The sequence below is a fragment of the Lissotriton helveticus genome, chromosome 3_1 (assembly GCF_964261635.1).
Source record: "Lissotriton helveticus chromosome 3_1, aLisHel1.1, whole genome shotgun sequence".
In the NCBI taxonomy this organism is placed as follows: Eukaryota; Metazoa; Chordata; class Amphibia; order Caudata; family Salamandridae; genus Lissotriton; species Lissotriton helveticus.
In genome coordinates, this window is record NC_136061.1 from 1,542,600,186 (window position 1) to 1,542,888,543 (window position 288,358).

Consider the following 288,358-nt stretch of genomic DNA (forward strand, 5'->3'; position numbering starts at 1 on the left):
CAATGTGTGACCCTTCGTGTATTAATCTTGCCATTGTGCCAAGCAAGTGTCGGGGTAATACAGGCATACCAGTTGGGCCCAAGATGACACCATCCACACGTCTCGGTCTACACCCATCCTCCTTCCATTTCTCTCTTTCTTGCCAAGGAGCCGACTCCTGCCATTCTCTCACTTCATCCCAAGTAGGCACTTCCTCAAACACCTGAAGTTGGCAGCTGGTTCCTGGCCCCCCTCGTTTTGGATTTACGATATACCGATCCCTGGCGCACCATTGGGCCACTCGATCAGCATAATCGTTTCCCAGTGATACTTTGTCCATGCTCTTCTTATGAGCACCGCATTTTACCACTGCCAGTTCCTTGGGTAACTGGATGGCCTCTAAAAGGTCATGCACAACCTTTGCATTCCGAATGAGAGTACCTGAGGAAGTCAGGAATTCCCTCTGTAGCCACAATTGGCCAAAGTCATGCACAACTCCATAACAGTACTGACTGTCAGTATACACTGTTATGCGTATGCTCTTCCCAATTTTGCAAGCTTTTATCATAGCAATCAATTCGGCTACTTGTGCAGACTTGATGTTATATAGGTAACCTGCTTCTTCAATTTTTGTTAAAGAGACTACTGCATAAGCAGCACTCAGGCCTCCTAGTTCATGTCTTAGACAGGAACCATCTACAAACAGCTCTTTATCATGCTCAGGCAATGGTGTTTCTTTTATGTCTGGGCGGGGTTTTGTGCTGAACTCTGTCAGATCAATGCAATCATGTTCATCATCATCCCCACCTTCCATTTCCAGGGAGTCGGGGAGTAAAGTGGCAGGATTCAGAATACCGCACCTGACAATGCTTACATTTGCTGCACCCACAAGAATCCTCTCGTATTTAGTCAGCCGACTAGGGGTGAGATACTGCGTTTTAGTTCTGGTCAATAGAATTACCACTCCATGTGAAACATACACAGTCACAGGATGTCCCATGACTATGGACTCACTCTGTTCCAAACTTGCACAGGTAGCAGCTACTGCTTTCAGACAGCCTGGTAACCCAGCAGCTACTGGGTCCAAGGTGGCAGAGAAATAGGCCACAGGCCTTCTGGTCGTGCCATGTTCTTGAGTCAGGACTGACAATGCGCAATTATCGCGAGTGTCACAAAATAGGGCAAACTCTTTGGAATAATCCGGCATTCCCAGCGCAGGGGCTGTACACAGACAGTTTTTCAGTCTTGTGAAAGCCATTAAGCTTTCATCGTCCCATTCTACAATGTCTGGCATTCCTCTCGTGGTCATTTTTATCAAAGGCCGGGCTAAAACTGCAAATCCCAGAATCCATTGCCTGCAGTAGCCTAGTACACCCAGGAACATTCTGACGTCTTTTTGAGTACGGGGCAACTGCATCTTTTGAATTATTCTCACTCTTTCTGATGTGACTTTTCTGACACCCTTTTCTATTTGGTGTCCTAGATATTTTACTGATTTTGCACAGAACTGTAGTTTGTCAGGGGCCACTTTATGCCCTTTCTCACATAGATGATTTAGGAGGGCAATGGTGTCAACTACACAGTCCCTATGACTTTTAGACACCAGTAGAAGGTCGTCTATGTACTGTACTAAGACCGAATTCCCAGGTAAGATCAAAGTCTCCAGACATTTTTTCAAGATCTGATTAAAGATAGAGGGGCTCTCTGTATACCCCTGAGGGACCCGGTTCCAGCAATACACGTGACCTTCGAAGGCAAACGAGAAAAGAAATTTGCTGTCGGGGTGCAGGGGTATCGAAAAAAATGCATGACATAAATCAATCACAGTGAACCACTCAGCATCCCAAGGAATCTGGTACAATATCACTGCTGGGTTCGGGACAATAGGGCAGCAAGGAACTACAATTTTGTTTACCTTTCTTAGGTCTTGCACTACCCTATACTTGCCACTAGGCTTCTTGATGCCCATAATCGGTGAGTTGCATGGGCTGCTCATCACTTCCTGTATGATGTCTCCTTCTAATAATTTTTGTATTTCCAGAGTGACACCTGCTTTCACTTCAGCATTCATTCGGTAGGGCTTAGTGTTAGGATATACTGCATTGTCCTTGATGGCTATCTGTATGGGGTCCACATCTTTCATTAGTCCCACATCTTTTCCAGTGAAATCCCACACCTCTGGCTTTACCGCTTCCTGGAGTTCTTGGGGCAAGTCCTGCAGGGTCAATCTTTTAATTTCTGAGTCAGGTCTAAGTAACAATAGTTTATAAATGCCATCTTCATCCGGGGTCTGTATTTCAACACCTTTTGGTGGGCAAAAGATGGTACAGTTCATTTTGCACAGCAAATCACGACCCAGTAGATTCACTGGACTGGTGTCACAGACGACAAACCTATGCATTTGTTTAAAATTTCCAATTGAAATCTCCATTGGTTCGGTAACAGGAGTACTAATCAATTGATTAGATACACCCACTACTTGGATGTTTTCTCCCGAGAGGGGTAGGTTTGGAACGTCCACTGTTCTTACAGTAGAACGGGTAGCGCCAGTGTCCAATAGAAAGGTGACATCATTTCCGTCGACCTTTCCTTCAATGTATGGTCCAGACTGGTCTACCGGCAAGGAAGCGCCAAGTACGCACTCCTCGTCCTCCCCTCTCAGGCCCCGTCAGTACTGATCATTACAAAGGAAGGTATCATTTAGCAGATACTGCGAAGTTGCTGTATTTCTGTTCTCACCGCTTTCCCAAACCTCTATCTCCTCACCCTCTCCCTGTTTTCCCCTGTATACTTGCTTTGGCGCACGAGGCACCTGAACTGTTTTTACCTGAGGTTGAGTCTTTCTTGGTCTTTCTTTCTGCGTCTGTGGAGTTAAATCAGGTGTTTTTGCATTATCATCTATTAATTGGGGACACTCGTTTCGCCAGTGTCCAATTTCGCCGCACTGATGGCAGGGAAATTTCTTCATAGCCTCTTCCCTGCTAAATTTGGGCCGGGGCTTTCCTCCACCCCCTCCCCCAGGACTTTTGTTCACAACATTTTTAACCATGTTGCTTAATTGTTTTTCCTGCTGTTCTGCGAGCTTTACTTGAGCCCACATCACTTTTTCCTTAAGGGCCTTTTTCTTTTCTGCCATCTCGTCCTCGCAGTACTTAGCGTACCGCAGGACCTCATCCATTTTCTTGGTATGCCAACAGATTTTATTATCCTTTATCCACTGACAAATTTCAGGTCTTAACCCATTTACAAACCTGTAAATAAAGTGCGTCATGTCCTTCAAATCGATGTTATCAATACCACTGTATGTTTTAAATACCTGCAATAACCTCTCATAGAAGGAGTGCACTGTCTCGTCCCTTTCCTGTGTTGTTCTATCTATTTTTGTCCAATCAGTTTCCTTTGCGGGCACCTTTCCTTTCAAATGCTGAATTACCTGCTCATATTTTCGCATGACATCCTTTGATGGCTCCCCTGTTTCCTTATTTCTTGGGTACTCCTCACTGGGCCAGTCTATGGCTATTTTACACTGGGTCCATAAATCTACTGGAACCACAATGTCGAAAAACCCATCCAGGTCTTTCCACAGACATTTCTGCACCTTCACGAACCTTTCCACCTGCCTGTACCAGTCTACTGGTTTCTCTCGTAATTTTGGAAAATCGTTCGTAAAGGACACAATATCCTGTCTAGACCAGGGGACATGCACATATTTCCCTCCTGGAACTTCGCGCATGGGGCATAACTGTTCAGGTTTCTCTATCTCCCTTAAAGCAAATTCAGGAGTCACTTGTCGGGAGCGAGCCTCTTCCCTCTTTTTCGCCCACCTGCTTCTCCATCTTTCCACATCTCCCCATTTCTGTAGTACTCCCAATAATTCTTTAATCTGCAGTTTTTTTCCTGCCACATTCAAGTGCTCTATATCTTTGTCTGAGAAGTCTGCTCTGTACGGTTTCTGTAAGGGCTTGGATTTTGTAATATCTACCCCCATACTAACTGCTGTTTCTGTCAGTTTTTCGTGGAGCACTCTGGTGTTCCTTGTAAAGCTTTTACATATAAACGACAATTCTTCTTCAGAGTAGGTATTCAATCGATCCAACCCCACATTTCCTGCCATTAATTCTTCTATTTCTACCCTCAGTTTGTAGAGGTCTAAAGGTTTCGTTTGCGGAGTCTGTTTCTCTAATTCACGACTCCAACTCTCAATTTCATCTGGAGTTACCAGAGAGACATTCCTAGTGCCTGTTGCTGATTCTAATTTAATCTCTTTCGCATTAAAAGGGTTATGCCTCTGCTGCATTCCCTTTCCGGTCGGTTTGTTTGGCAAGTCCAAGAACGCAACTTCAGACTCGCACTCACTGGACTGATCATCTATGATTATCGGTTCCTGTCTCGGGGGTGCCATGACTGGGGTCATAACTGAAGTAATCGGATTTCCCTGACCATTTCCGTATAACGGGACCACTGGTCCAATAGTTACTGGAATAGTCAATGCCTCAGGACTGGTATTTAACTGGGAGATTTTCTGAATTATTTCTGTCCTTTGTCTAGCTAGAGCCTCTTGCTCCTTTTCCACTAGTATCCTTCTTAAAGTCGTGTCATGTAATATCTGTGGGGTCAAGGGAGGAGTAAAACTCGGGGCAGTAGGATGCGTTTCACTTGGTCCTCCACCATAATTTGGTTTCGGGAATAAAGTTCCAGTATTAAAGGACCTGCGTTCTTCCTCATATGGAGGTTGAACAAAAGGTAGTCCTGATTTTAATGGTTTCTCTTCCTTTTCATACAGTGGTCTGGGAAGGAACATTTTTGTACGTGAGTATTTTTCTTCCTGACTTGCGGGCACTTTGGGATATATATCCCTTGTTTCCGTCGGTTCGGGTTTCTCAAAATAGGGTAACCCTTGACCACCCCCTCCCAGTCCTAGGGACCTGTCTTCCTCCTTGAGGAAGTGGCGTCGGGGAGCATCTCCTACACTGGAAGGTCGGGTTCCCTCATTATAAGGTGGCAGACTCCTGGTACAGATGTCATCTATCAATTCATCATCTGATTCCCCCGGGGCCCCCCAATGTTTACATTTTTCAGTACTTTTCTCACCCGCTACAGGGTTATGACATGCCGGCATCATGGGAAACAAACCCTCAACAATCATGCTCTGCCTCCACTGTTTCATCCTTTTATCCCTGGACTCCTGTTTCAGTCTGGGGTACCATTTGGTTAAACCCTTATCCATTCGGGGTCTTTCTCTTTCAAAAGCCTCAATCTCCCATTCCTCTAATGCCTCATACTGCGTTAGTCTCGGTCTGGGATGCAATTCGTTCATCCGAGTCCTTAAATTAAATAGGATCCTACCATTGAAAGTCCCATCTAATGGAAATGCCAATACTCCATCATCTTTTGTGTACTTCACCCAATTCTCCAACCACACACAGGTATTGTACCCTCGGTCAAACATCATGAATGAGGCAGGAGTATTAGGTGGTGGGACAAGAACACCTTCCCTAGATTTAATCGGTTTGTCCGTTTTGAAATAATTTTTCACCTTACTTACAAGGGACAATTTTCTCTTGGTTCCGTACATAATATCGTATCTATTAGTCTTCCACTGATCGCTTTCAAACCCTAGGTGCCTTGGATCAGGTCGAGTTCCTGTAGTCTGCGAGTGCCACATACGACCTCTACGCTAAACTTTGTTTACAAATTACCTCCAATCAGAACGCGCTTCGGAAATCCGTGCGACCAATGGGTGCACGACTCTGAATATTCTCCGCCAATGGGTGCGCGGCCCCTTCGTGAGACAGTTCCCACGCTCTGGCGCTCACCCCTCCTTTACAATCTCAGCTCCGCTACCCGCCCGCTGCTTCTACCAATCCCAGCGCGGCACAGAGTGACGTCAGAGGCGCTTCGCGACTGACTCCCTCCCTTCACAAGGTAACGGAAACTTTCTTTCTTTTAAAGTGCTCAGTGCTTGGTTATTTTACAACAAATACACATTCGCCACAGTGCTCAAGTGTCTAGACAGAGAAAGAATTAATTTACTGCAAGTAAACTACTTCCATTTACTTTTCACTCACTGCAAGTAGATCTCTTCCGCCTACCCTTCACTTTAGCATCGGTGAACCTGTTATTCCCCTAAACTCATCCACTTCTTTCCGGGATATATTCCGAGTTTAAGGTTTCCCAGCGGACCCCTCTGCTTTCACGCTAGCTCCGAGGAACCTGCTACTCTTCCGATGTGACCCTTACCAGGTTACGCCACTATGGGAATTTTGCCAATGAACCCCGTTACTGACATTTATTCACTCATGTATTCAGAAAACCCTAGTTAGTGCTTCCCGGTTATCTTAACCTGCACCTAACTTTCCTCGAGCCTGTGACCTCAGGACAATGGATTCTATTCACCACTTGCCCTTTCAATTCCCCGGGGAGTTCGGACAACAAGAAACTAAACGATTGACAAATGCATGGATTAGTACATATAACAATATAAGAACAAGAATAATAACAATACAGCAATTCATGAATTCCAAAACAGCGTATTCACAAGAGAATGATCAGGTCTCTTAGAACAGCCGCTCTTCTAGCAGCATCAATATATTAGCAGCTTCCGACTCAACTAGTCCAACTAATCCCTGCCTTACTCTCAACTAGTCCCTAACCATCCTCTGGCTACCAGTAAAACTGATAGAGCGCGCGAGGCCACCCGACCAATAGTTTTCGCCGTTTCCGGCTTCAGGGTCCATATACTTTCAAATCACCATATACATCGATCAGGTGACTTCACAAGCTCTACCAATTTGTGTGTGTGTTCCCTACTATTATTTCTCAGTGCACCCGACTTACCATCCACCGATGCGAGTACCTAATGACCACAATGAATCAGGGAGCTAGCTGTAAAAGAAAGGCAGCAAAATACAAACCCAACCAATAATATGCAAAATACTGTTGAAATGACCACGGACAACTGGAAGTTTAAAAATGTTTATCTAAAGTTCATTTGCTTCATGTATAAGGTACAGTAAAATAAGGCAATCAATAACCAAGATAACGTAAATGATATAGCTGTAAAGAAACAATGACAGAGTAATCATTGAAATACTGATATAAAGTATAACGAGATGATACTATGTTAATCAGAATTATTTGGGCAGGGGCAGACTATGTAGGTATAACTACAGGAGGGCCTATAAAGAGTAACACGCTTCACTTAAGGTGAACGGGCCTTTGAACAATCTAGGCAATGAGGTTCTAGACCATATCAGAAAATGACAAACTGCAATGCAAAATATAATTTTTAACAAGTGTGAAGACATAGGAACAAACTTATGTGAAAAATGCAAATGACTTTCAATATTTGCGGAAAGACATGGAAAAAATTACATATGCAATGGTGAACTTTATTAAAGCAAAAGTTAGAAATTCAGAAGGTGCAAGATTTTAAGAGGTTCAGATCAATATTTACCTAGAAAGGTGTGGAAACCAAACCCTGGCCACGGGTCAGTTAAGGACAGGAAACCCTCAAGGAAGGATACCCTTCAAAGGACAGCAGGTGCAGAATGGACACCCCGGGTAGGACAGGATACCCTTGGATAAGGAATCAGGACAGGACCTCAGGACAGGACAGCAAACCCTCAGGACAGGACCTCTCAGGACAGGACCGGACCCCACAGTTCGGAAGCAACGCCTGCGCTCCACCCGCTCTGCAGCTATCGATCAAGACCCCGATTGGGTCAGCGAACTCCCAGCAAAGTGCTTCGCCAGCACTTTAAGGTTCAGTAGAACCTTAGTCTATGGTCAAATTCGGACAGAGTGCTCCGCAGCGCTCTGTATCTTCAGTCACCTATTGAGTACGATGGGTCAGTGACAGGTCAGCTAAACCAGACAAGTCGGACGGTTCCCTAGGGGAACCCAGGGTAGATATACAGTTTGGGGACAGTGTACCACCCCCCAATGTTGCAAAGTGTCAGAATCCCTCAATTTCAATTGGTCCTAAGGTAGGATTTGGGTAACACACCAATCACAATACAAGATTTTAAGCCTTCATTAGCATACTTGGGTACCGCCTAGCAGGTTTGGGGTTCCCAGGAGAAACTGTGCAGAAACACAATGACATTTTAACATTGTAACGTAGTAGGGTCATGTGACTCCGTTCAGCCGAGCTTGCAGGTCATTTCTCAGGAGCATCTTGCCCACTACTGCCAGCTGGCTAAGTTCCATCAGCCAAGGTTGTCAGGTCCCCGGAAAGTCGCATCTGCGCAGAAGGGACCTCCAAGATGGCTCTCAGTATAGACAGACCCCCATTCCCCGCGGTACATGAAAAATAAGCGAAAACAAATTAATACATAATAATGTCATCATGAAAACACATCACAGGGTTTGTACTTTTAACTCATCATCAAGAAATAAACGTATGCATTCTAAATGTTAGCTACATTGATACGAGCACAAGAGCAGAGGCACGAGCAGTACCACATGATGAGCACAGCTATGAATTACGCATGCGCATAAATTTCCCTCCACTTCTGCAGACGCGTCAGGACACGTGAGTGTGGCTGACGCATGCGCAGTAACTAAAATACAAGCGGCGGCCATGTTAAAGTACACGGGGTAAGTGTATTAGAAATACACGTAGGCAAGCTTCATAAACTTTGCCTAAACAAAAATAAACGTTAGTAAAACATACTTATGTTACCTTATTACACATAAACGAGGTTCTTGACTTCGGCAAGCCGCAAAATATGCGAAGCTTTGCTTCATCACCAGTACTATTGGCTTTGTCAGTGATTATCAGTTGCATACGATAAATAAGCAACATCTATGGCTTCCTTGTATATAATATCGAAAATGCTCCAGTTCTGACATGATGAGACTGTGAAAGAACTATAACGAGTGTTGTTGAAGTTGCATTAAAGGCAGCAGAGAGTTGTGCTGCTGCAGGGTTAGGATTTGTGTTTTCACTCTGAGGGGGTGACTGCAAAAATGGAGAGCAGCCCGTCTCATCATCTGCTTTTCTGAACTTTCATTTGCTTTGCAGACATTAGATTAATGTTTTTGCAGGAAAAGTTAAGGCCCCTTTTCAATGTCCATATTAATTTAATACCAGGTCTAAGACTCAAGTAACCCAGCAGACTTTAAACTCTGCTCCATCCACTTTTGCATGCGGATACTGCTCCTCTGCATGCACCTCTTGTCTCGTTGCCATACTCACACCTATCTGCCCCCCCCCTTTATTCCGTTGATCTTACCCCTGTTATTCGCTCCCTGCTCCCTTTCCACTTGTCCTAGTGAGGAGATTTAATTGTGATGCGCCGCCATTCTTTTGCTCTGCGCCAGCAGGATATTCTGCCTTTCATTCATACAGGGGCAGGGCGCACTTCCCAGGCAAGGGAACTTCAATTAACTTTCTAATCACTGTCATCGACATGCAGATGCAGCCATTAGGCCCACGGAGACAGGACTGCAGGGGAGAGTGATAAAAAAAGAAGAAATGTAATCTCTTAGGGGGACCCCTGGGCCTCGGAACTCTGGAGACCTTAAAGGCGCGAGGCCCCAGGCTGCCAGCAGGCGCGGGGGCCCTGGGCAGCTGCCCATGCTGCCCATGCCTATCGCCGGCTCTGGCTGCTCAGATGTAGAAGGTGATGTGTCTCTTTTCTTGTTTGAATACAATGGGCAGGCGGGGATTCTGAAAACTGCACAGTAGTGACTGTGGGTTCAATCGACACAATTAAGGCCCGCAGTACGTGGGAAATGGCTGCATTTTCCTCATCTCTTGCACTTTCCTCATCTCTTGCACTACTAATATAGGTTGGTATGGAATGAGGAATCACAAAGGCAATTGGTAACTCGGCTCTGATTCCCATTCTATTTAAAACCGCTAAAGACACATGTATGAAAACTGCTCACTAGCCACGAGTATAATTGTGTTTTTACTCTGTATGTTCGTGCTGGAGGATGGACGTCACCATACCAATTGTTACAGTGAAAGCATGCTTCTATGCAATTTTCCAGCATCTAATATTCACTGTGGTCCTTGCTCACGGGCCTACAACAATGGAAACAGCAGAGCGAGCAGCCATAACAAGGCGGGTCAGGCGGGGGTGGATAGAGCAATCGCACAGATAACTGGGCCTGGTGTAGCTCTGGCCCTTGCTCACTGGCCTCATTAATCAATACTGGCACATTTAAAAACGCACGAAAGAAACTTGTGCATGCTGCCTCTTCCCTCGGTGCTCACCCCCTCGTTAGTCAGGCAGGGGGCCTGGTGTTGGTCTGACCCGTGCTCAAGGACCGCATTAAGCAACTCCTCTCCCCGATGTTAGAGTGTAAAAAATTCTAATAGCACAGGTAACCATTCTCACACTACTATGACAAATTCGGAAATAAAACGTGTATAAGTATGTCACAATTTGGATACTCATGAGATTATCAACGTAACAACACGCTTAATGGGGTTTGTCTGAGACAGGCGGGCAACTAAAGTCAAATTTCGGGGTGGGGCTAATTCTTCCAGCCGTAACCAGAGCGGCTGTAAAAAGGCATGAAAAACATAACAAAAGCCTCATTTACAAGTACCCGGTCTTTCAAAGACCTGTGAAGTACTCTGGTGCAGCTGCAATTAGACATCGCCAGCCCGCGAAGCTGTCTCCGCCGAGGCTGACACACATGACAGGAGCGGGGGGGGGGCTGAAGCCGGGTGAGATCAATGGGTTTTGCGCACCTGGCTGAGACCACAATAAGAGTCTGCAGCGGAGCTGAGAGCCAGGCCCACGGGGAAAGGGGGGGGGGGGTTGAAACAGACATGCTCACTGGATCTAGAATGGTAAAATTAAAGAACTGGCGAGTGCAATGGGCAGGAGCCTCCTCTAACAGTTGAGAAAATCACCCTCATGCCCCGGGGGTGGATAGAGCAATCGCACGGATAACTGGGCCTGGTGTTGCTCTGGCCCTTGCTCACTGGCCTCGTTAATCAATACTGGCACATTTAAAAACGCACGAAAGAAAACTTGTGCATGCCGCCTCTTCCCTCGGTGCTCACGCCCTCGTTAGTCAGGCAACTCCTCTCCCCAATGTTACAGAGTGTAAAAAATGATAGCACAGGTAACCACGCTTAGTGTGGTTTGTCTGAGACCACAATGAGAGTCTGCAGCGGAGCAGCGGAGCCGAGAGACAGGCCCACGGGGGGAGGAGGGGTTGAAACAGGCACGCTCACTGTACCTGGATGTCCAAGGAGGCTCTGCGCGGATCGAAACGAGAGGTATGTCTCCCCCAATTTAATGGGGATGACGCAAGTTCCGAGTTGCTTTCATTCTCGGCCCTAAATTGCAGTTTGGTCTGCAATACTGTAGCTCCATCAAGTGGCCAAGTGGTGCAACAGCAATGAAAATAAGTGACACTCGGTTTAAACGGTGTCAGCTGATTTTCATTCGGTAGTGTAGTTTCGAGCAGAGTCGGTTTAAACCGAAATCCGGACAGCCTACGTATGCGCTACCCAGGCTTGACCTAAAAAGCAGGAAGGAAAATAAAAAGGAAAAGTGGAAAAGGGGATACAACTAATTATTAGGCTCATAACATCCCTCAGCACCAACACACCCTCGTGAAAAGTAGTAGGGACAGTTGGACCTAGTTGCTTTGCTCCCTAAGTGCCTTTGTGGTATCATCAAAGTGGGGTGTATTATAATTTTTTTGGCAACCCCCTTAGTTTTCAGCACCCTTAAAGATCTGACACGGTGTCTGGCCGCCATGCTGTTTGTTGCCCAAAGTATTGCGTCTAGCACTTTGCACTTTTGCCTGTGCTTCTTCTTTATCAGTTATGATATGCATTAATTATGGCATGGCTGTTTGTTCCGACTGCGCTCTTTCTTGTGCTTTCTTTAGCTGTTGTTCTCTAAACTTGAATCCACTACAGCATAGATGTCTGCTGCACTTTGCACTCTGCACTTTCTCTAGTATTTTAACTACCACTCTCACTCAGAGGAGTTTGAGGTTTTCACTTGATTATGTTGGTAAGTTGTTGACTATGGTTCTGCAAACAGTATGTTTTTAATTATAATTTATTTGTTTTTGCCTGTACAGAAGTACTCTTGTGCAGGTTTGTATTAACTGAACATTACATTATTTACAACTTCTCTATGTAGGAAGGTGGATATCTGACTATGGTTATCCCCAACTTTTTGCCTAGTGTTTTGCTGGTTTTTGACTTAGTTGGCCTGGATCCTGCTATTCAGGGCCCCCGGCTTCCTGCTCTATCTGTAAAATGGACATCCATGTACTTTAGGTGCATTTACCAATTGGTACTGGGCCACCTTATCAGTCCCTGTATAGTGTACCTTCGGTATCCAGGGCATAGGTGTACACAGGGCCTACCAGGGGCTGAAGCATGTATTATTCCACCCCTGGCTGGCCATCTAAAACTGACACAACTGGCTGCACGACAGCTGGGGCAAGGTGGTGTAATCACCCTTTTGGTGTAGATATAGTATACCTATATCTAACCCTAAAATGGACACATATACTCCTATCAGTCACTCCTATGGCAGGCCTTATCAATCCTGAAGGCAGAGTGCTTGGAATTATGTGAGATGGTGCTCTGGCATGAGCTGAGCCCGTCTGCAGCTTGTGGAACCAAGTCCTAATAGCTGTTCCATGATAACGCTACACCATATATTCTTAAGTGCATTATCATCCTCGCGGTTGAATGCTAACTCTGGTATAACATTATCAAAACATGTCGAGTAAGGTGTCATACGAATTGGAATACTACCCCCTCGCCAATTCTGGCGACGGGGGTAGCATTCCACCCTTCTAGAGGGACACGACATGTATGTAACTGTGAACCCCGGTTAAAGTTAACTCGAGCCTTGGCATCACAGAATGGATGCTGCCACCACAGACACAAGTCTGACCTCCTGCTGCTGGGAGTCCTTCCAGCGAGGGAGGCTTAGACAAAGGGTTTCCTGCCTTGGGAGGTGCTAGCACCACCCCAGACAGGATTTTGTGTATTGGGTAGGACAGGCCTGAAAGGAATAGGACATGCCTGGGGCACACAAGGTGCCCTGTGCATTCACCGGTTCAAACCAGTTGCTGGGACATCCCTGCCCCAGCTCTGGCGCAAAAAACGGACAAAGGATAGGGGGTGTAACCACCCCCCTTCCTGGTCCCACCCATAGGAGGGACCTAGTCACCAGTACAGCCCCCTTTAGCAGGATAAAGGTAGGAACTGGTCCCATTCCAACTTAGAGAAACTCTAGACTTCGACGTTCTGCTCCACAGAAGACTGAAGAAATCTCCCTTGTGGGCAAGGAGTGTCCACCCTGCAACTGCAGGCACCATCATGCGTCCAGCGGCTTCACTTTGTCGTCTTCCCTCGAGGATCCAGACTTCAGAGCCCAACGAGACCCGGATTCCCAGACCTCTCCGACCTCAACTCACATCTGCAGCACAGCTGAAATCCGTGGGTGCGACGAGACACGTGGGACCGGCCATCTTGAAAGAAACTGCACTTCGCTTCCAGCACGACTCCCGAGATAAACTCGACCAAGTACTTTGGGGATTGAGAAGCCCCAGCCCCGAGCAGCCCCGAGCAGCCCCTGCACCGAAGATCAGCCCTCCAGTATCCACGAGATCTGCGTGGGGCCCTTCTGCTTGTTTGCTGCTCGACGCCTTGTCTGGTCACTTGCCGGCTGGCTAGTGGCCTCCTAGACGACAAACCTTGAAATCTTCACTGCTGGTCTGGTTGCTCCAGACTGGCCCTTGCTCCCTCCCAAAAGAGGGGCACCCCGGACTCTCCTAGTCCGCACCAGACGCCTTTTCCACTCACCGCGTGGGTTGCCTTTGCCAAGGCCTGTTGACGCCGAATCCGGAACCAACACCGCCGACAGCGAGAGCCTGCGTGGGACAGCTCGTGCCTCCATCCTGGTTGTCCAAGACACCTCCTGGTCCACGTGGCTGCAGAGTCAAGCGTCCACTCTTCACTTGATCGCGACGACGACATCTGGTTCCTTCCTGGTTCCACTCCAGCCACTGGCTAGTGACTTTGAACATTGTCCCCTCTGCTTTCAGGTCTTCAGCATCTCTGATCCACCCTTGGATCACACCGGACATCTTCCTCCTGGTCGCCTGCAGCATCTTTTCCTCCAGGCTCCATAGACTTCAACGCCGGAACCCGACACAACTTTGCACCTATGCACCCGCAGCCCGTGGGTGAGGTAACAAGAGCACTCCGGTGCTCAAGGGTAGATTGACTCTCCTAGTGTTCAGTTCCACAGTCGTTTTAGTCCTAACTAGTCAGGATTGTCCGTACTCACCTTTTTCTTGAACTGTACTGTCCATAGACGTTGTTACGCATCTCGCGTGTGAGTTCACACTCTGCACCCGCGTCCTGTGGGCCTCCTATTACTTACCTAAGGTTAGGATAGCGTAGTCCCAGCGGTCCTGCGGCCTCTGGACAGCTCCATTTCTTCTATCGACTCTCACATTCCATTTACTTAGTATATGGTTTGCCGTGCCCCTAGGGCACCATTGTAATTTTGTGCAACTTATCGTATTTTTCCTAAAAGATTGGCATGTGCTTAGCCCTCTGATCTCATAAAGAGTTCAGAGGTGTTTGTTATTAATAAATATATTGTTTATTTTCATAACAACCTGTGTGGTGTCCTTTCATCTGGTATTCAAGGGGTTAAATTGTGGTGAAACAGCTGGCTTCACATGCCAAAAGAGTTTAGCCTAAGACTGCTTTGTCCATGCTACCATTAGGATAGCTGGTCTATAAGGTTGACTTAAAACCAATCACCATAAGGGTTGTTTGGACTGATACAAGGTGATCACTAGAAATAGTGAGCATCATATATCAGGCCAACTTCTCACACTCTAACTCTAGCCTCCGCCCTGCACCTTGTAGAAAGGTAATCACGGGCGTTGCTAACATTGGTGCAGCAGGTGCAGTGGCACCAGGTCTTAAAGTCCTGAGGGAGGAGCCCATTGAAACTTGGCAATGCTGTATTTAACCCAACAGTGAAAGGTGCCCTTTTCCTTGCCTGCCACTGGGCTGGCATTCTTGCTACTCTACTGAAGATAATGCTTTAAAGCTAAAAATACAAGTGTGGTACGAATTTGTTTGTTTAAAAGATCTCTTTGTATTTTCTTTGGAGCTCACAATCAGGTCCACTGGAATAATGTGATTGTGCGTCCGCGACGATTTTCGCATAATTATATATTTGCCACATAATCCATCATCTGATGCCTAATCTGCAGAATTTAACAAAAAAAATGTCATTTCAAGGTCAAACGGTTCTCAAAAGTTAGTAAAAATGCTGCGGCACATGTTGCCGCCCCGTGGAAGGAATTTTGCAAAGGTTGACTGGTGACCTTTCTGTAGGTTATTGATACATTTGGGTGTTACATTGGTAATAATCAGGTGCTCCAAATGCCCAGACAGTATTAACAAGTGAACAAAGTACAAAATAATGAAGTAATCCTAGTAAAACATGTGCTGCGTTACGCCGCATAATTTGTCTTGCCGCCGCATAATTTTTGGGCTCATGGGTGCCTCATGTTCATTGATGGACGGAATGCAGAACAAATAAAAACATTCACCCCCTGTCAAGAGTTCTGGGTTAAATCCATCATTCTTTAGCTCACTTCACCACCCCAGTTTAGAGCTGGCCATATGCAAATCAGTCTTGACCCTGTGCCTCATGGGAACAGTCCAGCCCGAACTGCCAAGCCATGGCTTCCCTGGACCGGAAACAAGCTTCCTAGGACCAGTTTCTGCCATTTCAGCCGTCTTCAGCCAGGCTTGCTTGAATCCAGTGGCAAAGTGAGCAAGGGACTCACGTCTGAGCATACCCTGCCAACTTATGGCGAACAAAGCGGTACAAAAGGGGGTGGTGATGGACGGAGTATCTGAACCAATCAAACACTCACACCCAGTCAAAAGATCTGGGTTTAATCCATCACCGTTCTTTAGCCCACTCTGCCACCCCAGTTCAGACATGGCCATATGCAAATCAGTCTTGACCCTGTGCCTCATGGGAACAGCCCAGCCAGAACTGCCAAGCCAGGTCCTCCATAGCAGCAGCTTCACCTTGAGCCTCTTTACTTGTGTTCATTCATCGCTTAGTTTGTGAAAGCCCGCGATTTTCTTGTCCCTGCCAATATCCCTCATCCCTCTCTAGCTCTGCCTTTTCCTTTATTATTTTGTAAGCTTGAAGGCCTCTATTTCCTCAGCAGCATCGGTTATTCTCAGCAGCGTCGGATTTTCTTCATTAGATTTAGCCACTGTTTACCTTTTTTTTTAAGGACTTTCTGTCATGGATTCCATTTTAGTGAACGTGTAAAAACGCAGAGTCGGTGAGGGAGGCAGTAGGTCTACCTTGAAACTGCATAATGCACTTAGGCTGTAGTCATATTTATATTGTGGCTCTGTCAACAAAAGAAAGTGCACACAACTTCTTTACTGAGGTCTGCAGCTTCTGTCGAGGGCGGATCTATAGCCTGTGTGTGTGGTGGGTTGGGGGGGGGGTATGCCCCTGCTGCACCATGCTAGTTGCCTGCTGGATTCCAGCAAGATGGGAATCGGTTATTGCACCGGCTGCTCGGATGTGTGGCTGATGTGCAGGTGACATGTTCCAGTTCAGTTCAGATGTGCTAATGAGGCAGGAAAAACATGCGTGAAGCTGGTAGGCCAGACGTTGAAATCCAGGTGTGATCACTCAGCGCGTTAACGCACGTGCTGCGGAGCTCTGTCTACCGCGCAGGCCACAGATTTCCATTCCATATCAATAACTCGGCGTGCTGCTCACCTACATTTGTGATAGGTGTTAACACTAAGTCAGGCGCTAAAATAACAGTACGACGGCTCAGTGGACTGGTGAATACCAGTGAAATAGTAAAAGGGGAGTGATGCACCAGTAGAAGGCGCGTGCAGTGCGCCTGCGTCCAACCTTATTCATTATTTTGGATGAGGCTGTGGTCCTCAGCATCTTTATAGCAGAGAGAGCTCGGAAGTGAGGTGACATCTGTTCTCTCTCCTATCCCCACCTCCCCTACAGAGACGACATGATATTTTGTGGCAAAGGGGGAGGGGCATCTCTTTCACTCTTTTCTCGGCTACCCACTTCCCATCCTTCCCCCTCGGTGGCACCTGCTCCTCGTCTGCAGAAGGCTTTTTACACATCGATATAAATCAGGACATGAGCGTCATCGCGACTTGAGTGGTAATCGGCCGGATAATATGTGACTGTGTTGTGTATGTAATATAAGCGCACCCCTCGCCCTGATGCGAGCCCCACTCAGCTCCCTGCGCAGAATGCGCTTTCCCGGCCAGGGGCGGCTGGTGGAATTTGAAACTGGTGAGGCGTATGCATAGTGAATCAACGTATGCGAGCGAGCGCAGCGAGCGAGCTCGACGGCAATAAGAGGGGTATGGGGGGGTTCTCCCCCCGTGAAGAAATTAAAAAAAATTGGCATCTTTTTGGAGCAATTTTCAGCACTGTCTGTGATAAATTAACAAAAAATTCAGTTCTTCTAGGCATTCATAAAATAAAACTCATACATTATTTCAGAGAATTTCTGGGTTGCCAAGAAAGTCTGACTTCTGAAGAGGGCTAGGGTACTAAGCAAGACTGCTTTGGCTCTACCCTTTGCAATAGAAAACACTAGTTAGCGATGTGAACAAGTTCAATGGACAGACCTGGGGTCCAGGGAGAGTCCCTCTCCTGAGAAAGAAATGTAAAAAGGATTGGCAAATGGTGCATTTTAAAGCAAATGAATGCAGCGATAAAGCAAGGCTTATTATGCAGTGGGAACGTATAGTCTTGAAATATTAAACACATTAAAAACTGCCCCATATCTTCTAGCATTAATTTGTTCAACAGTAACTGTAATATGTAAATTGTTCTGCATGACAACTTTTGCCCTTTAAAATGTATGCTTGCCCAGTGTCTTGCACTGCATGCAGCATTAACATTGGAACAATAGGCTCTAACTAGACTTCGAGAAGCACCCACAGCTGCTGACTGTAACCAGTCATTTTTTTTGTTTGAATATCTTTTATTAGTTGTTTTGTTAGATGACGTTCAATTCGTACACATACATGAAAGAGGTACATATTGTTGGCATAGGATCATCAGTGCACATCTTACCAGTCGTATTGATACAATGTAGGTTACAGGTAAAAATAAACGGTATATGAAGAGTAAAGCAATGTACATATCGTGACTCGGCCATAAGCTTCTATAGTGCACTGAACAGTTGGTAAGTCCCAAATCAACAACAGCAGTGTGCTGAAAACGCCAAACAATTCCCAACTCTATACCAATGGAATGAGTAGGTAGGGGTATCAGCTATATAATTCCTGTGGCATCATGTATTAGTAGTCATGGCATACATGTCGTAGGTATTCAAATCTTTTGCTTTAAACTGGAAACCATGAACAACAACCTGGGATCGGGGGGGGCTGCAAGACTAGGCGAAGGTAAACTAGGGATGTGTGATTCAATCAGGGCAGTCAAGAACGGGCGTGAGTAGTACCACGGCCGTTGAGAGGGCCAATGGAGACTGTAACCAGTCATATAGAAATATGTGCAGAAGAGCGAGTTGAGGCAGCCTATCACGTGTCCTTTTATAATAATATTCCAATAATGCTTGACCGTGCCTTTTATTTCATTAGAAATACCCTTAGCACCAGAAGCGCAGAAGATTTAAAGTCTCTTGGTTCCAGTGCTAAAACCTAACTACTAAAATATATGTAGTGTTGGCATTGGTGGTGTTTTCCACCCAGTGAACTTCCCACCATGGTAGGTGTGCTGTTGGCATGAGTTTGTTTAATTGGCAGGCAATCCCTAAACAAAATTAAACCCTCCCAGTGCTTGCAGATAAGGGCATAATATGGATAGAAAGAGATGGGAGGAGCTGGAGGGAGACAGTAGATAGGCTTTTTTCCTGAGTCCTGGGCCCCAAGCGGCCACTAACCAGATTCCCTGGTGGATGCTGTTGTTCGCCATTGGTGTCACATGCTCAAGGATGTCATTGGATAACAAACTAACTCTTGGCCCCAAAGGGACAAAGGCAATCTCAGGAGGTGTGAGAGGAAACAGATACTGTCACAACTAATCTTAGTAAATAAAGTCAATATCCGCAGATCTATGTTTATTAAAGAGATGATGGGCCTGGTTTGTAGGAGGATGGTGTGGCTTGAACCCCAGAAAATGCACCCCAACATAGTACAAATTAACATCCAAGCCCACAAAGTATCCTGTAAAATCACAATGTGAAGTGGGCCATCCTGAGCTAACATCACAAAGCTGTCTGAAAATAAAAACTAAATAGACAAGTGGAGAAAACACCCAGCCGTTAATAAAACAACAACTTAAAACACATCCTCCCATCAGTGTACGATTGTCCATTCTGACTCTCCTGCCTCTGGGTTCATCAACTCAAAAACTGCACCTTTATAAAATGTCTACTTTACATTTTTGGAGAAGTTAGATGTTTGCTGTGTGCAAAGAGCAACGTTCAATAATAGACATGGGGATGGACGGCTGTTACAACCAATGCGGTGAGATCGCATTCATTTCCTCTCGTTGAATTTGCACACAGACTGCCATCTGCGCCTGCCTTACCAACAAGTGGCTGTAAACATGCAGCCCAGGATGAAGGCTGGAAGCTATTAAAAGCATCTCTAAGCTTATACAGCCAAGCGTCGCTTGGGAGTCTTTTAAGGCTAATCAAAAAGCCAATACACGCTGCAGCGAGACAATAAAAGCTCCTTTCGTGGTGTCTGATCTGACTAATCAAGTCTATTAGTTGGTGGCTGAGCGAGCTGATTTATCTTTGACTACATCAGAGGGAAAAAACAGAGCTTAAGATGAAAAAGACAAGGGAGATCAACTCTCGCGCGCCACGGCTGACTCTGCAGGTTTACCAATCTCCACACCTGATGCTTCGGATGGGAGGATGGGGGTGGCAGGCCGATGGCGCTTCTGGAATACAGTGCAACTGCTGACATTTAAGCGAAATAAGCTGTGACATTTACAGCACCGCTTGCCTCTAAGAAATGCGAACAAACAACACACTATAAACAACACCAGACTCCTCTGTGATGAACTCCTTGAAACCGGGGCATGAAGGTTATCGACCTAAGAGGTGTAATAAGGCTATACTAAAGGTAAAAGGTGCACCATGCAAAAATTTGTCACATGAAGTTACTTGACAATAAAAATAAAAGAAAACTATTAAAATTGTTCTAGGGGGCAATGGATTTTGGTTTAAGCCTGTAACTCAAATTGATGTCACAAAGTGGAAAGCAAGAGAAGGATTCAGATTCAAAATTGATTTATGTTTTTTAGGTTAATATTCCCAATGTTTGTATTATTTGCATGTGAATCAAATAATCCACTCGTGAGAGAAACCATGCGGCACGGCTTCAGCTGTTTTAATGTTGAGTCTCTTTTTGTGATGCTTAGGAGTAAGACCACTAATCGCTTGGCTAGGATATGCTTTGTGTTAGCATATCTGCTCTACCATGAAAAGTTTAATCCAAATATTCAAATTGCAGTGAAGCACGTGTTGGCAGACCACTCATTGTTTGATTCATGTGTAAAACAGACACACTTTAAAAATTTTAACTTGAAATAACAAATGTAACGACTTTATAGTGCCTGCAAGTGCTTCTCAATGCACACGTAATGAGAATAAAATGTCATCACGTCAGTGCAGTACCTCAGTGCAACGCACCCTTTCCTCACAACTATCTTCAATGTGACAAAAATGTGGAATTACACATTGACAGTTTCCAATAAAGAGGGTGCTTTCCACCAAGAGGTTACGTGTGACATCATAAAGAGCAAAACTCAAAATATTTACTACTGAGCTCATAGCTTTAAATTTAATACATTGGTGATAGGAAGTTTCCCTGCACACAAATCTAAACATATGGGCTATTTCCCATTGCGCATGAAGTGTTCTCAACAAAGGACAGGGCATCCTGTTAACAAAACGGTCATGGAGGTGATTATATGGTGTTTTAAAACACCCACGAAAGTGACTGGTAGGGCTGGTCTTGGTGGAAAGACTTACTTTCAGCGACCGTACATTGAGTTTAGATGTGGGATGGGCAATGGAGACCTTGCTATGGGAGTGAAGCGGAAAGGCAATATTGTCTGGGAGGCTGGAACAATGCAAGCGATTAGAGAGAGGAGTTATTCCCAAGTGGGTGTGAATTTCATCCTGCATTTAACGTGTGAAGCACATAAGTTTTGCACGCACAGTGAAATTATGTATTCAACATCCACAAGGTGGCAGTACAGAGCTATTAAGGCCTTTGGATCGAAATTAGTTACTTTCTATGTCAATGTTCTCGCTAAAATATACGAGTCTCTGGGCAGTTACGAATTTTGTCATGTTATCAGACATTTCAACACCTGTTTTATAAAGGATTGTGTTAAGTACATAACCCAGCTTTTGATACTGTCTATAAGTAAAAGTATGAATAGTAGTTAAAAAATGTGCAATGCTGGAATATACTGGAAGCTTTTAACATTTGCCCCTCTTTGCCATCAGCCATAAAACGTTGGGAGGCACACGCAGAGAAACGCACACAATCCTGTTTGCTTCGTAATACTGGGGGGGGGGGGGGGGGGGGGGGCAGGGGGCGGGAGTCTGGGGTGGGGGCCGGAGAATTAATACAAATAAAGAAAGAAAGAAAGCTTACCTGACCGCCGGGCAGCGCTGCATCTTCTGGGACCTTGGCGCCTTCACTGGAGTGGCAACCCCGCCCTCCTCAGCCCAGGATTGACACAGGGCACGGTTGATTTTTGCCCGCCTGCCCATTAGGAGAGCGACCCTCGCTCTCCTACTGGGCAACCAGAGCAGGCACAACTGCGCATGAGTGAGCACGGTGCAAAAATTCGCCCTCCGTCCCCACTCATGCGCACCTGTGCTGCTGCCTGCCCCAAACAATGCCTGCCAGTCAACGTGACACAGGACCGCCCACCCCCTTCAGACTCTGAAGGGGTGGGCGGTCCTGCGTCATGCTGACTGACAGGCATTGTCAGTTCTCCCTCGGCGTCTTCAAGGTTGCCAGATTGGGCTATTTCCCGCACAATTGGGCGATTTTTTTCCCAGTTGTGCGGGAAAAACCAATGCCTGGCGGGGGGGGGCTAGTTTTTGGGCTATATTTGTCTTCTTGTGCGCAAAAAAGTGGCTTGGGCGGGCGCCCCCAATCACACACACTCTCAAAGTTAAAGTCAGAGGTCAGGGGCTCAGAGCGCATCGCGCTGCTTCGCGCACACACAGTCAGTCACTGATTAAAGGTCCGATGATTGATGTTGCCTGCCTCTGCCCAGGCACATGATGACCCGCCCACCCCTAGAGCAGGTCTGGCATCCATCAATGATTGTGGCCTGCAGGCTTGGCTGGCTGCTGTCCTTGCTACATTCTTGCTTGTTGTGTGTTATCTCTGGTATCACTATAATTCATTTGCTGGAAGGACGGCACGGACCCACACGGTGCACACACACTCACTCCGCACATGCGCGGTGTACCTGCACGCCCACCCACTACCCCCCAGGTCACCGCTTGCTTGCAACATTAAGCCTGGAGGCATACATTAGCCAATGCCAAATTAGCCAATGTGGTGGGGGTCTCCCAGGCCGTCATTTGTGTAGCGCGCGAAAACGCTACCAATGACGGCCCTGGGCAGCAGTTGCGTTGGTCAGCCCCCGCGCGCTTCCCATATATGCGGGGGGCTGACGTGAACACCCTCTCTTTCGTTGCAGGCCCCGTTGTGGCGGACGCTGTGTCGGTGATGAGTGGTGGACTGGTGGTGCCTGCACCAGTGGTGACTGACAGGCAGACTGTCATTGTTGCACTGCGGGCGCACTCCACTGACTGTGAGTGACTGACGGCCCGGGCTGCTTGCTGTGGAGGAGCGGGGGTCGGGAGGAGGAATCATCGTGAGTCTGTGTGTCACTGCTGCTGCCGGCCGCTGCCGCACACCCAGGCCACACGAGAGTCAACTTGCGGCAGCGCCCAGGCCCAGGCCCAGCCCCAGCCCTTGAAGAGCACAAGACACGGTGCGCAGAGCGTCCCTTGTTTGCCCATGGTGGAAGTAACACTGCACACCTCTGTCCCGCCAGGGATCCAGGTACAAAGATGCTTTTGACCCATGTGTCGTTAATGCAAATGTCTCGCATTTCAGTTGTTTGTGTAATGGCTATATTTGGAGAAACATGGAAATGTAAAGCCCACGATTTCGCTTGGGATATACTGTGAGTGTTAGACGGGGACCCTGAGGGTCGGCCGGATACCGAGGGAGAGATCCCCGAGGGGGACCGTCTCCGGCGATCGTACAGACAAGTACCCTCCCTTCCCACAACAGGCACCACACCAAGTCGAGTTCAAGGCTTTATATAAGGTTCTTAAGGCAAGGATATCAGCGATACAGGATAACTTGGACCCGGGGGTCCTCTCACTTCTAGTCTCTGTAGGGAAAGGGGGTAGCGGGACAGTCTTAGTACCGGATCGGTACAGGTGGTGGTAAAAGGCGAGCTCACAATCCTCGAGCTGGAGGGTCTGTGGATCGGGCCGCGGCAGCGCCAGCAGGCCAAGGTGATAGTCTCATAAAGCAGAGGGCCGCGGCAGCGCCAGCAGGCCAAGTCGATGGTTTCACGAGGCAGAGGGCCGCGGCAGCGCCAGCAGGCCAAGATGGTTTCACGAGGCAGAGGGCCGCGGCAGCGCCAGCAGGCCAAGACGATGGTTTCACGAGGCAGAGGGCCGCGGCAGCGCCAGCAGGCCAAGACGATGGTTTCACGAGGCAGAGGGCCGCGGCAGCGCCAGCAGGCCAAGACGATGGTTTCACGAGGCAGAGGGCCGCGGCAGCGCCAGCAGGCCAAGACGATGGTTTCACGAGGCAGAGGGCCGCGGCAGCGCCAGCAGGCCAAGACGATGGTTTTACGAGGCAGAGGGCCGCGGCAGCGCCAGCAGGCCAAGTCACGGATGAGTTCTTCTCGGGTCTCTCGACTCCAGGATACAACTGCCTTCCTGGTCTGGTCCTGCCCCAGTTATAGGTCTGGTCCCCTTTGATGTCCGGACCCTCGCGCCTGGGGGCCGGGAGGTCCGGGATGAGGGAGTCCAGACACCCAGCAGGGGGGTGGAGCCAGCGCCCAGGCGGCCTGGGGTGATCGACACCTGGCGGAGGAGAGCCGTTGACGATTCCTTCTCCCATTGACTCGCCAAGTGGTCACTCTGCCTCCTGGGGGGAGGTTGGTGCCTCGATGTCGGGCCCGGCCGGGCCCAGGGTGAGGGTCGAGTTGAGGCCACGCGGCCTCGTGCTGCAGTGCCCCAAGATGGCGGCCGGGTCGATGTCGTGGGGTAGATGGTGACCCGGGCCAGCTGGGTCCGGAGCTGGTGTCTTGTAGTGGAGGGATTGCAGGGTACTTCGGGTGGTCGTTGGTGGACTCTGGCTGGGGATGCAGGGAGAGCCAGGGTCCTGGTCCCATTGCGGGGAGGGGGTACAGCTCGAACATGCGGCCTGTCCAACATGCGTCCCCCCCAGCTGAAGGCGGGGAGAGTCAGCCATCTTCCTGGGGACTCTCCTCGCTGAGGCGGAAAAAGCGTGACAGGCCATCGGCGTTGGCGTGGTCCTGGCCTGGACGATGTTCCACCGTGAAGTCCATCCCCTGCAGGGAGATGGACCAGCGCAACAGCTTCGGGTTCTCCCCCCGCATTTGCATCAGCCATTGCAGGGGTCGGTGGTCTGTTTGCACCCGGAAGTGGGTGCCGAAGAGGTATGGCCGGAGCTTCTTGAGTGCCCAGACTACGGCGAAGGCCTCCCTCTCAATGGTGCTCCAGCGCTGTTCTCGGGGCAAGAGGCGTCTGCTGATGAAGACCACCGGATGGTCGACCCCTTCGGCGTTGAGTTGGGAGAGGACGGCCCCCACACCATGATCGGAGGCGTCCGTCTGCACAATGAATTCCCGGCTGTAGTCGGGAGCCTGGAGCACGGGGGCCGTGCACATGGCGGTCTTTAGCTTCTCGAAGGCTGATTGGCAGCCCGGGGTCCAGTTGACGGTTTTGGGGCTCTTTTTGGAGGTGAGCTCTGTGAGGGGCCCCACGATGCTGCCATAGTCCTTCACGAACCGCCGGTAGTATCCGGTGAGCCCCAGGAAGGCCCGGACCTCCGTTTGGCTCGTAGGGGGTTGCCAGGCCTGGATGGCAGCAATCTTGAGTTGGAGAGGGGCCACCAGCCCGCTTCCCACTTGGTGTCCCAGGTAGGTCACGGACCCTTGGCCAACTTGGCACTTGCTGGCCTTGATGGTGAGCCCGGCTTGCTGGAGGGCGAGTAGAACCTCCCGCAGGTGGCGGAGGTGGTCGGTCCACTGGTGGCTGTACACAGCAATGTCGTCCAGGTAGGCGGCGCTGAAGTCTTCCAGGCCCGCCAGTACCTGGTTTACCAGCCGTTGGAACGTTGCCGGGGCGTTTTTCATGCCGAAGGGCATGACTTTAAAGTGGTAGTGCCCGTCTGGGGTAGAGAAGGCGGATCGTTCTTGGGCCCTAGGGGTGAGGCCGATCTGCCAGTAGCCCGCTGTTAAGTCGAAGATGCTCAGGTAGCGGGCGGCCCCCATCCGGTCAATTAGCTCGTCTGCCCGGGGGATGGGATGAGCGTCGGTCCGGGTAACTGCATTCAGCCCTCGATAGTCCACGCAGAACCGGAGCTCAGGGGCAACGCCCGGGGCAGCTGCCTTGGGAACCAGGACGACTGGGCTCGCCCAGGGACTGTCTGAGGGTTCGATCACTCCTAGGGTCAGCATCTTGGACACCTCGGTCTGGATGCAGGCTCGTACCCGGTCTGGTACGCGGTATGCTCGGTGTCGAATAGGAGGGCTGTCCCCGGTGTCCACATCGTGGAGGCACCAGGGGGTGACTCCGGGGGTGAGGGAGAACAGGGAGGCAAACTGCCTCAGGAGCGTTTGGCAGTCTTGGCGTTGCTCCGGGGACAGGGCCTCGGAGAGCTGGACCCCTTCCACTGAGCCATCCTGCTCGAAGGCCCTCAGTAAGTCCGGAAGGGGTTCGGAGTCTTCTTCTGTCCCAGTATCGGTAGCCATTAGGAGGCTGAGTTCGGATCGCACAAAATGGGGTTTGAGCCTGTTGGCATGGAGGACCCGTAGGGGGTTCCGGGCAGTCTCCATGTCGATTAAATAGGTGACGGGCCCCTTGCGTTCGATTACCTTGAAGGGCCCGGACCATCTGTCTTGGAGGGCACAGGGCTCAACCGGGGACATCACCCAGACCTGTTGTCCAGGTTCGAACTCAATGGAGGACGTGTGCTGATCGTACCACCTCTTCATGTCCTCCTGACTGGCCTCGAGGTTGGCTTTGGCGGTGTCTCGGAACCGCCGGGTCTGGTTGCGGAGAGCCAGGAGATACCGGTAGATGTCCGGGGGAGTTTTCTGGGGAGGCTGCTCCCAACCTTCCTTGACTAGGCTGAGGGGGCCCCGGACGGGGTGTCCGTACAGTAGTTCAAAGGGGCTGAAGCCGAGGGACTTCTGCGGGACCTCCCGATAGGCAAACAGGAGGCATGGCAGCAGTACGTCCCACTGGCGTCGAAGGGGTTCTTCTAGACCCATAATCATCCCCTTGAGGGTGCGGTTGAATCTCTCGACCAGTCCGTTTCCTTGCGGGTGATAGGGGGTCGTGAATTTGTAGGTGACCCCGCATTGCTGCCAGAGGGACTTCATATATCTGGAGATAAAGTTCGTGCCCCTGTCACTGACGACCTCCCGGGGGAACCCCACCCGGGAGAAGATCCCCATCAGGGCCCGGCCCACCACGGGGGCCGTCACAGTCCGAAGAGGGATGGCCTCGGGATAGCGGGTGGCGTGGTCTACCAGGACCAGGATGAACCGGTGTCCTTGGGCTGTTCGAGGGTCGAGGGGCCCCACAATGTCTATTCCCACTCGTTCAAACAGGGTGGTGACGACAGGAAAGGGTTGTAATGGTGCTTTGATTTTTCGGCCAATTTTTCCGCTGGCCTGGCAGGTGGGGCAGGCCTTGCAGTGGTTGGTGACATCCTTCCGCATGTGGGGCCAGAAAAAATGGGTCACCAGGCGGTCGTAGGTTTTATCCTGCCCCAGGTGTCCGGCAAGGGGGACATCGTGGGCTAAGTTCAGGAGGAAGTCTCGGAAGCGAAGGGGCACCACCAGCACCCGACTGGCCCCTAGTTCTGCAATTTTCTGCTCGCTGTAGAGCAGGTCTTGGTCCCAGTAGATCCAGTGGGCCCCCGAGGTATCCCCGGTGCTCTGGGCCAGGGCTTGCTGCCGGAGTCCTTCGAGAGAAGGACAGGTTTGTTGCTCGGCCCGGAATTGTTCCTGCGTGGGGCCTCCCTCCTGCTGCCATTGTGCCAGGTCAGGGACGTCCCGAAGCTGGTCGGGTCCTTCTTCGGTTTGGGTCAAGGGAATGGCTTCTGGGGCGGCCTCCTCTGGGATGAGCGCGGGAGGAGGTTCTGGCCACTCGGGCTCTTCTGGGCTGGGGACCGCGCGGGCGGTCATGGACCGGGTCGTGACGCAGACCCATTCGGGGAGGCCAAGCATCCCCAGGTGCTCCCTCCGTTCGACAGCTGCCCAGGGAGAGCTTTCAAGGTCGTTTCCTAGGAGGCAGTCCACGGGGGCATCATCGCGGACAGTTACTTTTAACATCCCTGTTACTCCTCCCCACTCGAAGGGGACGCAGGCCATGTGGCATAGGCTTTCGGAGTTGTCGGCTGATCGAACAGGGCAAAGAATGTTCGGCAAGATTTGGTCTGGAGTGACGAGGTGGCGTCGGACCGCCGTTACACTGGCCCCGGTGTCGCGGAGGGCTTCCGCCCGGCGGCCATTGATGTTGACCCATTGACCGTACTTCTGTGTGTTGGCGGGAAGGGGGGCCCGCGGAATCATGTCTCTCTCCCCTAAGCAGACCAGTGCCATGGCGGCGGGTGCCCATTCAGAGGGATCGGTCTCGTACTCCTCTTGGTCTTCCGGGATTATTTCTTCCCCTAGGGCCGCCGCTGCAACTTGGCGGGGAGTAGTGTTCGGATTCTTTGGGCAGTTGGGATCACTGGCGTAGTGGCCGGGTCGCTGGCACCTGTGGCACGTAATGTTGGCCCGGAAACCGGCCCGGACGGCAGGGCTTCCCCGGCCAACCGGGGTCGAGGGGTTTCTGGGGGGTGACGAGGGGCCGGGGTCTCTCCCCCGACCCTGACTTCCTCCTCCCCCTCGGGGGCGATACGATCTGGATACTTCGCTGGGTGCGCTCCGGCCAACTCGGGTGCTTTCCCACCGGTCGGCTTCGGCGGCGAGTTGTCGAGGGTCGGTTAGCTTGCTGTCCAGGAGGTGTTGCCGGAGCTCCACGAAGCAGTTGTTCGACAGGTGTTCCCATACGATAAGGTCAAAGAGTTGGTCGTAGGTGGTTACTTTGTTGCCCTTGATCCACCCCTCGAAGGCTCGGCTAAAAAAGTTCACGTACTCCACCCAAGTTGTACCCGGAATCCGTTTGCAGTCGCGGAACCGTTGGCGGTACATCTCAGGTGTGAGCCCGTATCGAGTGAGGAGGGCGGCCTTCATGTGGTCGTAGGAGGTCATCAGCTGGTCCGGGAGTTGCAGCAGGGCGTCCTGCCCTTCGTTGACAAACCTCCCCCATAATCCGGCTCCCCAATCGCTTCGGGGAATCCGGTGGGAGGTCATTGCCACCTCATAGGCTTTAAACCACTGCTGGATATCATCGTTCTTGTGGTATTCCCGGATGACATCTTTGGGGATGTGAACCTTGGGTTCGGTCGAGGCAGACGGGGTCGGTCGTTCGGGGAGCCCGAGGTCTTTATTCTGTTTCTGAATCTCCAGTGCTTTGAGATTGCGCTCATGTTCGTATTCTAGTCTCTTTTCCTCTAGCTCCCTCTGTCTTTGCTTGTCTTCCCGCTCTTCCCTGAGTCGTAAGTGTTCCAGGGTTATTTTTTGTTCTGCCAGCTTGAGTTCCCCATCCAAGCGAAGTCGGGCAAGTTCTAATTCGTGGAGTCTGGTTTTTTCTCTTTCTCGGATCTCTTCCAGGGAGAGATCCGTTCTTTCTTTAGTTGGTGCGGGGCTCGTTTCGGTTGTTTGTGTTCGGGGTACGGCCGTACCCGTTTCTGCCCAAGCTTCTAGGGCTCGTTTGAAGTCTTCCTTTGTGCTAAGACCTGTGGTTGGAAGTCCAAGTTCTATGCAATATTGCTTCAGTTCCCGGTGGTTGTAGTCTTCCAATTTTTCCATCTGAAATTTTTCCGTTGTTCCGCTCTCTATTGACATGGTTGTTGTGTGTGGTGGGGCGAGTGACTTTCTGTACGATTATGCGTAGGTTCGGATCCCGTCGCTGGCCACCAATGTTAGACGGGGACCCTGAGGGTCGGCCGGATACCGAGGGAGAGATCCCCGAGGGGGACCGTCTCCGGCGATCGTACAGACAAGTACCCTCCCTTCCCACAACAGGCACCACACCAAGTCGAGTTCAAGGCTTTATATAAGGTTCTTAAGGCAAGGATATCAGCGATACAGGATAACTTGGACCCGGGGGTCCTCTCACTTCTAGTCTCTGTAGGGAAAGGGGGTAGCGGGACAGTCTTAGTACCGGATCGGTACAGGTGGTGGTAAAAGGCGAGCTCACAATCCTCGAGCTGGAGGGTCTGTGGATCGGGCCGCGGCAGCGCCAGCAGGCCAAGGTGATAGTCTCATAAAGCAGAGGGCCGCGGCAGCGCCAGCAGGCCAAGTCGATGGTTTCACGAGGCAGAGGGCCGCGGCAGCGCCAGCAGGCCAAGATGGTTTCACGAGGCAGAGGGCCGCGGCAGCGCCAGCAGGCCAAGACGATGGTTTCACGAGGCAGAGGGCCGCGGCAGCGCCAGCAGGCCAAGACGATGGTTTCACGAGGCAGAGGGCCGCGGCAGCGCCAGCAGGCCAAGACGATGGTTTCACGAGGCAGAGGGCCGCGGCAGCGCCAGCAGGCCAAGACGATGGTTTCACGAGGCAGAGGGCCGCGGCAGCGCCAGCAGGCCAAGACGATGGTTTCACGAGGCAGAGGGCCGCGGCAGCGCCAGCAGGCCAAGACGATGGTTTCACGAGGCAGAGGGCCGCGGCAGCGCCAGCAGGCCAAGTCACGGATGAGTTCTTCTCGGGTCTCTCGACTCCAGGATACAACTGCCTTCCTGGTCTGGTCCTGCCCCAGTTATAGGTCTGGTCCCCTTTGATGTCCGGACCCTCGCGCCTGGGGTCCGGGAGGTCCGGGATGAGGGAGTCCAGACACCCAGCAGGGGGGTGGAGCCAGCGCCCAGGCGGCCTGGGGTGATCGACACCTGGCGGAGGAGAGCCGTTGACGATTCCTTCTCCCATTGACTCGCCAAGTGGTCACTCTGCCTCCTGGGGGGAGGTTGGTGCCTCGATGTCGGGCCCGGCCGGGCCCAGGGTGAGGGTCGAGTTGAGGCCACGCGGCCTCGTGCTGCAGTGCCCCAAGATGGCGGCCGGGTCGATGTCGTGGGGTAGATGGTGACCCGGGCCAGCTGGGTCCGGAGCTGGTGTCTTGTAGTGGAGGGATTGCAGGGTACTTCGGGTGGTCGTTGGTGGACTCTGGCTGGGGATGCAGGGAGAGCCAGGGTCCTGGTCCCATTGCGGGGAGGGGGTACAGCTCGAACATGCGGCCTGTCCAACAGTGAGGTATAACACTTTCCATTCAAACAGCAGTCAGAGGGCCAATTTTCGTCCTTGCACTAGGGCTGGTGACACTGGCTACGCACTCGGAGGACATCTCTTCACTTGTCTGAAGAACGCTGTTTGCTCATTATATGGTTTCAGTAAGAGGCGGACTAGGGAGAAGAGGCCATGGTTTGAATGGTATGGAGATGAGCTGCCCGCACCCCGACCTTAACCAGCAGGTCCGGCGTGCAGTATGTGTGCAGATAGCACTGAGGGGTGCAGGGTGGACAGGTGTGGTCTGGAGCAGGGAAGTCAGCGGTGGGGCAGGTGAGAGGCTGGCAGCGGTGGGCAGTGCAGGATGCTGACAGAGAAAGCTAAAGCCGGTGGCCAATGTGAGAAGGCAACACTGCGGGGCAGTGTGGTAGGTGTGGGCCTATATGTGTATGTATATGGTATCTATATACCTAGGGCCTACTCCAAGGCAGCAGAGTAGTAGAGTGTGTGGGTGAGAGACTTCTGAGAGTAGAGTTCCTTAAAGAGGGGAAAGAAGTGCGTCTTCAACTGTTTCCTAAATTGGACTAGGGGTGGGGCAGTCCTGGTGGATACTGGGATGTTGTTCCAGAGCCTGGGTGCACAGGCGGAGCGGCCTGCAGCACACTGCTTTGCCCTTTCTTGCACTTTCTTCTTTGCAGTCTGCTGTTGACCTGGCTGCAGGTGTGCCAGAGAACCATCTGACATGGGGAGCTAGTCAGCCACGTGGGCGAGTTGCTGGTAGTGATGGTTGGAACTTGGAAGGATGATGCAGCCAGTTTTGAAGGTGGCGCGGGCAGTGTTTAATTTGAGCCGGTGGTTGCAGGTACTGGGACTAATAGAGAAGATTGTAGCATTATTCACTATTAGTGTAATAAAAAATTAACTGAAAAAAAGGAAAGTGGAGTCCCAACCAATGTCCACAAGGACAAGCTGCCTATTTCTTCCGCAGTACAAAAGGGGGTGGTGATGGACGGAGCATCTGAATCAATCAAACACTCACACCCAGTCAAAAGATCTGGGTTTAATCCATCACCGTTCTTTAGCCCACTCTGCCACCCCAGTTCAGACATGGCTATATGCACATCAGTCTGACCCTGTGCCCCATGGGAACAGTCCGCTGCTTTGGAAGAACAATGGTTCAGGGTAGGCCTTAAGAGGTCCTTAGCGAGGAATAGAACAGAGAGCGAGTGCTTAATAAGTCGCTGGGGAGCAGAGGTAGTAGGTATTGGTAGGAGTTTTTTATTTTACTCTCTTTTCTTAAGGGTATACATAAATAATTATACTGTATTGCAGGTGCTCAAGTGAATAATAAGGTGCAGGACGTGACATAAGTGATCAAAGTGAACGAACTGTCACACAACAACAACAAGGATAAAAACACAACAATTATATACAAATAGAACGGGTGAAATTCCTTGGGTGGGTCGACGGCGTTTCGATCTATATTAATCTAGATCATCATCAGGACAGATGAGCCTCCTGAAACTGTAAGAATTTTAAAATTAAAATCAGGCTCCTACATGTATGCCTCACATGGCATTCCTACATGTATACTTTTAATTGCAAATTAGTTTTTTCGCTCCCGGGGAAAAGACAAAGCATGCATATGTACATATCTTAACACATGGGCATTTGATGAAGACTCATTTTAAAATTAAATTGAAATAAATTAAATTAGAGAGGCATATGATTTTACCTCGACTTAGTGTATGGCGCTTCATCCGTCAAGAGTTATGAGCGCATATATTGCTGGTACAAATTAATTTATACAAAAGTGAACAAATTAAATTAAAAATGTATATACCTTGCCGGTGCTCTTTAAGGCAAGGATGATTAGTTGGCAATACAGTAGATGTTGCTGTACTCAATTTGAATCTGTAGGCAATAGAGAATGGTAGTGAGCATGGGATGTTTTTTTTAACATTAAAGGGTTAATTTTTAACATTAAACGGTTAAGGGCTGTAGTTAAAGTCTATAATTGCAGGGACAGTTAATAAATTGGGCGGATAAAATCAATATGTTTTCCAGCACAAGATAAGACTCTCCTCTTGGTTACTGAACAATGGTTCTGGGATTGTTCTATTGATGAAGAGAAAGGCGGGCTGAGGAATAGCCACTCATACTGCAACTTACTGTTTACTTAGTGAAAGCATGGGTCTTCCACTGAGGGGAACAAGTAGCGCTCGGTCACATCTACTTTGCCGAGGGTCCTACTTGAACTTTATACAAAAAGAACAGAATTACATTAATTTGGACCTTAAAAACGATGCTTATCACTACTAGGCTGTATGAAGTATAAGCTACTCACTTCGAGGGGTTTAACTGTGAGAACCCGAAGTTAGTGGAAGGGGTTCGCTTAGCAAGGTCGCTTTTGCAGTGCAGCAGTCTTGGCGCCTGTAACTGCAAAAAACTTGGGTCAATGCGTGGCTAAGGCATAATAAAAAGGCCAGGCTTTTCCTTGTGGGCGGTAATAAACTTACTTAATCGGGCGTCACGTCGTGGCAGTAGAAGGGAGTCCAGGTATCTCTTCCGCGATAGCTCACAACAGACTGAGCACCGGCGCCGCCATTAATAGCGTGTAGCAGTGCGGGCGCGCGCAGAGACAACGTAGTGTGTCATTTGGCGCATGCGCGAATGGGGTACGGTCTGAACATGCGCTAGGAGAGAGTGGTGCCTCTGGGCTCCTGCGCAGGCGGAGTTAATGTGTGGAACGATTTACAAAGGGCCGGTTATGAGATTTAATGGGCGATTTTAATCCTCAAGGGCCAGAAAAGCAGCCTATAAAGCTGCGCAAAGGGATGAATTGTGAAAACCGATTTACAGATGGAAAGGGGAGATGTTAATCCTAGTGGGACAAAGTTGCAGCATTTTAACTGACCGAATAAAGAGCCAATTTTAATGTTAAACGCATTTCTTCAGAAACCCTTACAATTAACACTTGTCGAAGGTGCTGAGAAAGTTTTGGAAAAGGACATTCAGTTAACACAATTAAACAGTTATTGATGCGGCTTTGTCAGTAGGAAACCAGAATTAATTAAACACAGATAAGCAGTTACTGATACAGTTGGTCAGCTTGTAACCAAAGGACATGACTTAATGGATTTTCAGAAAACATCACTTGGTGTTAATCATGTACACATGTTCCATTCATCCAGTGAATTGAGTCCTTTCTCAATTGTCTTGCAGTAGAATATCCATTTACATTCCAAGCGATTTAATATTGTTTGTTGATTGCCACCTCTGGCATTTGGCATCAGTTTGTCAATGACTTGCCACTTCATGTCGTTCTCAGTATGTCCCATTTCGAGGTAGTGCTCCACCAATGGGGCCGTTGTCACCTTGCATCGGATCCTACTCCTGTGTTGGGATACTCTGGTCTTTATTTGTTGAGTCGTCTGTCCGATGTATAGTAGTTTGCACGGGCATTCAATACTGTAAATTACATTTTTAGAATTGCAGTTGGTGAAAAAATTAAGAGTGTGCTTAACACTTCCATACTCGAATACTTTAGGGTTGGTGGTGAATTCGCATGCCATGCACTTATTACATTTAAAATGCCCTAGGACTCGTGGTAGATTCAATCTGGTTTCGATTGTGTTATGAATGATTGGGTTGCTAGCTGCTCTCACTAGGTGGTCTTTCAGGTTGCGACCCCGTTTGAATGAAAAGAGAGGGAGCCCGGTGTTTAGCTCTAGAGGATCTAGTACATTCCAATGTTTTTTTATCATTTTCGTGAGTTTGTTACTAGCTGTATTGAAAGTAGTCACGCAGGCAATTTTAGGGGTGATTTCTTTGGGGTGAGGTTTAAGCAGATATTCCCTGTGTGTATACCAAGCCCTCTTCATCGCCCTTCTTACCAATTTTCTGGGGTAACCTCTTGTAGTTAGTTTTTTGCAGAGAACTTCTGCTTCAATGAAGAAATCTTTTTTATATTTGCAATTCCTCCTGATTCTCAAGAATTGGCCATAGGGCAGGCCATCCCTCAGAGCCCTGGGGTGTGCACTATGGTATTGCAAGAGGGTATTGCGTTCCGTAGGCTTACGATACAATGTGGTGTATAGTTGTTCCTCTTCGCATTTAATGGTCACATCAAGGTAGTCGATTTGGTGTTTGTCGTATGAGTGGGTGAATTTAAGGTCTGTTTGGTGGGTGTTAAGCCATCTGCAGAAGTTTTCTAGAGATTCTACATCACCACTCCAAATCATGAGAACGTCATCGATGTATCGATGCCAGGACTTTATTTGATTGCGAAAGGGATTTATGTTGTTGAGGATGATATTAGTTTCTATGTCATCCACGTAGAGAATCGCAAAGTTGGGGGCAAAAACAGCCCCCATGGAAGTGCCCTTACACTGCCTATAGAAGGTGTCTTTGAATAGGAAATAGTTTTTTGTCAGGGCTATTTCTAGAAGGTTTATTATAAACTCTGTGGGGACTTGATGAGGTGCAGGTCGGTTGTTCAGATGTTTTTGGATTACGTTAATTCCTTTGTCCTGGGGAATGTTGGTATATAGTGACTCTATGTCTAGAGTCACTAGTATCTCACTTTCGGGATGGAATGGCTTAGATTCAATTAAATTGATCAGGTGTGTGGTGTCTTTGACATACGTGGCAGTGTCTTGAACCATGTCACGGATAAAGAAATCAATATATTTACCCAGGGGTTCTACAACTGACCCACAGCCCGAAAGTATTGGTCTTCCAGGGGGTCGTTCTGTGTCCTTATGTACTTTAGGCAGTGTATAAAGCACCGGGGTGCGAGGGTTTTTATTATTTAGGAATAGAAATTCATTCTTACTCAGGAATCCTGATTCCAGTGCCTCTTGGGTGATACTGAGGATGGTTTCACTTATACTCTTAGTGGGGTTGCCTCTTAGTTTTTCATAGTGATCTTGGTTATTGATCTGACGTAAGATTTCACTCTCATATAGGTTGCGGTCTTGGATGGCTATACCTCCGCCCTTGTCACATGGTTTAATGACAATGTCATTGTTCTGTTTGAGTTTGATCAGGCTATTTCTTTCCTCCTTGCTGATGTTGTAAGGTGTAAATTTATAGCTGTCCTTTATTTTGTCCAAATCACGGAGTACTAAGTGTTCAAAGGTGAGCACTTCCGGTGGCATGGTTCCACTAGATGGACGAAATGAGGACGGTGGGCGTAAGCCTGTGGTGTCATTTCTATTGGGACCCTCACGGTTCTTAAAGAAGGTTTGCAGTCTTACTTTCCTGAAAAATTGCATGATTTCAGCTTGGATATTAAACCAATTAGGTTTTTCAGCAATTACAAAAGATAGACCTCTGCTGAGCAGGGATATGTCTGTTGAATTTAATTGATGTTGGGACAGATTGAATATAGGTATTGTTTCGTGGTTAGTATTAGTTACTGATACCATGTCTAGTATTGGTAACCCCATTGGTAGAATCTGTTCCTGGTTTGGCGTTCCCCTGGGGGGAAGTTGTATCTGGGTTTGGGCCGTGTCCTCCCTCTCCCTCGAGGGGGGTCTGTGTGCCTCAACTGGCCTCTCCCTAAAAAATGGGGGTTTGCACTAGTGGAGGTACCAGGGCCTTCTTGACCCTCCGAGTCTTCTGATTCTGCTGAGGATTCAGAGAATGTCACTGGAGCTCGGTTTCTGAACCTGCCCCAAGAGCCAGTCGGAACTTTTTGTTGGTCAGATGGACCCGCAGTAAAATAATCCTCCCGGAGGTACGGGTAGGTTTTTTCTTTATTATATTGGTTGATGTCTTTGGAGACTTTTGTTGTTTTTTTGTGGTGCTCAAAACTCTCAAAATCCTTAATAGTGCGGTCTATTTTTTCTAAAGCTGCTTTGGCGTCACCCAAGCTATCCAAATCACGGAATGCTTGTTCTAAAGCTGCAATCTCTTCCAGCTCTTTTTTGCTATGTTCAAGGGCGGTGTCGATGCCCAACACCATCCAGTGGCGTGAACACGTTGTTCCTATATGAGAGAAACCCAATTTAAATTTCGGGTCTTGGATGAAGATAGCTGGTACGTTGCGCACCTGCAGGCCTATTGGGATGACTTCCGCTCTTAGGTAATCCGTTAGCATTCGAGCGTGAAGTTCTGTGCGTATATGTTTTTTCTTAAGATGTTCTAGTTGAGCAAGTTTCTCACTGGCTGTATCAGTGGGGGCGCTAGGGTTGCTTACGGGGTCTTTAAACAGTGATGGACCTGCTAGTTTTGAGGCTATGTATTCTTCTGTGTAAGTAACGGCTGTATTTGTAGACATTATATGAATAAATGGATCAAGTCTATTGCGTATTTAGGAAAAAAAAAAAAAAACACTCAAGGAGTGATACCCTTGCAGTGTAGCCACTGCGCATGTAATGTTTGTTAAAAACAAGGGAACCCCATACAGTAGAACCTGGGGTAACGAGATTAAAAACAAGGGAACCCCATACAGTAGAACCTGGGAACAGTCCAGCCCGAACTGCTAAGCCATGTCTTCCCTGGACCGGAAACAAGCTTCCGAGGACCAGTTTCTGACATTCCAGCCGTCTTCAGCCCGACTTGCTTGAATCCAGTGGCAAAGTGAGCAAGGGACTCACGTCTGAGCATACCCTGCCACACTTATGGCGGCCAAAAGCAGTACAAAAGGGGGTGGTGATGGACGGAGCATCTGAATCAATCAAACACTCACACCCAGTCAAAAGATCTGGGTTTAATCCATCACCGTTCTTTAGCCCACTCTGCCACCCCAGTTCAGACATGGCTATATGCAAATCAGTCTGACCCTGTGCCCCATGGGAACAGTCCAGCCCGAACTGCTAAGCCATGTCTTCCCTGGACCGGAAACAAGCTTCCGAGGACCGGTTTCTGGCATTCCAGCCGTCTTCAGCCCGGCTTGCTTGAATCCAGTGGCAAAGTGAGCAAGGGACTCACGTCTGAGCATACCCTGCCACACTTATGGCGGCCAAAAGCAGTACAAAAGGGGGTGGTGATGGACGGAGCATCTGAATCAATCAAACACTCACACCCAGTCAAAAGATCTGGGTTTAATCCATCACCGTTCTTTAGCCCACTCTGCCACCCCAGTTCAGACATGGCTATATGCAAATCAGTCTGACCCTGTGCCCCATGGGAACAGTCCAGCCCGAACTGCTAAGCCATGTCTTCCCTGGACCGGAAACAAGCTTCCGAGGACCGGTTTCTGGCATTCCAGCCGTCTTCAGCCCGGCTTGCTTGAATCCAGTGGCAAAGTGAGCAAGGGACTCACGTCTGAGCATATCCTGCCACACTTATGGCGGCCAAAAGCAGTACAAAAGGGGGTGGTGATGGACGGAGCATCTGAATCAATCAAACACTCACACCCAGTCAAAAGTTCTGGGTTTAATCCATCACCGTTCTTTAGCCCACTCTGCCACCCCAGTTCAGACATGGCTATATACAAATCAGTCTGACCCTGTGCCCCATGGGAACAGTCCAGCCCGAACTGCTAAGCCATGTCTTCCCTGGACCGGAAACAAGCTTCCGAGGACCGGTTTCTGGCATTCCAGCCGTCTTCAGCCCGGCTTGCTTGAATCCAGTGGCAAAGCGAGCAAGGGACTCACGTCTGAGCATACCCTGCCACACTTATGGCGGCCAAAAGCAGTACAAAAGGGGGTGGTGATGGACGGAGCATTTGATTCAATCAAACACTCACACCCAGTCAAAAGATCTGGGTTTAATCCATCACTGTTCTTTAGCCCACTCTGCCACCCCAGTTCAGACATGGCTATATGCAAATCAGTCTGACCCTGTGCCCCATGGGAACAGTCCAGCCCGAACTGCCAAGCCATGTCTTTCATGGACCGGAAACAAGCATCCTGGGACCGATTGATTCAGATGCTCCGTCCATCACCACCCACTTTTGTACTGCATAATCCTTATTTATTCTATTTTATTTTATTTTAATTATGCGTTTTTATATAGCGCGGACTTTACCCGAAGGCGTCAGAGCGCTTCACAATAGGAACAGTAATGATACATGAGGAGAAAATTACAAGTAAACAAAGCACAAAAGCAGACGTTAAGTTACATGAGGCAAAAGTGACAATTGTGAGAAAACAAAATGAGGGAGATACCACAATGAGGTAGCAAACACTGCATTACATGAGGAAAAAGTGACAAGTGTGCAGGTTACAAGAGAAAACAAAGTACAATTAGAGGTATAATACTGCAATATATGCTAGACACTCAGGCACAAGAACAAACGTTACGTAGGCAATGGTGGCACTTGTGCAAGTATCAAAAGCAAACAAAATGTGAGAGGTAGCAATCTGTAATGTAATGAATACTGAAGACACTAAGTTTTACAGACTTTATTAAAATACAATTTAGAGGGAGCAGTAAATTGCACAGAACACTATTTTTGCCTTGCTTATACTTTGTTTTCTACTATTGTATTCTGAGCGGTGCCTGTTTCACATGACAAAGTCACAGTAAGGACTGGTCTTAAAATTGAGTAGCATTAAGGCAGGTGCCCAGTTAACACCCTCCCACCATCTGTATATTGAATACAATGTACATGTGTCCTTAAAATTGTTTGTGATGATAATTTGTGCATAATTTCAGACTTCCTAATTTGGGCTGGTTTTTGGGCTGGAACTGGTCTGATTGGGCTTATTTGGACGGCTTTGGGTTTGGGCCGGGTCTAAAAATCTGGCAACACTGCTTTGAACTGAAGTAAACAGAGTTAGAGACGCCGGGGGAGCTGGGGGGGGGGGGGGGGGGGGGGCTACGCCCTGAATTCTCCCAAGCAAAGAAAACACCACTCCCAGCCCACCCACCCACCCACCCCCATCCCAAGTGCCGGCCGCTCCCTCCATCTTCCACACGTTATCCAGGGCTGGGGATTAAAGCAGCGTCCGGGACATAGACCGAGCGGCTCTTAGCGCCTCAAATAGCGCATCCCGCCGGAGCACCGCAGAGCGCATCCATGGGGAGCAGGGCGACCCCCGGGCTCCTGCTGCTGGCCGCCATTGCCTGCAGTGGTAAGTGGGGTGGTGGTAAGGCTTGGATCCACGCACTGCATGCGGAGGGGTGGGGGGCTCTCTCCGCATCCCCCGTCACCCTGCAGTGCAGGGGATGGGTGCAACGGGAGAGGGGTGGGGGCATGCCGAGGCTGCTGCGCACACGGGTTTAATGCGGCAGCGCAGGCGGGGGGCAGTGACTGTGCAAAACGCACCGAAAGCATCACACTTTCACGAGGAATGCCGGAGAGAGAAAAAAACTGTTTCTTTTTACATTTCTGGCCTATCGAAATATTCATGCGAGCTTTGGGACTGCCCTGAGAGACCGCGGCTGCACAGCTGCAGGGGTAATTTTTAGATACTTTTCTAAGCGCCATAAATGACAGATGTCACCCATACCACATTTAATAGCTTGCCAGCCAGGGACCGAAGGCTGAGTTTTGAACCCGGGTCCCCCCGCAGCGCCGCGTTTCATAACTTGCCACTGTTATATGTGTCACACGGTTAGTGCCGCACCATTGCCCCCGGGCTTTGGGGTCCCTGTGTGTGGAGTCCTTGTGTGCACAATGGCCTTCATGTTTGAGCCGCCTGCACACTGCCCCTTGGTTCGGCGTGGCACTGGTGGTGTTCGGCTGCGCCACTGTGCCCTGTCTGTCCCTGTTTATGGACTGCTGGGGGAAGGGGTTTGGGAGTCTGTCACTGCTCTCGGGGTAGAGCGTCGGCACTGCACCACTGCCCTGGTTGTGATTAGGAGGCACGGGGACCTGCGTACTGCACTACTGACCTGCGTGGCAGAATTTCAGTATGGCGTTTCTGTGAGAGGTTAGAGCTGTGGCCCTGCCGCACTGTCCACACTGGAAGAGCAGCAAGTTTGCTCGTCTGTCCTGTGTAGCTCAGCTGTGCCATGGTCCTGTGTGAGAGCTGCACTATCGAGTCCCCTGCCTTGTGTAAAGGAGCTGCACGGTTGCACCACTGTCGTAATGGTACAGCAAGGGGGAGTGGCATTGCTACAACACTGTCCTAATGGTCCAGCAAGGGGGAGCTGCATTGCTACACCACTGTCCTAATGGTCTAGGAAGGGGGAGCAGCATTGTTGCACCACTGTCCTAATGGTACAGGAAGGGGGAGCTGCATTGCTGCACCACTGTCCTAATGGTCCTGGGAGGGGGAGCTGCATTGCTACACCACTGTCCTAATGGTCCAGGAAGGGGGAGCTGCATTGTTGCACCACTGTCCTAATGGTCCTGGAAGGGGGAGCTGCATTGCTACCCCACTGTCCTAATGGTCCTGGAAGGAGGAGCTGCATTGTTGCACCACTGTCCTAATGGTCCAGGAAGAGGGAGCTGCATTGTTGCACCACTGTCCTAATGGCCCTGGAAGGGGGAGCTGCATTGCTGCACCACTGTCCCAATGTTCCAGGAAGGGGGAGCTGCATTGCTGCACCACTGTCCTAATGGTCCTGGAAGGGGGAGCTGCATTGTTGCACCACTGTCCTAATGGTCCTGGAAGGGGGAGCTGCATTGTTGCACCACTGTCCTAATGGTCCTGGAAGGGGGAGCTGCATTGTTGCACCACTGTCCTAATGTTCCAGGAAGAGGGAGCTGCATTGCTACACCACTGTCCTAATGGCCCTGGAAGGGGGAGCTGCATTGCTGCACCACTGTCCTAATGGTCCTGGAAGGGGGAGCTGCATTGCTGCAACACTGTCCTAATGGTCCTGGAAGGGGGAGCTGCATTGTTGCACAACTGTCCTAATGGTCCTGGAAGGGGGAGCTGCATTGCTGCACCACTGTCCTAATGGTCCTGGAAGGGGGAGCTGCATTGCTGCACCACTGTCCTAATGGTCCTGGAAGGGGGAGCTGCATTGCTGCACCACTGTCCTAATGGTCCTGGAAGGGGGAGCTGCATTGCTGCACCACTGTCCTAATGGTCCTAGAAGGGGGAGCTGCATTGTTGCACCACTGTCCTAATGGTCCTGGAAGGGGGAGCTGCATTGCTGCACCACTGTCCTAATGGTCCTGGGAGGGGGAGCTGCATTGCTGCACCACTGCCCTAATGGTCCTGGAAGGGGGAGCTGCATTTTTGCACCACTGTCCTAATGGTCCTGGAAGGGGGAGCTGCATTGCTGCACCACTGTCCTAATGCTCCAGGAAGGGGGAGCTGCATTGCTGCAACACTGTCCTAATGGTCCTGGAAGGGGGAGCTGCATTCCTGCACCACTGTCCTAATGGTCCTGGAAGGGGGAGCTGCATTGTTGCACCACTGTCCTAATGCTCCAGGAAGGGGGAGCTGCCACGTTGCCTAACAGCTGTTTGTTGGTGATGATGAATGCACCACGGCACTTTGTGTGGAGGGGTGCACATGTTCACCACTGCACTCTGCGTGAAGCAGCGCCTCTACCTCTACCTCTCTCTCTCTGGAGAAGCGTGGCTCAGTGGTTAGAGGCGGCAGACCCGGAAGCTGAGATCAGCCGTGGACCAGGGTTCGATTCCCCACCTCGGCGGGTCTCGGGCTCAAAATTCCACGGACTCGACAACTCTCGCTCCGGTGCCTACTCGACTCACAGGATCACACTCTGCGACTCTGGGCAATAGCTTGCTTAATCTCCACTACGGCCCCTCGCAGCGGGATGCCTGGCTTTCACCTTGTGAATACCCTGCTGGGGTATCTCACAGGGGAATACCAGGACGGGTTCCCTAAGCAAGCGCCTTGAGACCCCTGGGTGATTAGTGCGCTATATAAATCGAAATACATTTACATTTACATTTACCGCACTCTCGTGTTTGGCTGTGAAGGGAGAGCGGACGCTGCACTGCTGGACGTCGCCCTGTGTTGGGGAGATGCGGGGCCTCCGCAGCACGTGCAGGAGGGGTACTGATGCGCTTGACGGGCGTGGCAGAAGGAGTTGCACCAGTGTGCCAGCGCCCTGAGAGGGGCAGGACCGGGGCGGCACTATTTCATCGCCGCTGTGGCACTGGGAGCAAGGGCCACACGTGAACAGCAGCTTTTTCGTCTGTCGGGCAGACGTGGAGACTGCCCCAGAGAATGTGGCCCCGCCCCTTCCGCCGAGCACTTGTACTACGCACCACTATCCTGAAGGAGGCGCTGCGCTATCGCACCGCTGCTCTGAGCATTGCGGGTTTTTCATCCTATAGCTGCTATATTAAGTGACAGTTCCAGGCGGTGGCGTAACGAACCTTGAGCCCCACCCCCTGCAAGGTACATGGAGGGGCAGCGCTCCGAGCTTAACCAGGAGATCCCAGGGCAGGGTACTGTGCCGAGGAGGCCCCTGGAGCACCCCTCCTCCCCTGCACTGCGGGATCCTATGCTACTCTACGCCACTGGTTCTGGACTGTGTCAATCTACCATAGAACCAATCACAGAGCCAGCAGTTTAACAGGGAGAGCAGAGAGGGGGCCAAGGGTCTGGCTTGGCTCTAAGATCCATAATAACAGTGACACATCAACATACATTGCCTGCAAATCATGTGAAAATAGAGCAAAGACTCTTCACAATTCAAAACAGAACATTTATTTAACGTGGGAAGCGTGAGTGTATCTAACTTTGAGTGAAATTTGGAGCTGGATCTTTATAAACATATATTTAGAAATATTCATACACACCCCATTGCACCACGACGACATCACTAGTGAACTAAGAGTGCACCCTATATGTGGCCTTCCTTTTTATTAGTTCTCGTGGCGATTAACCGTGCGTAAGCGCGGTCTCGCCAGAGACCTTTTGTCAGCGACACAACTTTCCAGGAGACAGGAGCTGGCCACGCGCATCCCAAAATCGGCGATTGGAGCGGGCCGCGCACGAACCCGCACGCTGTGGCCATCTCCTGTCTCCTGGAAAGCTCCTCCCCCTGCACGCATGCACACATACAGAGACACACACACAAGCGCACATACACGCACACACACATACAGAGACCCCCCTGCCGCCGCACACACAGAGACACACATACACCAGCGCACCTACACACACGCACGCACACACACATACAGAGACCCCCGGCCCCACCCCGCCCCTCCGCCGCATACATACACACACACACACACACAAGCGCACCCCCCTCCCCCCTACAACTAAGCCCCACTTACCGCCATTCTGGCATTCTGCAGCCTCCGCGGGGCTCTACCTCGGCATGGTAGCCCCGCTCTCAGGCACTCCGTGGGCGCGTGCGCGGGCTTCCGAAGACGGAAGTCCCGCCACACGCGCTGTACACCGAGAATAATATCCGGACAATGCTAAAGTTTAGTGGACACCCCACAAGTGACACAGCAGAGAGGGGGCGCGTCAGGGAGGTGGCTTCAGGAGAAACCCAGGGACCGAGAGTAAAATATTCAACTGGAGGGAAAGGGGCGAGGAGGGAGGGGGCAGCTGAAGCAGGGGGCAGGGCGAGGAGCATTGCTGGGCATTAAACAGGGCCTCGGGGACATGCACCGCTCGTCTTTTTAATATGGCGGTTTCGTTTTTTTGTGTAAAAGAAATTGGACACAATAGGTCGTCCACGTAGTCCTTCTTTCGTTTTGATGCCTGAAACGGTCATTGGAAAGGGCGGGAGGTTAGGCGGGGTTTAGGTGACGTCACATGCTAGGCCTCTTGCCGGAAGCGGCAGACAGCACACTTTGGTCTGCAGTGATGGCAGAAACGTACCTGGTGTGGAGTTTCGAGGAGCTAACCCAGACAGCCTGTCGGCCCCGCGCAGCACATTGAGGAGCGGAGGCTGTAGCAATGGAGGGAGTGTTGCGCCTCCAGAGGCTTATACTGGGCTGCCTGCTGATCCTGTTGTGGGTGAGTGCTGCTAATGATCCAGAGCGAGTGTCTTGGTTGCGTGGGGCAGTGATAGCTTGGTTCCCTGGGCTCAAGTGACTGTCCGGTAAAGTAGCTACTATGGACGCAATATGACTGAGAATTTTACTACTGTCTTCCTCTTTCCAAATATTTATTTTTGTGTCCTGATGTATTAAGGCAGTCTTTTTGTATTGACCATTGACTGATACATTTTCTGCACAAGCACTGCGCAGTGCCAGGTCCTCCCTGGACCAAAATACAAGCAACCCAGGACTGAAATGACTGCATCTGTCATTTAAGGCACCCGGCCCAGCAACTATAGCCTAAACCTAAGATAATCTTTGAAGGGAACACAATATATTGTGTATATTGTCCTGCAGTTTAAGCAAATTATTGCCCAGGAGGACTATATACATGTATCCGATGTGCACAAGGTAATTCGATGTATTCCCTATTATTGCCCAGTTTAATGCCAACAACCAGTTGTTTTGTTCTAGGCTGAATAAACCTCTCATAAAAAAATTATACACTCTAGAAATTATGGGCCATATTTACTAGAAAGTGACGCAGTGTGGCGCTGTAAGCCATCTTGCTTCGCCAAACTGCATCATTAGGAAAGTGAAGGGATGCATTGTATTTACAGCAATACGATGCATCCCTGTGTTTTCCTCTGTGATGTTACACAATTGACTGCCTAGCGCCAATGCAGGCACCCCTGCACTATAGTGCAAGGGTGCCTGCGTTGCAGGGATGATTGTTTTTTTGCAGGAAGGGACTTCTTCCTGCAAAAAAAACCAATCAATGGAGTGGTTTTCCTTCTTCTATGTGTGTTGCAGAATGCAGCAGCTATGGAAAGAGCAAAAAACGAGGAGAAATAAAGATATTTCTCCTCGTTGCGCCACTGGGGAGACTTTAGAATGAGATGCATTCCCAGGTTTACGAACCTTGTAAATCTGGAAATGCGCCAGAATCCATGGAAGTTGCGTAGGAACACCCACAGTAAAACCCATGGAACGCCCTTTTCACGCAGAGTAATGCATGAAAGGAGACCATATTACAAGGCCATGAAAAGCCATGCAGGGAGGCTTTGTGTGGCCTTGTAAATATGGCTCGCCATTGTGCGCCACCGGAGCATCAAAAAAAGTGACCATCTGGTGGCACAGGGGCCTTGTAAATATCAGTCCTTTAAAACCTACACTGTTTAAACCTGTTGTACAACACAGACTGAGCAAAGGAAAATCATTCATTGGGACCTCTTGTGTGCTTGCTTAAAGGACTCTGGTGCCAGCAGGACCAGCAAAGTCTGGGGATGCATATGGCCGTCGGCTTGCACATCATCAATTCAGAAACACCTCTATAATATGTCTCCAGGGAGGGCCTACAACACGTCTCCAGGGCCTTGCTCAGATATGGACTTTGAGAGCCAGGTATATCTGTTATAGGAGCACCTGGAAATGCTTTTTTTTAAACCATACTTTATTGATTTTATCGATGCCCAATACTTTTTATATCCACTATTGCTTGAGGCATACAGTTAACCCCGTGGGGTACAAAACAGTTATGCTTCTCCGTGGGTATGTTTACAAAAGTAGTAAAGTCCATGAGCGGATGTGGAATTGCATATACTAGTACACACTCAATGTATTATGACATATTCATACATATTAAAAAATATCATACTCCGCTAAACCACCCCTTCCCTCCCACCCTCCCACCCTCCTGGCTCACCCCTATCTACGCCCAGGGGAGTACAAGATCCAGCTCTATCAAGATGCTATATTCATGCTAAGTTATTTGGAATTTGTGCACTTTCCTATGACTGGCGGTGTTTACTAAGCATAAAGTCACTACCTACAGTACAGATTACGGGGTGTACTAGCACCCTCCTTTGTGTTATAATGTTAGGAATTCTGTGGCTTTAAATGTTTCCAACATCAAGTCCCATTCCATGGAAATAGGTGTTTTCTGTAAGCCACTGTATTCTTCCCTACTTATAACTGCACTATCTGCCCTTCCCCATCTGATCACCTCTTTGTGCCAACTTTGTGCTGTAGGAGCAAAGGCTGATTTCCATATCATAGTGATTAATCGCATTGTGATGAGTAAGGCCAAGTCTGCAAATCTGAGCTATACCTTCTGTGTTTTAGGGCAATGCTGCAATCCCAATATACATCGTTCTGATACGTCCCAGTTAGCAGTCCCTGTCGCAGTTCCTATTACACTTGTGACATTGGCCCAGAAGCCAGACAGGCGTGGGCATGCCCCGTCATGTATATAAGGTGGGCATCGTATGTGTGACATCTTGGTCAGTGTTTCTGTGCAGCTGGGTACATTTAGTTTAGCAGGTGTGGTGTGAGGTAGGCCCTATGCAGTATGTACTGTATAAATATGCATTTAGAGTTAAGGGACACCCTCTTGAGGTATTCCAGAAGAGAGTCCCATTCCTTATCTGATAGTTCCCTGCCAATATCTCTACTCCACCTTTCCCTAAGTGCCATGAGGGGGGTTGCTGCATGTGATCGGATGCCTTTATTAAGCCATCTAATCAGATGGCGACCATTGCCCATTAGTTACAGAGTATGAACTAGTTTGTGTGCAGAAGGCTCCTTGTTATCGGGTGGCCAATGTTTCTTAATATATTTAGATATTCTTGCATGCAAAATGAAAAGGGATCGTGGAACTCCCTGTTCGCGAGTGAAGTTTTCATGATTCAGCAGCATATCATCCACAAACAGCATCCCTACCGTACTCACTCCTTCCCTTTCCCATTTATATAGGCTTTGCTTGGTTACTAATCTTGTATGTGTGGGAATCCCTAGCAGTGGGGTATTGGGAGCATATGGGAGCTGCTGGTTGTATATTGTAATGCTCTTCTCCAGTAAATTAGACCTATCCTACATAACACGGGGGCTGCAGGCGGTATCTTGCTTTGGGGCAGTAGTAAGGCATGGCGAGCGCCTGGGGGCCAAGGTTTGTGGCGTATACCCCAGTTCATGTAAGTTGCGGCCCTGTAAGCCACTACGCAAGCCATTGCAGCTGGATCACAAAGCAGTATGCCCGGAAATCTGGTGTATCCATGCCCCCTCTGTCCATTCCCAACTGCAGCTTTGGCAGTCCCACCCTCTTAAGGCCCTTCCACATTATCAAGTCCAATAAGAGTGTGTTCAGGGTTTTGATAAAACTAGTCGGGATCACAATTGGAAGGTTGGTGAAATAATAAAGTCATCGCAGGAGCATGACCATTTTGGAGATGGCTATTCTGCTCGTCACCGAAATGGGCAGTGATATCCAAAATGCTATGTGGGTTTGAAGTGCATTGACTGTCCTCAGAAGGTTACCATCTGGTAATTCTTGTGGCGCCCTGTATATTTGGATGCCTAAATATTTAAAGGTGATTGGTGTAACCAGAAAAGTAAGGAGCCCAAATTGGATAGGTTCTGGGTGTATCTTTGGGTGAAATAGGACTGCATAGGACTTGGCCTCACTTATGGTATGTCCCGAAATGTGTTTAAACCGCTTAAATATGCGTGGTATGGGCTCGAGATTGTCTTTTAAGTTGTGAATGTAAATGATAATGTCGTCAGAGTATAATGATAGTGTATGCGTAGTGTTACCAATGAAAAGGCCTGTTCCTGCTGCCTCTTTCCGAAGTTCTATTGCTAGGGGTTCAAGCGCTAGCACAAATAGGAGTGGTGATAGCGGGCTGCCTTGACATGTGCCTCTGCCCACTGGGTAGGGATGTGATACATACACACCTGAACGGGCTCTCGCTGTGGGTAACATATAAAGCAATTTAACCCATCACACATTTGCAGGAGGAAAACCAAACTTCCTGATTGTTATCAACATGTATTTCCAACTGAGGGTATCAAAGGCTTGGCGCAGGTCTATGGAGATGCAACCGGCTCCTAAAAGGTTCATAGGAGTGGCATCCAGGACGTGATAAAGATGCCTGATATTAAGGGATGTGTGTGTATAAGTTGTGACAGGAAAGGAAGTAGTCGGCAGGCTAATATCTTACTTAGGATTTTATATTCAGTATTTGATAGCGATAGCAGCCGGTATCCTGAGATGTCTGTAGGATCTCTGCCGAGCTTGGGAAGTGAGGTAACCAAGGCTTGTATTGTGGTGGGTTAGAGGCTTTCAGGTTCTAGAGCTGGGTGGGTTAGACGCTCTAAATTAGGGACTAATTTGTCCGAGAAACCCAGATGTTTTGTTGCGTGGGAGTTCCCGCATAGCTTCCTTGATCTCGGTTTTGGAGATTGGGCCTGCTAAATCTTTTTAATCCACCTGGGACAGTTGGGGACAATTAAGATCACACAGAAAGGTTTCTATTGTTTCCTCACCTATCCCTTCGCGGGGCCTCATACAGTGTTTTGTAGTATTCGCGGAAGGCTAAGTTTATCTCCATAAGCATGTTCACTGTTGTGCCACTAGGTGTGGTAACATCATGCATTGAGGTGGAGGGGGGTGGTGCATCGTTAAATTCGAGCTAGGAGAGTGCCTGACTTGTCCGCTTCTGCGTGCCGCAGTTGTCTGTAGGATTGATAATCTATTATGCATAGCCGTTCTAGTATATCTGCGTGTGTTATGCTTGCTTCTTGCAGAGATGCTGCTTTAGTGGGATTGATGACTGTTTCCTGCTCTAATTTATTCCGCTTCCTTTCTACCTCTTTCAAGTCTTAGTGAACCATGTGTCGGGCCCCTACTATTGCGCTGCTAGCTGTACCCCTCACTACAGTCTTGAATGCTTCCCATTCGGTTTGTCGCGAGGACGCCGTATCGGCATTTTCAGCAAAATAATTGGTGATGTTTGAGGCCATAGAAACACTGCATCTTCTAGCATCTGCAGCAGCAACTTCCAGGAGGGGACTGGTGTAGGGATCCTCCCTCAAGACAGTGACCTCTAACGGGTTATCCCTAACTTGAAATGCTTAATATGAATAAAGTGTACCCTGCTCAGAATTGGGCTAAACCTATTCTGAGTAGCCCTCACTGCAGGGAAAGTTTCACATATATTTAAATTCTTTTTGTAAACTTAAATGTTGGAACAAGTGAATTTATTAATATCTGTCATAAGTCTCAAAGCATCTACCGAATCGCTCCAGATTTAACTGTAATCAACGAAAACAGAATATTTTAAAACATCTATATTGCAAAAACAAAGCATACATATCTACAATAAAGTAAATGTAGTGGTAAGACAGTTATTGAACACACGAAGGCACCAAAAAATGAAATTTTTAATGAATGGAGAAGGGTCCTGTTCCTTTCTGAGGCAGAGGCGAAATGGCCCTTGGAACCAAGTAGTCCAAAGGGGGAGGCAACCGATTCTTTCGGAAAGCAGCAGTGAATGAGAAATTTCCTAGTTACCACAAAGGAAAGTTTCAATTCTATTAAGGAGGCGGAGGCGAGGATTTTGCTAGTCCTTTCTCCATTTTATTGGACAGCAAGTTAGTAGTAAAAGAAAAAACATCACATCCAGGACTACCCAAACCAACATGGCAGCGGTAGGCCTGGTAACGTAACAACCAATCAGAGTCCAACAGTTCGTATATATGGAATCCCAGCTGTTAGTCCTTCCTCTTTCGTGGGAGCTGCCGCAGGGAAGAAGTCATCCATCCACTAGTCCGTTTTTTGATCGGAGCCTAGGGAAGAGAACCAAATAATAATATCTCGTCCAGAACAATGTCGAAGAATTCAAGAACATTGCAATGGAGTAGAAGAACGAAATGCAGATATAACTTAATCAACATTGCACAGCGTAACAATGAAAAACATTAAAGCTCAGAAAAAAGGTATACTCCCTTAGACGAAGTAACAATCATATTCCAGTTACGGGAGGGCAGGCTCGATAAAGCCTGGGTGGGAAAATCCTCGCCTCCGCCTCCTTAATAGAATTGAAACTTTCCTTTGTGGTAACTAGGAAATTTCTCATTCTATGTCAGGGAGCGGAGGCGAGGATTTTGCTTGTTTAAAGCCTACTCACCACCAACGAAGCAGCTTCATGGATTGGTTTAAAGTAGAACTTTTTGAAAGTCGAATCTGAGGACCAATCCGCAGCATTCATGATATCTTCCAAACGTCCACCTACCTGAATAGCCTTGGAAGCCATTGCACCTCTGGTGGAATGAGCCCCAAAGTCAGTGATGCTAATCCCAGCTTCAGACATTATCCACCTGACCCATCTGGCAATGGTGGGAGAGGAAACGGCCTTGAAAGGCTTCTTAATCGCTATAAGTAATTGTCTTTCGCCCGGAGGGCGGAGCTCAAGAGTAACATCCTCATATGTCTTAAGGCAACGAACCACACAGAGTTTCGGCGAATCTGGGAAAGCCGGGTAAGTTACTGACCTGGTATTACATTTAGTTCTTCTGGAAACAGTAAAAGTAACCCCTTCTGGGGTAAAAACCCTGGCTGACACGTCCAGAGCACGAACATCTGAAGCACGTTTACATGATATCAAGCAGAGGAGAATCGCTAATTTGGCCGAAAGCTCCTTGCGGGAAAGGTATTGATTATCCTGCCAGGACTTTAGAAAATTCAAAACCACATTAACGTCCCACAAACCTGAATAACGAGGTTCTGGAGGACGCGAAAGGCGAATACCTTTAAGGAGTTTACAAACCCAAGGGTGCTCACCAACCGGAGAGCCATCAACGAGGGCATGCCCAGCAGAAATTGCCGACCTGAAGGAGTTAATGGTGCTATACGCCAGTTTCTGCTTGAAAAGATCAGCGAGGAAGTTAATCACATCTGTGACAGAGGAGCCCATGGGATCCAGGTGTTTTCCCACACACCAACGAACCCATCTGTTCCATGCCGATCTATACCGCTTAGTGGTGTTAGGAGCCCAAGCTCCTCGAATGAGGAGCTCAGCGTCTCTCGAAAGCGAGTCACAAGACCAACGTCCCCTGAAATCCTCCATGCCATGAGACGTAGATGGCCCTGGAGAACCAGCGGATGTGGGTGACCCAATGGATCCGTCAGGATGTGGTCGAACGACGGAAGCCGAAGAGGCTTGTCCCAGGATAGTTCCAAAAGAGAAGGGAACCAGCATTGAGCTTTCCAGATTGGCGTGATCAGAATCAGAGAAGCTCTCTGCCTGCGGACTTGAGCCGCCACCCTTTGAATGAAAAGGAAGGGGGGAAACGCGTAAGCTGGAAACAGGGACCAGTCCTGTAGAAAGGCATCCACTGCTTCCGCCCCCGGATCCGGTTTCCAGCTGTAGAAACGGGGAAGCTGGGCGTTCCATCTGGACGCAAATAAGTCCATTACTGGAAGACCCCAAAGGTCCGAAATTCTCTGAAATACTGAAGGATCCAGTCTCCAGTCGCTGGCATCCCGGAAATTCCTGGATTGCCAATCCGCAACAGTGTTCAGATCGCCTGGGAGATACTCCGCCGTGACAGAGATCTGGCGAAGAAGGCAATAGTTCCAAAAGTCCTTCGCAAGGTCCGCTAGAACCTTGGAGTGCGTGCCTCCCAACCGATTGATGTACCTGACCGCAGTCGTGTTGTCCATCCGAAGAAGCACACAGCACGAAACCTTGGTCGAGGTGAAGGAGCGGATGGCGAACGAGCCCGCAAGGAGCTCCAGACAGTTGATATGGAGGTGAAGTTCCTCCTCTGTCCATCTGCCGCCCACCGAGAGGGAGCCGCAACGGGCACCCCAACCCTGGCGACTGGCGTCCGACTCGATCACCAGATCCGGACGGGAACCAAAAATCGCCTTCCCGTTCCAGGCATCCATGTGATCCAACCACCAAAGGAGTTCCGATCGGGCTTCCAGATTCAAGGAAATCAGTTCCGAGTAAGTAAGACCCTTGCGGAGGTGAAATGCCTTCAGCCTCTGAAGAGCCCTGTAATGAAGAGGGCCTGGAAAAATGGCCTGGATCGATGAAGAGAGTAGGCCCACAATCCTGGCCAGTTGGCGGAGGGATACTCGATCCCGCCGAAGAACCTTGCGAATCTCCTTCTTGATCTTGGAGATCTTTTCGGAAGGGAGATGAAGAGTCGCATCCGTAGTTATGATCAGAAAGCCAAGGAAAGTCATTTCCTGTCGGGGAAAGAGGTCCGACTTCTGGGCATTGATGATGAATCCCAGAGACTGAAGGAGGGTTATAGTAACCTGAAGATGGTGAAGAAGGAGGTCCTTGGACTGACACATTAAAAGAATGTCGTCCAGGTAAACAATCATACGAATCCCTAGGGTCCGGAGATGTTCTACCACCGGACGCAGGAGTTTGGTAAAGCACCAAGGTGCTGAGGAAAGACCAAAGGGAAGCGTAAGAAATTCGTAAACCTGGTTCTTCCACATAAACTGGAGGAATCGACGATGAGGAGGAAAGATTGGAACCGAAAGATAAGCATCTTTCAGGTCCAAGCGAACCAGCCAATCGTTCTGTAACAAAAGGTCCCTCAGAAGATGGATGCCCTCCATCTTGAAGTGTCTGTAAACCAACCACTCGTTGAAGGAGCGAAGGTTGATTACTGGTCTGAACCCTTTGCCTTTCTTTTCCACCAGGAAGATGTTGCTGAGGAAACCGTTTGGGTGAAGCGCCGAGGGGATAATGGCGCCTTTTTGTAACATCGCCTGAACCTCCAAATCGACAAGTTCTTGGTCTGAGACAGAAAACACTAGAGGACGAGGACGAGAAAGCTGAACAGGGGAACCGTAGAATTCGATGTGAAACCCCTGAACCGTCTCCAGCACCCAAGGATCTGAAGTTATTGACGCCCAGGCCTGGGGAAACAACGCTAACCTTCCCCCCATTTGAACCAGAGAGATGATGCGAAATCTTACCATTAAATCCTCTGGAGTTGGACTGGAATCCACCACGTCCTTTGCCTTGGCCTCTGCCACCTCTGGAGGGGTAAAAGGTACCCTGTCGTCCATCATTCCAGCCGTTATTTCGTTTGAACTGGCCTCTATTGGGGCCTTGCTGGACCTGACGGCCGGAAGAGCGACCCCTGCCTCTGCCGGCCCCGCCAAAAACCTTTCTGGGGAAGAATTTTTTCATCGAAGCCTGAGCCTTGTCCAGAGCCGAAAAGGTTGCCACAAACTTCCCCAACTCCTTAACAAAGGGGTCCCCAAACAAAGCACCCTGTGCAATAGGGCCTGCCTCCGAAGACGACAACTCCCCTAATTTCGGATCAATCTTAAGCAGTAAGGAACGTCGCCGTTCTGCAGAGAGCGCGCAATTGGCATTGCCAAGGAGGCACATTGCCCGTTGCGACCAACCAGCAACGTCATCAACAGACATCGGTAAGCCCGACTCCTTAGAGCGTTGGGCTGTTTCAATAATTTTAGTGAGAGGGCCCACCACATCTAGGAGTTTATCCTGACAGGCCTTCCATGACCTATCAATACCCTTTTTAGGGTCTTTGATATATTTGGCGAAGAAGGTACACAACTTGGGATCTATCTCAGGGGTGCAAGCTACTCTAAAGGGAAGGGAAGGGCGAGGGCACTCAGAGCGCAGACGGAGTCGGACATCCTGAGGTAAAGGTTGTCGAAGCTTAGCTGCGACATAATCAGCAGTAGACTGCTCAGGAAACCACTCCGATGACCTAGGTCTTACAATCGTAGATGGGTCAAACATATTAGGAGGCGCAAGATCACCCTCCGTAAGACTAGGAGCACTGGGCTTAGGGCGCCAAGACCTGCTCACATCAGAAAAATCCTCTGAGGAAGCATCCTCATCCTCATCTACGTATTCGTCCTCCTCATCATATCCCTCCAAGGGGGACCCTTCCTCCGGGTCAAGGTCCTGGGTGGCAAAACCACCAGTCTCTCCGGGTGATTCTTCCTCCCGGTAGGGTGCGCTTCTGAGCGTGCGCGCACTCTTACGGAACACCTCAGATAATTTACTGAAGCCCTCCAGGTGCCCCGCGTCACGCTTTCTGGCCGTACGTGGTAGAGCACACGGAACACCACTGGACCCTGCCCCACTGTCCCCAAAAACACCAGTATCATTCCTAAAAACATGGGCAGACAGTTTATTTACACTGTCCTGCAGAGGTGCCAGAGCTTGGGCTATCGCCGAAGAGAGAAGCCTGTCAACCTCCGCAGGAGGGTGTAAAGGGGTCAGTTGTGGCTGAACATTAGGAGCCACCATCTCAACAGTTGAAGGACCTGACTGCATATTAGCAGAGAAACTGGTACCCATACACGAACACCCCAACTAAATACAAGGGGAAAACCCTTCACACAGGTACCAGGCAGGCTAACACAATAGAAAGCCTGAAACACCAAAATTCTGACAGAAAAAAATAATTAATTAAATAATTTCAGTCAGAAAAAATAATTCTTGCCGTCAAAAACGGCGTCCGTGTGAGGGAAGAGGCCTGAAAATAACAGAAGCGCAGTGCCTCAGCGCGTGTCTACTCAAGCGCGAAGAGCGCTGAGGAGAACAGCTGATCGGCGTCAGAAGCCGACACCAAGATCGCGCACGCGCGAAGAATGAACGCTCGGGCTGAAAGCCTACCGCGTTATGAAAACACAGCCTACAATAAGGCAAAGTCAAATACAAATAATCTCTATCAAATAAAGCTGTCAACAATCACACAAAAATCTGCCACGACAAAGATATGAAGAGCGTGACTTATCTTGCCGAGGCAGCAATGGAGAAAGAGGAAGGACTAACAGCTGGGATTCCATATATACGAACTGTTGGACTCTGATTGGTTGTTACGTTACCAGGCCTACCGCTGCCATGTTGGTTTGGGTAGTCCTGGATGTGATGTTTTTTCTTTTACTACTAACTTGCTGTCCAATAAAATGGAGAAAGGACTAGCAAAATCCTCGCCTCCGCTCCCTGACATAGAATAGGGAAAACATACAAATAGATTAGCGGAAAAGCAAATACAAATAATATAATTATATTAATATTAATATTTATATGTTATTGTTATTTAATTATTATTTTTAATTCACAACAGAGGGTGCAGTAAAAACTGACGCTTCGCTGTTTTCAGTCAGCAATGCGACAGTTTTGAAAAATTAGGTCCTGTGTATATCCAGTAGAGGCTACCAGGAGATAAGAGGGTCGCCGATGGAGGTGCGAGGCCCTGGGCCTGCAGTGCAGGCTCCCAAGACAGAGAGAGGCGCTGGTAGGAATCAGAGGCCCTGTGTACACAGTGGCGGCTGCCAGGAAAGGGAGGGGCACCGATGGAGGACGAGAGGCCCTGTGTCCGCAGTGCAGCCTCGGCCCGGAGGCAGAATGACAGTGTTGGAGAGGAGGCCCCGTGCTGGTATTTGCTGTGGTCAGCACTTGATGAAACCTTAAAGTGAATAATAAATAAACGTCGGCGTGGAATGGCGCCAGTTTGGTCATTGTCGCCGCTTCAACACTCGGGCGCGCGCTGACGCGACGCAGCGCGATTGGTCCGTCCTATCGATTCTGTGCGCGAGATCATTGCACGCTCTGACTTACGGGGAGGGAAGAGCGGCTTTTACCGGCCTCAGCAGAAAGCGCGGCGCGCGCTAAGGAATGGTCCCCACCGACAGGAAGTGCCCTGGGGAGACGGCGAAGCAGCCTGCTGCATCCTGTTTCTAGAGTTCCGAATCCATTTACGTTTTTTTTCTCCTTATAGCTAGCACTCGCCTACAGATTTCTACAGCCGGGACATTCATCTTCTGCGCTTCTGCACATTACATACAGATAACACTGCAGCGGGCGCATTTACCCACTGACCTACCTTCCTTTGAGTGAAATGTATGGAGTGCGCATTACACAAATATGTCAACCTACTGGAATATCACAAAGGGCTAAGAAGCTCTGAGAGTGACTTGCATTCATTCGCTGCTCTGAGCCAATCCGTGTTCGGCATTCTCTGGTAGGCGAGACTCGCAGTCACCGAATGGGACTGGTGATCTGACAGTTATGGATCACAAATGTGTCAGCTGTTAAATCCTGCTCTGGCCCCGAGGAGGGTGCAAGTCACTCTGAGCAGCGATCTGGTTCCGCCTCGCCGCCAGGTGTAATGATGGTATGTTTCTTTAAAAATAAGTAGAACTGTAATATGTAATAGAATCTAGTGTAGTGTTCTGAACTCAGTAAGAATGTCATGCACACATTATACTGTTACCTGCTAGTTACGCTGCATGCACTTTTATCTCCTGAACTACGATTGGAATAAATATTTAATACTACTTCCTGGATATCGTCCCATTGATAAGAAGGTCACTACAGAATTGGCAACGAGGTGGGCACAACGTATAATTATCAGAATCACCACGAATTTCCCATACTATCGAACTTCATCTTTGAACGAACTTCATAATTGAACTTCCGTCGTCTCAACTCTAAAAGTGAGTACCTCATAATGGGAATTTATTCTTCAAATTCGTGAGTGAATGATTATATATTTAGCGCCGGGATGCCTCAGGGTAGCTGTGCGCTATATAAGTTTTAATAATAATAATAATAATAATAATAACGTTGTGACTCCAACGTTCATCGTGGATGAATTTTACAACTTCAAAACTGAAAACAGTTACCCTCGCGTGTACCTTTACCATTAACTACGTGAAAAGAAATCCGTAATTTAAAGGAATTCCTATGAACTGAATTAAAAATCTTCACCGTGCGATCCGAATTATCAGCGTTGTGTAACTTTTGAAAAATAATTAACGCTTACCGCACGAGTGCCTCGCTCTCAGCAATTTTAAATCACGCAACAGCGACGCTTTGGAAAGCTGAATTCTACGCGCACTCACGTGATCCCATCAACAAAGCATCGATTGGTACCAAAAAAAAGGGGAAGTTGAAGGGTTTTACTCATCAAATTCACTTAAAAGAAGGAGCGATTCCAAAAATTCATAAGGCTAGAAACAAACCTTTCATAATACGAGATGAGGTTAAGGGAGAATTGGATAAAATGTTAGCAAACAAAGTTATCGAACCAGTTGAAGCAGCTGAGTGGGTTTCCCCATTGGTCGTAGCCCGAAAAACCAATGGCAAGGCCCGCTTATGTGTTGATTTAAGGTATTTGAATAATAACATTTTAGTAGATCAGTTTCCTCTCCCTAGGATTGACGAAATGCTCTCCTTGACACGAAATGCAGAATGGTTCTCAACACTTGACTTATCAGCTGCTTATCATCAGGTTGTTTTGGATAAGAAAAGTAAGCATCTTACAACCTTCTGTACACCTTTTGGCTGTTTTAGGTTTAAGCGAATGCCTTTTGGGTTAGCATCAGCCGCTGCGGTGTTTCAGCGGATAATGTCTAACTTATTCAGTCATATTCCCGAAGTCATATTTTTTCAGGACGATATTTTGGTCATGGGGAAAGTCAAAACACAACATGACACCATCCTTAGAGAGGTCTTAGAGATACTCAGGAGCAATGGATTGGTGGCAGAAAGAACTAAGTGTAAATTTTCAGAGAGGTCTCTCACATATTTGGGGCATGAGATCGGCACTTTCGGTATTAAGCCCTAGACAGAGTTAGTCGAGGCCATTCTCAAAGCAGCTGCACCCAAATCGAAGGATGATCTGCGATCCTTTTTGGGCTTAGCAGAATTTTATGCGAAATTTGTTAATAATTTTTCACAAAAGACGTATGAAATGCGCCTTTTGATGAAAAATAAAGTAACGTTTGAATGGAATGATGCTTGTCAACAAGCGTTTGAAAACATAAAAAGAGATATTGCACAAGCACCGACGTTACAGGGTTTTGATCCTCATGCTGCATCCATTATAACCACTGATGCGAGTGCTACTGGTATTGGAGGTGTCCTTACACAAGTGTCCAGTTCTGGGAAAGAGGTTATTATAGCTTTTGCATCTCGTTCATTATCTCCTACTGAAGAAAAGTATTCGGTCATAGAACGAGAGGCATTAGCATGTGTATGGGCCATGGAACACTATAGAAAATTTGTGTGGGGAAAGAAATTCTTGCTAAGGTCCGATCATAAACCTTTAACAAAACTTCTCACCACTGAAGGTCTGTCCAGAGCATCTGCAAGAATTGCTAGACTATCAATGAGGTTACAGGATTATGTGTATGATGTACAGTATGTTCCTGGTACAAAAAATGTCATAGCGGATTTTCTAAGTAGATTTTCCTTACCACTTAAGGAATTAGACAGTGATCCATGGAAAGATTATTGTGTAGCTGGTGTTTTTGATGATGTTCCTGGCCTTTCTAAACAAGTTTGGCAGAAGGAATACCATGATGACACAATTTTACATGCAGTCAAGGACAAAATCGATAATGGATGGTCAAACGAAGCTAAGATTGATCCAAAACTGAGGCCATTTTGGGAGGTGCGAGATGAATTAAGTGTGGAAATGGATTTTGTCTGCAGGGGAGGAAGGATTGTACCTCCTTCAGGCATAAGAAACAAGATTATTGATATAGGCCATGAAGGACACCCAGGAATCTCTCGTACCAAAAGAAACATAAAGGTCTTGTATTGGTGACCTAAGATTGATGTTGATATAGAGAGAAAAGTTCGTGAATGTTTCAGTTGTGAAAGTGCAGACAAAACCCAGAAGACTTTAAATCCTCCTTTGTCGTCCCTAGGATGTCCGAATTTACCTTGGGAGTGTGTTGCGTTAGATATTCTTGGACCTGTCGATTGGCAAGATGGTTCTTTGAGGTACATTGTGGTATTAGTTGATCTTTTTTCTAGATGGTTAGAAGTGGAAATTGTTCATACTGTGGACACTAAAGCGGTAATTGGGTTTCTGGAAAGGTGTTTCTTAAAAGAAGGTTTTCCAGCTTCAATCTTAACGGATAATGGCGTCCAATTCAAATCTTAGGCTATGAGAATATTTTTAGGCAATATTGGAATTGAACAGAAATTTACAGCACTGTATCATCCTAGGGGTAATTCTGTTGTTGAAAGAGTGAACAGAGTTATTAAAGGAGTTTTACAATTGGCAAAAAGAGCTAATAAGATTTTTGAGGATGAACTTAACAAACTGATCTGGTCTTATAGGATAACTATTCATGACACTATTGGTGAAAGTCCGTTTGGTTTAATGCGTGGAAGATTTCCCCACTGCAAAATTAATCCAGGGTGGATGGGCAAAAGCAAAAGATATGATTGGGATGTGGATCAAGTTAGACACTCCATTAGTATATCTTAAGAGAAAAATAAGGAGTTCTTTGATAGCAAACATGGTACTAAAGAAGTGTTGGTAAAAGTTGGACAGTGGGCCAGAGTCAAATCCGGAAGAAAATCAGAAAAATTAGAATCCAAATTTTCAAATCCCATGCTTATCACTAAAGTTATGAAGAACACTGTTCAATTCGAAGATGGAAGCATTCATCACATGAGTCGCATAGCTTTAGCTAAAACTGATTTTCTTTCAAGAGATAATAAGGATAATTGTAGAGATTATTGGTGGTTAAATGCATTTTCAAATTTAAAGGAAAGGAATGTACAGGATATTGTTGAGCCCCAGCCTACTGATTGTACAATCTTGCCCGGAATTAACTCATCAGAACCTATAAAAGGAAATGGTTCCCTTGAACCCCTTTGTCTTGATGCAAACACAAAAGGTGGTCCTAGCTCTGATCCAGAAATTCCTGCAGATGCAATTTCAGATCTTCCTTCCGTAGAAATGACACACAATACTGGGGTTACAAAGTCTAGCAGTTTTGGCAGACCCATTCGTATTCCTAGCAAATTTGACAATTTTGTGCCTCTGTAAATATTTATTTAATTCCTTTCTTTTGTGTTATGAAAAAGGAGGATGTGTAATGATAGAATGAGTCTTTAAAGTTAAATAGAACCATAATAAGCAATAGCAAATTTAAGTAAATTTAATAATTTTATACCTCTGTACAAATTTATTTATTTCCTTTCTTTTGTATTATAAAGAAGGGGGATGTGTAATGATGGTATGTTTCTTTAATAATAAGTAGAACTGTAATATGTAATAGAATCTAGTGTAGTGTTCTGAACTCAGTAAGAATGTCATGCACACATTATACTGTTACCTGCTAGTTACGCTGCATGCACTTTTATCTCCTGAACTACGATTGGAATAAATATTTAATACTACTTCCTGGATATCGTCTCATTGATAAGAAGGTCACTACACCAGGCCACCACGCAGCAAGGGGGCAGATGGTCATCGGAAGCGCCTTAATAACTATCGTCAGGTTTAATTAAAAGGCAGTTAGGGTTAATGAATGCCTTTTATGTTATTAAACGAAAAACATTGATTTAAGCCACAATCCTGTGAGGTCTGATGTCAACAAGTAAACTGTTTTTTAGGTCTAGTTTTATAGAACAGCTGTCTACAGACCTCATGTGATCACAAGAAAATTCACATTGAGGAGCACTGCAGAGAAAGGGGCCTAGACTAATCTACATATTTGTGCGCTTGAGTACAGAATGTGATTGGCCTGAAGTTGTGTGCTCCCACTGAAAAAGAGTGCTTGTATTGTATTTTGGGGATTTCTGATAAGCCATATAGTAGGAATGAGTTTGTTAATGTATTTATAGTGAAAATCCTATGTTAAAGTCACTAGAGAGTCATTGGTGGGTTGTTATTTCTCTGTGTTAAAGCGCACAGATAGGTATTTTGTTTCATGGAATCACAAGGATTACCGTATCATGGTAGTCAGGGGTTGTGGTGTTCGTCAACCCCTATGCCAGGCCACGGGTTAGACGATTTGAAGTCTGATGAGGCTCGTCAGGCCCTTTTAGGAGAGATAGTATTCTGCTTCGCCATTTGTATTTTTGTGTTTAAATGTCTAATGGTTTCATCATGGGACAGTTTATGTTAAATACAGGAGGCCTGATTTGCTTATGGTGACAAGCCGAAGAAAAAGGGCATCGACTGATTGGGTCCCAGGGAAAAGTTATGTCCAGTGCCATAGGTCTGATCTGTTTATTATCTAAAGTTATGCAAAGGCAGTGGCCTTGGCAAAATTATTGTGAAAAACATTTGTTAAAGCCAATAGGCCTTTAACAATGGGTTATTATCACACTGTGCTACAGGCTGAAGATGGGTATTTTTATACGTGGATTCTCACAGATTACTGTAGTAGGTAAGGGATTTGAGGTTGGTCACCCACTCTGACAAACCTTGGGGGTAGACATTTTTATTATGATGATTCAGGGTAGTGTATTTTCAGAGGGGTTGTATGTTGTTTTTCCAACTGTGCCTTTGTATATTTGTGTTAATTTTATAACTGCGTGATGGTAGCCAGTTTTGATGCACTTGTTTGCTGTGCCGGTGCTGGTTATGGTGTCAAACCAATGATAAAAGCTAAAGCCCTTATCGGTTCATGTGGGAAATGATGGCACATTCCATAGGTTTGATCTGTTTATTATGAAAATTTATGACACAGCCAGTAGGTCTGACTTACTTATCGTGAAAACGTGTTCAAGGCAAATGGCTTTTAAAAGCAGACTGTTACTACACTGCACTATATCCTACAGGGGGACCTCCAAATTACCATAGTAGGCAAAAACCCAGGGGATAGAAGATTTGAACTATGAACATCTGTAACAGGCCCTCTTATGATAAGTTTTACACAGTTTTGAAAGAATCATTTTGTACACATTTATATTTTTAATACAGTATACCTGATGTTTGACTTGTGGGAAAACTTATGCTCAAAACAGTAGAATTGAATTGTTTCTGGTGAAAAGCCAACAGTGACAGCCGGCACTGGTAAGAGAGGTGAGGTGGTGGGGGAACGGGAAAGTCGACATACGATGGGATAAGTTAATGACATTTTAAAACAAATAAAACCACTTCCCAGGCGCTCGCCGCATCGCCGACTCAACAAAGTAAGTGGTTTTATTAAAAATATTTTTTTATTGAACTTATTCTGTTGTATGTCGACTTTCCCGACCCCTCCCCCCACCTCCACCACTGCTCTTACCTGTTCGGGCCGCGACTGAAAGATAATGATAAATCTGAAGGGATATTTCATTCATTTGGTTAATTGGGAACGACATTTCAGATGCCATAGATCTATACTTATTATGAAAAGTTACAACTTTGACAGCATGCGTGATTTATTTGTTATGTAACACATATTTTAAAGCGAATAGGCCTCTGAGGGTTGGTTGTTTTTTAACCATATTACAGCTTTCAGAAATTTATTTTGTTACATGAAATGTCACAAATGAACATTTTAGGCAAGGATTTTGGTGCTGTTGACCGACTTTCACAAACCCCAGTGGTAGATGCTTTGCACTCTAATAATTTTTGATACAGTTCCTTTGAAGGGGCTGAGAGATGTAGTTGTCTGGCAGGGTCTTGTAGTAAAAAAGTAATCAAAACACACACACACACACACACACACACATATCTAGCTATATCTCTCTCTATCTCAATCTCTCTCTCTCTCTATATATATATATATATATATATGTATATATATATATATATATATAACTATCTCTCTCTCTCTCGCTCTCTCTCTCTCTATATATATATATATATTCACTGAAAAAACCATAGGTTATAGACCATATATAGTTAGGAATTAGCATTTAAAAAACCTTATTTTACTCACACAAAACCATTGAAATTCCATATATAGTTAGTTGCACTAACTATATATCGCGCACCCGCAATCCACTGCTGATGATGTCACATATTACATCATTCATGACATGGTCAGTGACATCACTGATGACATCACTGATGACAACATCCAGTGATTATGTGTTTCTGTAAAGTTTAAATATGTTTTACATATTGAAGAATGAGTGGATGTATAAGTGTCTGAATGAAGGTTTTAGTAGGTGCGTGATTGACTGTATGAGTGAGTGATTAAATGCGTCTTACTGAATGCACGGGTTAGTGACTAAACTGTCTAAAAGTGTGCATCAGTATGTCTGTTGTTGTGCAAGCTGCTGCATGTGTTGATCAGTAGCTATATAAGTAGCTATATGGGTTATTGATTGGTTGCACAAGTATTTGTATGGGAGACTGAGTGTGTGTATGGCTGGCTGGGAGGTGTGTGACTCTGTGCAGATCAATGTGTACTTGTATCAGTGATTCTATAAGAGAGTAACTATGTGTTAGTATATGTTTCAAAAATGTAAGGTGTTCTGTGTTTAACTGTATAGATGAGAAAATGGAAGTGTGATTGATTCTTTTCAGGACTGACTAGGTGTGTGAGTAACTCCATGGATGAGTGGCAGAGTGTGAGTGTCTGTATAGGTGTATGAGTGCATATGATAGTGTTGTAAAGATGAGTGATTGTATGTATGAATGATTGTATGAGTGAATGTGTGTGTAGACATAGGAATCAGTGAGTGCGTATGTAGTAATTAGAATTGGTGTGTCAATGGTTTCAAAAATGATACTCTCTATTTAACACTGGGTGTAACGGAGGTTATATTAGAGTGTGAGGAGATGCATTGTATTATCACATGAATGATATCATCAGTGATGTGATCATTGATGTCAAGTAAGATGTCATCAGTGATGTCATTTGAGATGTCATCAGTGATGTCATCAGTGATGTCACTGACCATGTCATGAATTATGTAATATGTGACATCATCAGCAGTGGATTGCGGGTGCGCGATATATAGTTAGTGCAACTAACTATATATGGAATTTCAATGGTTTTGTGTGAGTAAAATAAGGTTTTTTAAATGCTAATTCCTAACTATATATGGTCTATAATCTATGGTTTTTTCAGTGAATTTTCAAGGTTTTGTAAATGCTAATTCCTAACTATATATGGTCTATAACCTATGGTTTTTTCAGTGAATTTCATTGGTTTTTTAACAGCTAATATCTGTAGCTGTAAAATGTATTCTTCTTTAAATCCAAAAATATATTTTATATGTTTATTAATAACTTTTTTTTTAAATATTTTTTTTTCTTCGTTCCCGCTTCGCGAATCGGGAAGCTTCCCGTTAGCTGACCTTGATGCCGCGAAATAGACCGCGAGCCGGTAAACGTTTCTTTACCGCAACTGCCGCGTTAGAAAACAACATCGTGACGCGTCCCGTCCGCATGACGTTTCGCGTTGTCGCGTGATACGTCATATGACGTGCTACGTTAGCGAACTCGTACGCTTACCGAGTCGCAAAGCACAGGTTTCTGGAAGCAAACCGGGAGGCCCTGCAAAGCGCGTAACGTAAACACAGCAGGTCATGTGACTTGGTAATAACACTTTTCATTGGTTCATTTCACTTTCGGTTTCCTAATGATGTAAGACTAGGTCATATGATCTAAAATGAACACTTTTCATTGGTTGAGAACTATTTTTTTTCCCAAATGGTGAAAATCCCTCCTTCTTTCCTCACTCTGACTTTCATCATTGTGAGAGAAAGACCCTTTGTTACCAGTGAGCAATGGCTTCTTTACTAGCTTCAGCTGGTGCTTCCCCACCACCTCCACCACATCCAAGGAAGAGTGGACCACCTGCTAAAGTTATAATTCAGCAAGAAGAGGAACAGGATGACCTAGATAATCTCCCTATTATGGCCAGAAGATCTGTTGTACCGGAAGTAACGGGACCAGAGGGCAGGGAGATGGTGCCAAATATACAAACGAGATTTCGTGAAGTAAAACAAGTCTGCGTACATTGCAGTGGATTCATTTGCTACGGAGAAAGTAGCATCACTCTGATCAACAGAGCTATTGACAATCATGCTCATGTTTGTCCGAAACTCCCCAAACAATAAATTCTTTTTTTTTGTTTTCTTGCTCCTGTTGAGCCCTTTACAATGAATCGTTTTCGTTGCCCCCTCCGAAAAAAAAACCAAAAAAATATAAAACTGTTCAGAAAAATTCAAAAAAAGTAAAAAAATGTTCAGAAAAATAATAAAAAAAATATAAAACAACAAAAACAATTTAAAAAAAAGTTCTTTTCAGAACTACCTCCCCGTTATTAAAAAAATGGTACAATATTTGCAACTGTGCCAACCTCTATTTCTCTTAGTTCGCTTCCCAGTTCGCTCCCCGGTACGCGAACCGGAAGCGAACCAAATAATTTTTTTTAAAAAAAAGAACAGTAAGTATAAGGGAAGGAAACAGACAGTTATGTTAAAAGAAAGACAGCTATAGGGGAGTAAACTAGAGATACTATTACCCGTAATCCACTGCTGATGATGTCACATATTACATCATTCATGACATGCTCAGTGACATCATCAGCAGAGGATTGCGGGTAACAGTATCCCTAGTTTATTCCCTATAGCTGTGTTTCTTTTAACATAACTGTCTGTTTCCTTCCCTTATACTTACTGTTCTTTTTAAAAAAATTTTTTTAGATCAGTCAGAAACAGTGAAAGTAATGAAATATAAAAGACTACGTAGAATATGAGCACTGTATGCAACAACTTTGACACTTACAGAAGCCTCACCTTCTCCATGCCTCCTACACAGTTCTACATGTACATCATAAATGCAAACAGAACAGAATTAATTATACATGTTAAATGGTTTATTTTTGCTGTTCTCAGAATGTATCAAATTTCACTAAAACAGTGACTTGAAGGTATTCATCATATAACAGCGGGGAAAAAAAAACACAATCAAAATGATTGTGTTTAAAAAACCCATACAACATTACAAATCAGAATTCAGAACTCCTTAAAGTTAACTTACTTTCCATGACGGCCAAGGATGTCCTATGAACAGCTTACACTCTGTTGTGCTGTTATTACTTTCAACCCGCCACTTTCTGAAAGAAAACATCCATCGTTTTCAAAAACATGTTACATACAATAAATGACTTCTTGCTCTCTACCACAAGATTCCACAAGGCCAAATCTTGTCAGAGCCATGTATAACTCTTGGAATTCTTGTTAGCCAATCCCGTCTTTTCGCATTTCCGCAACTTTCAGAATTAAAATGTTGAAGATCATTTACACAATCCTGGAGTAGTAATATCTTCCCCTTCTTGCTCAATCATGTTCTACATTTCCTATCACACTGATACTGCTTACTATGAAGCAGACTTACACTACCTTTATGACTAGTACAATTATTTAATTCTCTACATCACTTTTAATCACAAAGCAATGTAAAACAGTAGACAGCATTGCAGACTTACATTCCCTCTACTCCATGTTTTGATTCGCTGCTTCAATTAGCTTATAAAAAGAAATAGTTTTTCTGAACTCATTCAAAGTGCACGTATTTCTCAATAACGTCCAGTGTTATGGTAAAAAGTTATGTCTCTGTACTACACTTATCTTCAAGGCCAAATAGTGTAGGAGCCATGAGAACTTCTTGAAATTCCTCAGAGCACATCCCGAGATTCTTTCCCTAAAATTTTGGTTTTAAAAACACCAGGTAACAGTTTTTAAGGTCATATGGCAATTTTTTTTTGAAAATTAAAACAGAATCATTGCAGAATGACCAGCCATTTCTACACTTTAAATAAGCTGTATAATGTCCTGATGTTATTGAAGAACCATCATGATATATAATTGCTACAGTTACAAAAGTCCTTCCTGATATTGACAACTGTGAAGCCACAACATTTTTAATTAAAGTTGTCAATTTTGTTCCATCAGGCCTACATCGTTGGAACATTAAAATGACATACTGGCCATATGTTCGTATAAATAATGTGGACATCATTTCAGATTTACATTGCCTACACTCCATATTGTGATCAGCTGCTTTTACTAGCTTATTAAAAGAGACTGATTTACTGTCTGGCAAAGTTAAATATATAAATCTTTCTGAGTCTACACTAGTACTACTTGATACCCTACAGTTCTCGCAGTCATGCTGCCATTGATAAGAAAGCCCAAACAGATGATCTACATCTACACCTTCAGCATACAATACATCAAGCATATACATTAAAAACTCCTGACAATCTTGCTGACTATTTTGAGAGAATTGTGTTTGGCCTGAACATCTGTCTAACAGATTTCGAATTTCAGACACACTTTCTATGTTTGTTCTATCAGTGCTACATTTCTCTAACACAGAATTTAACAAACTGCAAAATCTTTGATCAGAATTGACCACAATCTCTTCTTTTACATTTTGTAGAGAAAACAAAACATGAACCACTACATTAGCATAGCAGTTGACACCAGAACTGTTTTCAAATTGAAAACCAACAACATCTTCAACAGAATCCTTTTTGTTTCTGCTTATAATTTCAGGTTCATCGACTTTTCGTCTTTTTGCTACAACCTCCCCAGTATTGGTCACATTTCTTCGTTTCCGGCCTACCACACGTTTCTCAAACAAAGGATACTGAGGCAAATGTGGCGCATACTCTCTTCTCAACCTATTGTATTCCTTAACACAATCTAGATCCGCACAAATGTTTGTGACATCACACTCAATCAAGTACAATCCCGATAAAGTCCTAACTCGTGACAATGCCACATATGCCATACCCTCCTTGAACACAGAACTGCCAATATTCACCAATGCACAGTCTACACTTAAACCTTGCGATTTATGGATTGTCACCGCATATGCCAAGCAAACAGGAAACTGCTTACGACGAACATATAAGTCTTTTACAAGCAAAAATCTAGCAGAACAACGAGCAATTAGCTGTACTTCCTCAATGCCATCAAATTTAATTTTTAAAAATTCAATTCCATCTCTATTTCTGTATTTCACAAAATCAACAACATTACCCATTGATCCATTTACCAGACCTCTTTCAACATGTAAATTCCTTCTTAAAATTATACGGCAGTTCAAGCACACATTCAGAGTCTTTTCAAAACCCGCAGTTTTAGATATACTCTTCTCTAATGAATCCAATTTTGTTTTCAGATTCTCAGACAAAATAATTGTTGATCCCATATGCTCTACTCTGTCAATAGCTTCCAATTTCACAATCTCTTTCTTTTCTAAATGCAACATTTTGTTGTTGAATTTGGCACATTCTGCAAGAGTTGGCATCAAACATATTCCAGATTTTTTCTCAGTAACTTTCTGAAAAATATTCTCAGGCACAACATCTTCGTCTGGATATAAATTTGTCAGTAATCGTGCATGTAAAGCTTCTTTCCCATGCTCGGTCACTTTTCCAATTCTAACATCTTGTAGAATAGTCTTGTAAACTTCATCCTTTGCCTGACGCATATTTTCATGCAGTTCAGCATAATTGAAGTTTAACCATATATTGACGTTGCCAATACTCCCTAAGCACTTCCTGGTATCTTCATGCGTGAGCATTTTGAACACAGGTTGCCCTTTCACTGGTGTCAGCTGCAGAAGATCTCCGAAAACAATGATGTGTTTGCCACCAAATAACACATCATACTCTGTTTTGAGAACTTCTTGCATTCTCAAATGCACAAAGGCAAGCATGACATTGGAAACCATGCTTACTTCGTCAATGATAAGAAGTTTCATTTTCCTCAAGACTCTTGAAACTTCAAAACAAGCATCTCCAGATAGCTTGTGATATTCTAATTTGTTGTCATGCTCCACTGGCAGCATCAGTAAACGATGTAAAGTAATCCCTTTAATGTTATGTGCTGCCAGTCCAGTTGGAGCGGTGACAACACAAGACAGCGATGACTCTGTCCTTTCCTGCAAATAACATGAAATTGCTTTAATAAGGAAACTTTTTCCAGTTCCCGCTTCTCCACTCACGTACAGTCGGACAGGCTTCAACGACGTACATGAGCACTCTTTCTTGTCATGACTTAATCCATGATCAATTTGCATGGTAAGTTCGTCATATATTTTCCTCTGCTCAACGTTGAGTTGTCTTTCCAACTCTTCTAAGTTAACCACATCCTCCTGAGCATGTGCCATGGCTCTTTCCACTTCATTCATAGCAGTGGCAGCTTCATTTTCGATAAGAGGTCCTCCTAGTGGATCCTGACTCAATGAAGCAGAACTCTGACTGTCCTGAGAACTGTCTCTGGCAATCTCGGCTGCAATCGTTGCTTCCTGCTCAATTTCCACATTCAACATTTCTACATATTTGGGAAAAGCAGGACATTCTATGGTCTCCTTGGCAGCATTGAATGAGTCTTCGTAACAAAGGAAATCTCCAAGCAGTTCCTCTTCTGCACGCCAAGGCTTAAAAAGTTGCAAAAGTGCTAAATAGAAAAACTCCTTTTTTTCAGGAGATTCGCCACTCAATTTTCGATGGTTTATCAAGTGGCATTTTCTTTGCTTGACCAGACATCCCTCACTTCCTATTACAGCATACACTCCTTTCTCAGTATCTTCTTTGATGTTCCTCTTGAATATGTAATTTTGCAGAACCTCATACAGACAAACATTCTCGAGGTGACTGCTTCGATTTGGATAATATGTATCCAACATGTTGCTCTTCAAAATGTCGGTACTGTTTGGCTCCTTTTCCGCCAAATACTCAATTTCCCGCACAGGTTTCAGAACTCGATTACGCGTTGCAGCAAGACCAACACTCGCCCAAACGATACTCCTGGACTTGGCATAGAGACTTGCTGAAGACAACCGGTCAGAACATTCGTAAGCTCCGATTTCTCGATGCGACAACATCTTCAGACTGAAACTGTACAACTTCTTGCTGAGGCTCTTTTCATGGGAAATGTCCTCCCACATATCCTTCAATTCTGTCTTCTCTTTTTTGGTGATGTAAGATGTCACATACCGAGCCACAGCCATACAGTTATCAGCCACAAACTGTATATCCATGTTAGCATTCCACATGGACAAAATCACCGGGTTGTAGTCGTTGATGTACTTGGACTCTTCGTTCCTCTTCAAATTGTATGTGTTTTTAGGTGATTTCTTCATCACATTATGTCGCAGCGAAGACATCAAACTGTTCACTCTTCCTTTAGAAATCACCGATCGTGGAAAGCCGAAACGACATTTGGTGTAGAACTTGTCTTTGTTCCGGAATTTACGACGACAGTACTTTCCACATCGATGGCTTTGGAAACGTAGAACTTTTTCTCTTAGGCTTTTTTTCTCCTTTGCGTTTGGAACAGCACACGTAGAATACTGTTCTATGAAACTCATCACTGAGTCGTCTGCATCCGTTCCAAATTTAGGTGCATCCTTGATCCACAGCAACATATGTATATGAGGAGCACCTCTTGCTTGGTACTCCTTCCTCCAGAAGAAATCCAACACCTCTCCAAGAGGTGGATTCTTCTTATTCATGATGAAAGACATCATACCTTCAAATCTATGATTGAAGTACCTACATACATTGACTGGATCCAAAGAGCACAGTTCTCCGGGTGTCTTGAATTCGATGTTTTCTACGTTAGCATTTGCCTCTCGTAGAAATTCAAGTAAGTCTTCCCAGCCATACTCAGCACAGCTCAAAGTGAGGAACCATGTGGGAGTTCCTAAGTTCCTCAGCATACATTTTAAATCACCATGACGACGGTACCAGTACTCATTAGTACCACGCTGACACGCCATGAGATTAATCAGGTGAGAATCCAAAATACTGTCTTGGACATTGACTTTATCCATAAAGTCACTTGCCGAGATGTTTTGCATGTGTATACCACTTTTCAAGATGTGGTTCACTGCATATGACAGTCCAGACAGATCGCTTTCAAACAGGAGATGAAACAAATAAGGAATGCATTGTCGAAACCTAGGATCTCCTGCATACAATCGCAAAGTCCGGTATTCAGAAGCAGGAATTTGATGAGGTCGCTCATCATATCTTCCTCCCTGACCTGTTGGAAAAAGCTGTGGGAAACACCGAGCTTCCAAACTTTCCTCCCAAACACTAATGGGACTCCCTTTCGCTTGTTTCATTTGAAACAACTCAATAGCATTCCCCATGACTTCCTTGGAATGCAAAGGATGAACACTATAATGTTCATATATTTCTTCACTAGTACAGGGTTCTACTTTCTCAATTTGACCAGCACACAAATCGCTATCCTCTTCCTCACTTACTTCCTCTTCTGCAACATATACATTTTTATAGTATTTATTATATTTTTTCAAATACAATGTTGCCCTTTTGACTTTCCTAACATCTACTAAATCTTGCCATATTTTCTTATTCTTTGTCGGAACCCCATTAACTAAGATAACAAGAGGTTCCTCTTCCACTTTTTCTATTCCAATTGTGTTAATGTTTTTCTTCAAATCTAGAGGCAAATAAACAACTCTTCCCTTTAATCCTCTCTGTAAATCTGATGGAGGCAATTTCCCTGTCTTTGGCTCCATTCTTACAATAGCCTGAAAGGGATGGATACTTTGAATCAAAATAGATTCATAAGTATTTAAATCCTTCAATTCAGAAGGAATCTCAACCAATTCCAGATTATTATGAACTGCTCTAGCAGGCATCTGGTTTTGATTTAATTTGTTACAACAATAAGTACACACACGTTGATCCAATCCCAAATCAAAACAATTTTCTACCATCAAGTATGTTGTAAAATCCTTCCATTCACTATTATTTTCCCTTTCACTTTTTCCATATAAATCCACTAACTTAGTCTGATTCTTATAATAAGTGCGTCGACAACACACACAAGTGAAATTTGGCCTCTCACTTGATTTCACCTCAAACGTCGCAATTTCCCTCTGGAAATTATCTGTACTGGAAACCTGTACACTATCTTCCACATTACTCTCTTCTTCTTGGTCAATTTCAACATTCTCCTCTTTACTTCCAAAGTAACAAAACTCAATTTCTTCACATATATTCTTCACATCTATTTCAGAACCATGCAAAAGAGCAGCGCATAATTGTTTAAGCATAATTGCTGGACTCTTAGCATAATACAACATTCTAACTAATTTCCTCACTTTATTATGATGCACTGCTAGCATCCTGAAATGATGAAAAACACTCTGGCATACTCTCCTGGAAAGACAAGCCAGTGAATGACCATGCAAACCTATCACTTCTCTCACTCTGCAAGGATCTAATTCTTGCAACAACTTCATTTTCTGCTTCAAACTTTTCTTACTAAATGACCGTATAAAATCACAAAGCAAATTGATGGAATCCTGTCGTACACTGCAAATACTACTACACTTCCAGGTGTACACAGGACCCTTAGGACGTCTCCCTAAAACCTCATTACCTAACACCTCTTCTATCTCTGTTCTCACAAGTTTTTCTTTTTCAACTGGACAACCATCTTTCACTTCATAAGCTCGACCACTGGTGTCAACTGCATGCACCAAATCATTATCCTGGAAATAACTCTCCTCATTAAAAAATGCCTCAGAGCTTGAACTATGCATCCATTCTCCAGAAAAAACTTCACAAAAATTACTACGATTAACTATTCTCTTCCATCTACTATTTCTTTTGAAATCATAAATTACCTTGTTTAGCTTCCTAATTCTATTGATTGTCAAAATAAATAACTTACGTTTAATTTCAAATGCCTGATCAATAACTTTCTCAACTATTTTGTTTCTCTTATAAAAAACCACTTTCTGCTGACCTTTCTTAATATTTTTTAACAAATTCCCAATTATCCTGTTGCGGAACATTCGTTTACGAATATCCCTAAACTGTTGTTTCCTTCTACTTTCATGCATAGAGTTATCTCTTACTCTAGCAGTAACATTTCTCATTGGCCTTTCCTTACCATTTGAATTCTTTCTCCTTTTCTGGACTGAAACATTTTCTGTAGTAATATTTTTTTTACTACACATATTTCTTATGACTGTTTTTCGACTCTTACCCGGTGCTTTCTTGGTGACTTGACAAATCTTTTTGTTAGAGGACTGCTGCATTATTCCATGGTCCTGCTGTCTTTGACGTTTTGCAGCCTTTCTTACTCTTTCTTTGCTAGGCATCCTAAAATCTTGAAATAATCTGCAGTTGAATCTGTGGTAAAATATAATAAAAAATGTTATTAACCACTATTACCCAACAGTAAATTAATAACAGTCATCAAAAACTTAACACACTACTTAAGTATATAATATACTGAAGCCTATCTCCAATTTTTCACTGAACAGGACTCATCTCTTCTTAACCTTGGATAAACCTCACCTACTCTGTGTCCCCTGCACATAATTAAATGTAAAGGGGCAGATTTATATTAACTAGCACATCCCCAGGGATGCACCAGTTAACGTGCACCGCTGCTCTGCCACCCACGGTGTGCCGCATTTACAATCAGATAGGACAAAGCTACATCAAAACCCTGCGCCTGCTTGAAGCAGGCATAGATCTTGACGCAGTTAGGCTGAAAGCTAAAGCAACAACTAAGTGTCGTGTGCAGAAGTTACAAAAAAGGAAAAATGGCGTTTAAACCAGTAATGAGACCATGCTAACGTAATACAGAGTAAAAATATCCAGGATCTACATCAGTTTGGGGTTCACGAACCTGGCAGGTACAAGGCACTGAGGCTTTCCACCGTGCATGTCTCATCCCAAAACATATGTGGTTTGTGAATGAAACAATTTCCCAGACCAAATGCTTTGGATTGGCTACTTCTAAAAAATTAAACACCCCTACTATCCCGGAGTTAGAGGAATATGATGGTTGGAGTAATTTTACTCGTTGTCTATTAAAGATTTACAGGCCCTACTCCGTAATTCTTCCTTTAACATTTCCAGTATAAATCCAAAAGGTTGACTGCTTTGGCAACGTGCCTTATCCACGGTTTAATAACGCTGCCTTTTGCTTTATATAAGTTTTCAAATTGTATGAAATATATACCAATAGGTCGTTATTAACCTTTAGGTAGTGGTTTTCTTCATGAAGTCTGGTCGCTTCCATACACATACAGATTTTCAAAGATGATCAAGAACTTTATCTGAATGGAGAGGAATGCACTGAGACGCCAGATCATTCACTAATGTGTAGGCACATACAGTTACACGGTTCATGCAACAAACACCGACCAAATATGGCTTGCGTGTTGCAAGGCACACCAGTTCCTGCTATCATCCCCACGTTCAAGTTCTTGGAAAATGGTAGTTATTTGATGCTCAATAATGAAGATTGTTCTGGGTTAATTAAAAGTATTCATTTTATCGTAACAGTAAATGAACGGGTTATTTGCTGCAGAAATGTTCTATTTCCTCCCACACATGAACATAGGGAGTTTTCAATCTGGCCACAAATACCAACCTTGGCAGCACATTTCAACGGCATGGCAAGAATAAGAGCTATTTTGTCTCAGAGAGAGGTGGCCTTGAGTTCGGCCCGTGAAACTTTCGTGCTTCACACAGCGAACACCCGTACAGAGGTGCAGACCCTTTTAAATACAGATTCGCCTTTCCATTTCAGCAAGATGGTTCGGACTATCTCTAACGCGTCCTCCACAAAGGGCCTGGCGCACTTTTTTAAAATTGTTACCAGTGGTCTCGTGACTTCATTTGAGAAAATCTTTGAAGTCATCCCTGCTTTCTTACATTCTATTTTTTCCACTCTGCTTCGTGGATTCCCATTTTTACTTGCATTACCAGCGGACGCTCTTGTGCTTTTTTACATTTTTAAATATGGATGTCCCTCCTGTGCAAGCTCCCGCCCTGCAGCTGCTGACACTGTTCCGCAATCGCATGCTAGAATATTATGGCACAATGCCGTTGGCGATATTAAGCACGGCATATGGATTATCTTTTCTATGCTGATGTGATTCCTTCAAATCTAAGACACTAAAGTATCGGCACGCCCTAAACCAACACAAAGAGACCTTCTTAGCAAATAATATATTATGTGTATTAGGGAGGGTGAGATATAAGCAGCCGCGGGCCGTGGAGGGAGTTACGGTGGGGCAGGGATGCGGGGAGGGGGAGGGGCAGGGTGGAGCCCTCTCCACCCTGCCCCTCCCCCTCCCCGCCTCCCTGCCCACCGTAACTCCCTCCACGGCCCGCGGCTGCTTATAAGTGTTGCTAACTCTTATTCATTTACAGCATGTTAACATACTGTCACCATTCGCTTTTTATGTACTATTGACTATGCTGGTAATTTTGCTACTGATAATATGTGTACTTGTATAATCTAAGATACTACGCCTGAGAAGACGGCATTAGTAAATAAACATTTCAAATACACATCTGTTCTTCTTAACTCCATGTTCTCGTTTCTAAGAAATATATAACGACCGACTGTTCATGAGTTCCACGTATCCTGAGGTACTATAAGTTCATATTCTGGATTGTCTAAACATTGAGAGTTTGTTATATCCAATGTGACACTGTACCTAGCTTGCTAAGGGGTTTTGATTACTAAGGTGAGTTTTGGGACACCCTAATTCGCCGAGGTTCCAATCCTCTGTCCACAGTTCTGTGTCAGAACAGAAACCCTGCGACAGGGGCACCCCTCAACCTTACTGGAGCTTCATCACACTTGCGATACAACTCCAGCAATGCGCCAACTTTACGGCACAAATACGTCACGCATCTGTGCTGTTTTTGCCCCATGATGCGCCGCATTGTAAATGCAGCACACCATAGGTGACGGAACAGCGGCACAGAATGACTAACACATCCCTGGTGATGTGCCAGTCATCATAAATCTATCCCTATGCTTCTTATCTTGTTAGAGATAAACCGCCATATGTATCATCAAAGTTTTTTGCATTTCCTAAATAGCGAACTTTAAGGAATAAATAGCGATTCTTTACCATTCCTAGTTTGCGATGACCTATTTGCTAATTACAAATTACCCATTCATTTCCATGCAGCAGGAGGCCCATAGGAATGAAGGTGCAATTTGCGATTAGCAATTACCTCATCGCAAATTACGAATTTTTCCGACGGTGCAGGGGTGTCTCAAGAACACCCTGCTGCACCCCTGAAAAAGAAATTTGGGGTCATATGGCGCACATAAATTTTGAAAACATTCCTTTACCTCAAAAACGATTTTCAACTCATAATTTGAAAACACTGCACATGGGGAAATGACTTAAAATGTCCTTAAGACACATAAAAGCATTTTTTGATTGTCTTTGCAGCATGTTTCAGTCACCTTTAACATGCCTATGTAACGGAAACATTCAAAATCTAAATTTGCCATGCACAGGTGGGAGCATATTTACAAGCAATTTGCTCCACAGACAAACTTCTTACATTGAAATGGGAAAAATAACATCAGAGACTCTCAATTACCTTATAAAGAAGCAGACACCATTATGTCCTTCTCATCAATATTAAAACCATTGCTTTTTCTCAAAAACGATTTACAAGTCATAATTTGAAAACACTCCACAGCTCCTATGCACATAAAAGCCCTGTCAGTACTAATACTTCACATTTTCTCCAATTACAATTTGTCAAAGAAACAAAATCTATTTGTGAAACACTTGAGACAAAGCAACATTTGAAAAACACAACTTTCTTCATAATTTTCTCCTTAAAGCACACTATTTTCTATCTAAATTAAAGAAATCTTTTCTCACCTTAGCAAATACTTTGAGTTTCAAAACAGTCTCAGAAACACACCAATTTGTCTTCAGCAGAGCAAAAGGTATGCACTCCAGAGTCTGCAGCTATCAAAAGCACAGAAATGCTGTAATTCCTCACACATATCTCTCATGTCACCCAATCAAAACTCTTCCCTCACTTTTTTTCAAAGCAAAACCCTTCCCCCCTCTGCCCCCTCTCTGCTTTTTCTGCATAGCAACCACCTCTTGCAAGACCTCTCACACAACAATGTTGCAATTGAACTCTGAACTCTCAGTGCACCTGCATATCCAGAGCATTCTTTCATTTAATGATTTTTTCTTCGCCACTCAAAATACATCTTTCAACGAACTCATCCATGCACACTAACTTTCTGTTTTCAGCAATCAAAATCCACCAATCACTCTTACTGCTTCATTAACACAGAAACTCCTCAGTTTTTTTCATTTTACACTCTCATTTTTTCAACTGCCATTTCATTGCCACACTTCATCTGACTGCAGCAGAACCTTCTCTCACCATGTTTTCTGTCTGGATTGTTGGACATAGTTACATCTATTGGGCTCAAACGTACGCTGAAAACAGGAATTTACCTAACCTCAATTTACAAGATGTGGAAATTAAGTGGTTTGGCCACAGAGGATTAAAATGTCACCAATTGATACCATTGGTGAAAACCTTTATGCATTTGCCAAAACCTGACCTGTTAATTGTGCACTGTGGAGGTAATGATTTGGGCACTTTGACTGGGGTAGGTCTGGAAATGCTTTTAAAGGACACCTTTGAGCAATTGATGGCACTTTTTCCTCAGACTGCCTTGGTATATTCAAATATATGCCAAAGACAGAAATGGAGGTGGTCGAACCAATTTTGTCCACAAATTGAGAAGTCGAGGAAGCATGTAAACAAATCTGTTTCAGCTTACATGAGAGACCATGGAATGGGCTCCCTGTACAACAATAACTTGCGTTACTACATGCAAGATATCTACAGAGGAGATGGAGTTCACTTCTCAGATGAGGGCAACAGAGTTTTCACTCTGAATTTAAGAATGTGCATTGGTACCTACTTATAAGTACCTAAATGTACCATAAACCCAAAAGCTCTTCTCAGAGCTACCCTACATCTGATCACTCACAATTATTATTTTACTCTAACTTTTTTCACTAATTTTCAAGAAAGTACGCTCCCCAGAACGCTTCCCGGTTCGCGAACCGGGCGCACTCCACGCAAAAAAACTAAAAAAACGGTATCTTTTTTTTTGCCCTGCGAGACCCCTTCAAAGCCTCCACATCAAACCTAGGGGGTCAGGGACGATCTACTATGCCCCCTTATGGTCATTTGCCCCTTCGCTTTGGCCTCCTCTTGTCTCTCGATCCTACCGAGAGACAAGATGGCGGCCGCTACGGACTGTTTGGAATGTTTACAGACGCCGAAAAACCAATCAGCTTCGCAAATCTCCGTAACGCGAAAAGTACGCGAAGCGGAGCGCTGTTACAGATATATATCTTTTTTTGAACGTTAATTTCTCAAAATCCACTGGAGCACATATATTGAGACCTAGCAAAGGCACATCGGGCTACCAGTCCCTACAATTTTGCCAAGTTTCGTGCAAATCCATTCAGCCGTTCGATTATTATTATTTTATTTTTTTTTGCCCCGCGGGGCCCTTTTAAAACCTCCACATCAAACCTAGGGGGTCAGCGAGGATCTACTATTCCCCCTTATGGTCATTTGCCCCTTCGCTTTCACCTCCTCTTGTCTCTCGATCCTACCGAGAGACAAGATGGCGGCCGCTACGGACTGTTTGGAATGTTGACAGACGCCGGAGAACCAATCAGCTTCGCTTCACAAAGCTCCGTTGCGCGAAAAGTACGCGTCCTGGGACGCTGCCAGGTCCGCTGTTACAGATATATATCTTTTTTTAAACGTTAATTTCTCAAAATCCACTGGAGCACATATATTGAGACCTACAAAAGGCACATCGGGCTACCAGTCCCTACAATTTTGCCAAGTTTCGTGCAAATCCATTCAGCCGTTCGGGCTAAAAGTGAGGCCAACCGCCCTATGGAAATTAACATGGGAAAAACGCGTTTTGGGACCCCCCTTTTTTCTCGGCCCCCCCTTGACGAACCCCCCCAAAATTTTCAGGGGCTGCTCAGAAACAAAATGTGCCATTTTCCTGATAATTTCAGCCAATTCCGTCCACAAACGCCAAAGTTATTAGACATAGAATTTTCAAAAATCCCATAGAGAAAAAATCCTAACTATATATACCTACTGGCGACCGCCAGTAGGTAATATATATATATATATATATATATTCACTGAAAAAACCATAGGTTATAGACCATATATAGTTAGGAATTAGCATTTACAAAACCTTAAAAATTCACTGAAAAAACCATAGGTTATAGACCATATATAGTTAGGGATTAGCATTTAAAAAACCTTATTTTACTCACACAAAACCATTGAAATTCCATATATAGTTAGTTGTACTAACTATATATCACGCACCCGCAATCCACTGCTGATGATGTCACATATTACATCATTCATGACATGGTCAGTGACATCACTGATGACATCACTGATGACATCTCAAATGACATCACTGATGACATCACTGATGACATCTCAAATGACATCACTGATGACATCACTGATGACAACATCCAGTGACTGTATTTTTCTGTAAAGTTAAAATATGTCTTACATATTTATGAATGAGTCGATGTATAAGTGTCTGGACGATGGATTTAGTAGGTGCATGACTGAATGTATGAGTGAGTGATTAAATGTGTCTCACTGAGTGCATGGGTTAGTGACTAAACTGTCTTAATTTGTGCATCATTATGTCTGTTGTTCTGTAAACTGCTGCATGTGTTGATCAGTAGCTATATGAGTAACTATATGGGTTATTGATTGGTTGCCCAAGCATTTGTATGGGAGACTGAGTGTGTGTGTGGGTGGCTGGGAAGTGTATGACTCTGTGCATAGATGTATGGGTTCAAAAGTGCATGTTGGAAACAGCTGTATGGGCGGTTGACTGTGTGCATGACTGTTTTGGTGAGTGAATAGATATCTCAGTGCTACATGTCAAATTAAGTACATATGTAAAATACAGTACATGTGAGAGTTGACATATATAAATAACTGTGCATAAGAGCCAGTGAATGTGTGAGTGGCTGTATGGATCATTGTGAACTTGTATCCAGGATTGTATAAGTGAGTAAATATGTTTTAGTATATGTTTGAATAAGTAAGGTGTGTTTAACTGTATAGTTAAGGAAATGGAGGTGTGATTGATTGTTTGCATGACTGTCTAGGTGTGTGTGTAACTTCATGGATGAGTGACAATCTGTGAGTCTGTGTTTACACTGAGTGTATCTAAGGTTATATTAGAGTCTGAAGAGGTTCATCGTATTATCACATGAATGATTTTATCAGTGATGTCATCAGTAATGTCATTTGAGATGTCATCAGTGATGTCATCAGTGATGTCATTTGAGATGTCATCAGTGATGTCATCAGTGATGTCATTTGAGATGTCATCAGTGATGTCATCAGTGATGTCACTGACCATGTCATGAATGATGTAATATGTGACATCATCAGCAGTGGATTGCGGGTGCGTGATATATAGTTAGTACAACTAACTATATATGGAATTTCAATGGTTTTGTGTGAGTAAAATAAGGTTTTTTAAATGCTAATCCCTAACTATATATGGTCTATAACCTATGGTTTTTTCAGTGAATTTTTAAGGTTTTGTAAATGCTAATTCCTAACTATATATGGTCTATAACCTATGGTTTTTTCAGTGAATTTCATTGGTTTTTTAATAGCTAATATCAAAACCTTTACAATGTATTATTCTTTAAAAAGAAAAATATTTTTTACATGTTTTTAATACAAATTTTTTTTTATTTTTTTTTTTGTTTCGCTCCCAGTACGCGTACCGGTTAGCTTCCCGTTAGCTCAATCCGGAGGCGCGACCCGGTACGCGAACCGGTAAACGTTCCTTTTGCGCACCTCTCGCGTTACAAAACAACATCGTGACGCGTCGCGTCAGCATGACGTTTCGCGTTCTCGCGTAATACGTCATATGACGTGCTACGTTCGCGTACCCGGAAGCGCAGCGGTACGCGAACCGGAAGCGATCCGCGGCGCCGACCGCGTAACGTAAACACAGCAGGTCATGTGACTCGGTAATAACACTTTTCATTGGTTCATTTCACTTTTGGTTTCCTAATGATGTAATACTAGGTCATGTGATCTAAAATGAACACTTTTCATTGGTTTAGAACTTTTGTTTTTCCCAAATGATGAAAACCCCTCCTTCTTTCCTCACTCTGACTTTCATCTTGGTGAGAGAAAGACCCTTTATTGAGACTTTGAGATGGCTTCATTAGTAGCTTCAGCTGGTGCTAACCCACCACCTCCACCAAATCCAAGAAAGAGAGGACCACCTGCAGAAGTAATTTTGCAAGAAGAGGAAGAACAGGAAGAGGAGGAAGAGGAGGAAGAGCCAAGGTTTTTGCCAGAGGAGCCCAGGAGGTACAATCGAAAGGAGAATTACATCTGGCAATTCTACAGAATTCCTGAGGGACAAAAAAAAGTGAATGCACGCTACGTGTTTTGCCGTATATGCGGTGATAGATTGTCAAGGGGCACTGATAAAAAATACAGTTATGGCAATCATACTATGCATCGGCATATGAGTAGGTGGCACCCAAATAATTATAGTGCTGCCCAACTACGTGACGAGCAACAAAATCCCCCCCCAATGGCAAGAAGATCGGTGGTTCCAGAGGTGTCGGGACCAGAGGCGAGGGAGATGATCGCAAACATCCAAATGTTGTTTGGGCACGTAAAGCAAGTGTGCGTGGAATGTGGCGATTTCATCTGCTACAGAGAAAGTAGCATCACTTTGATTTTGCGAGCAATTCAAAATCATGTTAATGTTTGTACGAAACGCCCCAAAAAATAAATTCTTTTTTTTTTTTTTGCTCCTGTTGAGCCCTTTATAATGGATCGTTTTTGTTTCCCCCCCCAAAAAAACCAATTTTTTTTTAAAAACGTTCAGAAAATACAAAAAAAGTAAAAAAATGTTCAAAAAATACAAAAAAAAATATAAAACAACAAAAACATAAAAAAAAAGTTCTTTTCAGAACTACCTCCCCATTATAAAAAAATTGGTAGAATATTTGGAACTCTGCCAACCTCTATTTCTCTTAGTTCGCTCCCCGGGGCGCTACCCGGTACGCGTACCGGCAGCTAACCAAAAAAAATATTTTTTTAAAAAAAGAACAGTAAGTATAAGGTAAGCAAACAGACAGTTATGTGAAAAGAAAGACAGCGTTAGGGAGTAAACAAGAGATACTGTTACCTACAATCCACTGCTGATGATGTCACATATTACATCATTCATGACATGGTCAGTAACATCAACAGCAGTGGATTGTAGGTAACAGTATCCTTAGTTTACTCCCTATAGCTGTCTTTCTTTTAACATAACTGTCTGTTTCCTTCCCTTATAGTTACTGTTCTTTTTTTAAAAAAATTTTTTTGATCAGTCATAAACAGTGACATTAATAGAAACAGAGAGAGTGAACAAGAGTGAAGAACTATGGTCCTCCTCAGCCACCCTCAGAAAACCAAGGGGGTCAAGATACATCTACCGTGCCCCCTTCTACCCATTCTGAACATTATTTGCCCTCCATCTTGTATCTTGATTCGACCGAAACACAAAATGGTGGACTCCCATAACGCTGCTGGTTTGCGAACCGGGCAACTTCCCGGGAAGCGGTCCAAAAAAAAAAGTTGGGAAAGTAATTCACAGACACTAAGAGTAATAGAGATGGAGTGAGTGAACAAGACTGAGGAACTATGAGAACAGAGGGACTGAGAAAAAGAGTGGAAGGAGTTGAGTAAGTAGGTAATAGAGAAAGGAATGAGGAAAGTAGCAAAGGCAGGAAACTGAGGATTAAAGAAGTGAAGCAGTGGATCTAATAGTAGGTGAATGTGATAGAAATGTAACGAAAAGAGTACAACTATTTACCTTGTAATTGCCGTTAAATTAATCACATTTGATTTTTATACTTTCAATCTGTGAAAGAGAGAACCAACATTTGAAAAATATTAAAACATGTATTTAAAAATTACAAAAGACAAGGGAAAATATTGAAGGACAAATAGTTTTTCAACAACTTTGACACTGACAGAAGCTTCTGCTTCTCCAGGTCCTCTACACAATCCTAAAGATATACATTTTAAACTAACAGTATCTTGATGCAGATGAAGTGAGGCCTATCTTAAAACATGGTGCATCTTTTGCATTGCTCTTGTTTCAGAAAAGTGTCGCTTCAGGATGCCAATAACATGTCTCCTATCCAGAGATTTGTTTGAGGTGAGGCCTACTCAGAGTTCAAGATGAGATTTACACTTGTTGAAGTGTACAGAGGAGATAATATCTGTGAAAGTCTACCAATGAAGTGAGTCATGTCCACTGCACTCTTCAACAAAGTAGAAACCTCCTATGTTTCCCTGGACAGACCTAAACTTGATCTGCACAATGTGATTCGTAATGATAGGAAACACAGGTGATGTAATTGAAATATGTGCAATTTATTTTGCTCATTTCACAATCACATCACTTGTGTTTCCTTTGCTTAGGTATCTCATTGTGCAGATGTAGTCCAGCATATGAAAGAATACGTAGAAGTGCAGCACTGCATGCAATAAATTTAACACTTACAGAAAACTCACCTTCTCCATGCCTCCTACACAGTTCTACATATACATCATAAATGCAAACAGTACAGAATTAATTATACATGTTAAATGGTTTATTTTTGCTGTTCTCAGAATGTATCAAAATTCACTAAAAACAGTGACTTGAAGGTATTCATCATGTAACAGCGGGGAAAAAAAAACACAATCAAAATGATTGTGTTTAAAAAACCCATACAACATCAGAAATTAAAATTCAGAACTCCTTAAAGTTAACTTACTTTCCATGACGTCCAAGGATGTCCTATGAACAGCTTACACTCTTTTGTGCTGTTATTACTTTCAGCCCGCCACTTTCTGAAAGAAAACCTCCATCGTTTTTAAAAACACGTTACATGCAATAAATGACTTCTTGCTCTCTACCACTATTTTCCACAAGGCCAAATCTAGTCAGAGATATTTATAACTCTTGGATTTCTTGTAAGCCAATCCCATCATTTGGCATTTCCGCAACTTTCACAATTAAAATGTTGAAGATCATTTTCACAATCCTGGAATAGTAATATCTTCCCCTTCTTGCTCAGTCATGTTCTACATTTCCTATGACACTGATACTGCTTAATATGAAGCAGACTTACACTACCTCTATGAGTACTACAATTATTTAATTCTCTACATCACTTTTAATCACAAAGCAATGTAAAACAGTAGACAGCATTGCAGACTTACATTCCCTCTACTCCATGTTTTGATTGGCTGCTTCAATTAGCTTATGAAAAGAAACAGTTTTTCTGAACTCATTCAAAGTGCACATATATCTCCATGATGTCCAATCCTATGATTAGAAGTTATGTCTCTGAACTACACTTATCCTCAAGGCCAAATTGTGTAGGAGCCATTAGAACTTCTTGAAATTCCACAGAGCACATCCCGAGATTATTTCCCTAAAATTTTGGTTTTAAAAACACCAGGTAAGAGTTTTTAAGGTCATACGGCAATTTTTTTTTGAAAATTAAAACAGAATCATTGCAGAATGACCAGCCATTTCTAGACTTTAAATAAGCTGTGTAATGTCCTGATGATATTGAAGGGCCGTCATGATATATAATTGCTGTAGTTACAAAAGTCCTTCCTGATATTGACAACTGCGAAGCTACAAAATTTTTTATTAAAGTTGTCAATTTTGTTCCATCAGGCCTACATCGTTGGAACATTAAAATGACGTACTGGCCATATGTTCGTATAAATAATGTGGACATCATTTCAGATTTACATTGGCTACACTCCATGTTGTGATTAGCAGCTTTTACTAGCTTATTAAAGGAGACTGATTTACTGTCTGGCAAAGTTAAATATATAAATCTTTCTGAGTCTACACTAGTAGTACTTGATACCATACAGTTCTCGCAGTCATGCTGCCATTGATAAGAAAGCCCAAACAGCTGATCTACATCTACACCTTCAGCATGTAATACATCAAGCATATACATTAAAAACTCCTGACAATCTTGCTGAATATTTTGAGAGAATTGTGTTTGGCCTGAACATCTATCTAACAGATTTCTAATTTCAGACACACTTTCTATGTTTCTTCTATCAGTGGTACATTTCTCTAACACAGAATTTAACAAACTGCAAAATCTTTGATCAGAATTGACCACAATCTCTTCTTTTACATTTTTTAGAGAAAACAAAACATTAATTACTACATTAGCATAGCAGTTGACACCAGAACTGTTTTCAAACTGAAAACCAACAACATCTTCAACAGAATCCTCTTTGTTTCTGCTTGTAATTTTAGGTTCATTCACTTTTTGTCTTTTTGCTACAACCTCCCCAGTATTGTTCTCATTTCTTCGTTTCCGGCCTACCAGACGTTTCTCAAACAAAGGAAACTGAGGCAAATGTGGCGCATACTCTCTTCTTAACCTATTGTATTCCTTAACACAATCTAGATCTGCACAAATGTTTCTGACATCACACTCAATCAAGTACAATCCCGATAAAGTTCTAACTCGTGACAATGCCACATATGCCATACCCTCCTTGAACACAGAACTGCCAATATTCACCAATGCACGGTCTACACTTAAACCTTGCGATTTATGAATTGTCACCGCATATGCCAAGCAAACAGGGAACTGCTTACGGCGAACATATAAGTCTTTTACAAGCAAAAATCTAGCAGAACAACGAGCAATTAGCTGTACTTCCTCAATGCCATCAAATTTAATTTTTAAAAATTCAATTCCATCTTTATTTCTGTATTTCACAAAATCAACAACATTACCCATTGATCCATTTACCAGACCTCTTTCAACATGTAAATTCCTTCTTAAAATTATACGGCAGTTCAAGCACACATTCAGAGTCTTTTCAAAACCTGCAGTTTTAGATATACTCTTCTCTAATGAATCCAATTTTGTTTTCAGATTCTCAGACAAAATAATTGTTGATCCCATATGCTCTACTCTATCAATAGCTTCCACTTTCACAATCTCTTGCTTTTCTAAATGCAACATTTTGTTGTTAAATTTGGCACATTCTGCAAGAGTTGGCATCAAACATATTCCAGATTTCTTATCAGTAATTTTCTGAAAAATATTCTCAGGCACAACATCTTGTTCTGGATATAAATTTGACAGTAATCGTGCATGTAAAGCTTCTTTCCCATGCTCGGTCACTTTTCCAATTCTAACATCTTGTAGAATAGTCTTGTAAACTTCATCCTTCGCCTGACGCATATTTTCATGCAGTTCAGCATAATTGAAGTTTAACCATATATTGACGTTGCCAATGCTGCCTAGGCACTTCCTGGTATCTTCATGCGTGAGCATTTTGAACACAGGTTGCCCTTTCACTGGTGTCAGCTGCAGAAGATCTCCGAAAACAATGATGTGTTTGCCACCAAATAACACATCATACTCTGTTTTGAGAACTTCTTGCATCCTCAAATGCACAAAGGCAAGCATGACATTGGAAACCATGCTTACTTCGTCAATGATAAGAAGTTTCATTTTCCTCAAGATTCTTGAAACTTCAAAACAAGCATCTCCAGATAGCTTGTGATATTCTAATTTGTTGTCATGCTCCACTGGCAGCATCAGTAAACGATGTAAAGTAATCCCTTTAATATTATGTGCTGCCAGTCCAGTTGGAGCAGTGACAACACAAGACAGCGATGACTCTGTCCTTTCCTGCAAATAGCATGAAATTGCTTTAATGAGGAAACTTTTTCCAGTTCCCGCTTCTCCACTCACGTACAGTCGGACAGGCTTCAACGACGTACATGAGCACTCTTTCTTATCATGACTTAATCCATGATCAATTTGCATGGTAACTTCGTCATATATTTTCCTCTGCTCAACGTTGAGTTGCCTTTCCAACTCTTCTAAGTTAACCGCATCCTCTTGAGCATGTGCCATGGCTCTTTCCACTTCATTCATAGCAGTGGCAGCTTCATTTTCAATAAGAGGTCCTCCTAGTGGATCCTGACTCAATGAAGCAGAACTCTGACTGTCCTGAGAACTGTCTCTGGCAATCTCGGCTGCAATCGTTGCTTCCTGCTCAATTTCCGCATTCAACATTTCTACATATTTGGGAAAAGCAGGACATTCTATGGTCTCCTTGGCGGCATTGAAAGAGTCTTCGTAACAGAGGAAATCTCCAAGCAGTTCCTCTTCTGCACGCCAAGGCTTGAAAAGTTGCAAAAGTGCTAAATAGAAAAACTCCTTTTTTTCAGGAGATTCGCCACTCAATTTTCGATGGTTTATCAAGTGGCATTTTCTTTGCTTGACCAGACATCCCTCACTTCCTATTACAGCATACACTCCTTTCTCAGTATCTTCTTTGATGTTCCTCTTGAACATGTAATTTTGCAGAACCTCATACAGACAAACATTCTCTAGGTGACTGCTTCGATTTGGATAATATGTATCCAACATGTTTGTCTTCAAAATGTCGGTACTGTTTGGCTCCTTTTCCGCCAAATACTCAATTTCCCGCACAGGTTTGAGAACTCGATTACGCGTTGCAGCAAGACCAAGACTCGCCCAAACGATACTCCTGGACTTGGCATAGAGACTTGCTGAAGACAACCGGTCAGAACATTCGTACGCTCCGATTTCTCGATGCGACAACATCTTCAGACTGAAACTGTACAACTTCTTGCTGAGGCTCTTTTCATGGGAAATGTCCTCCCACATATCCTTCAATTCTGTCTTCTCTTTTTTGGTGATGTAAGACGTCACATACCGAGCCACAGCCATACAGTTATCAGCCACAAACTGTATATCCATGTTAGCATTCCACATGGACAAAATCACCGGGTTGTAGTCGTTGATGTACTTGGACTCTTCGTTCCTCTTCAAATTGTAAGTGTTTTTAGGTGATTTCTTCATCACATTATGTCGCAGCGAAGACATCAAACTGTTTACTCTTCCTTTAGAAATCACCGGTCGTGGAAAGCCGAAACGACATTTGGTGTAGAACTTGTCTTTGTTTCGGAATTTACGACGGCAGTACTTTCCACATCGATGGCTTTGGAAACGCAGAACTTTTTCTCTTAGGCTTTTCTTCTCCTTTGCGTTTGGAACAGCACACGTAGAATACTGTTGGATGAAACTCATCACTGAGTCTTCTGGATCCGTTCCAAATTTAGGTGCATCCTTGATCCACAGCAACATATGTATATGAGGAGCACCTCTTGCTTGGTACTCCTTTCTCCAGAAGAAATCCAACACCTCTCCAAGAGGTGGATTCTTCTTATTCATGATGAAAGACATCATAGCTTCAAATCTATGATTGAAGTACCTACATACATTGACTGGATCCAAAGAGCACAGTTCTCCGGGTGTCTTGAATTCGATGTTTTCTACGTTAGCATTTGCCTCTCGTAGAAATTGAAGTAAGTCTTCCCAGCCATACTCGGCACAACTCAGAGTGAGGAACCATGTGGGAGTACCTAAGTTCCTCAGCATACATTTTAAATCACCATGACGACGGTACCAGTACTCATTAGTACCACGCTGACACGCCATGAGATTAATCAGGTGAGAATCCAAAATACTATCTTGGACATTCACTTTATCCATAAAATCACTTGCCGAGATGTTTTGCATGTGTATACCACTTTTCAAGATGTGGTTCACTGCATATGACAGTCCAGACAGATCGCTTTCAAACAGGAGATGAAACAAATAAGGAATGCATTGTCGAAACCTAGCATCTCCTGCATACAATCGCAAAGTCCGGTATTCAGAAGCAGGAATTTGATGAGGTCGCTCATCATATCTTCCTCCCTGACCTGTTGGAAAAAGCTGTGGGAAACACCGAGCTTCCAAACTTTCCTCCCAAACACTAATGGGACTCCCTTTGGCTTGTTTCATTTGAAACAACTCAATAGCATTCCCCATGACTTCCTTCGAATGCAAAGGATGAACACTATAATGTTCATATATTTCCTCACTAGTAGAGGGTTCTACTTTCTCAATTTGACCAGCACACAAATCGCTATCCTCTTCCTCACTTACTTCCTCTTCTGCAACATATACATTCTTATAGTATTTATTATTTTTTTTCAAATACAATGTTGCCTTTTTAACTTTCCTAACATCTAATAAATCTTGCCATATTTTCTTATTCTTTGTCGGAACCCCATTAACTAAGATAACCAGAGGTTCCTCTTCCACTTTTTCTACTCCAATTGTGTTAATGTTTTTCTTGAAATCTAGAGGCAAATAAACAACTCTTCCCTTTAATCCTCTCTGTAAATCTGATGGAGGCAATTTCCCTGTCTTTGGCTCCATTCTTACAATAGCCTGAAAGGGATGGATACTTTGAATCAAAATAGATTCATAAGTATTTAAGTCCTTCAATTCAGAAGGAATCTCAACCAATTCCAGATTATTATGAACTGCTCTAGCAGGCATCTGGTTTTGTTTTAATTTGTTACAACAATAAGTACACACACGTTGATCCAATCCCAAATCAAAACAATTTTCTACCATCAAGTATGTTGCAAAATCCTTCCATTCACTATTATTTTCCCTTTCACTTTTTGCATATAAATCCACTAACTTAGTCTGATTCTTATAATAAGTGCGTCTACAACACACACAAGTGAAATTAGGCCTCTCACTTGATTTCATGTCAAACGTCGCAATTTCCCTCTGGAAATTATCTGTACTGGAAACATGTACACTATCTTCCAAATGACCCTCTACTTCTTGCTCAATTTCAACATTCTCCTCTTTACTTCCAAAGTAACAAAACTCAATTTCTTCACATATATTCTTCACATCTATTTCAGAACCATGCAAAAGAGCAGCGCATAATTGTTTCAGCATAATTGCTGGACTCTTAGCATAATACAACATTCTAACTAACTTCCTCACTTTGTTATGATGCACTGCTAGCATCCTGAAATGATGAAAAACACTCTGGCATACTCTCCTGGAAAGACAAGCCAGTGAATGACCATGCAAACCTGTCACTTCTCTTACTCTGCAAGGATCTAATTCTTGCAACAACCTCATTTTCTGCTTCAAACTTTTTTTGTTAAATGACCGTACAAAATCACAAAGCAAATTGATGGAATCCTGTCGCACACTGCAAATACTACTACACTTCCAGGTGTACACAGGACCCTTAGCACGTCTTCCTAAAACCTCATTACCTAACAACTCTTCTGCCTCTGTTGTCAAAAGTTTTTCTTTTTCAACTGGACAACCATCTTTCACTTCATAAGCACGACCACTGATGTCAACTGCATGCACCAAATCATTATCCTGGAAATAACTCTCTTCATTAAAAAATGCCTCACAGCTTGAACTATGTATCCATTCTCCAGAAAAAACTTCACAAAAATTACTACGATTAACTATTCTCTTCCATCTACTATTTCTTTTGAAATCAAAAATTGCCTTGTTTAGCTTCCTAATTCTATTGATTATCAAAATAAATAACTTACGTTTAATTTCAAATGCCTGATCAATAACTTTCTCAACTTTTTTTTTTCTCTTATAAAAAACTAGTTTCTGTTGACCTTTCTTAATATTTTTTAACAAATTGCCAATTATCCTGTTACGGAACATTCGTTTACGAATCTCCCTAAACTGTTGTTTCCTTCTACTATCATGCACAGATTTATCTCTTGCTCTAGCAGTAACATTTTCATTTGTCCTTTTCTTTCCATTTGATTTACTTCTCGTGTTATGGATTGAAACATTTTCTGTAGTAATATTTTTTTTATTACAAATATTTCTTATGAAATATTTAGAGCTCTTACCCGGTGCTTTCTTCGTGGCTTGAGAAATCTTTTTGTTAGAGGACTGCTGCGTTTTTTTTTTCTCCTGCTGTCTTTGACGTTTTGCAGCCTTTATCTGTCTTAGTATTGTAGGCATATTGAAATCTTGAAATGATCTGCAGTTGAATCTGAGGAAAAATATAATAAAAAATGTTAATAAACATTATTATCAAACAGTAAATCAGTAATAGTGATCAAAAACATAACACACTACTTACAATCAGATAGGAGAAAGCTGCGTCAAAACCCTGCGCCTGCTTGAAGCTGGCATAGGTCTTGACGCAGCATTGTAGAGATGGGGCACCCCTGAGCCTTGCTGGAGCTGCATCGCACTTGCGATACAACTCCAGCAATGCGCCACCTTTACGGCACAGATGCGTCACGCATCTGTGCCGTTTTTGCCCCATGCTGCGCCGCATTGTAAATGCAGCACAACATGGGTGGCGGAACAGTGGCGCAGGATGACTGTCACATCCCTGGTGATGCGCCACTCATCATAAATCTATCCCTAAGCTTCTTATCTTGTTACAGATGAACTGCCATATGTATCATCAAAATATTTTACATTTTCTAAATAGCGAATTTTAAGGAATAAATAGCGATTCTTTACCATTCCTAATTTGCGATGAGCAAATTGCTAATTGCAAGTTACCCATTCATTTCCATGGCCTAGGAGGCTAATATGAATGAAGGTTTAATTTGCGATTAGCAATTTGCTCATCACAAAGTAGGAATTTTTCCAAGGGTGCAGGGGTGTCTCAAGAACACCTGCTGCACCCCTGAAAAACAAATTTAGGGGCATATGGCACACATACATGCCTTAAGGGCATGTGTTGGCGTCATATGGCACCTTTTGTTTTTTTGAAAAAAAGCTTTTTGAAAAGAATTCACAAATTACCACTAATTTACCACAATAGTTTCCAAATCCTTAATGTCATTTTTTACATAGTTTTTGTTTGATACATTGCATTTAAGTAGTCACAAAATTTACAAATGCTTCAGTGCAATCGCAAAATAAGGAATAGCAAATTTTGCTACTCCTTATTTTGCATCAAAGTTGTTTGATACATACCATTTGTCTAATTAACATTCGCAAAGGCCGAAATTCATAGAATTTTGATCTTTGCAAATGCTAATTAGCTTGATACATATGGCCCCAAGTGAGGCCTGTCTTGCGACATGGTGCATCTTTTGCATTACTGCTGATTGGGTTTTATGTGGTACGTTTTTTTTTTACACCATGACATATCTGCCTAAATGCATCAATTTTTAATGTTGTCACCTCATAGCAAATATTATGCACCACCGCTGCATCATAAAAGTGACGCACAGTGGCAGAAAAAAGGCATACACCTATCATAAATCTATCCCTAGCATTTTAAATGATTAATCCAGGATGACAATAAAGTGTGTCCTATCCAGAGGTTTGTTTAAGGTGAGGCCTACTCAGGATTGCAGATTAAAGTTACGCTTGATGAAGAATACAGAGGAGATAATACATATAAAGGACTACCAATGAAGTAAGTAATGTGCACTTTATTGCGCCAGTCATCATAAATGTATCCCTAAGCTTCTTATCTTGTTACAGATGAACCACCATATGTACCATCAAACTATTTTGCATTTCCTAAATAGCAAATTTTAAGGAATAAATAGCAATTCTTTACTATTCCTAATTTGCAATGAGCAAATTGCTAATTGCAAATTACCCATTCATTTCCATGGGCTAGGAGGCTCATAGGAATTAATGTTGCAATTTGTGATTAGCAATTAGCTCATCACAAAATAGGATTTTTTTCAAGCGTGCAGGGGTATCTCAAGAACACCCTGCTGCACCCCTGAAAAAGAAATTTGGGAGCACATGGCACACCTACATGCCCTAATGGCATGTATGGGCGTCATATGGGACCTTTTTTTTTGTTGAAAAAAATGCTTTTTGAAAAGAATTCGCAAATTACCACAAACTAGAAGTTGGTGGTAGTTTCCAAATCCTTAATATCATTTTTTACATATTTTTTTTTTGATACATTGCATTTAAGGAATCACAAATTTTGAATTATTGACATTTTAAGTAATTTCCACATGTGCAGTGTTTTCAAAATATAATTTGAAAATCGTTTTTGGGAAAAAGTAATGGTTTGCAAATTTATGACAAGGACATAATGGTGTATGCTTCTCTATAAGGCATTTCAGTATCTCTAATGTCATTTTTCCCATATTACATTATAAGACCTTTCCCCATGAAGCACATTCCTTGTAAATATGCTCCCACCTGTGCATTGCAAATTTAGATTTTGACTGTTTCAGACACATAGCCATGTTGAAAGTGACCCAAAAAAATTGCAAACGTTTTAAAATAACACATTCATGTGTCTTAAGGACATTTTAAGTCATTTCCCCATGGACAATGTTTTCTAAGTGGCACAAAAGAGGTATACACCTATCATAAATCTGTCCCTAGCATTTTAAATGATTAATTCAGGATGACAATAAGATGTGGCCTATCCAGAGGTTTGTTTAAGGTGAGGCCTACTCAGGATTGCAGATTAAAGTTACGCTTGATGAAGAATACAGAGGAGATAATTTATTGTAAAGGCCTACCAATGAAGTAAGTGATTTCTACTTCATTGCGCCAGTCATCATAAATGTATCCGTAAGCTTCTTATCTTGTTAGACATCAACCGCCATATGTATCATATAACTATTTTGCATTTCCAAAAAAGCGAATTTTAAGGAATAAATAGCGATTCTTTACCATTCCAAATTTGCTTTGAGAAAATTGCTAATTGCAAATTACCCATTCATTTCCATGGGCTAGGAGGCTCATATAAATGAAGGTGCAATTTGCGATTAACAATTTGCTCATCACAAATTAGGAATTTATTCCAAAGGTGCAGGGGTGTCTCAAGAACACCCTGCTGCAACCCTAAAAAAGAAATTTGGGGGCATATGGCGCACATAAATTTTAACAACATTCCTTTACCTCAACAACGATTTTCAAATCATAACTTCAAAACACTACACATGGGAAAATTACTTAAATTGTCCTTAAGACACATAAAAGCGTTTTTTGATTGGCTTTCCTGCATGGTAGGGTCACTTTTAACATGGCTATGTAACACAAACATTCAAAATCAAAATTTTCCATGCACAGGTGGGAGCATATTTACAAGCAATTTGCGCCACAAAGAAAGGTCTTACATTAAAATGGGAAAAATAACATCAGGGACAGTCAATTGCCTTATAAAGAACCATACACCATTATGTCCTTCTCATGAATTTAAAAACAATTCCTTTTTCCCAAAAACGATTTTCAAATCATAATTTCAAAACACTGCACATGAGAAAATGACTTAAAATGTCATTGAAACACATGAAAGCGTTTTTTGATTGGCTTTCCTGCATGGTTGGGTCACTTTTATCATGGCTATGTAACACAAACATTCAAAATTAAAATTTTCCATGCACATGTAAGAGCATATTTACAAGCAATTTGCGCCACAGAGAAAGGTCTTACACTAAAATGAGAAAAATAACATCATGAACAGTCAATTGCCTTATAAAGAACCATACACCATTATGTCCTTGTCATGATTTTATAAACAATTCCTTTTCCCCAAAAACGATTTTAAAATCATAATTTCTAAACACTGCACATGGGAAAATGACTTAAAATGTCATTAAAATACATGAAAGCGTTTTTTGATTGCCTTCCCAGCATGGTTTGGTCACTTTTAACATGGCTATTTAACACAAACATTCAAAATCTAAATTTTCCATGCACATGTGAGAGCATATTTACAAGCAATTTGCGCCACAGAGAAAGGTCTTACACTAAAATGAGAAAAATAACATCAGGGACAGTCAATTGCCTTATAAAGAACCATACACCATTATATCCTTGTCATGAATTTAAAAACAATTCCTTTTCCACAAAAACGATTTTCAAATCATAATTTCTAAACACTGCACATCAGAAAATGACTTAAAATGTCATTAAAACACATGAAATCATTTTTTGATTGGCTTTCCAGCATGGTTGGGTCACTTTTAACATGGCTATGTAACACAAACATTCAAAATCAAAATTTTCCATGTACATGTGAGAGCATATTTACAAGCAATTTGCGCCACATAAATCATAATTTTCTCCTTAAAGCACACTATTCTCTATCTAAAGTAAAGAAATATTTTCTCACCTTAGCAAATACTTTGAGTTTGAAAACAGTCTAAGAAACACACCAATTTGTCTTCAGCAGAGCAAAAGGTATGCACTCCAGAGTCTGCAGCTATCAAAAGCACAGAAATGCTGTAATTCTTCACACATATTTCTCATGTCACCCAATCAAAACTCTTCCCTCACTTTTTTTCAAATGAAAACCCTTCCCCCTCTGCCCTTTCTGCCTATTTTCCATAGCAACCACCTCTTGGAGAAACTCTGGTGTTTGCAAGTTCACACAACAATGTTGCAATTGAACTCTGAACTCTCAGTGCACCTGCATATCCAGTGCTTTCTTTCATTTAATGATTTTTTATTGACCACTCAAAATACATCTTTCAAACAACACATCTGTACACCCTAACTTTCTGTTTTCATCAATCAAAATCCACCAATCACTGTTACTGCTTCATGAACACAGAAACTCCACAGTTTTTTTCATTTCAAACTCTCATTTTTTCAACTGCCATTTCATTGCCACACTTCATCTGACTGCAGGAGAACCTTCTCTCACCATGTTTTCTGTCTGGATTGTTGGTCATAGTTATATTCACTGGGCTCAAAGGTACGTTGAAAGCAGGAATTTACCTAACCTCAATTTACAAGATGTGGAAATTAAGTGGTTTGGCCACAGAGGATTAAAATGTCACCAATTGATACCATTAGTGAAAACCTTTATGCATTTGCCAAAACCTGACCTGTTAATTGTGCACTGTGGAGGTAATGACTTGGGCACTTTGACTGGTGTAGGTCTGGAAATGCTTTTAAAGGACACCTTTGAGCAATTAATGGCACTTTTTCCTCAGACTGCCTTGGTATATTCAAATATATGCCAAAGACAGAAATGGAGGTGGTCAAACCAATTTTGTCCACAAATTGAGAAGTCGAGGAAGCATGTAAACAAATCTGTTTCAGCTTACATGAGAGACCATGGAATGGGCTCCCTGTACAACAATAACTTGCGTTACTACATGCAAGATATCTACAGAGGAGATGGAGTTCACTTCTCAGATGAGGGCAACAGAATTTTCACTCTGAATTTAAAAATGTGCATTGGTACCTACTTATAAGTACCTAAATGTACCATAAACCCAAAAGCTCTTCTCAGAGCTACCCTACATCTAATCACTCACAATTATTATTTTACTCTAACTTTTTTCACTAATTTTCAACAAAGTACACTCCCTGGGGCGCTACCCGGTACGCGTACCGGGAGCTAACCTCGCGAAATTTTTTAAAAAAATGTTTTTTTTTCGCACATATAAACCTCCTCAGCCACCCTCAGAAAACCTAGGGGGTCAAGATAACTCTACCGTGCCCCCTTCTACCCATTCTGAACATTATTTGCCCTCCATCTTGTATCTTAATTCGACCGAAACACAAAATGGTGGACTCCCGGAACGCTTAAGGTACGCGAACCGGGGCGCTCAACGGTTCGCGTACCGGGTCGCTCCCTGGGAAGCGCACCATCAAAAAAGGTGGGAAAGTAGTTCACAGAAAAGCCACTTGAGACAATTTCACCAAATATAGATTAGCTCATACTACATACCAATCCCTACCATTTTCACAAATTTGATTGGAATTCCATTTAGCCATTTAGCCTGTAGACCTCTCTAAATACCGTGAGGTAAATTACTTCACAAAACACATCTGAAATGTTGGAATTGACAACCAATTAAAATGTTACTTTCATTTTCTACTTTTTTTACCTGACATTTGATTGGTTATGTACCCGAATATATATAAAGGAAGAGAAGGAAACACAGCCATTTGGACTACTACTTCCTGGTGTACATTTCAATAGGATTTTCATTAATAACTTCAACTTCTTTTTAAAGGTAAGTTGTTATTTTTAAAACTGAAGTATATTGTGCACTTTAAGTTAATATGGCAAACTTTTTCTGTTAGTTATATACTATCCCTCTGTAGTACTTATAAATTTAGATACACTTTTTTATATTCCTACTTCCACTCTGATACTATACACTGCCCAAAGATAAATTCTCTGTTAAAAACTGCCTATCTAAAATTAATCCCAACAGTGCCCTACCTCTACTAATATATATTTTTTTTATGCAAATTTCAGGGAAAATGGAAAGTGAACAAAACATTTCATTTGAAATTGTCCTTCCAGAGTCCAACACAGAAATCATTGATCCAAATGAGATTGAATTTATGGATGAAACTTGGGACCAAGAACTACTGCAATGTGTACAAGCAGTAGATAACCTCCTTGCAAATGAGGACATTTTACAACCTCAGAGACTACAATCTATATTCCATGATAATTATGAAATTTCTGACAATGAAATGTTAGAAAGTTTAATAAATTATGAAACACAATAAAAAAAGCTTAAAAAATAAAAAAAAATAAAAAATAATCAACAAAACCAACAATCAATTAACATACAGCATTTGAAAAGTCTATCATTCATTTTTCATTGTGGTACGCTCCCCAGAACGCTTCCCGGTTCGCGTACCGGGCGCTAACCACGAAAAAAAACAAATTTTTTTTTTATTTTTTTTGCTTCGCGGGGCCCCTTTAAAACCTCCACATTAAACCTAGGGGGTCAGCGAGGATCTACTATGCCCCCTTATAGTTATTTCCCCCTTTGTTTTGGCCTCCTCTTGTCTCTCGATCCTACCGAGAGACAAGATGGCGGCCGCTCCGGACTGTTTAGAATGTTGACAGACACCGGAGAGCCAATCAGCTTCGCTACGCGAAGTTCCGTTACGCGTCAAGTACGCGAACCGGGGCGCTGCCTGGTCCGCGCTTACAGATATATATCTTTTTTTGAACGTTAATTTCTCAAAATCCACTGCAGCACATATATTGAGACCTACAAAAGGCACATCGGGCTACCAGTCCCTACAATTTTGCCAAGTTTCGTGCAAATCCATTCAGCCGTTCGGGCTAAAAGTGAGGCTAACCGCCCTATGGAAAACTCAATGTTAAAAACACGTTTTGGGACCCCCCTTTTTTCTCGGCCCCCCCTGGACCAACTCCCCCCAAATTTCCAGGGGCTGCTCAGAAACAAAATGTTCCATTTTGCTGAAAATTTCAGCCAATTCCGTCCACAAACGCCAAAGTTATTAGACATAGAATTTTCAAAAATCCCATAGGGAAAAAATCCTAACTATATATACCTACTGGCGACCGCCAGTAGGTAATATATATATATATATATATATTTAGAACAAAGGAGGCGGCACAGTCAGAGATCAATTTAAGCCTTATTTATTGCAAGACTTCACCCCACCAACGCGTTTCGGCCTAACTCGGCCTTGCTCACGGTGAGCAAGGCCGAGTTAGGCCGAAACGCGTTGGTGGGGTGAAGTCTTGCAATAAATAAGGCTTAAATTGATCTCTGACTGTGCCGCCTCCTTTGTTCTAAATAATTATCCGGGTCAGGATCCGACCCCTGGGCAGAGCACACACTGTGGAGCGCGCTCCCATGGCTATGGGATCTCTTTGGTTGCTGATATATATATATATATATATATATATTACGTAGTTATAGTTAGGACCTACCTTCCAAAAGAAAAGCACTTTTTGTTTTGCTAATAACTTTGGTGCAGTTTGATGAATCTTAACAAAATGTTAAAAACTTGTGTCCCAGTCACTTCAGCTGCTGTCTGGAAAGCTTTGGGTAATTCTTCAAGCGGTGGCTAAGAAAAAGGGAGGGGGCTTCCAAAGCAAATTTTACCCATGCAACTTCCCATAAGGATTTTAGACACAACTACAGACTGAACCAACAAACGGAATTACATCAAATTTGGGAGAAAGCTAGATCTTGGTCCAGAAAGAGTGCTTTTTGGAATTTGGTGCAAATCTGTTCAGTAGTTCTGAAGTAATGAAAGAAAAAAGATTTACGTACATCTAGAGACGTAGATCCGCAGCGGAGGATCCACAGATCTACGCAGCAACAGCAATACTGTGAGTGGCTGACTCCAACCTGAGAGAAAGGTTGCAGCCACCATTTTGTGAATCGGGACATGGTTCCTGGAGGAGGGGGAATAAAGTAGATATATGATATAAGGGTCATACTAACTTTAGCAACTCTTAGCATAACTGATCATAAATCGATTAGTAGATCTGGCCCAACCCACCACGTACCAACAACCGCAGTCCCTACCCCTTTGGTCCCTGTAACCAAACCCATTCCTAAACCCCGTCTCAAGGCTGCTATAAGTAATAATATTAATGGCATAAAGGAGTTACCCAAGCAATCGCTTGCACAACCTGTTCCAGTTACAAAGGCCACAGTAGCCACAAGGGCTAAAGAACAAAAGTCTTATTATCCAAAGACACAGGGGGTGAAACATAAGGAGAAACATCGCGGGGGTTATATCGACCTCCCCCCGGACGTTAGACCTTATGTAGTGGTGCTAACAGGTGTCCCGGAGATTGCATACCACCAGCAGGAAAACTTCGGGTCACTGAGAAACAAGGTAACACACTGGCTAAACGAAAACAGGCCGTTACCCGCCCACCTGAGAAGTAAAATTCTCATGGTGCGAAGGGTACCATGGATAGGCACCTCCTTCAAATCAATTCCAGGTGACTGTATAATTGTTTCTTTTGATGACCCCAATACAGCACACTACATATGCACATGGAACGATCACGGGGGAAACTCGTCCATAGTAGCTAGACCCCTAACCTATTTTTATCCCCCGCTCCCACGTCCTAAAAATGGGGGGAATTGGCCTTTGTCTAGAAATCATGCATGGGGAGATCCAGTAGATTGCTGGCAGGGCACACAAGGGAGGTGGGATGGGGCACCCACCTACAATAGATTTGGTTGTCTCGAAGATGTCGATTGACTCATTAACAATGCGTCTTGCCCAGTTTTTTTTGAAGACTTACCCCCCTCCCCACAGCATCCTACTGCTGTGCAATCTCGATGTATCCCCGAAAAATACAATGTGCCAGAAAATAGGGTTACGCTTAACGAGGGTAGACTTGCCGAATCTCAGCTAGCTGATATAATCCTTGAGCCCCTTAACAACAAATCAAGCCAGGTAGCTCCACCTCATGATAATGTCAAGGGTAACCTCCTCCCTGGGGTGCTGTTTGTAACAGGCAGGCTACAGTTAGAGGGATTTATTCCCCCAGAACTTCCCTCATCCGAACTGGCCGTTAGTAGTGGGGGACCTCAGGCCAGCAGTCTTATTCCACCACCTCTGCCAATCACGGGGGGAGAGCTATTTTGCTCTTGGGTGGCGGCGCCTGGAACCGAGACTGTTGCCCTGACCACAGCTGAGTCCTCTAGTACTGTTCCTAGCATAACCCCTAGTATTTTTTTGGTTCACCCCGCAAATGACCAGGTGCCGGGTCCAAAGAGATCCGAGGGGGAGGTTCTGAAAGTACTCAGTTGGAATATAGCAGGCCTGGCCCGGAACATAGACATACCCGATTGGAATTCCTTTATTGAAGATTTCGGGTTGTGCCTATTCCAGGAAACCTGGTGTCTGGAACCACATCATAAGGTGGGTTTTACCACCTATTTTGTTCCCGCAACACAATCACAGGGAGGGAAAGGCCGTCCTTCTGGTGGCCTCCTTATTTGGGCAAATATCTCGTTGGGTCTTTCTATTAGGCAGATTGCTAATAAATCACCGGATCTACAGAGAATTTCTGTTAGAAGGCCACAGGGGGGAGCAGGCTCGAAGTTTTCAACAACTATGTTAGGGGGGCAAGGGGGGGAACATCGACATTGTCATCTACGGGTATTGAGGAGGGCCTTAGTTCTTGTACGCCCGACGCTTTAGTGATACTTGCAGGGGATTTCAACTGCACATTTGAACCCCTGGCCAGTGAAGACATATTGGGCACCTGGGAGGATGACGCCAGGAGAGGCATTCCACCCCTCTCACTGGCCCCTATCAGAAGCTGGTCTCAAAAAGCTATCGATTTCAACGCACTCTGCCTGGAACATGGCCTTAGGGCCACCAATGGTAGAAGTAAGTCAGACCAGTCAGGAGCTCATACGTACAATAGAGTGGGTCATTCCTCGCGAATTGACTTAATTCTATTGAACTATAGCCTCTGGGCACACTTAACTGATATGGAAGTTATGCAGTCTCCTGTTAGTGACCACAATCCCCTATCCCTGTCCTTGTCTTCCCTTATGATGGGTGCTCCCTCAGCCCTAACCCCTCACGTCTGGAAAACAACACAAGAAGTAATTCCCTCTAATTGTGCCAGACGGCTAAAATGGAATACCTTTGTGGCAAATGATGCCAAGATCTGGGAGGCCAAATCTATAATGACCAACATCGCATCGCGGTTAGACCTACTAGGACCCATTGATCGTGATCTTGAGGCTCCTAACTTGTTTCTTGAAGCATCCACCGCGTTGGGGGAACTTTTTGTGGCTTACCCCCCAGGCTCAAGGCGCAGCGCAAACGGTAGACCGATGCGCAGCACGGGCTGGTTCTCGCACGCCTGTAGTGTCGCCAAAAAAGAACTGATATGGGCGGTAAAAGTCAAGAATGGGGCCCAGATCAGCTTCGCTAGGCGTCACTATAGAAAGACTTTAGCAAAGGCCAAGGCCGAGCATGAGAACTTGTTTTGGTAGGATCTATTGGCAGCTAGCCTTAGGAAGGATTCCAAAGGCTTTTGGAAATTAATAAGAAATAAGGACAAACCCACGGACTTGCTCATAACGTGTAATATAACTTAGGGTGCATGGCTTGACCACTTTTCCAAGCTTTATGCAGTGAGCGAGGCCCATGTGCCTATCGAGGTGGGTCAGCATGCTTTGGGCAAATTGGAGCCCACTGAGGACTTCCACTTCACATGCAAAGAAGTAGAATGGGCGATTAAGCGCCAGGTCCCGAATAAGGCGGCAGGCCCAGATGGCCTCCCAGGGGATCTACTCCGTGTCAATTTGGTCGAGTGGGGGAGACTTATTGCTTCCGTCATGAATGCTGGTTTGGCTGGTGCGGCCCTACCAGACTCTTGGAGGGGAGCAGAGGTCGTCCCTGTCTTTAAGAAAGGGGACAGGGACGACCGTGCCAATTATCGCCCCATAAGCCACCTTGTTAGCTCGCAGAAGGTGGCAGGCAAGGTTGTCTTAGCAAGAATCACGCAGTGGGTTTAAGAGAACAACATTTTGTCAGATTTCCAAGCCGGTTTTAGAACTGGCACGGGGACGATCGAGCAAGCACTCCGGCTGCTGATGCTCTTCTGGAAAGTGGTTGTACTGGGCAAAGGCAGCCTGTACCTGGCATTTATAGATCTACGGACTGCCTTTGACCTGGTCCTACGTGAGCAGCTCTGGAGTGTTCTCGATGCACTTGGCATTCCCCCTTACCTGCTGGATATGTTGATAAAATTCCATGTAGACAACTTTGCACAGATCAGGTGGGGAGTCCAGGGACAAAAAACATCACGCATCCCTGTAAATAGAGGTGTCCGCCAGGGTTGTGTTTTGGCCCCCACTCTGTTCTCATTATATGTCAACGGAGTGGTGGAGCATCTGCTACAACATCCAGCAGATTCCCCTTCCCTGGCGGGTAAGAAAATACCCACCCTCTTATTTGCAGATGACACCCTCCTGATCTCTAAGACACCAGTGGGCCTACAGAGCTTGCTAAACAGCTTTAAGACCTTCTGCGATTCGAGAGGTCTGGTCATAAACACGGGGAAGACGAAGTTCCTGGTCTTAAATCCCCCAAAGAAATCAGTTAAACCACCTACACTTGATCTAGTCCCACTTGAGAGGGTCAAGGAGTTCGACTATCTTGGCATCCGTCTCTGCGACTCCATGAGTTGGAAATACCATCTCCAAAAGATGTTGCTGTCCCATAAGAGAGTGACAGGTGCCCTTCTTAAGAAACATCGTGGCTCCTCCTATAAACCAATTGCACCGGCCCTGGACATCTATAGGGCACGGGGTGTTAGTGCAGCTCTCTATGGCGCAGAATTATGGGATGTACAGAACGTGGACCAGCTGGCCCGCTCCGAAAATAAATTTCTCAAAGATCTAATGGCCCTTCCTCACAATACTCCAACTCTTCCTCTTCTACTAGATATGGGCATTTGTTCGATTAGTGATCAAGCGAGGTTGCGTCCGCTTCTCCTATGGGCCCGTATCTGGAGAGTCCCTGAATTGTCCAGCTATGCAGATGGCTTAAAAGAGATTCTTGCATCGCCCGGCTGGGCTAAGATCCAGTGGCTAAGGGAAGTTAAACATCTCCTAATTAATTTGGGCCTTGAGGATGATTGGGATAACAGATCTGCCCCGCCAAAGTTAATATTAAAAAAGTTATTCTGGTCCTGGGTGGCTGAGGGCAGAAAAAATGATGCTAACTTGTGTAGGTCATCGACAGAATTTCTTTTGGTAAAAGAAGTACATTTTCGGGAGCCATATTTGGACTCTATCACAGTTCCTTGGGATAGGGCCCTTTATTACAAATTCAGGGTAGGTGTTCTCCCAGTGGGAACTGTGACTGCCAACTGGAAGGTCCCGGCACAGACCTCCCCTTTTTGCCCTTGTTGTTTACACAGATTAGAGACAGTTCCCCATCTGCTGTTCGAATGCTTGGCCTATGCAGCCCCTCGTAGTAGATGGCTGAAGCCACTCTGTAGAGACCTTGGGACTAGGTCGCATAGGGAGGCCTTAGGGATTCTTAAAACGGACCCTCGTCCCCTGTTGGCTATTGCAATGGTTAAGTTCTTAGGCTGGGCATGGCGTATTAGACTCAATTGACTATCCTACCTTGTTTGAGTGCATTCTACACTGTTTTATTGAGCTAAATATGTAAAGTGCTGTACAGAATTATGTTTTTTTTATGTCTATTTTTTTAACTGTTTTAATGTATATGTAATACTTTTTATGATATCAATTGTATCGAAATAAAGCTATTTCAACGATATAAGGGTCAGAATTGAGGTACTCTGACCCCATGGGACTGATGCAGTGGTCTGTGAGGGACCCCTTCATGGAGAATAAATTGTGGAAAAAAAATTTGTTTGCGTGCGCGAGGATCCGCGGATCCACCACAGTACTCAGCTTGGCCCCCATGTGAATCCACACTGGATCCAAGAATCAAACCCCAATTAAGAAAACACATACATCCACTCACAGCCCCACTCACTCACTCTCTCAGATACCCACACAACCACTCACACACCCAGTCACACATCCATACAGTCATTACACACCCACTCACATACCCATATAGTCACTGATACATCCACTCAGAGAACCACTCACACACCCACTCACAGACCCACTCAGGCACTCACACACCCACTTACATACCCATACAACCACTCACACGCCCATACAGCCACTCAGACACCCACTCGGAGACCTAAAAAACCCTCACACACCCACTCCTATACACATAGACAGTCACACACCCAGTTACATATCCATACAGCCATTCACACACGCTGTCACACACCGATACATTCATTGATAGATCCACTCAGAGAACCACTTACACATCCACTCACACACCCCACAGCCACTCACACACCCACTCAGTGACCCAGAAAACCACTCACACACCCAGTCAGACACCCATGCAGCCACTCACACACCCAGTCAGAGGCCTAGAAACCACTAACACACCCATTTACAATCTCTCACACGCCCACTTACAATCTTAAATCAACCAAAATATAATCAATACAACTCTTAGGAAAGTGTTTATAAAATGTATGTGCCCCCTTGGAGTCTGATTTAGTTTAGCCATTATTGGCCCTGACAACCACTTCAATAGTAAGCTCTTTTAGTTGGAGGGCAGCCTGTGTCCACCTTTTAATTGGGGCAAGCTCCTGCTAGGGAATATCCCATGTTTCATCCTCCTCTACCACGAGTCTGATATCATCCATGTCAAGGGACTAAAAATTGGTGTTGAAGTCCCCATTGAGGGTCAAATTCGAGCATGGCAGATGCTTGTCCATATTAGTCTCAAGGGATTGTACCGTTTCCTCTGTTTTTAATGCTATAATGAAGGGCGCTCCCATTCCCCCAACCTGGGCTGGGACTGAAATGATCTAAATCTATAGAAAGGGAACTCAGGACAACCCAGCCAATTTCAGGCCTATCAGCCTAATTGATTGTACACAAAAACTCTTTGCAAGGGTTATGCTTAATAGGCTCCTGTGACCTGGATATTATCATCCTTGCAGGCCAGGTTCAGAGAACGGATAAGCACATTAGATCAGGTCCTCCTGTTTCAGCTCCTTTTTTGGAAGTATGTCTTATTGGGGAAGGGACGGATCTATGTAGTATTTGTTGATCATAGATCAGCTTTTGATCTGGTTTCCCACCCCAAGTTATGGCACGTGATGGTTGATTTGGGGGCACTGTATTACTTGTTGAATAAGATCATGCGTTTGCGGTTTACACATAAATATTTTTGCTCAAGTAAAATGTGGTCAGATGGGTGAACTGACTGAGCTTTTTCCTTTCCAAAGGGGAGTGAGACAGGGGAGTTTCCTTGTCCCAACCATCTTCTCACTTTTTATTAATGACCTAGCAACTTTTGTGGACTGTGTTAGTTCTGCTGCTCCGTCTCTCGCAAATACCAGGATACCCGCCCATGTTGTTTGCAGATGACACACTGCTTATTTAGAAATCCCCCATGGTTCTCCAAAGTATTCTAAATAGATTTTATTCTGTTTGCAGTCTTAAAGGCTTAGACATTAATATCACAAAAACAAAGTTTATCGTACTTAACCCCTACAGCACCACCCCCCCTAATCCTGCCCTTAGACGTTCCCACTTGGAGCTGTACTTGGGAGTAACACTCACTGATCATTTTGACTGGCAACTGCATATAGTTAGGAGCAGATTAAGGCTAGAGCAGATTTTGGGGGGTACTGTAGAACTACAAAAGGGCTCTCCTTTCCACCCTATTTCCCCCACACTGCAAATCTCCAATTGCCAAGCACTTGGTTCAGCTCTCTATGGAGCAGAGCTCTGGGGGCACAGGGATGTGTCTAGCCTGGGAGTTGCTGAAAATCGTTTCCTGGGAGAGTTGATTGGTCTTCCCCATTAGTACCCCATTGCTACCATTAAAGCTAGACATGGGGCAAAACAATGTAACAGATGTGGTTGGCTTAAGGCTCATACTTTATTGGAAGAGATTTGGCCCACCCCGGAGCTGGCTCCTTTCAGATAGGGTTGCAGGAGATACTCTGTAGTGAGGGAGCCATTGATACTCCGTGGCTCAAGTATATTAGGGCAACCCGTTCAAACTTTGGCCTTAATCGCCTTTGGGATGCTCCCTATGAGTGAAGTGAAACATCTAAGGCCCAAATAAAGATTGCTTATTGGCAATATAAGCTAAATTTGCTGCACCCCCAGGCACAAGGAACCTTTACTATGTTTTTTCTCCAATATAAAGATAAGTATGATTTGAGAACTTTTTCGATGCTATTAAGCCGGCAGCTGCAAGGAAACTTTATATGCAATTTAGATACAGGTATCTTCCTCTACTTTCTTTTACAGCTAGGTGAGTGTGTGTGTGTGTGTGGGGGGGGGGGGTGTAAATCGAGGTCCTCTAGGATTGTGCTTCATTCCTCTTAGCGAGTTAATGACTTGAGCATGTTTTATTTTTCTGCCCGGCTTACCGAGGCCCTAGGAATTTGTACATCTGCCCATTGTGCCGTAACCTAGGCTTGGGATGTGTAGAGCGGCACTGAGAATTCTGAAATGTGACACTAGCCGGTGTGTGGTATTCGCAGTCTCACGGTATTTGTTGGCTGTGTGGAGGATGAGGCCTTTTAACCTAAAACAGAACCTCATTGATTAGTACCCCTCGTGGTCTAAATAATTAGACATGTGGTGTGGAATTAATTGCTGTATGATTACTTCAAGTGTTTTATATTATTTTTAATGATTTTTACTATATATGTATTTATGCAATTTGTATTTATCTATTTTATTGTGATTTTAAGTGCTTGTACTTTGATGGCATATTGCCGAATAAAGTTGATTGATCTGATCTGATTGTATAGTCATAGAAGCAAGTCCATCTTTGACCCCACATGCGTAAATATTAAAAAGAGTCATACTGAGGTCCCTCCCCATATTGACTTATTTTCCTAATTTATCAGGGCAGTCAACTGCTTGTTCGCGAATCTTACAATTTAGGGAGGACTTCACTCATATTCCACCCTCAAGCCTCCCAAAATTGCTCGGCTTGGCTGGAGTTTGGTATGATAGTTAACCCAATTTAAAATAACGAGTCAGTAGACCAGGTTTCTTGGAAAAGCCATATATCGTAATTCTCAATAAATTCACACCATAGGGGTTGCGTCAGTTTGGCCCTGAGTCCCGCCACATTCCAAGAGTCCACCAAGGTCGATGGTAGTGAGTACGTTTCAGGGGAGCTCCCCAGTGGTTAAGAAATACCTTTTACCTCAGTAATTACACTACTTGAGACTTTGGGCTCCAATGAATCGTTACCAGCACACAATGGGCCAAATAGAGTTAGTTTGTTGTTTTCTTGGAGAGGAGTGTGATTTGCGAGGGGATGTGAAGTGGCCTCCTGTGCTTGGGAGGAGTTACATAAGTCACCAGGTAATGATAATGCACCATCAACAAGGGGTTGGTCATCTAAGCCCATCCTGTCATTATCCTATGTCCCATGAAATGTGAAATTTTCAGTTACTATCGTTGACAGACTACCTAATTGTGTGCCATGTAGGGGACTAGATCCCCTCAGATTTGCCCCAACTATGGGAGAGCTTCTGGTGGAAACTACTGGGGTTGGACAAAGAAAATTCTTACGAGAGCAGAGGCACACAGTAGGGTAAGTCTTTGATAAAAATAGGAGATTCAAAAGAGTGCCAGGATCTTCCATATATCAATCGCTGGAATCTAACCCTGACTGGGCTGCAAGCCAGCCAACTGGATTCCATGTGACTGTGGACATGCTGACTCCGAACCCAATGTACTTAAACTGAATGCAGGAATTACTTGGTGAACAGGACCAGATGTCCAAAGCAACACACTGCCAGCAATGTACCTATCCTTTAGGCACAGCTCAATGCTCTCCTAAGGCATCTCTGTATTAGAACATCTTCTGGCACTAATAATATCTTCTCTTATAACTGTACAGCAATCCCTAACATGCCTTATCCAGTGAATAGCTTTATTTTTGATGGACTCCTCATCTTCAAAACTTTTCGTGCCTGACAGTTTTGGGACATTAGTCATGGTCAGATGAACCCCAGCCAAAGGAGGGCTAATTGTGTGAGCTTGCCTTCTTTGATTTACCCTATCATTGGAAACCGTAGCTAGTGAGTTGCTGTTTCTATGGCCATTGAGTGCCCAGGGGACAGAAGAACTTGCCAAAGGGCTGCTTCCCTGCAAGCTACCATATACTGCCTATGTCAAATAAGCTGGTTTCAAAAGACTCTCTCTGTAATCATTCAGGGGCCACTCTCTTGAAGCTTCTAATGGGCCCTTGCTGAAAGCCCTCCTGTTGGCAATGTGGGATTGCTTTGGCTCCTTAGTTAACTTGCTAACAGCGGTATTGACCCAGTGATGGGCATAATGTTCCCCTAATGGACAAAGCTTGGTCAATTTTAGCAGAAAGCTAGCCTATCGTAGACTTAAGCTCTCTCGCCTAGGCTTTAAGATCCATAATGAGAGAGACATAAGTGGCCATGTCAACTAAAGGTGGGGCTCGAGGAGAAGACAGATGAGCCTGCGGGAGTATACTATCCGAGGTAATAGGAATAGCCGGATCATCATTTGACTCCAGTGAAGGCAAAAAAAATCAGTTATTACATGGTACAGGTGGACCTGAGAAAGAATCAGTAACAATGCACACATCTGGCCTCGGTTGCTCAGTCCCCATGCTTTGATTTAATGGTACCCGAGCCAATGCAGTGTTTTTTAAAATAGCCAGCAATACTAGGAGATGGGTTTTTGTCTTTACCCTTTGCGTCCTGTATAGGAGCTGTGACTGCACTTATGATGGACTTCACCTGGTCAAGTTGTGGTTCTCAGAGTTCCTCCTAGTCTTGCTGTGTTTTGCAGCGCCCTGCGCTAAGTCAGATGTCTTACATTGTCCGATAGTGGATTGGAACCCAATCGGTCAACTCATGTGTAGAACACGGTTGTTGTACTTTGGCCCACACTACTATTTACTAGCTGAGACAGCTGTTAGTGTCACTCACGGCAAGGTCAACTGAAGGGGTCAAGAAGATATCCTTCTGACAAAATGCATGCAGGGGCACCACAAACTGACCCAAAAGTCACCAGGCAGCACATTAACCCGTGGATTAGGGCCAAATACCATCAATCGGCATCAGTCCTCCCCTCTTTCGGCATTGTCAGCAGAGGGTTATTCATTAGGCAGTATGTAGTGCCATGTTACAAACACGTAACCTTGTATAGCTCACAGATCAATCGGGCAGTCAGTACGACTTCAATGGAATGCACAAACCAGTCTCCAGGTACCTTGAGTCCCTACCAAGCTTGCTGTCACCAAAAGATGAATTGAAGGGGGATAGCCTACCCCTGCTCCTCCTGTTGCTGATGGGCTCAAGATGGGCCAGCCCTTGGTCCAGTCTTTGCCCCGGTGCATCCTGCGCGGCGGAACTAGAGGACGCGCTTTATGGTGCTGATGCAAACCAGGTGTGAGAAGTATCAAAGACCGCCTCCTGGGGCCCCAGGCAGCTGGACCATGTAGTCCCCTTGAAAGCCACCAATAGTAGCAACAAGATGATTTCCAGGTCCCATGCAGCGAGACTAGAGGACGAGCTTTATAGCGCAGATTCGAGCCATGTGTGTGATGCACCAGAGACCACCTCCTGGGGCCCTGGGCAGCTGGACGATGTAGTCCCCTTGAAAGCCAGCAACAGTAGAAACAATATAATTTCTTATTAGTGAAGTCAACCCTAACCACTGTGCTACATTCTGAATCCTGACTTTGTGCTTCCCCAGACCAAGCACTCTTAAAAAATGATGACCAGTATGGATGATATGTGAATCCTAAACTTAAAGTCCCCTTTGTCTTATGTAAAATTTTCTAGACACTGATTTACACATATATGATTCATTGTCTCTGTATGTGTGTGTTATAGAAATAGCTCAGACACCCTACACAGGTGCTTGCTGTGCCACTGGATTCAAGCTAGCCTGGCTGATGAGAGGTGTTACCTCAAATGCGGCCTCAGGAGGCTTGTTTTCGGTCCAATGAAGACCCGGCAGCACGAGCTAGACTGCTCACACGAGGAACAGTGCCAAGACCGGTGGCTGGGTCCAAACCGGGGTGGCATTGTGAGCAAAACAACAATGGATTCAACCCAGATCTCCTTGCTGGGGTGAATGCTTGATTCATTCAGCACTCCGTCCATCAATCGCTGACTCAGTACTTTTTGCCCTAAGTGGGATAGGCATACCCAGACGTAGGTCCCCTGCCCGCTGCACCGCTGGACTCAAGCCAGCCTGGCCGATGAGGGGTGCAACCTTGAAACCGGCCCCAGGACGCCCGTCACCGGTACAGGGAGGACCCAGCCTGGCAGTTAGCTTAGCTAACTATAACTGCTGAATTTGACTGGTTTTGTACGAGTGAAGCCTGAGCCCAACTATAACGTCTCTCTAACCTTTGTGTTTTTCTAGTGAATTTCTAAGGATTATTTTACTGCATTTCCTAACTATAAGGTGCCTGGAACCTTTTTTTTTTGAGTGAATTTTTAAGTTTTTAAAAAAATGCTAATTATGAACTATAACATCCCTGTAACCTCTGTTTTTTTCAGTGAATTTCTATCATTTTATATGGAGACGTCGCATTTGAAGGTTGGTGGAGAAAGGGGACTGGGCCTACGACCAGCTTGAAGGAATCCCGCTGTGGACTTACAGGAGGTACTAGGAGGCCATTTTCGCCCCAAAGGTCCCTCTGGAGTAAAGGGGACTTCATCCCCCAACCAGCAGTGCACCAGGAGGCAGGTTTGCAGAGTGGTGGAGAAAGGGGACGTGGCCTCTGACAACCTTTTTTAGAAATCCCACTGTCTGAGACTTACTGGAGGTAACAGCAGGGGTTGTTCACCCCCAAGGACCCTCTAGAGGCAAGGGGACTTCATCCCCCAACCAATGGAGCACCAGTGCGTTTGCGGAGTGGTGGAGAAAAGGAGAGGGACCTCCGGCGAGTTGCCAGGTATTTTATTTTTATGGAAGGGAGGCTGCTTAGCACCCCTTCCCTGGCTGATTTCAGTGCCAGGGACCCCATCCACAGGGGCCAGCCTTTCCTTTTTTTCCCCTTTTTATTTCTTATTTAAAGGGAGGGGGGTGCGTGGTCCCTCTCCCGGGCCTATTTCAGCCCTAGGGACCCCATCCCCTGGGGCCTGCCCCTTTTTTATTTATTTATTTTTAGAAAGGGAGTGGGGGGTCTCAGTGCCACCTCTCCCTGGCCGATTTTGGCCCTGGAGACCCCATCTCCCGGGGTCAGGCCTCTACTGTGGGTGCCCTGATCCCGCCCAGTGCACCCACTCATCTGTTGGGGACCACAGAGGCACTTGAAGGCCCCCACAGTCCCTGACTGGTGTTGCTTTTTGACAGAGGGGGGCTGCTAAGCATGCAGCTCCCTCTGTCAAAAAGCAATTCTGCTCTAATGCGAGTAAGCTAGAACATTTTACATGCTCTCGCTTACTCAATGCAGAACAACGTTTGCCATGGCTTGGCGGCAGCGGAAATGCCCCTCAAGCCATAGCAAACTGCAATGTCCCAGGGGTGGGCACCCAGGGGCATTGCAGAAACCGGCCCTGGGGGGTGGCAGTCCTCAGGGCCATTATTTGCTCCAGGTGGGGGGGCCGTGTGGTCTTGCATTGTTTTCTTTTGCCCAGGGGAGGTGGTTGTCCTCAGGGCCTTGGGGGGGCCCCCGCATTAACTAAGATTTTGCCCTGGGGAGGTGCCAACTGCCGTGCCACAGCTCCGCCGAAGATCGCTACTGCGCGCCTGCCAGGTTATGTCTAATTTACTGGTCTGATGGGTGGGCAGTGTTGTGGTCCTACTGCCGTGTTTCTTTCAAAGGTGACGGTACCTTTGAAAGATGCACTGCAATGGGAACGCCACATGGGGTTCCTGCACAGCATGGAATCGAAAGTCTATACTGTGCAGGACCCTGGGTGCAAGCACACAGGGGCGCCTATGTTGTGGCCCCCTGTATGCACCCCCAGGCTGAGGGGCACGGGGGCCCTGTAGGTCCCCCTCTGTTTCAGCACCACCAGCCTTTTCATGGAGGAAAGATCTCCATAAAACAGCTGGCAGTCCTGAAACTTGTAATACGCATGGAGGTGCTGCAGCAGCACCCCCTGCATATTACATAGCCCCTGACCGCTGCACCACTGCCAGGGAACTGCAATTCTCTGACAGAGCCGGCGGTTCAATTACGGTCTGACTGCCCAAGCCATGATAGTGCGGTTAGACCGCAAGTGCGGCGATGGCTGGACTGCCACCGCCACACCAACACGGGTCTTGCAGTCTTCAGACTTCCAGACTGGTAATTAGGCCCTTTATGAATAGTTGAAGCTGCTATGATGGAACTTGTGCAATATATTTTATTTGGTTATGCAAATTAACCTATAGTTAAGTGTGTTTCCACATTGTAAGATATTTTGCACTATGCATTATGCACTTTATACTGAAAGATCTATGACTGCATTATGCGACTAGAGATTTAAGTTTAGCTACATGCCCTCATAGTTGGGAAGTTCTGTGTTGAAATCAGTACAAAATGTGTTTAGTTGAGTGTGTATGCACAAGTTAAGATTTATAATTTTGAAGTGAAAAAAGATCCATTGTAACTTACGCACTTTAAAATATCTCATGCATTTTAATTAAGCTCTTGGCACTTTATGAACAGTGGGATTTGCCATGATGGAACTAGTACAATATGTTTTATCTGGTTATGTATTTTTAACCTAGAGCCAAGTGTGTTTTTATATTGTAAGATATTACGTATTATGCACTTTATATTGGAGAATTCACGATTGCATCATGCAATTGGTATATATGTTTAGCTGCATGCCCTCATATTTACGTTGCTATGTGTTGAAATCAGTGCAAAATTTGCTAAGTTAAGCTTTTTTGCATTATAAGATATTTTTCACTATATACTATGTACTTTATGTTCAAAAGCGTATGGTCGCAATATATGATTATAGATATAACTTTAGCTGCCTGCCCTCATGTTTGGGATATTTTATTGTGGAATGGCCTTTGTTTATTTTCTAAAAAACATTCTTTGATAAAACAATTGCACTTTATAGGCCATTAGGTTTGGAATGTGAAACATTCACCAAATATATGATGCATAGTAATGTGCATTTTATTGAGGGCTTGTGATATGAAATGATTTAGAAAAGTGTATCGTTTGGAAGGTAGCAAATCATCATATGAAGTGCATAACTATATTAAACATGCAAAAATTGACTTATCGAACCATTAGGTATCAATAGAACACTACAGAGAATAATGTCTTATGGGAACTATAACTTGCGCACTCTCCATGCACTGCTAATTACCACACATATTACATCACTCATGACATCTTCTTTGAGATCATTATAATAATATCACTGCAGCCTTTGCAATTACATTATTGATTAGGAAATTGTGCATGGCGGGGCGCATGTTATAGTTACCCTGAGGCCTGAGTTAAATTTACTTAAGAAAACTGTAACTATAATTAGGATAGGATAGGATAGAATTTATAGAGAGCTCTCAAACCCGAACGTACCAAAGCGCTATAGCAGAACAGCGGAATCAGCAAAAGCAGCATAACTAAGGATCATGATTCTAAGATGAAGAAAGCCAGGTTTTCAGATGATTTTAAAGGACATAAGATATTCTGCTTCTGAGATATAGGTGGGCAGAGTGTTTCATAGTTTGGCGACGGCCACCGTAAAAGGAGCGCCCACCCCATCCAGTCTTCCGAAATCTGGGGATCCTGAGTTTTTTACAACCTGAGGATCTAAGTGGTCTGCCAGGAGTGTACCAATGAAAAAGCTCATACATTTGGGTAGGGTCCTTGCGATGAAGAGGGTTAAAAACTAAGCATAGGGCCTTGAAAGAAATTCGCCTTCTGATAGGTCAGCGCCTTGAGACCCTTGGGTGACTAGTTGTGCTTTACAAGTCACCTGATTGATAGGAAGCCAATGAAGGAAACAAATTCCTTCTTTAACCGAGCGATGTTTGGGAATGTTCAGAATAAAATGGGCTGCCACACTCTGTACGATCTGAAGTTTGTTCAGGGAGGAACTATTGATATTAAGGTAAAGTGCATTGCAATAGTCCAACCGTAAAGTGACAAGGGCGATAGTAACTGACTGGTGCCCTTCCGATGGAATGTACGGAAAGATCTTTTTCAGGGTCCTGATGATGTAAAAACAGGTGCTGATAATGCAACTGACCTGTGTGTCAAAACTCAAAGTATTATCAAAGATGACCCAAAAGTTTTTAGCTGACTTGAAGGGTTGGGGAGGGATCAGCAGACATCTGCCCACCAAGTGTTGGACCAGATGGAGTTTTGAGAGTCAAACACGAGCACTTCAGTCTTGCCTGCAATAATCGTCAGTGAATTGTCTTTCAACCAGCAAATAATGCTGGATATGCACTTGGTGAACCCCTCCGCCACCAAAGGCAAGATACATAAAATAATTTAAGTATCAACTGCATATGACAGCACTTGAACCCCAAATGAACGCATCCCATCAGCCATAGAGGCCACATAAAGATTAAAAATAGTAGGGCTAAAAGTTAAGCCCCAAGGCACCCCACCAGGGAGACCGTTCCCACTGATCCCAGCTTGCTGCAGATGCTGAACCATCCGTGCGGGCGAGACGGTATCAAATACTGCCGACAGGTCAAGCATTACCAGGAAAGCCGACAGATCGACATGGGCGCGGATACTGTCTGCAGCCACAATAAGGGCCGCCTCTGTACTATGGCCGGCGCAAAATCCATTTTGTGAAGGATCAAGGATCCCCTGAGTATCAATAAACTTCATCAGCTCATGATTAATATATTTTTCTAGGATCTTAGCAGGAGCCGGCAACCAGGAAATGGGATGAACATTTTTCACATTTTCTGGATCAGCATTGGCTTTCTTAAGAAGCGGAGGAACAACAGCTTCCTTCCAAATTGCAGGAAAAATGCCTGATTGTAGCATGCGGTTAAGCACGGTCTGCAAAAATGTAGCAATCAGATCCAAAGCAAGTTTTAATATTTTGGGCATGCAAGGATCAGACGGGGACCCGGCTTTTATACTCAGCAATACATTCTCGGTCTGTTCAACAGAGATAGGGGGGAAAAGCTGAGAGAAGATTGTCAGGGGAGCCAAATACGGATTTGTCACAAAGTATTTAATCTGCAGCAGGCAGTTTAAAATTTAGAAAGATGTTGAGAACTTTATTTTGAAAGTATACTGCTACTTTGTCGCAGAACTCATGAGAAGAATCACGTCTCCGCTGAGTAGGGGGGTCTGATAACTCCTTCACTGCCTTAAACAGCAGTTTGGGAGAATAATTCCCTGCCCTAATTTTCTCCGTAAAAAAGAGTGCTTTAGTCTGTATTATGGCCTATTTATAGTCCTGAAACATATTTTATGTTTCTCTTTTTCTCTAGAGCATGGGATTGCCCTCCATTTTCGCTCTTGTCTGCAGCATTTCTGCCTTAGGGTTATGAGCTCTGTTGAATACCAAGGTGCTGAAGTCTTACTTCTAACTGCGACCGTGGTTTAAAGGGAGCAACACTGTCCAGAGCTGTATTAACCCAGGCTTGAAATCCTTCTGCAGAAAAAGGGAAAGAGCTGTCCTTGGCTGGTATGGAGGATTCAAGGGTGGGTTCCCAGCCCACAGCTGTGATTTTATTTATGTTTCTGCAGCGTGATTGCTTGGTAATGGGTAGAGCCCATTCTACATGTGAAGCGAGCGACAGATAATAAGAGGGTTAGGACATTCTCAATAACCAGATTGATATGGTTAGTAAAAATCCCATCTAGAATGTGACCAGTCATATGAGTAGGAGATTGCATTAGCTGTACAAATCCAAAATTGGACATAAGTTCAAGGGATAAGGCAAATTCTTTACACAGAGAACCGTCAAAATAAAAGTTGAAATCTCCTTGAATATTGAACTGGGAGGACATTAAATGAGGTTTTAAGGACTGGCACCAAGCCACGGTAAAGCTAACCCGAGGGCCCGGCGAACGGTATACCAATAGGCCTGAAGCAGTGTACTTGCCAGAGAGTTTGAGCCTAAATAGGGCAACGTCCAGAGAGTCATCTGTACTCTTGGCCACAGGATTAAGGGTGCTGCTGAAAACCTCACATGCTATTAAGGCCAAGCCACCCTCCCTCCGGCCCTGACGATCACTTCTAAGAATAATATAGCCTGGGGGGTCCGCGACCACCAACTCAGGGTCAGAGTCCTCTTTTGCCCAGGTCTCCATGATGAATAGGCAGTCAAGGTACAGTGAGAGAATTAGATCACAAACCTCCGATTTATGTTTAGTAAGGGAGCGCAAGTTAGTTAGCGACCCACGAATATGCATCAGACTGTCCCCCTCCCCAACATCATCATTTAGAAATCTATCCTCATCAGACCGATGGAACATATTGAGTAGATTCCCTGAATTAGAGTAGGAAATACATTCAAGATGAAACATACAGTTCTACTTTGCTATCACATAAATTAGATTTAACTGGGCATGCCCCCTTAGGATTTCTGGGTTGGAGGTCCATAAGTTGGGCATATGAGTATTGCCTTAACTCACCAAAATTGGGATGGGACTTGAAACTGCCAGCATCCCTGGCCCCAGGCGCCGTGTAGGCACAGACGGGCCCAGACAGAGTTGCCTTTGGTGTGTCCACTGTGTGTGTACGCTGTACGTTGGCACCAGCCTACACCTATGCTGATGCTAAAGGAGATCAGCTGGACCGCATGCGTCCAAAATGGCAGTCGTAATGGTCCAGCAAGGAAAGCCTATTTGCTGTTTCAGCTCCCTTCACCTAAAACGGCAAGGGCGGCGGACCAGGGAGCTGAAAGAGCACAGAACACACACCAGTGGTAAGGAAAGCACCTTGGTATTGCCCATAGCATATCATTGTGTTACCCCCTGGACTGCATCTACACCGGCAGGGCTGCGAGCAGCCTAGCAGGGACTCCATTGCCCAGGAGTCCCTGCGTGTCACACCTGTGGCCGCTCTCCCTGCCGGCCACGCCCCGTGTGCTTAACAGTGCACCATTCGGATCAAGCGAGTGGGAACCTTTGCCAAGCGAGATACTGGAGCACTGCGGAGGCTCTTACCTGCCTGATTGACGCCGCAGGATTTTTGTAAGGGGAGAACTCTACGACTTGCAGGACCCGCTACGCGGGTCCCGCTGCGCCCAGAGATACTGAGGGGCTCGTGTGAGGAGCGGACTACCCCCTGGACTGCATCTACACCGGCAGGGCTGCGAGCAGCCTAGCAGGGACTCCATTGCCCAGGAGTCCCTGCGTGTCACACCTGTGGCCGCTCTCCCTGCCGGCCACGCCCCCGTGTGCTTAACAGTGCACCATTCGGATCAAGCGAGTGGGAACCTTTGCCAAGCGAGATACTGGAGCACTCCGGAGGCTCTTACCTGCCTGATTGACGCCGCAGGATTTTTGTAAGGGGAGAACTCTACGACTTGCAGGACCCGCTACGCGGGTCCCGCTGCGCCCAGAGATACTGAGGGGCTCGTGTGAGGAGCGGACTACCCCCTGGACTGCATCTACACCGGCAGGGCTGCGAGCAGCCTAGCAGGGACTCCATTGCCCAGGAGTCCCTGCGTGTCACACCTGTGGCCGCTCTCCCTGCCGGCCACGCCCCCGTGTGCTTAACAGTGCACCATTCGGATCAAGCGAGTGGGAACCTTTGCCAAGCGAGATACTGGAGCACTGCGGAGGCTCTTACCTGCCTGATTGACGCCGCAGGATTTTTGTAAGGGGAGAACTCTACGACTTGCAGGACCCGCTACGCGGGTCCCGCTGCGCCCAGAGATACTTAGGGGCTCGTGTGAGGAGCGGACTACCCCCTGGACTGCATCTACACCGGCAGGGCTGCGAGCAGCCTAGCAGGGACTCCATTGCCCAGGAGTCCCTGCGTGTCACACCTGTGGCCACACCCCCTACCTCAGCCCTACTTCAAGAAACTCATTACCGCTGCGCGGGAGCGAGCGGGAGCGACCGGGGCGAAGACCGGGCAAAGACCGGGCAAAGACCGGGCAAAGAGCGGGCCGTTGTGTGGCCGTTAGGTGGCTGGAGAGGCTGGGCTGGGCCCCGTCCCTTTGTTTTATGTGTGTAATCTACACCCGGTCTTCCCACGGTATACATTGTTTTGTATATTCTGCTTAAGTGTTCTATTGCGTTTCTGACCTACCATCTTGTGTTGGTAAAGCTCCCTTATTATTGTTGGCTAGCTTACTCTAGGATAGTTACCCCGGTATAACTATCACAGTTCTGAATCCTCTGCCATATGGACATGGCCTCTCCTGGGACAGTGGGGGCTAACCCTAATAAGGGTACTTTAGATAACTATTTTAAGAAGTCCATCTCAGAAATTGAAAAAGAAGAAGTCCTAGCGGAGAGGAGGGTGGAGCGTCGACGCTCCATCGAGGGTTATAAGGCAAGACCCCCCATGGCTACGTCCCCACATATCGTAATACCCAGTACAGAGGTGACCCCTATTACTGAGGACCCCTTTACATCCCAGGGAATCCCAGAACTTCTTAGGGATATTACCTCTACACCACCTCCTTCTGGGGGCTTATCTAACTCGCTCACTGTCGCTTCCCCACCCCCCTGCAATCCTGATGTAGCCCAGAAATTTACGCCAGCTCCTATCCCCACGGGCAAAACCACGGCTAAACTCCAACCGAGGAAAACTGAGGCCCAGATAATCCATGGTCCTCCGCCCAATAAGAGAATGAGGAAGGGGGGTACAACACAAAAGGACAAAATTAGCCACTCTGATTTTGGCAAGGGGAAAGGGGGGGTGCAGCCTCCGTTCCCAAACCAGCTGCAGGTACTAAACCTACTATTTCTACAGTGACTGCAAGACAAACATCATCCCCTACTCTAGTTACTACCCCTCCAACTGCAATCCAGGAGGAGACTCTCCCAGTTGCCCCTACTCTGGAGTTCCTTGGGCAAATGCTCAGGACGCTCACGTCCCCTATTGTAGATAGATTATTGGCCATTGAACAACGGCTAGGGAACTTGGAACAGGCTATTTTAAATAGACCAGTCAATCAGAAGGTCCCTTTAACATCTAGTATAGCCCTTACTGCAGACAGTTTGCTTAATTGCTTAAAACCCTCTACTTCTAAGACGCCCCATTCAACTTCTATCAATCCAGCCAAGGCAGCCCAAACTAAATCCACCACCATCACAACAGCCTCATTTCCCATGCCTAACCTTCCCACTAAAACAGTGCACCATATACCCCTAGGCACTACAACTTCCGTTACTCCTTCTAGAGCCTCTACCAACAAGAAGGATACCAACTTGAAGGGTGGAAATAGTACAGCTACAAGACTAAGCCACCCGGTGGGAGAGAGGGTACCCCCTGGCAACACACATAAACGTAGGATCCCCCAGGTTGAACTTCCCCCAGAATCACTACCTTATGTAGTGGTGCTCACGGGTGTGCCTACCCTGGACCCTGATAAGCGAGAAGGTCCAGAGCAACTTAAAAACAAAACCATGTACTGGTTGTCTAAAAATAGACCACTCCCGGCAAATGTTGATGGGGACATTGTGCATGTGCGCCGACTCTCCTGGTTAGGGGGGCGGGAGAAAGATATAGATGGTGACTTGATTGTGATTAATTTCAGGGACCCAGAAGTTGTTAGGCATATTCTGAGCTGGATGCCGGGGAGCCTAGGCAAATCAATTATGCCGTGTGATCTCACCTATTTTTACCCAAGAGCCCTAGTAGCTCCCCTGTCATGCCCATGGCCCCCCATGCCCCCGGTAGGAATTAACGGCCCAAAACAGACTAACCACTATCTCCCTTCACATCCAGGTCCCATGATCCCAAAGAACGCTCATGGGTGGGAATCTGTACCACAAAGGGGCTATGGCACTAATTATAGGAGTATGGACCACTCTTCTCAATCAGGGGGGATGGACCACTTGCTTCCTTTTACACCTTTGGAAGTTAATAATAGATTTGGAGTCCTCTCTGGCCTGGACTCCTGTGATTGACGCCTGGGGTCCCCTCCTGGTTATCTCTCTGTAGAGAGGGCCCTAAGTGGGCCGAATGGAAACTCTCACGTTCCCGGTGCCAACTCCCCTCGCCAGCTGTCAGGAGACCCTTATGGCACGACCCTATCCCTTCCAGTTACGCCTAATTATAGTTTACCCTCCCCTCTAGGGGTTTCCATCTCAAATGTACGCAGAGGTAGTAATACCTCAGGGGGGCAGGGTCCTAATCTGTACACTCCTTCTAGAGCCCTGAGGGTACTATCTTGGAATGTTGCAGGTATTTTCAACAAAATACACACGGAAGAATGGGACTCCTTAATAACAGACAATGATATCTGCCTCTTTCAAGAGACATGGGCGAGGGAGTCGGTCCTTAAAACTGGCTATGCCATATTTGAAATAAATGCTACCTGGAATGGTAAGGGGAGGCCCTCGGGTGGTTTGGCAGTGTGGATAGCTTCTCACATTGGCTGCAAAGCGGAAACCATAGCCACGTCTTCTCAAGACATCCAGTGCGTTCTACTAAACTGGAAGGGCGCCCCTAAGTTAGCAATAATAAACGTTTATTCCCGCCCAGTAGGACCAACGGCGGAGTCCACCACATTAGAAGATCTTGCGTCCTTCTTGGGCCAGTTGCCGACAGACATCAAGGTGATAATGGGCGGTGATTTTAACTGCCACTTCGAGCCCCTAGAGGGCTTGAGGGAAGGGGCCCTCACTACAGAAGACGACTTTTGGGGTATACCAGTGTGTCACTCGCCCCATCCTAGATCCTGGTCTCCACTTGCGGTCCAAATCATGTCATTAACTCTTAATTTTGCGTTAAGAGCTTGCAATGGACGCACCCCTTCAGACACCCCTTCTAAGTGCACATTTAATAGACCCAATCATGAGTCACGATTGGACTACATTTTTGTTGACACCAGTCTATGGCCAAAGGTGGAGGATTTTAGTATAATCCCCCGTACTGATAGCGACCACAACGCTCTCTTACTCTTTATCGCTCATCTCCCCGAACCTGTAGGACCCCCTCCCCAGAGGAAAGAGATGAACGGGGAAATCTGGTACTAACTTCAAACAGGCGTAGGGTGAGATGGCAGAAATTTTCCAAATCGGAAGAAAATATTGGGAAAATTTATCATCTGGTGCTGCCCAAATTTGAGGCCTTGGAAGAACTAATTAGTCTATCCAGTACCCAGGCTTTGCAGAAAACCCTACCCTCTATTCACGAAGAGTTAGTGGGAGCACTAGGAGAGATCCTCTACCCAGTGGTGCCTAGGCCCAAGCACAATACTAGAACATCTACTTGGTATAACTCTGACTGCAGAAAGGCCAAAGCTGACCTTATCAACGCAATTAAAGAGGGCCTACCCCGGACCAGTGTGTCCACTTTGCGGCGACAGTACAAAGACACAATGGCTCGCGCGAGGTCAGATTGGGACTGGGACAGATGGCAGGACCTCTCAGCAGCCCTAATAACTAGGGACTCAAAAAGATTCTGGTCCTTAGTTACTACTGGCTCAGGGGAACCCAAAGCTGCAGTTGAACCTAACATAGCAGCACAAATATGGGAAGATCATTTTGGGAAACTCTATGCAGATGTTCTTGAGAATACTGATGCCACCGTTGCAACACTCCTCTCCCTCCCTGGAGATATTTTGGAATTCACGTTAGGGGAAGTGGCAAGCGCAATAGATGGCCTAGCGATGGGCAAGGCCCCCGGCCTTGATAAATTACCTGGTGACCTTTTTAGGTCTCATCCAGAGATCTGGGCGCCTTACCTCCACATCCTTTTTAACTCACTTGCACGTGGTATGGCGATCCCCTGGACTTGGCTGGGGGCAGAGATAGTCCCCATCTTCAAGAAGGGCTGTCCTCTGCTCCCATCCAACTACAGGCCGATCAGCCTGATAGATGTTCCCCAGAAGATCTATTCGCGACTCCTACTGGACCAACTGATGGACTGGATGGAGGAAAATGAAATTTTAAGTCCTCTCCAGGCTGGCTTTAGGAAAAATACGTCCACCATGGACCAAATCTTCCGCCTAGTTCTCCTCTTTTGGAAAACGGTGACCATCGAGGGCGGGAGATTGTACATGGTGTTCGTGGACCTAAAGTCAGCATTCGATCTGGTACCGCGAGGAAAGCTCTGGGAGGTCCTGAAGGAGTTGGGAGTGCCCATCAATTTACTCCAGGCTATAATCAGACTGCACCAGGGCAACTTCGCCCAGGTACGCTGCGGGCGGGGCGGCGCACTGACAAATAGGTTTCCTGTTTCCCGGGGTGTTAGGCAGGGCTGCGTCCTTGCCCCTACTCTTTTTTGCCTATATGTGAACAGCGTCATCTCACACTTAGCTAATGTTGGGGATAATGACGCCCCAGTCTTGGCAGGCAGGAGGGTACCAGCAATCATGTTTGCTGACGACACCCTCCTGCTTTCCAAATCACCCATGGGAATCCAGAGAATCCTTGATGGCTTCGACCTCTTCTGCAGGCAGCATGGCCTTGAGATAAACGCAGGGAAGACCAAATATATGATTTTTAACCCTTCCTCTACAACCAGACCTAACCCATCCCTAAATTCTACGGTCCTAGAGAGGGTTAAAACATTTCAGTATTTGGGTGTAACCCTCCAAGAGAACCTCCTATGGGGCCCTCAGATCGCAAGCTCGCGATTAAGACTCTCTCAACTCTCCGGGGCTATTTTAAAGGTTACTAACACCTCAACATATAAACCTATAGCTCCTGCAGTTGAGATGTATAAAGTGCAAGTGAAACCTGCTGCACTTTATGGTAGCGAGCTATGGGGGCACCAAGCGGCAACTGAGCTGGTAAGTGCCGAAAATAGTTTTATGAGGCGTCTTTTGGCCCTTCCAACTGCAACTCCCCTGCTCCCCTTACGTCTTGACCTGGGCTTACCTTCCATTAGGGAGGATCTCAAATCCAAACCTATAAGATTCTGGCATAGACTCTGGTCAACAAAGGAGCTTAGTCACTACAGGCAAGATCTTGTACATGTTATGAACTTAAACCACAATGACAAGATCCCCTGGCTAGCCTTTGTTAAAAAAGAATTGTATAGGCTTGGCTTTAATGAGCTGTGGGTGACTCCAGAAATTGGTTGTAACAAGGTCTCCAGGAAAAGACTAGTGGAAGTATACAAGGAACAAAATCTTGCATCCCACATGACTGCACTTAATATTGGCACCCTAACTAATTGTTTTACCCAATCCAAAAACTCTTATAAATTTGAAACTTTTTTGGATTTTATATATCTGATCATGGCAAGGAAGCTGTTCATACAGTGGCGGTTTGGCTCTCTACCTATTAAATCCTTCACTAGCAAATGGACCAACGGAGGGGATAAACTATGCCCTGGCTGCAACCTGTGTGATGAGGAGGAAATCCATGTTCTGTTTTTTTGCCCCACCTATAAATCCCCAAGGAAATATTGGTTGGTGCCCTTATGCAGGAACATGGCTATAAGGAACTGTTTGACATCCTACAGAATATTGAAATCTGACCCCTCCCCCCACATTGTTTTTGCAGTTTCAAAATTTCTCCTTGCAATGTGGCGTATTAGGTCCAAGCTGGTTAAGGATAAACCAATATAGAATGAATGTCTTTGCCTTTGCCCCACTGTAACTCATGGCTTCTGTTGGTAAATGCCTTTTATTATATTGTCTATTTTATTCTCATGACATGAACTATGCTGTTCCCTGTTTATGTATTTTAACTATATGACTTTTTAAATACTGCTGTATATATCTGCATGTATCTTTTATGGTCTCAATGGCCGAAATAAAGATTTTTGGATTGGATTGGTTACCATTTCAAGATGGCCAGCATGTTGGTTCTAAACATGGCAGCCATGCCCAAAAGTTATACTCTATGTTCAGTGCCATTGTAAGGAATCCACATGCTGCTCTGTTTCATTTTCTTTGTTATTGCAAGCTATGCCCAGCATGTTTAGCTAGCTGCATGTTTTCATTTTTCTACTTTTATTCTTTTAATTTATCTTGCATATACTGTTGACGTTACATGCGTGTTTTATTGAGGTAATTATGTGTTTTAATACAAGATAGAGTCAGTGGATGAATGGATTAATGAGTGCAAAGATGCTTGCCAGTGTGTATGTGGCCAATGTGTATGTGTGCTGATCTATCGCGTGCCTAAACCCATCAGGGACAGAGAAGACACTTTCATTAATAAACCAGACCTAATGGTATTGCCAGTGTTTGGTCAACAGTGCCATGAGGATGCTTTGCCTGTGTCAATTCATTCTTTCATCTAGGCTAAGAACTGGGGTTATACAGAATGTCTTCTAAACTCTCCCCCAAGCCCCATATAGCAGCAGACATAAGCACGATAGAAAAGGGACTCCCTTCATCGCCAGATGTTCAGTTTAAATGCATGGGTTGTGTGGTCTCAGCTTCCAGCTCTGAGAACACTTGCAAAGCACAGGTTTTCCCTGGGCACCTCCGATTCGACCCGGGGGAGCCAGAAATGAGTAGTCAGGCTGTGTCAATGAATTGTGCCAGGGCTCTAGGGAGCCCAGGGCTTAATTTGAACAAGTGTTGCCGATAGCTGCCAGGGCACTCATTTTTGGGAACCGCACTTTTTTTCTGCATCAGACATTTAATGAAAGCAACAGAGGGAAAATGAAAGAAAGCAGAAAGACGGAGTAATAGATTGAAGGGAAAAACGCCATGAAGTGAGAAAGCAGGATCCTGCACGAGTGAGATAAAGGGTCTGCTAGTGGATTAAAGCGGCATGAGATGCAGTGGCGGCTCCTCCGGTAAGGCTCCTTGAGCAGTGCAAAATTAAAATAAAACGATAATAACAATAAGTTATACCAGGTTGGTGGGGCGGGGCTGTCTCGCTGTAGAGGGAACAGGAGTGCTTTGCACTCACTCCCTACGTGCACATGACGGTTTGACCAGCCCTTGAGGGCCGGCCAAACTATAATGCGCACTGGCATGTTCTCCATTCGGCTGTGTTGTACAGTCCCATGGAGAACATGCCGAGCCTCCCGAGGCACTGCCTGAGCAGCCAAACAGGCAGCTCAGACCAATAACGATGCTGCTCAGGCAGCGTGGTGGTAACATCTGCCCTTTGATTAACCGTCTGAGATGTTACAAATGGAATCCTCATCCAGGGCCTGATTCAGGAAGATTCGGTGATTGTGAATAATATACTCCATGTCTACATCCCTGCTACTCCTATGTGTAATTAATCCATTCTTTCAGATTCTTACCCTCCCCCTGAGACACATGAGTAAATTGGTCCGGGTTTAAATTGTCCACGTAAAAGTATACCATACACCAGTGCCGAGAGGGCTGAACCACAAGACCCAGGTGCCCCGGCGGTCGCAGCTCTCGTCCGTCATTCCAGAGCGCCCGGAGGCGCGGTAAAGCTGAGGAGCACCTCTCGCCCCGCGAGTCGCGCGCGGGAGGCGCCAGGGAGAAGCCCGGGACAAGGGTGGGCCCTCTGTGGCCCTCCGTGGACATCAGTGGACGGGCGGGCTACCCCTCTTTTACCTCCTTTACTTCTACTGTGGTGAGTTAAAATCTTGTCTCCATGGAGTTTACGGATACCATAGCTACTCAGGATGACTTTCCTTTTCCCCCACCCACATTTGAGTCACTACTTGAAAACGCCCTCACCTTGGTTACTAATGAAATTGCAGATACGGATAGGAGAATGTCCCTGAGCTGCTCTACTACCTCCATACGGCTAATATCTCCGCAAACAAGCCCCGGATTTCCCCTATCCCCCACAGTTGTAATTTCTGAACCCGCTTCAGGACCAATACCTCCTGAGACTTTGCTGGTGGAGGCCCCCCCCGGAATAATAAACAATTCCCAGGTGGAGGCTACTGCTATCGGGACTTTGGATGCTAATAATAAGCCGGGTGGGGAAAAACGCAAAAGAGATGCAGCTAAGCCCAGGGCAAACAAAAGAAAACAACCATCAATCCCCAAGAACCAACCCACGCCACAGAGCCTGTGGAATAAACAAAAATCAGCAGGGAAAGATATCATCTGTATAGATGATAATGGCTCAGCGGCTACGGATGACATCTCTACTGCTACCATCAGTAATCCCACTGGGAATCAGAATACGATATGGACACAGACTGTCTCAGTGGGAGAACATAATACCATATCGAAACAGAATGGGAACCTTATAGAGACTATAGTCGACACAATTTTTAATCGTTTAGAGAAGCAAATGACAAAACAATTTAATAATGTTTTTAGAAGACTGGATAAATTAGAAAATGTGATAAAAAATGAAGAGGCAAAAAGAAAGGGGACTGCTACCCTGGATCAAATCAGGGGTGACCGACTATTGAAAGAGCTTGAGTTAGTTAGTAATACCTTATCCTGTGGGAAGCCAGATGTCTCGCGTCACAGTCCTAAATTGGCCGCGGACCCCAGTATCTCTGGATCCCAAGTGCCCCTTGCACTATCAACCACCCAACCCATATGTAATAATGTGGGAATTGATAAAGTAGCAATTAATTTATCATCTAAACCCCCGCTCACTCCCTTAAACTCACTCCCACCAGTTATTGTGAATTCTAGTACTGACAACCAGAACAATAGCACCGTTCAGCCAAGTACGGTGTCAGGGCCTACTCCTGTTGACAACAGGGGTGCGGGGCAGTCTGGGCATAGCAGGCCACTTAAACACCAGGGGCCTGCTCTGCATCTACCTCCTGCCGCCTGCCCATTTGTCTTGGTACTAGCAGGTATACCATCATTGAGGGAGGGACAGGGGGAATCATGGGTTCAATTGCATAATAAATGCATTGATTGGTTAACCAAGCATAAAGGTGTTGGGCACGATATCTCTAGAGAAATTCTATCAGCCCGAAGGGTATCATGGGTGGGGCCGTCATTTAAAGACATTGAAGGTGACTGTATAGTCCTCAATTTTAAAAATCCAGGGACAGTACGATTCTTGCTTAATAGAAATAACAACCGCTCTGGCATTTCCACCATTGTAACTCCACTACCTTTAAGCTATTTCTACAGACCACCAGTAAGGCAATTCCACCCAGCCCCCTTTCCCCTTAAAATGCATAATAGGTTTGCACCCCTATCTGAATTGGATATGTTAGATTGACCACCAGTTACCAACTTTGACACTATGAATGCGGATCAATCATCTCAGGCACCCAATTCGGAGCTACTATTGGACATTTCTCCGTCTCCTCTATTCACCATAGCTAGTCAACAATCTGTTAACCCAAGAACTATCATACTGGGCTCTGAATTATCTCTTGTAAGTTGGAATATAGCGGGCCTCAGATCGAAACTAAAAATTAAAGAGTGGACAGATTGGGTCTATGAAAATTGTGACATATTAATGCTACAGGAGACCTGGTGTACAACTATGTCCATATTAGAGGGTTACAGTTGCCATAATTTAATGGCATCTGCTTCATCCATGGGTCGTCCTAGTGGGGGCCTCTCTATTTGGGCTAAAATAAGAACTGGGGTACAAACTAAATTGATCCAGACACATGAAAAATGTTTTATGGCTATAAAATACACTAACAGGTTGAAATTGTGTTTAATTAACTTTTATAATAATGATTTTGTGACCCACCCTAATAACAATTTTCTAATTTTGTTTAATTTTATTGATGAAATTTTAATGGGACAGAAATATGGTTCTTTCGACGGAATTTGCATCGGGGGAGACTTCAACGCCCATATGTACCGTAATAATCCCCCCTGTAGAAGCGGAGAGGAACTGAGGGACCACCTAGCATTTCGTGACTTAGTGAATGCTATGGAAGTCGCTGGCATTGGAGAGAACAATATGTTAACCCCCACCTATATTGGCCAGGGATGTGCTTCCACAATAGATTACATGTTTATTTCCCCTTCACTGGGTGATATTATTCTAAAGGCTGAGGTTACTTGCTCCGCCCATAGCGACCACTACCCAATTAGAGTATATTTAAATAATCCAGGGATTATAAAGGAAGTGACGAGAGTAGATACTGGGGTACAAAATCTGGAAGTATCCACTGACAGGCTAAGAGTGGTATGGAAAGGGGTCGACAATAAAGATATTTTAGCCAGAGTTGTTAACAAACATCCAATACTAATCGAGAACTGCTTGTCTCTTGATAGATCAGTCCCAGAAGTGGTTAGTTCCTTCAGTAATCTCTGTATGGCTATTAAAGGAGAATCTTCGAAACCAGCCCGGGCTATTAAAGACCGTGGCCCTCGCTGGTTTGACTCTTCCTGCTCTAGGGCCAATAAGGAACTGAGGGAGGCCCTAAAAATTAAACCAAGGAATCTGTCACTCGTTAGAGACCTAAGAGCTAGGTATAAAACCACGCTACGTATACGATCTGAGGCCCTAGTGACAGACCACTGGGAATCTCTTACCCGTACTGCGACACTGAAAGACACCACTGGATTTTGGAGAGAGGTCAAGTCCCTAAGATCCCTTGGTTCCAATATCAAAGCTATTAATTGTAATATAACAGGAGATGTCTGGGTCGAGCATTTTTCTAAAATTTATGCTGTACCAGGGTCTCCCACAAGCACTGTTCTTCCTGCTATGACTGCTGGTCCCTTGAACATTGAACTATCCGAAGTTGAAGACGCTATAATCGAAAGTGCGAGTAACAAAGCACCTGGGCCAGATGGTCTCTCAATAGATCAAATTAAATCAGAAATTAACTTCTGGGCCCCTTTACTTTGTAATCTGTTCAACAACTTAGCCGACAACTCAATCCCAGAATCATGGTCAAACAGTGTTATTGTACCAATATTTAAAAAGGGTGACAGACTGGATCCTGCCTGCTACCGCCTGATATCACTGATTGACAACACACTGAAGGTCCTGGGGAGGGTAATTTTTAACAGGATGAGGAGCTGGGCAGAGGAGAATAATGTTTTACATCAATGCCAACTCGGTTTTAGAAGTCATGTGGGCACAGTTGAACAATGTTTGAATCTGAATTTGATAATGGCGAAGTACACTATTGTAAAAAAATCCCCTTTGTACCTTGGTTTTATGGATTTAAGTTCAGCGTTTGATTTCGTTAATCGTTCTAGTCTGTGGTCACTTTTGCTTAGTTATGGTCTGGAAGATTCTTTTGTGTATTTCCTTTCTTATTTGCACAGGGACTTAAAGGCCAGAGTACGCATCAACGCTGAGGGAGAAGTTTCGAATGATATTTTAATTGGCAGGGGTGTCAGACAGGACTGCGTACTCGCCCCACTGCTTTTTATCTTATATATTAACGGGTTGAGTAACAGCTTGAGTGCGATAACTAAGGATGTTCCAATTATAAACGGTAACCCAACCCCTGCCCTGTTATACGCGGATGACGCAGTGCTAATGGGCTGTACACCAAATGCCCTGCGAATTTTAATTTCTGGTTTTGTTGTTTTCATGTCAGATCTGGGCCTTAATACTAATTTTAAAAAATCTTTTATTATGAACTGTGGGCCGAAAAAGTATAATATAACCTCAATTAAATCGGGCGATAACATCTTAAAATGCACAAGCACTTTTCCTTATTTGGGACTACTATTCTCTAATACGGGCTCGTGGCAGCCACATGTCGCTTATGGGAAAAATAAAATTGGCAAAGCCATTAATTCAATTCTCTCCCTACGGCAACCCAAACAAGCTGATGTTATCACCTCTCTGCTAAATATTTATCGTACCCAATGTCAACCTACGGGAACTTACGCGGCAGAAGTGTGGGGATACTCTAACTGTGTGCCAATTCAGACAGAGGAAAATAGGTTCTGCAGAAAGATCTTGGGTGGAGTTTTCTGTGCCCCAACATTCATCTGCCACAATGAGCTAAAGCTATTGTATATAGAGGATTTTATTCGATCAAGGCCCGCCCTCTTCTGGCTAAAAATTTGGCTAAATCCGGCTGCCCATTTAACTCGCAGCATAATATCTGACTGCCAACAAAGTGAAAGATCTAATCTTGTACCATGGTTGAAAGCTGTCGAGAACAGCCTATCTAGTGTGGGCCAGGGCCTCTTGTTTAGCTCCCCAAATACTATTGTCCACGCACATAAGAAAATGGTCAAACAGGCACTGTATGCTTTGTACAGGGAGGAACGGACGAGATCTGAACACCCCAAACACTCAGTTGCAAAATATATTTCCTATGCTGAGCCCGATAATGGTATTTTAGTTACACCACAGAGGTATTTGTTGATCACATTAGGAAGATGGAACAGGAGTCTTCTGTTCCGAGTACGGGATGGAAGTATTGTAAATTTATTAAGCTTTCCCCTTGGCTACAATAAACATCTGGAGCAGCTGGACTGTCCTTGTTCCAAGGGTGGCAAACGAAGCTTGATACATTATTTTTTCTTCTGCGGCTTTTATAAACTGTATACTTCCCAATATCTAATGCCATACTGTCGTAAATATGATTTAAGGGATTTTAATCAGGCAATGAGAATGTTTCAAATGATGCTTTCTGATGAGGTTATATTTGCAGTGAGCTGTTTTCTTAAAGCCAGTGTGCGGTCACGGGCAACTATGGAACTTGACTAATGAACTCGTAATTATCTGTACTTTGTCACTTTGCATACTTGCATTATGTATATTCAATTATTGTATATTTACACACAGACATTTAGTCGTTTGGGCTAAATGGATCTGATTTCTGTGGAAACTATAAAGCAAAATATCCACACACTGTGAATTTTTGTAATATTGCCATTTGCACAAACGATGCTTTGATATATAATCACTCACTTGAAATTGAAAAAGGCTATTTTTATATAATAACAAAATTAATTTGTTTTTATCAAAATGTTTATGCATTTTAACCTGTGTGTACTTTTATGGATGAATTAATTCCGAATAAAGATCATTTGATTGATTGACAGTGATTCATTTGTAAATAAAATAAGTGCCAGGGACCTTGTCAAGAGGCCACCGCAGCTTGCATCACTCATTGCTCTGCCAGCGCTGCCAATGACAGTAACTACACAATCTACTAACCATCACACTGCTACAAGTGTGACATTTCAGACCCCCAAACTATAAGAATGGGTTTGGTGGCTGGTATTCGTTGTTTTTAATGTATATTGAATTAATAAAGAACTGTTGTTCTGCTCATCCTTTGATTGCACAAACAGCGCCACCATGTGGCAGCTATCATAAGCGCTGGTGTCGACAATTCAGTGTCAGTGCTGAACACCGGCAACCACCGGCTCAAATGAAGCACTGCCATGCACAGAAACGAGGGCATTGCGGCACTTGACTCAGGTGTAAGACATGAGCAAGGTATTCCTACATCACCATGCAAGCTAAAGTGGGCCCTTTTAACCGTTGGTATTATTTTGCTGGTATTTGTGGGGCACGCAATCTTCCATTGGTGTGTCATTGCTGGTAGTCCAGGAATTTGAGGGTTCCTCAGCAGACCGGGGTCTGCTTTGGCTTGTGAAGAGTTGCTATGGCTAATGTGGCTGGGTACATTCCAATGCTGGGTGATTGTGTCAACTTCAATGAGTTGATGGTGAATGTTCCTAGTCGTTGATGGTGAGACCGGAGGGCTGTAATAAAATGATTAAATGTCCCCATAGAGCGGATCACAAGCCCATTGTCCAACATAAGTATATGAGTGTGTGTGAGGCAATCATCAAGCTCTCTGGTACATGGTGATGGCTTCTTTTTTTATTTAATGGTTTTTTTGTAGTGCTACTGCACCAAAATGTATTAATGTGCATACATCAAAACGACTAAGCAGCTGCCAAAAGACATCTTGAAAGTAATTCCTAACCTGGCATTGATACTAAAGGGTTAGGCCTGGTGTAAGGTGGCCAGAGCTGTGTTATACAGATCCTGGCAAAAGTCAAGTAGTTGGTTTGTGACACTGTCTTGGTGCTTTGCTGTTAGAGTCTGGTTGGCCATGTTTGATGTAAGGAAGTAACTCGTGGGTTGAGTGACAGGGGTTGATTTCAACACTGATGGGCTGAGAGAGAGACCCTGAGGAAGCAGCAGATTATGGTCCCATAGGCACCTATGAGATTTGCTGCTTCAGAAATGAATGCTCCTGGGCACTGATGCAGAACCTGAAATTCTGGTTTTCTCCTCAAGACTGAATCTAAATCCTCTGGCTTTTCAGCCACTGTATTTAGCAAAAGCAACCGTAACCTAACCATTGACCCAGCTAAAAAAAAATACCTGGAGATGTTTGGGTAGTGGGCTTGTTCGCTTTTCTCTCCCGGTGCCATTTGGGGCAGATAATACAATACTTTCCAGGGAGTCTTTTAGGTGCTAATGAATTCAGTCAGGGTGCCATACACTTAGTGAACAAGTATAGGCAAAGTCAATATGTCTCACCCACGGGCATGGCATTGGCAATCAGGTGAGGTTGGCTAACTGGGGGGGGGGGGTGTGTGTGGATAACAGGATAATTTTAAAAAGTACTATAAAGCGGCTATCACTGGCTGTTTTATATCAATTTTTAGATCAAGATTGCAGACAGGGGGTGGTGGGAGGGGAGTAAGAACCATGGATTGGATGAGAAAAACACGGAAGGGGCGGGGATAAGTTAAAAAAAAAGAGAAGGTTAAGAAATAGGGAAGGGAGGGAGAGGTGAGAAGAAAAAATGGGAAGGGAATGGGAATAAGTTTAATACATTAACAAAAACAGCAATGGTGCGACCAGAGTGGACCCTGCTGTAGCCTGGGCCCACTCAAACATTTATCTCCTGATGGATGAATTATTTTAGCTGCATGAGAGGTACAGGGAGAAAACTATCACTTGTTAACATCTCAACAGCTTGATCTGATTTTAGTATGGTTAAATTATAAATTTAGAAACATTTCAATATAGACCAAATTTAACATGCTCATATAGAAATACAGAAAGAATAATATAAGTCCAAATCTCCTGAACAGATTTAGGGCCTTATTACGACTACGGCAGTCTATTGCACTGCCGTAGTCGGGGCGGCAGCCACCTGCCATATTGTGACTATAGCGGTCGGACTGTCACAGAACCACAACAGCTGCCAGGGATGTGCGATCCCTGGTGGTCTTGCAGTGGTGTGAGGCTGGTAATGTGCTGGCGGTGCCATTACAGCACTGCCAAGCATATTACTAGTTTCCTCACTGCCACAATGTTTATGACGGTGAGCCCGTCATGAAAAGTGTGGCAGGGAGGAAACAAAGGGGGCCCTACATTGCCCCCTGTTGCCTCTGCGCCATGGAGTGCATGCAGGGGGCACAACGACTGTATGTATGCACCCCAGTTCCAGCAGGACATGGACTTATTAGTCCATGCCCTACAGGAACTGCCTTTGACGCTCCCATTGCAGTGCATATTTCAAAGGCACCACCCTGGGCCTGCTAAAGAACTGCCAGCCAGAGACTTTAAATTCACACTCTGTTGGGCAGCCTATTTGGGGGGTCTCAGAGTGGTGCAGCGTCATGGTGGCCGCTCCAAGACCGCCAAATTCAAAATAAGGCCCTTACTCTATATAATTCAAAACAGATGGCCAATTCTCTGATGACGATACAGATATTCTGCAATAAGAATTGGGCATTACATTGTATCAGATGATTTTAGCATGAACAAGCTATCTGTCCCTACACTACCTTAAAAGGGCAACCCTAAACTAAGAAGCATTTGGTAAAGATGAAATCAGAATTTGTCAGCTGTCGGAGTCTTCAGTCGAAGACACTCCAACCATGTGTCAAGTAGCATAAAGCCACACAAGCAGAAGCATAATAGATCTGCTCTCAGTGAAATCCTAAAATGACTCCCCCTTTCCCTGACTACGTTTCAGCTTTAAATATCAATTGCACTCAGGGTAGGTAATCCCAAGTGATCCTTGCTAATGAATTCCCATGGCTCCGGCTCAATTGGATACTTGCACCACCTTTCCCACATCGATAAGTTGCAACTTCATTCGTCCTTGGTCGTTCCTCTCCTCTTCCATGAGAGCTGGCATCAGGGCCGGACTGGGAACCAAAACCGGCCCTGGCAAAGTGCTCGGCCGCCCCCCCCCCATCCCCCGGGGGGGGGGGGGGGAGAGGGGTTGGAGGTGCCGCCGAGCTCTTTGCCGGGCCGATTTTCGGCGGTTTTTGTTGCAGGGCCGATTTTGCAGCTTTGCTGCAAAAACGGCCCTGCAACAAAATCGGCCCCCAGGGGCTCAAAACCGGCCCCCACCCTTGCGGCGCACCGGGGGATTGCCCGGTGCCCGCTATGGCCAGTCCGGGCCTGGCTGGCATCCTTGCTCGTTACTGTGCTTCCCCTTGCCAGCTTCGTCTTCTCATGCCTTGCTATATAATGAAAACAAAACCCTTCAATGCTAACTAATGAGTCTTTCTCAATACCTGCAGTGGAAACAAAATACAAGCAAATATATTCAGCATTGAAGGTTAAATGCAAATTGCATGTTAGATTTTAAACGTGAGCATGAACTGAACTGGTTTCTCGATGTCCACTCTAGTCAACTTTAACAGTGCACAGGGTTACAGAATATATGCACATTTCCAACCACACATTAAATGCAGCTTCTTAAGACACTTATAAATTGTAAAGGATTACAAAGATGTAATTCTAAATGCACCTGCACAGAAAGAATTCTTGTTACACATATAAATGTTTAAACGCTCTTTTACACATACACATTTTAATTTATTAACCTCACAATGTAAATTGATACTTGTATAGCGCACTACTCACCCGCAAGGGTCTCAAGGCGCTTGTACAAATACCGCTGTGGAACCCATCCTGGCTTTCCCTGTGAGGTGTTCACTCCTGGGCACCCCCAAGGTGGAGGCCAGGCATCCTTAGCGTTGTGGGGGCCGTTGTGGAGATTAAGCAAGCTATTGCCCAGAGTTGCAGAGTGGGACTCCATGATTGGAATAGGCACCGAGGCGAGAATTATCAGGTCCGTGGAATTTTGAGCCCAAGACCCGCCAAGGCGGGGAATTGAACCCTGGTCCCGGGCTAGACCTCTGCATCAGGGTCTGCCGCTCTAACCATTGAGCCACACTTCTCCACTTGGGACACATTTTGTTAACTTCTCCTGTCACATTAACATATAAATGTTACATGGACCTTTATTAATACGTTCAATACACAAATTCTTCAGGAGTGCTTTAAATATGCAATACTACACTCAAGTAACAATAATTTCACAGAATATATTTGAGTGATGACTACTCATGATTATAATGCACTCTTACAGTATCTCAGATGGGATGAAGATTACACTTCTCCAACCTCTTCATGGCTCAGAAACAGTACCTGAACTCCAGTGAGAGCAGTGGATGCCAACGGGGGGCACTAATGAAAGTTAAATAATCTGTACTTGGTCCGCTCACAACGGCAAGCATAGGAACTGATGCATGACAAGCGTTGCCCAGTGAGAAGGCAACAAAGGAGAGTGACAACGATGCTAGTGAATGGAAAGCTATGGGCAGGTTCCACGCCCATTACTGAACACAAGAGTCTCGCAAGTGAAAGTATATGCACTAGTGAATGCTATCACAGGCTTGAACTAAAAATTGCCAATGCCTATAATTCCTTTTACTCACTCACGTTTGCTGTTCATTTCTTGCAGTTAAGGCTGCCTTATGTTATTGACGTCATATGGTCAGGATTTCATTTTGTCAATGCGATGTGGCCAGGGTGCCATGTCATCGAACTCCAGTCCATGTGGCTAATGCTTTTTTATTGTAATACAGCTTTTATACATACCCCATGCAATGCCATGAAGCAATCCTATTTGCTTTGGGTTTCTAGTGCCCTTGTGGCACACACGGTTGACAGGGAGTTAGATGCAGTTTAGTCTACGTAGGGGTGTTGGATGAGGTGTGTAAGGTTCTATGAGGTGCTTCAAACGTGATGTGGCAAATGTGCTACGTAGAAGCAGAGATGTTTTAAAGCATGGGCAAAGTGGGCAATTGCCCTTCGCCACCACCATCCAAGGAACAGCCTGGCAAAGTGAACTTTCTCTCTATCTCACATCTGTCTGTTTATCCATCTCAACCTTTAATGCATTCAATTTTGTTTGGCATCATGGAGCTTGAGTTAGCAAAAAATGGGTAATAAAATGGCAAGCTTTTCCGGACAGGGACCACTAAAGTATGTCTTGCTTGGGGCCCCCAAAATCCTTAAGATGATAATGCATATAAACGTCAGGTCTTGTGGAGAGTGAGAAAATAGGTGCAACCATACAAACCTGCTTCTTAGGAATGGTCAGTGTCTTAAAGTTGAAACAGCCCATTAGCATGTGGATAGGCGCAGTCTACCAGGGCCTATATATTGAGAGACGGACAGAGACATATTCCCTGGTCACACTTCAAAAGAACCAGGGTATAAACCGTACATGGTTCATCCAACAGTAAAAGAGAAACAATCCCTGCAGTCACTGCTAAAAATCAGAATATAAATTGTGCGGGCTTTACTTAAAAAGACACAACCCCTGAAGACTCTTTCAGACAACCTGTATGTATGCAGTAGGGTCCACCAGGTTATATGCCACGCGGGGCCCATCAACATTCAAGAGAGGCGCAATCCCTGGATATAATGTTAAACTTCGGGGGGAACGTGTATATACCACGCCGACCCAGCCAGAAGTGAAAGTCTCACAACTTTTGCACCCCATGGGTACATAGAATGTGTTATCCACCCAAAAGCAAGGAGGCGTCACAGCTCCCGCAGGCACTGTTAGGTAACCATATGACTATGATAAATGGACCAGGTGTACATCTTGGAGGACTGTACATCCAAGAACTCTAGTCTTGGAACCCCATCGGACATTTGGGTATAATCAGTCTACTCTACTACACCAAGGGTGTTTTCATAGACACTGGTAAGCCCCCCCCCCCCTTACTATAGGACCCATGGTCAAATCCTGCTGAGACTTGTCATTGCAGAGCTATCACCAGTGACATGTTTTTATACAGTAATTTTAAGGTTGGAGGCCCTGCTGAGCCTTGCTGACTAGGAACCATTGCACCACCACGGCCGGACTGGGAACAGAATCCAGCACTGGCAATTCCCGGCCCTGGTTTCTGCTACTGAGAGGCTCTGGCCCCGGGGTTGGGGGTGCTAGTGTCAAGCTCCGCTGCTGCTTTTGTCACAGGGGGACGATATTTCAGCACTGCTACAAAACTGGCCCCCCAGTAACAAAACCGGCCCACATGGGTCAAACACCGGCCCCCACCCTTCCAGCTCATTGGGATAATGCACGATGCCCGCTACGGCCAGTTCGACCCTGCGCACCACGCTGGACACCTGAGAGGAGCGCTGTCTACTGTTTCCTGTTGGGTGTGAGAGCTAGATGTCTTGATGTTAGACGTCATACAAAAGTTAGGTTGCCCTATGGTTGATGCCAAGAGGTTACGGCGCCATGTTGTCAGTGCCGCGCTCTTGGTGGCACAGCATTAGCCTCCTTACCCTCTCTCATTGGCTCACTCTTGTCCATTGTCTCTTCTTCTCACAGTGCCACTGTCGCTGGGCATGGAGATCATAGTGCCAGCCAACGTCACCGCTCTCAATGGCACGGATTCCCGCTTGAACTGCACCTTCAACTCCTGCTACAAGGTGGAGAACAAGCTGCTCTCCATGAACTGGACGTACCAGGAGTGCGAGAACTGCAGCGAGGAGACAGTGAGTAGAGGGTGGTACCCCGAGATGACACCACTTTCATTGCTCCACCATCACCGTGATTCCTTCCCTACCCCTATACTTTCCTCTTGCCCCTATATTTTTTCTCATTCCTCTCTTGTACCTCACTCTTCCAAATGCCTCATTCTCTCCCCTCTCTGCTTCCCCTCTATTCGTACGCTATCTCCTTTCAATTCAGTTCTGTGCCCCTACCACTATTTGTCCCCCTTTTCACCTTCCTTTAACCTTCTCGCTCTTTTCTCTCCCTTTCTCTTTTCCCTTCCTCCTCTACCCTCCAATACCTTCCATTTCTTTCTTCGCCCTCCAGTTCGCAGGGCACTTCCCACCTCTCTTCGCCGCTTCTTTCTACTCCCTTGACTCTCTTTTACCCTCATGCTCTCGCTTGCCACCCGCCAGCCCTTCTTGCCTTTTCTTCTCAACGCCCTCAACATTTCATACATTGATTTTTTTAGCTCTACGCCGAGCTATTAAAAGCTTTTAATAGAATCTCTTGTCTTCTCCTCCCACTTTTCCAAAGCCCCCTCTGTTATATGCTGAGCAGCACTGCCCTCCATTATCGACAAGCAGTTGCAGTAATCAAACGTTCTGGGGGGGTTCTTTTCAGGAGGGCACAGATAGGGAGCTGGGGCGGGCACAAAATTTACCATATGTTTCATGATGAATTTCATTGCCACTTTATGCGGAAACCTGGCAGAAGATTTAATGTAGTACTCTACAGAACACAAACACCAAAACAAAGTTGAACAAGCATTTGCAAAGCCAATCGGTATCTCCTTTGGGCACTATTGGCCTTTGCCAATGCCTTTTGACAATGCTTTTCGGCACAAGACTTTTGCCCGGTGCTGTGCAGCTTCATCAAAAAAACACAAAGGCACAATGTTGCGACTCTCATTAATGCCGCACACATGCATAATAGCACATGATGATGCCATTTGCTCTCACTTTGATATTTACTAATACAAAATGGGAAATGCCACTTATATTAGTAAATGAAATAAGCTTTGGTAATGACAATTTGGCTCGCCTTTGGGACCAACTGTTTTTGCCAAAGCCTTTGCTGATACGGCCAGCGTTAAGTTAAAAAAAGATGCAATGACGCGTATACCATCAAAATGAGGCGGACATAATTTGCTGTAATTTTTTGTTCATACCTAGGTAGCGCATTCGCTGTCTCTTCGAGACCTGCTCTATCTAGGATACGGGCTTGAAGAAAAACCCATCTTTTTCATTGCTTCCTTTTGCTGTTCTTTAGAAATTCTGGCTTTTCATTAGTGAATACACTTAGTAGTCCCTCCTTTTGTAATTTGATATCTTCCCATGAGGACTGGCCCTTTTACATGTGCTCTTACTGTTCAGGTTATTGATACTAAGAGAGAACTCATTTTTTAGTTGGCTTGCCTCTTTGCTCATTAGCTGTTTTGTTTAATTGTGCAACAAAACGTTGGGCGTTTCATATGCTTGCCCTCCACCTCACCCCTCCCACAACACTGCTCTACTCTCTTATCTCCCATGCCTCCCCTCACCTCTCCCAGAGCACTGCTCGCAGGCCCACACCAACCCTCTGAGGTCACTGCTGTTTTGCTCGTTTGTTAATTTATGCAGTCTACACTCACCCCCTTGCATGCCCACGAGATCACTGCTTTGAATTATTATGTTATTTTAAATTAGTCACTTTTAATTATATAGCACACCTATCCATGTTGCTCAGTGTTGAGCCAACAACAGAATAAAACACGGATCCCCAGATTCCCAGTAGGCAGCTTTCACGACTGAGCAATCTCCTTTCCCTATCTATGTTACAGATTGCTGTACCATATATGGCCAAAAGAGGTCCTAAGGGACACCTAGTGACAGCCTATGGTACTGCACCCTCACAACACTGCTTGTACATCTTGGCGGGCTCTTTCTTTGCTTCTGCTCTTCTCATTACATTTCCCAGGATTTGTGTTTTATATGTTTATAGGGGAAAGGATGTGGTGTAACGGCCAGCGTTGCCGACCTTGGAGCACGGGAACCAGGTTCGAGTTGCAGCGCTGGCTCAACATCCTGTGATTCTGGGCACATCACCTAATCTGCAATCCTTTTTTTTTTGCTTCAGTATTGTTGAAACACCTCGAAGGAAAATGAAACCGAGGCGTGAAGCCATAGCAAAATAGGGAAAAGGCAAACAAAAACCTCTTCATGGCTCTCCCCGGTACAACAGACAGCGGCTGCTATTAAATTTACGGCAACATGGAGACTGGCCCCATAATGCTTTGCAGTGCCTTGTGTTTCAAAAATCACGTTACCCTTATCTTTTTCTGTGGTGGTCCTAGGATGATGGGGACACCACCAAGCTGTTCAGAACCACATGCTCTAGTTTTTCAGATCATCTTCTGGGTCCTCACCCTAAATTGGGGGTTGGGGGCGAGCTCATCGGTTCCCCAGGTTTTTTAGGTCGAGCGACCTATCTCAATGTGCATGCGCATTGACCTAAAATGCGCGTGCACAGCATCAAATCGTCAGCCATCTGTTGCCCAGCTTGGTGCCGCTCCACCCCCTGCGGCATCAAAGGCTTTCACGGCCGGCCGTGCTTTCAGTTTCAGGAGCGCTGCATTGTTTTCACGGCCGGCCTCCGGCCGTGACTCGCATTTCTCCTTCCTTCCAGCGCTGCCTTGTTTAGTCTAAGTGAATGCCTCAAACCAAGTCGCCGACAGCTGTGTTTGGTTCAGCTCACCGGTCATGCCCTCCAAAGTATCTTTCTTTCTTTCTTTGATGCTTTCTTTTATTCCCCCCAAGCATGCAGCGCCAAACCTTTTTTTCTGCGTTGCACTCTAATAAAGTGGTCCCCTTGATTGCCAAGGAGGACTGTTGTGCTTATTTTTTAATTTTAATTAGTTTCTTTTAATTCTGTGAGGAACCAGTAGCTCCCCAGACTATGCTGCCGGTTTCTTGCTGCCGCTTGCAGTGCGATGCACTGCATGCATGAAACATTGTTGTATGGGCTTTAATCCCATGTAAATACGGTTGTGTACACGTGTATATGCATGTGCATTCCCAGGCGGCAGTTTTTGAATTGGCTTGCAGCGCCAAACCTTTTTTCTGCGTTGCACTCTCCCGCCATCATGCCTGCACTAAAAGCTCCCGTTCTTCCGGTGCCGTTTCCTGGTGAGCAGCAGACTTCCCGGGTCATCGCCTAGGTAACCACTGTTCCGCTCCTGCTGCAGCCGGCTTTTCCTTCGCTCCTGCTCACGTTGCTGGCTCCTTCTCATGCCATGGAGGACTTGGAAACACCTCCGAGGCAGCCGCACTCGTCGCCGATGGGCCGCCGATGACCCGCCGATGACCGGTTCCCGCCAGCTTCTTGATCTGCCCAGGCCTCCCGATGACGACTCTCTGCTTGGAGCCACTGACCTCGCTGTTCCTCCTGGCGATTCCTCAGCATGTTCCTTTGCTCCTCGCTGCCCTCTCCTGCTCTCACCCCTTGCTTCTGGTGCCATGCTCACTCTCTGTTACCTCCCTCAGATCTAACCCCACCGCTGCCTGTCTCTGTCTCTGCCCACTCCTGCTCTCACCCCATGATTTCGGTGCCCTCTGCCTGTCCCGCTCTATGCGACAGCACCCTAATCCCTGTCTCTACTCTCTGCCCCCCACACCCCCTCACCCCATGTTTCCAATACTTTATGGCTGCTTAGCTCTGCCACAGCACCCTGCCTCTACTCTCTGCGCCCCCGCTCTCACTTTTTAGTTATGTCTTATATTATTGTATGTGAACGTTTTAACACTTTTATTAGGACTTTCACATACAATAATATAAAACATAATAAAAAACTTATAAAATCCCGAAAGCGAGACCTATTGGCTATGCCAATGCTTGTTTTTATTTTGTAGGCATTTTAATTCTTCCATGGCTGGAGCTTTTGTTAAATAGCTGGGAGGGTGATTTCCTTTAGAGTTAATATGTATTGGTGAAAGGAAAATTGTTGATTCAGTTCTGATTTTTCGCTTAGAAAGGAATCTAAATCTAGCATCCAATAGATGTATGTCACGGACCATACATTATAAGTTTACGTTCTACTATCAAAATCTTGTTTATTATTCTCTCCAATATGGTGATACCACTTGGATCACTAAATTAACAAACACAGTTTTTTTTTTAGTGCAATGGAGACACTGTTTTTTAAGAAAAAAAAACACCCCGGGGTAGAGAGATAGAGGAGAGAATGGGGTAGAGGGGGGGGGGGGGGAGAGTAATAACACTGAATGAGGAAGAGAGCAACATTTGGAGGGAGAAGCACTCATTCGGAGAAGAGCACACAAAGCAGGTGCACTGGGCAGAGAAGAACTTGGAGGGTGGGGGAAAACAGCCCAGAGTACTATCTGGAGAAGCACAGGAGAGAGCGAAAAGCACAGAAAATTGACAGCAACACGTGGAGTGGGGGAAGAGCAATTGAGGGCGGGAGCAAAGTAGAGTGTGAGGGGGATAGGTTAAGAAGTACACAAGAGAAAAGCGCTCCTTAAAAGTGAGCAGTAAAAAATCCAGCAAATCAGAAAAATAGGTAAAGTAGCTATGCTCCAGGGGAGGGACAAACAAAAGCTGGACAAGGAAAACCATTGAACAAGATGCAAGCAAACAAGTGACTATAAAGCCAACCAATAGTAAGGAATGGACGGTCTGTAAACGCGTAATAGATCTTTTTGCAACTAGACAGTTTGCGATGTCTGGTAGACTCAGCCTAAAAATAAAGATTTTTGTAGCGGAAAGCTGCAAATTAAAATAAAGGACTGTGGGGATGGGTGGGAATGGAGGAGCAAATAAGGGAGCAAGATGGAGGGTGGGGACTGGGAGGGGAAAAGCATTATATGAGGGAAAGAGCAATGCAGAGGGTGGAGAGAGAAGAATATGTAGAATTAAGAATACAGCATGAGGGTGGAAGGGAGAAAAACACAGAGGGTGGTCTTGGTGGAGTTCAACACGGACTACAGGGGATAGAAGTACAAGAGAGAGAGAGAAGCACAGAAAAGTGACAGCAACACAGAGAGTGAAGGAGAAGCTCATGAGGGAGAGAACAACGCAGATAGTGAAGGGACAGGGGAGAAGTAAATGAGAGAAAAACAGAGAGTTTGACGATGGGCATTTGGAGGAAACACAAACGGGAGAGATGGGGAGAGCTGAAAAATACATGTACTCTCATGAAGTGCTTAACCAAAAAAACTGAGAAGTTCCTTAAAATAGAAAAGAACTCAGGGAGTCACAGAGAAAGTAAAGAAACTGTGATCCATGGGCATATGCGGAATATGAAGAGAAACTTCTGACCGCTGCCCACTTGCTAGCAAAGGTATAAGTAGAGCGTGGGCTCAGATGCGTTTCCTGCAATAATGCGATTTGCACATGATGCTGCTCCAGATAAGCCACCACCTTCCTGCCCTTTCTGGCGTCATTTAATCCCCTCCATTCCAGGACAAAACTGAGATTTTCGTTATGCGTTCAGTATCTGCCATCTCTTATCAAATCCCAGAACCTGAACAGCCATATATTGCAGAGCATTGTACTTTTCACATGAACCCGCATTCGTATCAACATTAGCCCCAGCAACCAGAGTAATGTACATTCATGATTACGCAAAACAGCCTTCCCACTCCACCCCCCTCTGTAGGAAAAAAAACAATAACCGTCCCAACCTTCCCTCCCCCCGCAATGAACTCCTGACTGCATGCCCTTCCTCTAGCACTTTAAACCCTTCCCACTCCCACTGAAGCAAACCCCAACGTGCCAGCCATGTACCCTCCCCATCCCTCCCACAATTGCCCCGAGGACTAGGGCTAGTGCATTCCCCACTCAACAAAGAAACTTGTGGGTATTTCCCTTCAGGGACCATTTCTAGGTGGCAACACTAATCCCCCTCACTTTAGCCAAAACCACAATGTGACTTGTAGTCCGGTCCAGTGACCCTGAGGGGCGTCCAGCGCTATAAACATAGACAACTTGGGTACCGCATCAGCAATCAATACTATCAATAGTCAATATAAAAAGGATAAAGAAGCAACAAAGAATGTGGGATCCACAAAGATACCTGTGCACCCCAGTACTCATACATGTGGGGGAGAATCAGACATTAGTGCTCCAGTGCAATCCCTTCTTCGGCCAGTAATCTCATTTTCATACTTCCTGTCCCACACACATATACTGAGAACCCCAATCACTAGTTGTGGTCAATGTTCACCCACTCACTGTTCATCTTCTTCCATCTCCTCGTGCAGTGGATCCGGATCTTCCTCCACCCCCTCAGCTTTCCTGTTTGCACGCCTGTAATGTTTAAGGAAATCTTCTACCTGCTGAGGGTTTGAGAATTTTTTTTGTCGTCCCTGGTATGTGACCCTCAGACAAGCCGGGTATAGTAATGCGTAGTCCCCTTGCAAATTACGCAGCTTTGCCTTCACAGTCAGGAACTTCCTCCGCTCCTCCTGTACCATCGGCGTGAAGTCTGGATATATGGTAAAGGAATTGCCATCGTATGAGAGTGATTTCGTATTGCGGGCCGCACGCAAGGCCGCATCTCTATCCCTATAATTCAGTAGCCGAGCGATGATATGTCTAGGAGGTGCACCTGGTTTTGGTTTAGGGCCCAAGGATCGATGCGCTCTCTCCACTATAAATTGCGGAGAAAAAATTTCTGAGCCAATCGCCGCCAATAACATCTTCTCCACGTATTCCTCCATCTTGCCCACATTGGTTGTCTCTGGAAGGCCCACTATGCGTACGTTATTACGTCTACTTCTCGCTTCCAAATCCTCGTTCTTGGACGCAATAACCCGCAGTAGGTTGTCCATTCTGGAGAGCTGCGCGGTGTGTCACGTAGTAGTGTCCTCCGAGTCCGAGATTCGCTGTTCCGCTTCTTTCAGACGGTTCTCGTGGGCATCCAATTTATGAACTACTGCATCCATACGCGATGATATTCTATCAACTTTGTCAGCAATCGTCGCAAATCCTTGACGCATCTCGCGGAGAACTTCTTGCAGGTTCCCCGCTGCTTCCGATGATTCTCCCGCCGCTCCACTTGTTCCATCGGGACTGTGTTGGACCCTTCCAGCTTGAGTCATCTTCTTGGTAGAGTCAAAGGTGAGTTTTGGTTGTCTCGTGTCCGGCCGCCCCATCCTTACTGCGTAGCAGTGCAGATTATCTCACTCCGTCGAAGGCCACACTGCAAGTCTTCAGCCAGCAGTCCGAAAGTGGTGTGGTGCACAGGAAGAGTTGGGGGATATAGGATCCCCAAATATTAGGAGATGCCAGGAGCACGGTACGTCCCTCTGCCTCTGATCTTCCGCCCCTCAACTCCTGGAACAGGGCTAGCAACTCAACTTTCCGCACTTGATACTCAGCAAGTCCAGGGCAGCACTGTGCGCTGTGTCAATCAAGGAGCGTGAACTTATCTAATCGCCTCCAAATCCAAAATGGCGCCGGCTCCCTGACTAAGTCCCTGGGCGCTGCAGTCCAGACCCCACAGCACTCTGCCCGCTGTATGTAGGAGTAAAGAGCAGTTCAATATCACTGGACCGACAGGCAACGCAGCATTCCCCACAATTATTCCGACTCTACGCTGTCTTTATCACGACATGTAACTCTCAGATAACACCAGGCGCCTCCCGCCAAACAGTATAGTCACTCACGTTAGGGCTCTTGCCAGTGGTAGGACTCTCTTATGGGGGAGCAAGATCTTCCAACGCCAGTCGCGCTGAGTGCACTATGAAGGGCCGAGGTGCTGCTAGCTCATGCGATCCCTCGGGGCTCCGTCACCAGTCCGCCACCGGGGGCTCCTTCCCCAGTCTCCCGCTGGGATCTCCGGCGGCTCACTCCCCCCTCGTGTGGGCTCCTGGCAGTTTACCTTCGCCTCCCGCGGGGAGGGGACGGGGAGTCGTTCACACCCGGTTAGTTAGTTAGGTGAGGACATACCCAAGCCTCGCGCCACAAATAGTCGGGCCTCAGAAGTCCCGATCAGTATCGGCACCACCGGACTCCAGCAAACAGACCTGTTGATAGCGTCAGCCGCTCTCAGGGGGGCGGGGGAGCCGTGCCGTCACCACCCTAGGCAAACACCACCGCAAACCTCCCGGCAATGCGATGTGGCAAGGGCGCGCCCCGCGACGCTCCCAATCTCGTGGCCTAGGGCCGTATTCACAGCGACGGGCTTGCCTGGATTATGCGGCCGGTTGAACACGCCGTCACCTCCGACTATCCAGTCTGCCGAAACTGCCGAAGTGTCTCACCACCTCCACTGCACTCCGATTCTCATCAAACTCGGCATACAGTTGTCGGATACCGTTATGTATCGTTGCCAGCAGTTATAGCCCTTTTAGTTGCCTTTAACAGGATTTTTAACGGATAAATGTCGCCGGACTGCGGGAGCCTCACAGGAAGGCTTCCATACGCTAGTGCGCCACCTAGCGCCCTTAAAGTGACCCCTTCACTTGAATTTTTTTTTCGTGTGTTGCCAAGTATGCAAAAAGACAACGCAGTCAGCACAAATCCTAGCCCTGAAGGGCATAGCCGTGAAGGCATAATGGAGAGCGCAATGTAGAGCGCTAGTGATCGGAGAGAGTTAACAACACTGAAGGTCCTCCTTTAAAGGATCCTGCGAGCACTCTGAATAATACAAATATATTGAGCGCAGAGGGCAGTCCCCCACAGCAAGATATAATAACAGTTCCTATTAGCAACAGATATTCTGCCTTAACGGTAGCTGGGGAGCTGGAAGCATCAGTATTAGAAGCAAACGGGGACAGCCCGAACAATACAAATAGCCCTATTAGCCCAGAAAGAAGAATAGCAGAGACAGAGCTTTCACTGGCCAGTATCCTATTGGAGCTGAAAGGGATATCAAAGAGCGCTTTGAGGTATCAGAGGCTAACCAAACATGCATACAAGTATCCTGTTCGGAACTAGCCCAGAAGCTGGACGAAGTCACTGCTCGTACAAAAACTTTGGAGGAAGAAGTAAGTGCTGTAAAACAGGATGTGGAGAAAAATACAATTGAGATCTCAAACTTGGGGAAACAAAATCAGATGCTAAGAGATGACATAGAGAGGATTGAGAACCATTCTCGTCGGAACAATATAAGATTCTTAAATATTCCTGAAAATGAAGAAGGGCCGGATATGAAGACTTTTATAATTTCTCTCCTACGGAAAACAATTCTGAAGGATAAGGAGGAGATAAACCTCGAGAGTGAAATACAGAGGGCGCACAGAGAGCCGTTTAGACGCAATCTACAGAGAACTGAGCCCAGAAAGATCTTAGTAAATGTCCTCTCTTATAACATTAAGGAGGAAATACTAAGTAGCGCTTTAAAAAATGGCCCGTATGTGATCAATGGTTTTTCTTTTCTGGCCGGTTCTGATGTGTGCAAGGTTACAGAGCAAAAGCAGTGGGAGCTAGGTGGAAAGATGGAGGAGCTCCAAAGATTAGGAGCTAAAGTGCAGCTGAAATTCCCCGCTATGCTCCGTATTATGTGGAACAATAAAATGTATAACTTCTGCTCAGTGGTGGATGTCGAGGCACTTATAAGTAGAATGAGTAATGAGAGTCAGTCAAAGTAAAAAATAGCTCTCCAGCACTTTTGTAATGTATAAATAAGCTGTTTGTTAGTAAATTCCCCCCACGGACTACACGCCTACAGGCATTATTATGCCTAACAACGTAAGGAGGGTTCCTCGGGGGGGCACTGTGGTGGAGGGAAGGGGGGGTTGGTGGGGGAGCACGGGTGGGGAGCAGTGGGGAAAAAAATCAAAAAAAGTCCATAACACCGCTATTGAAGGAAGGCCTTCCCCGTGCAGGATCGGAATCAAAAGAGAATTTATTAAGAAAGATGACTTCGCCTAACATCCCAAGTATTACAATTTTGTCTTGGAATGTGAATGGTATGAGGTCTAAACTCAGACAGAGGAGAATCCTTGAGTACTTAAAAAATAGTCAGGCACAGGTAATGCTATTACAGGAGACACACCTTATGGCAAGTGAGAGCAAAGAGCTGTTTAGGAGATGTGGTTGGGTGCAAAATGTTATTGTGTCAGATCAACCAGTGTGCTGCAAGGGAGTGGCGATTCTGATCAGGAGCGACTGTGGTTTAGAAATGAAAGAGTCAAGTACAGATAACTCAGACAGGTGGGCGGCAGCTCGGGTAAGGTGGGCTGACATGGATTTCCTATGTATCGGATATTACGGCCCTAATGAGGATAAACCTCAATATATTATAGATTTAGAATCGAGGATGGCAGCATTATCAGTCCCTGTAATCATAGGTGGCGATTTTAATGTTTTGTTAGACCCTGTGTTAGATCGATCTACAATAAGAGAGTATTCCTATGTCCCAAGGATGAGGAAGGCTTTGAAAAGTATGATACGTGATTTTAATTTAGTGGAGGTATGGAGACATCTGAAGGGTAAGATAAGGGGGTACACATATCATAGCAAAAAACATCATCATTTTTCAAGACTTGACTATTTCTTGGTTAAAAAATCCTTTTTGACAAATATTAAGAAAATTAAACATCTCCCTGCCCATATTCAGACCACTCACCTGTATTGGTAACCATACAAGCTTTGATGCCACAACCACCCAGGAGATGGGCTTTAAGGCGTGAATTGCTCTTAGAAGAGAGGGTGGATATGGCATTGAAGGAAGTAACGACTGAATACTTTGATATAAACCAAGGTACTGCCTACATGGGTATTGTTTGGGATGCCTTTAAGTCATATATTCGAGGAATCCTAAAAAGTTTAAACTCATTAGAAAATCGGAAAGCACGTACAGAACTAGAGAATAGTGAAAAAGAGATTGGGATCCTAGAGGAGGCCTTACATACTGTGAGTACAGGAGAAGAAAAAGTGAGGTTGGAAGAGAGGCTACATGAGGCAAAACTAGAATTTAAAATGAAAATAGACCAAAAGTGTAAAGCCAGATGGCAAGCGGCGAATATAAAGGAATTTGAATATGGCGAAAAAGCTGGTGCTTTACTTGCCTGGAAAGCGAGAGTGGAAAGATCAAGAAATGACATAAAAGAGTTAAAAAGGGAAACAGGAGAAAAGCTGGACAACTGGGATTCTATGCAGGAGCATATAGTAACAATATTCTCACAGCTCTATACGGAGAATCCTACTGCTGCCATTACAAAGACTAGATGTTGGCTCGATCTTCCGGCATTAAGTGAAGAAGAAAAAGGTGTTTTAAAAGCCCCAATCAAAAAAGAAGAAATAAAAGGAGCAATCAAAAAATCTAAAAATGGGGAGGTGGCAGGGCTCAATGCCCTCCCGGCAGAAGTATATAAACATATGGCAGATGAAATACTACCTATCTGGGAGACACTGTTTAACTTGATATATAGAGGGGAAGTTCAGGCCCCAGCATCGTGGCATGAAGCTTCTGTTGTTTTAATTTTTAAACCTGCGAAGGACCCCGCTAAAGTAGAATCATACAGGCCAATCTCCCTGCTAACTGCTGACTATAAGATCTTTGTCAGCATTTTGGCAGGGAGATTATCCAGAATAATACCTCAATTGATACATGAGGTTCAAAAGAGGTTTATTCCCGGAAGGCAAATGTGTGAGCTAACCCAACAACTAATAGGGTGTATTGATATAGCAACAGAAAGATCGGTCCCCTTGGTGGTGGTCACTTTGGACGCCGCTAAGGCGTTTGATAGAGTTTGTTGGGAGTATTTATGGGTAGTTCTAGAGCATATGGGGTTTGGGCCTTATTTTATAACCACACTAAAACATTATATAATAGTTCTACAGCTAGGATCCTCTTAAATGGAGCCCTCACTAAAAGTTTCATGATCACGAGAGGGACACGACAGGGATGTCCAATCTCACCCCTGTTATTCAATCTATACATCGAGCCATTTGCACAAGCGCTCCGCCAAGACAATCAGGTGAAGGCTTTCAGTATAGGAATGTTAAAAAAAAAGAATCTCACTCTATGCGGATGACCTAATAATTTTTACAACAGACCCGTCTATTACGATCCCAAGGGTCGAGCAATTGGCGGATGATTATGGGGCTCTGTCAGGATTCTCGATCAATAGGGAAAAAAACGGGATTATGTGCTGGAATATCCTGGATTGGAGGGGGAATTCGCAGAGAGAGATCAGATATCTAGGTACCAACATTCTCAATATTATACAGGATGTCCCACAGCATAATTTGGAGAGAGTCACAAAGGAAATTGAGAAAACTCTAGATAGGTGGAAGAATCTCCCATTGACGATATACGGAAGGGTTAACCTGATCAAAATGGTTATTTTTCCGAAACTCACATTCCTTTTTAATTGCATACCTTTAACGTTTCCAAGTAAGCTAATAGATAAGTATAGGGTAAATTGGGTAGTTTTGTTTGGGCAGACAGGGGAGCACGTAAATTTAGGCAAAGATTGGCAGAAGGAGGGCTTGCTCTACCAGACGTGAGATTATATTGCATGGCTTTCCAGTTCAAAAATTGTAGGATGTTATTTCATACAACAAGGCACGGGGTGTGGGGAGGATTGTGTGAGGAGATGATAAAGAGTGGGGAGGGGAAGGCTTTTTGTTTAAGTTTGGCGCCAATAATTTTTTTTTAAAAGTAAAATTAAAGATATTGAAGGGAGCTTTGATTCTGTGGGTAAAGAACAGGAACATATTAGAAATTGGATATTATTCAGGAGAGGCCTCAATATGGGATTCCCCTGGCACCCCCGAATGCCAGCAGGACCAATTGAGCGTTCCACTTAGGAGGGCAGGCATAGTGGTCTGGGGGGACTTGATAGTGATGGATGAAGTGGTCCCATGAGAAGTATTATTTGGCAAGACAGGGGGATCTCTGTCTCGATTTAAATTTCTCCAGTTAAAATCTTCGGGGGAAGCAAATAGACGTGAGATAAAGAGTCTCTGGGAGTTTGAAAAAAAGTTAAAGAAGGAAATAAGTGGTTGGTATCACACACTATTGACTTCTGAGGAGGAAAAAATTAAAGCCCCATATGAAATATGGGACAAGGTGATGCAGAATCCTGACCCACCAAAAGTATGGCAGCTTTCGTTTAATCTATTGTATAAAGTAGTCAAACCATCGAATTTGAAGAGAAACCATTTTTTCATAGCGAATAGATTATATTGCACTCCACAAAAACTGGCAAAATTCGCAACAGGTGTCCAATCCCAGTGCCACAGGTGTGGTGAAGTCGGTGCTAATGATAAGCATATGTTTTTGGTATGCCCTCAGTTGGAGAAGTATTGGTCTGAGGTTGAAAAGATAATTAATTAAATTCTTGAGATAAATATCAAAGTTAGCCTTTTACTAGTAGTGCTGGTGGAAGCGGATCAGTTATGCAACGACATTACTGGGGATAAACAGGCATGGCTATTTTATTTAATCCTACTCGCTAGGCGGGAGATTTGTAAGAAATGGACTGAACCTTCTCCACCACAAGGGATGGACTGGCTACGAGCAGTAAGAAGAACAGCAAAAATAGATATTGAACTGGAATCCAATATACAATCTAAGATATGGGTGGCCTTCAAAAATTGGGACGGGACAAACACCTTTATGTCCAATGATTACACCTGCGTGGGCTGTGCAGCCAAGATACTGGAAGGGCACGAGCGCAGGAACTATGGAAGCATCGCAAAAGCCTGGGGAGGTACAGATTGCTTGACAGGCTACTATTTGCCTATAATGGTGGTATGAGGACAAAAAAATCGAAAAAAAAAAACAGTGACTAAATATTTCAAAGTGAATATGGTGTGATGGGGCTCAAGCCTCAGTATTTAAAAGGATCAATGTCAGATTAAATTTGACAGCCAGAGAAGAATAGACTCAGTCATCAGTTGACATCAAACTAACGGAATGGTGTTTGTGTTGTTTAAGTAACCTCCTTGTCCAACCACATTGGCGATGAGGCAAAAGAAGCCCCCAACCGCATGCTTGGGAGCAAAACAAACCCCAAATAGCCAGCCAAAAAACTACTACTTGTCTTGAAAAAAGTTGAAAGGAGAGAAAGAGAGAGAGAGAGAGAGAGAGAGAGAGAGGAGCATGTGATGCACACACCAATGGGAAAAAGATCCTGCAGCACAATTCAACGTGGAGGGGTGTGAGACATGCCATGCTGACTTGGCCTTTATTCGCCTGTACAGTGAAGCACTCACCAAGCCACACCACCACATCGGTGCCTTGATAAGCGGGTGAGTCAGAGTGGCACTCTCTCGCCCCCGATTATCATACTGCTGCACTGCAGGTGCTGACAACTAAGCTGCTACTTGAAGCCCTGTTAAACAAGACACCTTGCTGTGCTGTGTGACAGGGAGAGGGCAGGATTATGCCATTTCTATCAAGCTAAGGCGCATCCCTGCTCTCTCCCTGCCCTAGTGCACTTTTGACGGGCAAGGCACCCTTGCACCTTGATGCAATGGTGCCTGTGTTACAGGTAGGGTTGCTTTTGAGCAGGATGAGACACATTCCTGCACAAAAACAAGCCTTTAAGGCTTTTTCCTCTTTCTACATGTGCTACAGAATGCAGTACACATAGAAAAACAAGGAGAAATAAAGATATACCTCCTCGTTACACATCCCCTGATAAGGTGTAGCATTTCGCAGGTCGACCACTCATGGTAAATCTGGGAATACGCCAAAATCCATAGGTGGATGCTTCAGAACACCCATGCTCCACCCATGGAATGCCTTGCTGAGGCAGAGTAACGCAAGGCAGTGACTTGGGCTGCCTTGAATAAAGCCAGATTTACCAACCATCTCATCTAGGTTTTGCGTTGTGCTTGCGTGGTGCAATGGTGACACAAAACTTTGACAAATATGCCCCTGCTTGTGAGCCACCACCCACATGTGGAGCATGAGACTGGAGAACACTGGTGCACAGCAGTTATAACATTTGGAAAACGAGGGCAGAGAATAAGTGAGCATAGAAACAAGACTTTCCTGTGAGGAAGCGAAAAGACCTTCTTAAGACTATTTAGGGATTGCAGAACCCCTGGTAGAAAGCAATGGATATCAAAGCTCAGTGCTATCCTACAGCACATGTGGGCAACTTTGTGTGTAACATACTCCCCTTCAGTAAACTCTCAGCTCCAGCAACTGCGGCACACAGGCCATCTGGATGAGCAGATTCAATCATTATTTTGTTGTTAGAAGAGAGACGGATCCAATGGTCAAACTGTCACTTTTATTACATCATGCAGGGAAAGAAATATATAAATTATTCCCCAGCTTACCTGACACAGTCAGCGATGACGATTATGATGCTGTAGTTGCTGCACCGGAAATGCATTTCAATTTGTGGCTCAATCAAGACTTTAAATAATTTCTTGTCCGATGAACCAAATAAAAAGAAGGTGTATCCATTGACAATGTCAATGTCTGTCTGAGAGAACTAGCCAGCCCCTGCACTGATAACAGTGTTAAAATGAGGTGCGGGCACAACTTATTTTAGGTTGCCAGTAGACAGCGTTATGATGGTGGAACCTTTGAAAAACATTCATAAGCCTAAATGACAAACCCGCTTTGGGGTGGTCATATGAAATGGCCGATGCCTATACCACCACAAAGTAAACGGCTAGCGTGAGAATGGAGGTGAAAGAAAGAGCAAACTATCCCAACCAATCAAAACCAAGATAGCTCACGCAATTCGAACCAGAACAACAACCAAAATGATCCCTTTCCTGAAAAGGAGCAATACCAGTGAGCAGGCTGTGTGTGGGTACTGTGACTGAGAGATTCACCCTGCAGCTGACCCGCTCCGGGAAAAACATTTCAGCTTGTGGAGATTGTGTAGATGAGGCAAAAGAACATGCTCAGGCAGATAAAGAACATTGACCAACATGGGCATGTGTGCCTTACACTTCTCATGCATGGATATGCAACACATCAACACCACTGATGGATGATCAATTGAACCTACAGTAGTTTGTTCTAGACATTGAAGGGGAAGATGTTTTCCTAATTCCATCCATCGCCTACGAAGCCATAGGTAGAAGTCCCCCTCCCAAATGCGAAGTCAAGACTCATTGGAAAAAGAATGTCACAGTGATAGACACAGGAGCATCTGTGAATGTCATGTAAACAAACTCTTTGAGCTGCTCAAGCCCAAAGTGCTGTTTTAGAATACAGAGACTTACATTTTCCCATATGTCAGCCACAAACCACTACTCGTGGGTGAGGTATTGCAGCCTCAATCCAACATGTTAGAAATGTCCCATACACGTTTTTTTCACCCCAGAAATGGGCGCAGGAGTCATCAGGTGAACCTCAGCAAACACCCAGGACTAATGTAATTTGCATACTGTGTGAACACACTTAAAATAGATGACATCCTAAGTGAATTTGAAGACCTATTTGTGGAATTAGTGTGCCTTAAGCCGAAATCAGTGAAACTATATGTTGATGACTACATCAAACTAGTTGCTCTCACACGCAGGTGCATGCCATTCCACCATTGCAATATAGTGGAAACGTAAGCAGGGAGATTATGGCAAATGGGCATCATAGAGAAGGTCACTGGGCCCACACTGCAGGTCTCATTCATGAGAGTAGCGACCAAACCCAACCATCCTGATGAAGTCTGACTATCTATAGATATGAGATTGGCAAACGCTGCTATCAAAAGGGAAAGACACATCACCACAAAGCTAGATGAAATGTTAGCAGACTTAATCAGTGCCATGTGTTTTTCTAAATCAGCCTCGAATGCTGGCTACCATCAGCTGCTTCTTGATGGAACTAGCAGATATATCACTACTTTTTCAAAGCATGTAGGATTAAGGTTGTACACAAGATATAGGGGCTAATTTAGAGTTTGGTGGAGAGAGAACGCTGTTGCAACAGTGGCGGAGTACCCTTTCTACCAAACTGAAAATCAGCCAGACTGATTTACAGATGGGCGGACCTTAAGTATGTCAGTGACATTGACTACTTTGTCTCCAGCACTGACATACTCCTTCGATGGCTCGACAGAGTAAGGGCTGTAGGAGGATTGGCCATTTGACCTCCCACCCTATTTAGAGTGGGCAGTTGAATGGCCAGTTTTCACTGTCTGGCACCACTGGTCAGGTGCAGCGAAAACTTCAAAGTGACCCCCACACCATGAGAACCAACTACTATGGGTGAGGGTCATTAGTAGCAGTTTTAAAAACAAAATACTGTTTTGGAAATTTGTTTTTGAAAATACATAAACATGTTAAAAGTTTGATGAGCTGTACCATCATGTTGATGGAGCTTTCTGTCAATAATTTAGCGCATTGATAGGGATAAAAATGACTGCAGTTCCTGCCTGTGTTAATAGATGTCCACTGGGCTGGTGGACATCTGCAAATTTGGTGGGTGGATTAGCTTGAGCTACAGTGCCTGACCGGGCTATTCCACTCCCTCCAGCATCAACTTGAGTTAGACAAGACGTCACTCTGTCAATGACCCTAGAGGAAGTTCGTCTGTCCTGAAGGGCATATACTTGGAGAGTCTATGAGCATGGAGCAAATTTAGCAAACTACTCTACTGGCTGGCCACTAGAATAATGACCTCCAGGATAGTATCCAAGATCCTTGACTGTACCAGTGTGCGATGCTGTAAAACCACAGATATCGCATCAACGTTTTATGACTATTATCGTGCCCTCTTTGCTCATCAACCGCAATCTCAAAATGAACATACCTGATCAATCCTTGTGGATATCCCCTTGCTCTCACTCTCCTTGTCCTAGCGGAAATATCTAGTTCTACCTATTACAGTGAATGAAATAGAAGGTGCTCTGGCCTAGATGAAAGCTGGTAATACACATGGGCCGCATGCCTTTCCCGTTAAGTAGTACCACAAATTTCAAGATACCCTCACCTTCGTCTGTTATGCCCTTATGTGGAAGCTGCGGCCAGGGCACTGTTCCCTCAGTACTTGATATTACCACTATAGTGATAACTCATTAAAGAGGGCTCCCTACAGAGTGGATTTCCTCTTAGAGGCATATTTCACTGATTAGTTCAGAAATCAAGATTTTCTCCAAAGCCTTCACCCATAGGCTCCTCAATGTGCTGCCATTCCTTGTTCACCTGGATCATTGTATCGGCATGCTAAGCGGCAGTATGAGTCACTGCATTAGAGGCCTAATGCTGGAGGTAGCTTGCCTTCAAGGTATACAAAGTTCCTGCACTGTCCTCCTCGTGGACTTTGAAAAGGTGTTTGATTCTGTTGACTGGTTCTTTCTCAACAAGGTCCTCGTGTGGATGGGATTCGGACCTTGGTTTTGGCTCTACGTGGGGTTCCTCAATACGGCTCCATCCGCCCAACAGTGTATGATGGAGCAATGGGCATGGCGGAAGTGTGGTTAAATTAATGGTCATCGCAACTCCTTGTAATAAATGATTGGCTGAATGGTGGATAGGGGGACCCGATCCATGGAGTGTAAATGTCCCTCCTCTTAGGCCACAGTAACATTATGAACATACTTAATGGAGGGCCTACCCCCAAACATCATCCAGGGAACACCAGAGTGGTGTTCCTGGCCTTGTGCTTGGTGCTACTGACGGGATTGGACAGGAAACTGACGCTCTGTCATGTTTCGCAGTTAGAAGGGTTCGGTATAATTTTCCTGGGAAATGTTTGGCAATGACCTAACATGGAATTTTTTCAAGACTTTCAGTCCCAATTAGTTTTTTCCAAAACTCAATTCCACAAATACGTACAGCTACTACATGCCACCAAGCGGAGATACTGGACCCCCCTGAATACAGTCCACTGAAAACTAAACCCCTTATGGGTTGCTTGGGGAAGGGGGTCATCTCCTAAATGTATTCATCATTCTTGATTAATAATCTTAATAGGTTTGCAGACCTCAAACAGAAATGGGAGGGCTGGGTAGGTCCTTTGGACATTGCTGATTGGAGAGATTCTCGGATGCCCTCCCCCTCCCCTGACTTTAGTGATTGCTTCCCATCTGAGACTCATTCCAATAAAATAGTTACATGCTACATATTTCACACCTCGACTTCTTTGGAGTGACCTTAGGCTCACAACTTTTGTGATTGCTAAATATGGGAGGGCCATTGAAGAGTACTTACCTGGGTTTTGGGGACACTAGTGGAATTGTCCCCTAGAGTTACACTATTAGGTATCCTGGATGACTTGGGAGGCCCCGATAGAGAGGGCACACTGGAGGGTCTGGTGTGGGCAAAACCTTGGCCAAGAGAGACATCACCCGCCGCTGGAACTCATCCCAGCCCGCTTGCATATCAGAGCGGCAGGCTGCTATGGACTGGTGTGCCACGCTGGAGGAACCTACGTATCAGGCCTATGGTTGCCCCAGCAGACCTCTTAAAATATGGGGGCACTGGTGGAATTTACTTCTAGCTGGTTCACAAACACTGTTATGCTAGATGTACCATTGTGCACTGTTACATTCCTTTATTGTAGCAATGATGCCTGGAGATGTCCAGCTGGGGTGATGTTGATATTCACACCTGCAACTTTTAAGCCAATAAAAGTTGTGTTATAAAACAATTTGGCTTGCGGAGAACCCTTGTGTAGTGATGAAGGTACTACACGTTGGTATTTTGGGAGTAAAGTACACACCGCCATATCAACAGTTTAACCTCTGTCTACCAAACTCTAAATCAGGCCGTACGTTTTGGGGTTTCATCTGCTGCAGAGGTTTTCCAAAAAGCAGTAAGGGAAACACTGACAGGTCTCAATGACTTCATCAGCTTGAGTGATGAAGTACTCATTTGTGCACCAACCCTGGCTGAACAGAATCCGAGAATCTATGAGACCCTTCAGAAGCTGAGAGAAGTTGGATTGACCTTACACACTGAAAAATGTATATTTCTGAAAAGCATAATCAAATCCTTTGGACGTATATTTTCCAATGAAGGACTCTGTGTCAACCCTTAAAAGGTCGAAGGCAACCGCAGAGTGCCAGCACCTAGACCTACAACAGGGGTCCAACGCCTTTTAGTCATGATGAACTATTGTGGGTAATTTATAGGAAATGTAGCCACCATGTCTCAATACAGCAACAATCTCACCAAGTTGACTACACAACAGGATTCATGTCTGGTCCCCTACAAAGCATTCGAGGAGATCAAATCAGCAATTTTGAAAGACACCACCATACACCGATACAAAAAGAAAAACAGAATTAACACTAGATGCTTACCCAGTAAGACTATGGACAGGCTGCTTTCAAAAACATCAGAAGCTCAATGAACCCCATAGCTTTTGCCAACAAAACCCTAAGTAAAAAAGATAAGATGTACTGACAAATGGATCACAAAGCTCTTGGCATACAGTGGGCCTGCATCCCTTTCCACTTACATCTCTATGGGAGAGACTTCACCACCGTAATGGATCTGGGTAGCTCCAGCAATACAGCTGAGATGTGAAATACAGCCCAGATTCAGACAATCCTGCATATTAGCTCTCTTCACCCTGCACACTATGAACCGGGTGACCAGTGCTTAAGAAACACAACAGAAGAATTTGTCAACCTAATTTCTCATCAGTCTAACCGAAAGCCAGGGCTGGACCTGCAGTAGCGGGCACCGGGCATTTTCCCAGTGGGCCGAAAGGGTGGAGGCCGTTTTTTCACCAGCGGGGGCCAGTTTTGTTATTGGGGGCTGGTTTTGCACCAGTGCTGCATTATTTGCTCCCTGTATCAAAAGCGTCAGCAGTGCTTGACACTAGCAGCCCCCCCTTCTGCCCCGGGCCGGCGCTTCTCTCAGTAGCACCCCCTGCCTGGGGCCGGTCGAGCAGAACTGCCAGGGCTGGTTTCTGTTCCCAGTCCGACCGTGCAAAAGCAATATCATTGGATGGCGCAGATCAGGTGTCCAGAGAGGACGCGTGCCTGCAGTTTACATGGGAGGCAATGCATGACAATACATGGAGTACATTCCTAGTGTGACACTGCTTGAGAAATGGAAGGCGGGAAACAAACTCACAGGAATATCGACATTTCTAGGAGGGGGCAAGCTCATAATTCAGAAATCACTTCAAGAACTGTTAATTTGGCTAGCTCACCAAGGTCACCCTTCATAGCAAAGACAAAATTAAGGCTAACTGAAAAAGGTATGGTTGCCACAAATGGGCCTACTCACTGAAACGGTCATAAAGAATTGCATAATCTGCCAGGTCGCACCCAACACTCTTCATAATGGAGGAGTCTAGCACAGAACGCTTTGTGAAAATGGTACAAACCTGCGCGGTCTACCAGATGGACAACAACTATTAGTCTTCATCGAGGCCAGGTTCAAATACCCTGTGGGGGAGATTGTAGCTCCCACTGCCTCCACTAACATCAAGCCCAAACTAGAAAAAGTATTTGCTGCATATGGAGTGAGAGAATCTCAAAACAGATAATGGACCACCTCTAATGGACACGATGTGGTAATGTACTTTTGTTATCTGCCTATTATGCACCTTATGCCATTTATATTTACATGTATTACTTTGCCCTTTGTTTGTGTCTACTGCATTCCCTGCTGCTGCAGAATGTTCTATTTAGGATGTATATAGTTGATTGGTAAGAAGGCTGGAGACAGTTGGGAGAAGTCTCTACGGTGGTGGCTGGAGGTTCAATAAACTTATGTTTTCTCCCATCTAACTCTCTGCAGTTGATTAAGAACAGGGATACTTCACAAGAGTTCAGAGAATACCACAATTGTCTGCATATTCACCAACATAAAATCACGCACCAGTGGCCCTTGGCACACAAGGAAGTTGAGGGCTTCATGCACACACTAAATAAAACATTTCAGATTGTGGTGGAACGGGGAAGGTCACTGAATGGGCATTGCACAATTTTCTACGAGCTTATATAAACAAGCCTCACTGTACAATGAGACACTTAGCAGCAGCTGCCAATGTTGTGAGAGCCCAAATGGATACCATACCAAGACCCCTAGGATGGAAACCATGTGTTCGAGGCATGTGGGCTGCTGAATTAATATCTATGCATAGATCGCCGCCTAGTGTTGGGTCCGGATGATTGCACATTGTTGTCCTGGAAGAGTCTTGGAAGTATCACGAGATAGGTGGCTCCTCCCCTGGACTACAGTGCGCATGAGCATCCCCTCCATGCTCAGATTGTTTTTTTCCGCCATTGAGTTCGGATGTACTTCTTAACTCACGTTCGGAATTTATATTAGAAGTTACTCTTTCGAGGCCAAAAGGCCTTAGGGGCGTCGGTATTGTCTTTCGTTCGGTGCCTTTTACCTTTCCAGTTCTTTGAACTCGACTTCGGAAGGCTTTTTGCCTTTCGACGCCAAGGGCCCCTCGACGATCGACGATGGAACGGAGTCCGTTCAAGCGCTGCCCCGTCTGCAACTCAAAATATCCCCACATCGACGTGCACCCGGTGTGCAACAAATGTCTCTCACCGGACCACGACGAGGCCAGCTGCATGGCCTGTTCAAAATTCAGGTCGAAGAAAACTCTCCGTCTTCGGCTCGCTGCACGACAGTCGGCGCGAGAATCAGCACCAGACCCAGAAAACATCTTCGGGGGTGACGACGAAGAACATGTACAAGAGGAGGATCCGGAGCACTCGGATCCCGCGTCGGAGCCAGACGCCACCTACAACGAGGACGAGGGAGAACTCTACGTCCATGATGAAGACATCGTCGAGGTAGGAGACGACGTACAACCTATCGGAGCCATCGACGACGACTCCAGCGAGGAGCTAGGCCTAACCGCAGTAGCGGGGCCCAATAAACACTCTCTCGTGGCTCAGGTCGAGGCATCGCCGGAAGGCCTTAGCCAAGATCTTCAACACCGTTCTATAGTCCCGCTTCAAGGCCCGACTACGAACATTTCCAAAGAGCCCTCGGTCGATCGCCCACGCTCAGTGGAGAAATCGAAACCGAAAGAAAAAGACACAAAATCGAAACCGACACTGGTTAAGACAACCATCGGCTCGACGACTTCGGAACCTTCCAAGTCCAAACATGCGATCGACCCCTCGGGGTCGAAAGGGGGCGTCGAACCGAAGATCGGATCGACTATGCCTGTGTCTACAGTGAAGCACGTCACGCTCCCGTCCATGTCGACTTCCGGCTCCAAAGATGGCGGCTCTTCCGAAGGACTCGAAGCCCGGAAAACCATCGATCCGAAGTTGAAGAAGCCGCTGCTGGTCAAGGCCTTCGACCCGAAGCCAAAACTCGGTTCGAAAGACCCTACCGTGTCGAAAAACAAGGGCGTTCCTGCAGCGCAACAACAGCTCGACTTGGCGCAAGGACTCAAACGCACTAAACCGTCGAAGTCGGTCGAATCGAAGACACCGCCTCCATCGAAGGCAGTCAGTCCGTCGCCAATGCTTACGGCACCGATAAAGTTTGGACTACCCCCGACAGCACGGCCTAAACCTGTTCAACATGCACAGGCCACCGGATCTTCCAAGTCGACGTCAGTTGCTGCATCCGCTCAGCCTCGGACGGAAGGCGTTGTGTTCCAGCCACCGTCCCACGACAACCAGTCGAAATTATACATCGACTCCGAATCAGGTCGACTCACAGTTTACAAGCGTAAGATCAGGCCTGATGCACCTATGGAACATTATAGGATACCGCTGAAGAAAAAGAGAGACTCTACCACCTCTCCTATACTTTTTGAGCCCGTGCAATCATATGGTCAGGACTATGCCTACTCTCCCACATATATCACTGAGGATGTGGAAGGAGGGGACAATGAGGACCAGTTTAACTATCCCATTGATACTGATCAGGATGAGTCCCAGCCGTGGGCTGACACCGTGGACCCTGCTGACCCTCACACCACCCCTGATACTCTTTCATATGCTATCAAGCCTTCGCCTACTGAAGACACTGCTGCGTTCAACGCACTGATTGAGAGGGTGGCACATAACCATAACGTGGATATGCACGCTGACCCCGTGGAGGAAGGCTTTCTTTTTGATACATTCTCCACATCAGAAAGGTCTATCAAAACTTTGCCTATGCTCAAACATGCAAGTGACATTTTTAAAGAGCCCACTAAAGCACGGGTGGTGAATCAAAGAATTGAGAGGAAGCACCGGCCTGCGCCCATGGACCCTACCTACATCAAGGGTCAACTCCCACTGGACTCCTTAGTGGTGGCTAATGCTCGCAAGAGAGCGAACTCTCAGACAACGGGTGATGCTCCTCCTCCGGACAAAGAATCCAAGATCTTAGAGGCCTGTGGAAAACGTGTAGCAGCTCAAGCTGCTAATATTTGGAGAATCTCCAATACCCAAGCCCTGTTAGCAAGATATGACAGGGCACACTATGACACGTTAGAGCAGTTACTGCAACACCTGCCAGACGCTTATAAGGATGGAGCAGAAATGCTTATACAAGAAAGGGAAGTTGATCTCCAACGCGTCCATTAAGTGCGCGTTGGATGCAGCCGACACAGCAGCTAGGGCCATAAACACTAGCGTTATGCTCAGGAGGCATGCCTGGCTCCGCATCTCTGGATTTAAGTCGGAGATCCAAACTACCCTGCTCAATCAACCAGTACACCCTGACTTCCTGTTTGGTCCGGTGGTAGACACCACTCTTGAGAAGATTAAGAAGGATACTGAAACTGCGAAAACCATGGGAGCTCTGCAGTCTCAGCAGTTATGGGGCGGTTCCTTTCGTCGCTCCGGTAACAGGGGAGCTTCAAGAGGACAAGCGTCGCAACAAGCTCAATACACCAAGGGAGGCACACAAACCACCTATAACAAGAACAATAGGGGTGGATACCGGGGGAACAGCAGCAAGGGCAGAGGACGTGTAAATTATAATACCAGATCCTCCGCCACTAACAAGCAGTGACGCCTTGTCACTGCCCCCCGACCATATAACACCGGTCGGGGGGAGACTCCAGCAGTTCCTGCCAGTCTGGGAAAGCATTACCACAGACAGGTGGGTGAGACAACTTATACAACACGGTTATTGTCTAGAAGTGACCTCCACTCCACCCAACATACCCCCAAGGCACCGTCCTATGTCCGCTGAGCACATGCACTTATTGCAGCAAGAAGTCATCTCCATGCTGCAAAAAGGCGTCATAGAACTCGTGCCTTTGAAACAACAGAGTACAGGAGTGTACTCACTGTACTTCTTAATCCCAAAAAAGGACGGGTCTCTCCGGCCCATTCTGGACCTCAGACCTCTAAACCAATACATCCTCTCAGAACAATTTCACATGCTCACGCTGCAGCCAGTTCTGCTGTTGCTCAGTCAAGGAGATTTTCTAGCAACATTAGGTCTGAAGGATGCCTATTTCCACATTCCCATTCACCCCAGTCACAGGAAATATCTCAGGTTCACCATCAACAACCAGCATTACCAGTTCAAGGTCCTGCCTTTCGGGGTCACTACAGCCCCCAGAGTGTTTACGAAGTGCTTAGCAACAGTAGCCGCGCATCTTCGGAGACAACACGTCCATGTCTATCCGTATCTGGACGACTGGCTGGTACAGGCAAAGTCAGCCCAGCAGTGTGCCGACCACATGTCCCGCACAATTCACCTCCTACACAGTCTGGATTTTTCGCTCAATTACCAGAAATCCCATCTTCACCCCGCACACGTACAGCAGTACCTAGGCGCGGAAATCAACACGCTCGCTGCCACAGCGCAACCAAACGCAGCGAGAGTCAACAGCATGCAAGTGTTGATTCAAAAATTCAGGCCACAACGCTCACTCCCAGCGCAGGTGTTCATGCAACTCATAGGCATGATAGCCTCCTGCATCTTCATAGTCCCCCACGCGAGGCTACACATGCGTCCGCTTCAGGAATGCTTAGCGCGCCAGTGCAACCAGGCTCAAGGACAGCTAAAAGACCTAGTGTTGGTGACCGGTCGTGCATACAACTCTCTGCATTGGTGGAACACACACAACCTTTGCAGGGGATGACCGTTCCAAGAGCCTGTGCCACAGATAGTGCTGACAACGGACACATCTCTCCAGGGCTGGGGAGCGCATGTCCTCCACTATACAGTGCAGGGACTATGGACACCGCAACAGCGGAAGATGCACATCAACCTACTGGAACTGATGGCAATCTTCATGGCAATAAAGGCATTCAAGTTGCATCTCTGCAACAAAGTCATGCTGATCCGGACGGACAACATGACTGCGATGTATTACATCCAAAAGCAGGGAGGGACACACTCTCCACAGCTGTCCCGTCTAGCCCAGAGCATGTGGAAGTGGGCCATTCAAAGGAACATGTTCCTCATGGCGGAACATCTCCCAGGCAAGGACAACCAGATGGCGGACCTGCTCAGCAGACACAGCCATCAGATGCACGAGTGGGAGATACACCCCTCAGGGCTCCAACCATATTTCCAGCAGTGGGGTCATCCAGAGATAGACCTCTTCGCCACACACGAAAACGCAAAATGCCGCACCTTATCCTCCAGGTTCCAACACCCGCAGTCTCAGGGCAATGCGATATGGATGAACTTGTCGAACAAATTTGCGTACGCCTTTCCTCCAGCACCACTCATACCGCTGGTAGCACGCAAACTGAGGCAACACTCCATGACACTCATCCTGGATGCTCCAACGTGGGCAAGGCAGGCGTGGTACACCACGTTCCTAGAACTTTCCGTGGTTCCCCACCAGCGCCTAAAACTCACACCCAGTCTCCTCACTCAGAGCCATGGAGACATTCAGAACCCAGATCTGCAGCAGTTGAGCCTGGCAATATGGCTCCTAAGGTCATAGAGTTTGGCTACCTGGACCTGCCTCCTGACTGTATGGACATCATTAAGGAGGCTCGGCGACCTACCACCAGGGCCTGCTACGCGGCAAAATGGAAGCGTTTTGTTATCTATTGCTCCAATAATAACATAAATCCGCTTGATGCTTCCACGCAAAACATCATATGTTACTTGCTGCACCTATACAGGTGTAATCTAGCGTATAGTTCCATCAGGATACATTTAGCTGCAATGGCGACTTATCTTCAGAATAGACAGCACCTATCCCTTTTCAGAGTTCCGGCCATTAAAGCTTTTATGGAGGGCCTGAAAAGGGTCATTCCTCCAAGACACCCGCCTTCGCCGGTCTGGAACCTCAACATAGTCCTCACCAGGCTCATGGGCCCGCCATTTGAACCTCTTCACTCCTGTGAGATACAATTTCTCACATGGAAAGTGGCTTTTCTGGTCGCAATTACGTCGCTACGACGAGTTAGCGAGCTGCAAGCCCTCACTATTCAGGAGCCTTTCATTCAAATTCATGCTAATAGGGTTGTGCTGCGCACCAACCCCAAGTTTCTGCCCAAGGTAGTGTCACAGTTCCACATTAACCAAACTATCGAACTACCTGTATTCTTCCCCAATCCTGATTCAGTAGCAGACAGAGCACTACACACACTTGATGTTAAAAGGGCTCTCCTGTATTACATAGACAGGACTAAAGACTTCAGGAAAACTAAACAACTGTTCGTTGCCTTCTCTCCACAGCACAAGGGCAACCCAATTTCTAAATCAGGCATAGCCAGATGGATTGTTAAGTGCATCCAGATCTGTTATCAAAAGGCTAAACGCATGTTAACAGTTCCCCCAAAAGCGCATTCCACACGCAAATTAGGGGCATCCATGGCTTTCCTAGGTAACATTCCTCTAGAGGACATATGTAGAGCAGCTACATGGACCACCATACACACATTCACCAAACACTACTGCGTGGATGTACACTCAAAACAGCAAGCTGCTGTAGGTCAGGCTGTTCTCAGAACTCTCTTTCAGACTGCTGCAGCTGGCACGGGCAACCGCCGCTAGGGAGGGTACTACTATTTATTCTATGCATAGATATAAATTCAGCAGCCCACATGCCTCGAACGGAATATGCTACTTACCAGTATGCATCTGTTCTTGGCATGTAGGGCTGCTGATATTTATATCGCCCGCCCTCCTCCCCGGTGCCTGTCGCAGCTGTAGCACTCACACTTATTCTAACGCATGGTCATCACTTACTATATCACACTCCATCTGTGCCACAATGGCGAAAAACAATCTGAGCATGGAGGGGATGCCCATGCGCACTGTAGTCCAGGGGAGGAGCCACCTATCTTGTGATACTTCCAAGACTCTTCCAGGACAACAATGTGCAATCATCCGGACCCAACACTAGGCGGCGATCTATGCATAGATATAAATATCAGCAGCCCTACATGCCAAGAACAGATGCATACTGGTAAGTAGCATATTCCGTGTTGGACCACAAAGACAGCCAGAAAAGCAAGACAAGCAATAATAAACAAGCATTTACAATGCAATGGTTTCGCCTTTGGAAAAGTTAGAGCTATTGGCATTGCTCATGAAATTCCTTTTTTTTTTTACTTATAAATAAATGGCACTTGTATTTACATTGCCAACAGCTCTGAGAAACATTGAACATAGGGGGGGGGGGGAAATTTTATGGGGATCACACTGGGGACAGAAGAAAATAGCTGATAAACCTATGCACTCTCACGGAGTACAATCCGAGACAAAAAAAAGTCATCGAATAAGAAGCAAATAAATGAGATTGACAAAAAACACAACCAATGGTAAGCAATGGACAGGTTGTAGGCACACAGTAGGCCTTTTGCAATCAGACAAGTTAAACTACGTGGGCTGGACCACAAAAAGTAATGTGTTCACACTGCGGCAAACGTTACGTTACATGAGGCAATAGAGACAATTGTGCGTGTATCAAGAGCAAACAAAATACAAGAGGTGACAAACGATACATTACACGTGGAAAAAAAGTGACCTGTGTGCATGTTACCAAAGCGTACAAAGTACAAGTAGAGGTATAAAACTGCAATAAAAGGTAGATACTCAAAAAAAAGACGTTACATGAGGCAACGGTGGCAATTGTGCATGTATCAGAGGCAAACACAATACAAGAGGTAGCAAAGGATACATTACACGAGGAAAAGTGACGTGTGCATGTCACAAAAAGTGCACAATGCAAGTAGAAGTATAACACTGCACTAAATGGCAGGCACTCAGACTACAAGAACACACTGGGAAGGCACTCCTATAGTCATGGAGAACAGAATTTCCTATAATGGGAGGACTTCCTTCAGATAATACAGAGGGCGTGAATTAAATTAGGATACTGGCCTTTGCATCGTCCCTCGTGCACGGAAACAATCGTCGCCCAGGAGCACGCGTGCACTCGCATCATGAGGCAGAAAAGCGCTGTACAAGTGATGTAAAAGTTATTAATCATAGGCGTACCTGTGTGCGGGAGATGCGGGCTCCCCTTGCTGTCCCAGCCGAGAGGCCTCCTCCTGTCCCATACCGTGCGCCATGCTCGTGCCCATCAGTGCAATCCTCAGAGAGGGGCGGCTTCAGGGCGCTTTGGACCCTCGGTGCACACTGGCAGGCTCTGGGCATCTCTCGCTGCTCCCAGCGCTGCCCTCTCTGCCCGCATCTCTGCCCCTCCCCCTCCCACCGGCGGGAACGGACAGCGGGAGTGGTGGGGTCGGGGAGGCTTCCTCCTTTGGGGGGGGGGCGGCGGGAACGGACAGCGGGAGTGGTGGGGTCGGGGAGGCTTCCTCCTTTGGGGGCGGCGGGAACGGACAGCGGGAGTGGTGGGGTCGGGGAGGCTTCCTCCTTTGGGGGGGGGGGGCGGCGGGAACGGACAGCGGGAGTGGTGGGGTCGGGGAGGCTTCCTCCTTTGGGGGGGGGCGGCGGGAACGGACAGCGGGAGTGGTGGGGTCGGGGAGGCTTCCTCCTATGGGGGGGGGGGGCGGCGGGAACGGACAGCGGGAGTGGTGGGGTCGGGGAGGCTTCCTCCTTTGGGGGGGGCGGCGGGAACGGACAGCGGGAGTGGTGGGGTCGGGGAGGCTTCCTCCTTTGGGGGGGGGCGGCGGGAACGGACAGCGGGAGTGGTGGGGTCGGGGAGGCTTTCTCCTTGGGGGGGGGGCGGCGGGAACGGACACGGAGGGCGGGAGAGGACACGAACGGCGGGAGGGGGACTGGAGAGGACACGAACGGCGGGAGGGGGGCGGGAGAGGACACGAACGGCGGGAGGGGGGCTGGAGAGGACACGAACTCCATCTTCTCCCTCTCTCGCCGGCCTGTTGTTCCTTCCAGGTCCTCCCCTCCGTCCCCACATCAACTTCGTCACATGCCGCCTTCCTATCAGTGCGCGGCATCCCCGCGACGTCACCCACCCGGAAGGGATATCCCAGCTCCTTTCCTTTCGGCCCGCTGACGAACCGCTGTAACCAAGGTAGTAAGCCTTCACCGTGACAAGCCTCTTCATTCTCTGACCCCTCGCCATACCGGCACGCATTACCCCGATTTTTTCCCGTAGCTACGACTGCACAGTTCCTTCCCGCCGCCGATGCTCCGCCCGGACACGGCCTGAACCGACCCCATTTCTCATAGGTAAGGGTTACTACTCAAGGTTTTCCTTCCTTCTCTCCCACGCACCATGCCAACGGTGCTTCACCCTAACCCCCGTTTCCCCTCCCTTGCCCCACAGGACTCTGCTGACTTGCCTGACGCCGCGGCACCTGAGCCCTTCCAAGCATTCTTGAAGCAGGCACCCACGCCCCCCAAAGGTATTATGTGGCATCTCTTCTCGACCCCAGGCTGTTATGAATCACTTCCCTTATTCGGCCTCACAGCAGCCAGCCGCGCCAGTCCACACACACCTGCCTGGTTTTTCACAGGGGGCGGGAGAGGACACGGACGGCGGGAGGGGGCGGGAGGGGGCGGGAGAGGACACGGACGGCGGGAGGGGGCGGGAGAGGACATGGACGGCGGGAAACGTGCACAGGACAGCGAGGGGGGGGGCGGAAAGGCACACGGAGGGGGAGGGAATGGACAGCGCATCTGAAATCACTTTTAGTGAAAGGGGAGGGAACGGGAAAAAACGTAACTCCGCCCAGGGAAAAAATCTCGGGAACGCCCCCGAATCTGGTCCGGCCTTGACGGACAGATCCGGCACCCAATGGCTAGCCTCCATTTATGGAGCTAGCCAATGAGAGCCGGGGGACGTTCCCGAAGTCCTTATTGGGTTTCGCCTGCCGAAGGCTGCGCTCTGCGCAGCTTTTCGGCGCAGGTGAAATCCTATGTTGACCATAAGGACTTCGGGAGGCGAAACCCAAAAACTGGATGACACAAGAAGAGTCAAAAAACAAAAATACAAGTAGGAGATCAGATTCTTGACAGCGATTGGCAATCAGAAAGGACATTTTTACTAGTGTATGAACATGCACTCTGGACTGTCACAGAGACAAAAGGGACTGTAATCTTGGCTAAAGGGGAGGGTGGTGTGAGACAATCACATGAAATGTCACAATGTTCAAGAACATTTCTCCTGCAGACTAATCAAGTACCTCATGAGAAGAAGAGTGGGGAAGTGACTGCCTAGACTGGAACTCTGAAGGAAACACTGCAATGGAAGAGTTGGGAGCTACCCTATGTGGAAGAGGCTTAGAGGTGTCAGGAATGTAAAAAAATAGTGAGCACCAGGTAACCTCCATTCCTCAAAGTTGAAGAAATAAACATGTGATCTGACAAGTTCTCAGACCACCACAAAGATTTAAGAACTATGAGTCATTGTGAGGAAACAGGGTGTATTATATGATGTGGCTGTGCGACAAAACACCAACCTCTTTACAACCCTTAGCTTTCACTTGTCTAACATTCAACTTAACCCTGGATAGATAGGTCTCTGATCAGTAAGGCTCACGCAAAGTAAGAAGTGTATAGCATTTACACAGCACCAAACAATTGGAGAAGAAATCGACAAGGCAACAAACAAAATCTACACCAATTTATTAAAATAGATTGTATTTGTATGTATTTTTAAACACCACAACAAAAACGATCCACTAGAGGGTTCCAGAGATATAGAATTTACAAGGTACAGTAAATCAAATCATGTCATTCAACTGTGAACAAGCATTGACAAATTCAACGAATTTGACACTTAGAAACTTTTCCACAAACAATTTTGGGCTAGTTGTAATGTGGTCACTTTAGGTGACCAACCCCACAGGGAAGCCAGTCAGGGGGACCAGCAAGATCCTTAGAAACAAACAGTATGCCTAAGAAGGTGACACTGTCTTTAGTCCATCCAGGTACTTTTATCTTTTGCAGGGCTTTCCTATGGAAGTGTTCATGATGCTAGAAATGAAGGAGACTGAAGGTGCTCAAAGGATGACGTGAATGCGATGTGATTGACGGTATCTTGCTACGACTACTCCTCGGTCTACTAAGAGGGTGAGGTGATCCTGGTCACAGAGTTGATGTCCCTCAAAGTCCTCCTGGTGCTGCAGAAGTCCTTTCTCCACTGGACTACCAATCGCCCAGTACACATGCCAATCCTTCCTGGGCTGATAGCTAATACTCTGGAGGTCCCAGCTGCACTTCAACAAAACTTCCAGGCTCAGCGACCTCAGATGCAACTTTGTGCATTGGGTCCTGATCCTTGGTGCTGCACAGAGGCGGTTGGCGGCGGGTTGAAGACTTTGGGCCACTAACTTGCCCAACAGGCTTCTTCAGCTGTTGTGTCTCTGTGCTGTGAACAAGAGGCCACTCAGCTGGCCTTGGGAGCTTTTCTGGCATTAGCTGGGCTCTGAGTAAGACTTCTCCTTGAGCACAACATGTAGGCACATTCCCTCTCCTTTGGTAGTCACCTGGTGCAGCAGGTGCAGTCCACAATGAGGCAGCCTCTCTTTCTTCCTTCCACTGTGCAGCAAATCAGTCCTTCCTCGGTCTTTCTTCAAATCCAGTCGAGATCTGAATTCGAAATGCCGGGGTTGCCATACTCATGCTCAGAAAATACCCTCATGCCAGGATGCGGCTGGTGGAAAATGGGCTACAAGGTTCCCTCCAACCTGATTACCACTTCCTGGTAAGTGTGGCATTTGAGCCTCCCAGGATGCACCATTCTACCCACTTCCAATATGGCAGGACCCCTCTCCTGGCTTGTGGTGCTCCCTAGCCCAACCCAGAGTTGCGGCTACCAAGAGGGCTACATGCCCCTGGAAAACCTGTTAGGCAACTCGTTTCCACTCTCCTGTCCATAGTGCCAGCCTGTCTGCCTGAACCATGGAGCAGCCCATCCCCCTCATGTTACCCATTTGCCCTTTGAAGGAGGCTTCTCCTTCAAATCTCACCTTTTGGGCCAACACTCATGTGCACCAGGTATGGGCACAGGGGAGCTAAATAGAATTAAGTGGCAACTTTGTTAATTGCAAACTGCAACCTGTTACATACATTTTGAACTGGGAATCAGGTTGGGCTTAAAGTAATGAGCTGTTTGATAAGTAGGATGACCAAGTTTGGTTGCACCGTTCCAGAGTTAGCACAGCTGAGGAGTCAGCATGTGACCCTGTACTTGCCAATCGGGCAAACAAGTCTTTCCATAGTAAAAATTGTAGTTTTGCGTTTTACTATTAGAACATGTAAAATACATGTTTTGCCTGGGAAATATGTTGCACCCTGCCTTAGGACTCAATAGGCCTGCTAGAGGAGTGACTTACACATATACCAAAGGCAAGTCTAGCTTTGCCATTACTTTAATTGGCAAATTTGGGCTAGAAGTGTAAACTGTTCTTCCAGCCTGCAAAAGACCAGCTAGGAGTCTTGTTTTACATGTATCATACTCAGGGTGGCAAAACTAGTGCTGCGGGCCCTGGGATGACACTCTAATTTACATGCCCTGGATACCCTGGGTACCACTTACTATGGACTCACAGGCATGTTAGCCCAGCCAATTGGGCATGAGCCAGTTCGACATACCAGTTTAAGGGTAAGGGAACAGGCACTGGGAAGTGGTAAGGAGGCCTCAGTGCACTCTCAGAGTCGAAACACCAGCAGTATCAGTCCAAAAACTTGGGGGTGACCATACCAAAAAAGGAATTTCCTTACAGTCATATTAAGGTTCATTTGAAATGTTGCAATTTTGTTTAAAGTTGCTAAGAGATGTAGTGTACCATACGGTGTTATACTTGATATATGTGCACTGTGATGATACCTCATCATTAATGAGACAATAAAAGAACGCCAACTGTGGTCAGTCATCTGTGACACCAAACTAAAAGAGTGTTATTCATGTTGTTCCTTTTTCCACCCTGCCCCACCAAAGCAGACCTGCCAAAGAATTTTTTTTTTTCAGCATGTGAGAAGGGTAAGAGGACTTGGAGGGAGATGGGCCTTGTGCTGACAACTACCTAAAATGTCTTCTGCCCTCTTTCCCCACAAATCTCACCCACCTAAAAAAAAAACAAAGGCTTGCTGAGGTTGCCGCTGATATCCTGGGGAGTTTTCACACTCCTTATGGACATTGGCTGATTAGAGCCTTAAAAGATGACTCGGTAAGCCACTGAGTGCAGGGGTTTCAACTTGTCTTCCCTGCCACATTATGATATTGGATCTGATGACTGTGTGAAGGGTGCCGATATTGGGTGAAACACAGTGCCACTTTGTGAATTGACAAGCCTGCTACAGTGAGATCAGGGGATGGATAGTTCTTTCCTACATCCACCCCCTGATGTGTGGTGAGAGTTGCACTGTATATAGAATTCCTTCTGGAAGTATACAGCTGGTCTGGGACCTTTAACAATGGTGGGTGGGGTTGGAAACAGGAAGCACCCTCTGACCTACATTCCCAACTTATATCAGATGAGTGATGCTTCCTATTGTTACATCACACTCTCCTCTAGCGCCAACGCATAGAAAGAAGTTACTGAGCAGAGGATGCTGTGAAGATGACGTATTATGCCAGGCATGTGGTAAACTGGCGACAAAAAACTACCTGTAGAACTAAGCATTGGGTTTGACACTGGCATCAAAAACTCTTACTACTCATCTCAAGAACGCAAACACTTCTGGAAAGTCATGGATGCTTACTCTGAATTGGTTATGTAGGCATAAATCCTCTTTGAGAAGGTAGTTTTGCTATCTGTTCCAACCATCGTTCTCAATAAAAATCAAAATGGAGGTGTTGATGCTCTAATTAACACAACAAAGAGGGTTGAATTGGGACCGTCTGAGTCTTCATAAGACTAAGTCAAACAGATAACTAACATAAGGATAAACTCTAAAGCAAATAGCAGCCAGAACCAAAATAAAGTTCAACAAGAGGACTAATATAGAGTCTGCCTCGGAAGCAAGTGCAAAAACACTAAGTATAAATTAAATGACCGACTGACATTGAAGCTGCACAATGAGGAAAACATCGAAAATCTGGAAATCTAAAAAAACATGACATTTCATAGGCTTTTAGGCAAAGAAGCCACACTCAGTACGTTGAGTTATGACATAATAGGGCTAGTTTAACAAAGATGCATTTTACTAAACCAATCATTAATCAAAACACGCAATATATCAAATAAGATATATTTAGTACACACCAATGTTGCTGCATAATAATACAGAGGTATGTCTAGGAAATGAAGGAGATGACATGACATTTATATAATACAGAAATACAGTACACAGTCCAGCTGATGAATGGTCCCTAGAAAAGACTTGAGCAAAGGACCTTGAATGTTACAAAGACCTGGACAACCTGAGCATGGATTCTTCGTTTAAAAGGCACATTAATACAATTCCATTTTGCAAAGTGAACACCACCATGAATGAGGTTTCTTCTTTGCTGATTTTCTGCAATGGAATAGAGCAATCAATCAATCAATCAATCAATCAATCAAAATTTGTATAGCGCGCTACTCACCCAGTAGGGTTTAAGGCGCTGGGGGGGAGGGGTTCGTTACTGCTCGAAAAGCCAGGTCTTGAGTTGTTTCCTGAAGGCGAGGTGGTCCTGGGTCAGCCGTAGGTGGATGGGGAGGGAGTTCCATGTCTTGGCCGCCAGGTATGAGAAGGATCTTCCTCCAGCGGTGGCTCTGCGAATGCGTGGTACGGCGGCGAGGGTGAGGTTGGCCGATCGTAGCTGGCGGGTGGGTGTGTAGAAAGTGAGGCGGTTGTTGAGGTACTTCGGGCCCATGTCGTGGAGAGCCTTGTGTGCGTGGGTGAGGAGTCTGAACGTGATCCTATTGTTGACGGGGAGCCAGTGCAGGTCTCTTAGGTGGGTCGAGATGTGGCTGCGGCGAGGGATGTCCAGGATGAGTCGTGCGGAGGCGTTCTGTATGCGCTGGAGTCTTTTCTGTAGTTTGGCAGTGGTTCCAGCGTAGAGGGTGTTCCCGTAGTCCAGTCAGCTGGTGACGAGTGCCTGGGTGACTGTCTTCCTTGTTTCAGGGGGGATCCATCGGAAGATCTTACGGAGCATGCGCAGGGTGTTGAAGCACGATGACGATACGGCGTTGACTTGTCTGGTCATCGAGAGGGAGGAGTCCAGGATGAAGCCCAGGTTTTGTGCGTGGTCCGTTGGCTTGCGGGTGGTGCCCAGGGCAGGGGGCCACCAGGAGTCGTCCCAGGCGGAGGGCGATGATCCCAGGATGAGGACTTCCGTCTTGTCTGAGCACAGAGAAACACATACACTTCTCGTTCACATAAAATAAAAGTGTAATTTATTTCTGCCAATGTGAAATGATGTAATTGCTAGCTGGTTCTGGCCTAATTAGGCTAAGTTAAACACGTCTAAATTAAGCAATTTTTTTATTATTAGGAACACATCTACAATTGCATGGGATTCATTTCTGAGTGACTGATTGTCAGATATGCTAACAAAAAGTATAACTTTATATCTTGTAAAATATTATCCCAGGTTTTGAATTCAGAGTGTGCAAAGGGGCCTAACAAATAAGACAGGTAGGGATAGATCCTGATTCGTATGAGAGTATGACATGAAATGAGTGATTAAATTGGAACAGTTACACAGTGCTTCCTGATCTCCTTATAAAAATGCCTTTTATTGTGAAGTAGAACGAGCCTGGGGTTCATCATCACGGCAGGCTGAGGATTTAATTTTTAAAAGGGATGCACTCTTTAAAACTAAGCAGCTAAAGGCACATAACCTTTCTAAGCTGAAGGAATTGTCTCTGGAGAGAACTTACCAGGAAGCGAGATGGACAAGGCCGCGATGAGAGAGTGATTGCTCTCAAACATGGATCTGAACTTTGCTAATGCATTGTGCCTGAATCTATAGAATGTACATTAGAGCCGTATGGATTATCTTTGTACGTAAAGAGCATTTGCGAAAATCACATGATACGTTGTCCTTGGAGCCTATTTTTCCTAGGAATGTAGGGCCATATGTATCATCCTCACCATTTGCGATTTCTAAATAGCGAATTTTAAGGAATCGCTATTTAGAAATCGCAAAACGGTATGTATGTAGGAAATCGCTTCTTTTTAGCGATTCCTTAACATTCCTAAATTGCGATTAGCAAATTGCTAATCGCAATTTTACCATTCATTTCTATGGGCCAGGAGGCCCATAGGAATGAAGGGGATATTTGCGATCAGCAATTTGCTAATCGCAAATTGTGAATGTTTTCAAGGGTGCAGGGGTGTCACAAGAACACCTTGCTGCACCCCTGAAAATGACATGTGTGGGCATATGGCGCACATACATGCCCTAAGGGCATGTATGAGCGTCATATGCCACCTTTGGATTTTAAATAAATTGCTTTTTCAAAAGAATTCGCAACTTACCACCAACTAGAAGTTGGTGGTAATTTGCGAATCCTTATGGGCATTTTTGCATTAATTTTTATTTGATACATTGCATTTAAGGAATCGCTAAATTTGCGATTCCTTAAGTGCAATCGCAAAATAAGGAATGGCAAATTTTGCGATTCCTTATTTTGCTGCGAAAATGTTTCATACATTCCATTTAGCAAATTAGCATTCGCAAAGGCCGAAATTCTGCGAATTTCGGCCTTTGCGAATGCTAATTTGCTTGATACATATGGCCCGTAATGCGAGGTATAAAACTCTTCTCCAGAGAGAAAAAATTTCAGGGCACAGATTCAGCTGGAAGCAAGGACATTGTCTAATTTCATTTTTTTTAATCCTGCAGATTAATTATATGTGCACAGATCACATTTCTGCATAACTAGTTTAGTATGGGTCTATATTTTCTATAAACTGCTGAATTCCTCTTGCCGCACAGGAACCTTTCTGACGTTCTGCAGTAGTTGTGTAAAGTGTAACTAGGGGTCTGACCTAGTTTCTTGTAACATGTGATCTTCAGAGTTTAAGACTTATCACATAATACTTTGTGTGCTAAATTCAAAAATCTAAATGTGTCCCCTTAAGCAAGAGTTAATCTCTGAGGATGTTGCCAGGGTGGGATAATCAACAAGAATGAGCAAAGTGTGAAAATGAGAGACAGTCCTGCTTGTCACGTTGACTAATTGTCTGCTAAAGGCTCAGCTTTAGGCACCCACTAAAAGAACCTTGCCTGCTTTCAGGGAATACAAACTGAAAACTCTTACTGTGTGCTAAGGTACACAAAGTCTGTCACCCAGTAACAAAACGTGACCACATACTCCTTCCCTCTGCTCTAACTGACAAAGTCTCCTGCACCTAGGAACAGGTTCCATGCAGGTGAGCCTTCAAAACTAGTAGTACAGACTTGAATCATGGCCTCAAGTTCAAAGGGCACACTGTCAGAGGATGGGATTATGCACTCACAAAAGTGAGGTAATGTATTCAAGGTGGGACACACACACACTGGAGGATTTGCTTGACTGTCAATACTCAACATTGTCTGCTCACCCGGGAGCTGGGGTAATGTACCCAAGGTGGGAGACTTGAGTGCAGGCGGTGAGCGGGAGTATTTGCTTGAATTGTGAGACTCAAGATGGGACATTATTTGTAGTCTTAGCAGACACAACAAGATGATGGACGGAGTGCTGAAACTTTTTAACCACTCACCCCCAGTCAAGAGTTCTGGGTTGAATTCATTGTTCTTTTGCTCTTTTCGCCACCACAGTTTGGTCCCAGCGAAATGCAAATCAGTCTTGACACTGCTCCTCATGGGAACAGTCCAGCCCGAACTGCCAAGTCGGGTCCTCCGTGGACTGGAAACAAGCATGCTAGGATTGGTTTCGGGGTATCGCCCCTGATCAGCCAGGCTAGCTTGAATCCATTGGCGCAGTGAGCACTGGACCCACGTCTGGGCATACCCGTGGCTACTTAGGGCAAACATAGCAAACACAACAAGAAATTTGTGGTCTTGACTTATGGTGTTGATTACCCTGGTGTCTGTGGTGATCATCGAACTGCTGTGGTGGAGAGGAACGCAAAGTAATGTCACCAGCCTCGCTAAGAACCCAGGAGTCACTACCGAAAGGACCCGAGCAGGTTTGTAAGCTGCAGTCTCGAAAAGCCTCCCAAGAGGCTCATTTGGTGCTTCTCTTATGTATGAAAAATGCTAAGGTATCCCAGGGGCCTGCAGATGAAGGGTGCCTCTGAAGTGGCATCTGAGACTGTCTCAGAAGTGACAGGAGTAGAGTGACTTAGAAGCGAAGCTAAGAGACATCTGTATATGTGCCAGCCATTGCTTTGGATTAAAAGGTGAGCACTTCCATTGACTGGTTAAGAACACTATCTGTAGTTAAGAGAAGCTTGCCCCTGTTGAATGGTTGGTCAAAGACAACTGGTTTGAGAAAGGTGGAGTTGAATTGCCTCTGACTGCCATGAATTCATGAGTACCATGTTCTTTGAGCTCTTATCAGAGTCTGTCAACTCAATGTTCATAATTCTACCCTTAACAAACATCCTTGTAATCAATTACCATACACATTAACAAACCCTTTAAATACAGTATAAGACAACTTCTTCTATATTACACAGAGTAGGAAAAGAGAGAGCAACTGCTTAATTAAATTGACAATTATCTTTGTATTCAGTGGTAGCACATTGAATAATTAATTAACCCCTTGCGCGCTAGCGGTTTTCTCGCTGTGCGTGACAGTTTGCGGAAACCCGCGTTACATGACAAGCTCAGCTCGACATGAGCATACGACAGGCGTAACTCTTGACAAGCTGAGCTCGTCATGAGCGTAGAAGGGGTTAAAATGTTTAATAACAAAAGGTTCTTAAACTAACTTAGTTTTCCATTATTGCCTTACTGGGCATTAATGATACACAGCAGCCCATTACAAGTAATATCATAAATCTGAAGACCCATGAATACTTCTCCAATTTCTTGTACCTTATGTCAGTTTAGTCAATATCACATTACAAGTATTCTTTGTACTAAAAAAACCTAACAGTCTTCCACCTCCAATTTTCCTTCTACTAAAGATTTTAAGATGTTCTTTAAATTATATGTAGGCCTTCTGGATTTCCGTTTAACTCGAAAAACAACGATTGAACCCTGCCCCCGAAATGAAAATCTGCACGTCCGGTTTAAACCGGAAACCAAAGAAATTCAACATTTCTTACCAGGAAGACAATCTGGACTGAAACCCCTCTGAGGCAGAGGGATGGGTACTGTAAGTGACACTTGTGACAGCCAGAGAAAGTCACAGCAAGGTGGCAGTGGCGTAACAAAACTTGAGGGGGGGCCCCTGCAAGGTACATGGAGGGCCCCCACTCCATATTTAGTCAGGCGCTCTCGGGCCAGAGTACTGTCCTGAGGGAGCCCCCTGCCGGTCAGGGGCCCCTCACCGTGGGAGCTGCGAGAACCTGTGTTACGCCACAGCAAGGTGGAGAAGTAGCCCGGACATCAGCCTCTGCAGGGTATCATGGTGGCTGAAGCGCAGGGGGAACGAACACAAGCAACAAGCGAGATAACATGCTGGTGGGAGTGCCAGCTGTTTGGAAGAAAGGGCAGCTGCAGGTGTGAAAGATGGAGGACAGGAGTGGACAGGGCGAGTCTATGAGCGGGGTGTGGTTTAAGACAGTAGAAGAGGTAACCAATGTACTCTCTTGGCCCTAGGCTATGCCACACGACAAGGCGCAGTCAAGTTCAAGTCAAGTTTGTTTATTTATGATTTCGGGACTCAGATGAGATCCACATAATAGATTAACAACAAATACATTTACATACAATCACCGTTAAAATACAAATATGAAATACACATGTCAAACCTTCTAATATATTACTAAGAAGCTTTTGAAGAAGTTAAAAAGTTTATAACAAAACATTTCATTGGGGGGATTGTAGATAGCATCTCGAAAAGAAGTGGCCGAGAAAATACTTAATTGAAGACAAATGGGTCTCAGCCACTTACGCCTATGTAAAAGTAGGGCCGGGCACACAAACAGCACATGGGAGATATCTTGGATTGGATTATTACAAAGGTTACACATAGCTGAGGAACCATACCATCTGGACAATAAATTATTCAAGGGAAGTAAATCCTGCCTCAATAAAAACAAGAATCGCCGTACTCCATGTGGGAGATTCCAGGAGACATATGCTTGAGCTTTTTTCATTAGGCAAGCATCAATGGTCGGAGAGACACCTTTCTTCAAGATACGTGCTTCCCTATCCATCTTCAAGCTTAATTTCCAAGAAGCCAACTTCAAGGTGGATTTCAGCTGATATGCGGATAAGGAAAAAAGGATCGATTCATCAAGTTGCAGAAGATCAACCGCAGTTCTAAAGTTTTTTACGATTAGCGAATGTTCTTTAAATGTTCCTAACAACTCAATTTGAATAAGGTGTCTTAAAGTACCCGGTTCACCCCCAGCAAGTCTAGAGGCCCAACGCACAATCCCAGCTAGGCCCTGAACCCAACTACTACGTAGGCCAAATTCCAGCCTAAAAGCGGCTATTGAGCATGCTGTATTAACCATGGTTAGACAGCGCAGGATTTTGCCTTCCGTAGTGTTTAAGAAGCCCCAATATCTTATATCGAATAATTCAATACCATAAAGTAATGAGGCTGGGATTTTAGCACGAAAAACCTCTAGCAAAATAGCGAAATGTCTTCTACCTGTGGCCTTGTAAAGGGAGAGAAGACTTTTACCCTGGGCAATTGCTTTCCGGGTGTTGTTTGCTATATGAGCCTTTTCACTTAAATTACTAACAATAACTTTTCCAAGGAAGACATAGAGTTACTACTTCCAATCTATGTACACCTACAGTCCAACAAAAGCTAGCAAATTTCAATTTTTTCCTGCCCGTCATGCACATTACTTTACTTTTTGAAACATTTATCTTCAAGTAGTGTGCCTCCGCATAGTCGTGAAGTGCCTGTAGACGATTGTTTAATCCTTTTGGTGTTAAATCCAGAATTAATATATCGTCTGCATACATCAAACAGACAATCGGATTACCCCCCAGAACAGGAGCAATTCCTTCACTTAGGGACAAAGCATGAGGGAGATCAGCTATATAGAGGGAAAATAATAAAGGGGCCAATAAACAGCCTTGTTTTAACCCATTGGCAGTAGGTATTATTCGAGAGAGTCCCCTTTCCCCACCTAACAAGACTCTACACCACGTGTCAGTATGCAATGCTCGGATTAGCTCCAGGAGAGTAGACGGCATGCCTAGGTTTGATAATTTCCTCCACAGCAAAGATCGATCTACTTTATCAAATGCTGTGGACAAGGCGCAGTCCAGTATTACCTGCCCCCTCCTCAACTAACTGGTTGTGCTAGAGTTTCCTGGCTCAAGGCCATGGGTACTCACAAACAATTTCCCAGGGGCCACAAATTTGTGCTGTGAAGTGACAAAGGTCTGCATTGATACCAGCAAGGTGGCGGTTGGGGTTTTAGGAGGGGTTTGTGGTAAGGTGGGTGTAAGGGAAGCTACTTGTATACATCTAATTGTACAATGTGAAACCAAAAACTTGGGATTAATCCCAGCTTCTCCGCTTAACCAAACTGTGTGATCCTAGGTAATTATTTTATTTCACTTTCCCTCCTTTTTCTTCATTATCACATATGTGGACCCCGAAAGACATGACTTCAGGATGTAAGCAGTACAAAACCTTTCCCTGTGTTTGATTTAATAAACTATACGTTGTTCATGTATAGCAGAAACCCTGGCCCTTAAAACATGCACATGACACCTGACTTGCTTCTTCATACACTATTGGCATTGTTATCAGGGAAGAATGAATGTTCCTCAATTCTATTTTGAAAACTATCACTTAAAAAAAAAACTTCTCAATGCACTGATAATCTGATGCACTAAGCTGAAGGTTTAGGACACCCTAGTTACAAAAACATTTATTAGCCTAGTGCTGCTTTTGACCAGGGGGCGCATGTAAAGGACAGGAGGGCCGCATGTAAAGTTCAGGAGGGCAGCACTCGAGTGGACCGGCGTGGGACACGAGTACGCTGAACGGCAGCTTTCTACACTATCACAAATTCAGGAGACTCTTAAGCGGGAAAACCGCACTTATATTTGTCCGACAGCTTGGAATTTTACTTTTGGATTTCGCCTCACACCACTGGAACATATGTGGCCTGGAATTATCGCCACATTAAAAACTGCAATACTGTGAAAACGTTCAGCCGTGAACAAGTCGCATGTACTAACTTAATGAGGCAACGAAACACGTGTTGGCTTAGGAACAGTTGAGCTACTGGCAACATGAAGACTGATTAAAAAGAAGGAAAATCGACCAATTGACCTGTTTGTTTTGTGTGTTAATAACTTCTGAAAAGATCTTTTGAACTTACGTGTGCTGGGGTACAGTGTTGAACTAGCCCCAGGGCTATACTTTGAGTATCAGGGCTCTAGGCATTGCCCCACCAGGCCTATTTAGCTGTGTTCGATTTGTTACAGCGGGCACACCCACCTCCCTCCTGTATGCACTTCCGACACTTGATACAGGTGGCATGGAGGCTGGCAGACAGGGCATCAAATAGACAGCGTCTGGACACAATTCTCTCACAACACCCCTCATTATTAAGTGGACTCTTATGGAATTCTGAACCCAAAATATTAGTACAGCTTCAGAATTAAAACTTTCCTTTTTAGAATGCATAAAAAAGACAAGACATCGACCAGGCGAAACAAATGATGCATGCAGTGGAAATGGAACTTAGGTAGTACCAGGTATTACCATTCCCAATTAAAAATTAAAAATTTAAATAAATGCATTTATTGTGGTTTTATGTAGTGCAAATTAGACCAGAGTAAGTGAAAGTGCAATTTACGTAAATTTACTTAATAACAGTACCATAACATAGGCACCCAAGTGCCTGATTTAGAGTTTAGCTGGTGGCCCGCCATTGGCCAGGATGGCAGAGGTCATTACCTCCGTCACCCTGGCCTCACTACCGCACACCGGGGCAGATTTACACGCCTCTTGCGCCACTTTTACGTCACTTTTAACATGGAAAAAGTAACGCAAAAGTGGCGCAAGGGGATTGTAAATCTGCCGCACGATATTTAGAATTTGCGGCTTCGCTGCAGAGATCTCTATGCCTTTAGACGAGCTGCTACCACAGGAGCGGCTCTGAAACCACTGAAAGTTTGCTGAGGGGCAGCCATGTTTCATGAGGTCGCTTGGCAGACTTTTTTGTATTTCAGAAACAAAACCCCAAAGTGGAAGTTTGTTTTTGAAACCTAATTTACGAATGAGCCTGAGACTCTGGGACTTGGTGTGGGAGTAATTTTTTTCTTAAATAATGCTAACACTTTTTTTATCATAGGTATACATATCATTTATACTTACGTATTTTATCTTAACATATTATATCTCTATAGATACATGGAGCCCCTGCGTCAATAATCTTTGCAGCTTATTTCTCATTTTATTGACATGATAATGATCATGACAAGTAAGCATGTGGTGAGCTAATCGCTGTCACGGAGCGCTGTGCCCTGTTCTTCATATCAATTCTCTAGCCTCCTCTATTTGTTCCATTCTTCATTATTTTTCTCAATACTGTCCCTCTTTCCCATCCCTTGTTTCTCTGGATTCACCAAAACTTTCATCTGTCTATCTCGCTTGCCCACCTGAGCCATTCTCCCTTGCCTGGCTGTCACACTTTAGCCCTGAAAATGTTTCTCAGAATACAGCGCAGCACCCAAAGTGGATGTGCTGCGTTGCGTGAGAAGGAGAGAGCAGGATAGCGCCATCTCTACTAAATATGGCACTAGATTACTCTCTCTCTCTCTAACCAATTGACTGTTTCATGTCTGGCATAGGTTTTGTACTGGAAGGGTACCCTTTTAGTACAAAATACTATGCTGATACTAACTTTAAAACGTTTCCCACTTTAAATGTGTGCTGTACAGTGCAGCACAAATGCAAAGTGGGAAAAGTTAAGAGATTGATTTGTCATCTACCATATTTTTATTTATGGCACTGTTCAGTAGTGATAGCAGTGGGACGTGAGCTTAGTCGTACTCACACCATTTTCAACCCACTTTTTTCAGTCCCTTTCCTCTTCTGCCCACCACCGTTGCTCTCAACATCTCTTCGTCTCTTTTTCTTCCTCCATGTTTAATTGTGTCTGTGTTCCTGGTGTCATCTGTATCACTCATTGTCTTCTTATTCTGGGCTGAGTCTGAGCGTCTTTGGCTCAATTGCCATGTCTGTATGTCTTAACTCAATCTGCCATAGGCCATTTAGTCCTCAACAAGCACTGGCGGATCCAAACAGAAAAATGACTCCGACACCCTAGGAGAAAACTCCCAGGGTGTCAGGCTCTTTAGCTTTTTTATTTTTCAAAAACAAGGTGCCAGTTTGGGAGTTTATTTTTGGAAAACTAAAAGGTTTTGTGAGCTCCTGGCTGAAACATTTCGGAAGCTCACCAAACTTTCAGTGCCTTCAGAAGAACCGCCGTGTTGGCAGCTCTTCCCTGAAGGCTCAAATAATCTCGCATGGGGTCACGGAGATCTCAAAATACGGCAGACTTTTGTCTAGTAAGGGGTGAACAAGAAAGACGTCTGCTACTATCATGGGCAGCAGACCACTCAACAAAGTCAAAGTCAGGCCCTAAATCTGTACCAGTTGATGCGTATGTCCTCGGATCAGTCTGTGAGTCTGTGGATGATGTCTGGAGTTATATCAGTGGAACTTGGCTGAGTATGTCTGTCCATAGCTCGGTTTCAGATCTGTGGATCTTAGCTCAGTTTGTACTTCTTACCCCAGTATCTGCATGTGTCCTTGCCCAAGTCTGAATCTGTCTTTCAGTGTGTGTCCCATGATAATTTCCTATGCTTTCTTTCCAATTTTGCAGTTCATCACATTCCGCTTGGAGGTCGTTAACCTGAAGCTGGAGCGCTTCAAGCACATTGAGTTCACAGGGGATACGGCGAAGTATGACGTGTCCCTCACCATTCGCAACGTGCAGCTGAAAGATGAAGGGATGTACAAGTGCTACGTGAAAAACCCACCAGACCGCGCAATTGGCATTGGCAAGATTCTCCTTCGAGTGGTTACAGAAGGTTTGTGTCTAGTCAGTATGCTTAAAGTCCAAGCCGTCCAGGACAGAGGGTTGATAATATTGTGAGGGATGGAGAGCGGCACCCTAGAACACTTGTAGAATGTTTAAGAACTGGTGCTAAGCATGACATCCAAGAGCAGAGTTTAGGGGAGAGTTGCTATGTTTCCAGTATGAGGAATCCTGACCGATGCACCGGCAACATTGTGCTTGTGGGAGCCCCTAGTGTGACAATGGAAAATGGAGGAGGAAATGCTATTGCTGTTGAGTACACTCTGCGTGATCGAACCTTCATCCCAGATCAAGGTCATCAAACCCGTTTTCTGTCAGATTCATCAGAAATTTTCTTTTGAGAAGTTGGACTGGCATATGCTGTCCACTATTCTAGTGGGCACCTTGCACCAGTCCAAACGACCCTTATTGATGATAGGTTTAATGACAACCTATATAGAAAGCTATCCTAGTGGTAGCTGTGGAGAGCAGCCTTCAGGCTAAGTCTTGAATGAATGTAAAGCAGCTTGTTTTACCAGTCTATAATCTCGTGAATGACCAAATGAGAGGAGAACTACACCAGGTATATATATAAAACATATGTATTTATTCTAGACACATCCCTCTAGTCTCTTTATGAGGCTAGAGGTAAAAGTACATTCAGTAAACTTATTTAGCACACAGTAAATTAGCACAATATACGTTAAGCCCTAGGGGCGTACCAAACCGTATATTAAGAATGTGTTATAGGAAACCACGACTGACATAGATACAAGGCCTAGAGCCTTTAGAACCGTTGGGGCCACCAGGAACCACCCAACGTAGTGACACATGGGACCTAAGGGGGACACGTGCAGTGTCTAAACACAGCTGCGAATCTCCATTAACTTCTATGGGGAAAGTCGCGGTTGGAATTTTAAAGATTAAGGACACTTGGAAGAGGACTTGGAGCAAACCCCTTTAGAACTAGACAGTTCTAGAGTCAATACCTATGGGAGCACCGGAGTATGCGAGTTACCTCACCCAGGGAAGCCGGGTACATAGGTGTCTTTTGATGTCGGGTTTCGTCGTCGTTTTCAATGGCGGTCTGCTGCAAAGTGCTGCTGGTGACCAAGTCGAAAGTGTCCGGGTGGATCCAAGGGTGGATCGAAGACCTGAAGAACCTGAAAGCAGAGGGGACAGAGTCTGGGTCACTAGCCAGTGACCAGGAAGGCGATGTGCAGATGCCCACCAATGTCGGGTGATTTCAGGTGAAGAAGGTGAAACTTGACTCTTCAGCCACGAGAACCAGGAGGTGTCGACGACAACCAGGAGCTGGATTCAGGCTGTCCCACAAAGGTTGTCGAGTGCTGCAGTGTCGGTATCCGGACTGGACCCAACAAGCCTTGGCAACAGCAGCCCACACAGAAAGCTAAGATTGGCTTTGGTGCAGACCAGCAAGTTCTGAGGTAGTCAGCACTCAGTGGGGCGTCAGGGCACATCCGGAGCAACCAGGAAAGCCCAAGAAACAGAAGAGTTACCTTTGTGGGGACCCACCAGTCAACGGACCAGGGATCGCAAAGGAGCCTCAAGCGGAAATTCTAGAAGCGGGCCCACGGAACACTCGTGGAGTGTAGGCCCACAATCTTTGGTGCAAATGGGGTGCTCTGGGCTTGGACTACATGTAATCCATCGCACAACTTTGGGAAATCTCGGGAAGTTGATGCACTTGCAAATGTGCACGGTGTCCAGGAGTTCCTGTCCCACACCACTTGTGAGGGATGCGGAGCTCAGCTATGCTGGGATCTTGTGTCGGCCTCTGAGAAGTCTGGAAGTCCATGTCCTGAGTCACAGATCCATCGGGATCCAGCGGGAGCCTTGGAAATGCAGACCAGCAAGATGCTTCTTTGGTGTCTGTTTGAACATGGGAGTCACTCCTTGACCCCAAGGGAGAATCTTCCGTCTTCTAGTTAAGTAGAATGTCGAAGTTCCAGGATATATGTTGCAGAGTTTAGTCCAGGTGTAATCTGAAGTCCTAAGGACTGGGTTCCCATACTTAAAGGGCGTTGGACATACTCTGGGGACCCACCTATGGGAGGGTCAGGGAAGAGGGGTGGTTACACCCATTCCCTTTGTCCAGTTTCGCACCAGAGCAGGGGCTGAGTGCCCCAGCAACTGGTTTGAACTGGGGTATGCATAGGGACACCAAGTGTGCCCCCAGCACTGTCTGAAAGGCATTCTCTGAATGCACCCACCCAGCCCCAATACACTAAAGTCTGTCAGGAAGGTGGTTACACCTCCCTGTGACAGGAAACCTATTGTCCAGGTCTCCCCTGCCGGAGTTTTGTCCAGCAGCAGGTGGTCAGACTCGTGTCTGTGGCTGCAGCATCCATTTTGTGATGCTGGGGCTCTTTTAAACTATTACCAGTTAGGTTAGCGTGTGCATGTCTTATCCCGCGAGGTTATAATGCACTTAAGAGTATATGGTCTGGCTGCATCATAGAGCAGCATCAGAGAATAGATTCCGAAAGCTGCAGAGGGGTCCTGCTCATGCATGGGCACCCTCTCACACAAAACCAAACACTCTGCCTTCAGGATTGATAAAGCCTGCCATAGGAGTGACTTATAGGTTTATATGTGTCTGTGATTAAAGGTAGATATTGGTAACCTATATCTCAGTAAGGAGTGCATGCACCACCTTACCCAGGCTGCAGTAGCAGACCTGTGGTGCCATTTTGGAAGGCTTCCCAGGGGTGGCACAATACATGCTTCAGCCCCCGGTAGGCCTCTGGGGTACCTATGCCCTTAGTACCTAGGGTACCATATACTAGGGACTCATGAGGGTAACCCAGTAGCAAATCTGGAGTGTGCCTAAATTACATGTAATCAATTTAGAGAGGAAAGCAGATAGGCTGGGGCCCTGAATAGCATGATCCCAGTCAAAATAAGTCAAAAACCATCTAAACACCAGAAAAAAGTGGGGGCAATCATGTAGTCAGATTCTACCTTCCTACATAACCCCCACAAACGAAAGGAGATGAGGCTAACCTTGTCCAGGTGAGCCTTTATTGACTAAGTGGCCATATAAGGAAGTACCTGCACTAGCATGGTTACCCCCTGTCTTATGGTCCACTTAGCAATCCCTCACCCTAAGGGTATGAGAGGGTCTTCACCATGGGGCATTACTACCTGAGATGTGTTTTGGGAAAGTAAAAGGCTGGTGAGGTGTCTGAGTAGGGAAGTGAGGCCCTAATAGGGTTGGTCTAAGCTTCCTCAGATCAATGGTCACCATGGATACCTTTCTTTCTATGACTGAGTTATACTTGGCACTAAGGGTCAACCTTTGGCTGCATACAGCTTGGGGTTGGATCCCTTTGGTTGGAACACTGGAGGGACATGGTAGGTTTGGGACCACTGGGTCCCAGGTTTGCCTTGGCCCAGCAGAGCCCCTCTGGGGGTGGTCCCTATTCAATGTCAAAAGGGGTCCCTCAGTCGTTTGAGGAATTCTCACCTGGCTAGGGCTACTAGACTGGGTGCCCCATCTCTGCTGATGGGGGGTTCCCATGGACAGGGAGCCCTAGGGGGTTCACTGACCTCCCTGACCTCTTCGCCCTGGACTGGCTGAGGTAGGGTGGAGAGGGGCAGGTTACCTGCTCCAGACTGGGTACCACCTTGGAATGGTCCCCTGCCATCAGAGGTGTTGCCAGGACAAGCCTGAGTACCTCTGGGGCAGTTCCTTCATTAGGGGTAGGATCAGTTCCTTGAGGAGGCTGACCCTTACCTATAGTCTGAAGGGAAGAAGACTGTTCTTCATCCCTTGTGCTCTCTTGTGGAGGAGAGTGGGCCATTCTTTCAGGCTCCATCATTCCAAAAGTTACCTGGGGTTGGGCTGTGGCCATCACAGCCCACTAACTCTCTCAGGGATGCCCAGCATTCTCAGATGAGCTTGGTGTTCAACTTCAGCCCAGACTGAAATCTCCAGAGCATTGCCCAGTAGGCAATATACAGGCAAGTTAGGGGACACTGCCACTCTCTTTGGGCCTGTGACTCCTCCCCAGTTGTGATTGACTATGGCCATGGGGTGATCTGTCCTGACACCATCAATGTTGGTCACCTGGTACTTAAACTCAGGTAAACGCTGTTGAGGGGGGACTAGTTTCCCTGTCACCATGGTGACACTTGCCCCTGTGTCCCTGTAGGCCATAGCTTTCTGATCATTGATTATGGGCTCCTGTCTGTACCTGCTCAAAGTATTCGGACCCATGGTAAAAGTGGCAAATCCCATACCACCATCACAGACTAAGGAGGCTTGTGAGGGGGGCCTGTCTAAACTAGGGCCCACCTCTGTTCCCCATGAAAACACACCTAACTTTTTGGGTTCAACACAACCCCCTAGGGGATTACTACTAGTAGTACCAGGAGGAGTGGTATTGTTAGTGGGAGGTACATCTTCTTTATTGCCAACTCTAGGGCAACTGGGATCAGTTTTCCAGTGGCCAGGCTTTTTACAAACATGGCAATATGGTTTCTTTTCAGGAGAGGAAGGAGTTTGGAACCCACCCCCAGAAGTAGGTTTTTGGGGCCCTGGACTTGTCTTTTTATTTATCCCCACCTTTCTCTTGGGATTTGGTAGAATCTTTCTTCTGGTCACCACCTTGATTCATAGGCCTCACCCTGGTTCTGACCCATTTGTCTGCCTTCTTTCCCAATTCTTGGGGAGAGGTCAGATCAGAGTCCACCAGGTACTGGTGTAAAAACTGTTTTTGACAACTATTAAGGATCTGCTCCCTCATAATCAAATTGTACAATCCTACAAAGTCATGCACTTTGCTGCCCCAGTAATCAGCCCTCCAGAGCCTTGGTAGCACCATCAACAAAGTCAACCCAATCCTGAGTCTGTGTCTTTTGGGTATCTCTGAACTGTATCCTATACTGCTCAGTGGTTAGGCCAAATCCATCTATTAGAGCACTCTTCAGGACTTTGTAATTATCAGCATCCTCTTCTCTGACAGTGAGGAGCTTGTCTCTACCTTTGTCTGCAAAGGAGAACTACAAGATTGCTGCCCACTGCTCCTGTGGGACCTTCTGTACTTTGCAGGCCCTCTCTAGTGCAGTTATCCATTTGTGGATGTCATTCCCACTCTTGTAGGGAGGGATACTCTTGCTCAAGTTTTTATGTTCATAAGACCTATCCCTACCTCTAGGGATTTTTCTGCCACCATGGGACTCTAGTCCCATCTTTTTTCTTACACTTTCAAGCTCTAGAGACTCCTTTATAAGGCGACTCTTTGTCTCCTTATCTCCAGTTGGGCTTCTTCAAACCTCAGCTGGTTCTCCCTCTTCTCCTGGGAGGTGTCCCTCCTATGAAAAGAGGCAGAGGTACCTACAGATGTGTCAGAATTGTTAGATTCCACTGAAGGAGATCTTGGCCTTCTAGGCACACACCCAACTCTTCCTGGGGGGACAAAGATAGGGCCTCCTTTGCCTTCTTCATCTCCAGTTGGAGCTGGATTGTGCAGGTCTAGGTCATTGTCGCCTGCCTGGTCAACATCAGAGTCTGGGCCCTGTGGGCTAATACACCTGGCCTCTTCCCCTTCTGTTGCTTCCACCCCATTGCCTACCCTTTCAGGCTCTGAAGCCTTCCTAAGGTAATCCTGCAATAACACCTCTCTGAGATGTTGGGTGGTGGCATACTTGCCTGTCTTCAGTTTCCTCATAGTACACAGAGCCCTTAATTCTAAAAAAGGGAATGTGTCATACTTGGATGTCTGTAACATACTGACATCTGGCAGGGACCCACTGGTTCCTGGCCCTGAAGACATAACTAGTGATGTGTGGTGTATAAACTACCTACTCTAGTTGTTTGCCTACTAAACTCTCTTGAGTTGTAGAAAGGGTGTGCTTAAGCCCATGACACACACCTCTAGGTTCAGTAGAACTTACTGTATTTAAGCTTGTATTATATGTACCTCTGGTACCTTTAGTGCTTTTCAAATGATCAATCACTTGAGATTATCTGGTAAAACAATGGCAAGCTGGAATCCCACACACTGCACACCAATGTGAGAAGTTGGCCTAGCATATGCCGTCCACTATTCTAGTGGGCACCTTGCACCAGTCCAAACACCCCTTATTGATGGTAGGTTTAAAGACAACCTATATAGAAAGCTATCCTAGTGGTAGCTGTGGAGAGCAGCCTTCAGGCTAAGTCTTGAAGGAATGTAAAGAAGCTTGTTTTACCAGTCTATAATCTCATGAATGACCAAATGAGAGGAGAACCACATCAGGTATATATATATATATATATATATATATATATATATATATATATATAATACATGTATTTATATATATATATATATATATATATATATATATATATATATATATATATATAAAATACATGTATTTATTCTAAACACATCCCTCTAGTCTCTTTATGAGGCTAGAGGCAAAAGTACATTCAGTAAACTTATGTAGCACACAGTAAATTAGCACAATATACGTTGAGCCCTAGGGGTGTACCAAACCATATATTAAGCACGTGGTATGAGAACCACGACTGACATATATACAAGGCCTAGAGCCTTTAGAACTGCTGGGGTCACCAGGAACCACCCAAGATAGTGACACAGGGGACCCACGGGGGACGCGTGCAGTGTCTAAACACAGCCGCAAATCACCATTAACTTCTATGGGGAAAGTCGCGGTTGGAATTTTAAAGATTAAGGACACTTGGAAAAGGACTTGGAGCAAACCCCTTTAGAAGTAGACAGTTCTAGAGTCAATACCCACGGGAGCACCGGAGTCCTCGAGTTACTTCTCCCAGGGAAGCCGGGTGCATAGGTGTCTTTTGATATCGGGTTTCGTCGTCGTTTTCAATGGAGGTCTGCTGCAAAGTGCTGCTGGCGACAAAGTCGAAAGTGTCCGGGTGGAGCCAAGGGTGGATTGGAGATCTGAAGAACCTGACAGTAGACGGGACAGAGTCTGGGTCACTAGCGAGTGACCAGGAAGGCGATAAGCAGATGCCCACAGATGTTGGGGGATTTCAGGTGAAGAAGGGGAAGCTTGACTCTCCATCCACGAGGACCTGGAGGTGTTGACAACAACCAAGAGCTGGATTCGAGCCGTCCCACAAAGGATGTCGAGTGCTGCAGTGTCGGTATCCGGATGGACCCAACAAGCCTTGGCAACAGAAACCCACGCAGAAAGCAAAGATTGGCTTCGCTTCGGTGCAGACCAGCAAGGTCTGAGGGACTCACTACTCGGTGGGGAGTCAGGGCACTTCTGGAGCAACCAGGAAAGCCCAAGAAACAGAAGTTACTTTTGTGGGGACATACCAGTCAACAAACCAGGGATCGCGAAGGAGCCTCAAGCGGAAATGCTAGAAGCGGGCCCACTGAACACTCGTGGAGTGTAGGCCCACAATCTTCAGTGAAAATGGTGCTCGGGCTTGGACTACAAGTAGCCCAACGCACAATTTACGGAAAGCTCGGGAAGTTGATGCACTTGCAAATGTGCAAGGTGTGTAGGAGTTCCGGTTCCACGTCACTCGTGAGGGCTGCGGGTCTTAGCTTTGCTGGGATCTCATGTCAGCCTCTGAGAAGTCTGGAAGTCTGTGTCCTGAGTCACAAATCCGGCGGGAGCCTTGGAAATGCAGACCGGCAAGATGCTTCTTTGGTGTCTGTTTGAACAGGGGAGTCACTCCTTGGCCCCGGCGAGATTCTTCCATCTTCTAGTTGAGTAGAATGTCGAAGTTCCAGGATATAAGTTGCAGAGTTTCGTCCTGGTGTAGTCTGAACTCCTAAGGACTGGGTTCCCATACTTATACTAAGAAAGGGGGTTGGAAATACTCTGGGGATCCACCTATGGGAGGGTCAGGAAAGAGGGGTGGTTACACCCATTGCCTTTGTCCAGTTTCACGCCAGAGCAGGGGCTGAGTGCCCCTGTAACCGATTTGAACTGGGGTATGCACAGGGACACCAAGTGTGCCCCCAGCACTGTCTGAAAAGCATTCTCTGAATGCACCCATCCAACACCAATACACTAAAGCCTGTCTGGGAGGTGGTTACACCTCCCTGTGACACGAAACCTATTATCCAGGCCTCCCCTGCCGGAGTTTCGTCCAGCAGCAGGTGGTCAGACTCGTGTCTGTGGCTGCAGCATCCATTTTGTGATGCTGGAGCTCTTTTAAACTATTACCGGTTAGGTTAGTGTGTACATGTCTTCTCCCTCTAGAAAGGTGGAATTCTACCCCCACCACCAGGACTGGTGGAGAAGGGGGGTGGGGGAGGATTCTAAAGTGTTTGACACCAAACATGACATGTTTCCATGCAGCCATTCCAAAGTTAGCATTTACCGCGAGGTTATAATGCACTTAAGAGTACATGGTCTGGCTGCATCACAGAACAGCATCAGAGAATAGATTCAGAAAGCTGCAGAGGGGTCCTGCTCATGCATGGGCACCCTCTCACACAAAACCAAGTACTCTGCCTTCAGGATTGATAAGGCCTGCCATAGGAGTGACTTATAGGTTTATATGTGTCAGTGATTAAAGGTAGATATAGGTAACCTACATTTTAGTAAGGGGGCATGTACCACCTTACCCAGGCTGAAGTAGCAGACCTGTGGGGCCATTTTGGAAGGCTTCCCAAGGGTAGCTTAATACATGCTTCAGCCCCTGGTAGGCCTTTGGGGTACCTATGCCCTTAGTACCTAAGGTACCATATACTAGGGACTCACAAGGGCAGCCCAGTAACCAATCTGGAGTGTACCTAAAGTACATGCAATCAATTTAGAGAGGAAAGCAGATAGGCTGGGGCCCCGAATAGCAGGATCCCAGCCAAACTAAGTCAAAAACCATCAAAACACCAGAAAAAAAGTGGTGGCAACCATGTAGTCAGATTCTACCTTCCTACAGTTCTCTCTTTCCCAATAGATGCAGCTCAGTCAGTCGCATTCATTGTGAGATACAAACTCTGTGATCCTCACTTCCTGCCACAGACAAACTCTGTAAGCCCACCATGTCCTACCATATAAACCCCAGCAAGCTCAATTTTCCTATTAGATACAGGCTCGGACAGGCCCATAGGGCAAATCAGACTGTGTCCGATGGGTTGGTCTGACAGGTCAGTCTGTGAGCTGATGATTTGGATGTTTAAGGGTCTATTTTAGGGTTTGCTGAGCCAGTTTTTACTGTTGAATATTAAAACAAACATTGCCTGCAGCAAGCTCAAATCCATGCTGTCTTCCTACCCCCGCAAAACACTTATACAGAGTGTATTTACAAGTTCAAAACTGCTCAAACTTCAAAACATGGTTCCCTCTTTTAGTTTTCTAATTCACTAAAGGAGACCACTTTTATTTTGGTGCCAGGTCCTGTTTTCTGTCCCAGTCCGACCCTGCTTATTTACAAATTCACCTTTGCTGATAAATGCAGTTTAACAATCACTACTTAAAAATTAACCTTCCTGTTCCATGTCTGCTAATCTTATATACATTCCTGCCATTAGACCTTCCAAGCTAGGTGAAACGTCTTTTAGCTTTCTTACTTCTAAAGCCTGGAATGCTCCGCTTAGGTTCCATTCAATTCTGTTACCCCTCCAAAGGTGGGAGGGAGATTACATTTATTCGCAAAGAATTGGGATTTAGTGACCAAAGATCCTTGGATCCTACAAACAGTGAGAGGCTACAAAATAGATTTTATCGATTTACCATCCCAAAAAAGAATTCCACAAGAAATTTCCTTTTCAGAAAAGGACAAAGCCCTAGTCTCCCAAGAGGTTCAAGACCTATTAAAGAAAGGTGCCATCATCGAAACACACTGCTTAGGTTACCTCAGCAATATTTTCTTAGTAGAAAAGAAAAACAAGGAACAAAGACCAGTGATAAACTTAAAGGGTCTAAATCAGTGGGTTGTATACCAACACTTCAAAATGGAAGGGATTCACCTTCTGAGAGACATTCTAAGGAAAGGGGACTGGCTAACCAGACTAGATCTAAAAGATGCCTACCTAACAATTCCAATTTGGGGACCTCACCAAAAATACCTCCAATTTACCTGGCAGGGAAATCTTTAGCAATTGTGCAGCCTCCCCTTCGGTCTGTCATCCTCCCCTTGGTGTTTCACAAAAGTACTCCGACCCATAACTACCTGGCTCAGAGAAAGGGGCGTGAGATTAATTATATACCTCGACTACATCCTTATAATGGCCCAATCAAAAAATATGGTGTCTCTTCACACCGACCTCACAATACAACTCTTAGAGCATCTTGGGTTCATCATAAACTCAAAGAAATCTTGTGTGATTCCGAGTCAACGGACTCAATTCCTGGGTTTCCTGGTAGATACTGTAAAAACAGAATTAAGACTTCCATCAGACAAAGTCAGGAAAGTCAGGAAGGAAATCTAAAAATTACTCAGCCTACACCTCTTCCCCCTGAGGCTTCTGGCCAAAATCCTGGGTTTACTCTCTTCAACAATTTAAGCAATATTTCCGGGACCGTTACATTACCGGGCACTTCAGAGATTAAAAGCTGGATCCCTGAGATTGAATCATTCTTACTCTCATCTGATCTACCTAGATCTAGACTCGAAAACAGAACTCCTGTGGTGGTTGAAGAATATGGAAGCATGGAATGGCAGAGCCATTTTCGGGGAGACACCAGATCTAATAATAGAATCCGACGCGAGTTTACAAGGATGGGGAGCGAGATGTGGGAACTTATCTACAGGAGGTCAATGGACACCTCAAGAGAAGAGATTGCACATCAATTGTTTGGAGTTATTAGCGGGTTCATTTGCAATACGCTGTTTCACTCAGAATTCAGCCAAATACTGTGTAACACTTCGGATGGACAATGTCTCTGCAGTAAGTTACGTCAGCAAACTAGCAGGTCCACATTCCAAGGGTTTATCGGACCTTGCAATAGGTTTCTGGGATTTTTGTTTGAACAAAGGAATTTCCGTAGTGGCAGAACACATTCCTGGGTTGAACAATGGCGTAGCAGATTGGTTCTCGAGGAACTTCAAGGACTCCAGCAATTGGAAACTAGACAGACAAATTTTCTTAATCGTCCAGTCTCATTGGGGTCCCTTTCAGATAGATCTCTTTGCAGATCGTTTGAATACACAACTAACCAAATTTTTCAGCTGGAGACCAGACCCTCAAGCTCTCAGAGTGGACGCCTTTCTCCAAGATTGGACCGGTCTAGCCCCTTATGCCTTCCCACCTTTTGCACTAATTTCACGCCTACTCCTTCATGCTCGTCGCTACAAACAAAGTATGGTCGTCATAACACCACTTTGGAGATCCCAAGCTTGGTTTCCCATAATTCTCGAAATGGCTGTAGACTTCCCCATTCTGATCCCTCCTTTCAGGGAGATACTTCGGGATCCAATAGGAGAGATCCATCCCCTGGTAGAGCAAGGTCTTCTTGTTCTGACGGCATGGAAGATTTCAGGAGACAATGGCGAATCCCAGGACTTTCGTCAAATGCTCTCACTCTCATTTCAGAATCGTGGGCTTCCGGTACAAGGAAAGCTTATCGATTGGCATGGAGCAAATGGGTTCGCTGGTGCCTTCAACGACACTATGATCCTGTTTCAACTGATTTAGTTCACGTAGCTAATTACCTATCTGATCTCTTCACATCTGGTCTATCTTATAGAACAGTTAACGTTTATAGATCCGCAATTTCTGCTGGCCACTCTCTTATTAATGGAATCTCTGTTGGTCAAACCTTACTAACTAAAAAGATTATGAGGAGCATGAGAGTCATCAACCCTCCTTCTGCTAAATACTCCTCCTTATGGGATGTCACCCTTGTTCTTAGAACTCTTTCCTCTTGGGGTGATAATTTCTCTCTTTCACTTAAACGCATCTCATACAAACTTACTGTTTTGTTATGTTTGGTGTCTTTTAGAAGAACTTCTGATGTTAAAGCTTTGGATATCTCTAGTAGGGCCTTCCAACCCAAGGGTGTTTGCTTCTACCTCAAGAAAAGAACTAAAACAATGTCTTCCGCTATCTTTTATCCTTTCTTTCCCCAGAATGAAAGACTATGTGTAGTTAAATGTTTGAAAGAGTATGAAAGAAAAACAAAAAATGTAAGAATGAATGAATGTCAACTTTTGATTTCACACAGATCGCCTCACAAAGGTGTCTCTTCTCAGACCTTGGCAAGATGGGTTAAAGAGGTTATGCATGAAAGTGGTGTAGATACCTCTGTCTTTGGAGCTCACTCTCTCAGAGGTGCTTCGGCTTCTAAGGCCTTTTTAGGTCTCGCCTGTCGATGCGCATGCGCATCGAGCTTGCGAGACTATTGGGGCTTAAACAGTCTTTAACCAACTTGCAAGGAATCGTGGCGATTCCTTGCAGTGCCCGTGAAATTCAAGCTTAATGCGCATGTGCATTGAGCGTAAAAGCGCGTGCACATGCCCCCAGCCGCCTGCTTGCATGTATTTTCCCTCAGCCGCACTCCTCCCACACCCCCGCTCCGCCCCCTCCCCTGCCTGCCGTGTCGCATTTCTTCAGTTCCCTTAGCCGCACTCCAGGCCCCTGCTGCTTTCACACCCTCATGCCGCTCTCCCCGCTCCGCCCCCTCCCCTGCCCGCCGTGTCGCATTCATCCCCCCTCCCCTTCTCTGCCTTCCCTCCGTCTTCCCTCCCACAGGCAACAAGAGGCTAGTTCACGACGCGCGTCCACATCACAGCCATCAGCCTCCCTCCCGCGGGCAGCTTGGCCTCAGGTATTCACCCCAGCGCGACTTCTCCTCCCCCCTAATTACATGCCTGCTGTTTACTTCTTTCACGGCAGCTCTCTCGCACATCAAAGGCTGCCCCCCACGCCTCGCAACAGACTTCATTGGAATGCGCTCCATGCATTCTCCCCTCCCTTTCAGCCTCTTTCCCAGCTCCAAGCCGGACCCTCCTTTCTCACCTCCTCTTTCTTTATTTACAGGGAGAACTTGTATTTTTCCCCGAGGCAACCAGTTCTGACACACACCAACTTAGAGCTTGACTTGTACTGACGCTGTCACCCCAGCAGACATGCAAGCATCAGACATCCACAAGCATCAGACATATATATTCACCCACTCTGCTTCAGTCACCCACTCTGCTTCAGTCACCCACTCTGCTTCAGTCACCCACTCTGCTTCAGTCACCCACTCTGCTTCAGTCACCCACTCTGCTTCATTCACCCACTCTGCTTCATTCACCCACTCTGCTTCATTCACCCACTCTGCTTCAGTCACCCACTCTAAATCTTTCACCCACTCTAAATCTTTCACCCACTCTAAATCTTTCACCCACTCTGCATCTTTCACCCACTCTGCATCTTTCACCCACTCTGCATCTTTCACCCACTCTGCATCTTTCACCCACTATGCATCTTTAACCCACTCTGCATCTTTCACCCACTCTGCATCTTTCACCCACTCTGCATCTTTCACCCACTCTGCATCTTTCACCCACTATGCATCTTTCACCCACTATGCATCTTTCACGCACTCTGCATCTTTCACCCACTCTGCATCTTTCACCCACTCTGTACCTTTCTCCCACTCTGTACCTTTCACCCACTCTGTACCTTTCACCTTCTCTGTACCTTTCACCCACTCTGTACCTTTCAACCAATCTGTACCTTTCACCCACTCTGTACCTTTCACCCACTCTTCACTTTTCAGCCACTCTGTACCTTTCACCCACTCCGTACCTTTCACACACTCTCTACCTTTCACCCACTCTGTACCTTTCACCCACTCTGTACCTTTCACCTACTCTGCACCTTTCACCCACTCTGTACCTTTCACCCACTCTGTACCTTTCACCCACTCTGTACCTTTCACCTTCTCTGTAGCTTTCACCCACTCTGTAGCTTTCACCCACTCTGCACTTTTCACCCACTCTCTACCTTTCACCCACTATGTACCTTTCAACCACTCGGCACCTTTCACCCACTCCGTACCTTTCACCCACCCGTAAGTTTCACCCACTCTGTACCTTTCACCCACTCCGTACCTTTCACCCACTCTGTACCTTTCACCCACTCTGCACTTTTAACCCACTCTGTACTTTTCACGCACTCTCTGCCTTTCATGCACTCTGAACCTTTCACGCACTCTGTACCTTTCACCCACTCTGTACCTTTCACCCACTCTGTACCTTTCGCCCACTCTGTACCTTTCACCTTCTCTGTACCTTTCACCCACTCTGTACCTTTCACCCACTCTGTAGCTTTCACCCACTCTGTAGCTTTCACCCACTCTGTAGCTTTCACCCACTCTGTAGCTTTCACCCACTCTGCACTTTTCACCCACTCTCTACCTTTCACCCACTCTGTACCTTTCATCCACTCGGCACCTTTCACCCACTCCGTACCTTTCACCCACCCGTAACTTTCACCCACTCTGTACCTTTCACCCACTCTGTACCTTTCACCCACTCCGTACCTTTCACCCACTCTGTACCTTTCACCCACTCTGCACTTTTAACCCACTCTGTACCTTTCACCCACTCCGTAACTTTCACACACACTGTACCTTTCACACACTCTGTACCTTTCACACACTCTGTACCTTTCACACACTCTGTACCTTTCACACACTCTGTACCTTTCACCCACTCTGTACCTTTCACCCACTCTGTACCTTTCGCCCACTCTGTACCTTTCACCCACTCTGTACCTTTCACCCACTCCGTACCTTTCACCCACTCTGTACCTTTCACCCACTCTGCAATTTTAACCCACTCTGTACCTTTCACCCACTCCGTACCTTTCACACACACTGTACCTTTCACACACTCTGTACATTTCACACACTCTGTACCTTTCACACACTCTGTACCTTTCACATACTCTGTACCTTTCACACACTCTGTACCTTTCACACACTCTGTACCTTTCACCCACTCTGTACCTTTCACCCACTCTGTACCTTTCGCCCACTCTGTACCTTTCGCCCACTCTGTACCTTTCACCCACTCTGTACCTTTCACACACTCTGTACCTTTCACCCTCACTCACACTCACTCACCCTCACTCACCCTCACCCTCACTCACCCTCACCCTCACTCACCCACCCTCACCCTCACTCACCCTCACCCACACTCACCCTCACCCTCACTCACCCTCAACGCCTCACCCTCACTCACCCTCAACACCTCACCCTCACCCTCACTCACACTCAACCCCTCACCCTCACTCACCCTCAACCCTTCACCCTCAACCCCTCACTCACCCTCACTCTCACTCACCCTCACTCACCCTCAACCCCTCAGCCTCACCCTCACTCACCCTCACCCTCACCCTCACTCACCCTCAACTCCTCACCCTCACTCACCCTCACCCTCACCCTCACTCACCCTCAACACCTCACCCTCACTCACCCTCAACACCTAAACCCTCACTCACCCTCAACACCTCACCCTCACCCTCACTCACCCTCAACCCCTCACCCTCAACACCTCACCCTCACTCACCCTCACCCTCACTCACCCTCAACCCCTCACCCTCAACGCCTCACCCTCAACCCCTCACCCTCACTCACCCTCACAACACATATTGTGTTACAATAGGTGTCACATTTGCGAAAGATAAAACTATTGGCATTGTAAATAACAAAGCTATTAATTCGCAATTTTAAAAACAAGCACATACATAAAAAATGTGTCCTTTACAATACCAATAGCTCAAACTTTCCTAATGCGAGACATATTGCATTGCTGTGCTTCTCTCCCCTGCTGCACTCTCCTGCTCTCTAGAGATGTAGCATAACGACTAGAGCTGCCATATAAGTCACGTACATACAAAACATGTTGCATTCCAAATGCTATAGGTGTCACATTCGCGAAAGTTATAACTATTGCCATTGTAAATGACAAAGCCATCAATTTAGCAATTTTAACAACGAAAAAATAAATAAAAAATGTCATTTACAAGACCAATAACTACAACTTTTCTAATGCAAGACCTACTGCATTCCTACTCCACTCATCCACGCAATGCCACTCACACACGCAATGCCACTCACACACGCAACGCCACTCACACACGCAACGGCACTCACACACGCAACGCCACTCACACACGCAACGCCACTCACACACGCAACGACACTCACACACGCAACACCACTCACACAAGCAACACCACTCACACACGCAACGCCACTCACACATGCCACTCATCCACGCAACGCCACTCATCCACGCAACGCCACTCATCCACGCAACGCCACTCATCCACGCAACGCCACTCATCCATTTGCAAAATGAAAAATGTCAAAGTCTTCTTTTGCGAGACCTATTGCATTTTCTAAAAGTCAATTTCCCTGCTAATATAATTTTCTCCATGTATATTGATGAACATTGACACTACATGTGTGGATAATCGCTGAGCATTGTAGCTTCACTTGAAGTAAGGAACACAGCTATTAATTTAGTATTTCATCACTCGAAGATCCAGTCCCGGAACAGTACGTTGATGTCAGATAATGTCTTTATACAGCAATTAAGCAAGGATGTCTGCTGAATGGGTATTTCAGAGGCAATGAAACGCTGCCAAGGATGATTAAGCAGCAAGTGCAGCTGACGTGTTAAATCAGCATTTAAAGATGTTAGGTTTCAATCTGTTGCAATACAGTAAACATGCCAGCTATAATTCGATGAGCCACTTCACATAGGATGGACAGACAGATAAATAAATATATACATATATATAGATAGATAGATAGATAGATAGATACATAGATAGATAGATAGATAGATAGATAGATAGATAGATAGACAGACAGACAGACACGCAGGTGGTACGGTAGGTATTCAGAACTATTATACTCGTACTAAAACAACATGTGTTTACCCTTTCCCCGCCTCCAACAACAACCTCTTCTTCCTTCAAGCACCTGTAAAATATGGTCTTTAATTGGCTCACTCACAACCCAACAACCAACAGCAGATCAATGATTGACCTTCATTTAAGCAGTAAGCCATGTGGTTCCAAATCTGATGGGGTCTATATTGTGTGCCTGCACTATACTCTTTGTGTGGAGACGTCCTCCGACATGTTATCTTTCCAAAGTCAAACAACCCATCATTATGCCAGGCCCAAACCAAAGAATAAAAAATATAGCAATGTGTGTCCCTATCTGTTCTAAACATATTAAGAGCTTTATAGTTGGTAGTGAAACTATACAAGTGTTTAATTTAGGGTTCATGACGTGTCAATTATTTTCTTGTTCTTGAAATTTATTTAATTGAGAGGGCATCTTGGAGATGGATGAATACCATGTGTCGACATCATTAGTTCAGATTTTGCAAATACATGGGGGTAAATTTCGAAACAAGATGAAGCTCAAGTGTGTTTACTTATCAAACTTTTATTTTAATAAGTTAAAGAAATGCATCCATTAAAATATAAAACCTTAACACAGTAAAGTAATTTACATTTCTAATGGCTAATTGAACAAACTCAGCTTCAGTCACCCACTCTGCTTCAGTCACCCACTAAAATTCAGTCAACCACTCTGCTTCAGTCACCCACTCTGCTTCAGTCACCCACTCTGCTTCAGTCACCCACTCTGCTTCAGTCAACCACTCTGCTTCAGTCAACAACTCTGCTTCAGTCAACAACTCTGCATCTTTCAGCCACTCTGCATCTTTCGCCCACTCTGCATCTTTCGCCCACTCTGCATCTTTCGCCCACTCTGCATCTTTCGCCCACTCTGCATCTTTCGACCACTCTGCATCTTTCGCCCACTCTGCATCTTTCGCCCACTAAGCATCTTTCACCCACTAAGCATCTTTCACCCACTCTGCATCTTTAGCCCACTCTGCATCTTTCACCCACTCTGCATCTTTCACCCACTCTGCATCTTTCACCCAATCTGCATCTTTCACCCAATCTGCATCTTTCACACACTCTGCATCTTTCACCCCCTCTGCATCAGTCACCCACTCTGCTTCAGTCACCCACTCTGCTTCAGTCACCCACTCTGCTTCAGTCACCCACTCTGCTTCAGTCACCCACTCTGCTTCAGTCACCCACTCTGCTTCAGTCACCCACTCTGCTTCAGTCACCCACTCTGCATCATTCACCCACTCTGCATCATTCACCCACTCTGCATCATTCACCCACTCTGCAAATTGATGAATGTTATGCCATTTTCATAGACATAAACAACTTTTAGGACGGGAAAAAAAAATGGCTGTCTACGGAGTAGTGCATCAGATACGTTACACACAAAATATACTTCCCAAAAGTGAGCTACAGCATGCAAGGATGTTGATCAGGCTTCAGGCCAAAAAGCAAAAAACATTCGTACAATATTACACCAACAAAACAAAAGAGAAATATGTGGAAGGAAGCGAGGACGAGGATGTACAAACACAACAGTGAAACAGCCAACTTTTGATTGGGACAATAAACAAGCACTATTCATCCGGGGAATGGGACGGATTAAACACAATGGTCAAGAGTTACACAAAAAAGCCGTACGCATATAACAATAGCAGTTATTCACACGGAATTACATCAAATATAATAAAGATATTACGCAACTTTGATTCAGCACGAACAGCATCAATAAACATTACATAGGTCTCTTAGCTTCACAAAACAAATGTAAGCTACAGCATGCAATGATGTTTATCAGGCTTCAGGTCACAAAACAAAAATTATACGGACAAGATAACACCAACAAAACAACGAAGAAATTTCTGGCAGGAAGCGAGGACGAGGATGTACAAACACAAATGTGAAACAGCCTATTTTTTATTGGGGGAATAAATAAGCTTTATTCACCCGGGGAATGGGACGGATTAAACACAATTGTCAAGAGTTACACAAAAAGCCGTACGCATATAACACGAGCATTTATTCACACGAAATTACATCCAATATACAAAAATAAAATTTTCCCTACTCTACAGTAATGTGGACATAAGTCTAAATTCTGATAGCAACATGGAGAAAGCATATATAACAAGACAATATTGCTTTAAAAATACATCGTAACACAAAGCGGAGACATTGCATTAATTATTAAAGAAGAGGAAGTATCACAAACCACAGCACGAAATTTAAATACACATCAAAATAAAAAGCTATACAAACATACATTTAATAATAACTGCAATAACAGAACGGAGAGATGAAACAATATAAATTATTCACGCACATATACAACATACTACACAATTACACACAAAAAAAATAAAAACTGCTCTAATTATTAACACAACTACTGACCAAAAGCAACCATTTTAAAAATTAAATATGAACAATAGGATACAATGCATTACATACATAACGAGCCGACAATTCAAAATAAACATCCTTCGTTGCAAAACAAAGACACTACTATGCCAATAAAACTAATAGGAAACAACAAATCGAATTATTAATAACACTATACACACACAAAACAAACAACAAATAACAACTTACCTGTCGAACGATGCACGGAACAGACGACGAAGCCAACACTCCTTACACGGGACCCGCTTTCAACAATATGGGGATTTCCAATTAGACGCGAGTAAATTGTTACGCAACGTGAGAGGATTTTGAAATCTCATTGGCTGACACGCACGTCAATCAAAATAGTACGGGATTCAAAATAAAAACTAGAACGCAATCACTGAAATACTTTAATATAATTATGGGACAGTCACACAAGCACACACACCACAATCACACAAATACACAACACACAAACACCCTCACACACCCTCACCCTCACACACCCTCACTCACACCCACCCTCACCCCCCCACCCTTACAACACACTCACCCTCACTAACACTCACCCTCACACCCTCACACACCCTCACTCACCCTCATGACCTCAACCACACACCCTCACATGCCCCCACCCTCACACACCCCCACCCTCACACACACCCGCCCTCACACACTCTCACACATCCTCACACACACACACACATTCTCAATAAGCCTCACACCCTCACCCTCGCCCACCCTCACTCACCCTCACCCTCACTCACCCTCACCCTCACTCACCCTCAACCCATCACCCTCAATAACCCTCACCCTCACTCACCCTCAACACCTCACCCTCACTCACCCTCACCCTCACTCACCCTCAATCCCTCTCCCGCACTCACCCTCAACTCCTCACCCTCACTCACCCTCAACCCCTCACCCTCACTCACCCTCACTCACCCTCACTCACACTCACTCACCCTCACTCACCCTCACCCTCACCCTCACTCACCCTCACCCTCACTCACCCTCACTCACCCTCACCCTCACTCACCCTCACCCACCCTCACCCTCACTCACCCTCAACGCCTCACCCTCACTCACCCTCAACCCCTCACCCTCACCCTCACTCACCCTCAACTCCTCACCCTCACCCTCACTCACCCTCAACCCTTCACCCTCAACACCTCACCCTCACCCTCACTCACCCTCAACCCCTCACCCTCAACCCCTCACCCTCACTCACCCTCACTCACCCTCACCCACACTCACCCTCACTCACCCTCAACCCCTCACCCTCACCCTCACTCACCCTCAACCCCTCACCCTCACCCTCACACCCTCAACCCTTCACCCTCAACCCCTCACTCACCCTCACCCTCACTCACCCTCACTCACCCTCAACACCTCAGCCTCACCCTCACTCACCCTCACCCTCACTCACACTCAACCCCTCACACTCACTCACCCTCACCCTCACTCACCCTCAACCCCTCACCCTCACCCTCACTCACCCTCACTCACCCTCACCCTCACTCACCCTCACCCACACTCACCCTCACTCACCCTCACTCACCCTCAACCCCTCACCCCCACCCTCACTCACCCTCAACGCCTCACCCTCACTCACCCTCAACCCTTCACCCTCAACCCCTCACTCACCCTCACTCTCACTCACCCTCAACACCTCACCCTCACCCTCAACACCTCACCCTCACTCACCCTCACCCTCACTCACCCTCAACACATCACCCCCACTAACCCTCAACACCTCACCCTCAACGCTTCACCCTCAACACCTCACTCACCCTCACTCTCACTCACCCTCACTCACCCTCAACACCTCAGCCTCACCCTCACTCACCCTCACCCTCACTCACCCTCAACCCCTCACACTCACTCACCCTCACTCACCCTCAACACCTCACCCTCACTCACATTTACCCTCACTCACCCTCACTCACCCTCACCCTCACTCACCCTCACCCACACTCACCCTCACTCACCCTCACTCACCCTCAACCCCACACCCTCACCCTCACTCACCCTCAACCCCTCACCCTCACCCTCACTCACCCTCAACCCTTCACCCTCAACCCCTCACTCACCCTCACTCTCACTCACCCTCACTCACCCTCAACGCCTCACCCTCACCCTCACTCACCCTCAACACCTCACCCTCACTCACCCTCACGCTCACTCACCCTCAACACCTCACCCTCACTCACCCTCAACCCCTCACCCCCTCACCCTCACTCACCCTCAACACCTCACCCCCTCACCCTCACTCACACTCACCCTCACTCACCCTCACAACACATATTGCGTTACAATAGGTGTCACATTTGCGAAAGATAAAACGATTGGCATTGTAAATAACAAAGCTATTATTTCGCTATTTTAAAAACAAGCACATACATAAAAAATGTGTCCTTTACAATACCAATAGCTCAACTTTTCCTAATACGAGACATATTGCATTGCTGTGCTTCTCTCCCCTGCTGCACTCTCCTGCTCTCAAGAGATGTAGCATAACGACGAGAGCTGCCATATAAGTCACGTAAATACAAAACATGTTGCATTCCAAATGCTATAGGTGTCACATTCGCGAAAGTTACAACTATTGGGATTGTAAATGACAAAGCCATCAATTTAGCAATTTTAACAACGGAAAAATAAATAAAATATGTCATTTACAAGACCAATAACTACAACTTTTCTAATGCAAGACCTATTGCATTCCAACCCCACTCATCCACGCAACGCCACTCACACACGCAACGCCACTCACACACGCAACGCCACTCACACACGCAACGCCACTCACACACGCCACTCATACATGCAACGCCACTCATCCACGCAACGCCACTCATCCACGCAACGCCACTCATCCACGCAACGCCACTCATCCACGCAACGCCACTCATCCATTTGCAAAACGAAAAATCTCAAACTCTTCTATTGCGAGACCTATTGCATTTTCAATGCTTGTTTATGGGAGGAAGTCTACAAGATATCCTTAGGACAGCTGACTGGTTGAATGATAGCATGTTCAGGACTTGTTATTTTAGACTCAATTTCGAATCCGATTGATAATGTTATTAATGCACTTTGAACTTGCATAATATGGCCTCCTTGTCGTGCCATAAAATTTAGATTTTTCACAGCCTGGTGGGCAGAAAATCTGGATTTTATTAAAAACACGGAGGCTAATATCATCCCTTCTCTTATTATCCCTCCCATTGTGCATAAGATACTTGATATGTTACCTTTTTCTTTCAGAATGAAAATAATTTTTTTCCCTTTGGACGACCTTTGGAAAGCTGTCTTCAATTATATTCCTGTTTTCTTCATGAAGTTTGATCTTTCCTTGCAGTTTATAACAAAGAAGGAAGATGGTTGGTCGCGAAGGAACTATGTAGTTGTCTAGAATGTTCATGAATGTTCTATATTCTCATTCTCATTGTTGCTACTGGGCTGTAGTAATAAAGGAGATTTGCATAATATTAGCCTCCGTGTCTTTAATAAAATCCAGATTTTCTGCCCACCAGGCTGTGAAAAATCTAAATTCACCTTTGCTGATAAATGCAGTTTAACAATCACTACTTAAAAATGAACCTTCCTGTTCCATGTCTGCTAATCTTATATGCATTCCTGCCATTAGACCTTCGAAGCTAGGTGAAACGTCTTTTAGCTTTCTTACTTCTAAAGCCTGGAATGCTCTGCTTAGGTTCCATTCAATTGCTTACCTTTTTTCCGTAAACAACTGAAAACGTAAAATGTATTTAGGGCCCTCATTGCGAGTGGGCCGGTAATTGATGTCATATTTATCACAAGCTAATCCATTAGTATCAGACTTGGATGAGTCAGAATTTATCGGGTAGGTAGTACACCAAAACCCACATGTCCGGTATTTACAAAGGATCTCCGCCCCCCTCATAAATTTAGGCAGGTTTGACCTGTGGATATTTTTACGGGGAATGTTAATTTTATGGCAATACTCATAATTTCGATATCAATATATATCTATCTATACCAATCCAATTACTAGAATTTAAATTTAAATCATCAGACTATTAGGCAGTGCAATACTGTACCGAATTTGAGTAGGTTAAAGATTTAGTTCAGGATGTACTGATATGATTTCAATATTTATTGATAAGACTCCGAAAGCCGATCCCCAGTACAAATGTATACATAGTTTTTTAGATGTGAGAAATTGAAAAATGTATGGAAAACAAGTAATAAAAACATCACGCACGTTTACATATTTTGCACAGCTATGCACTAAACACTTTAAAGCACTACGCACTTATATGATACGATGTTAGCACGCATAGCACTTTATAAAGGATATTGAGGGGGATGTTGCACACTAAATGACGAAAATGCTAATATTTCAGATGTTTAAGACTGTATATGATATTTAACAACTTGTATGTTATCTTGGGCATCTTAAGCCCCTGCTCACTCAAAGTCTTTGCTGACGTGGCTGTGGCGGTCAGGAAGGGATCAGAGGACAGGCGATTTGGGCCAAGGACTGAATATGGCGGACTCCGCAGCAAGTTTCACTCGATCACTCCCCACATTTTCACCGACCCACTTTGTTTAAACATGAAGCATCCTGGGAGTTGCAGTACTGAATATTAAGAGGACTGACAACAGGTGTGCTACAAAGCTAGGGGGAGGTGCGGAAGCCGCACCATTTATTTGAACACTCAGGAAACAACTTACCCTGATGAATCTATCCGGTGTTGGGCGCTGAGGAAGGCGGACCTGCCGAAATGCATTCGCCGCCACTGGATGTATCTGCAGCCTAATTAAACCTGTTTACCTGATCCCCTCTGGGCTCCTGCTTCTTCTGTTCAAGGGGAAGTTTGTGGCATATTATCTGTGCTAACCAGAGGCATAGTTCGGGAGCCCCTGCCACGTCAAAGGGTCCGGCACAAACCTGGTACCGCTTCACAGCATTTTCGTTCTTCCGTGAGGGAATCTGCCGGCACCCGCCACGTCGTTCGAGGACTTCGAGCAGTGAGGTATTGCACCTCGTCATGGGCACTGTGCCTTTGGCATCTTAAGCCCCTGCTCACACAAAGTCTTTGCTGACGTGGCTGTGGCGGTCAGGAGGGAATCAGAGGACAGGCGATTTGGGCCAAGGACTGAATATGGCGGACTCCGCAGCAAGTTTCACTCGATCACTCCCCACATTTTCACCGACCCACTTTGTTTAAACATGAAGCATCCTGGGAGTTGCAGTACTGAATATTAAGAGGACTGACAACAGGTGTGCTACAAAGCTAGGGGGAGGTGCGGAAGCCGCACCATTTATTTGAACACTCAGGAAACAACTTACCCTGATGAATCTATCCGGTGTTGGGCGCTGAGGAAGGCGGATATGCCGAAATGCATTCGCCGCCACTGGATGTATCTGCAGCCTAATTAAACTTGTTTACCTGATCCCCTCTGGGCTCCTGCTTCTTCTGTTCCAGGGGAAGTTTGTGGCATATTATCTGTGCTAACCAGAGGCATAGTTCGGGAGCCCCCGCCACGTCAAAGGGTCCGGCACAAACCTGGTACCGCTTCACAGTATTTTCGTTCTTCCGTGAGGGAATCTGCCGGCACCCGCCACGTCGTTCGAGGACTTCGAGCAGTGAGGTATTGCACCTCGTCATGGGCACTGTGCCTTTGGCATCTTAAGCCCCTGCTCACACAAAGTCTTTGCTGACGTGGCTGTGGCGGTCAGGAGGGGATCAGAGGACAGGCGATTTGGGCCAAGGACTGAATATGGCGGACTCCGCAGCAAGTTTCACTCGATCACTCCCCACATTTTCACCGACCCACTTTGTTTAAACATGAAGCATCCTGGGAGTTGCAGTACTGAAAATTAAGAGGACTGACAACAGGTGTGCTACAAAGCTAGGGGGAGGTGCGGAAGCCGCACCATTTATTTGAACACTCAGGAAACAACTTACCCTGATGAATCTATCCGGTGTTGGGCGCTGAGGAAGGTGGATATGCCGAAATGCATTCGCCGCCACTGGATGTATCTGCAGCCTAATTAAACCTGTTTACCTGATCCCCTCTGGGCTCCTGCTTCTTCTGTTCCAGGGGAAGTTTTTGGCATATTATCTGTGCTAACCAGAGGCATAGTTCGGGAGCCCCCGCCACGTCAAAGGGCCCGGCACAAACCTGGTACCGCTTCACAGCATTTTCGTTCTTCCGTGAGGGAATCTGCCGGCACCCGCCACGTCGTTCGAGGACTTCGAGCAGTGAGGTATTGCACCTCGTCATGGGCACTGTGCCTTTGGCATCTTAAGCCCCTGCTCACACAAAGTCTTTGCTGACGTGGCTGTGGCGGTCAGGAGGGGATCAGAGGACAGGCGATTTGGGCCAAGGACTGAATATGGCGGACTCCGCAGCAAGTTTCACTCGATCACTCCCCACATTTTCACCGACCCACTTTGTTTAAACATGAAGCATCCTGGGAGTTGCAGTACTGAATATTAAGAGGACTGACAACAGGTGTGCTACAAAGTTAGGGGGAGGTGCGGAAGCCGAACCATTTATTTGAACACTCAGGAAACAACTTACCCTGATGAATCTATCCGGTGTTGGGCGCTGAGGAAGGCGGATATGCCGAAATGCATTCGCCGCCACTGGATGTATCTGCAGCCTAATTAAACCTGTTTACCTGATCCCCTCTGGGCTCCTGCTTCTTCTGTTCCAGGGGAAGTTTGTGGCATATTATCTGTGCTAACCAGAGGCATAGTTCGGGAGCCCCCGCCACGTCAAAGGGCCCGGCACAAACCTGGTACCGCTTCACAGCATTTTCGTTCTTCCGTGAGGGAATCTGCCGGCACCCGCCACGTCGTTCGAGGACTTCGAGCAGTGAGGTATTGCACCTCGTCATGGGCACTGTGCCTTTGGCATCTTAAGCCCCTGCTCACACAAAGTCTTTGCTGACGTGGCTGTGGCGGTCAGGAGGGGATCAGAGGACAGGCGATTTGGGCCAAGGACTGAATATGACGGACTCCGCAGCAAGTTTCACTCGATCACTCCGCACATTTTCACCGACCCACTTTGTTTAAACATGAAGCATCCTGGGAGTTGCAGTACTGAATATTAAGAGGACTGACAACAGGTGTGCTACAAAGCTAGGGGGAGGTGCGGAAGCCGCACCATTTATTTGAACACTCAGGAAACAACTTACCCTGATGAATCTATCCGGTGTTGGGCGCTGAGGAAGGCGGATATGCCGAAATGCATTCGCCGACACTGGATGTATCTGCAGCCTAATTAAACCTGTTTACCTGATCCCCTCTGGGCTCCTGCTTCTTCTGTTCCAGGGGAAGTTTTTGGCATATATATATTACTAATCCCATGCTGGGTAGGGCTCACTGTGGCCCATCCCCTGCCTCATGGACTCTTAGGTCGACGTGGCTGTGATGGTATTGGAGGACCGGAGGAGGCACTTGTCAGTTGGTATACCAAAGCTGGGCTGACAACACAGTATCCTGAAGGTTTCACGCTGTTCCTCGACCAGCCCGCGTGACATTGTTGTAATCCAGTCATTTCCCGGCACCGAGGTTCCAGACATCCACTGAGTTGCATTCTGGGACCCGCAGTCCTGCGCTACACTCGGGACTGCTCTCAGGTGCGAGGACTTCACCAGAAGGGCCGAGCCAGCTTGCACCAGCAAGCGTACTAATGAGGGACCAACAGGCAGCGTGTCATTACACTCACGGGACGCTTTGGGCGCTGAGGAAGGCAGTTAAGCTGCCGAAATGCATTCGCAATTATACCAAATAAACAAGCGTCTCCTACCTGTTCCTCCTGGGAATCTGTCTCTTTTTTTCGGGAGAGAGGTTTGTGCATCGATTCAGCGTCACCCAGGGACGCTTCACAGAGACCCCCATCGCGCTTTGGGAGTACCAGCCACACTGGGACCTTGGACTCTTGTAGTTCTTCCATGTTGCCAGCGGTAGTTGGACAGGCTGGGAGCCCGCCATCGAAACCAAGGAGGAAAGCTGCCAGTTTTGGGATTACTAATCCCGTGCTGGGTAGGGCTCACTGTGGCCCATCCCCTGCCTCATGGACTCTTAGGTCGACGTGGCTGTGATGGTATTGGAGGACCGGAGGAGGCACTTGTCAGTTGGTATACCAAAGCTGGGCTGACAACACAGTATCCTGAAGGTTTCACGCTGTTCCTCGACCAGCCCGCGTGACATTGTTGTAATCCAGTCATTTCCCGGCACCGAGGTTCCAGACATCCACTGAGTTGCATTCTGGGACCCGCAGTCCTGCGCTACACTCGGGACTGCTCTCAGGTGCGAGGACTTCACCAGAAGGGCGGAGCCAGCTTGCACCAGCAAGCGTACTAATGAGGGACCTACAGGCAGCGTGTCATTACACTCACGGGACGCTTTGGGTGCTGAGGAAGGCAGTTAAGCTGCCGAAATGCATTCGCAATTATACCAAATAAACAAGCGTCTCCTACCTGTTCCTCCTGGGAATCTGTCTCCTTTTTTCGGGAGAGAGGTTTGTGCATCGATTCAGCGTCACCCAGGGACGCTTCACAGAGACCCCCATCGCGCTTTGGGAGTACCAGCCACACTGGGACCTTGGACTCTTGTAGTTCTTCCATGTTGCCAGCGGTAGTTGGACAGGCTGGGAGCCCGCCATCGAAACCAAGGAGGAAAGCTGGCAGTTTTGGGATTACTAATCCCATGCTGGGTAGGGCTCACTGTGGCCCATCCCCTGCCTCATGGACTCTTAGGTCGACGTGGCTGTGATGGTATTGGAGGACCGGAGGAGGCACTTGTCAGTTGGTATACCAAAGCTGGGCTGACAACACAGTATCCTTAAGGTTTCACGCTGTTCCTCGACCAGCCCGCGTGACATTGTTGTAATCCAGTCATTTCCCGGCACCGAGGTTCCAGACATCCACTGAGTTGCATTCTGGGACCCGCAGTCCTGCGCTACACTCGGGACTGCTCTCAGGTGCAGGGACTTCACCAGAAGGGCGGAGCCAGCTTGCACCAGCAAGCGTACTAATGAGGGACCTACAGGCAGCGTGTCATTACACTCACGGGACGCTTTGGGCGCTGAGGAAGGCAGTTAAGCTGCCGAAATGCATTCGCAATTATACCAAATAAACAAGCGTCTCCTACCTGTTCCTCCTGGGAATCCGTCTCTTTTTTTCGGGAGAGAGGTTTGTGCATCGATTCAGCGTCACCCAGGGACGCTTCACAGAGACCCCCATCGCGCTTTGGGAGTACCAGCCACACTGGGACCTTGGACTCTTGTAGTTCTTCCATGTTGCCAGCGGTAGTTGGACAGGCTGGGAGCCCGCCATCGAAACCAAGGAGGAAAGCTGGCAGTTTTGGGATTACTAATCCCATGCTGGGTAGGGCTCACTGTGGCCCATCCCCTGCCTCATGGACTCTTAGGTCGACGTGGCTGTGATGGTATTGGAGGACCGGAGGAGGCACTTGTCAGTTGGTATACCAAAGCTGGGCTGACAACACAGTATCCTGAAGGTTTCACGCTGTTCCTCGACCAGCCCGCGTGACATTGTTATAATCCAGTCATTTCCCGGCACCGAGGTTCCAGACATCCACTGAGTTGCATTCTGGGACCCGCAGTCCTGCGCTACACTCGGGACTGCTCTCAGGTGCAAGGACTTCACCAGAAGGGCGGAGCCAGCTTGCACCAGCAAGCGTACTAATGAGGGACCTACAGGCAGCGTGTCATTACACTCACGGGACGCTTTGGGCGCTGAGGAAGGCAGTTAAGCTGCCGAAATGCATTCGCAATTATACCAAATAAACAAGCGTCTCCTACCTGTTCCTCCTGGGAATCTGTCTCTTTTTTTCGGGAGAGAGGAGAGGTTTGTGTGTATATATATATATATATATATATATATATATATATATATATATATATATATATATATATATATATATATTCTCCCCAGCACCTTCCAAGACAGGAAGGTAATTAGCCGCACACCGCGATGAAGCCTGCAACAATTTATTTGAAACGCAGCCTTGTCTTCCTGACATGTTTCGCTCGTATCGTCGTGAGCTTTCTCAAAGGTTTCACACCGCTGTCGATCAAAATTGGTATGGCGAGAAACTACATCACTTCTTTATTAGTTTCTTTTGTAGTGGGCGTTGTCTTTCCCTCGCTTTGCATTGTGGTCTATGTAGTTTCTTATTTTCATTTTTTGAACCCTCCATTGGGTATGTAGCTCATACCTGGCTTGGTGCACAGTCCATCGTGTCCCCAACAACTCGGAATAGTTAAAGCTACTCTCAGGGCTAAAGGATAGGCCAAGTGCAAGGATTATATATATATATATATATATATATATATATACATATATATATATATATATATATATTCACACCAAATGTCCTTCAACTCGGAGAGGGCACACAGAGCAATCCCTACCATCCGGTCTGCACATCGAGGCTGCTTGCAGTTTTTTGGATCCATTTCACAATCCTTAAAATCCTTCTTGCCGATGCGTTTCGAGGCCAACGCCTCTTCTTCATGGGCTACTGCACAGGAACAATGACGGCTCACCAGTGTTGTCTTGATTTTAATCTTTATTTAGTTGACAACTCCGCCCACAATGGGCGTGGCACACCAGAAAATGCCTGATGGCATGCTGGTACTTGTGGTTCCGATGGTGAACATTTCTTAAAATACCTATAGTAGGCTCATTGTATCTGTGTCCTTTAAGAGCATTGTTCATCCTATAGTAGGTAGGGTCAAAAAACTGCACGCTGTTTGAGCCATGGGACTGCACGCTTCAGGAAGGAAGACAGTTTGCATTCCAAGCCTTTCCAAGCCACATACCATCCGGTCTGCAACTCGACCTTCGGAAATGGCGCTCCTCTCCCACGGCAAGGACTGCCGTGCCATTAATGTTCACACCAAATGTCCTTCAACTCGGAGAGGGCACACAGAGCAATCCCTAAAATCCTTCTTGCCGACGTGTTTCGAGGCCAACGCCTCTTCTTCATGGGCTACTGCACAGGAACAATGACGGCTCACCAGTGTTGTCTTGATTTTAATCTTTATTTAGTTGACAACTCCGCCCACAGTGGGCGTGGCACACCAGAAAATGCCTGATGGCATACTGGTACTTGTGGTTCCGATGGTGAACATTTCTTAAAATACCTATAGTAGGCTCATTGTATCTGTGTCCTTTAAGAGCATTGTTCATCCTATAGTAGGTAGGGTCAAAAAACTGCACGCTGTTTGAGCCATGTGACTGCACGCTTCAGGAACGAAGACAGTTTGCATTCCAAGCCTTTCCAAGCCACATACCATCCGGTCTGCAACTCGACCTTCGGAAATGGTGCTCCTCTCCCATGGCAAGGACTGCCGTGCCATTAATGTTCACACCAAATGTCCTTCAACTCGGAGAGGGCACACAGAGCAATCCCTACCATCCGGTCTGCACCTCGAGGCTGCTTGCAGTTTTTTGGATCCATTTCACAATCCTTAAAATCCTTCTTGCCGACGCGTTTCGAGGCCAACGCCTCTTCTTCATGGGCTACTGCACAGGAACAATGACGGCTCACCAGTGTTGTCTTGATTTTAATCTTTATTTAGTTGACAACTCCGCCCACAGTGGGCGTGGCACACCAGAAAATGCCTGATTAGGGTGACCGACCGTCCGTAAATTTCACAGACAGTCCGTAATTTTGGCCGTCTGTCAGTTGTCCGTGAAGGATTCTTTAACGGACGCCATTTGTCCGTAATTTTAACCGGGCACAGCTTCCACCCACCTCCCTCTTTGACTCCAAGGCTGGTCCAAAGCTCAGACACCCAGCAGCAATGGAGAGGCACAGCGGGATGACAACGCCTCACACCTTCAGCCCGTGATGAGCTGTTAAGAGGTGCTTGAAGGTGACTGAGAGGGAGGGGCTGCAGGTTCAGGAGCAGGGGCATCTCTTCAGATGCAAACAGCACTGAATGGTCATGTCTCTGCAATTTAGAGGGGCCCAACACATTCCATTTCTACCCAGGGCCCCAAACATCCTAGACTCTGCCAGATTACACCGACCTCAGTTCTTCAAACATGCAGTCTATAATGTAATAAAATTAAGAAATGGCACAATCGCACCCACACTGATTAACAACGTATGGAGGACAATCAGTTAAACCAGTTCTCTTAGAGTATCCCCTATAAGTACTGTACATCATAGTGGGGGAGGGCATTTTGGACAGATAGCCTGTCTTCTTGTTGTCTTGTGCAGGAGGGGTGAGGAGCCCAAGATACTAGAGTACTGCATGACCACCCCTGTGCCCACCCTGGTGGATCCTGTTCCCCCTCCTGTGATGGCTCCTGTCCCCCCACCTGTGATGGCTCCTGTCCCCCCCCTGTGATGGCTTCTGTCCTCCCACTGTGGTGGATCCTGTCTCCGCCCTGGGTGGCTTCTGTCCCAGTCCTGGAACGGCTCCTGCAGCAAGGGTGAAGTTCCTGATGGGCCTCTTCTCAAAAGGGCTCAGCTCAAATTAATATGGAAAGGTGGGCGAGTAAGTAAGTAAAGGGATGGGTGGATGGCTGGATGAGTTAGTGAAAGGGTGAATGGATGAATGAAAGATTGAATAAATGGATAATGAGAGAGGATGGATGTATTGATGAGTGAGGGGAAGGAGGGATGAGAGAAAATGTAAATAGCTGGATGTATGGGTGGAAGGGTAGCTGGATGATGGATGAGGGGAATTATGGATGGATGGATGGATGAGGGGATGGATGGATGGAGGGGAAGGATGGATGAGGGGAAGGATAAATGGATGGGAAGGATGGATGGGTGAGGGGAAGGATGGATGATGGATGAAAGGAAGGATGGATGAGGGTAAGGATGGATGGATGAGGGGAAGGATGGATGGTTGAGGGAAAGGAAGGATGGATTGATGAGGGGAAGGATGGATGGATGATGTGGGGAAGGATGGATGGATGATGAGGGGAAGGATGGATGGATGATGAGTGGGTGGGTGAAAAGATGGATGGATGGAGAGTGGGTGGGTGAAAGGATGGATGATGAGTCAAGTCAAGTCAAGTCAGAATTTATATAGAGCACTACATACCCAGAGGGTCTCAATGCGCTTGAGGAAGGGGGGGGAGGTTTACTTATCGAATATCCAGGTTTTAAGCTGTTTTCTGAAGGCTAGGTGGTTTTGAGTAAGGCGGAGGTGGATGGGAAGGGAATTCCAGGTTTTGGCTGCTAAGTAGGAGAAGGATCTTCCCCCCATGGTGGCTTTGTGGATGCGCGGAACAGCGGCGAGGGCTTGGTTGGACGAACGCAGCTCACGGGTGGGGGTGTAAAAGGAAAGGCACGTGTTGAGACAATCAGGTCCAAGTTCGTATAGGGCTTTGTGTGCGTGGGTGAGGAGACGGAACGTTATCCTCTTGTTGACGGGGAGCCAGTGAAGGTCTTTCAGGTGAACGGAGATGTGGTCTGTGCGGGGGATGTCTGGTATGAGTCTGGCTGAAGCATTTTGGATGCGTTGGAGTTTTTTCTGCAGTTTTGCGGTGGTGCCGGCGTAAAGGGTGTTTCCGTAGTCCAGACGGCTTGTAATCAGTGCGTGGGTGACCGTTTTTCTTGTTTCGGTGGGGATCCAGCGAAATGTTTTTTTGAGCATGCGTAGGATGTTGAAGCATGATGATGAGACGGCGTTGACTTGTCTGGTCATCGAGAGTGAGGAGTCCAGGATGATGCCCAGGTTTCGTGCGTGGTTCGTCGGTATGGGTGCTTTTCCTAGGGCCGTTGGCCACCAAGAGTCGTCCCAGGCGGAGGGGGATGTACCTAAGATGAGGACTTCCGTTTTGTCTGAGTTCAGTTTCAGACGGCTGTGCTTCATCCACTCGGCTACTTCTTTCATCACTTCATGTAGGTTGGTTTTGGCGGTGATTGGGTCTTTGGTGAGTGAGAGGATCAGCTGAGTGTCATCAGCGTAGGAGATGATGTTTAGGTTGTGTTGGCGTGCGATGGTTGCGAGGGGGCTCATGTAGACGTTGAAGAGGGTGGGGCTGAGTGAAGATCCTTGCGGGACGCCGCAGATGACTTCGGTGGCCTCTGACTTAAAAGGGGGGAGGCGGACTCTCTGAGTTCTTCCAGCGAGGAACGAGATGATCCAGTCCAATGCTTTTCCTTGAATTCCGATGTTTCTGAGGCGTTGTATCAGGGTGCTATGGCAGACTGTGTCAAGGCTGCAGAGAGGTCCAGGAGGATGAGGGCGACTGTGTCTCCGTTGTCCAGTAGTGTTCGAATGTCGTCTGTTGCTGCGATGAGGGCGGTCTCGGTGCTGTGTTTGGCTCGGAAGCCAGACTGTGAGGAGTCGAGTGATTTGTTGGTTTCGAGGAAGGCGGCGAGCTGATTGTTGATGGCTTTCTCAATGACTTTGGCAGGGAATGGGAGTAGCGAGATGGGGCGGTAGTTTTTGAGCTCGGTGGGGTCGGCTGTGGGTTTCTTCAGAAGGGCGCTGAGTTCGGTGTGTTTCCAGATTTCTGGGAATGTGGCGGAGTTGAGGGAGCAGTTGATGACGTCTCGGAGATGGGGTGCGATAATGGAGTTTGCTTTGTTGAAGATGTGATGGGGGCATGGGTCTGTAGGGGATCCTGAGTGGATGGAGTTCATCAGGCGAATGGTGTCTTCTGTGGTGATTGGGTTCCAGTTGAAAAGGTTATTCGGAGGAGGTACCGGTTCGGAGGTGAGTGGGGTGGACTGGTCTACGGGTTGGTTGTCAAAGCTGTTATGAATGTCGGCGATTTTGTCATGGAAGAATGATGCGAGGGAGTCGCAGAGGACTTGAGAGGGGGTGATGTCGTTTGAGCTGGCTGTGGGGTTGGTGAATTCTTTGATGATGTTGAAAAGTTCCTTGCTGTTGCGTGTGTTGTTGTCTAGTCGGTCTTTGAGTGATGATGTCTTGGCTGTCCGGATTAGTTGGTGGTGTTTGCGGGTGGCGTTTTTGAAGGCGGCTTGGGTGATAGTGTTTGGGTCTTTTTTCCAAGTTTTCTCAAGGGAGCGACAGAGCTTCTTGGATTTCTTAAGGTCATCGTTGAACCAGGGGGCGTTCTTGCTTCCTTGCTTGATTTGGTGTTTTTTCAATGGTGCTAGTTTGTCAGCAGTTTGGGTTAGCCATTGTGTGAGGTTGATGGCGGCTTGGTTAGGGTTCGTTGAGTAGGCAGGGGGTTTTTGAAGAAGCGATGTGGAGATCTGGTCGATGGTGATTTTGTTCCAATTTCTTCGTAGAGTTGGTTGAGGGTGGTTGTTGATCGTGGTCTTATTGTAAATGAAGTGGATGCAACTGTGGTCCATCCAGTGGAGGGGTGTGGTGTGAGTGAAGGAGATATGCTTGCTGGAAGTGAAGATAGGGTCGAGTGTGTGTCCTGCATAGTGTGTGGGGGTGTTGACAAGTTGTTTGAGTCCGAGATTGGCGAGATTGTCCAGAAGGGTGGTAGTGTTACTGTCGTTGCTTTTTTCTAGATGGAAATTGAGGTCTCCCAGTAGAATGTATTCATCCGAGGGGAGGGCGTGTGGGGTGATAAAGTCAGTGATGTCTTCGCTGAATTTTGTACGGGGTCCTGGTGGCCTGTAGAGGAGGGTGCCTCTGAGTGTGGTCTTGGGGTCGGTGTGGATCTGGAAGTGAAGGTGTTCGGCGATAGCGAGGTTGTCTTCTGAGCTGGTTGAGACGCGGATGGTGTTCTTGTGGACGATGGCGATGCCTCCTCCTGTTTGGATGGCGCGGTCCTTACGGATAATCTTGTAGCCGTCCGGGATGGCTATGGTGATGTCTGGGGCTGAAGAGGCATTCATCCAGGTTTCTGTTAGGAAGGCGATGTCCGGAGAAATGGTGTCGAGTAGATTCCAAAGGTCGATGGCGTGTTTGTGAACCGAGCGGGTGTTGAGAAGGATGCATTTAAGGTGGTTGGTGTTGGATCTCTGTTTGGTGTTTGTGGTTTTGGTATGGGTCTTGATGCAGGTGAATTTGCAGGAGTGGCAGGTGAAGGGTCCATGGATGTGTCCTGGTGCTGCTTGGGCGCAGTAAGGGAGTCGGCCGGGGTTAAGTGCTAGGAGGGTGGAGGCATCGTATGTAATGCAGGGATCAGGGGGTCTGGCGCTGGGCGCGGTCCAGGCGTGGACGGGCTTACCTTTGGTGCACCTTCGGCGCGACCGCAGCGCGTGGCCGCTGCGCGTGAGTGCATCTGTCTTAAATGGAGAATGGAGGGGGCGGAGCGTGATAGAGTCAGCTGGGAGGCGGGGGCGAGGGGGAGGGGAAGGTCTGGGGCGGCACAACAAACAAAATGTCAGCTACAAAAACAAAACACTGCGAAGCAGGGTGAGCTAGGCGAATCACGATAAAAAGCTGAGTGAGCAATGGAGCGCGTGTTCAGCTGTATTGGAACAGAGCGTATCTATAGGAGTCAAAGCGCTATGGAATAATAATGGCCTACAGGTGATTCTAAGCACAATGCGACTCAGGCGTAAGGCAGAGCGTTATATCAATGAGGCGCTATGGGGCACAGGCGAATCAATCACAAAGCGGTGCACAATTAATGCAAGCGTTATTTCAATGAGGCGCTATGGGGCACAGGCGAATCAATCACAAAGCGGTGAGCAACTAATGCAAGCGTTATTTCAATGAGGCGCTATGGGGCACAGGCGAATCAATCACAAAGCGGTGCACAATTAATGCAAGCGTTATTTCAATGAGGCGCTATGGGGCACAGGCGAATCAATCACAAAGCGGTGCACAACTAATGCAAGCGTTATTTAAAAGAGCACAAGCGATTTGATAGCAGGAGAAGCGCTACAATACCAAACTGTGAGGAGGTGAGGGGAGCGACCGCTGCTGTGCAGGACAGGGCGGTGAGTGGGTGGGTGAAAGGATGGATGAGTGGGTGGGTGGATGGTGGGTGGGTGAAAGGATGGATGAGTGGATTGGGTGGTGGGTGGGTGGGTGAAAGGATGGATGAGTGGATTGGATGGGTGAAAAAATAGATGGGTGGCTGGATGGTGGGTGGGTGGTTTGGATGGTTGGGTGGATAAGGGGTGGTTGGGTGGATGAGTGAAATGATGGATGGATTGATGGATTGATAAGTGCAAGGGTGAATGAATGTACGTATGAGTGAAAGGGTGGATGTAAGGATGGATGAGTGAGTGAAAGGGAGGGTAGATGGACAAAAGAATGAATAGATGTGTGAAGGAGTGAAATGATAGATGGATGAGTGATAGGGTCAATGGATGGATTCATGAGTGGATGAGTAGATGGATGGATGGGTGGGTGGATGGATGGATGGAAGGAAGGATGGCTAAGTGAAAGGGTCAATGGAGAGAGAAAGGGAGGATGGATGGATGACTGAAAGAGTGGATGGGTGGAAGAATTAGTAAGTGAAAGGATGGCTGGATTAGTGAAAGGGTAAATGGCTGGATGGATGAGTGAATGGATGGATGGGATGACGAGTGGATGGATAAGTGTACAGATGGATAGGGTGAAAGGGTGGATGGATGGATAATGGATGGATGAGTGAAAGGATGGATGAAGGGATGGATGAGTGAAGTGATAGATGGAAGGATACATGATGGATAGGTTTGCAAATAGTTTATTATGTTTGGAAATGGCTGGGCTTAATTATATACTATTGCGCGACCTCTGATGTGTCTGTAAAACTTACCTATTGTCCTGAAGTTTTGTCCTGAATTTTGACCTCCTGTCCTGAATTTGTGTCCTGAATTTTGACCATTTGTCCTGAATTTTTACACTCACCGTCCTGAATTTGCACCAATGCCAGTTGGTCACCCTATGCCTGATGGCATGCTGGTACTTGTGGTTCCGATGGTGAACATTTCTTAAAACATCTATAGTAGGCTCATTGTATCTGTGTACTTTAAGAGCATTGTTCATCCTATAGTAGGTATGGTAAAAAAACTGCACGCTGTTTGAGCCATGGGACTGCACGCTTCAGGAACGAAGACAGTTTGCATTCCAAGCCTTTCCAAGCCACATACCATCCGGTCTGCAACTCGACCTTCGGAAATGGTGCTCCTCTCCCACGGCAAGGACTGCCGTGCCATTAATGTTCACACCAAATGCCCTTCAACTCGGAGAGGGCACACAGAGCAATCCCTACTATCCGGTCTGCACCTCGAGGCTGCTTGCAGTTTTTTGGATCCATTTCACAATCCTTAAAATCCTTCTTGCCGAACGCCTCTTCTTCATGGGCTATTGCAAAGGAACAATGACGGCTCACCAGTGTTGTCTTGATTTTAATCTTTATTTAGTTGACAACTCCGCCCACAGTGGGAGTGGCACACCAGAAAATGCCTGATGGCATGCTGGTACTTGTGGTTCCGATGGTGAACATTTCTTAAAATACCTATAGTAGGCTCATTGTATCTGTGTCCTTTAAGAGCATTGTTCATCCTATAGTAGGTAGGGTCAAAAAACTGCACGCTGTTTGAGCCATGGGACTGCACGCTTCAGGAACGAAGACAGTTGGATCCATTTCACAATCCTTAAAATCATTCTTGCCGATGCGTTTCGAGGCCATCGCCTCTTCTTCATGGGCTACTGCACAGGAACAATGACGGCTCACCAGTGTTGTCTTGATTTTAATCTTTATTTAGTTGACAACCCCGCCCACAGCGGGCGTGGCACACCAGAAAATGCCTGATGGTATGCTGGTACTTGTGGTTCCGATGGTGAACATTTCTTAAAATACCTATAGTAGGCTCATTGTATCTGTGTCCTTTAAGAGCATTGTTGATCCTATAGTAGGTAGGGTCAAAAAACTGCACGCTGTTTGAGCCATGGGACTGCACGCTTCAGGAACGAAGACAGTTGGATCCATTTCACAATCCTTAAAATCCTTCTTGCTGACGCGTTTCGAGGCCAACGCCTCTTCTTCATGGGCTACTGCACAGGAACAATGACGGCTCACCAGTGTTGTCTTGATTTTAATCTTTATTTAGTTGACAACTCCGCCCACAGTGGGCGTGGCACACCAGAAAATGCCTGATGGCATGCTGGTACTTGTGGTTCCGATGGTGAACATTTCTTAAAATACCTATAGTAGGCTCATTGTATCTGTGTCCTTTAAGAGCATTGTACATCCTATAGTAGGTAGGGTCAAAAAACTGCACGCTGTTTGAGCCATGGGACTGCACTCTTCAGGAACGAAGACAGTTTGCTTTCCAAGCCTTTCCAAGCCACATACCATCCGGTCTGCAACTCGACCTTCGGAAATGGTGCTCCTCTCCCATGGCAAGGACTGCCGTGCCATTAATGTTCACACCAAATGTCCTTCAACTCGGAGAGGGCACACAGAGCAATCCCTACCATCCGGTCTGCATCTCGAGGCTGCTTGCAGTTTTTTGGATCCATTTCACAATCCTTAAAAGAAATGGTCACCATCGGAACCACAAGTACCAGCATGCCATCAGGCATTTTCTGGTGTTCCACGCCCACTGTGGGCGGAGTTGTCAACTAAATAAAGATTAAAATCAAGACAACACTGGTGAGCCGTCATTGTTCCTGTGCAGTAGCCCATGAAGAAGAGGCGTTGGCTTCGAAACGCGTCGGCAAGAAGGATTTTAAGGATTGTGAAATGGATCCAAAAAACTGCAAGCAGCCTCGAGGTGCAGACCGGATGGTAGGGATTGCTCTGTGTGCCCTCTCCGAGTTGAAGGACATTTGGTGTGAATATATATATATATATATATATATATATATATATATATATATATATATATATAATCCTTGCACTTGGCCTATCCTTTAGCCCTGAGAGTAGCTTTAACTATTCCGAGACTCAAATGGATGTCTTCAGGTTCATCCGAAAACTTAAGCTACAGAAATTCCATAAGCTCAAGGCCAAAAAGGATACAGTGAATGTCCCCTACATCGCATCAAGTCCTCCCTTATTTTCAGCTGGGGATGTTAATCTATTTCAGGACTTACATCACCTACAGGGTGAACAGAGTGCGAGTACAAGTGATTTGGGGCTGGAAGGCATGGATATAGGTGGGACAATCAGGACGCCTTTCAAACCTAAATCCGTGTTTCAACCCATAATGCCTCACGACAACCTCGATCTCTTCCATGAGCAAGTGACCTCTGATCTGAAAGAACTATACAAGTCAACCAACCATGAAGGTGCCCAGCCAAGTCATCATCAGCGTTGTTACATGGAGCTGATGAAAAAACTACAGGACAACGAAAACCTCATTATAAAACAATCAGATAAGGGGGGTAATATAGTCCTGTGGCCGCAGTCATTATATATGGAGGAGGCGTATTTACAGTTGAACAATGTCTTGTGCTGTAAACAAAGCAATTTACAAATTGTAAAGGCCTCTTGGTTGGATTATTATGGTAGATTGGTTGCATGGAAAAGTGGTGGTCTAATCAGTAATGATGAATATCTTTTTTTAAGAAATGACCATCCGATAATTGCGTCTCTATACTTTCTACCGAAAGTACATAAGAACGATCAGAGACCACCGGGACGGCCGATCATTTCTGCAATAGGTAGTATTATGGAAAACACATCAAAATATGTAGATTACTTTTTGCAGGAGTGGGTTACATCTCTGCCGTCCTATTTAAGGGATACCTCAGATTTTTTGCGTAAAATTCAGGATATACCTAGGGACTTGATTCTCATTACTATGGATGTTACCTCTTTATACACCTCTATTGGGCATCTTGAAGGTGTTAAAGCAGTTGAACATTATTTAAACCGTAGGCCTGCACGTTTTTCACTGCACAATAAGATGCTTATCAACATGGTTAAAATGTGTCTAGAACATAATTATTTTTGCTTTGATAATACTATTTATCAACAGATAAGGGTGAGTTGCAATGGGGGCCTGTTTTTCCCCCAGTTATGCATGTTTGCACATGGGGCTGTGATAAGAGCAGGTCCTCAAACGGCAACATGAGGATATTTTGAACAGGCATGTACCCCTGTGGCTAAGGTATATAGACGACCTCTTCATTATTTGGAGGGGGTCGGAACATCTAGCCAAACAATTTATCGAGCAATTGAATATTAACCATTTGAATCTGGAATTCACCGCTCATATGAGTAAGGAATCAGTTGTCTTTTTGGATACGGAGGTCTTTATATCAAATGGCACCCTATCCACAAGACTTTATCGTAAGCCTACTGCTGGCAACTCGCTACTGCATGCATTTAGTCACCATCCACAGCACTTGATCCAGAGTATCCCCTATGGGGAGATGCTCCAGGTTAAGCGCATTTGCAGTAGCGATGGGGAATGCAAACTAGCCCAGGAAAGTTGCAAAAAATGATTCCTATTGAGAGGATATAAAGCATTGATTATTGATAAGGCCATTAATAAGACTAGGTCTCTCACTAGAGAACAGGTATTGATTCCAAAGGAAGCAAAGCCAGGTAATACTGATACAGAGTCATCTAAAGTCAGAGTTATCCTGACCTTCAATAAGCAGCATGGGGCCATCAGGAAAATTCTGAAACGACATTGGGATTTGCTCCTGAGGGATCCAGTAATTGGTGAGGACCTAACTAAGTACAATCGTATGCCCCAGTTGACCTTTAGAAAAGCGAGGTCTATGGGCAATTGTCTTGTTAGGAGTAGCCCCGAGATCAAGTCACCCTCTAATTGGTTATCAAAACAAAGGGGCTTCTTCAAATGCCTTATTTGTAAAGCATGTAAACATGCGGAAAATGTAAAGGAGTATAATACTCCGTTTTTGCCACGGTCAGTAAAAATCAAAAGAAGAATCACCTGTAAAACAGAATACGTCGTATATGTTTTAGAATGCCCATGTGCGTTACATTATGTAGGCAGCACTAAGCTGCCTGTGCACAAAAGGGTTCTTCAGCATATACGGGCGATCGTCAACAGAGATCAGACGTACCCTGTGGCGAGGCACTTTGAGGCAATTCATGGCAGTGATCCAATTCATCTAAGTTACTTTGCCATAGATTGCATACCGTTGTCCCGCAGGGGGGGAGATTGGGAAAGTGCACTCCGTCTACTTGAGACCAAGTACATATTAGAGCTTAATACTGAATCCCCTTTAGGGTTAAATGCAACCGAGGATTTGTATACATATTTATGATCTTGTGTATGCCATTGATCAGTTTTTTCAGCTCTGATATAATTTTGACCGCATTGCAGATCGAATCTCTTTAAACGTGAAATCATGTAACAACTGTGTGCTATGTATTTATGAAATCTTGATGAAATATTTTCTTTTTTTTAAATTGTATCACTTGGTTTTCACTTTAAGTATTTAACAAATTCTCTCTTTGCCATTGGCTAAGGGGGTCTTTGTAGGTTCGGCCAGTGTTTTTGAAAAGCTAGACATGGGATGCTGTGCTCGCCCACTTGGGCTCTATTGAGAGATTTGGAAACTGATGGTTATTGCCAAAGGTTGACAGACTTTTTTACAAATGAATGATTGGCATATTTTGATAACGTGCTTGATGGGAGTACCTGGCGGTATGGCGGTTGGGTGCTTCTGTATTGAGGCATCCATTTTTTGGTATTTCTCACGATAGCATGGGTACATGATTGAGAAATTATAAATTGGACATCGCTTGGATTTATCGCTTGTATATTTGAGAAGTGGATATACATGTATATTTAATTGCACCAATGTATATATATTTATATTTATATATTTTTTTTGTAATATCTGTATACCACGTTCATGCCAGATATTATGCATTTTAAGCAGGTATTTTTCTGTTTTTTTATATTGATTATTAACAGGAACATAAATGTCATACAATCAGGCATTTAAGCCGATATTATGTACGTATAGTCTGTCTTCCGTATCTATTATGGCACATCACAGCTGAATGTAATTTAGTTTGCACTAGCACTTTAAAAGGTCTTTTCACCGCACGTAACGCGTCATGTGATCAAGGTCCAGGTGGGACCGAAACGCGTCATGGCGGCATTGATGCAAGGTGATTGAATAAACGGCACGAAAAACTTTGTGTCCGCGTGTTCATCCTTTTCTGACTTTACAAGAATTTCTTGGGTGAAGAACTGCAATATATACATATATATATGTATATATATATGTATATACAATCCAAACTCCTGCTACACCTCCCACTCGGATATGGATTCCGACGAAGAAAGACAAGTACAGACCACACCACAGCGCTGTGATTAAATTCAAAGGTGGTTTATTGACCCCTTGTTGCCAGCATGACGCGTTTCAGCTACGGCACAGTAGCCTTGATCACATGACTTGAGGAACCAATACTGGTGTTTAAATACTGTGCACAATTGACAACTAAGGGCGTTAACAATCCATAAACATAGAGAACATACTATAACAATTGGTGTCACTTCAAGAATGAATCCATGTGTTTACATTTTTTTTTCAATAATTGTAAAAACTTTTCATAATTTATTATTACAATACATCACGGACTGCACAAAAACAATGTACATGTTCTACCACTGATACCTCCAAAACAGTGTGGGCAAAGTATATTCTAGTTATAAATAAACCATGGTAAAACAGTCTATGAACTCTAGGATGATATAAATGTTTAAGACGACCCAAAGTCTTTTAAAAAAGTGCGAGTGCTACAATCTATAAAAAAAGTGCCAAACTTGCAATGTGCAAAATACAAAGTCAACCGTGACTTAGAAATAGGAAAACTACCTAACTCATATAATCGTAAGTCATCAGTTGATTACTAAAATTGGAAAGACAATATACTAAAGCATGTTAACCCTAGTTATGAAGGTTTACATGTTCTATTTATAATGTTTTTACACATATTTTAGCAGCACTTCCTACTCCGGAATGACAACAAATCATTTTACTGACAGCTTATTATAGGAAAAGGAACTCGTGGCATAGTGCCCGTTACACCCTATAACCATAACGCTGTCTAACGAAGCTCTTACTACATTAAATATTGTCATAACATATGCAGCAAACATAGTTAATATGGAGATATAGTGCTACATTACGACATCACCAAATTGAGGAGTCTAGATGGTAAAATCAGAGATCATAAGCAGCAAATAATAGTATGACTAACTTAAATATTATAAGAAAGCACAAACACCACAGGATCCTTTAGGTTATAAGAACTCCAGGGGTGCTGGACAGTGGCTAGAAGTCTGCCAGCCTTCTATTGACCCTCAATTACAAAAAGCAATGCAGGTCCTCCCCTGTGTTCATTCCATTAGGAATCCTAGTATCTAAAAGCAGAATGTATTTGCTTTCAAGTTGCCTTAAAGTTTTCTCTCTGTTACCCCCCTGATGTTTTTGGGCACTGCATCAATAATGAAGTATTTCAGATCATTCAAGTTTTTCTTGTGGACCAAACCAAAGTGACGCGCAACCGGATAGTTTTCATCGGAGTTGACGATCGCCCTTAGATGTTGAAGGATACGATTAAAAGCCTGTAGTTTGGTGCTCCCAATGTATTTGAGCCCGCACGTACATTGGAGTACATAGACCACATAGTCTGTGCGGCAAGTAAAATTACCTTTAATCTGGATAGGCATAGGATCAAATGCAGAGTAGTATTCCTTGGTGTTCATACCGAATTTGCAAGCTCTGCAAGAGATACATTTATAAAATCCAGATTTATCTGACAACCAGTTTTTCTTTATAACCACCTCAGGGCTCGATTTAACCAGAGCATCCCTCATTGAGGGTGCTCTTCTGAAAACAATGGATGGTTCATCTGGTAACAGGGGCGCCACACTAATATCGGTCTTCAACAGGGGCCAATGCTTTTTCAATATCCCTCTCACCTTCCTTTCCTCACCATTAAAGGTAGTGATTAAACTAACCTTATCAAGGGCTTCCTCTGTCGACTCTCGCACATTGTGCATGCGAATGGCATTGATGGAAGTGAAGTAATCATCTCTGTTCATACTGTTAGCCTTATCCATAGCCTCCTGTAATAAAGAGGCATTATAGCCTCTAGTAGAAAATCTTAAAAATGCTTCATTCTGGCATTTCTCCAAATCTGACTTGGAACTGCAAATTCTACGTATCCGCAGAAATTCCCCATAAGGGATGCTTCTAACCAGATGACCTGGGTGCGAACTATTGGCGTGCAAAATTGAATTGCCCGCCGTAGGCTTTCTGTGGAGTCGGGTTTGCAATTTACCATCCAATATGTAAATTTCAACATCCAAAAATTAGATCTTGGTGGTACTGATTTGTGATGTAAATTTTATATTCAATTGGTTGTCATTGATTTTATTCATAAACTCAGTAGCAGATGCTACCGAACCCCTCCAAATCATACAAATGTCGTCAATGAAGCACCAGAAATGTGGTATATTATTGGGGAATAATTTAGCAAGTGAACCCATGAGGACATGCTCCTTCCACCACCCTACATGTAAACATGCATAGGTAGGGGAGAAGCATGCCCCCATAGCCACCCCTCTCAACTGTTGGTAGATTTCCCTATCAAACAGAAAATTTGTTAAGGCATAAATCCAACATTTTCTACAACATATTACTATTTTGACTAAACGTAATGCTGCGTTTCCCCAAATAGAACTTAATGGCATTCAATCCATCCATATGGGCTATGCTTGTATATAGTGAATCTATATCTAAGGCTATCAACACAAACTCACTATCCCAAACAATGTCATTAATTTTCTAAAGAAAATGTCCAGTGTCTTTGATAAACGATGGCAAGACATCTACATATTCATGTAGAAAATTATCCACATAACGTGAGATAGATTCCAATAAGCTACCCTGAGCTGAAATTATAGGACGGCCAGGGACCGGTGAAGTCTACTTATGGATTTTGGGGATCAAATAAAAAAAAGGTGTAATCGGAAAATCATTTTTTTAAAAAGCATGTTCTTGTTTGCTCAGTAATCCGTCACGCTTCCATTGATTTAGTTCCTTGTGGACAATGTCCTTCAGGTGCATAGTATCATTCAGACTGCCTTTTCTATAACATGCTGAATCGCTCAGATGTCTTTCCGCTTCCTCCATATATAGTGTACGGGGCCATATAACAGTATTGCCCCCTTTGTCGGCTTTGTTTATTATTAAATTGGAGTTGCTTCTTAGTTTTTTCATAAGTTTGTTATACTGTTTTTCCGCATATCTAATTCGTTTGGTTCTCCGTGAGATGGTGTATTGAAGCTTTTTCAAATCCTCCACCACTATGTCACCAAAAGCATCTATATTGTCTTTAGGCATCATAGGATAAAACGTTGATGGCGGTTTGAACTTAGTGGCACACGGTTGATTTGTTGTGATGCCCATATTTGCAAGATTTTGTTGGGTAGTACCAATTGCAATTTCCTCATCGAGAGCCAACTCCTGAGCAACTCTCAAAGCCTTAGTATCAGATATTTGAAACACACTGGAAGGTTGAGAATTTCCCACAATCTCAGATGCTTTCACATGAGCATTCGATAATTTGAAATGTTTTTTGAGTTTAAGTTTGCGGATAAACTTGAACACGTCAACACGTGTTTGAACATAATTGAAAGAGTTCTTAGGGCAATAGGAGAGACCTAAAGAGAGTAACTGAAGCTCAGCCTTATTCAAGATGGTATCTGATAGATTAATCACCGTATTTTCATCAGATTTCTCTGGTACACAACCTCTGCTAGTTGACATCAAATTATCAATATTGCTGCAGATTACAGGGGGCTCAGTGGGAGGTTCAGTAGTAGACACAGTTGTTACCATTTCTTTCCCCTGCCTCTCTTTGACGACCCTCTGCCTCCTGAGTTTCCTCCTTGCACTGCGTTTTTTGTTGTTATCTGCTCTTCGTTTACTTTCCGCTGTTGTCGAGTTTGCGGTCGCAGTGTCTTGAATCTGTCCTCGACGAGAAAACCCAGCTCTTCTGAGGGAATATATTTGGTGGGTACTTGGCATTGATTAGAGATCCCCACAGCTCCATCGTCTGAGTCACAGCTACTTGCCACCGAACTCAGTTCGGTTTCAGATGACTCTGCAGTTTGATTCTTTTTCGATGTTTGATCAATAATCTTAGGTACCAAGGCTTGCCGCTTTGCATTGTCAAACTTGTGTACAAACGTGAATATTCTTCCTGTTTCGTAATCGTTTTTATCGCGCGCAAATTTGTATTGCTTCCTAGTGCTGATGGTTTCTTGATGTTTAACCAATCTCACATCTATTTCATCTCTATATTTTTTTACAAAGTTCTGGTCTTCCTCCTCGTCCAATTCTTTGTTCAATTGTTCAATTTCTTTTAAGATTTCATTCCGATCGATTTCCGCATATTTAATAAGCAGGCAGACCATATTCATGGAAGCATCAAGATTCCCAGAAGCCCATTCTTTAAGCATCAGGGGATTGGGGTTCTCAAAAGATGGTGCTATGAGGACCCTCAATCCCCTTGGAACACGACCCACTTCTTGATACTTCTCCAGTGAGCGTTTTTCCCACCATTTGGTGATCTCAGTTTTAAGCAACTTCTCCAATTTCTTCAATTTACTTTTCAAGTCTGTAGCTACATAACCAGGCTTCGTGGTGTCATTCCTTGTTTTAAGTGCCGGTAAATTAACAAACATGGCATCCGCCAAAGCTTCCCGGTTCCTTAAAGCCTCTGCTGGCGTCGACATTATCTAGGGGCAATAAACCGATTCCTCCAACCACAGTTGTCGTTGCTGACGTTACTTGGTTGTATCAAAAAGCGCTCAATCCTTTCTCCCGCTTAAATGGTCAAGTTGCCTAAATGATGGCAAAACACCCTTCGCCAGCTTGCCACAGAGATCTTCAGGCGGTACTTCTTCGGCGTCCTCCGACTCCTACGAAATCTCACCAGCGACGTCTCCGGGCACTCCGGCAAACGGATTACCGTTAAACCAATGCGGGGGGCTGTCAATTTACTCCTTACCGGTCAATTGTAAGGTCGCTTCCGCGTGTTGGCCGCATAGCACGGCAGCCCAAACTGAAAGAAGGGTCTGTAAGGGAGGCAACGGCCGTGCACCACCCGAATGAAATACGATCCAAACTCCTGCTACACCTCCCACTCGGATATGGATTCCGACGAAGAAAGACAGGTACAGACCACACCACAGCGCAGTGATTAAATTCAAATGTGGTTTATTGACCCCTTGTCGCCAGCATGATGCGTTTCGGCTACGTCACAGTAGCCTTGATCACATGACTTGAAGAACCAATACTGGTGTTTAAATACTGTGCACAATTGACAACTAAGGGCGTTAACAATCCATAAACATAGAGAACATACTATAATAATTGGTGTCACTTCAAGGATGAATCCATGTGTTTACATTTTTTCTTCAATAATTGTAAAAAAAATTCATAATTCATTATTACAATACATCACGGACTGCACAAAAACAATGTACATGTTCTACCACTGATACCTCCAAAACAATGTGGGCGAAGTATATTCTAGTTATAAATAAACCATGGTAAAAACAGTCTATGAACTCTATGATGATATAAATGTTTCAGACGACCCAAAGTCTATTAAAAAAAGTGCTAGTGCTACAATCTATAAAAAAAAGTGCCAAACGTGCAATGTGCAAAATACAAAGTCAACCGTGACTTAGAGATAGGAAAACTACCTAACTCATATATTCTTAAGTCATCAGTTGATTACTAAAATTGGGAAGACAATATACTAAAGCATGTTAACCCTAGTTATGAAGGTTTACATGTTCTATTTATAATGTTTTTACACATATTTTAGCAGCACATCCAACTCTGGAATGACAACAAATCATTTTACTGACAGCTTATAATAAGAAAAGGAAGGAAACAGCGCTGGAAAACAGAAGGTGCTGCTGTTACAGTACTTATGCACATGCGCAACATTATTCACAGGTGTGTGTCTTTCAAGGCATGCTGGTAACTGTAGTTTTCATTATATAAGCAGCGTGGTATTAACCCCAGTGGGCACTGTTCATCCAACACTTCATTCACAGTCATTAGAATACCCCAGAGGGCCTCAGGCAGGAGAAACAGGCAATTTCCTTGAAAGTCTCACTGTGCCAAAATCCGACGTGAAAACATTTTCCTTCGTCGATGGCCCCATGAAAACATCCATGGTGGCAAGTTCTCCGCGGCCAGGCTGCCGCTTATAAATCCATCAAAGAAGTTGCCCTGCTGTGAGAACTCGCCGTGCGTGGGACTTAAATTAATAACACAATGCTTGCTCCGTTCCAAGTTATTTATTTCAGCATCATCCTAACGCGTTTCAAGGCCTCCTGGCCTCTTCGTCAGAGGATACAGCGCTGGAAAACAGAAGGTGCTGCTGTTACAGTACTTATGCACATGCGCAACATTATTCACAGGTGTGTGTCTTTCAAGGCATGCTGGTAACTGTAGTTTTCATTATATAAGCAGCGTGGTATTAACCCCAGTGGGCACTGTTCATCCAACACTTCATTCACAGTCATTAAAATACCCCAGTGGGCCTCAGGCAGGAGAAACAGGCAATTTCCTTGAAAGTCTCACTGTGCCAAAATCCGACGTGAAAACATTTTCTTTCGTCGATGGCCCGATGAAAACATCCATGGTGGCAAGTTCTCTGCGGCCAGGCTGCCACTTATAAATCCATCAAACAAGTTGCCCTGCTGTGAGAACTCGCCGTGCGTGGGACTTAAATTAATAACACGATGCTTGCTCCGTTCCAAGTTATTTATTTCAGCATCACCCTAACGCGTTTCAAGGCCTCCTGGCCTCTTCGTCAGAGAATACAGCGCTGGAAAACAGAAGGTGCTGCTGTTACAGTACTTATGCACATGCGCAACATTATTCACCGGTGTGTGTCTTTCAAGGCATGCTGGTAACTGTAGTTTTCATTATATAAGCAGCGTGGTATTAACCACAGTGGGCACTGTTCATCCAACACTTCATTCACAGTCATTAAAATACCCCAGTGGGCCTCAGGCAGGAGAAACTGGCAATTTCCTTGAAAGTCTCACTGTGCCAAAATCCGACGTGAAAACATTTTCCTTCGTCGATGGCCCCATTAAAACATCCATGGTGGCAAGTTCTCCGCGGCCAGGCTGCCGCTTATAAATCCATCAAACAAGTTGCCCTGCTATGAGATCTCGCCGTGCGTGGGACTTAAATTAATAACACGATGCTTGCTCCGTTCCAAGTTATTTATTTCAGCATCATCCTAACGCGTTTCAAGGCCTCCTGGCCTCTTCGTCAGAGGATACAGCGCTGGAAAACAGATGGTGCTGCTGTTACAGTACTTATGCACATGCGCAACATTATTCACAGGTGTGTGTCTTTCAAGGCATGCTGTTAACTGTAGTTTTCATTATAGAAGCAGCGTGGTATTAACCCCAGTGGGCACTGTTCATCCAACACTTCATTCACAGTCATTAAAATACCCCAGTGTACCTCAGGCAGGAGAAACAGGCAATTTCCTTGAAAGTCTCACTGTGCCAAAATCCGACGTGAAAACATTTTCTTTCGTCGATGGCCCCATGAAAACATCCATGGTGGCAAGTTCTCCGCGGCCAGGCTGCCACTTATAAATCCATCAAACAAGTTGCCCTGCTGTGAGAACTCGCCGTGCGTGGGACTTAAATTAATAACACAATGCTTGCTCCGTTCCAAGTTATTTATTTCAGCATCATCCTAACGCGTTTCAAGGCCTCCTGGCCTCTTTGTCAGAGGATACAGTGCTGGAAAACAGAAGGTGCTGCTGTTACAGTACTTATGCACATGCGCAACATTATTCACAGGTGTGTGTCTTTCAAGGCATGCTGGTAACTGTAGTTTTCATTATATAAGCAGCGTGGTATTAACCCCAGTGGGCACTGTTCATCCAACACTTCATTCACAGTCATTAAAATACCGCAGTGGGCCTCAGGCAGGAGAAACAGGCAATTTCCTTGAAAGTCTCACTGTGCCAAAATCCGACGTGAAAACATTTTCCTTCGTCGATGGCCCCATGAAAACATCCATGGTGGCAAGTTCTCCGCGGCCAGGCTGCCGCTTATAAATCCATCAAACAAGTTGCCCTGCTGTGAGAACACGCCGTGCGTGGGACTTAAATTAATAACACGATGCTTACTCCGTTCCAAGTTATTTATTTCAGCATCATCCTAACGCGTTTCAAGGCCTCCTGGCCTCTTCGTCAGAGGATACAGCGCTGGAAAACAGAAGGTGCTGCTGTTACAGTACTTATGCACATGCGCAACATTATTCACAGGTGTGTGTCTTTCAAGGCATGCTGTTAACTGTAGTTTTCATTATAGAAGCAGCGTGGTATTAACCCCAGTGGGCACTGTTCATCCAAGACTTCATTCACAGTCATTAAAATACCCCAGTGGGCCTCAGGCAGGAGAAACAGGCAATTTCCTTGAAAGTCTCACTGTGCCAAAATCCGACGTGAAAACATTTTCCGTCGTCGATGGACCCATGAAAACATCCATGGTGGCAAGTTCTCAGCGGCCAGGCTGCCACTTATAAATCCATCAAACAAGTTGCCCTGCTGTGAGAACACGCCGTGCGTGGGACTTAAATTAATAACACAATGCTTGCTCCGTTCCAAGTTATTTATTTCAGCATCATCCTAACGCGTTTCAAGGCCTCCTGGCCTCTTCGTCAGAGGATACAGCGCTGGAAAACAGAAGGTGCTGCTGTTACAGTACTTATGCACATGCGCAACATTATTCACAGGTGTGTGTCTTTCAAGGCATGCTGTTAACTGTAGTTTTCATTATAGAAGCAGCGTGGTATTAACCCCAGTGGGCACTGTTCATCCAACACTTCATTCACAGTCATTAAAATACCCCAGTGGGCCTCAGGCAGGAGAAACAGGCAATTTCCTTGAAAGTCTCACTGTGCCAAAATCCGACGTGAAAACATTTTCCTTCGTCGATGGCCCCATGAAAACATCCATGGTGGCAAGTTCTCCACGGCCAGGCTGCCGCTTATAAATCCATCAAACAAGTTGCCCTGCTGTGAGAACACGCCGTGCGTGGGACTTAAATTAATAACACGATGCTTGCTCCGTTCCAAGTTATTTATTTCAGCATCATCCTAACGCGTTTCAAGGCCTCCTGGCCTCTTCGTCAGAGGATACAGCGCTGGAAAACAGAAGGTGCTGCTGTTACAGTACTTATGCACATGCGCAACATTATTCACAGATATGTGTCTTTCAAGGCATGCTGGTAACTGTAGTTTTCATTATATAAGCAGCGTGGTATTAACCCCAGTGGGCACTGTTCATCCAACACTTCATTCACAGTCATTAAAATACCCCAGTGGGCCTCAGGCAGGAGAAACAGGCAATTTCCTTGAAAGTCGACTGTGCCAAAATCCGACGTGAAAACATTTTCCTTCGTCGATGGCCCCATGAAAACATCCATTGTTGCAAGTTCTCCGCAGCCGGGCTGCCGCTTATAAATCCATCAAACAAGTTGCCCTGCTGTGAGAACTCGCTGTGCGTGGGACTTAAATTAATAACACGATGCTTGCTCCGTTCCAAGTTATTTATTTCAGCATCATCCTAACGCGTTTCAATGCCTCCTGGCCTCTTCGTCAGAGGATACAGCGCTGGAAAACAGAAGGTGCTGCTGTTACAGTACTTATGCACATGTGCAACATTATTCACAGGTGTGTGTCTTTCAAGGCATGCTGGTAACTGTAGTTTTCATTATATAAGCAGTGTGGTATTAACCCCAGTGGGCACTGTTCATCCAACACTTCATTCACAGTCATTAAAATACCCCAGTGGGCCTCAGGCAGGAGAAACAGGCAATTTCCTTGAAAGTCTCACTGTGCCAAAATCCGACGTGAAAACATTTTCCGTCGTCGATGGCCCCATGAAAACATCCATGGTGGCAAGTTCTCCGCGGCCAGGCTGCCGCTTATAAATCCATCAAACAAGTTGCCATGCTGTGAGAACACGCCGTGCGTGGAACTTAAATTAATAACACGATGCTTGCTCCGTTCCAAGTTATTTATTTCAGCATCATCCTAACACGTTTCAAGGCCTCCTGGCCTCTTCGTCAGAGGATACAGCACTGGAAAACAGAAGGTGCTGCTGTTACAGTACTTATGCACATGCGCAACATTATTCACAGGTGTGTGTCTTTCAAGGCATGCTGTTAACTGTAGTTTTACTTATAGAAGCAGCGTGGTATTAACCCCAGTGGGCACTGTTCATCCAACACTTCATTCACAGTCATTAAAATACCCCAGTGGGCCTCAGGCAGGAGAAACAGGCAATTTCCTTGAAAGTCTCACTGTGCCAAAATCTGACGTGAAAACATTTTCTTTCGTCGATGGCCCCATGAAAACATCCATGGTGGCAAGTTCTCCGCGGCCAGGCTGCCACTTATAAATCCATCAAACAAGTTGCCCTGCTGTGAGAACTCGCCGTGCGTGGGACTTAAATTAATAACACAATGCTTGCTCCGTTCCAAGTTATTTATTTCAGCATCATCCTAACGCGTTTCAAGGCCTCCTGGCCTCTTTGTCAGAGGATACAGCGCTGGAAAACAGAAGGTGCTGCTGTTACAGTACTTATGCACATGCGCAACATTATTCACAGGTGTGTGTCTTTCAAGGCATGCTGGTAACTGTAGTTTTCATTATATAAGCAGCGTGGTATTAACCCCAGTGGGCACTGTTCATCCAACACTTCATTCACAGTCATTAAAATACCGCAGTGGGCCTCAGGCAGGAGAAACAGGCAATTTCCTTGAAAGTCTCACTGTGCCAAAATCCGACGTGAAAACATTTTCCTTCGTCGATGGCCCCATGAAAACATCCATGGCGGCAAGTTCTCCACGGCCAGGCTGCCGCTTATAAATCCATCAAACAAGTTGCCCTGCTGTGAGAACACGCCGTGCGTGGGACTTAAATTAATAACACGATGCTTGCTCCGTTCCAAGTTATTTATTTCAGCATCATCCTAATGCGTTTCAAGGCCTCCTGGCCTCTTCGTCAGAGGATACAGCGCTGGAAAACAGAAGGTGCTGCTGTTACAGTACTTATGCACATGCGCAACATTATTCACAGATATGTGTCTTTCAAGGCATGCTGGTAACTGTAGTTTTCATTATATAAGCAGCGTGGTATTAACCCCAGTGGGCACTGTTCATCCAACACTTCATTCACAGTCATTAAAATACCCCAGTGGGCCTCAGGCAGGAGAAACAGGCAATTTCCTTGAAAGTCGACTGTGCCAAAATCCGACGTGAAAACATTTTCCTTCGTCAATGGCCCCATGAAAACATCCATTGTTGCAAGTTCTCCGCGGCCGGGCTGCCGCTTATAAATCCATCAAACAAGTTGCCCTGCTGTGAGAACTCGCTGTGCGTGGGACTTAAATTAATAACACGATGCTTGCTCCGTTCCAAGTTATTTATTTGAGCATCATCCTAACGCGTTTCAATGCCTCCTGGCCTCTTCGTCAGAGGATACAGCGCTGGAAAACAGAAGGTGCTGCTGTTACAGTACTTATGCACATGTGCAACATTATTCACAGGTGTGTGTCTTTCAAGGCATGCTGGTAACTTTTGTTTTCATATATAAGCAGCGTGGTATTAACCCCAGTGGGCACTGATCATCCAACACTTCATTCACAGTCATTAAAATACCCCAGTGGGCCTCAGGCAGGAGAAACAGGCCATTTCCTTGAAAGTCTCACTGTGCCAAAATCCGACGTGAAAACATTTTCCTTCGTCGATGGCCCCATGAAAACATCCCTGGTGGCAAGTTCTCCGCGGCCAGGCTGCCGCTTATAAATCCATCAAACAAGTTGCCCTGCTGTGAGAACTCGCCGTGCGTGGGACTTAAATTAATAACACGATGCTTGCTCCGTTCCAAGTTATTTATTTCAGCATCATCCTAACGCGTTTCAAGGCCTCCTGGCCTCTTCGTCAGAGGAGACAGCGCTGGAAAACAGAAGGTGCTGCTGTTACAGTACTTATGCACATGCGCAACATTATTCATAGGTGTGTGTCTTTCAAGGCATGCTGGTAACTGTAGTTTTCATTATATAAGCGTCGTGGTATTAACCCCAGTGGGCACTGTTCATCCAACACTTAATTCACAGTCATTAAAATACCCCAGTGGGTCTCAGGCAGGAGAAACTGGCAATTTCCTTGAAAGTCTCACTGTGCCAAAATCCGACGTGAAAACATTTTCCTTCGTCGATGGCCCGATGAAAACATCCATGGTGGCAAGTTCTCCGCGGCCAGGCTGCCGCTTATAAATCCATCAAACAAGTTGCCCTGCTGTGAGATCTCGCCGTGCGTGGGACTTAAATTAATAACACGATGCTTGCTCCGTTCCAAGTTATTTATTTCAGCATCATCCTAACGCGTTTCAAGGCCTCCTGGCCTCTTCGTCAGAGGATACAGCGCTGGAAAACAGAAGGTGCTGCTGTTACAGTACTTATGCACATGCGCAACATTATTCATAGGTGTGTGTCTTTCAAGGCATGCTGGTAACTGTAGTTTTCATTATATAAGCAGCGTGGTATTAACCCCAGTGGGCACTGTTCATCCAACACTTCATTCACAGTCATTAAAATACCCCAGTGGGCCTCAGGCAGGAGAAACAGGCAATTTCCTTGAAAGTCTCACTGTGCCAAAATCCGACGTGAAAACATTTTCCTTCGTCGATGGCCCCATGAAAACAACCCTGGTGGCAAGTTCTCCGCGGCCAGGCTGCCGCTTATAAATCCATCAAACAAGTTGCCCTGCTGTGAGAACTCGCCGTGCGTGGGACTTAAATTAATAACACAATACTTGCTCCGTTCCAAGTTATTTATTTCAGCATCATCCTAACGCGTTTCAAGGCCTCCTGGCCTCTTCGTCAGAGGATACAGCGCTGGAAAACAGAAGGTGCTGCTGTTACAGTACTTATGCACATGCGCAACATTATTCATAGGTGTGTGTCTTTCAAGGCATGCTGGTAACTGTAGTTTTCATTATATAAGCAGCGTGGTATTAACCCCAGTGGGCACTGTTCATCCAACACTTCATTCACAGTCATTAAAATACCGCAGTGGGCCTCAGGCAGGAGAAACAGGCAATTTCCTTGAAAGTCTCACTGTGCCAAAATCCGACGTGAAAACATTTTCCTTCGTCGATGGCCCCATGAAAACATCCATGGTGGCAAGGTCTCCGCGGCCAGGCTGCCGCTTATAAATCCATCAAACAAGTTGCCCTGCTGTGAGAACACGCCGTGCGTGGGACTTAAATTAATAACACAATGCTTACTCCGTTCCAAGTTAATTATTTCAGCATCATCCTAACGCGTTTCAAGGCCTCCTGGCCTCTTCGTCAGAGGATACAGCGCTGGAAAACAGAAGGTGCTGCTGTTACAGTACTTATGCACATGCGCAACATTATTCACAGGTGTGTGTCTTTCAAGGCATGCTGTTAACTGTAGTTTTCATTATAGAAGCAGCGTGGTATTAACCCCAGTGGGCACTGTTCATCCAACACTTCATTCACAGTCATTAAAATACCCCAGTGGGCCTCAGGCAGGAGAAACAGGCAATTTCCTTGAAAGTCTCACTGTGCCAAAATCCGACGTGAAAACATTTTCCGTCGTCGATGGCCCCATGAAAACATCCATGGTGGCAAGTTCTCCGCGGCCAGGCTGCCGCTTATAAATCCATCAAACAAGTTGCCATGCTGTGAGAACACGCCGTGCGTGGGACTTAATTTAATAACACGATGCTTGCTCCGTTCCAAGTTATTTATTTCAGCATCATCCTAACACGTTTCAAGGCCTCCTGGCCTCTTCGTCAGAGGATACAGCACTGGAAAACAGAAGGTGCTGCTGTTACAGTACTTATGCACATGCGCAACATTATTCACAGGTGTGTGTCTTTCAAGGCATGCTGTTAACTGTAGTTTTACTTATAGAAGCAGCGTGGTATTAACCCCAGTGGGCACTGTTCATCCAACACTTCATTCACAGTCATTAAAATACCCCAGTGGGCCTCAGGCAGGAGAAACAGGCAATTTCCTTGAAAGTCTCACTGTGCCAAAATCCGACGTGAAAACATTTTCCTTCGTCGATGGCCCCATGAAAACATCCATGGCGGCAAGTTCTCCACGGCCAGGCTGCCGCTTATAAATCCATCAAACAAGTTGCCCTGCTGTGAGAACACGCCGTGCGTGGGACTTAAATTAATAACACGATGCTTGCTCCGTTCCAAGTTATTTATTTCAGCATCATCCTAATGCGTTTCAAGGCCTCCTGGCCTCTTCGTCAGAGGATACAGCGCTGGAAAACAGAAGGTGCTGCTGTTACAGTACTTATGCACATGTGCAACATTATTCACAGGTGTGTGTCTTTCAAGGCATGCTGGTAACTTTAGTTTTCATATATAAGCAGCGTGGTATTAACCCCAGTGGGCACTGTTCATCCAACACTTCATTTACAGTCATTAAAATACCCCAGTGGGCCTCAGGCAGGAGAAACAGGCCATTTCCTTGAAAGTCTCACTGTGCCAAAATCCGACGTGAAAACATTTTCCTTCGTCGATGGCCCCATGAAAACATCCCTGGTGGCAAGTTCTCCGCGGCCAGGCTGCCGCTTATAAATCTATCAAACAAGTTGCCCTGCTGTGAGAACTCGCCGTGCGTGGGACTTAAATTAATAACACGATGCTTGCTCCGTTCCAAGTTATTTATTTCAGCATCATCCTAACGCGTTTCAAGGCCTCCTGGCCTCTTCGTCAGAGGAGACAGCGCTGGAAAACAGAAGGTGCTGCTGTTACAGTACTTATGCACATGCGCAACATTATTCATAGGTGTGTGTCTTTCAAGGCATGCTGGTAACTGTAGTTTTCATTATATAAGCGTCGTGGTATTAACCCCAGTGGGCACTGTTCATCCAACACTTCATTCACAGTCATTAAAATACCCCAGTGGGTCTCAGGCAGGAGAAACTGGCAATTTCCTTGAAAGTCTCACTGTGCCAAAATCCGACGTGAAAACATTTTCCTTCGTCGATGGCCCGATGAAAACATCCATGGTGGCAAGTTCTCCGCGGCCAGGCTGCCGCTTATAAATCCATCAAACAAGTTGCCCTGCTGTGAGATCTCGCCGTGCGTGGGACTTAAATTAATAACACGATGCTTGCTCCGTTCCAAGTTATTTATTTCAGCATCATCCTAACGCGTTTCAAGGCCTCCTGGCCTCTTCGTCAGAGGATACAGCGCTGGAAAACAGAAGGTGCTGCTGTTACAGTACTTATGCACATGCGCAACATTATTCATAGGTGTGTGTCTTTCAAGGCATGCTGGTAACTGTAGTTTTCATTATATAAGCGTCGTGGTATTAACCCCAGTGGGCACTGTTCATCCAACACTTCATTCACAGTCATTAAAATACCCCAGTGGGCCTCAGGCAGGAGAAACTGGCAATTTCCTTGAAAGTCTCACTGTGCCAAAATCCGACGTGAAAACATTTTCCTTCGTCGATGGCCCCTTGAAAACATCCATGGTGGCAAGTTCTCCACGGCCAGGCTGCCGCTTATAAATCCATCAAACAAGTTGCCCTGCTGTGAGAACACGCCGTGCGTGGGACTTAAATTAATAACACGATGCTTGCTCCGTTCCAAGTTATTTATTTCAGCATCATCCTAACGCGTTTCAAGGCCTCCTGGCCTCTTCGTCAGAGGATACAGCGCTGGAAAACAGAAGGTGCTGCTGTTACAGTACTTATGCACATGCGCAACATTATTCACAGATATGTGTCTTTCAAGGCATGCTGGTAACTGTAGTTTTCATTATATAAGCAGCGTGGTATTAACCCCAGTGGGCACTGTTCATCCAACACTTCATTCACAGTCATTAAAATACCCCAGTGGGCCTCAGGCAGGAGAAACAGGCAATTTCCTTGAAAGTCGACTGTGCCAAAATCCGACGTGAAAACATTTTCCTTCGTCGATGGCCCCATGAAAACATCCATTGTTGCAAGTTCTCCGCGGCCGGGCTGCCGCTTATAAATCCATCAAACAAGTTGCCCTGCTGTGAGAACTCGCTGTGCGTGGGACTTAACTTAATAACACGATGCTTGCTCCGTTCCAAGTTATTTATTTCAGCATCATCCTTACGCGTTTCAATGCCTCCTGGCCTCTTCGTCAGAGGATACAGCGCTGGAAAACAGAAGGTGCTGCTGTTACAGTACTTATGCACATGTGCAACATTATTCACAGGTGTGTGTCTTTCAAGGCATGCTGGTAACTGTAGTTTTCATTATATAAGCAGCGTGGTATTAACCCCAGTGGGCACTGTTCATCCAACACTTCATTCACAGTCATTAAAATACCGCAGTGGGCCTCAGGCAGGAGAAACAGGCAATTTCCTTGAAAGTCTCACTGTGCCAAAATCCGACGTGAAAACATTTTCCTTCGTCGATGGCCCCATGAAAACATCCATGGTGGCAAGGTCTCCGCGGCCAGGCTGCCGCTTATAAATCCATCAAACAAGTTGCCCTGCTGTGAGAACACGCCGTGCGTGGGACTTAAATTAATAACACAATGCTTACTCCGTTCCAAGTTAATTATTTCAGCATCATCCTAACGCGTTTCAAGGCCTCCTGGCCTCTTCGTCAGAGGATACAGCGCTGGAAAACAGAAGGTGCTGCTGTTACAGTACTTATGCACATGCGCAACATTATTCACAGGTGTGTGTCTTTCAAGGCATGCTGTTAACTGTAGTTTTCATTATAGAAGCAGCGTGGTATTAACCCCAGTGGGCACTGTTCATCCAACACTTCATTCACAGTCATTAAAATACCCCAGTGGGCCTCAGGCAGGAGAAACAGGCAATTTCCTTGAAAGTCTCACTGTGCCAAAATCCGACGTGAAAACATTTTCCGTCGTCGATGGCCCCATGAAAACATCCATGGTGGCAAGTTCTCCGCGGCCAGGCTGCCGCTTATAAATCCATCAAACAAGTTGCCATGCTGTGAGAACACGCCGTGCGTGGGACTTAAATTAATAACACGATGCTTGCTCCGTTCCAAGTTATTTATTTCAGCATCATCCTAACACGTTTCAAGGCCTCCTGGCCTCTTCGTCAGAGGATACAGCACTGGAAAACAGAAGGTGCTGCTGTTACAGTACTTATGCACATGCGCAACATTATTCACAGGTGTGTGTCTTTCAAGGCATGCTGTTAACTGTAGTTTTACTTATAGAAGCAGCGTGGTATTAACCCCAGTGGGCACTGTTCATCCAACACTTCATTCACAGTCATTAAAATACCCCAGTGGGCCTCAGGCAGGAGAAACAGGCAATTTCCTTGAAAGTCTCACTGTGCCAAAATCCGACGTGAAAACATTTTCCTTCGTCGATGGCCCCATGAAAACATCCATGGCGGCAAGTTCTCCACGGCCAGGCTGCCGCTTATAAATCCATCAAACAAGTTGCCCTGCTGTGAGAACACGCCGTGCGTGGGACTTAAATTAATAACACGATGCTTGCTCCGTTCCAAGTTATTTATTTCAGCATCATCCTAATGCGTTTCAAGGCCTCCTGGCCTCTTCGTCAGAGGATACAGCACTGGAAAACAGAAGGTGCTGCTGTTACAGTACTTATGCACATGTGCAACATTATTCACAGGTGTGTGTCTTTCAAGGCATGCTGGTAACTTTAGTTTTCATATATAAGCAGCGTGGTATTAACCCCAGTGGGCACTGTTCATCCAACACTTCATTCACAGTCATTAAAATACCCCAGTGGGCCTCAGGCAGGAGAAACAGGCCATTTCCTTGAAAGTCTCACTGTGCCAAAATCCGACGTGAAAACATTTTCCTTCGTCGATGGCCCCATGAAAACATCCCTGGTGGCAAGTTCTCCGCGGCCAGGCTGCCGCTTATAAATCTATCAAACAAGTTGCCCTGCTGTGAGAACTCGCCGTGCGTGGGACTTAAATTAATAACACGATGCTTGCTCCGTTCCAAGTTATTTATTTCAGCATCATCCTAACGCGTTTCAAGGCCTCCTGGCCTCTTCGTCAGAGGAGACAGCGCTGGAAAACAGAAGGTGCTGCTGTTACAGTACTTATGCACATGCGCAACATTATTCATAGGTGTGTGTCTTTCAAGGCATGCTGGTAACTGTAGTTTTCATTATATAAGCGTCGTGGTATTAACCCCAGTGGGCACTGTTCATCCGACACTTCATTCACAGTCATTAAAATACCCCAGTGGGCCTCAGGCAGGAGAAACTGGCAATTTCCTTGAAAGTCTCACTGTGCCAAAATCCAACGTGAAAACATTTTCCTTCGTCGATGGCCCCATGAAAACATCCATGGTGGCAAGTTCTCCGCGGCCAGGCTGCCGCTTATAAATCCATCAAACAAGTTGCCCTGCTGTGAGATCTCGCCGTGCGTGGGACTTAAATTGATAACACGATGCTTGCTCCGTTCCAAGTTATTTATTTCAGCATCATCCTCAGCATCATCCTAACCCGTTTCAAAGCCTCCTGGCCTCTTCGTCAGAGGATACAGCGCTGGAAAACAGAAGGTGCTGCTGTTACAGTACTTATGCACATGCGCAACATTATTCACAGGTGTGTGTCTTTCAAGGCATGCTGGTAACTGTAGTTTTCATTATATAAGCAGCGTGGTATTAACCCCAGTGGGCACTGTTCATCCAACACTTCATTCACAGTCATTAAATTACCCCAGTGGGCCTCAGGCAGGAAAAACAGGCAATTGCCTTGAAAGTCTCACTGTGCCAAAATCCGACGTGAAAACATTTTCCTTCGTCGATGGCCCCATGAAATTATCCATGGTGGCAAGTTGTCTGCGGCCAGGCTGCCGCTTATAAATCCATCAAACAAGTTGCCCTGCTGTGAGAACTCGTCGTGCGTGGGAATTAAATTAATAACACAATGCTTGCTCCGTTCCAAGTTATTTATTTCAGCATCATCCTAACGCGTTTCAAGGCCTCCTGGCCTCTTCGTCAAAGGATACAGCGCTGGAAAACAGAAGGTGCTGCTGTTACAGTACTTATGCACATGCGCAACATTATTCATAGGTGTGTGTCTTTCAAGGCATGCTGGTAACTGTAGTTTTCATTATATAAGCGTTGTGGTATTAACCCCAGTGGGCACTGTTCATCCAACACTTCATTCACAGTCATTAAAATACCCCAGTGGGCCTCAGGCAGGAGAAACTGGCAATTTCCTTGAAAGTCTCACTGTGCCAAAATCCGACGTGAAAAAATTTTTCTTCGTCGATGGCCCCATGAAAACATCCATGGTGGCAAGTTCTCCGCGGCCAGGCTGCCGCTTATAAATCCATCAAACAAGTTGCCCTGCTGTGAGATCTCGCCGTGCGTGGGACTTAAATTAATACCACGATGCTTGCTCCGTTCCAAGTTATTTATTTCAGCATCATCCTCAGCATCATCCTAACCCGTTTCAAAGCCTCCTGGCCTCTTCGTCAGAGGATACAGCGCTGGAAAACAGAAGGTGCTGCTGTTACAGTACTTATGCACATGAGCAACATTATTCACAGGTGTGTGTCTTTCAAGGCATGCTGGTAACTGTAGTTTTCATTATATAAGCAGCGTGGTATTACCCCAGTGGGCACTGTTCATCCAACACTTCATTCACAGTCATTAAATTACCCCAGTGGGCCTCAGGCAGGAAAAACAGGCAATTGCCTTGAAAGTCTCACTGTGCCAAAATCCGACGTGAAAACATTTTCCTTCGTCGATGGCCCCATGAAATCATCCATGGTGGCAAGTTGTCTGCGGCCAGGCTGCCGCTTATAAATCCATCAAACAAGTTGCCCTGCTGTGAGAACTCGCCGTGCGTGGGAATTAAATTAATAACACAATGCTTGCTCCTTTCCAAGTTATTTATTTCAGCATCATCCTAACGCGTTTCAAGGCCTCCTGGCCTCTTCGTCAGAGGATACAGCGCTGGAAAACAGAAGGTGCTGCTGTTACAGTACTTATGCACATGCGCAACATTATTCACAGGTGTGTGTCTTTCAAGGCATGCTGTTAACTGTAGTTTTCATTATAGAAGCAGCGTGGTATTAACCCCAGTGGGCACTGTTCATCCAACACTTCATTCACAGTCATTAAAATACCCCAGTGGGCCTCAGGCAGGAGAAACAGGCAATTTCCTTGAAAGTCTCACTGTGCCAAATTCCGACGTGAAAACATTTTCTTTCGTGGATGGCCCCATGAAAACATCCATGGTGGCAAGTTCTCCCCGGCCCGGCTGCCACTTATAAATCCATCAAACAAGTTGCCCTGCTGTGAGAACTCGCCGTGCGTGGGACTTAAATTAATAACACGATGTTTGCTCCGTTCCAAGTTATTTATTTCAGCATCATCCTAACGCGTTTCAATGCCTCCTGGCCCCTTCGTCAGAGGATACAGCGCTGGAAAACAGAAGGTGCTGCTGTTACAGTACTTATGCACATGCGCAAAATTATTCACAGGTGTGTGTCTTTCAAGGCATGCTGTTAACTGTAGTTTTCATTATAGAAGCAGCGAGGTATTAACCCCAGTGGGCACTGTTCATCCAACACTTCATTCACAGTCATTAAAATTGCCCGGTGCCCGCTTTGGCCAGTCCGGGCCTGTTTACTATACAGGTGAGTGCGTGATTTGATGGTTCAGAAGTGGATGGAGGTAAGAGGAACTGACGGTGCCTTGAGGGTTCAGGGGTGTGTAGGGAGAAAGGTAGGTAAGGGTCACTTGCGGGTTCAAGGGTGATCAGAGGTAAAAGGAGATGAGGGTGACATAATGGTTCAAGGGTGGGTAGTGGTTAAGGGAGGTGGGGTGATTTGAGGGATCAAGGGTGGGTGGGGGTAAAGAGAAGTAAGAGTGATCTCAGGGGTTATGGGTGGGTAGAGGTAAATAGAAGTAAAAGTAATTTTAGGATTCAGGGGTGGGAAGCGATAAAGAGAGTTAAGTGTGATCTTAGGGGTTAGGAATGGGTTGAGGTAAAGGGCGGTGAGGGTGACTTGAGGACTCGGGTGGGTAGATGTAAAGGGATGTAAGGGTGACTTGAGGGCTCATGGGTGGGTGACGGTAAAGGGAGGTGAGGTTGATGAGGTTTATTGGGTGCATATAGGTAACAGCAGGGAGGGTTATTTGTGGGTTCAGTAGTGATAAGAGGGAAAGGGAGGTGAGGGTGACTTGAGGGTTCAAGGGTGGGTAGAGGTAAAGAGAAATAAGAGTGATCTTATGGGTTATGGGTGGGTAGAGGTACATGGAAGAAACAGTTATTTTAGGATTCAGGGGTGGTAGAGGGAAAAGTGAACCTTTTGAAATCACTGCATGTTTAATGATGAACGAAACATCCTCTAATTTATAAAAAAAGGTAAACAACAAGTAAGTAAATATTTCACAGCGGCAAACATTAATTCAGAAAACCACATACTGCATGGCAACATTCTTAAGTGAAGGGCGTGTGTATGAGCTTCACCATCAATAAGAGCGACAGGCAGACAAAATGTTTGTTTCGGAAATAGGTCCCATGCCACGGACTTTCATTATTTCGAATTTGTTGCATTCATCTCTTGGAATACTGAGAAGCACTGGCTTCAACTCTGATGGTTTCATGTTGTCTTGGAAAGAGAAAAAAAATGCCGCAATCCAAGCGCAAGCAGCGCGAATAAACACTAATAAAGAGATCAATCAGGGGAGAAAACAGACAAACAGAGAGACAAAGTGAGACTGCGGACACATGCTCATGCTCACCAATGAAAAAGAAGATAATAAGAACCTAGACGCTTCAATTTAAAAAAAAAAAAAATTATTTCAAAGTATTGCATTAATTTTTATAAACAAGCACATTAGCATTTCTGTTACGAGGTTAGCCAAACTTAGTTTGTGCCCTAAAGTACCCAGGGCCCAGTGTCCATCAGTGATGCTCTTCCCAGAGTGGGTTGGGATCAGAACATTTCACTGACCACATCCCTCTCTGTGATGACTAAAGGACTACTGTTTTTTCTAATTGGGGATCGAAGGTCAGTCAATGAAAGGAGGTAACAGTCTCCGTGTTCCAGGGACCTCGGAAGCTTCCCTCCCTCCACCTGAGATTACTGCTGCAACCCAGTAATTTGTTCTTTTTTTAAAAAATCTTTGGTGTGTGTACGTGTATAAATATATGTGTATTAGTGCATACAAATATATGACGTTACAACGCATGCAATTACAATGCATGCTTTTGCAACGCAGTCTTTATATCGTAACTACCATTACATTGCATGATTTTACAACTCATGCCATTACAATGCATTCTAAAAAACTTGCATTACAATGCATTCCATTACAACGCACACCATTACTATGCTTACCATTACAACACATAATACTTTTAGGGCAATAGCAGGGTAATTGTTGGATAGTGTAGGGGTGAACATTACTATACCCACTCCAGTGAGTGGAACAGTAGGGTACGTGTTGGATAGTGTAGGGGTAAAAATTACTATTCCCACTCCAGTGAGTGCAACAGTAGGGAAAGTGTTGGGTAGTGTAGGAGTAAAAATTACTATTCTCAAGTACCCCAAAACCCATACCCACCCTAATACTAAAAAAATCTCCATTACTTACCTTATAATGGCATGCGTTGTAATGGTATGAGTTGTAATGACATGTGTTGTAGTGACATGCGTTGTAATGGCATGTATTGTAATGGCATGCGATGTAAAGGTAGTTGCATTGTAACAGTTGCGTTGTAAAGGTAGGTTGCTGTAATGACTGCATTCTGATGGATGTTTCCCGTGCATACATGTTGTGAAAGGCTTTGCGCCTCTGTTTATGTGCTTTTCAATGAGTGTATTTGTGCATGCTTGTGAATATATGGGAGTGACGGAGTATGCATATAGATGGATGTGAGTATCTATGAGTGTGCATGGTTGTTCCGCCCAGAACCCTGCCTGCTCAAATTACAGGCCGCTATTGGTTAGAGGTGAGAGTGGGGATGCTTCTTGGCAAGAAGCAGCGGGGAATCTACCACTTCGTCAGGGGCAGTAAGCGCTATCTAAAAGCGATTGCAGAACAATTATAGAATGTGGAGAAGTAGGCATCCAGTTCTTGTTAAAACGCAGTAATTACAGAACTCTCTGCCCTGCAACTGTCGGTATTTTCTGAACTCTGCATTTCTGTCTACATACTGTATTTGAAAGTGCTCTGAAGTGACCACAGGGCACAATATATGCTCTGTGAACATGACGAGGCACCGTTATTCATTCAGCAGACCCACCCACCAGTAGCGGCTGGTGTCCTTGCAAATTGGTGGGGCAGGGAAAGGGTGGGAGTGGGGACGATGGACAAGCTATCATGCACGTATGCATGTAGTTTTCATTATATATAAGCAGCGTGGTATTAACCCCAGTGGGCACTGTTCATCCAACACTTCATTCACAGTCATTAAAATACCCCAGTGGGCCTCAGGCAGGAGAAACAGGCAATTTCCTTGAAAGTCTCACTGTGCCAAAATCCGACGTGAAAACATTTTCCTTCGTCGATGGCCCCATGAAAACATCCATGGTGGCAAGTTCTCCGTGGCCAGGCTGCCGCTTATTAATCCATCAAACAAGTTGCCCTGCTGTGAGAACTCGCCGTGCGTGGGACTTAAATTAATAACACGATGCTTGCTCCGTTCCAAGTTATTTATTTCAGCATCATCCTAACGCGTTTCAAGGCCTCCTGGCCTCTTCGTCAGAGGATACAGCGCTGGAAAACAGAAGGTGCTGCTGTTACAGTACTTATGCACATGCGTAACATTATTCACAGGTGTGTGTCTTTCAAGGCATGCTGGTAACTGTAGTTTTCATTATATAAGCAGCGTGGTATTAACCCCAGTGGGCTCTGTTCATCCAACACTTCATTCACAGTCATTAAAATACCCCAGTGGGCCTCAGGCAGGAGAAACAGGCAATTTCCTTGAAAGTCTCACTGTGCCAAAATCCGACGTGAAAACATTTTCTGTCGTCGATGGCCCCATGAAAACATCCATGGTGGCAAGTTCTCCGCGGCCAGGCTGCCGCTTATAAATCCATCAAACAAGTTGCCCTGCTGTGAGAACACGCCGTGCGTGGGACTTAAATTAATAACACAATGCTTGCTCCGTTCCAAGTTATTTATTTCAGCATCATCCTAACGCGTTTCAAGGCCTCCTGGCCTCTTCGTCAGAGGATACAGCGCTGGAAAACAGAAGGTGCTGCTGTTACAGTACTTATGCACATGCGCAACATTATTCACAGGTGTGTGTCTTTCAAGGCATGCTGTTAACTGTAGTTTTCATTATAGAAGTAGCGTGGTATTAACCCCAGTGGGCACTGTTCATCCAACACTTCATTCACAGTCATTAAAATACCCCAGTGGGCCTCAGGCAGGAGAAACAGCCAATTTCCTTGAAAGTCTCACTGTGCCAAAATCCGACGTGAAAACATTTTCTTTCGTCGATGGCCCCATGAAAACATCCATGGTGGCAAGTTCTCCGCGGCCAGGCTGCCACTTATAAATCCATCAAACAAGTTGCCCTGCTGTGAGAACTCGCCGTGCGTGGGACTTAAATTAATAACACAATGCTTGCTCCGTTCCAAGTTATTTATTTCAGCATCATCCTAACGCGTTTCAAGGCCTCCTGGCCTCTTTGTCAGAGGATACAGCGCTGGAAAACAGAAGGTGCTGCTGTTACAGTACTTATGCACTTGCGCAACATTATTCACAGGTGTGTGTCTTTCAAGGCATGCTGGTAACTGTAGTTTTCATTATATAAGCAGTGTGGTATTAACCCCAGTGGGCACTGTTCATCCAACACTTCATTCACAGTCATTAAAATACCGCAGTGGGCCTCAGGCAGGAGAAACAGGCAATTTCCTTGAAAGTCTCACTGTGCCAAAATCCGACGTGAAAACATTTTCCTTCGTCGATGGCCCCATGAAAACATCCATGGTGGCAAGTACTCCACGGCCAGGCTGCCGCTTATAAATCCATCAAACAAGTTGCCCTGCTGTGAGAACACGCCGTGCGTGGGACTTAAATTAATAACACGATGCTTGCTCCGTTCCAAGTTATTTATTTCAGCATCATCCTAACGCGTTTCAAGGCCTCCGGGCCTCTTCGTCAGAGGATACAGCGCTGGAAAACAGAAGGTGCTGCTGTTACAGTACTTATGCACATGCGCAACATTATTCACAGATATGTGTCTTTCAAGGCATGCTGGTAACTGTAGTTTTCATTATATAAGCAGCCTGGTATTAACCCCAGTGGGCACTGTTCATCCAACACTTCATTCACAGTCATTAAAATACCCCAGTGGGCCTCAGGCAGGAGAAACAGGCAATTTCCTTGAAAGTCTCACTGTGCCAAAATCCGACGTGAAAACATTTTTCTTCGTCGATGGCCCCATGAAAACATCCATGGTTGCAAGTTCTCCGCGGCCAGGCTGCCGCTTATAAATCCATCAAACAAGTTGCCCTGCTGTGAGAACTCGCTGTGCGTGGGACTTAAATTAATAACACGATGCTTGCTCCGTTACAAGTTATTTATTTCAGCATCATCCTAACGCGTTTCAATGCCTCCTGGCCTCTTCGTCAGAGGATACAGCGCTGGAAAACAGAAGGTGCTGCTGTTACAGTACTTATGCACATGTGCAACATTATTCACAGGTGTGTGTCTTTCAAGGCATGCTGGTAACTGTAGTTTTCATTATATAAGCAGCGTGGTATTAACCCCAGTGGGCACTGTTCGTCCAACACTTCATTCACAGTCATTAAAATACCCCAGTGGGCCTCAGGCAGGAGAAACAGGCAATTTCCTTGAAAGTCTCACTGTGCCAAAATCCGACGTGAAAACATTTTCCTTCGTCGATGGCCCCATGAAAACATCCATGGTGGCAAGTTCTCCGCGGCCAGGCTGCCGCTTATAAATCCATCAAACAAGTTGCCCTGCTGTGAGAACTCGCCGTGCGTGGGACTTAAATTAATAACACGATGCTTGCTCCATTCCAAGTTATTTATTTCAGCATCATCCTAACGCGTTTCAAGGCCTCCTGGCCTCTTCGTCAGAGGATACAGCACTGGAAAACAGAAGGTGCTGCTGTTACAGTACTTATGCACATGCGCAACATTATTCATAGGTGTGTGTCTTTCAAGGCATGCTGGTAACTGTAGTTTTCAATATATAAGCGTTGTGGTATTAACCCCAGTGGGCACTGTTCATCCAACACTTCATTCACAGTCATTAAAATACCCCAGTGGGCCTCAGGCAGGAGAAACTGGCAATTTCCTTGAAAGTCTCACTGTGCCAAAATCCGACATGAAAACATTTTCCTTCGTCGATGGCCCCATGAAAACATCCATGGTGGCAAGTTCTCCGCGGCCAGGCTGCCGCTTATAAATCCATCAAACAAGTTGCCCTGCCGTGAGATCTCGCCGTGCGTGGGACTTAAATTAATAACACGATGCTTGCTCCGTTCCAAGTTATTTATTTCAGCATCATCCTAACCCGTTTCAAAGCCTCCTGGCCTCTTCGTCAGAGGATACAGCGCTGGAAATTAGAAGGTGCTGCTGTTACAGTACTTATGCACATGCGCAACATTATTCACAGGTGTGTGTCTTTCAAGGCATGCTGGTAACTGTAGTTTTCATTATATAAGCAGCGTGGTATTAACCCCAGTGGGCACTGTTCATCCAACACTTCATTCACAGTCATTAAATTACCCCAGTGGGCCTCAGGCAGGAAAAACAGGCAATTTCCTTGAAAGTCTCACTGTGCCAAAATCCGACGTGAAAACATTTTCCTTCGTCGATGGCCCCATGAAATCATCCATGGTGGCAAGTTGTCTGCGGCCAGGCTGCCGCTTATACATCCATCAAACAAGTTGCCCTGCTGTGAGAACTCGCCGTGCGTGGGACTTAAATTAATAACACGATGCTTGCTCCGTTCCAAGTTATTTATTTCAGCATCATCCTAACGCGTTTCAAGGCCTCCTGGCCTCTTCGTCAGAGGATACAGCGCTGGAAAACAGAAGGTGCTGCTGTTACAGTACTTATGCACATGCGCAACATTATTCACAGGTGTGTGTCTTTCAAGGCATGCTGGTAACTGTAGTTTTCATTATATAAGCAGCGTGGTATTAACCCCAGTGGGCTCTGTTCATCCAACACTTCATTCACAGTCATTAAAATACCCCAGTGGGCCTCAGGCAGGAGAAACAGGCAATTTCCTTGAAAGTCTCACTGTGCCAAAATCCGACGTGAAAACATTTTCCTTCGTCGATGGCCCCATGAAAACATCCATGGTGGCAAGGTCTCCGCGGCCAGGCTGCCGCTTATAAATCCATCAAACAAGTTGCCCTGCTGTGAGAACACGCCGTGCGTGGGACTTAAATTAATAACACGATGCTTGCTCCGTTCCAAGTTATTTATTTCAGCATCATCCTAATGCGTTTCAAGGCCTCCTGGCCTCTTCGTCAGAGGATACAGCGCTGGAAAACAGAAGGTGCTGCTGTTACAGTACTTATGCACATGCGCAACATTATTCACAGGTGTGTGTCTTTCAAGGCATGCTGTTAACTGTAGTTTTCATTATAGAAGCAGTGTGGTATTAATCCCAGTGGGCTCTGTTCATCCAACACTTCATTCACAGTCAATAAAATACCCCAGTGGGCCTCAGGCAGGAGAAACAGGCAATTTCCTTGAAAGTCTCACTGTGCCAAAATCCGACGTGAAAACATTTTCCTTCGTCGATGGCCCCATGAAATCATCCATGCTGGCAAGTTGTCTGCAGCCAGGCTGCCGCTTATAAATCCATCAAACAAGTTGCCCTGCTGTGAGAACTCGCCGTGCGTGGGACTTAAATTAATAACACGATGCTTGCTCCGTTCCAAGTTATTTATTTCAGCATCATCCTAACGCGTTTCAAGGCCTCCTGGCCTCTTCGTCAGAGGATACAGCACTGGAAAACAGAAGGTGCTGCTGTTACAGTACTTATGCACATGCGCAACATTATTCACAGGTGTGTGTCTTTCAAGGCATGCTGGTAACTGTAGTTTTCATTATATAAGCAGCGTGGTATTAACCCCAGTTGGCTCTGTTCATCCAACACTTCACTCACAGTCATTAAAATACCCCAGTGGGCCTCAGGCAGGAGAAACAGGCAATTTCCTTGAAAGTCTCACTGTGCCAAAATCCGTCGTGAAAACATTTTCCTTCGTCGATGGCCCCATGAAATCATCCATGCTGGCAAGTTGTCTGCGGCCAGGCTGCCGCTTATAAATCCATCAAAGAAGTTGCCCTGCTGTGAGAACTCGCCGTGCGTGGGACTTAAATTAATAACACGATGCTTGTTCCGTTCCAAGTTATTTATTTCAGCATCATCCTAACGCGTTTAAAGGCCTCCTGGCCTCTTCGTCAGAGGATACAGCGCTGGAAAACAGAAGGTGCTGCTGTTACAGTACTTATGCACATGTGCAACATTATTCACAGGTGTGTGTCTTTCAAGGCATGCTGTTAACTGTAGTTTTCATTATAGAAGCAGCGAGGTATTAACCCCAGTGGGCACTGTTCATCCAACACTTCATTCACAGTCATTAAAATTGCCCGGTGCCCGCTTTGGCCAGTCCGGGCCTGTTTACTATACAGGTGAGTGCGTGATTTGATGGTTCAGAAGTGGATGGAGGTAAGAGGAACTGACGGTGCCTTGAGGGTTCAGGGGTGTGTAGGGAGAAAGGTAGGTAAGGGTCACTTGCGGGTTCAAGGGTGATCAGAGGTAAAAGGAGATGAGGGTGACATAATAGTTCAAGGGTGGGTAGTGGTTAAGGGAGGTGGGGTGATTTGAGGGATCAAGGGTGGGTGGGGGTAAAGAGAAGTAAGAGTGATCTTAGGGGTTATGGGTGGGTAGAGGTAAATAGAAGTAAAAGTAATTTTAGGATTATGGGGTGAGAAGCGATAAAGAGAGTTAAGTGTGATCTTAGGGGTTAGGAGTGGGTTGAGGTAAAGGGCGGTGAGGGTGACTTGAGGACTCGGGTGGGTAGATGTAAAGGGATGTAAGGGTGACTTGAGGGCTCATGGGTGGGTGACGGTAAAGGGCGGTGAGGTTGATGAGGTTTATTGGGTGCATATAGGTAACAGCAGGGAGGGTTATTTGTGGGTTCAGTAGTGATAAGAGGGAAAGGGAGGTGAGGGTGACTTGAGGGTTCAAGGGTGGGTAGAGGTAAAGAGAAATAAGAGTGATCTTAGGGGTTATGGGTGGGTAGAGGTAAATGGAAGAAACAGTTATTTTAGGATTCAGGGGTGGTAGAGGGAAAAGTGAACCTTTTGAAATCACTGCATGTTTAATGATGAACGAAACATCCTCTAATTTATAAAAAAAGGTAAACAACAAGTAAGTAAATATTTCACAGCGGCAAACATTAATTCAGAAAACCACATACTGCATGCAACATTCTTAAGTGAAGGGCGTGTGTATGAGCTTCACCATCAATAAGAGCGACAGGCAGACAAAATGTTTGTTTCGGAAATAGGTCCCATGCCACGGACTTTCATTATTTCGAATTTGTTGCATTCATCTCTTGGAATACTGAGAAGCACTGGCTTCAACTCTGATGGTTTCATGTTGTCTTGGAAAGAGAAAAAAAATGCCGCAATCCAAGCGCAAGCAGCGCGAATAAACACTAATAAAGAGATCAATCAGGGGAGAAAACAGACAAACAGAGAGACAAAGTGAGACTGCGGACACATGCTCATGCTCACCAATGAAAAAGAAGGTAATAAGAACCTAGACGCTTCAATTTAAAAAAAAAAAATTCTTTCAAAGTATTGCATTAATTTTTATAAACAAGCACATTAGCATTTCTGTTACGAGGTTAGCCAAACTTAGTTTGTGCCCTAAAGTACCCAGGGCCCAGTGTCCATCAGTGATGCTCTTCCCAGAGTGGGGTGGGATCAGAACATTTCACTGACCACATCCCTCTCTGTGATGACTAAAGGACTACTGTTTTTTCTAATTGGGGATCGAAGGTCAGTCAATGAAAGGAGGTAACAGTCTCCGTGTTCCAGGGACCTCGGAAGCTTCCCTCCCTCCACCTAAGATTACTGCTGCAACCCAGTAATTTGTTCTTTTTTTTTTAATCTTTGGTGTGTGTACGTGTATAAATATATGTGTATTAGTGCATACAAATATATGACGTTACAACGCATGCAATTACAATGCATGCTTTTGCAACGCAGTCTTTACATCGTAACTACCATTACATTGCATGATTTTACAACTCATGCCATTACAATGCATTCTAAAAAACTTGCATTACAATGCATTCCATTACAACGCACACCATTACTATGCTTACCATTACAACACATAATACTTTTAGGGCAATAGCAGGGTAATTGTTGGATAGTGTAGGGGTGAACATTACTATACCCACTCCAGTGAGTGGAACAGTAGGGTACGTGTTGGATAGTGTAGGGGTAAAAATTACTATTCCCACTCCAGTGAGTGCAACAGTAGGGAAAGTGTTGGGTAGTGTAGGAGTAAAAATTACTATTCTCAAGTACCCCAAAACCCATACCCACCCTAATACTAAAAAAATCTCCCTTACTTACCTTATAATGGCATGCGTTGTAATGGTATGAGTTTTAATGACATGTGTTGTAGTGACATGCGTTGTAATGGCATGTATTGTAATGGCATGCGATGGAAAGGTAGTTGCATTGTAACAGTTGCGTTGTAAAGGTAGGTTGCTGTAATGATTGCATTCTGATGGATGTTTCCCGTGCATACATGTTGTGAAAGGCTTTGCGCGTCTGTTTACGTGCTTTTAAATGAGTGTATTTGTGCATGCTTGTGAATATATGGGAGTGACGGAGTATGCATATAGATGGATGTGAGTATCTATGAGTGTGCATGGTTGTTCCGCCCAGAACCCTGCCTGCTCAAATTACAGGCCGCCATTGCTTAGAGGTGAGAGTGGGGATGCTTCTTGGCAAGAAGCAGCGGGGAATCTACCACTTCGTCAGGGGCAGTAAGCGCTATCTAAAAGCGATTGCAGAACAATTATAGAATGTGGAGAAGTAGGCATCCAGTTCTTGTTAAAACGCAGTAATTACAGAACTCTCTGCCCTGCAACTGTCGGTATTTTCTGAACTCTGCATTTCTGTCTACATACCGTATTTGAAAGTGCTCTGAAGTTACCACAATGTACAATATAGGCTCTGTAAACATGACGAGGCACCGTTATTCATTCAGCAGACCCACCCACCAGTAGCGGCTGGTGTCCTTGCAAATTGGTGGGGCAGGGAAAGGGTGGGAGTGGGGACGTTGGACAAGCTATCATGCATTATTACAGTGCTTAATTTGTGCCGGTGTTGCCTGTGCTCAGTACCAACACATATTTCTTAATACCTGTACTGTGCAGTAAAACCAGGTCCTTCAGAGGTAAATCCGCACTTCTTCAAAAAAATACTTACCTAAAGCACTCCTTCTTAAAAAAGGCCTCTAGGATCTTGAATGCCAAATACCTTATATGTGCCATCCTGTCTTTCCTGACTAATATATGCATAGCTTTTTATTGGGACTATTCCGGTAACTTCATGTATTTACGACCACCCTGACGTAGGAGCGGACACCAGTCATCTTTTCATGCTAACTGTTTGTCTCCTTAATCTATTTCCAAATTGCTGCTGAGAACACATGAATATTAATTTCACAGGTTCTACTGATGATGCATGGCTGCTACCTACAGATGTAAATATCTCCCACCCGACCTACCATGTGTACTATATTACGTTTATGTCTCCATTCGGATGTTACGAACGCTTTTCCTATCTACACCATGAACCTCTATGGTAAATCATACTGCCATCTTTCGAGTTTAGTGGTCTATACCAAAAAGAGGTAAATAAAATGCTTGCCTGTAATGGCCTTGCTAATGTTGAAGTGTGGTTTGTGTTTTAAGGGGTCAGTGCTGGCCTTTGTTCGAATAGTGCCCCATAAAAAACAAATCTGGCGCCCCTTCTAATACCCCCTCGTCGATCCCCACGTCCCCCGCCTTCACACTTCAGCCTTTACAGAGCGCCATATATAATAACCATTAGTATGGCACATCTTTACAGTGCTGCCTGTGTGCTATGCCTTGTGTGGGAATGAGAAAAGATTGCTCCACTCCCAGACCCTGTTTCACATTGTACCCATTGTTTTGCATAGCGATAGGACACCCTCCTGAGGGTAACTATGCGCTATCATTAATTCTTTATGTAATGAGTAAACTAAACATTACCACTCCCCAACACCTGAATCATGGAGTCAGATGGTAAGTTTGTGGTGAGAGGACCTGGGAGGGGGTAAGAGTGGGAGAGAGATAGGACAATGTAAAGTGGCCAACCAAGAGAAAGGGGAGATTTATAGAGAAAATGACCAGGAGCTGGAGGCCTGGAGTGAGTTAGATCAGCTTTGGGTGTCTCTCTAAACCCAGGCACCCTGGGCCCATCTCCCCCGTGCCCAAGGCCAGCCAATTCAATTCAATTTATTAAAGTTTTGGAACTCCAATGAGGTCCACTTAAAAATTACACACCAATTAATACATAAAGTGAAATAAAATCATGTGGTAATGCAGCGGAAACAAGATAATAACATTTTTCAAGATACAACAGTTTCAAAGGATAAAAGTTCGGGATTTAGCGGCCAGCAATGAGGAAACCGGGCATATCCAGAATTGCGCAAATTGCAAATAGAAAGCAACCGAGACCACGTAAAGCACTTTCGAGAAACAAGGTTTAGAATTAGCAGCAAACAGTGAGAGAACAGAGCATTTCCTGAACTGGGCAAATAACAAGTAAAAGCAGCCTAATCATGTGCAAGTTTAAAATTTGGGATAAAAAATTAAATAAGCACAGCTTACAAAATAAGGACCAAATAGTGGAAAATACATTTCAAGATACAACAGTTTCAAGGGATAAAAAGTTTGGGATCCAGCAGCCAGCAATGAGGAAACAGGGCAGTTCCAGAATTGTGCAAATAGCAATTAGAAAGCAACCGAGACAACGTAAAGCACTTTCGAGGAGCAAAGTTTAGAGATTGCAGCAAAAAATGAGAGAACAGAGCATTTCCTGAACTGTGCAAATAACAAGTAAAAGCAGCCTAATCATGTGCAAGTTTACAATTTGGGATAAAAAATTAAATAAGCACAGCCTATAAAATAAGGACCAAATAGTGCAAGATACATTCATAATCAAGAAAGGATAATATGACTAAGAAAAAGATCAGCTGTTTAAGAATTAAATCTCACTTGAAAAATATTTAGTTAAAATATGTACATAAATTCCCTAAAGAAGTTAAACAGTTTTGCACACACAGCTTCATTTTTGGGATTAAAAAGAAAGTTGTGAGCTGAGGCTACGTCTTTAACACCATTTTGTAAAAACATCGGCCTAAGCCAAAGACAACGGTGAAAGTCCAGTGCCGGGCAAACAAACAAAACATGATCGAGGTTCTGGATACTCAGCTCACAGAGATTGCAATTTTTTTCGTTTTTTGTATTCTGGGACCATTGTGCTGTTATTAGAGGTAGGAGATTAAATCTAAATAGGGCAAACCAGCATCTTATTCCATAGTCTAGGTTCCAGGTTCAATACTTCTGGGGCAGTTTCGGGGAAGTAGACCTTGCTATTATTTTTAATTTCTCCCTAGTATTACATAGCACAATATCTCTATTGAAGCTGATCCTTCCACTTGAATTTTTTAAAAAGGATTTAAATTCTGTTAGCGGGAGGGAAATCATAGATACTTCCTCAACACAAAAAATGTTTAAAGCCAAAGAGAAATCTCGACCTAAAGAGTAATTCCCCCCGATACCACCAAAAATTTCCTTACACATAAAACCTCTTAGGGAATAAAATTCACTGTTTTTAACTGGTATCCCCAGCGTAAAACTCTGGAAATACCTTGAATATAAGTGCTTATTAGTCCAAATTCCAATCTAATAGCAGCTGAAGGAACGAACGTATTAAAATTACACAGTTTACGTAATATCTGGCCTTCTATCTTCTCTAAAAAACTCCACTCCTTTACAGGGATTGATTCAATAGCATATAATAGGGTTGATGGAATTTTTGCTTTCAGCACCGTCAAAAGATGTAAAAAATGCCTTCTTCCCATTGTGCGATAAAACATGCGCAGACCATTGGCGTGAGACATAGCTTTACTGGTCCTGTGATCGATATGGGATTTATTCTTCGTATTGCTCGTAATTATTTTCCTTAAATATACATAAGAATCAACCACCTCTAACTTTTCAAGACCAATGTGCCAATTGAATTTACAAAATTTTCTGCTTTTGTCACTTTTCAAGATTAGAATTTGACTTTTGGAAACATTGATCTTTAAAAAATGAGCCACCGTATAAATCTGCAATGATGACAACTTTTTGTTTAGCCCTATAGGAGTAAGATCCATCACGACTATATCGTCTGCATAAAGGAGACATGCGAAAGGCCGGCTACCTATCTTTGGAACATCGCCCTCTCGCTGAGAGAAACAGTCGGGTAGATCTGCTAAATATAATGAAAATAATAAGGGAGCTAATAAACAACCTTGTTTCAAGCCGTTTTCTGTTGGAATTACAGATGTTAATCCTTGGTTTCCTCCCATTAAAACCCGACACCAGGTTTGAGTATGTAAAGCAATGATTAAGGACAACAGGGGAGCAGGCAATCCCATCTTTTGTAGTTTCCTCCAAAGGAGCGGCCGATCTACCTTATCAAAGGCCGTAGAGAAGTCTATGAAGGCCATATAAACATTTGATCTGCAAGATAGCGTATATTTCTCCTCTATTAATTTCAGCATGGTGATATTATCCAATGTCGAATGATTTTTTCTAAAACCTGCTTGTTCTATGGGTAGGACCTTATTCTCCGTGACCCATTCCGTGAGATGATCAAGAATACTTCGTGCAAATAATTTTCCCACTGAATCTAGTAAAGCTATTTGTCTATAATCGCCTGGATGAGATCTAAGGCCCTTTTTATGTAACTGGATTAAAATACTACCAGACCATGACGGCAATATCTTCCCCTGCGAATAGCAAACGTTGAACAGGGTGACTAGAAACGTAGCCCACAGAAGTGGTTCCTTTTTGATTACCATCATTGGTATTTCGTCTGGACCCATTGCTCCTGAGGATCTCATTTTTTTTAATAAATCCAACTATGTCACTCACTGAGTGTACATAGTTTGATAAGTGTGTTTCTAAAGGGTCAAAAGCAGTAGGGAAAAAACTAGGGGAGTTAATATTTGCTGCGTATAGTCCTACCAAGTGGATTTTCCAATCCAATTCTTTAACAGGAATGGGAAGTGATTTTACTTTTGTACCGCAGCAGTCTGCAATTACTTCCCAAAATTTTTTAGAGTTGTTTTTGGAGGCTGCCTCTTTTAACTGCACCCATGCACCATCTTCCTTTAATTGCTTCAAAGAGCGTTTTTTCCTCTGCCTTTTCCTCTTCAATAAGCTGATTAAATTACTACGTTCATTAGAAAAGTTCCGGAACTGGGCCCTCATCAATTTATTAATTTCCCTATTTAAGGTGAGCATTGGATTAAAATAAGATTTCTGTTTAGTTGGGGGTTGCGATGATTTACATAATGCTGCCACAGAACCAAATAAACAGGAAAAAACTTCCAAAAGATCAGTTTGAAGCGAATCATATTCGTGCGAAACTAGGAGGTGTTGATCTTTTATAAGAGCTGTTAATTTTGCTTTTACTATGACTGTCGCTTGAGTATTCCAGGGAATTCTTCCATTATTTACATTTAGCCCTACATTACTGCCTTTAAAATTCCATGGATCTACCCTAGCACAAGTATAATTAAATTTAAAGCATATCAACAACATATGATCGCTAAAATCAGATCCCAAAACGTCCATACTTATGAGATTACAAAAAAACTCGGAGGAAACAATGAGATAATCTATAATAGAATTCCCTGTTGGGGCCTTGTGAGTATAGTTTGCAGGAGTATCATTTTCTAACCTTAGCTATTATAAGATCTAAGCTTCTAAGGCCTTCAAGTAATAAGGTACCTCTTTTTTCGGTCCTGGTTTTTTTCGGAAATATGGCAATGGGGATTTTTAGGGCTTCATTTCTTTCGGTGTTAGAAAATACCCTTATGCTGTGTGAGGGGACTTTAGCATTCATGTCACCTACTAGCATTAGAGACTTACAATCTTCCCTTTCCATAATGGAGGAGATAAAAACAAATAGATCTTTTAATAGGTGAGCATGGGAAGCATCTGGGGGAAGATATATGTTTACAATTAACAGAGTGTTTAGGTGATCCCGAGAATCCTTAAGATGTAACTTAATTGCCTGAATCAAGTTGGACTCATGAAAAAATTCTTTATAAGACCAACTAAAATTTGTGCTAAGCAAAATAGCGATTCCTCCTTCAGCATGTCCTCTATTCACTTGGAGCGCAGGCCGGCTCAGCACTATATAATCTTCCATGGACCAATCCATTGTGATCCAGGTCTCTTGTAGGCAAATTATATCCGCGCTCTGATCCTTCAACAATGAGAATTTATCTTTATTGGTGTTTAGGCCGGCTGCGTTCCAGGATATTACTGAGATATCCCTGCTAGGAGGAATTCCCACATTTTAAATCTAGGGATTTGTTTTTATTCAGTGCACCTGCCACCCAACTCCATTTCTTATCTTCCTCACTTATAGGAGGATCGCACTGCGTCTTTTCCTCTGCGAGAAGCGAGACCCTCCTGCCTTTTATTCCTAAGGTAACCTGCAAAATACTTTCTCTCTTCGTATGGGAGAGGCCCCTGTTAGTGACTTCAGAATATGAATTAGACTGCTGATTTGTACACACTTTTTTTGAAGCTAACTCTACGTCAGGGATAAGAACATCGATGCTACAGCAGCGTAATTTATCACTGTGCAACAATATCAAATGGGATATATCTTTAGATGTAAATTTTACTCTAGCTCCCCTAGGATTATTGTACTTTTGAAACTGAACCAAAGCAAGGTCATTTCTTCGAATCATTTGAAGGCCGGGGATTTCGGAAAAACATCCTAACAAAAAAGATCTGTTCATAAATTGCTCATGCTCGAAAATAAATGAAAAATCCAGGGAGAAAGGTGCAGTAGGTGAATGGGGGATCTGACTATGTACCTCAGAGTTAAACTCAGTAGCATTGTAAATGGCATTGGTACCTACAGAGAAAGTAAATAAAGAGGCATTAGGGTTCAAGATACTCTGAGCAGTATGTGGCACACTTGTAACAGATACAGATGGCTCGTGAGCGAGATGAGTTGGAGTACTTAGGTTCATAAGAGGAGAGCTAGGTCCCAACACGTTGGATTCGACTAGTCCATCTTCCTTCTTCAAGACATTTTGAGCCTGGGTTATTGGTACATTAATGATTACATTAGGGTCGAACCGCAGTCTTTTTGCCCTTTTTTTTTCGAATCCTTCGTATTTTTTCCCTTTTTTCTTTCTTCTTCTTATTGATAGTATTAGACTTGTTCTTAGTATCGTTTTCTTTAAAAGAGGGGCCACCAGCATTTAAACCCCCCTCCGAAGAACGCATAGGGGGATTTATGCCTCTTTTTAGAAAAATAGGAAACACTCTATGAGATATGCATAGATTACCTTCTTTCTCTTGTGCGACAGTTGTAGATACTTCCTCTGACGCTAACCTCTCAGGGTCAAAAAGTTCTTGAAGAATGGAGGATTGAAAATTATCAAATATATCTTCGCTTTCAATCAATTCCAGTTTGCTTTTCCTCCCAATTAAAGGCTTACCAGCCTGCACACCAAAGTCCCGCCCTTTAGCAGGTTGAGGCGATGAAATATAGAGAGGATGTGGCTGATTAAAGTTATCCTCTATAGTTAAGGGGGAGAAGACCTTTTCAGAATATTTGGCATATAAGAGGGAAGCGTGTCAGATTTACCCTTTGCTCAGAGACTAATGTCTTGGTCAGAGTCAACAGAGATTCTAAAATGGAGTCGGAGTTATTGACTGATTTCTCCATTAATGCTAAAATAGAAGATAACACTCTTTCCAAACAAAGTAATGAATTAGACATCAACATTTTTGACTCTGGATTATGAGTTAAGGGGTGGAGATGCAGAGATAGATCAGGTGTAATCGAGCCTCGTGTGTCTAAAATGCTTGTTCTACTAGGAGTACTACTGAACAGTTGCATTTGTACCGGGTGTCCCTGAGAAGGTGCACAGTTATTGAAAGACAGGGAATTAGCTGGGTTAAGATGTCTGGACGACTCTAGATTAAGTGCACAAAACAGCTTTGAAGGCTGATTCAGGCTAGTATTGAGATCAGGAAGATCAGGGAGCGTAAAGTCTTCAACTATAGGAACTCTAATGTTTAGGGCAAATTGAGGTACCCCTTCAAATTGAGAGACTTCATTTGCCAAGGAATGGGTAGTTAAATTTACCAAAAAAGAATCCGTTTCCAAATCTTGGTTGTCTCTAGACCGAGACCCACCCGTTTTGGGAAAAGGATTAGTGGATACTCCTGTAGTTAGCTTTCCAGGAGCTGCTTTAGTCTCACCAAGTGCTTTTGGAGAAAACTCCCCCATCCCTGTTGCAATTAAACTTATATCCTTTTTAGGGAAAAAGGAAGTAATAGAATTAAAACTTTTTAAAATATTTATTTGCAATGAATTGTTTCTTAAAGGATTAGCTTTGGGTTTTTTACACGCTCTTGTATATAGCACTCTACCCGAGCGCAGTTTCCTTGCAGTCATTACTTGAACCTCACAGCCACAGACCCCTGGCCAGGATACAGGTACACCAGAAATATGTAGCTCCTATTTGTGAGTGAGCCGATGCGCCGCTCATGCAACACCGGAAATCCACTAAGAACGCTACAAAGATAATAAAACTGGCACATGGGCGTAAAATCCGTTCCGCTCGCGGATTTTGCGGATTTTCGGTAAATTCGCAATCCGCGAACTCTCGCGAACTTACCGAAAATTCGTAAATCCGTGCGAAGCGGATTTTTTTGCTTGGTCGCACTTGCCAACTAGAATACTATACAATTTCGCGGGAGTAAACACTCGCGAAAACGTAGATGCGGCGGGCAGCGACAATCTCGCAATTGCGAGATTGCAAAATTTGCAATTTCGCACAAGAAATCCACCAGCAGGCAGCATAAACCTTGAAAATTATGATTTTTATTAGAATAACTCCTCAGGTTGACATTTGCCTGCACTTTTTTTTGCAAGGAGTCCATTTGGGGGGGGGGGGAGGAAGGAAGTGCCCCACAGTCTCCAACTTCCTGTTCCTGTCCAGCAGGCTCCTCTCAGTGCTTTCTTCATGTGCTGGTCACTTTGATTTGGATCTTGACCTGGAAGCACTCAGCAGGTGCAAAAGTTCAAACTCATCATTAGTAACCATTCCCTGTAGTGCTTCCTGAGGGGCCCCTCCAGAGTTCAGTTGCCTACTTGCAACTATTCTATGACCCTGCTCTGACCCTCACAGCAGGCTCAGAGAATAGCTACAAGTATACAACAAAGGTCCTGTTAAAAAAATTACACTGCAACAGAAAGCAATTACAGATAAGGAAGCAGGTGCCAGGGATCTTGACCTGGAAGGATTACTTTTTGTGGATGCTGCTGGATATTTGGATTTTTGCAAAACTGAAAGCACTCAGCAGGTGCAAAAGTTCAATCTTATTAGTAACCATTCCCTGTAGTGCTTCCTGAGGGGCCCCTCCAGAGTTCAGTTGCCTACTTGCAACTATTCTATGACCCTGCTCTGACCCTCACAGCAGGCTCAGAGAAAGCAATTACAGATAAGGAAGCAGGTTCCAGCCAGGAAGTTCAAATTCAGTAACACATTAATCAGCCCCTAATTCATTTATGTCAGTTGAGGCAGGGCAGGTGTGCTTTTCCACCCATAATCTACAGTGATGAACTAGAGGGTGGCATGGGTGAGCCAGAGGGTGGCATGGGTGAGCCAGAGGGTGGCAGTAGTGAAACAGAGGGTGGCAGTGGTGAAACAGAGGGTGCTGTGATGAACCAGATGTAGAAACAACATGTTCACGACCGTTGCTACCCGAAAAGTAAGTTCGCGTTTGCGAACTGGTACAAAATCCTCGCGAACTGGCAGAAATCCGCAAATTCGCGAGAGTTCGCGGATTTTGCGGATTGCGAATCCGTAAATACGCAATTTCGCGGATTGCCAATTCGCAAAATCCGCCAATGCTTAATAATAATCCAGTAGTCCTGAGAGTCCTGAACAGAGACAGAACAGGTCAAAACTGGTCAGATGAGGCGCCCAGGAGTCCCCAAGGCTGAATCTTCTTTGCGTCTCTGAGGTCACATCCATAAACAGCTCCCTACCCGACCCTTACACCATCTCCTAGGCTCCGATGCTCCAACCAGGCCTTCTTAACAACATCCGCAGCTCATGAGGAGGCACAGGCAGGCATAGGGAGACACAGGGAGGTACAGGGATGCACAGAGAGACACAGGAAGGCTTCTCAAAGCTCACAATTTTGCATACCGGTATTCCTGCAACGGGGAAAGGCACCTTGCAGCACTTTGTAGGCGCACAAGAAATGCAGGAAATACTTGCGGCTCCTGCAACAGTTCACCGCTCGCGGGAAATTTGCTCGGCCCACTCCTGCCACACAGGAGGACAGCTCACGGTCTTTCTTTCACCCACTTTAGCATGTAGTAGCTTGTAAAATGTAAATGGTAAAATCAACAGGACCACAGCAACAGCACAGCAACAGTAGCAGTAATAATAATTGCAACAAGGACTCTATGATGCTGTGAGGATGCTCAGTCTTACAACAGCATGCCTTCTTCTTCCTCAGTCTTACCTCCGTCTTTCTGGTTGGAAAAAGAAGGGTGTGCTGTTTCCTTTCCTTTCCTTTGCTCTTTGCTGATCCGGAGAAAATTTGATAAAATGGCCTGTGGCTCCGGCCGCAAGAAGAAGTGGTCAGTGGCTCCTCGCTGCACCGGGAAGTATCTGGCGAGACCGGCCGCTCCCAAAACCGCTTATCGGCTCCGGTGGCAAGGTAAGTGTCCAGCGGGTCTGGCCGCAGTAAGAAATACCCAGCGGCTCCTTGCCGCGCCAGGAGAGGTTTGGGGGCTCCGGCCGCACTCGAAACTGACCGTATGGCCGGCCGCAAAGGTGAATGATCAGCAGCTCCTCAGTGCTCCAAAAAGTGCCTGGGAAAAGTACGCAGCGGCTTTCAGCCGCAGAGAGAACAGCCCCGCTGCCCCCGCCTTGCCTAGAGACACTTAGCGGTCCCTAGCCGCGCTCGAAATTGACCTGCGGCTCCGGCCGCGAGAAAAGCACCCAGCGAGTCCAACCGCAGAAGAAACACTCCCCCGCAGCGCCTCAGAACGTTTTGCGGCCCGGCCGCGCTCAAGATTATTCAGCGGCTCCGGCCGCCAAAAAAGTTGACAAATGGGCCCTTGCCGGCCCGAGAGATGTATGGCGGCTCCAGCCGCAACAAGACTGCCCAGCGGTCCGGCCACGTGAAGGTGCCCAGCGGTCCGGCCACGTGAAGGGCGTATAGCGGAGTGTAGCGGTTCACGCTCGGCGCTCGCTCTGTTCGCTCGCTCGCTCTGCTCTCGCAGACTTCTCTGCTTCAAAGCAACCGCTCTCTCCACTGTGTCCCTGGGGAACCTAGAAACAGCCTCCTGTTTCCAAGGCCAGCCCTGCAGGGGGCAGTTATTATGAATCACTCAGTGGTACGTAATTAGCTGACCCTCACTCTGTGTAATAAGGGGGTCACTAGTGGACTTACTGTGTGATAATGGGATGAGTGCATGTGATTGGCTGGTATTGACCTCGCTGAGTGATCATGAGAGTTCACAGCTCTGAATGCAATGGGTAGTGGGTGAGTGCCACAGCTCATTGAGTGATAGTTTGGGGTTCACAGCTCACTGAATGCAATGGGTAGTGGGTGAGTGCCACAGCTCATTGAGCGATAGTTTGGGGTTCAGAGCTCACTGAATGCAATGGGTAGTGGTTGAGTGCCACAGCTTATTGAGTGATAGTTTGGGGTTCACAGCTCACTGAATGCAATGGGTAGTGGGTGAGTGCCACAGCTCATTGAGTGATAGTTTGGGGTCCACAGCTCACTGAATGCAATGGGTAGTGGATGAGTGACACAGCTCATTGAGTGATAGTTTGAGGTCCACAGCTCACTGAATGCAATGGGTAGTGGGTGAGTGACACAGCTCATTGAGTGATAGTTTGGGGTCCACAGCTCACTGAATGCAATGGGTAGTGGGTGAGTGACACAGCTCATCGAGTAATAGTTTGGGGTTCACAGTTCACTGAATGCAATGGGTAGTGGGTGAGTGCCACAGCTGATTGAGTGATAGTTTGGGGTTCACAGCTCACTGAATGCAACGGGTAGTGGGTGAGTGACACAGCTCTTCGAGTAATAGTTTGGGGTTCACAGCTCACTGAATGCAATGGGTAGTGGGTGAGTGACACCGCTGATTGAGTGATAGTTTGGGGTTCACAGCTCACTGAATGCAACGGGTAGTGGGTGAGTGACACAGCTCTTCGAGTAATAGTTTGGGGTTCACAGCTCACTGAATGCAACGGGTAGTGGGTGAGTGACACAGCTCTTCGAGTAATAGTTTGGGGTTCACAGCTCACTGAATGCAATGGGTAGTGGGTGAGTGACACAGCTCTTCGAGTAATAGTTTGGGGTTCACAGCTCACTGAATGCAACGGGTAGTGGGTGAGTGACACAGCTCTTCGAGTAATAGTTTGGGGTTCACAGCTCACTGAATGCAATGGGTAGTGGGTGAGTGACACCGCTGATTGAGTGATAGTTTGGGGTTCAGAGCTCACTGAATGCAATGGGTAGTGGGTGAGTGCCACAGCTGATTGAGTGATAGTTTGGGGTTCACAGCTCACTGAATGCAATGGGTAGTGGGTGAGTGACACAGCTCATTGAGTGATAGTATGGGGTTCACAGCTCACTTGAGTGAGGGGGGCCCCAGCACAGTTAATGTTTTAGGGGTTCATGGCTCACTGAGTTATATTAGGGGCCCATGGTTTAAGAGAGTGGCAATAGCGGTTCATGTCTAAGTGATATTGGGGGTTTATGGCTCAGTGAGTGAAATGTGAGAGTTCACAAATGAAATTAGGAGGCTCAAGGCCCAGTTAGTGACAATTGGGTATTAAGGCACAGTGAGTGACATTCGGGTATTTGGGGCTCACTGAGTCATGTGAAAGAGACCCACTGTGGCGTTGGGGTACACTGCTCCCCTTGTGACAATTGGGGTGTTGTGGCTCACTTTATGAAGTTTCAGGGGTTCCCTGTGTGGTGTATGGACGACACAGTCTGTTTGCAGGCAGATAGGCTGCTGATACACTCTCCAGGGACGCGATTAGCGCTAGCCTCGCAAAGATAGCATGGTATGGTAAAGTATTTATATAGCGCTTCATGCCCACAAGGAGGTGCGAAAGTGTTTGAGGACAGTTAGCACGCTACTCTGTTACATGCTTACATTTGCCATACAAATTGTGTTAACATTTATGTCTTGTTATTTCATTTCTTAAGTGCTCAAATACCCGAGGTGTCAAAACGCTTTTTATCACATAATTTCTAAGTAGTTTGCCATCCCAACCACCCCTCCCCCCAACTCTCTCAAGAGTCTACTTATGTGAACTGAATATGCAGCCTTGCATTTCACGCTCACAGTTTCTTCTTCCAGCCTTTCAGGAATACAGTTGCTCATACCAGGTAGGAACAACTGTATTCTGGCCTAGTGTCTTTAAGGTGGCTGCTGAGTGTTTCTACGTCTTGCGACCACGCTGTCCTGTCCCATCGGCACCCCCTGTGTTAAGAGGTCTTGTTCCCTGTGGTACCTCTTTAATTCTCAGGGCAACAAAAGTTGCCCCAGCAGACTCTAAAGACTGGAGAGACTCCCCTAGCACACGGGTAAATTTTTTTGGTCTCGCCTAAGACAGCACACAATATTTTGTTAGCTTATAGTGGGCTTAAAGCCCGCCCATTGCTTACCATTGGTTGGATTCATTTTTATACTAATTTCCTTGTTTCTTATTCGTCAGCCTTTATAGGCTTTCCTTCCTCTTCTTGTGTTTGTCCCTCCTTTGGAGGTTGCACTTCTTTTTTCTTTTTCTTTAAGCACTCTGTGAGAGTGTGTGTTTTGCAGTTAACTCCCTTGTGTACTTCTCCCCCAACCTTGTTCCTCATTCTCGCTTTGCTCAGTTGTCATTTTGCTTCCTCTCCACCAACCTTTCGCTGTCTGTTTTGAAAAGAACTCTTGTGGACCATACCAAAAACATACAGTGGGCTTAGAGCGAGCACACCGCTGGCCATTAGCTGGCATGCTTGTCAGTCTCATTTGTTTGCTTCTTATATGGTGGCTTTCCTTCCATCTTTTTATGTTTGTCCCATCCCAAGGAGCATAGCCTCTTTGCCATTCTGTTCAATTGGATTGTTTGTATCCTTCTACTGCCCACACTCAGGGAACAACTTTTTCTTTCTCTTTCAGCACTCCACGAAAATGAGCATCTTTTCTGTGTTGCTCCCGTATTAACCTCCCACTCCAAGGTTCGTCCATTGCTTTCCCTTTTGCTCCCTGGCTTGTATTTTTTAAAAATGTATCTTTCTCCTCCTTTGCTCTCTTGCCCCACTTCCCACTTCCCGTTGCTTCCCGCTTCTGTAACCCTCATGCACCCCTCCTCTGTTTCTCCCCAATTCCTCACAGTCCTTTTAATACAATTTTGAATACTGCTGTTTTTTGGAGGGTCCAGCAGCAGCAATTTGCTGTTGAGCCATTCAAAATTGAAAAAAGCACCTAAAAAAAAGCAAATTGTACGTTTTTTTTGCATTTACTGATCCCAAGTACTGTCCCTCCCATTTTGGAGCGAAAAATAAAAATGCTGCCTGCATCATTCCGTAGGCACAAGCATTCATGATGAAGCATGCTAACACATACGTCATCATGCATGCCTGCACCTAGCAAATGACGCAGTTGCCAGAAGCTGCTGTACCATCACATTTTTTTTAATGATCGTGCACAACCTCTGCAAAAAAAAATTGTCAAAGCCAATAGATCAAACAGATGAGACATACGGGCTTTGCCAATGTTTGTTTTCAATTTTGAACTGTGCTGAGGTGGTAAATTCGTACAATGTACTGTTCCTTTACCCGGTCACGACGATGTGGATTTAGAGCAAGTGTGTGTGTGTGTGTGTGTGTGTGTGTGTGTAAATGGAATTAAAAAGTTGGAGGGGAGGGATCTCTAAAAGGTTAGTGGTAAAAGAGGCATACCTATCAATCCTTTTCCAAGGGGTGTGGCCTATGTAACTAAGGGAGAAGCCAAAAACTTGTGTATTGGGGTACTGAATTTGACAAATTCAAAAAGTTATTTCTGTACAAGAGATAACTGAAGTTAGCAAGTGAAAAGATATTTATAAGCAAAACCCCTTCTGTCCTGCAAATCACTGCTCTCTGTTGCTGGTGCCTTGAGAACAAACGCTGGCTCAGTAATGGCTGCTACCAGATGGGGGTGGTGGGGCGGGAAGGGCGGGGGTAGGTGGGGACAAATGAAAAGGATGAAAAAAAAACACTTACTTGAGTACAGCCGACCGGCTGCCGCCTCTCCTCCGTCCTTTTCATCTTTATCCTGTAGTCTGCAGCAGGAAGCACCCGGGCTCCCAGGCTCCCATAGCGAATCACAACGCTGCAATGCAGCGTAGTGATTGGTCTTAGTGCCGTGGTTCAGAGCTCAGCTACAGACTGGGAGCCTCGACATGTTCTCCACCCAGGCTGTAATGCAGCCTGGGTGGAGAGCATGCCAAGTGCTCATGATTGTTTGGCCGGCCCGAGACAGCCGGACAAACTGTCATGCGCATTTGGCGTGCACAACCACTTCTTTGTCCTGCATCATGGAGCCCAGCCTCGCCCGCAGGAAACAACTGAGCCACTGCAGTAGGAAAAATTAATTTATCATAACATTGCGTTATTATCATTTTATCTTTCCTTTTTACAATGCTCGGAGAGCAGTGGGTCGACGCTGGTCTGCCTTAGCGGAGGAGTAACCCCTGCCGGCTTGCTGTGTACCAGCACTTAATTCTAAGAACCAGTACTTTACTCATGAGAGTCCCCCACATGGTGCCACTGTCTGCCTATTTTAAGCAAAACACGTCAGTTTAGCAATTCAATAAAGACTAAAAAATTTGCAGCAATTGCAGGGGCAGAGGGCGGAGAAGCTGTAGTTACATCCTAAGCAATATCTTGGACCCTGGCACATAACTTTCTAAATTGAGCACTTCTTGCAGGAGTTCAAAAGGAGGCTCATCGATAATGAGGCCCTTCAAGTTTGTTTTTATCTTGTAGCGTTTAAAGACAGGTGAAATGCCAGGCTATGTCTTCTGACAAATTGTTCCTTACCGTTTTTAGGTCTTGGCTAGCGTGGCTGCGCACATGCGCAGCTCGCTCAGCGAGATTTTATGTTTTTCAGTAGCTTTCAGTAACAGGCTTTAAGCCGCGCCCCTCTTTTCCATTGGCCGGCGTCACCGTTTATGCTAAACGGTTGCCAGCCATTGGAGAAGAGGTTTGTGTGACGTAGACTTTTCTCTTCTTGAGAAGGCCCACTTGGACGTGCTCACCTGTTTTCCTTCTGAATTAAAAGATTTCTTATCTTTATGGGGCCATGTTTAAACACATGGTCCCATAAAGATAAGAAACCTTTTACTTCAGAAGGAAAGCAGGCAAACCCGTCCAAGTGGGCCATCTCAAAAAGAGAAAAGTATACGTCATAACCGCGGCTGCTGGCTGTTTCGAATGCTCCTCAAATACTTTATCCAGTGTATCCTCTATGAAGCATGTCCTCTTCCCCGTCATCGCGTCTCCGGCAGCCCAGCTACGTTCCTCGGCAGCCAGCCCTCTCTTCTGTTCAGCGTGCCCCGATTCTCTCAGCGTGCCCTTCGCTCCAGCCTCTATCCAGCTTGCCCTTTCCACTGCCTCTCCATAGCCATGCCCTCTACTCGTTCCCCCCTGCTTGCCGGCTCTCTCTGTCATCCTGCCGTGCCTTCGCGTCCCTAGCAAGCATGTCCAATCCGGTCTCATAAAGCTTGCCCTCGTCTCGGCAAGTACCCACAATGCCCACTACCATTTGCATATACACTCCCGGATTTTGTTCTGCAAAGTATTTGCAGTTATTAATTTTTTGAGGAGTTTTATATAGTACTTAGTATTGCCTTTCGGTGAATTCAGAGTGCTGCCCAATTCCAATTAATTACACAGTATATACGCATATCTATTATTACATGCTTCCTCTTCCGGGATACTTTTTTTTAAAAATTGAACACCTTTTCTGTGTTGCCACTAGCTTTTGCGCTTTTTTTAATCCTTCGTGCATGACTGTTATGTATTCCGGCTGTATGGTCGTCAGTTTGGCGTGCAGTGCAGGGCCCCCTGGGTGTGCAGGAGCACCCGCTGGGAATAACCACGTTTCTTTCGCTATGACATGTTGCATCCTGTTATGAAGTAGATAAACAATAGCCCGGGATGGCATGAGGGCTGCTCTGAACCAGCGAGGCTCCCGGGCATACAGAATCTTTTTGAAGAGGGTTGCAATCAATACAACTTAAAATAATTACTAGAAAATATGAGTTTTTTACGAAAACTTCTGTAACTTTGCACCTTATGTTGCAAGTGCAAAACAATGGAATTACTAACTACTACGTTTTACGATGGACTGACTCTTCTTCCTACCTGGAATATTGAAGTAATTCCACTGTAATTCACAGGAGGTACAAGGTTGTTGTCAACCCAGGGTGAAATTATTCTTTTCCGTCAGCACTTATGTCAGTGGGCTCATAATTGCTGCTTGGTATTTGGCAAGCTGAAGCTGCCCTAGACCTGATCCTAGCATCACTTTGCCATGAACTGCTTTCTGGTAAGCACATCCAGGACGTCAGGACATGAAAGGGGAGATCTCTTGGGGTTGGCAGTCTGCTGGAGTCTTGTGACAGTGGGGGGAGTCACTGAGAACTACTGAACAGCTGGATTCGACCCACCTCTCAACTCATTCTGCTTTCCATGTACGTTATCGTCTTACTCTATCTTCTTGAGCATAATTTATATAAAGGATAGTCAAACTGAAGTAGTTAAATTGAGGGTTTAGGTGCCCCTGAGGTTGTAGAATTGATTGTGAACATCTCAATGCATGCAGTCGGAGTGCATACAGTCAGCAGCACCACACACCACTTGGGGTGCTCGTACACAGAGATCAACACGACAAGAATGCATTCAAAACCGAATCCACATTCATAGAAGCAGGCAGACTCTCGTCCACTTAATACTGGATGGAACACAGCATTGCACAACAAAGCTCTTTCACTTCCTCTTTCTCACAACCCCAAGCCCTTCCCTCCTCCTTCTTATCTCACCCTTGAGTTTAGTATAAGTAAAAAAAATGTTCCTGAAAGGAGATCAGAGACCCTATTTAGATCACTTACAGTAAAAAACAGATGATATAAATATATGTACTAGGGCCCAGGCTATAGATATGCATCACTGATAGAAACACAGACGTGAAAAGCAAGCACACAGCAACACAGGCTGGTACTAAAGGTAAGGGTGCCACTGAGGTTGGAAACACTGCAGTATCCTGTTGACCTCTCATTCTACTGATTGACAGCATAAATTCTATGGCTCGGTTGTTTCCACAACAAAAGCACATTAGGTGAACTGCTTTGCAGCCACCCAGCATCACTACCAAATTGCACAGTGAAAGCATGCAAGAACAGAGTGTTGTCCTATACCTCTCCCTTCTCAGAATGCACGACTGAATGTGCAAGACAGAGCCAAACAAGCATTGAAAATGCAATAGGTCTTGCCTTTGATTAACTTAAAGCCATTTGCTTTGCTAATGGTATTGTATAGCAAAGCAAATGGCTTTAACTTAATCAAAGGCGAGACCTATTGCATTTTCAATGCTTGTTTAATATGGAAATTGTAATTTAATTTTCCCTCCTCTTACAAAGTCAGTGACTTTTGAAAACAAGAGACAATCCTCCTAGTGTGCAGAGAGTGTGAAAAGAGAAGTTTACATTATGTCAAAAGTTTTCCAACACACCAAACTGAAGTACTTGTAAATTAACTTTACAGTAATTCAAAGTATATTGCAGCGAGTAAAGAGCAAATGAGGATTTTTTTTTCTAATTCTGAATTGGGATGGTTACAAGGAGTTTAATAAAGCACAACAAACCGAAACACTTTACTTGAGTGAGAAAAATATGCTCAGAATCCAAATTTCAACAAGTTGTTCTTGGTGTGACATATACGTTTAGCAGTAAAGCTGCATGCCCGATGCAAATATAATGGCCATTTCAACAGGACTTTTCCATGTAAAATGTGCTCTCTTAATATAGCATTACCCTGCCACTTCATGCTTTACTCCTATATTTGGAACAATGGGGTATATTTACAAGGGCATAGTATCACCAAGTCGTCACTTTTAGCGACGTTCTGGTGGCGCTGTTCCCTTCTCCATGTTTACAAAGCGGCACTAAGCCACTTTAATGGTGCCTTGTAAATACAGCCCCATTACATGCATCACTTTGCGTGAAAGGGGCGTGCAATGGGTGTTGTTGTGGGTGTTCCACCGCAACACCCCTTGCATTTTCACACTGCCCCATATTTACAAGGATGTGTAAATGTGAGGCACCGCCAAAAACTAACACCATGCAATAGCTGGCGTTAGAATGACGCAACGAGGAGAAATATATTTATTTCTCCTAGTTTTTGCTTTTACTATGGAAAGAGGAAAATGCCATTATTGATTGTGTATGTGCAGGAAATGATCCCTTCCTGCACATAAACAATCATTAAATAATGTCAATTTGCTACTTCTGTGTGTGCTGCATACTGCAGCACACATAGAAGTAACACATCAGAATGATTCATTGTTTATATGCAGGAAGGGACACCTTCCTGCATATAAACAAATATTCCATGCAATGCAGACACCCTTTCTCTATGGTGCAAGGGTGTATGCATTGGTTCTCAGCAGCTAATTTTAGCTCCAGCGCTAGGGAAATACAAGGGTGTGCCCTATTGTTGTAAATATGGCGCATCCCTGCATTTTGAGAATGTCAGAGCGCAGCGCTGCCAAATATGGCGAAGCTCAGCACACCGTCATTTTCTTGTAAATATGCCCTAATGTGCTTCAAAATGCACCCCAGGACTCATACTACAGGGCTACCATAATCCTGCTGAATCAACATGGTTCATTTGCTACACTTGTCCTTTATGTAGTGCTTTGAGTTTTCACAAAATGTCTAATTTTAGTGGCATAACATTAATGGCGATACAAAAGGGTCCAGGAAAGACATGGCTCGGCAGTTCGGGCTGGACTGGTCCCATAAGGCACAGGGTCAAGGCTGATTTGCATATGGTCATGTCTGAACTGGAGTGGTGTGGAGTGCAAAAAAACGATGGATTTAGGCCCAGATCTCTGTACTGGGGTGAATGTATGACATTGTTCTGCATTCTGTCCATCAACAGTTGTTTTTGCATTTGTCACCCCGAGTGGGATGGGTATGCTCAGACGTGAGTACCATGCTCTCCACACCACTGGAGTCAAGCTATCCTGGCTGATGACGGCTGATAGCCAGAAACCGGTCCTAGGAAGCTTGATTCCGGTCCAGGAAAGACATGGCTTGGCAGTTCGGGCTGGACTGTTCCCATGAGGCACAGGGTCAAGGCTGATTTGCATATGGCCATGTCTGAACTGGGGTGGTGTGGAGTGCAAAATGGATTTAGGCCCAGATCTCTGTACTGGGGTGAATGTATGACATTGTTCTGCATTCTGTCCATCAACTGTTGTTATTGCATAACATTAATGGCAGCACCCCCCCACCCCCTCTAAAAATTGTCACAGCACCACTACCTCTAAGGCGCCATCTTTTTTTGCTGGAGGTCAGGTCATGTATACAGTGCATGGTAAGGACCCATTTCAATGTTCCTTTTTAGGTCTCACCTAGGCAGTGCTTGCACTGTCTCTTCGAGACATACTGTATTCAGGTAAGCTCTGCCCACTCTCCGCCCATCTTTCTAATTGGCTCCTGTCACTGTCCTTTGTAAAGGTTGGACTTTGATTTGTTAATAGGCTTAATAGACCCTCTTAGTGCCTCCTGTCTTCTTTTGTTACCTCCCATCAGGACACTCCCTGTTACATGTGTTGTTGCTCGTTAGCTTTCAATTACAGCCTCCGAGCACTCTTTTGTTAATGGTCCTGCACACGCTCTCCCGCAATGTTTTTTTTATTTTATTTTAATGTAACTAGGCTGCTGACACTAATAATAGCGGCTGTATGCATTTTAAAAAAATGTATTTACTTTTTTGGCTTGTCATCACCCGCGCGGTCAGTACCATGATTACTTCAAAAGCAACAAAAGTGTTTTTTTTTTCTATTTCTTTACTTTTGAAGCAATTGTGGCACCCGTGCTTTAGCATGTTCAAAGCCTAAGCGTGGGTGCCGTACATTTTAACAAAAGTAAACAAATAGAAAAAAAACCATGCAGCTGCCATTTCTTTTCTATTTGCTTATTGTTGTTACCATCGCGGCACTCACACTTTAGCTATAAACATCGTAAGCTAAAGCGTGGGTATCGCGATTGCTTAACAATTAGAGAAATAGAAAAAAACACGCTTTTCTAGTTCTTTACTTTTTAAGCAATCATGGCACCCGCGCTGGAGCTTGCGATGTTTACAGCTAAAGCTCGAGTGCCACAAAGGCTTGTATTCTTTGCACCCATGGGAAATAACGCATGATTAACAATTAACTTTTATCTTTCCAAATGGATCCCACAAGCGCCTGGTGCTTTATCAGGCACGCTAGGAGCCGGCCAGCGTTTCCGGAATGAGACGAGGGAAGTTCTTGCATTCAGTGGCATTAAAAGTATTGCGGCAGAGAACTTTAGAAAGTGTCTGTGAATGCATTAACAAAAGGCAAGTTTGACTAATGCTTCAATGTGGAAGAATTAATGGCCGTCTTAAATCCTTATGGGAGTTGAGCTGGCAAGTAAGCCTAACAGTAAAGCACTGGTTTCACGTTTGTTTTGTGAGGAAAGCTAAAGGTAAAGCAGGAGGCGAAGGAAGAGTTGCAGTGTTTGCACAGGGAGAGTCGGCTCGGCAGGCATTCGTTTTGCAGGCAACACCGATTTGCTTCTTTTGAGGCATGGACGAATGTAAATATAATGTTAATGCCTGGCTCTTTTTCCATACTGTTGGGCCTCAATACCCTGCCTATTCCCTTGAAATCCTGTCCAGCCATGAAAGACTGGCTATCATTTTATCTGTTAAAATTAGATTTATTTGCTGTGTTAAGTGAACTTTTTATGTGGCTGGCAACATAAGCACACAATTCCGAAGATAAATGTAACATATTTTTTATTTAGTTTGTTGCCCACAAAACAGCCTTACCTGCAAATGTGAACTCGAGAGAGTCCATCTATTTATACATCGTTGGAAATGTTAATACAAATCTGTGCAGGGGTCAGACTAAACTTGGAATAAGGTGAAACATCATCATTTGCTGATTTAAATGCATCACAGCTTGGTGATGAGATGAGTCCATTAATTAACATGTGCAGTTTTCTGGGCGCTAAATGTGAAATGAACTGGCACTCAGTCAACACTCCTGTGGACCAAGGCCAACATAGGTGTAAATTCCTATTACATCCGCCACCAATCAGCACACCTCTTAGAATCGTCAGCAGAGCGGCCACGGATCGAATGGGAACTCCAGCGGAACGCTCCCTTTTCCCCAGGGTGACAGGCCCAAGGCATAGCGAGCAGGTGGGGGAGACATGGAAATAGGTGGCAGGGGAAGCTTGCACTTCTGCTGTATCCTACAGATCTATACATGAGAAGTTTTCATTTTCTGGTATAGCCTTGAAGCCCAGCATTCACTTGAAAGTACGGAATACCTCATGTGCAATGAAACAATAAAAGAAATGGACCAAAGTGCCATTTACTTCACAAGATTTGTTTTGTTTTCAACATGGTTTTTCATGATGGTTATAAATGCTGCCTCCCTTCAGAGATACTCGCTATAGTGCCAATATCGGCACATTCCCCAGCCCTCCCACAGTAATAACTGTAATAACAGACACAACACAATTTTGGTGGAGAAATTTGCTGCAGGTTTATTTGCATAACAAAATGCCAACATGGTGGGCTAACTTATGGGCAATCCTCGGGCAGGCAGCCCCTCGCCACCTGCCCACATGATGAGCCATAAAACCCTGGTGGTATTAACCAAGGGGTGTTGTCATTTTGGGGGAGGGGATAGCCCCTCCCTCCGGTGGACCGCCACGGGGGGCGAAGAGTTGCAGGTAACCCCCGGTTGCTCAGGTCCACAACCGCCCGTAGGACTAACGGGGCGCCGTCGCTCCTCCAGGATCCCACGCGAGGACCTCCCTGGGGATAATTGGCTTTAGCACCCTTACTGTGCTCCTGTAGAGGGTACCCTTCTGTACCTTACAGCCTTTGGATCGCCCTGTTACTCCGCCTCCAACACAAAGTAAAATTGATTAGTTGAAGCACCCACCCCTGGCCGTGAGCCGGGTTTGCGGTAGGGAGGGAAAAACAGCGTCATGGCAGCCAGGCAGGAGGGACACCGTCGATCAGGAACAGGAAAAGAGGGCGCTCAGAGGGCAGAGGAGGTATAAATACCTCCCCCTCCCCCCGGAAGTGACATCACATGGGACCCACTCGGGTCCCTAAACACTAAACTGCTGGTGACTGTGCCATTGTGTGGCACTAAGGGTCGCCGCCCTCTTAGTAGGCAGCCTGGCAGACTGCTTGCAAGGTCTTCCTAACCACACTGTCTATGAATGCACAGAATAGGGTCAATACAAATAAACTTCTAATTGCAAGGGGGAGGGGAGGGCTCATGGATCAATTGTGAAATCATAAAATTATCAAAAATAAGAGACTAAATAAATCAAGTTTAATTGCTTATTTTTCCTCCTTTTTTCAAACACTTGCTCTCGTTCTCCACAAAGGGCTTCAGCCGAGAACTTGCCTTTCTTCGTGGAATTATAAATAACCCAAATGTGGCTGCGTTTGACAAATCAGTGTAGGGGGTCAATTTTTTCAGCCTATCAAGTTTCAGCCCTGGGAGAAGCTTGGCTCACCGCAGGATTAAGACTGAAACGGTAATGGAGGTGAGCTGGAAATCTCTAAAAGGGGTCCCCAAATATGGTGCTTGCATTGTTTTGTTTTAAATGGTGAAGGTTTGATATGGTGCTTGTACCTTTGGTTTCAAGTGAAGAGCGTAAAGACCCAGCTCTTTACTGACACACCGCGTGTTCTTGGATTAGTCAAATCTCCGACACACCTCAACTGAACAGAAATTTCTATTTAGTTTTAATATATTTCCATTTAAAAGAGGTTTAATAGTTTGGAAATCCAAGCTTTTAAAATGATAACAGAAAACACAAGAGCTTGTAAGATGAGGTACGTCTCATCTAATTATTGCCCTTCGTATTAGCTGGAGGTCCATTGCAGGTACTGCACCCTTAATGCAATTATAAATAGTAACATTGCAGCTCAGCATACATTGTTTTTTATTGGAAGTGAGATTTTTTGCTAGCTTGCGTTTTTAAAAAGGCACTATTTATATAAACAACAGTAGAACATTTTTAAATCACAAGCTAACAAACATCTCCAACAAAAATAAATGGAAAGTTATGCTCTGCTGCAATCTTTCTCTTTATAATTGCATTAAGGGTGCAGTACCTTATGTGGCTAATAGAGGTCCCTATACAACTCCAGGGGCGACACCTTGTAACAGACTGAAGTACTGCACCCTTTCCTTGCTTAGTGGCCTATCTTTCAATACTTATCCTATTGTTGGGATATTTTTTAACCCAAAAAATAAAATAACTAACATTAGCATTTGCACCTCTAATAGCTCAAAGTTTCACTAATGCGAGACCTATTGCATTGCAAATGCTTGTTTATTACTCCGTGTGGTGAGTAATGGCAGGATCCACAAATTGTAAATGCCTTGCCTTGTGGCCTTCAGTTCAGTCTGTACATATCTGTTGTTTTTGCACGTTCATATTTTACTATGAGACGAGTTACGTGAACCTTTGGGTTTTTCTTGTCAAGCACTCTAATGCCCTATGGCCATGCCTGTGCTATACAAAACTACTACAATGTACAGGTCTTTGTTGGTCTGCCAAGAGCAAGATGCTGCAAAGTAAAGTATCTCCTTGTGGCAAGTGGCCTGTGTGATGTGCTGGTGGCATCAGGTTGAAAATCATCTACTTCCTTGTTGTCAAGAGCACATTAACAATAGGTAGGGGCGTGACACAGGACCCATGAGGAGGAGGGAGATTCCAACCCTCCAGGGGGCCCCAGCCCTTCGGCCCCATTCAGCCCAATGTCAAGGAATATCTGGGCGAATGGAGGGCTTGGAGGCCTTCATCAAATTCTACAGGTAGGCCCCATCATTTACCGCAACCGCTGACAATAGGAAACATTTATTCTTTCTTAGGAGATATTCTACAGTCAGAATAAGATTGATCCATACTTTGTAAAGGTAAATTACCATCTGGAAGCCCGTCTTACAATCTAAAGACTATGCTATGCTACAGCATTAGAGCATTCCATCTCTCTCAGTCAAAATGGACCCCCTGCCTGGAGGTGGCCCCATCCTCTTCAGAGATGAAAAGCTGGTGCTGCATATCTATAATGTAAGGCTCCCTCTTTGCATTTCCCAACGTCCTATAGGAGGAAGGGTGCCAGATGGAACAAGATGAACTTGAACCCCAAGCAGACAGCTCCAAGACTAAATTTCCCCTCCTTACTCTACTATTATTCCATTTGCAAATAGCAGTAGCAAATTGGGCAGCAAAGTTTTGTGACTGGAATAGTATTCTGCAAACCGATCTATGTACAAATAGGTCAGCTCACAAAATACTCAATCGCAGCGGGATCACAGAACTAACTGCCTAATTAATATTCATCAGGGCGGTCACAATGTGCACCGCCATGCAATTGGGCACACTTACAGGGATGGTGGCCTGAAAGGGTAAGCAAACCATCATGTTATGTTATGTTATGTTATATATTTTTGTATAGCGCACAGCTGCTCCAGCTAAGGAGCGTCCCGGTGCTTTTCAAACAGTACAAAGAGAGCTGCATCACCACCGCTTGGCAGGCTTTAACATAACAGTATCTAGTGATCCAGATTACAGAAAAAGATGAGTCTTGATGGCTTTCCTAAATGTCAAGAGGTCATTTAATCCTCGCAGCTGGAACGGTAACGTGTTCCATAATTTTGCTGCCAAATAGCGGAATGAGCGGCCACCCATCCGAAAAAGTTTTATCCGAGGTACCACTACCAGGTGCTGGCCTTCCGAGCGTAAGGATCGCTGGGGAACATATGGGGTCAGCAAAGGGCAGAGCATAGATGGAGTAGCAAGCTTCAGAATTTTGAATGAAAGACAAAGAGCCTTGAACTGAATCCGTTTGGCCACAGGCAGCCAATGCAGTTTAGTCAAGGTGTCCATGACCGGTTGGACGCGGGGAAGGCCTATCAAGATTCTTGCAGCCGCATTTTGCACCCTTTGCAGTCTCTGGACCTCTGCCTGGTTTACCCCTAACATCAGAGAGCTCGCATAATCCAGGCGCGAAAGGATAGTTGATTGCACCACGAGCTGACGAGTGGAGGGGTCAAAGAGTTTTAAGATAGGCTTGAGATTCCGTAAAATCCCAAAACAGGTGGCAGCAACTTTCTTAGTATGAGTTACAAAATTAAGAGAGGTATCTACCCAGACTCCCAAGTTTTTTACTTCCAGTTTTAGGTCGGGAAGGTTACCTAGCTTCTCTGGCCACCAGTTCTCTCCCCAAGCAGACACATTTTTTCCCACCAGCAAGACCTCTGACCTTCTAGCTGCAGGTAATTAGAAGTCATCCAGTTCGTCACTGCCATTAGGCCACTCTTAAACTTAGACGAACTCATGACGGATTCGTCACTCAGCGCCACCACTAACTGAGTGTCATCAGCATATGAGACCATTGAAAGCTCCCATTGCTTGGCGACCTCAGCCAGTGGCTGGACGTAAAGATTGAATAATGTGGGGCTGAGTGCCGAGCCCTGCAGGACTCCTTGCTCAGTTGGCCGCTCCTTAGATATGAACGGAGGGGTTGAGACCCGGAAGGATCTTCCAGTTAAAAAATTCTTGAACCACTCCAATGCCATACCGCCGACACCCGCCGTCTCTAGTCGATGTAGCATGACCGTATGAGAGACCGTATCAAAGGCGGCACTCAGATCAAGCAGGATCAGTGCCGCCATCTGTCCTGCATCCAAGCTGGTCTGGAGATGTTCCGTCATACTCAACAGCGCCGTTTCGGTACTGTGGTCAGCTCGGAACCCATGTTGTGAGGCATCCAGCGTGTCATTGGAGTGAAGGAAACTTGTCAGTACGTTATTGACGTGCGATTCTGCCACTTTGGCTGGCCAAGAGAGCAAAGAAATGGGCCTAAAATTCTCTGGTTTAGTGGGGTCTAGTGAGGGTTTTTTAATAATGGGGGATACCCAGGCCTGTTTCCACCTGGCCGGGATCATGGCTAATTTAAACGAAGAGTTTATTATCTGATGGAGAGGATCAAGTACGGGTGTTGATGCTTCTCTGAATTGGGCGGGTTTTAAAGGATCTGCAGGGGAACCAGACTTTATTTTCCCACATATCCTGAGAAATTCGTTCTGGGACATCTCAGGGAGTATAGTGAGTTTATTAGTCATCTCTGAGCTAGAAGGAGAAAGGCAAGGAGTTGCTGAAACGAATTCATAGATCACCCGTACCTTATCTACAAAAAAGGAAGCCATTGTTTCACAGTGCGTTTCGGAGACCGTCACTGATGTCGATTAAGTGGCGTAGTTCTCGAAGTAGCGCTACGCGAAGCTACGCGAAGTGCACATCGCACTACGCGAACTTCACGTAGCACTACGCGAGCTGCGTAGTAGCATGTTCACACTGTGCAAGATGCGTTTTCAATGATTGCACAGTGCGGACAAGCATCCGGCACTGTGCAATCATTGAAAACGGCATCTAGCACAGTGCGAGCTGTAGTTTTCTGCTGCTCGAGTAGATTTTTACTCGAGCGGCAGATTTCTCAATGCGAACTGGTAGTTTCTCATCGCGAGCATGCGCAACCACTCGCAATGAGAAACCTGACCTCCCCGCATTGAGAATCTCGCCGGGATGTCATTTTGCTTGCTCGCGGTCACGAACATGATGTTGAGGACCACGAACAAGCAAAAAATGACCGCTGCACTACGCTACGCTGCACTACGCGTGTTCGCACTGTGCTACGTGCAGCTCGCGTAGTGCAAAGTTGCGCAAATTTCGCAAACTACGCGAGCGTAGCGTAGTGCTTTGCCCAGGGTTAATGTCAATGCTTTCCTAGCACTAAGCTCCTTCAAGATTTTAAAAATAGATTCTGAGGGATGCTAACTAAGCTTGATCTCATTGGCATAGTAAGCAGCTCGAGTCTTGCAGATGGTTCTGCGATAGTTTTTTTGAGCGGAGGTGTATTGACCTTTTATTACAGGGTCATATGAAACCCTCTGTTTGGGTTCAAGTTTTTTACAGATTTTCCTTAGAGAGGCTAAAGACTCATTATACCATGGGTTGGATTCATGGGAACGGGCCTTGATCCAACTGGCCGGGATAAGAGAGTCTAGGGCCTGGTATAGCCAGGTGCAGAACTTCTCATATCCCTGCTCAGTATTTTCGCAAATTTCAGGAGGGTCAGCTCTCAACAGAGCGTAGAAATCTTCAAGGCGCAATTTCCGCCAAGGACGTTTGAACACTAATTGGGTGTTACTCTTGTTTGGCCGGTCTTTTAAGGGCAGGGACATAATGACCAACATGTGGTCGGTCCAGGGGACTGGGATAGGAATACCCACCACTGCCTCTTCCATGTTGGAGAAGATGGGGTCTAGCAAATGTCCTCCCCTGTGAGTGGGGCTATTAACCAGCTGACATAGTTGAAATGCCGCAAGATCGGTTAACAGGCCATTTATTTTCCTATCCATAAGATCAAAATGAAGGTTTAGGTCTCCAAAGATGTTGAAATTAGATGTCCCTATTGCCAGTGAACCTACAGCTTCCAAAAGGGCTTTAATGAAGCTGCTGTCATGTCCCGGGGGCCTGTATATTAGGACACCAGATAGAGTCAAGTGGGAGTTGATCAGGATACTAAAGCAAGCGCACTCGCATCCCTCAATGTCTACTTTAGTGAAGCAGCAGGCATATTGAGATTTAGCCATCACAGCAATTCCTCCACCTCTAGTTTGCCTATTTAGGGTGTAAATATCATACCCAGATGGAACCGCTAAATTAAGAACTGTAGTCATGTCATCCTGGAGCCATGTCTCCGTAAGGAACAGGATGTCCAAAGCATTGTCCTCAACTAGGTCGTGTACTTCAACATAGTGTTCAGCTAAAGACCTATATTTAGCTGAGCTATAGACAGCTGTTGTTGAGAACCAGCATTTATGTGGGTCACGAGTGCCATAGGTTTCGATAGGGAGAATCCGCAAGTACAATTAAAAGAGCCTCTCCGATGGTATAATGGGGCCTTAGTACAGGAGGCTGCTAACGTATTCAGGTCTAGGAGGGTTTCCCTAGTGTAGGTGTAGCAAGCCAGCTCGTCGCAGCCAGAATTCCTGGCGAGACGCGACGAACTGGCGCGGACGGGCGCAGACGGGCTTGCCTTTGGCGCGCCTTCGGCACGCCATCGGCGCCCCCGCTGCGCGCGTCCGCTGCGCGTTTGGGAAGACATCCCCTTATAATCCTAAGGACCGTCTGTCTAGTGCAGGATGTGCCGTCCCGGAAGTCTACTCACTTCCGGTGTGCTCGACGCCGCAAAACTTCCCTCCACATCAATCTGACACAAGTCAGCGGTGGACCGGGGAAGCGGCAAAGGTGCAATTTTAAAAACGAACAGCTAAGTGAGATTAAAAGCACAACTGCAGTGAATAAATTACAGCCCTTCGCGCAAGCGTCTTCTTACTTTTTGAATCATGTCTGTGATTATGTTTATGTAAGGATTTTTTCTTAAGGCAAACCGTTTTCCATAAAAGAAAAGGGACCGCGTTTAAAATACAATGTTTTCTTCTCATTAAAAGTTTCACTGAGTGTTAGAAATGGGATCCCTGGCTGGCCAGGGCTTGCGCCAATGTCAGTCAGAGACCACCACTTCCACGTCAGGGCAAGGGAGTTACACGCCAAGATAACCCCTGCTCACCCCCTTGGTAACGTAGCACGAGCAGTAAGGCTAAACTCGGAGGCAATGTGAGTTAAGCGTTTGCGCGCGCACCCAGCAACAACACCCAAGGCCCACCACAAAGGAAACTCCACACAAGGTTATATATAAACATAGCCTTTGTATTATACCAAAACACATTAGATAAAAACGCACACTTTACAATGTGCCAACAGGCACAGGCAGAATTTACAGGGGATATGTAAAAGACAGGGCCACATGGACCACTGTCAGGTATATGCACTTTTAGACTTAGTACTTGGTAGAATTAGCACTTGTAGGAACAATAATTAGCACATAGCACATATAATAATAATCACTGTAGCACAAAATAGAACATAAAGCACACAACCAGTAACGACTGGTACCAGGTAAGTACCACCTACGCAACCCTAACCACCTTAGGAGAATATTACGCAGGGAACCTGGGCTTCACTAGCACACCTGTACTAGAAAGAACAGCCACCTAAGTATCACCATACATTTAGGGGTATAGGCAAGAACACGTTACACATGATGCATCACAACATTCAGAGGTGATGGGAAGGAAAACACATGATGCATAAACATACATTCAGCGGTGTAAGAATAAGGCACATTACGCATCAAACCACATCCAGAGGTGCAGCACAGGAGAACACATGATGCATAAAAACATTCAGAGGTGCAGGAACAATTGCTCAGAAATCACATTAGTCACCCCCTGTGACTGTCCCTAGGCCAACTGGCCTCTCTAGGGCTAGGACGCCCTGTGTCCCAAATGTCAGGGGGGGCCTAAACGGAGCAGCTGCCCACTAAGTGCTGGGCAGCTGGAGACAATGGGGCCAACATGTTGGAGCCTCGCAGGCTCTGGCCCCCAAAACACTCGTGGCCTCGTGAGCCTTGTGGGTTCAAGAACAATGGTGGGGCAAGTGGGAGCGGCCCGCTGCCTTCCGGGGCCACTCTAACATGAAAGAAGAATGCCCCCTGAGCCCCTCGTGGGATCTGAAGACAGAATCGTGCCCTGCGTTGAAGTCCCTCCCTGGGGGACTCAAGAACAATGGCCCCCGGAGCCTCGTGGCTCTAACGAAGAATGCCCCGGTCGTGGGAGTCCCGCTCGGGGGACTCTGAATCTCAAAATGCCCCGGGTTCGTTGGAGCGGCCCGCCGCCTTCTGGGGCCGCTCTACAATGGGGTCAGAGCTTCCCTCCCACCTCTCCGAGGCGCCCGCACTTACCGGGCCTCTGCTGGGGGACTCTTCTCCTTCGTCAGGGGCTTCCTGGCGGACACGCAGTATGGCTGGCACCGGCGCGGGGCTGACAGGCGGCGGGGCAGGTACCGACAATGTACCTCGGGCCCCCCTTCCGCCTTAGCTCTTTGTTTGCCGGCAGCTCCTCTTTGCCTGCAGCTGCGGGGCTCTCTCCACACCACGGGGGCCCCGCTGCAGGACAGGTGGCTTCTTCTGCTAAGCAGGTCAGTCCGGGGCTCTCCCTCGTTCTCGGGAGCCCCGGGCAGGATGCGGCCGCCTTCTTCTCTGCTCCGGTGTGGAGCCGGCAACATCTTCCGGCCGGGCTTGCAGCTGCTCACAGGAGCGCGGGGTGGGCTCCCGTCCGCTTCCTGCTTTGGCCCAGTACTTCCGGGTCATGCCTCGGGCACTTCCGGGTCGTCGCAGGCAGCGCGGCGGCCCGGCAGGTGAAGGCAAACACGGGGTTAGCACCCGTATATTCAGTGAATATGGGCAAGAAGCGGCAGGCTGAGCGGGGTGGGCACCTGCGCCGCAAAGAACCAGACACTAGGGGGGACCC

General features: G+C 45.6%; 1 protein-coding gene across 2 annotated transcripts; it reads left to right on the forward strand.

The window, feature by feature from the left end:
• Positions 1–39,481: 39,481 nt before the first annotated feature.
• Positions 39,482–206,754, forward strand: LOC144823606 (sodium channel regulatory subunit beta-2-like). Of its 2 annotated transcripts, none has more exons than XM_078682260.1 (4): positions 39,482–39,682; positions 137,663–137,829; positions 183,845–184,052; positions 206,533–206,754. In XM_078682260.1, the coding sequence occupies exons 1-4, from the start codon at positions 39,628–39,630 to the stop codon at positions 206,535–206,537; spliced, it is 435 nt and encodes a 144-aa protein (XP_078538386.1). In that variant the 5' UTR covers positions 39,482–39,627; the 3' UTR covers positions 206,538–206,754. The 2 variants fall into 2 exon arrangements, with proteins under 2 accessions (XP_078538386.1, XP_078538385.1); XM_078682259.1 differs by lacking the exon at positions 39,482–39,682 and adding an exon at positions 111,030–111,108.
• Positions 206,755–288,358: the final 81,604 nt, after the last annotated feature.

Bases quoted from the DNA above. Each gene is read 5' to 3' on its own strand.
- LOC144823606 (XM_078682259.1), top strand. From the start codon at position 111,045: ATGGAGCACCAGTGCGTTTGCGGAGTGGTGGAGAAAAGGAGAGGGACC. The intron at 111,109-137,662 runs GTATTTTATTTT...TTCTTCTCACAG, and splicing joins GACCTCCGGCGAGTTGCCAG to TGCCACTGTCGCTGGGCATG. The intron at 137,830-183,844 runs GTGAGTAGAGGG...CCAATTTTGCAG, and splicing joins AGAACTGCAGCGAGGAGACA to TTCATCACATTCCGCTTGGA.